A 236293-nucleotide genomic window follows, 5' to 3' on the forward strand; every position below is an offset into this window, starting at 1 on the left:
ATTCAAGTTTGGCTACATTTTCTGGCACAAATATCAACAACATGCACATCAATCTCTCCTGGATCAAAGTAGAGGAGAGATTGACTGCATTGCTACTGGTCTTTGTGAGAGGTACTGACGTGTTAATAGTACCGAACAGCACGTTCAATCGTTAAAACACAGCTCAGACACTCATACATACCCCACAAGACATGCCCCCAGAGGTCTCGAACAGACTATTAGGAAACGCACTACTACATAGAGCCATGGCTAAATTCAACTATTCCACCTCAAGTAACTCAAGCAAGCTGGAAAATCTGATTGAAAAACCGCCCCAGATAAAACAACACCTCACGGCACAACACCTACTGTGAAGAGACACACACACACACACACACACACACACACACACACACACACACACACACACACACACACACACACACACGTTTGTTTTACTATCCTTGTGGGGACCAAACAATTGATTCCCATTCAAAATACTATTTTCCCTTAACCCTAACACTAACCCTAACCTCAATGCTGATCCCAAACCCCTAATCCTAATTCTGGTCCCCACAAAGATAACAAAAAACAAACAAACACACGCACTTAAACACACAATCTGCACACACCCACACATTATTCTTAGTCATGTAAATTTGTATTGTAATATTGTAATGTAATAATTGAGCAATGTAAATAATGCACAACGTTTGGACCCCAGGAAGAGTAGTTGCTGCCTTGGCAAGTGCTAATGGGGATCTGGTAGCCTAGTGGTTAGAGCACTGGGACAGTAACCGAAAGGTTGTTAGATCAAATCCCGAGCTGACAAGGTAAAAATCTGTCATTCTGCCCCTGAACATGGCAGTTAACCCACTGTTCCTAAACTGTCATTGGACAAAAGATTTTGTTCTTAACTGACTTGCCTAGTTAAATAGAAATTATTACATTTTTTAAAAATAAAATACTAAATATGCAGGATAGGCACACAATAATAACCTGAAAATGTCATGGCATTAAAAGTTGGTCTGCTGCCAATACACTTTGGCTAATGATCATTGTGTGACTGTGGTAACGTACAGAAACTCAAGTCCTTTTGTTCTCCCGATCTGCAATCTCTCACCATCAAATGCCGACCGCATTACCTCCGGCAAGAATTTTCTTCGGTCAATAACAATACCGTGTATTTTCCCCTCCAAGCCGACATCGCAAAGGCTCTCAAGGAACTTCTCTGGGCTATGTAAAAATTGGAAATATCCTGAGGCAGCATTTACTGTAGCTCGCATTTCAACGACTCAGACACGAGACATATGTAGCAGGGACACCAGAAAATCACGGATTATAAAGGGATGATGTGTGTATTTAAAAAATAGATATATATTCCTAGGTATTACTGCACTGTTGGAGCTAGAAACACAAGGATTTCACTGCACTTGCGATAACATCTGCAAATCTGTGTACGCAACCAATAAATACCACCTGTGTGTTAGCATGTATCCATGGTGATGGCGGAGTGTGTAAACAACAGCTCTTCAACTCCAGGACTCATACGTCGACATGGGTTGCATCCACAATAGCACCCTATTTCATATATAGTGCACTATTTTTGACCAGTGCCTATAGAGCTCTCGTCAAATGTAGTGCACGATATAGGAATAGGGTGCTATTTGGGACGCAGATAATGGCATTTAGCTGAGTGTCCAGTCCCCATGCCCCTGGCCACTGATATAGGGTAAGCTATGTTTCATCAACCTCATGGATAAGGTTAAGGTCTGGGTTAGGGTAATCTGATCATTCACACTCAATCTTCACACACACACAGTCATTCATATACACACACACACACACACACACACACACACACACACACACACACACACACACACACACACACACACACACACACACACACACACACACACACACACACACACACACACACACACACACACACACACACACATACCTGTACTATAGTCCTAGAAGCACAGTCCAGCCAAACCTACCAGAGTTAATGGTAAACAAGCAGAGTAAGAAGAGGTGATTGGACAGTAATCACTGATGGACTCAGAGTGGATTTCCCCCTCTGTCTGACATGGTGGCTGAAACTCCTTGACCCTCCTGGAACCAGCACACACTCTCACAGATATCACACAGAGGCCTGTTCTATAAGTGTCTGGTCCATCTGCTCCAGCCTAGCTCAGCCAATAAAAGGCTTGAGATTAGTCCAGATCTGATTGGCTGGAGCACTTTAACGGTCAGGCTGGTCCTCTTGTCTACCAAAGCCTCTTTGGGTCTAATCTGGTCCGGCTCAGACTTAGACTAGACTGGGGCTAAACCCCATTCCCTCTAGTCCCAACACTCACTATCAATTAGCATATTATGTACGGATCCTGACCGCTCCTGACCCCCCGGTCTGAGTGTGACCTGTCTGTGTGTGTGTGTGTGTGTGTAAGTACCTGACCCCTAGCCTCCTGACCTCTGACCCCTAGTTAGTGTGACCTGTCTCTGTGGGATTTAGGTGACCTGTCTGTCTGATGTTAAAGGACAGATGATGTCAGAAGGGAGAATAAACTCAGTGGTGTCCAGAAACGAGGGAAAGACTACAGAGCAGGGTGATATGGACGAAATATCCATACTTCGATAAATTGCTTCAATTGATGCGATTAATGATAAATAGAACGATACATTAATAACATTAATGTGCACCACACAATTATCCTTTAAACTACTACAACTAGTTTGATGGTTGTAGCCAACAATTGCCCTTTAAACAATCACACATATTATCAAACGTATTCATTTGAAACGTCACATTGCTCTAGTATAGGGTACGTATTGTATTAAACGATATCAGCAAAATGCCGGCAATAACTGATCGCAATGGTCTTCGATCATTTTCGGTTTATAGTCCCAGCTCTATTACAGGGTTAAAAAACATCACTAGGGGGTTAAGTTGGCCTGGTCAGTCCTCCTCATGTGACCAGAACATTCAGACATGCCTGGCAGAGAGAGGTTTAGCTATCCGATGTTAAAGGTAAAGGGAGGAGGCCAGGAGGAGTGAGTTCTGTATACTAGCCATAAACAGGAGAAAAAGATGTGAAACGGTTTAATTGATTTGTGTCAACGGGATGGGACATTCATTTTTATGGGGTCACACTCGTGACATGTCGCCACCTATACATGACATGACACAGTAGGCTGTTTGGGCTAACAAAACACACAACCGCCAAACAAAACACACTCACATCTGCCTACGGGTGGGCCTGTCAAATCTTTGGCTGAGTCTCAATCGTTAGTCAGTGTCACATGAACAATGAGTCGAGAGAGAGTGAGAAAGTGCGAGAGAGACAGAGAGAGAGAGAGTGATTGAGTGAGCAAGTGTGAGATAAAGAGAGAGAGAGAGAGAGAGAGAGATCCAAAAGCCATCTCCCTCAGTGTTTGGCCTGTGAGTGAGCAGAAGCAAGGGAACATAAACAGAGGCCACACCCTGGAGGCCTGGAGGAGTGTGATGATCAAATAAACACTCCAGCAGAGCAGGATACCCCGCTGAGGCAGCAGGCTGGGGAGAGGCTGAAACAGCAGGCTGGGGAGAGGCTGAGGCAGCAGACTGGGGAGAGGCTGAGACAGCAGGCTGGGGAGAGGCTGGGGCAGCAGGCTGGGGAGAGGCTGAGGCAGCAGGCTGGGGAGAGGCTGGGGAGAAGCTGAGGAACTGAGGGAGTATTTGTGTGAGTGCGTGTGTGTGTGTGGGGGTAGGACGCCTTCGAGATCTGAAACTGGATGAGATGATGAGAGGGGGTGAACATGTTCTAGTCTATTATTCTGATACAGTAGGGTCATAGATACACAACACACAAGTATCTTCAAATCAGTCTGAAACACACACACACACACATACGCACACACCAATTAGAAAGGGACCGATGTCACCATAGCAAGCACGTCTCCGCTCCACCGTCATGTCATAACAGTGACTTCCTAGGATATTTAAAACACCTCGCGAGACGTCGCTCCCCTACTTGACTTTCTCCACAGCAACACACGCCAAATCTCCACACAGCACGCCAACGGGACAAGTTGAGCTTTGAACCGAGGCAACTGACATCATCATCACCAACATCATCATGCCTTCTATTGTTGTTCCATAGTTGATTAAATCTATTTCTGTCGAGACATGTTGAGCACCTGACCTTGCTTCAGAAGGCTCCAGACATGAGGTAAGCAGGAAGTTATGTTCATAATGACAAATGAATCCACCCGCTAGAATATTGTACTGAGACCTTTATTATGTATTCACTTGATCATCTCACTGTATATCTTAAATGTATGCCTACATTCAGATATAGATCTCTCTGTTCGATATCACTTGCCCTTCTTGAGCAGTTGTCTGGGACAGGAATGTTGTGTTGATGTGCCAACCCATAGGCAAGTTCTCTGCATTTGAGGCTACTAAGCCAATGAAACTGCTCCACGAGATTCTTGACATGTTTATCAAGCTGAGACTCCATGTCCTCTGCTACTCTGTCATAGCCTCCCTTTATCAAGCTGAGACTCCATCTCCTCTGCTACTCTGTCATAGCCTCTCTTTATCAAGCTCAGACTCCATGTCCTCTGCTACTCTGTCATAGCCTCTCCTTATCAAGCTGAGACTCCATGTCCTCTGCTACTCTGTCATAGCCTCTCTTTATCAAGCTCAGACTCCATCTCCTCTGCTACTCTGTCATAGCCTCCCTTTATGAAGCTGAGTCTCCATGTCCTCTGTTACTCTGTCATAGCCTCCCTTTATCAAGCTCAGACTCCATCTCCTCTGCTACTCTGTCATAGCCTCTCTTTATCAAGCTGAGACTCCATGTCCTCTGCTACTCTGTCATAGCCTCTCTTTATCAAGCTCAGACTCCATAACCTCTGCTACTCTGTCATAGCCTCTCTTTATCAAGCTCAGACTCCATGTCCTCTGCTACTCTGTCATAGCCTCTTTCACACAGGTACATGTTCATTGTCTTTATTGTCAATGTACCTCTTCAGTGTCCTTCAGTCTATTTGTTCCTCCCTTGCTGCTGCTTCCCTTCTCTCACTTCCTTGGCTGCTCTTTCAAGAACCTCAAGGGTGGCTAGACTCCTTGTTTTAATTGACTATTTTGAGTTCATATGCATGACACATTGCAAAAATACTCTGCATATTATGCCATTGGTTCAACTTACCCAAAGGCAAAAATGTTGACTATATTAGCCCACACAGCTACAAGGATGCCTTTTCATGCTAGGTTTAGGACCTCATATTGAAGCTTATAGAGACCCTACATTATGTATAAAAAGTATACTTTGGTTTAGATACAAGCATCATGAAACCTATAACAACACAATCATTTGGTTTGGTGAAAATCTGTTTTTAGGACCTAACTTGCTAATCACTTGTTCCATGTGATTTCTTCCATCAGACTCCATGAAATGATGAACTCTTCCTAAATATTTGATCACATGATACATTTTGTGTATGGTTTCCTAGAAACAAGCGGTGGCTCAACTAACCCATTGGCTCAACTTGACTCACTCTCACGTACTTGCATATATCATGCACACATATTTCCATGAAGGAGTCCAACAAACCACTGGTATCCGAACAACAATCATATAAAACAAAACTGGCCAGCATAATGCCTATGCACACAGTACATTGTCTTATAAAACAAATTGCATGGTACACAAATTCCTGCAGCACCAAAAACATTCAGAACCGCTCGCCAGTAGACTTTGCGGGATAGCACTGGAGGTTTACAGAGAAAAATCTGTCAGTTTAGGAAATTTCAAACGACATTGCAATTACCACTCACCCCAATCGGAGAGGACAAGGCTGGGGGGGCTGGACCGGAGCTGGCCTTGCTTGGCCCAGTAAAAGCCCCTCAGGCAGACCTGCCAACCATCCATCCATCCATCTACTGCTGCCCTCAGAGAAAGCCAGGCAGGCAGAAAGTGGCACAGTAGACAGACTTCCGCTCATAAACTACTGCAGCCCAGAGGCTCAGAAGGCCAGAGGGTCAGAGGGTACCAGAGGTTCAGAGGGTACCAGAGGTCACATAACTTTCAGAAATCTGCATTTTCAAACTGCAGACCATAAAATGCCGTATAAACCATTTTACCTGCGTTTTATATTGAAGGTCAACCGTGGTGTTTTGCTTCAATAGAATGATAAGGGACGTGATACTATAGTTTTACTTAACAAAATACATTAGTGCAACCAACACATTTGCCGGGAAAATAGTTATCATCAGATGACAACAGAAGTGCAATGCTATTTGGCTAGCAGCCACACATAGATAAGTAAATTGGCTTGCGGTGAAAAAGCAAGGTATTTTTTGCAAAAAAACGATGCATGGCCATCATATTTCTCATGTTTAGGGCCTCTCGAGTGGTCTAAGGCGCTTGAGACGTCACTACAGAGCCGGGATTGATCCCAGGCTGTGTCACAGCCGGCCGTGACCGGGTGACCCATGAGGCAGCGCACAATTGGCCCAGCGTCGTCCAGGCTATGGGAGGGTTTGTCCGGCCGGGATGGCCTTGTCCCATCGCGCTCTACTGACTCCTTGTGGCGGGCCAGATGCCTGCAAGCTGAAGCTGACCGCCAGTTGTACGGTGTTTCCTCTGACACATTGTTGTGGCTTGCTTCGGAGTTAAGCAAGCAGTATGTCAAGAAGAGGTGCTGCTTGGCAGAGTCATTTTGGAGAACGCTTGGCTCTCAACCTTCGCCTCTCCCGAGTCTGTATGGGAGTTACAGCGATGGGACAAGATTGTAACTACCAATTGGATATCACGAAATTGGGGAGAAAAAGTAGTAGCCAGCTACATTTCCTAATGTTTTGCTTGAAGTTAATCTTGCATTTTAACTTGCTACCAAAGAATAACTACACAGGAGGAAAGTACCGGAGAAAAGTAGCCTTCACAGATCAGTCAGAGTGCTTTCTGGTGATCCAATGGCAAGGGCAAAGATATTTAATCCAAGTGGAGAAGTGCAACTGAAGCACATCATTTGTCCTTTTACATTCATGATTTGGAGCGAACCTTGACTGAAGCCGAGCAGAATTTACAAAAATAAGTATTTTAGATCGGCGTGTATAAAACGCAGCAAGATATTTTCTTCTGCATTTTATCTTTCCTTTTCTGCGTGAGAAAACAGAATCCTGCATTAACGTCTCCCTCTGCTATACCCTCCCTAGTCTCCATGCTCCCACTGCCTCTCCACAATACAGCTAACTGCCAACATTACCTACCCACCACCCATTTCACTTTCTACCCTCCCTAGTCTACCTCTCCACAACCCAGCTACTGCCAAAACCACTGAGGGGAAAATAAGATAGCTGTGCCCTCTTGACCAATCAAAAACTAGCCAGAGCAAGAGTCAGGAACTAGAGCTGGAGCCAGCAACTGTGGCCCAAGAGGTTTGGAATAAAAACATTTTAATGAATTCCTCAACAAATATATATTTTTTTTACAAATAACTAGCAAAACAAATAAAACTGTTTGGTATTCAACTGTTTATGCTGGTGGAAAATATAGACAAGTTCAACTGTATGTCAGCAAAGAGATTCGTTTACAGGCCTCATCCAAGTACTATGAAGTAGCTTCCTCTGTTCCATTTCCCATTCTTGTGGTTTAGGACAGTGTCACGCCCTGGCCTTATTATTCTTTGTTTTCTTTATTATTTTAGTTAGGTCAGGGTGTGACATGGGTAATGTTTATGTTTTGTTGGTTTTGGGTGTTTATTTGGTAAAGGGGTTATGGGGTGTAGTAGATGGTTTTGTGTTGAGTGTATATGTCTAGCGTTGTCTATGTTGGTTAGTTATCTAGGAGAGTCTATGGTTACCTGAATGAGTTCCCAATTAGAGACAGCTGATTTCGGTTGTCTCTGATTGGGAGCCTTATTTAGGGTAGCCATAGGCTCTCATTGGTTGTGGGTAATTGTCTATGTAAGAACGTTTGTAGCCAGTGTGTGTAAGTGCACAACGTTTGTAGCTTCACGGTCGTTTTTGTTATTTTGTTGTTTTGTTAAAGTGTTTTTGTGTCGTGTTCATCTTCGTGGTATAATAAAAGAAGATGGCTTATTTTCCAAAAGCTGCATTTTGGTCCGTTAATCCGCCACACGATCGTGACAGACAGTGACATTTTGGCCAAATTGGTTTACAAACGGAAAGAGTTCCTCTATCTCTAACCTGGTTAAAATCCCGTACCTGTCCCACTATCACTCCATTCCCTAAAAGGCCTTCCCATCCCATCCCACTTTCCCCCTCTCCTTACCCTGGAAGGCGGTGGCGTGGCCGGAGATGAGGTACTTCAGCTCGAAGCTGTAGGAGCGGACATTCTGGAGGGTCTCTCGTCTCACCGCCACCTGGTAGCTCTCCTCCATCTTGCGGGTGCAGCAGGACGGGCCCTGGTGCTTGCACACCAACAGGTCCACATCTGATGGGACAGAGGGAGAGAGAGGACAGGGTTAGGTCTATATTTGATTGATTTTATTTCTGTGTCATACACTGCATAGCCCTTATGGGCTTATAATATGCTATTTCGTGAGCACAAAATACAAAACAAAATGACATTTAAAAAATCAACAAAGTACAGGTATCGATTACCTTGTCACGTTACAATACAAAACAATACACGTATCCTTCTCCCTCAGGCTTTAAAAAAAAGAAATTGAGCAATATCGAAATCCTTTCTGAAAAATAAATTCTAGCCTTTGTTCATCATGTAGCCAGAACACTTCAGGGTGAGCATTTTACACCAGATCTTCAGCAGGTTGAATTTTTTTATTCATTGTGAAATTATCCAAAATATAAATAATATTCCACCATAGGGCGATTTGTTCATTTTACTGCAGGAACGTTTTTACAAAACAAAACATTTCTCACATCACCATATAGAGCACTGTTTCCCAACTCTGGTCTTATACCTATTCTACTTGTCAACCAATCATCAAGCCCTTGACAGGTTGAATCAGGTGTTTTTGTCCGGGGCTACAACAAACACGGTGTGCAGTCGGGGGTACTGGAGGACTGGACTATATATGGTGAAGTGAGCGCTCGGCTCCCCTCATCACTCTCTGCCACAGCCTCCCGCCAACTCGACACATTCATTATTTCATTATGGGTGCAGTGAGGCAGATCCTACTTGGTTTCTCAAGGAGAGGCTGTGCAGTCTTGCTCTACCTGTGTCCATTCACATAGGTTAAGCCTAATTCAGAGACAAATTGTTGGGCTTTGTTGCTTGTGTGTATATATATCTACAGCAATTATTGACTGGATATGGTGTATCATATGGCAACTTCACCATTGGACCACCAAGACCTTCCTCATAGCCACTCTACCATAAAGGCCTGATTGGTGGAGTTCTGCAGAGATAGTTGTCCTTCTGGAAGGTTCTCCCATCTTGTCAGAGTGACCATCGGGTTCTTGGTCACCTCCCTGACCAAGGCCCTTCTCCCCCGAAAGCTCAGTTTGGCTGGACAGACAGCTCTGAGAAGAGTCTTGATGGTTCCATCTTCTTCCATTTAAGAATGATGGAGGCCATTGTATTATTGGGGGGGGGGGGGGGGGGGGTCTTCAAATCTGTGCCTCGAGACAGTCCTGTCTCGGAGCTCTACGGAAAATTCCTTCGACCTCATGGCTTGATTTTTGCTCTGACATGCACTGTCAACTGTGGAACCTTGTATAGACAGGTGTGCCTCTCCAAATCATGTCCAATCAATTGAATTTACCACAGGTGGACTCCAATTTAAGTTATAGAAACATCTCAAGGATGATCAATGGAAACAGGATAAACCTGAGCTCAATTTCGAGTCTTATAGAAAAGGGTCTGAATACTTATGCAAATAAGGTATTTCTGTTTTTAATTTTTAATACATTTGCAAAAAGTTCTAAAAACCTGTTTTCGCTTTGTCATTATGGCGTATTGATGACGGGAGGAAATTATTTAATCAATTTTAGAAGGCTGTAACGTAACAGAATTTGGAGAAAGGGAAGTGGTCTGAATACTTTCCGAATGCACTGTACAACCTGAGCATAGAACAAGAGGAGAGAGAACGACAGAAAGTATATAAGATTATGTAGAATTTCATACATGCTTAGCTTACCACTAAAAACACAAGCTCTGCTTGGAGTATAAATAGTGCTGGTGAATGTGTTAGATCATATAGCCTATGCAAGCACACGCAGACGCGCACGCACGCACACACACACACACGCACACACACACAGACACACACACTATGTGAGACACTTTTACATCACTGTATAAACTGGACTCGCACTAGCCATAATATCTTGGCCCATAATAAACCACATAAAGAGTCATCTAATATGATCCTGAGTGAGGCTCAATCAGGCACCATGACATCAACACAGTTCTCCAATATGAAACTAATATCCAGGCCACAGACTCACAGTGGAATCCAGCTTGGCCTCCCAGTCCTTCATGTCTAGCGACGGGGGAGGAAGAGATACCCATAAAGACTTTGGCAGCCACAGCCACCAACCGCTGCTACCAGGACAGGTCAACGGTGTCAGGAATATTCCAGAACATTGATTATAACCAAGGTCTTATCTATGTTGTCCATTTGGTGGGTAGATTGCTGTTATGGACTTTATTGAACGCTGATGAGAAGAACCAGTATTTTGTGGGGTGAAGTAACGAACAGATTGTTGCAAGTCCTTTAATATTGGACAGGTCTTGCAATTCGCAAAGAGTCCAACGTCAAAGGGAACTGCACAATAGCAAGTGATTCACAGCCTATTGAAGTGACCCTTGCTAATCCTCCCTTTGTGTAAACGTAATATCTGAGACATACTGTAGTACGAACAAAAGCTTGAAAATACTGCAATCTCTAGGATGAATCTAAGATATAGTCAGTTACTATGATACATTTCTTCTCAACAAAATATTTTCCTTTCAACAAAAGCATTCATGGTAAATGTTTTTATGGTAACAGCAATCGTAGCTCATGGTCTCGATGTGGCTTAATAAGTCCCTTATAGGGCAAAACTCCTGCCCCTTATACAACAATGCTTCAGTCTCTTGCAGGGCATACCTACAGTTCCTTAGCACTAATGTAATTTGATACAGACCCAAGAGAGTTGGTGGGGCAAGGCCCAACTCCACAGGTCCTGGTGGTAAATTAGCGATTAGTGTGTGCGTCGCTCCGCTCGTTCTGCCTGGCCAGACATTCACACACAGCTCAGAGTGCCGAGTCAGAACTCAGCCCTTTAAATCCCTAATTGGCCTCAGGTGACAAATACCTCCGGACTAATTGGGCGTATTAAGCCACCGCTCCATTCACGAAGTCTCAACTTGTTGGTCATGATTACTTCCGCCACGTCTCAGTGCCATTGGGTACCCTGTGGGTAAAAACGGGAGAAAGTCTTGACGGTAGAAAAGCGCCCTTGGTTAGCAGCCAGACTTCCTTTAAAAAACATCCCAGGCACAATTTGCTTGCATCACACATCTAGTCAAAAAAGGAGTGGACATTTAGTTTTGAGTGGAAATGTTGTTTTGATTTGGATAGGGTATTGGCGGGGAGGCCGGCGAATTCCTGACGCTGCTGTTTGGATATGTTTTTCAGAGAGCAGGAATAACTCTGTGGGAAAGCAGGTCATTAATGCAGGAGTTTAGTCCTCTACATATTGCTGCCTCTCTCTCTATTAGACTCTTCCACCTCAGGAAGCGCTATCCTTTTGAAGTCGTCCCATCCAGTGAACCTGCAGGATATTTACTCTGTATTGATTTGCTGTGCTTGGGCAGGACCGTGTTTAAAGAAAACACAGCTCAAAAGGGGCTTTGCTGCATACCTGCATTTTTGGACGGCCCTGAATCGCGCCTGGAATGTCAGGCTTCTCCAGGCATACGAGCTGGCAGCGCCCACAGTGACTGGCACAGGGGTCCAGAGCCAGAGGCTAGGGCCAGGGGGCAGGGCAGGCTTGGATGTGGTTCAGACGGGTTGAGGCCAAGGGGCACATGGGGCTTGGTAGACTGTTGGGTTGTTGGATGTGGGGCGCTAGAGGTCTAGTGGATTATTGGATTTGGGGGCAAAGAGGTTGAGGGCAGGGTTATGGGGCACTGGGGGCAGTTGGATGTGGGTTAGAGGATGGAGGGGGAGGGGCAGATGGGCTCAAGTAGAGGGGCCACTTGAGGCTTAGTGGACTGGTGGAATTGTGGATGTGGGGGTAGAGGGTTTGAGGACAGAGTCGGAGGGAACTAGGGAATGTTGGATGTGGGTCAAAGGAGTTGAGGGATAGGGGATTGGGTTGTTGGATGTGGAGGCTGAGAGGTTTGCGAAGAGGGTGCTTTAAAACAGTTAGAGGGTTTAGCTTCAGCCACAGGCCTGCCTATCTACAGCACTCTGACTGTCTGCCCAAACAGCTGTTTGACTGACCATGGCCTCATGAAAAAGTACTACTGAATTACTACTACACAAGATCTACACAAAACCTACTGGTTTTACTACTGATATGTGTAGTTAACCAGAAGTGATTTATGTCCTTTTTTTAAGTAGTAATGAGTGATAAATTGGGACATTTCACTACTGGTGAACAAATCACGACATAAGTCTCCCTTAATGACTAGTGTGTAACTACTGAGCTTTTGGCTATTTACTACTTAAAACCTACACATACCTATATGTTCACTATTGAATTACTATATAATGCCAACATGTTACTGCTGTATGCCTACTCAATTACTACTGCCATTTGTCTGTGTAGTGTTATGTCACTACTGATCACTAAATCACTAAATTGCTCCTGATCATTTTCATATCCTACATCAACACTTTAGAATTACTATTGAAAACTCACATATTTATTACTGTTTGCCTCTTCAAAATCACTATTGACATCTTCTTGTTTCACTACTGTGTCACTACTAGACTATTGGACATGTTAATTCCTAAAGTTTCTAACTGTAGTTATATCATCAAACAATAAATAATACGTTCATACAAACTGTGAGGGAAAAATCTTGTTAAACTTCTTTAAGCTTGTAAAAATCAGAAAAGTGTAGAACAACCTCTTTAATGTTGTTCTAAGTGGCTGTTGCTGTGGGGGTGGTGTCATGTGAAAGGTCTAGGCCAGCTGTCACAAGCTACAATCTTATCCATATGTAGCTTCCCATTATCGAAGAAACAAGAACAAGATGTTCTTTAGAAAATGAGAACTGAGAACTGAGTTTGGTCTCATACTATTAGCTGAATACAATGTCATTTTCACGTGTGCTCCCTCTCCAGCCTCTAGGTCACCAGGCTGCTCATTATGGTGCACACCTGTCACCATCGTTACACGCACCTGCGCGTCATCAGACTCACCTGGACTCCATCACTTCCCTGATTACCTTCCCTATATCTGTCACTCCCTTTGGTTCCTTCCCCAGGCGTCATTGTTTCTGTGTCATGTCTGTGCGTTGTTCGTGTTTCGTATCTAGTTGTGTTCATTTATTGAAACACTCACTCCCTGAACTTGCTTCCCCACTCTCAGCGCACTTGTTACAGTCAGCTAAGGCCACCTCGTCCCAACCCATATCTTCTTTTGACACACACACATAGCAACAGTTAAACTGCTTGAGAGATGTGAGGCTATGGTAAGCTATAATCACGTGTTATATCATTCCATAAGAATACTTGGCTATATAAGCTGAGACCCAACGGCATTCGTTGGGCTCTTACCACTCCATCTGATTTATTAACCTCTCCATTATTGCAATTGTTATTAAATAAAGACGATTGTTTGAAGAAATGACAGTCTCTCTCACTCACATTTTTATTATTATTAAATGAATTACATATTATATTACATATTTGTACTTTTTTGTTAATCTCTTTGAGGACTAGTCTTCATTCAGCTTTGACATAACTATCTTCAGATACTCTTTTTTGTTGCAGCCACATTTCTCCACCTTTGAACCTTTTAGAAAATAAAGACAAGCACAAGTGACAGCCAATTATAAGTTATTGTCAATCATCTGCTAACAGAAATCGTGTAAGACAACACAGAAAAACCTGCAGTCTTATGTCAAGGGCCTCCTTGGCAACAGGTCAAAAGAGGTAAGTAGAATGGGTAAGTATACTAATATGAACATACTGTACATTTGCATACAAACACATAAGACTGCTAGCATGACAAGAACAGAGGTTACCATAGTTACATTTCAATGGGGCTACCTCCTAAACACAATACCATTTTGGCTAGCAAACTTTTAAATGTGGTAAAAAGTTGTATTTTTTTGGGATGGGCTATTTACAGATGATCTATGTACAGGTGCAGTGATCTGTGAGCTGCTCTGACAGCTGGTGCTTAAATTTAGTGAGGGAGATATGGGTCTCCAGCTTCAGTGATTTTTGCAATTTGTTCCAGCCATTGCAGCCGAGAACTGGAAGGACAGGCGGCCAAAGGGGGAATTGGCTTTGGGGGTGACCAGTAAAATATACCTGCTGGAGCGCGTGCTATGGGTGGGTGCTGCTATGGTGGCCAGTGAGCTGAGATAAGGCGGGGCTTCACCTAGCAAAGATTAATAGATGATCTGGAGCCAGTGGGTTTGGCGGCGAATATGAAGTGAGGGCCAGCCAACGAGAGCATACAGGTCGCAGTGGTGGGTAGTATATGGGGCTTTGGTGACAAAACGGATGGCACTGTGATAGACTGCATCCAATTTGCTGAGTGTTGGAGGCTATTTTGTAAATTACATCGCCGAAGTCAAGGATAGTCAGTTTTACGAGGGTATGTTTGGCAGCATGAGTTAAGGATGCTTTGTTGCGAAATAGGAAGTCGATTCTAGATTTAATTTTGGATTGGAGATGCATAATGTGAGTCTGGAAGGAGAGTTTACAGTCTAACCAGACACCTAGGTATTTGTAGTTGTCCACATATTCTAAGTCAGAACCGTCCAGAGTAGTGATGCTGGACGTGCGGGCAGCGATCGGTTGAAGAGCATGCATTTAGTTTTACTTGCATTTAAGAGCAGTTGGAGGCCACGGAAGGAGAGTTGTATGGCATTGAAACTTGTCTGGAGGTTAGTTAACACAGTGTCCAAAAAAGGGCCAGAAGTAAACAGAATGGTGTCGTCTGCGTAGAGGTTGATCAGAGAATCCCCAGCAGCAAGAGAGACATCATTGATGTATACAGAGAGAAGAGTCGGCCCGAGAATTGAACCCTGTGGCACCCCCATAGAGACTGCCAGAGGTCCGGACAATAGGCCCTCCGATTTGACACACTGAACTCTGTCTGAGAAGTAGTTGGTGAACCAGGCAAGGCAGTCATTTGAGAAACCAAGGCTGTTGAGTCTGCCGATAAGAATGTGGTGATTGACAGAGTCGAAAGCCTTAGCCAGGTTGATGAATACAGCTGCACAGTATTGTCTCTTATCGATGGCGGTTATGATATCGTTTAGGACCTTGAGCGTGGCTGAGGTGCACCCATGACCAGCTCGAAAACCAGATTGCATAGCGGAGAAGGTACGGTGGGATTCGAAACGGTCGGGGATCTGTTTGTTAACTTGTCTTTCGAAGATCTTAGAAAGGCAGGGTAGGATAGATATAGGTCTGTAGCAGTTTGGCTCTAGAGTGTCTCCCCCTTTGAAGACGGGGATGACCGCGGCAGCTTTCCAATCTTTGGGGATCTCAGACGATAAGAAAGAGAGGTTGAATAGGCTAGTAATAGGGGTTGCAACAATTTGCGATAATTTTTAGAAAGGGAGGGTCCAGATTGTCTAGTCCGGCTGATTTGTAGTGGTCCAGATTTTGCAGTTCTTTAGAACATCTGCTATCTGGATTTGGGTGATGGAGAAATGGGGAGGCTGGGGCAAGTTTCTGTGGGGGGTGCAGGGCTGTTGACCGGGGTAGGGGTAGCCAGGTGGAAAGCATGTCCAGCCGTAGAATAATGCTTATTGAAATTCTCAATTATTGTGGATTTATTGGTGGTGGCAGTGTTTCCTACCCCCAGTGCAGTAGGCAGCTGTGAGGAGGTGCTCATATTCTCCATGGACTTTACAGTGTCCCAGAACTTTTTGGAGTTTGTGCTACAGGATGCAAATTTATGTTTGAAAAAGCTAGCCTTTGCTTTCCTAACTGCCTGTGTATATTGGTTCCTAACTTCCCTGAAAAGTTGTATGTCGCGGGGGCTATTCAATGCTAATTCAGTATGCTACAGGATGTTTTTTGTGCTGGTCAAGGGCAGTCAGGTCTGGAGTAAACCAAGGGCTATATCTGTTCCTGGTACTACAATTTTTTAATGGGGCATGCTTATTTAAGATGGTGAGGAAAGCACTTTTAAAGAATAACCAGGCATCCTCTACTGACGGAATGAGGTCAATATCCTTCCAGGATACCCGGGCCAGGTTGATTAGAAAGGCCTGCTCGCTGAAGTGTTTTAGGGAGCGTTTGACAGTGATGAGGGGTGGATGTTTGACCGCAGATCCATTACGGACGCAGGCAATGAGGCAGTGATCGCTGAGATCCTGGTTGAAGACAGCAGAGGTGTATTTGGAGGGCAGGTTGGTTAGGATGATATCTATGAGAGTGCCCGTGTTTACGGATTTGGGGTTGTACCTGGTAGGTTCATTGATCATTTGTGTGAGATTGAGGGCATCAAGCTTGGATTGTAGGATGGCTGGGGTGTTAAGCATGTCCCTGTTTAGGTCACCTAACAGCACAGGCTCTGAAGATAGATGGGGAGCAATCAATTCACATGTGGTGTCCAGGGCACAACTGGGGGCAGAAGGTGGTTTATAGCAAGCGGCAACGGTGAGAGATTGTTTCTGGAAAGGTGGATTTTTAAAAGTACAAGCTCAAATTGTTTGGGCACAGACCTGGATAGTAAGACAGAACTATGCAGGCTATCTCTGCAGTAGATTGCAACTCCGCCCCCTTTGGCAGTTCTATCTTGTCAGGAAATGTTATAGTTAGGGATGGAAATTTCAGGGTTTATGGTGGCCTTCCTAAGCCAGGACATCCGGGTTGGCAGAGTGTGCTAAAGCAGTGAATTAAACAAACTTAGGGAGGAGTCTTCTAATGTTAACATGCATGAAACCAAGGCTTTCACGGTTACAGAAGTCAACAAATGAGAGTGCCTGGGGAATGGGAGTGGAGCTAGGCACTGCAGGGCCTGGATTAAACTCTACATCACCAGAGGAACAGAGGAGGAGTAGGATAAGGGTACGGCTAAAGGCTATAAGAACTGGCCGTGTAGTACGTTCGTGAACAGAGAGTAAGAGGAGCAGGTTTCTGGGCATGGTAGAATAGATTCAAAGCATAAGGTACAGACAAAGGTGTGGTAGGATGTGAATACAGTGGAGGTAAACCTAGGCATTGAGTGACGATGAGAGAGGTATTGTCTCTAGAGACACCATTTAAACCAGGTGAGGTCACCGCATGTGTGGGAGGTGGAACAAAAGGGTTAGCTAAGGCATATTGAGCAGGGCTGGAGGCTCTACAGTGAAATAAGACAATAATCACTAACGAAAACAGAAATGGACAGGGCATATTGACTTTAGGGAGAGGCATGCATAGCTGAGTGATCATAGGGTCCAGTGAGTAGCTAGGCGGGCTGCAGACACGGCGATTCAGACAGCTAGCGGGCCTGGGCAAGCAGAAGGGCCTTAGAGGGACGTTGCGACGGAAGAAGTCTGCTGTAGGCCCCTCGTGCGGTTACGTCGGCAGACCAGTCGTGATGGATCAGCAGGGCTCCGTGCAGTAAAAGGGTCCAGGCCAATTGGCAAACTAGGTATAGTAGCCCAAGAAATTGGCTGATGGACCTCTTCAGCTAACAGTCTGATATGCTCTAGAAAGCCAGCGGGCCGCAGCTAGCAGATGGGCAATCAGGGGACGTCGCGACGGAGGAGCCTGTTGAAAAACCCCCACGGGCGGATTACGTCGGTAGTCCAGTCGTGATGAATCGGCGGGGCTCCGTATCGGCAGTAAAAGGGGTCCAGGCCTATTGGCAAAATAGGTATTGTATCCCAAGGAGTGGCTGATGCACCTCTTCAGCTAGCCGGGAGATGGGCCTAGCATAGGCTAGCTCCAGGCTAATTGGTGCTTGCTTCGGGACAGAGACGTTAGCCAGGAGTAGCCACTCGGATAGCAGCTAGCTAGCTGCGATGATCCAGGTGAAAAGGTTCAGAGCTTGCGGTAGGTATGGAGATATGGCGATATGGAGTCTGCGCGCGCTGTGCAGACTGGCAGGAGTTGTCCGGGCTAATTGTTAGCTGATGACTGCTAGCAGTGGCTAACTGACTACTAGCTAGTAGCTAGTTAGCTGGCTAGCTTCTGTTGGGGGTTCCGGTTCTAAAGTAAAGAAAATAGCAGATCCATACCACATTGGGTGAGGCGGGTTGCAGGAGACTATGTTGAAGTTGAGGTTAAGAAAAATTTTAAAAACATATGCGAAGAAAAAGGATATAAAAAGATATATACACGGGACACGACAAGACAAAGACGAAGACAAAGACGCCTGACTGCTACGCTATCTTGGATTTACGGCTATGCAACGACATGACAGTATTCATAAAACATAAAGGAAAGTTAAACGTACAGATGTTGCCAGCATAAGGGCTATGAAAGCCAGGATGATAAAAGGATGGAAGATGATTACATTCCGGATCGTCAAAAACAGTAGCTCGCTAACAACAACCAACTAGTTCCTTCATTGTCTTCTGCGGTCGCGAAAAGCCAGTGTAGTCTTTTGTGACTACTTATTTACTACCAACATCAAGTAGTAAAGATCTACCTATTCACTACTGGAAACACTGTTTTCCTACTGAACACTACAAAACTCTACTTGCGTATCCTGAGTAGTGCATAAACTACACATTCACTAAACAATCCCTACAAGTCTCTACATAGTCACTACTGCACTAAAGTGTTTGTGCAGTAATTCAGTCGTTTTTTTTTCATAAGGGGGAGGTGCCTTACAACTGGGCTTACTCTCCCAGATGACCTGCTAGGCTCTACAGCTGACACCTTCATCCTGTCATAACGCCTTTGCATGAGGAGCAAAGGAGCATACGCAACAAAAGATCACTTCAACCCCAGCCTTTCCATCAAATCCAGCCGTTACGAAAACGGTTATGACAATGACACAAAAGCAAATCTACCTGGTAGTCGTTGCCTGTTTGATGTTATGGAACAAGTTTAGCAAAGGAAAATAATTGGCCAGTTCACACTTCAGAACAGACACCCAATAAGGTAGCCTGGGTGGTAAATCAATAAACCTAACGTAGCAGATGTAAAAGAATTGCCTGAAACTAGATCCCTACATACTGGTTTTGACAAGAAGAAAACAACTGTTGGGGGGAGGTTCTGTTCTACACTGTTCAACCAATCTGGTAAATGTGGAGGAGTTAAGATGGAGTGTCGTCTTGTTAAAGTCCAAAAGCAGAAGTCACGTCATAGGCTCTCTCCATTTCCCTAAAAAACAGAACATCCGATTGTTGGGGACTCGGCAGAGGCTAGTATCCAATAAGCACCCATCAGACCAGCCCGACTTAGACTGAAATCCAATAAGAGATCCTGAGTCTAGCCCGACTCTAGACACATTAAGCAGATTCAGAATGGGATGACACTGTTGGGACAGGGATTGGACTGAGGACATTAGAAGGGCTGAGGGCAGTCCTTTTTATTCATTTTTATTTTGTATGTAACCTTTATTTAATTAGGCAAGTCAAATTCTTATTTACAATGACGGCCTACCAAAAGGCAAAAGGCCTCCTGCGGGGATGGGGGCTGGGATTAAAAATAAAAATAATAAAATATAAATATAGGACAAAACACACATCACGACAAGAGAGACAACACAAAACTACATAAAAATAGACCTAAGACAACAACATAGCAAGGCAGCAACATATGACAACACAGCATGGTAGCAAGCAACACAACTTGACAGCAACATGGTAGCAACACAACATGGCAGCAGCACAAAACATGGTACAAACCTCATTGTGCACAGACAACAGCACAAAGAGCAAGAAGGTAGAGACAATAATACATCACACAAAGCAGCCACAACTGTCAGTACGAGAGTCCATGATTGAGTCTTTGAATGAAGAGATAAAACTGTCCAGTTTGAGTGTTTGTTGCAGCTCGTTCCAGTCTTCAGCTGCTGCGAACTGAAAAGACGAGCGACCCAGGGATGTGTGTGCTTTGGCGACTTTAACAGAATGTGACTGGCAGAACGGGTGTTGTATGTGGAGGATGAGGGCTGCAGTAGATATCTCAGATAGAGGGGAGTGAGGCCTAAGAGGGTTTTATAAATAAGCATCAACCAGTGGGTCTTGCGACGGGTATACAGAGATGACCAGTTTACAGAGTATAGAATGTAGTGATGTGTCCTATAAAGAGCATTGGTGGCAAATCTGATGGCCGAATGGTAAAGAACATCTAGCCGCTCGAGAGCACCCTTACCTGGCGATCTATAAATTACGTCTCCGTAATCTAGCATGGGTAGGATGGTCATCTGAATCAGGGTTAGTTTGGCAGCTGGGGTGAAAGAGGAGTAATTACGATGGAGGAAACCAAGTGTAGATTTCACTTTAGCCTGCAGCTTTGATATGTGCCGAGAGAAGGACAGTGTACCGCCTAGCCATACACCCAAGTACTTGTATGAGGTGACTACCTCAAGCTCTAAACCCTCAGAGGTAGTAATCACACCTGTGGGGAGAGGGGCATTCTTCCTACAAAACCACATGACCTTTGTTTCTGCAACAGACCTGCTGAGGACATGCCAAACGTACGTTGTCAAGACTACAGACATTGAACAAACAATATTGGCTTTGACCAAATGACGCTGTAAAGTTGTATCTACAGTATGTGAGATGGTAATGTGTGGCAGTGGAGATACTTTCATTGAACACTTTTGAAGTGCTTCTGTATCTCCAACTCGATCTCATGGCAGTTTGTTTGTTGTGTTGTCTTCCTACAGCCACACATCTCCTCTTTTATGAAAGATAAAGCTGAGTCATTTCTGGGATAATTACTGAGCAGGTGGTCAGTAAGTTGGGGTAGAGAAAAACATACCAAAGAAGACTGAGGCTTTATATTGAGTATAGAGGAGGGTGGGGTGGGAGGGGATGTGTGTGCACAATGTGTGAGAAGGCCTATTGTAACGAGCCTAAAATAACTGCAGCCAATAAAAGGGCATCATTAGCTTTGCGTCGCTGCCAGATGCTTTGATGTTGTAACCAGGCAAAGATGTGGCAACATGTGATAACATGTTGCGTTCCCATTCCCATTCCCATAAACACATGACGTGCCCCGTCTTTGTGTTGGAGAGATTCTAAACTCAAAGATTTTTTTTTTAAACAATGACTTCCGATGGCTCAGTTGATAGGAACACTAGTGCTTGCAGCAACAAAGTTGAGGGTTTGAGTCCCACATGGTACCACATAGACTGAATGTGTAGGTAGACTGTAAGTTGCATTCTCATATTACATTATCATAACTGATAATAAAAATGCAACTGTGTTGTGATCTGAGCAGCCTGGGTAGACCGCAGAATTTCATTATTTGAGCCGCACAGTGATGAGAGGTGCCATATCTAAACAGGCCAAGGAAGCAGCTGCCAACTGTAGCGCGTGTGTGCTTATGAATGGAGCGGCTCCACGCCTGCCCTCTAATTGATATATCTCCAAAGCGCTAGATCAGCAAGCCCTCGTAATATCGATATGGAGCGCTTTGCGGGCGTGTTTAGGCTAATGAAATATTTTGTGTATGAAGAGTGGGTGGGTGGGTGGCGGGTTGAATAAAGAGTAAACAATGCATAAAAAATGTATAAAAGTCTAATTCTTGTGCAATTCATATCTATAGGCTACATTGAGGGTTTTCTTTCATTATTTTTTATCTGGCATTAGTGCGTAGTCTAAGCCTAAGCTTTAGGGCCTTATTGTAGCGTGCCAAATATTTTTTTAGGTTTTATGTGTTTTTTTATTTAACTAGGCAAGTTAGTTAAGACCAAATTCTTATTTACAATGACAGCCTACTCCAGCCAAACGCAGACGACGCTGGGCCAATTGTGCGCCGCCCTATGGGACTCCCAATCACGTCCGGATGTGATACAGCTTGGATTCTTGCACTGAGATGCATTGCCTTAGACCGCCGCGCCACACTCCAATTGCCAATTGCTTTTGGGAACTTGGGCAGAAAAAGATCATGTCAATCCACTGAGGAAAAAAGGGACAATGTCGGATTTTTAGAAAATCTTTCAAAATGGAGAGTTGAAAATAAGGGCCAGAACATTAGCCTAATGTTTGGGAAAGATTTGGTGAAGTGGTAAAAGAGGATGATAGCAGTGCCGGCTACGTTATGCGTAATGATTGTGAGGCGCTAAACAAATTCAACAGTCACAAGATGGGGACTTCGAAATGGCACGTCAAGGGAACTGTAGGCTACTGTTCAGATGGGTTAAATGAATTCTGGACACTGACAATAGGTCTGTAACCTCTCATATAGCCTAATATAATATTAACTCCTGCAGAATTAATCATTTCTTGCAGTAAAATGATACACCAAATGTATATTTTTACTCGGGAACAGGCGTGGGGAACTAATATTTCTTTCTTTCAGCATCTTGAGAGAATGAATGCGCGGTTAGGGACCGTCTGTAAAGATTCTATCTTTATCAGCGTCATAAAAGCTGATAGTATTTCAACCACATTAAATATGCATCCAAACTGACCTGAAATCTTTCCAGAAACATGTTTTCTCAGCTTTTCATTTCCTTAAAAATGATGTAATTTGGAATGTATTGCATTTTCTCGTTGGTCCCTAAATGTCTTTGCTGCAGAAGAGAAGCAGAGATGAAAGAGAAAAACCAATGTCAACTAAATTGAAGCATTCATTCTACTGATTTATGACATTATTCTGGTGGGATTCTTTTGTATTCTAGGGCAACAAGTAATGACAGAAGAGAAGCTGCATGTACCTAATTATATTCAAGTTGACTAACAAATAGCCTACCAAAATGTCGGAAATGATATGCAGAAACATAGGCCTATCTAAAAAGGTCTGTAAAAAACAATTGCTGCGCTATCTCTGACTGTACGGCACATTTTCTATTTTTGTGGATCAGGGCCGGGTGCGGGCCTCAGATTTTCACTTATAGTCGGGCGGTTGCAGACGGGTTATTGCAATTGCGGACGGGTGCGAGTGAACAAACAAGCTGGCCCGCGCATCCCTACCCCATGTCCAATTGGCTGGCTCTAATGTTCCCCGCAGCCAGACTCCTACGGCACTTGATGAGAAATCAGTTCACCACACGTGAATAAAACGCAGCACTGTAAACCTAAAGCAAACACAGAATTATTAAAAAAGCGAAGGTTTCGGCACTTCAAATATCAAGCGTCGCTATGCTTGGCATTTGATCTGAGAGTCTTAGTTGTACACACACACACACCCTCGTATTCTCCCCCTCATCCCCTGGTCAGCACTTTGAAGAGGGAACGGGCCTGACCCAAAGCAATCTCTTCTGGACAACTCCAAATAAAAAGAAACAAACAAGAGTTTAGAGCAAATATGGTTGTGTTGAATTAGCTGGGGGTAGTGGAGTTGAGGGCGAGGTGAAGGAAGTGAGTGAGAGAGATAGAAAAATAGAAGGTGACCAATTAGATGGAAAACTAAAGGAGAAACATGTAGAGCACTCAATTTAAGGGGACAGTCAGACATAGAGGCCTTGGTGAAAACCCAGACCAGTAGACTTTCCCTCTCTACAGTACAGTATGGATGGAAACACAGCAACACATGCCAGTCATTCCAACCTTATGCCTCTGCTCTCACTTTGTCCCCAATCACAAACACACATATCAGTCCAAACCTCACTCTATCCTCTAGGCCTGTCAGCTGCTGTCTATACCTTGCCTGCTGCACTTTCACTGCATGCTGTAAACGCTTGTCATGCAGCGGCTCAAATGCTTCCACTCAGACTAGTGACATCTTCACAAGGCCCAGTCCCCCTGCGTTGTCTCACAAGGAGCTCTGCCTGGAAATAACATGCAACTTTCGTTGCCCGGGACGACGAAATCGCCACCAAAACAAACATATTGAGTGGTTTGGATGCACCTCTAGGTATGTTCGACGGGAGGCTCTGTTGCTCTTCTCCCTGTTACAGCAAACCGAGTCAGACAACATTAAGTGGCAGTGGCCTCTACCCCTGGATGTGGCGCAGAGCGAGACACAGCCTGCCAGTGGCTGTGGTTTGTGTCCACATCGGTATTAGATGTCACATGAATCTGAGTCATTTCTGGAAGCAGCTAGTCATCTGCTCCGTTTCAAAGGACACACAACGGTTTCTAGGAGAGGGCAAGCCTGAGATCAAAACTCTTTTTTACATCCACAATGTTCTTATTCAATTTAAATAGGAATCAATCCGGGCGTAGAAACCCAGTACAGTCAGGGTTTCTCAAGACGGCAAACATTATTTCTGTTTCCCAAACCGCAGATATTTGAAAAATGGAATAGCTAATAAGAGTAGAATAAAGAGTAGAACGGCTCGGGTTGGCCTTGGTGATGATAACCACCTTGTTGTCTAAACATTCCTTTGTGTTATTTTCACATGTGAAGGCATGAGAAGGAAAGAGGAATGAGAAGGAAAGACAGACAAACGTTACCACACACGTCACGAAGAGAAACAGAACCACAGGGAAGAGAAAAGAGACAGGAGTGTAGTTAGCCCTGGTGATGATACAGATGTATGATCTAAGTTTGACCGGTATTGTCGCAGCAGAATAATCCTGTAGCAACAGGATTTGAACGCTCAGTCCGTGAAGTTGCTTGATCTGAGGTTAGGCTATTAGCTGGCCAAAATTAGGCTACATGAAAAATGCAATACTGTTAATATACTGAACAAAACTATAAATGCAACATGTAAAGTGTTGGTCCCATGTTTCATGAGTTGAAATAAAAGATCCCAGAAATGTTCCATATTTACAAAAAGCTTATTTCGCTCAAATTTTGTGCACAAATTTGTTTACATCCGTTTGTGAGCATTTCTCATTTGCCAAGATAATCCTTCCACCTGACTGGTGTAGCATATCAAGAAGCTGATTAAAAAGCATGATCATTACACAGGTGCACCTTGTGCTGGGGACAATAAAAGACCACTATAAAATGTGCCGTTTTGTAACAAAGCACAATGCCACAGATGTCTCAAGTTTTGAGGGAGCGTGCAATTTGCCTGCTGACTGTAAGAATGTTCAACAGAGCTGTTGCCAGATAATTCAAAGTTTCTATTCTCTACCATAAGGCATCGTTTTAGAGAATTTCGCAGTACGTCCAACCAGCCTCTCAACCGCAGATCACGTGTAACCACGCCAGCCCAGGACCACATCTGGCTTCTTCACCTGTGTGATCGTCTGAGTGGGGATGGGGGTGCTGAGGAGTATTTCTGTCTGTAATAAAGCCCTTTTGTGGGGAAAAATGTATTCTGATTGGCTGGGCCTGGCTACCAAGTGTATTGGCCTGGCACCCATGACTGCGCCCCTGCCTAATGAGTTTATTTCAATTGACTGATTTTTTTCTATGGTCTGTAACTCAGTACATTTATTTTAATTGTTGCATGTTGCGTTTATATTTTTGTTCAGTATTTAACCAACCGTGTGTTAGTGCAGGCTTTCAGTTAAAGTATGTAAATCATGAAGCTCATCTGCATTTCCTTCATCAAATTAAGATCCTATATCTGTAAGTGCCTTGTTTCTCTCCTATGCATCACCAGGGCTAAATATGCTGACAAGCTCCTTTTGTGAATCTCCAACCCTGATACCTAATTGCCATGTGCCTTATCTGTTCTTAAAAGGTTTGGATCAATCTCAGGGTACAAGCTGAATCTAGGCAAGAGTGAGCTTTTTCCTGTAAATAAGGCTGCTTTAAAGTGCTCTTTTACAAGTTTTCAGTTTAGGATTGTCCAGGATCAATTCACCTACTTGGGAGTTAAAGTGACAAGGAAATATTCAAATTTGTTTCAGGAAAACTTGGTTGCTCTAGCAGACCGTTTGAAACAATATTTTACTTTTTGGAATTCGCTACCTCTTTCTCTTATCGGAAGGATTAATGTCATTAAAATGAGTGTGTTGCCCAAATGTGTTTATTTTTTTCAATGTTTACCCATTTTTATTCCAAAATCTTTTTTCATTCACTGGATCAAACATTCATGTATTTTATTTGGGATGGTAAGGTACCACGGATTGGTAGAAAACATTTTCAGAAGCCTAAGGCATTGGGGGGTTTAGCTCTACCAAATTTTCAGACATACTATCGGGCTGCAAATTTCAGAGCCCTTTTGTACTGGCTGCAGACTGATCCTACTGGCCCTAGACCACTCTGGGTCCAGATGGAGTCTGAATCGTGTAAACCTGCTGCACTTTCTTCTGTGTTGTGTTCGTCTCTCCCAGTGTCCCTAGGCAAATGGTGTGTCAACCCAATTGTAAAGCGGTCTCTTAAAATTTGGAATCAGTTCTGTTTAGCCTTTGGCCTCTGAGGCTTTTCTCTATCAGGCCCAATCAATCAGAACATTCTATTTCCTCCATCTTTGAATGATGGGGCTTTTGCCATCTGGCACTCACTAGGCCTCTCCTCACTAGCCCAATTATTATTTGATGATACATTTGCCTCTTTTGCTCAGCTACAGGAAAAGTTCAACCTCCCCCAATACCACTTTTCCCGCTATCTCCAGACTAGGAACTTTCTCAGAGCTAACACACATGAATTTCCCCATAGGCTTGGGAATACGGCTATAGAGAGCATCTTTGAGCTGAACAAGCTGCCTAGGGGTGCAATTTCAGATGTATATGCAATCATTAATGACTTACAGAACCCTTCTTTGGTGCCTTTAAAGACTCGATGGGAAAAGGATTTGGGGGAGGAACTTGGGGAAGACACCTGGGAATCTGTGCTGCACAGGGTGCATGCGTTCTCTTTTAAGCACTAAACACAGCCTCATTCAATTCAAGGTGGTTCACCGCATCCACTGGTCCGGGGCCAAACTAGGAAGAATATTCTCTGATTTTGATCCTACCTGTGTCTGATGTAAAACGGAACCAACCCACACTGTATCATATGTTTTGGGGCTGTCACAATGATATATATATATCTGATATATATGACACTGATATAGATCCGTCTCCCCTTACAGCCCTTTTTGGAGTCCTGCCCATAGGTACCCCCCTGTCACGAATCCAGTTGGACACTTGCTTATTCAACTCTTTTAGGTAGATGGCTAATACTACAGAACTGGAAGATGGCAGCTCCCCCGTCTTATAAATATTGGGTGAGAAATCTGTTATGCTCTCTGAAACTAGAAAAAATGTAATTCAATTCAAGTGGGAACCCCAAACTGTTTTGAGGCTTGGGCTCCATTCCGGTCTTACATTAAACAGTCCATCCTCCGATGGCATTCATATTAAAACAAAAATAAGTCTGTATTTGACTCCCCTGTGACTTAAGGGCTGCTTATTGATTGTGACCTGCGGATGCCTTGATCATCTTGCCGGGTCAGAGACTAAAATGTGAGCTTGTTTTGCCCTGTTTTTTTATTTTTATTTTGTTCATGCTTACATAAAATTTAAAATATTATTATTATTTAAAGCATTGTAAACTTTATTTTTGGTCCAGTGGATAGTCGGTCTGTGGTCATGACTGTCTGTGAGTGGTTGCATTTCTCCACCCCTATACCTTGTCTGTTTACAGGAACAATGATGAGGTGTCTGCTCTGTCACTGTACTACAGATTGCCCTTTAACCTGTGTAGCCTTCTGCCCGGTGTGTTTAACTTGTCTAAAGTACAGTATCTTTAAAGCTATTTTTTTATTTGTAATTTTTCTAGTTGAGTATATTATTTATATTTTTCTGTGTTGTCTTGTGTGTAAAACTGAATAAACAGAGTTTCAAATTATTATAATTTTTTAAATCCATGCCTTTTGCGGCCCGGAGTGCTGCTTTGTGTCCTTCTCCCTGAGTATGCTGAGCAATCCGAAGTGTCTCTCACTCACATGGCTCTTCGTCATGTGATCGGGTCTTTCTCACAGGCTACAAGTTAAGACCGACACATCAGGGACCCAACTGCATGCGTCCTCATCCAATTCCGAGGTACATATTGAAGATATTGGAAGAATTGTCCACATTTACTTTTCGTCAGCCAACAAGATGAGTAGGCCTAACAAACAGCAAAAGCACTAGCCTATGTCAATCTACTATCCCCCATAGTACAAAAGTTGACCTATTCTATTCTGTGCGAGAAATAAATATTCCAAACATAGTCTGGGACAGTTGTGGAAAGCGATAGATCCCAAATTAATACAACCACTAGCATCAACAAAAACTTTTTTATGCTAAGAGCCTGACGCAACTGATCAGAACGTTTAGCTTAAAATGTTGATAAGCTATTAGACTATTTCTTCACATTATAAGCGCAGCAATGTGCACATGGCAGTAGGCTATAAGCGGAAATGTTCCATTAGCGGAAAACACCATTATGAAAAGTGACTGCAAATGTGATTATGCATGTAATGCTTTTTTTATAAAGGTGCATTTTTATGGTGAAAATGATCTTCCCCAAGCTTGAAACTCACATGCTGCTTATGTATGCCAGTGAGGCTTTACACCCCTTGTAAAGCAGATTAATGTGCTTAATTTTAAGAAGTTATTTGGCCACTTTAGTTGTTATACAAACCTTATCAAAATGATTAGGTGTAACGGTCGTCCTCCTCCTCTTCGGATGAAGAGGAGGAGTAGGGATTGGACCAAAGCGCAGCGTGATAATTTGACATAATGAAGTTTATTAAAGTAAAGACGAAAAACCGAAAACACTTCAACAAACTACAAAATAACAAACGAACGTAGACTGACCTAAAACATGTGAACTTACATATAACGAAGAACGCACGAACAGGTACAGACTACAAACAAACGATACAGTCCCGTGTGGTAACATATACGGACACAGGAGACAACCACCCACAAACAAACAGTGTGAACAGCCTACCTTTATATGGTTCTCAATCAGAGGAAAAGTCAAACACCTGTCTCTGATTGAGACCCATATAAGGCTAATTACAAATGACCTAAACATAGAAACACAAAACATAGAATGCCCACCCCAACTCACGCCCTGACCAACTAAACACATACAAAAATAACAGAAAACAGGTCAGGAACGTGACATTAGGCCTATGGGGTAGGCTACATGAGGTGTGTGACTATAATTCAAACAAGTCGCATAAAACAAAATGTGTTTCTTATGCTGGGCATATCATTCATGATAATATATAATTCACAAGTCATAGGCTATTATTGTCACCTATCAGACTATTCTTGACTAATCTTGTCTTTACATATACTAAATATATGAGGCGGCAGGGTAGCCTAGTGGTTAGAGCGTTGGACTAGTAACTGAAAGGTTGCAAGTTCAAATCCCCGAGCTGACAAGGTACAAATCTGTCGTTCTGCCCCTGAACAGGCAGTTAACCCACTGTTCCTAGGCCGTCATTGAAAATAAGAATTTGTTCTTAACTGACTTGCCTAGTTAAATATAAAAGGTAAATTTGTAAGTCGCTCTGGATAAGAGCGTCTGCTAAATGACTTAAATGTAAATGATAATATGTGTGACATTTAGAATGGACCGTTATCATGCACCTGTAACAAAACAGGGGAAGCAGAAAAATGTCATCAATGCACTTCAATAGCAAATGGAGGTTTGGTTTATTGGTTTATTTTGGTTGGTTTATTTTCATCCCGGCCAGGTAGACTACCAGGTAGACTATACTCATGTTGTAAATATAAGCAATGTGCTTAATAATAGGAAAGTTGAGTAATAAATATAGTAGGCCTAGCCAATAGAAAGCTGATGAAAACATCCTCTTTTTATTAGAGGCCATCACTCTGTTTTCTCCCGCAACTGCATAGCCTATAGAAATGTTGCGCAAAATGAGACATGGGCTCTCATGAAGAACAATAGAGTGCTGAGTACAAGGCAGTTAGCAAGTTTGGTAGACTACTAATGACAAGCAGCCTCAGAGCTTGGAGATGCCTAATTACCGTGACTAAACGGTCATGTGGAATTTGACTGCCTTCATAACTGGTGACCGCCGGTGTGGCGTTAATCATACGGTCACTACAACAGCCCTAGGGCCGACCAAGGTCCACTGTCAACCAGGTGCCTGTGCCCCAACCAAGCGCGTGTGCTCCCTCCTGCCCACAGTTCTAGCCAACTACTCTAATATTGGCAACATCGTCACTCACATTGGCTTTAACTACATTCGCTTTAGGCAATCTGGGGAACTGAAGAAAGACTACAACACTCTCTTGAACACCCTTGTTGGCAGAGGGAAGAGAATAATCTTCTCTTGGCCCCCTGCTGTGCTTTAGAATGGGTTCGGAACGTTACAGCCGCCTCGCTGCACTAAATGAGTTCCTGAAGAAACTTTGCAAAGACAGGAATGTCTCCTTTTGTGACAATTTTGACTTGCTGTGGGAGCAACCAACTTTCTTTAAAAGAGACGGGATTCGCCTTAACCGCAGGGGTTCCGGGATTATCCACATCAACATAGCGGCCTGCATAAGAGACTGACGGTCTGGGTTTGGTAGCGCACCAGTCCTCCCTGACATAATAAGCAACAGAGGACATGGATATCGTATTATATCCCAGAGAAATATAAGTGCAGTCAATGTAAGTTACCTAATCTATGTTCCTATGTTCCCATTCCTCGGCTCAAATATAAATGTCACTGACATGTCTACCTCGGATCAGCCCATCAGAATAGCACTAATAACATACAAGCAACCCAGAAAATAATTAAAAATAGCCCATATTAACATATATAGCCTGAGAAACAAGGTTCTTGAAAGTTACAACGTACTAACATCAGAAAACGTTCATATTCTGGCCATATCTGAAACACTTAGATAATTCCTTTGATGATGCAGTAGTAGCTATACATGATCATAGAATATATAGGAAAGATAGAAATGCAAATGGAGGAGGTGTTGCCATGTATGTCCAGAGTCATATTCCTGTTAGGCTGAGAGGGTCTCATGTCAGATTATTTGGAAGTAATATTGCTACAGGTTCACCTGCCTCACCTAAAGCTTATTCTCGTAAGAAGTTGCTATAGACCACTGAGTGCTAAAAGTCAGTATTTGGACTATATGTGTGAAATGCTCGATAATGTATGTGATATCAACAGAGGTATATTTTTGGAGTGACCTAAATATTGACTGGTTGTCATCAAGCTGTCCACTCAAAAAGAAGCTTCAAACTGTAACCAATGCCTGCAATTCAGTCAACCTACCAGGGTATTTACAAACAGAACAGGAACTAAATCATCCACATGTATTGATCACATCTTTACTAATGCTGCAGAAATGTGCTCTAATTGTTTTATTGAGGCAGATGGCTTGTTCATAACAAAACCCTTTGATATTACCAACCACTTGAATGCATTTTTTGTTGACAAGATTAACGTGTTACCAGTGCTTAGCAAACGTTTGGGAAAAAATGTTTTTGAGCAAATCCAAAGTTATTTTACAGAAAACAAATTAACTACAGATGTCACGTTCCTGACCTGTTTTCCTTTTTCTTGTATTTATTTAGTTGGTCAGGGCGTGAGTTGGGTGGGTTTGTCTATGTTTGATTTTCTATGTTGGGATGTTTGTGTTCGGCCGGGTATGATTCTCAATCAGAGACAGCTCTCAATCGTTGTCCCTGATTGAGAATCATACTTAGGCAGCCTGGGTTTCACGTGTGTTTTGTGGGTGTTTGTCTACCGTGTAGTCGTTGTGCCACACGGGACTGTTTATCGGTTTGATTTTCTATTTGTTATCTTGCTTCATATAGTGTTCAGTTCGATGCTAATAAATTATGGACACTAACCACTCCGCGTATTGGTCCGATCCTTCTCGCCTCTCCTCGTCCGAGGAGGAGGAATATGAAAGCCATAACAACAGACTGTCAGCATGCTTATAGGAAAGGGCACTCAACATGCTCAGCACTGACACAAATGACTGATGATTGGCTGAAAGAAATTGATAGTGAGAAGATTGTGGGAGCTGTTTTGTTCAATTCAGCTTTTGAATATCATTGATCACAACCTATTGCTGGAAAAAACGTAGGTGTTATGGATTTGCATCCTTTGCCTATTCATGGATTGAGAGTTACCTATCGAATAGAACACAGATGGTTTTCTTTAATGGAACCCTCTAATTCAAATTTGTTTGAGTGTGGTGTAGCGCAGGGCAGCCATCTTGGACAATTGTTTTGTTTTTACTAATGACCTTCCACTGACCTTGAATAAAGCCTGTGTGTTTATGTACTCTGACGACTCAACAGTATACACGTCAGCTACGACAGTAAAATAAATAACTGACACCCTTAACAGAAAGCTCCAGTCAGTTTCAGAATGGATAAACTAGCAATAGGCTGGTGCTAAATATCTCAAAAACGAGAAGCATTGTTTATGAGACAAATCACTCGCTCAATGCTAAACCTCATTTAGATCATGTATTGAATAATGTGGCGATTGAGCAAGTTGAGGACACTAAATTGCTGGGCATAGCCCTAGATAGCAAGCTGTCATGGTCAAAACATATAGACTCAATGGTTGCTAAAATGGGAAGAGATCTATCCATGATAAAACGTTGCTCTGCTTTCTTGACATCTCAATCGACCAGCCAGGTCCTACAGGCCCCAGTTTTGTCGCACCTGGACTACTGCCCAGTAGTGTCGTCATGTGCAGCAAAGAGGGACATAGGTAAAATGCAGTTGGTCCAGAACAGAAAAGCACATATTGCACTTAAATTGTACACGGAGGGCGATGTCAACAACATGCACGTCAGTCTCTCATGGCTCAAAGTTGAGGAGAGATTGACTGCATCACTATTGGTCTTTGTGCGAGCTGTTGATGTGTTGAAGGCACCGACCTGTCTGTTCAAGTAGTTGGCACACAGTTCAGACACTCATCGGTACAACACAAAACACGCAATCAGAGGTCTCTTCACAGTCCCCAGTCCAGAACAGAATCTGGGAAATGCACAGCGTTAAATAGAGTCATGACTACATGGAACACTCTGCCACCCCAGCTAACTCAAGCTAGCAATACAAAGAGATTAAAATAACAGATAAAGGAACACCTTATGGAACAACGGGGACTGTGAAGAGACATCTGCTATTTCTGAAGCGTGAGACAGAGATGATGTAATGTTATGTATATTATTTGTTGTGTTTTGTTTCCTGTTTGACCCCCAGGATCCCAAATTAGCCGCTACCAATTGGGGATCCTTGGGTTCAAACCACCAGCTCTCCCCAGGGAATGAGTTTTGAATCAAATCAGCATAGCTGCTGGATGGAAGCCCAAACCACAGTCTTCACCACTTGCTCCTTAAGAGATCTGGGCCAGAGTCAGATGAACTTGTGGTTACCATTATTATGTCTCTGCGTGCAGTTTGCAGGAAGTTGCTAACTAGCGCTAGCACAATTGCTAACTAGCGTTAGCCCAATGACTGGAAGTCTATGAGTATCTGCATAGACTTCCAGTCATTACACTAAAGCTAGTTAGCATTTGCTCACAAAGCTACCTCTAACTTCCTTAATAGTTGACACAGAGACATAAAAAAAAAGTAGCAACGTGTTAATTGGACTATGGGGAAATAGATAAAGGGCATCATTGCCATAATCCCGAAGTATCCCTTTAAGAACACCAGATAGTTTATGCCTCAAAAAACAGATCTAGGATCAGGTTTCCTAATCTTAGTCATTATATGCTAACCAAGAAAGCTGACCATGGACCTGTGGTGTAGACAAACCTCTATAAGACGATAATGGCCCTACTGCTACTGTCTGCCTAATGTTCCATACAGATATGAAGACATACGGTAGATGATGTCCACAAGCCTATCCTGTATCAGCCTCAAACTTGCACTCAACTTCGCTTCCAATTATCTGTTTCGTATTTGTTCTGAATAGGTCCAAAAGTATCAGATCTCAGCATCACACAGGCATGAAATTATTAAGAGAAATCTGACTTCTGAGGAAAAATCTGAGGAAAACATCAGTAATCTTGTCTCTAGAGAGGTTCTAGTCCAGCGTTTCCAAAAACTCGGTCCCAGGGACCCCAAGAGGTGCATGTTTTGTTTTTTGCCCTAGCACTACACAGCTGATTCAAATAATCAAAGCTTGATGATGAGTTAATTATTTGAATCAGCTGTGTACTGCTAGGACAAAAACCAAAACATGCACCCCTTGGGGTTCCGCAGGACCGAGTTTGGGAAAAGCGGTCTAGTCTATGAGAAACTATCTCCTCCCTCTGGTTTTCTCCAGCTCAAAGCTTGAGCTTCAGAAGTCACATGTGTCTCACTGCTGAGCGCTCTGACAACGAAATTAGCAAAATGATTCATTCATGTCTCAAGGCAGAATGTTTGCTTGGTAAGCAGCTGGTTGGGCCTGTGAAATATTTTAATATTTTAAGATTCTAGTTATTTATTCAATATTATTGCCAAGTTGATACAGGGATGCTTGGCTGTGATATCAAAACATTCTAATTAAAACAATTCTCAGTAGGCTATATAATAACTCTGTAACAGTTAGTTGCATTGCATGCTCTTACAATAAGAAATCCAAATGTTTGTGCTTTATACAGTATGGTAATTATTGATAAAGTGACAAATGCCTATGGCAAAACACCTGTTCAAAGGCCCTAGAAGAACCTTCTCCTCTAGTGCAACATGTATGAGCCGATTATACGTTTGTAGGCCTGTCTAATCGGCGAGATCACTGTATGTTTTCATAACACCATCCTGTAGCTGTTCGCCTGTCAGGGCTGAGTCAAAACCGTGGAGGTGTCTGTCAATTAGTATTCCTTTACACCGACTCTCAGCATATGACTCCTCTCAAACACGTGCGCTCTTGACATGAGCATGATGAATGACAATATCGACTGTGAATCTAAATTTCACGAACTCCTTTTCCATACCTGTGCATTTTCTTGATCGAAAGTGTTGACAAATGAGCTGTGTTAGCCTTCTAACATGCGTAACACTTCTCATGTACCTACAGAATTGTAATTTCAATAGGCTAAACGTACAAGAGCAACAGCGTTTAGATGTGAATAGGCTACATTGAACTAACACTACTGGAAAACAATGCAATAGAAATGCTTTTCTATTTGAGTGCAAAACTATCAGTCGGCATGATCTCGCTGCAATGTGCAGAACTAAATGTAAACGTAGCCTGTCACTGTTGACCCGCGGGAAAGGCAGACAGTTAGTTACCTGTTCCAGGTGTCTCCGGTACCCACTTCAGCGGACCGATCTGTCGCACCTGGAAAGCGGTCTTCACCTCATGACAGCTGTACGCGCCAACATCCTCTACTTTCAGCAGAAACAGAACAGCCAGCCAAATCCAGCAGAAGTTTACACGTGTGCATATTGCTCTGAACATTGCCGCATCTCAATCCAGGTGTCAGTAGGTTAGTGTAAATCGATGATTCCACCGCCGGTTAAGAAAATGTACGACACAAATCAAATGAAACGGTTGTTACAATTAAACGTCCATGACACGAGGTCTGCATCGGGTTCTCACATTATTGGTTTTAATGCATAAAGGCCCTTCGACACTGAGCCTATATGATATTGTCTTGAGGAGGGGAGAGACGGTATTGTAGTAGACGAAGATTGGTAGACGTCCCACACTCAACTGGCGCTGTTCGACTGCGTGCATGCTTCTCTCCCCCAAGCCATGCGCTTCTCTCTCCGAAGCTATGCATACGCGTTCACTCTCCCCCCACCCTCTTTGATCAGTTAACGGGTGTCAGATATGAATAAATAATATCTCATTTTCAGGTTGGGCTATTTCATTTAATCAAATATTTTCTGTAGGCTATATTTCAAGTTGCACGTATTTAATGTCACGTGCACACAGTGAAACGCCTTTCTTGCAAGCTCTAACTGGAACAATGCAGTAATCAATAACAATGTAATACCAAACATAACATATGGCTTCATGGTGGATTGTGCATTGACATAAAACTGTATCTAGTGTTCCCATATGGTCTAGACTAGAGTCTCGAGAGTCTAGACTCATTTGTGGGTCACTGATGATTCCTTTTAGGTCATGCTGACATTTTATTCATGTATTAGACCTGGGAAATCCATAGCCTACACTTTAGATCTGTCACACCCACAACACAACGAAGGAGACCAAAATCAAATCAAATGCTATTCGTCACGGCATAAAAGGTTCATCGAAATGCTTGTGCGCTAGCTCCCTCAACATTGCAGTACAATAATCAATAATCAGAGTCAAATTAAAAAATAACAAGAAGAAGAGGTAGTCCTAGTATGCTCAATAGCCTGATATGTACATAATATCGAATGGGCGCACACCAGTTGAATCAACATTGTTTCCACATCATTTCAATAAAATTAGGTTAAACCAACGTGGAACAAATGTCCATTTAACGTCTATGCCCAGTGGGTTGGATATTTATATTTGGTATATGGCCAATATACAATGGCTAAGGGCTGTTTTTATGCACGACACAGTGCCTGGATACAGCCGTTAGCCATGGTATATTGGCCATATACCACAAACCCCCGAGGTCCTTTAATGCTTTTATACACTGGTTACCAACTTAATTAGAACAGTAAGAAGTAATATTGCGGCATACCGGTGGTATATGGTCTGATACACCATGGCTTTCAGCCGATCAGCATTCAGGGCTCGAAACACCCAGTTTATAAAACAGTATAGATAATGACATCCTATTCAATAAAGTGCATGGTTGATCAATTCAAAATGTACATATTTAATGGATTTCAAAGTGTCACTTGAGTTTGACAATCTGACATATCAGGCTCTTTATAAAACAACTTTCATAAAAACATTTTAAACAATGATGTATTATGCAAATAGGCCTATTTGGTCTTAGGAATCAAATTCCAGATGACTGAATAATATTTTGGTGAATGGTGACAGTGAAAAACTTACCCGAACACGCAGCTGTAAATGGCTATTTTGCCCGTGATTAAGGAATAAACGAACTTTCTGACAACCGTGCTGGAGCAAATACAGGACTGTTTAGTGTACTATACTGCTCTCTGCTGGTGAAATGGCAGCAAAACACACAATGTATTTTATTTAACTAGGAAAGTCAGTTAAGAACAAATTCTTATTCATAATGACAGCCTACCATGGACTATCCCTTTAGACCAGGGCTCTACATTAACTTTTTTCGCCACTTGTCATTCGGGCAAGTAGGACTGATTCTTTACATGTCCGAAAACTCAAGTCACTCCTCCCCTAAAAACAAAAATCTGTGACACCATGGGCCAAAAAGGTAACTTCAAATTGTGTGATATGATGCAAAGAACCACTTCGCAAAATAACATGAATTATTATCACTGGTACTGACAATGGAAGGCTGCTGGTCTCTGATACCATGTATTATATATGTCCTCCGTTGTGGCCATCAGCAAGGCACTTAACCCCCCACAAAGTAAAATACTGCACTGATAGGCTACTGATTAAAACACATGTGGTCCGTCAATCCTCCATATGCAGTCTACTGAGTGTGCAGGCTTTTCATCCAACCCTGCTCAAACACACCAGAGTCAGTTTATCAAGGTCCTGCTGAGCAGCTGATTATTTTATTTTTTTACAATGTGGTGTGTTCAAGCCGGGTTGGAACAAAAGCCTGCACATCAAATATCTCCCGAGGACTCTCCATGAGGGTTGGCCACCCTGCAACACTACAATTACAACCAAATACGTTTTATGTCTTTATAAAAAAATGATTCCCTCATTCAATGAACCAGAGATTAAATGGCTAGGGTGGGCGAGGTTACGAACTAAGACGTTTATCTATTTGTAAGGTTAAAATATTCAGTGTTCAGGGGAGATCATGACAGCATAGGAGTTACTTCTCAATTAGGCTATTCTAATCATATATTCTTTTAACTTTATCAGAATTACATGGCCAGTATTGAATAGAAGAGAATCCTAGCACATTTTGAGCGCTTGAGAGACGGTTTTACAACCGGGTATGCAGCGTTGGTTTCATCAACTGCCACCCATATCAACTGTGTGTTGGCCATTTGCGGTTAAAAGTTATTTTAGGACATCGGACACGACATGAATACATGCTAATAGCTAAATAGTTAACTATCGAAATAACCCTGCCAAACTGCACAATATGATTTGAATTGGCTATCTAGTTACTGTAGTCTGTATATCATTATGTGACCTGCTGCGCAAATGTATCCCTCTCTCTCCTCTGACAACAGCCCGCTGGCGCACACGCAGGTGATGCACACACCATGAACTTTCCAGAATTTTTATTGATGAACAAATATATGATATAACTTGGCAAAGAACTCACCAGAAATTATCAACACAGTGCAAACGCGGCTCCCTTTGATCTCAAAAACGCATCTCGCGACGTCATGATTGAAAGACCGCTCGTGCCTGTCAATGCCTACAATAATTGTACTCTGATATTTTTTTATTTATTCATCATACAAAATAAACAATTTACATCCCTACATCAAACATTTAACAAAATAAAACACAGGTATAAACAATAAAGTAATAAATACATATAAATAACATTTAAAAAAATATTTTAAAAAAAAATGACAATTCTAGTGCAATTGTATTCACTCAGAAAAAATATCATAATGATTCAGGAAGATTTCATTCACTATGGATAATGTTTTAAGATTATTAAATTCAATCCAAAATATTTGTAATTTTGGTATAGAATTTAAAAAATGTTGTAAATAAAGTATTTGGCAAAAATAATTGTTTAAAATCCCAATAATTTCAATGGTCTTGTTATCATTGCAATAGTAACATATTATATCCTTCATGTCAAAAACATGGATAGTGTTCATAATGGTAAATAAGTATTCTGCAAGGTTTTTCCTATCACAGATTTACATTCATAGAATAATTGAGTCAGATTTTCACTTTCTTTTTAGCAGAAAATGCAGATATCATAAATATCTATTAGGAATCAAGGTAAGACCCAGATGCAGATTGTCAAAGTAACAATATTTGTTATAGCAACAGGGGCAGGTAACAACAGGTCAAATCAGCCATAGGTCAGTAATCCAGAGGTGGAGCAAAGGTACAGGACAGCAGGCGGGTGGGCTCAGGGTCAGGACAGGCAGAGTAGTCGGGCAGGGAGGCTCTTGGTTGCAGACGGCGATATGATTGGTTTTCGCAACCAGAAATTTCCTCGACTCACCGTTGTCAGGGGCAACGAGAAACATCCTATACCTGCAAGGGGCTTTTGACTATCAACCTTTTATGTAAAAAAATATATATATTGAATATATGTGCGTTATGCACTGTTATTAGTCCAAATAAAAATAAAGGCTGTTTACCGAAAGAAAAACATGCTGCTGCCTGAATCATTGAGAGAACGCATGGTAAGAGTAGTTTCAGGCCACCCCATCCTCGCCCTTTGAATACACCGAATGCCATGTCAATGAAACAGAACTCAGGGCTGGATGGATAAAAAGAAAGCGATAGAACAACAGAACAAAGTAAAAGAGAGTAAAAATCACATGAATAGAATAAAACTTCAATATTTTATTAACACAAAAATCAGCTGCGTTGGCCGGGAATCGAACCCGGGTCAACTGCTTGGAAGGCAGCTATGCTCACCACTATACCACCAACGCTTAGCTGAAATTTAACTTGGAGTATCCAGTTTTTGAAAGTGACATAAAATATATGCCTAACAAGCTATATGAAGAGATTAATTTTAAAGGGTGATTCAAACAAAATATCGGATTTCACTGGCCGGGAATCGAACCCGAGTCCATACATCAGAATACAACTACGCGAAACACTATACCACCAACGCTTGACTGCGTATATAGATGTAACTGTCCGCTTTTGAAAGCGAAAGTGAAAGAAAGTCTATGTCTTACATTACCAGATCAATTTCATTTTAATGTTAGGCAAAAAAATCTTTGCATTGTAACAAACACTTTGCATTATAGCAGCTCTACAACCTACCATTAGCCAATTGAAGTGTTTGAATTTGATATTTTTTTTAAATTACATTCGGCAGACTACAAACACTAAATTATCTTGCCTACATTTTACTCTCGGGTGGGCTAAAGAGATTGTTGGTAAAATCACTGCCCCCTGTGAGGATCGAACTCACGACCTTCAGATTATGAGACTGACGCGCTACCTACTGCGCTAAGGAGGCTTCTGTTAGAACTGATCATTATATCATACAAGAATGTTTTTGACTGGTCAATTCAATATTGGTCCATTTATTATCATGTGCATTTAGACCATTAATTGAATATCAAAGCAATTATCATAACTGAGAGTATGATCGTTGTGATAAAGAAAAATTCAACTCCTAGCCCTGTCCCTGTAATAATTAGCATGTAAGCATTTCGTTGGACCGTGTACACCATGTGTAACCCATGGCGCCGGAGGGGATAGCTGCTGTTTTACGGCTCCTAACCAACTGTGCTTTTTTGTTTGTGTTGTTTGTAACTTATTTTGTACATAATGTTGCTGCTACCTCGAATTGGACAAATATTCCGACTCGAAGGATATACTGCTTTCTCGAGAACAAGCCCAAATCCTCATAATTTGCATGAAGACGGCAAAAAAGGAGCGGAGATCAGGCTGCCTTATGAGAATTCGTAGGCGAGTGAGTAAACCTCCACTAGCATCCGTTCTATTGGCCAACGTGCAATCACTGGAAAATAAAATGGATGATCTACGATTAAGACTATCCTACCGTGCCTCCGGAGGGGCGCACTGATCTAAGGCTAGCTGTGCCGCTAGAGATCATGTTTTAAATTCAGGCTCTTTTATGTCCAGGCTCTGTCACAGCCGGCCGCGACCGGGAGACCCATGGGGCGGCGCACAATTGCCACGTCATCTAGGTTAGCGGAGGGTTTTGCCAGCAGGGATGTTCTTGTCCCATCCGGCACTAGTAACTCCTGTGGCGGGCCGAGCGAAGTACTCGCTGACAAGGTCGCCAGGTGTACGGCGTTTCCTCCGACACATTGGTGCGGCTGGCTTCAGGGTTAAGCATTATGTCAAGAAGCAGTGCAGCTTGGCTGGGTTGTGTTTCGGAGGATTCACGGCTAACAATGAGCTTCCTTATTGTGCTGTCGAGATTCTGGGAGAGGCGTAGTTTTCCAACCAGCAATGACCTGAGTGAGGATGTTGAGGACCTCTGGGAACAAGTGGTCATCTGGTCTTTTTAGCTGGGTGGTAGAGGATGGCTGGGTGGTGGAGGATGGCAGAGGATGGCTGGGTGTTTGAGGATGGCTGGGTGGTGGACTTGGTTATGATTGGTTGTCGCAACCGGCCCTCAGGGAAGAGCTCCATGTATTCCTTGAAAGCCATCCTATTAGCAGCATGGTTTTTTAAATCACTCCTCGCTGGCTGAGGCAGATTCTTTCTGCATTGATGTCACCAAATACCCAGGCCAGCACATTTTCAACCACCCACTTGAAGGTCTGCCCCTTTCAACGGCCAAACTGCATCTCATGCTGACCCAGCAAATTTGTCCTGCTTGCTGGGTTGCCACCTCTGAGCAGTACAGCCCTCCTGGCTGAATCCACCACTTTGTCTGGAGACACAGCCCTGCTCTATGCACTTTTAGTCGTTTTTGTCCTGTAAATCCTGGAATCCTTACTGTCAGTTAAGACAAGGCTTCCATTTGGCAGTTTTCTGAACCTGGCCTCCATGTCTGCTGTGAACATAAAGGGGAAAGTTTGTATTTAATAAGCATAAAGAATATACATTTTAATCGGTGAGCAGACTGGATTAATAGATGGAACAATAAAATTAAGTATATAAACTCTAGCTACTTGTGTTATCTTAAGCTACTTGCTAAAGGACATTTATACCACAAACAGACACACCAGCATAAGCAAGAGCATAGGATATGGCTTGTGCCTTTTGATTCATAATTAACATGATGACCCTAGCCTATTTGATATCAAGACAGTGTTTGCCCTATAGCTATGTCTAGTCCAAATAGCTAAATTAAAAGAGAAAATAAGAGGTTTGAAAAACAACTATTAGCTATAAAATAAAATAAACATTACAAATTAAAAATACACGTTGTTTAGATTGCTAGCTATTGTAATAAGCAAATAATAACTCCAGTTTAGAATGGAAATAGTTGGGTTAACAGAATATTTTGATGGTCAGAGTCATCGGACGTTAAGCTAGCTGACGTTACTTCGATAACATGTGTCAGTGTCAAAACACCAGTTCACTAACGCATTAGATAGCGTTACTGTAGCGACACTGTAACTCTTGATAACCGTGCTAACATAGTACTGTAGCCTAATACACTGATCTTACCTGCTAGATATTCCGATCGATGATGATGGTGAATGAAAACGGCAGACAACAATAATTGTAGCTAACGTTACTCCAGAAAAGAAAGATATCTCGCCAAAATAACCTGAGAGGAAATATGTTTTTCCATGATTTTATTCTAGCGTTTAAAGGTCCCGCCATAGCTCATAGTAAACGTTACTTCAGAAAATAAAGATAACTCAACTCCCGAACAAAATTACCTGAGAGGAAATATATTTTTCCATGGTCCTCTTCCAGAGTTTAAAGGTCCCGCTATAGCTATATCCTCATTGGTTAATTATTGATTACTTCTTGGTTGCACTAGCGTCTCGGATTGGTTGGCGAGTGCAATTCTTTGCAACGTCTATGTTGCGGACGGCGATATGATTGGTTGTCGCAAATAGAAATTTCCTCGACGCACGGCTGTCAGGGGGCGCCAAGGAGGCTTGCATCAAACTGAGTGTAATGGGTCCTAGGTATAGCTGCTGTAGAGTCAGGCGCAGGACAGCAGATATGAGTAATCAACGTACTTTTACTCAAAATGTCAAATATACATAACAAATACACGCACACCATGACAGAACGAAAATACAATAAACAATCACTCACAAAATACCACATGGGGAACAAGAGGGTTAAATAATAAACAAGTCATTAGTTGAGTGAAAACAGGTGTATAAAGAGAGACAGAACAAATGGAAAATGAAAAGTGGATCGGCGGTGGCTAGAAAGCCGAAAAATGTATCACTAGCCACTTTAAACAATGCCACTTAATATAATGTTTACATACCCTACACTACTCATCTCATATGTATATACTGTACTCTATACCATCTACTGCATCTTGCCATCTTTATGTAATACATGTATCACTAGCCACTTTAAACAATGCCACTTTTATATGTTTACATACCCTACATTACTCATCTCATATGTATATACTGTACTTGATACCATCTACTGCATCTTGCCTATGCCGTTCTGTACCATCACTCATTCATATATCTTTATGTACATATTCTTCATCCCTTTACACTTGTGTGTATAAGGTAGTTGTTGTGAAATTGTTAGGTCAGATTACTCGTTGGTTATTACTGCATTGTCGGAACTAGAAGCACAAGCATTTCGCTACACTCGCATTAACATCTGCTAACCATATGTATGTGACAAATATAATTTGATTTGATTTGATGTTAGTGTGCAACATGAAAATGCTAAGCAGGACTTCTCTAACCTTGTGATACAAAGGATTGAGATTGAAAATGTATGTGAGTGCAAATAGTAATCCTAGACCATTTCTTTAAATAACATGTCCTATAGGCTAATAACAGTATGATCTAGATCAATTACTTAATGTACCTATCCAATAAACCGTTTGCAAGATTTTTGCGACTCCCATTCATTACAATTACTTCTACCCAAATCTTTCCAGTTTCCGTAGTGTAGTGGTTATCACGTTCGCCTAACACGCGAAAGGTCCCCGGTTCGAGACCGGGCGGAAACAATTTTTACATCACCCTAGGAAAAAAAATCTATTCCTTGGGGTATTCAAATCCTACCTTGGAGGTCTGGAGTACTGCTCGTTTTCTGTTCTACCAAATAACTAATTGGACAAGTCTGCATGACCGCAATAAACAATCCCGCTCCGCCCCCTGGACACCTCTTCCCCAGAGCTAAACAACCATATCAACATAAACAATGTTAATTAAAGCTTCAGCCATAAGATAAAATAAGCATAAACCTGTACAACAATGTCATGAATTCCACAGAACATAAACCTGTGACCATACACTTCAGGTCTGTTGTGAATGTCAGCTTGAATCTATGCTCTTGTGCCTGAATGGAAGCAAGTCCCTGCTGCAATGTTACAGCATCTAGTGGAAAGCCTTCCCAGAAGAGTGTTATAGCAGCAAAGAGGGGGGACCAACTCCATATTAAAGCCCATGATTTTGGAATGAGATGTTTGACAAGCAAGTGTCCACATACTTTTGGTCATATAGTGTATTTCATCCGTGTGGAAAAGTGCAACTGAAGTACAAAATTAGTCCTTTTACATTCATGATTTGATGCGAACAATGACTGAAGCGACTAATGCATCGCCTGGACATCAGTTGTGTAAATCTATGTTGGTTTTATGATGTCTGAACTCCCCATCAATTAATGTAATCTATGTTGTAGCTGTCTAAAAAGCAGTAAAAAATAACATTACTGCCTAGACTGCCAATCTGCACCCACCTGGTGTCCCAGGTCTAAATCAGTCCTTGATTAGATGAGAAGAATGAAAAAAAGCAGTGGAACTGGCTTCAAGGTCCAGATTTGAATTTGAGAGATCTATTCTAAATGAAACAATAAATCTATTCTAAATGAAACAATAAATTATTGCAAATATCACTCGCCAATGTCACTTAGTAGGACAACTTGTATACGTTTGCTTTTAACATTTAATGACACATACACATTGGCATATGGTACCAAATGCACGAAAGCCTCAACTAGTAATACAATAAAAAGAAGTCTTTGGCCAGTACGGGTATCGAACCCGCGACCTTCGCGTTATTAGCACGACGCTCTAACCAACTGAGCTAACCGGCCATACATGTGACGGGACAATAGTTATGGATTAGAGCCTTCTCAGCAGACATAGTTCAGTGCTATGAATAATTTTACCGTTTTACGCAATGGGCATGGGTCAATATTAGAAAACAGTACCATTTGTATCGTGCAATCTGCTCAACATAGCAAGAACCGGATCAAGGTGGGCCCAAATAGCAGGTGGATCATGTCTCTGTAATGGTGAAATGGAGCAAAAAGCAATTGGTGGTTGGTTTGCCGCAGTGTAGAGCACTCCAATGTGGAGAGTGGCTTGCTGGTGAGATCCTCCAAAATGCACAGACTGGATCTCTTGACTGTATTTGCATGAATAGTTTTCGCTGAAGTCAATGTGCAGCAAGCATTCATTGTTCTTCAGACTCTCCCTAAGCTCCCTATAGGTCCTGTATTGCCACTTGATATTAAAGATGTGTTGCCTAAACTTGGCGAGCCTATCTTGAAACTGACTGACCAGTTCGGTTTCTGTTATTGTGACCTCCCTCTTCACGGTTATCATGGAGCACTTCTCTTCATCTTTTTGGATCTTCTCCAAGGTGTCAGAGGAACTTCTACATTCCCAGGAGGTTTCAGAGTTGGATGAGTGGTGAGGAAGCAATCCTTACATTCACCATAAGCACATACAATTGAAGTCGGAAGTTTACATACACCTTAGCCAAATACATTTAAACTCCGTTTTTCACAATTTCTGACATTTAATCCGAGTAAAAATTCCCTGTTTTAGGTCAGTTAGGATCACCACTTTATTTTAAGAATGTGAAATGTCAGAATAATAGTGGAGAGAGTGATTTATTTCAGCTTTTATTTCTTTCATCACATTCCCAGTGGTTCAGAAGTTTACATACACTCAATTTGTATTTGGTAGCATTGCATTTAAATTATTTAACTTGGGTCAAATGTTTGTGTAGCCTTCCACAAGCTTCCCACAATAAGTTGGGTGAATTTTGGCCCATTCCTCCTGACAGAGCTAGTGTAACTGAGTCAGGTCTGTAGGCCTCCTTGCTCGCACACACTTTTTCAGTTCTGCCCACAAATTTTCTATAGGATTGAGGTCAGGGCTTCGTGATGGCCACTCCAATACCTTGACTTTGTTGTTCTTAAGCCATTTTGCCACAACTTTGGAAGAATACTTGGGGTCATTGTCCATTTGGAAGACCCATTTGCGACCAAGCTTTAACTTCCTGACTGATGTCTTGAGATGCTTCAATATATCCACATAATTTTTCGTCCTTATGATGCCATCTATTTTGTGAAGTGCCCCAGTCCCTCCTGCAGCAAAGCACTCCCACAACATGATGCTGCCACCCCGTGCTTCACGGTTGGGATGGTGTTCTTCGGCTTGCAAGCCTCCCCCTTTTCCCTCCAAACATAACGATGGTCATTATGGTCAAACAGTTCCTTTTTTGTTTCATCAGACCAGAGGACATTTCTCCAAAAAGTACAATCTTTGTCCCCATGTGCAGTTTCAAACCGTAGTCTTGCTTTTTTATGGCGGTTTTGGAGCAGTGGCTTCTTCCTTGCTGAGCGGCCTTTCAGGTTATGTCGATATAGGACTTGTTTTACTGTGGATATAGATACTTTTGTACCTGTTTCCTCCAGCATCTTCACAAGGTCCTTTGCTGTTGTTCTGGGAATGATTTGTACTTTTCGCACCAAAGTACGTTAATCTCTAGGAGACAGAACTCATCTCCTTCCTGAGGGGTATGACGGCTGTGTGGTCCCATGGTGTTTATACTTGATGTTTATTGTTTGTACAGATGAACGTGGTACCTTCAGGCATTTGGAAATTGCTTCCAAGGATGAACCAGACTTGTGGAGGTCTACAATTTTTATTACCTTTTATGAGGTATTGGCTGATTTATTTTGATTTCCCCATGATGTCAAGGAAAGAGGCACTGAGTTTGAAGGTAGGCCTTGAAATACATCCACAGGTACACCTCCAATTGATTTAAATTATGTAAATTAGCCTATCAGAAGCTTCTAAAGCCATGACATCATTTTCTGAAAATTTCCAAGCTGTTTAAAGGCACAGTCAATTTAGTGTATGTAAACTTCTGGCCCACTGGAATTGTGATACAGTGAATTATAAGTGAAATAATCTGTCTGTAAACAATTGTTGGGAAAATGACTTGTGTCATGCACAAAGTATATGTCCTAACCGACTTGCCAAAACTATAGTTTGCTAACAAGAAATTTGTGGAGTGGTTGAAAAACGAGTTTTAATGACTCCAACCTAAGTGTATGTAAAGTTCCGACTTTAACTGTAGCTTCAATTTCGGTTCGCACATACTTGGGTCGACCATGTCCTCAAGGTTTTTGGTCGACAAAAGCCCAAGGCTGTGAAGAGAATTTACCATGAACTGTAAATTCTCATGGTTTTTACACTGACAAGTTCACAATCAGTGTCACCTAAAATGGCCTGAGGCGGCAGAAGGAGGTATAGGACAACTGACCTAGTTCCTCAGACAGGACCTTCCTGTGCAGATTTTTCATTGTGTCAGTCAGAAGCCTCTTCTGCATTTTGTTCTTTAGTCATGTGATGGTTTGTTTGCTGACGGTCGTTATACAACTTATGTCATCACGGAGAAAGAAATCCTTCACTTTCCTTTTGATTTCTGTTTCTGTTCTGCTTCCCTTCCTCGTCAAAAATAGCAAAGGTCCCCTTCCATCTTCGCTCTCTTATTTGAAAAGCCCAACACCGTCTGGGCATGCTTCTGAAGTTTATACTTATTCAGTATATTCATTAATTTTATTCCTAATTATTTTCGTTGAAGTTGATTGAGCAGCACTTGGGACATTGAAAATTTGTCTCATTCCACTGAAATAAAATAGCATAAAATGTACTTTGAAGTCTATGTCATTATGCTTCTACTTTCATGAAGGACAAAAACACACCTTTAGTTATCTTGACCCTCATACGATCCTAATTAATTTGTGTACCTATTGCACAGTTTATATACATGGCTGCGGATTAAATTCAGCAACCTCTCTCATTGCCAACCCTCCAATCTGTTAGCGCCGAGTGATTTTTTGGGGGGGGGGTTATTAAACAACTAATTGACCAACGGCGGTTCAATTACTTGGAATTCAATTCAACTCATTTTTTTTTTTGTGAGCCTGACGCGTCATTTCTCTAAAGAGAAATCAAATAATTCACGAGAGAAATCTAGTCAAGACCTATGTGGGACACTGTGCTGAAGGGAGTTGTAGTTTTCATTACGCAAATATTCAATATAGTCCTTCGCAGAAACGTGGTAATTAACTATAATGGCCATATTGCATTGCGCTATTTTCTTTCGGGATCAGCGAGGAGGAGGCTAAACGAGAGCCAAAATCTGTCTAAAATATACCCAATTCGTTTTCGTTGGGTTTAATTTGGACCTAAACTTGTAGCCTGCCTTCCCACTTTAGCGACAACTATTCCCATTGTTAGGGCATAGATATGAGAATCTCGTCAACAGGTCTCTGGACGGATACACTTTTACACTATTGAGGAGAAATAGGGGTTAATACAAATAAATCAATATAAACAATCAACTTTTACGCCTGCTACATTTGGTTAGATACACACACAGCGCATAGATTGCATAAGAGAGGAATGTACACAACACAATGAGTTGTGAAAGTATACCTTATCTACTTTGAAGAACTAGTAAATGATTTCGTCAGACAGCTCTGCAGCATACTTAGGCAGGCTAGCTAAATAGCATGACTGAAGACAGTACAGTATGGGGAGCACAATGTTAGATGACCTGGCTGGCTGACTGCTACTGCCTGAGCTGAGATTATTAATTTAATGAAGGAAAAATAATAAAGTCATAAATTATATACACAACTTAAATATTATATTATTTCATAGTCATTTCCAATTTTTCTATGGCTGTCTACCCAATGTGGACCGGACAGAGACAATGGAACGTTTTGGCAATTGAATGGTCACTATTTTTGGCTTTGGAATTTCCATTATAAGCTCTAAAATCACTGTGACGTTATTATTTCATAATGCATTTCATATTAAAAAAAAGATCAAAACCGAAATCAAAAACCGTGATTATTTTTTTTAGAATTGAACCGAAACCGAACAGACCTCAAATAGCACTAGTCGCTAAACACTACAATCTGTAGTGAGTGGGAAACTGCAGTTGCTCCAAGCGAATTATAACAGTATATTGCTGTGGCAAACAGTCGATTTCACTTCTCGTTTGTAGTCTGCCACCATTCTCTGTTTAGTGATAGCAAACTGTGACAAACTAGACATACCAATAGCATATGTATTGTGATAGGACACAGTGATAAACGTGAAAGGCCATCTTGTGGTTTCAGACCTCGTGGCGCAACGGTAGCGCGTCTGACTCCAGATCAGAAGGTTGCGTGTTCAAATCACGTCGGGGTCAAATCTTTTAAAAGTCTGTTGTAATTGAAAAACTAAAATTGTTGCCACATAGCTCCAAACTATAGAATCAATGAGTATGTCGTGAACTAAAGTTAAAACTGTTTTAATATGTAATCTAACATTCAAAATGTAAGCCCCAGACCAACGTAAGCAAACAACATGCCATTGCCAGGACAATATTTAAATATTTAACAACCTCATATTTGTCTCAAATCAAATCAAATTTTATTAGTCACATACACATGGTTAGCAGATGTTAATGCGAGTATAGCGAAATGCTTGTGCTTCTAGTTCCGACAATGCAGTAATAACAACAAGTAATCTAACCTAACAATTTCACAACTACTACCTTATACACGCAAGTGTAAAGGGATCAAGAATATGTACATAAAGATATATGAATGAGTGATGGTACAGAACGGCATAGGCAAGATGCAGTAGATGGTATAGAGTACGGTATATACATATGAGATGAGTACTGTAGGGTATGTAAACATAAAGTGGCATAGTTTAAAGTGGCTAGTGGTACATGTATTACATAAAGATGGCAAGATGCAGTAGATGATATAGAGTACAGTATATACATATACATATGAGATGGGTAATGTAGGGTATGTAGGGTCTGCTTGCACCTATGTAATGGGTGTGTACTCTGTTTACAAAGGATCTATAACAATATGAATAGACAAATTTTGGCCGTATTCAATCTGAAATATTGTTAAATATTTTGGATAAAATTATAACACTTTGGCTGTGTTAGTAAATTCAATCTGGAGTACCAGAGAGCGCTCTGGGCGTTTGTAAATTCAGAGCGTTTCGCTCTCGGAGTGTTCAGAAGCTACTGATACCTCTCACCAAGTCACCCAACATCTTCCTAGCGCCATAAAATAACGCCATTAATTAACATTGACTGTCAATGGAGACAACTGCCGACGCATTCATATCACGTGACATGTCATGTAGACGTAGTGTTCAAGTGGTGTTCACGTCACGTAACGTGTAACTGACACGTCACATGCCCGGGCAAGTCAGTTATCCCACTGTTCCCTGGGCAACGAATACGTGGATTTCGATTAAGGCAGCCCCCGCTGATTCAGAGGGGTTGGGTTAAATGCGGAAAAAAACATTGCAGTTGAATGCATTCAGCTGTACAACAGACTAGGTATCCCCCTTTCCTTTTCTTTGTTGGGGGTAGTCTAGGTCTCTAGTGGCGCATTCAAAACAACTCGGAAGTCTGCAATTTCTGATCTTCCGACTTCAGTGCGTTCAAGACAACTGGGAACTCTGAAAAAAACGAACTCAGACTAGGATTTTTGTTTTGAATAGTCATCCAACTCGGAATTTCCTGCATCTTTCTCTGACCTGAAAATCACTGATGTCATGATTTGACCTCGTTTTTCCCCCACTTCCCAATTTACTGGATTAACAGACAATCACTGTCACCATGCAATCCTTCTTCTATACATTTCTGTGGAGATGGTTAAAAGCAGGGTTTGAATTGAGGGCGTATGTGAGGATGTAGGCCTTGTTATAGAGATGTACAAAAAGCATAGGCTACCACTTGTTTGCTTAGCCATAGGAAAACAACGGCACAGATTATATAAAGCGATCTAAGCTATAACAATCATAAACCACGACTATTTCCGCAGTCTACTAGTCTATCGAAGGTCTTGAGCAGCCTAAACACCACAGGAAAATGTGGTTGGTTAATTAAATGCTCTGTAATGTAGAGCTATGCCTAATGCAAAATACCAAAAAGTTAGAATCGGTATAGGTCTATGCATAGACCAAAACAGCTTAAAACTTCTTGTCAATAGGGGGTGCTGTTAGCACTTTGTAATAATGACGTTCCCAAATTAAACTGCCTCGTACTCAATTCTTGCTCGTACAATCTGCATATTATTATTACTATTGGATAGAAAACACTCTCTAGTTTCTAAAACCGTTTGAATTATTTCTGTGAGTGAAACAGAACTGGACTTAGAGCAATTTTCCTATGTGTATGTGAGAATGCCAAATTTTGCAAGCTGCTCTGAGACCTGTATATAAATCTGCCTGTCTTCTATTGGTTGAGATGCACTGCATACGCCTTCCCCTGGATGTTAGCGAATAGGGAGACTTGAAATGGAGTCTCTACGTAGATCTCAAAGGTTATAATTCATTGGCAAAGACGTGTCTGTTCTTTTCCCTCTTCGCTCTGACGCACTGAGGACCTTGGCATATTGTACTAGAACCATCGGTTATAGATCTTAGAAATTTCCGGCTGTGTTTTTATTCGATAAAGGCTTTAAAGACATCATAATCTTGTTATTTTAAACCGAATTATATCAGTTTATGTCAGTATATTGCGATTTTCGGGTATTTCATTTCCTGGCGTTCTAGGGGGTTGGGTATCTCTCTCTCACATGCTAATGTTTACTGCTAATTGCAACGTTGAAGAGGACGTTATACAACCTAGCAACGATTATTTTGGACAAAGGACACCTTTCCCAAGATTCTGATGAGAGTTCATCAAAAAGTAAGAACTATTTATGCTGATAATTAGTTGTTCTGTTGAAAAATGTAAAATGCAGAAGCCGCCATTAATTGCAGTGCAGCCTCGCTTTATCGCACGCTGTATTTTGAAGTAACATTAATTTTAAAAATGTAACCCAGCGATTGCATTAAGAACTAATTTGTCTTTCAATTGCTGTCCAACCTGTATTTTTTAGTCAAGTTTTGGAATAGTTACTGATTAGAATAGGTGCCTCTCCAAAGATTTCTCTTGACATTTTCGGGGCAGCTTTGCTACTTTTCTCATTGTATAACCACGATTTGTGGCGCTAAATATGCACATTTTCGAACAAACTCTATATGCATTGTGTAATATGATGTTATAGGACTGTCATCTGAAGAATTCTGAGAAGGTTAGTGAAAAAATTAATATATTTTGGTGGTTTATACGTTATCGCTATTTTTGGCTTGAATCAATGCTGTTGTGATGTTTGCTATTGTGGTAAGCTAATATAACGCTATATTGTGTTTTCGCTGTAAAACACTTAGAAAATCTGAAATATTAGCTGGATTCACAAGATCTGTGTCTTTCATTTGCTGTACGCTGTGTATTTTTAAGAAATGTTTTATGATGAGTAATTAGGAAATACACGATGGTCTCTGTAGTTATTCTAGTTGCTTTGGTGAGAGTTGTGATGGTGGCTGCAATGGTAAACTATGATTTATACCTGAAATATGCACATTTATCTAACAAAACATATTTATTGTATAGCATATGTTATCAGACTGTCATCTGATGAAAGTGTTTCTTGGTTAGTGGCTATTTATATCTTTATTTGGTCGAATTTGTGATAGCTACTGATGCAGTAAGAAAAGGGTGGAGTAAAAAAAGTGGTGTCTTTTGCTAACGTGGTTAGCTAATAGATTTACATATTGTGTCATCCCTGTAAAACATTTTAAAAATCAGAAATGATGGCTGGATTCACAAGATGTGTATCTTTCATTTGGTGTCTTGGACTTGTGATTTCATGAACATTTTATTATATGATATCCCTGTGGCTTTAGGCTAGGCTATGCTAGTCAGCTTTTTTGATGGGGGGTCCCGGATCCGGGTTTGTGACTCGTTAGAGGTTAACATATAAAAACATTTATTATTCAGGAGAATCCCATTGAATCAGGCTATTCATTTCAGTGCAGTTGCATTCGTATGCATATTCTTAGACTAAACGGAACCGAAAACACCCCAGCCTGTTTCAGACACAGGTCATGATGAAGCCTGAACATTTATGCTGTTTGTCATTGATTTAGCCCACAATTGCCTAAAGATTTGATCCACATGAAGACCTATATTTAATCTGGAATTTACAAACAAAAGCTTGACTAGGATCCTGACTTTCCCTCACGTCATGTTACCAATTAGGCTAAATGAATTCCTATTAATTTGCATAGGCTAACCATTGCGATTAATGTTATTTACCATCTTCTGCTGTTTATGTATAAATAGGCATCACGGTTAACATTATATCATTTCAATGCCCCCCCACACACATGTATTAATGTAACTTACCGTACAGATCACAAAGTGAACTAATTTCCACTCCATTCATATGCAAATTCATTTGATTCATACATTGGCTTGTCCGGCTGGCATGTTTTCATTTTAAACAGGCATTCCCTTACTGAAATAATTTTTGTCCTCAATTATGATTTAAAAAAAATCATAGCTCATTAGTACACCCTTGTGGTTGAATAATGTTGAACTAACAGATACCATCAAGGGATACGTTACAATTGACAATAACAAACACCTTATGAAACAGCTGTGAAAACCAATCTAGCAATATTTCAGATTTAAATACATAACCATTGATATTTTTTTTGTACATGTGTCAATTTACTTTCAGATTTTTTTGTACACTCACATGGCAATCAGACTGAAATACAGAATTCTGGTGTGTGGATTAGAGAGGACGAGGGTCTTGTGTGGATGGGAGGTTCTGCCTGTCACTTGTTTTTCAACAGGTAGTGGACTCTAAGAGGGAAACTTCAAAGTCCAGGCGCTGCTGCCCTCTTTGTTCCGAGTGTTTGCAGTGCTAGTGTTTTTAGCTAATCTGTGCAGCTCACATTATGTGCCCAGTATGATCGTTGTCTTGCTCTTTCTTAGCAGATAATGAAACTTGACAATAACAGTAGCTGATGTAATGAAAAGTTGGAGGGTGGTTGGTAATGGAGGACATCAGGTGGATCAATGTCTGGGTGTAATAATCCCTAGGTCCTGGAGAACAGGAGCAGAGTATAGGGAACAGGGTAGGAGATAGAGGTAAACAAGCAAACACACAGGTTAAATGATTATCAGGTATGTAAAAATAGTTATTAGTAAATAGTAATAGTAATTTAAATGTTTGATTAGCTCTTAAGCAAGCTTCCAGAAAATTGGAACGGAAATGGCGCCACACCAAACTCTTCCGACTAGCTTGGACAGTACCGTTGTCACGTTCTGACCTTAGTTTCTTTTTATGTCTTTGTGTTAGGTTGGTCAGGGCGTGAGTTGGGGTGGGTAGTCTATGTTCTATTTTCTATGTTGTTGTATTTCTATGTATGGCCTGATATGGTTCTCAATCAGAGGCAGCTGTCGATCGTTGTCTCTGATTGAGAATCCTATTTAGGTAGCCTGTTTTCCCCATTTTGGTTGTGGGTGGTTGTTTCCTGTTTCAGTGTTTGCACCATACGGGACTGTTTCGGTGTTTTGTTATTTTTGTTCTGTGTTCATTTTGATTTATTAAAAATCTATTATGGACACTTACCACGCTGCACATTGGTCCGATCCTTGCTACGCCTCATCAGACGAGGACGAAAGCCGTTACAACCGTGCATTATCGAAGAGCCCTCACTGCTGCTCGATCATCCTATTTTTCCAACTTAATTGAGGAAAATAAGAACAATCCGAAATTTCTTTTTGATACTGTTGCAAAGCTTACTAAAAAGCAGCATTCCCCAAGAGAGGATGGCTTTCACTTCAGCAGTAATAAATTCATGAACTTCTTTGAGGAAAAGAACATGATCATTAGAAAGCAAATTACGGACTCCTCTTTAAATCTGCGTAATCCTCCAAAGCTCAGTTGTCCTGAGTCTGCACAACTCTACCAGGACCTAGGATCAAGAGAGACACTTAAGTGTTTTAGTACTATATCTCTTGACACAATGATGAAAATAATCATGGCCTCTAAACCTTCAAGCTGCATACTGGACCCTATTCCAACTAAACTACTGAAAGAGCTGCTTCCTGTGCTTGGCCCTCCTATGTTGAACATAATAAACGTCTCTCTATCCACCGGATGTGTACCAAACTCACTAAGAGTGGCAGTAATAAAGCCTCTCTTGAAAAAGTCAAACCTTGACCCAGAAAATAAAAAAAACTATCGGCCTATATCAAATCTTCCATTCCTCTCAATTTTTGGGGAAAAAGCTCACTGCCTTCCTGAAGACAAACAATGTATACGAAATGCTTCAGTCTGGTTTTAGACCCCATCATAGTACGGAGACTGCACTTGTGAAGGTGGTAAATTACCTTTTAATGGCGTTGGACCGAGGCTCTGCCTCTGTCCCCGTGCTCCTAGACCTTAGTGCTGCTTTTGATACCATCGATCACCACATTCTTTTGGAGAGAATGGAAACCCAAATTGGTCTACACGGACAAGTTCTGGCCTGGTTTAGATCTTATCTGTCGGAAAGATATCAGTTTGTCTCTGTGAATGGTTTGTCCTCTGACAAATCAACTGTAAATTTCAGTGTTCCTCAAGGTACCATTTTAGGCCCACTATTGTTTTCACTATATATTTTACCTCTTGGGGATGTCATTAGAAAACATAATGTTAACTTTCACTGCTATGCGGATGACACACAGCTGTGTATTTCAATGAAACATGGTGAAGCCCCAAAATTGCCCTCGCTAGAAGCCTGTGTTTCAGACATAAGGAAGTGGATGGCTGCAAACTTTCTACTTTTAAACTCAGACAAAACAGAGATGCTTGTTCTAGGTCCCAAGAAACAAAGAGATCCCCTGTTGAATCTGACAATTAATCTTGATGGTTGTACAGTCGTCTCAAATAAAACTGAAGGACCTTGGCGTTACTCCGGACCCTGATCTCTCTTTTGACGATCATATCAAAACTGTTTCAAGGACAGCTTTTTTACATTTACGTAACATTGCAAAAATCTGAAACCTTCTGCTCAAAAATGTTGCAGAAAAATGTATCCATGCTTTTGTTACTTCTAGGTTAGACTATTACAATGCTCTACTTTCGGCTACCCGGATAAAGCACTAAATAAACTTCAGTTAGTGATAAATATGGCTGCTAGAATCCTGACTAGAACCAAACAAATTGATTACATTACTCCAATGCTAGCCTCCCTACACTGGCTTCCTGTTAAGGCAAGGGCTGATTTCAAGGTTTTACTACTAACCTACAAAGCATTACATGGGCTTGCTCCTACTCATCTTTCCGATTTGGTCCTGCCGTACATACCTACACTTACGCTACGGTCACAAGATGCAGGCCTCCTAATTGTCCCTAAAATTTCTAAGCAAACAGCTGGAGGCAGGGCTTTCTCCTATAGAGCTCCATTTTTATGGAATGGTCTGCCTACCCATGTGAGACGCAGACTCGGTCTCAACCTTTAAGTCTTTACTGAAGACTTCTCTTCACCAGGAGTGTGAAGTTGAACGGAAAGGCTCTGTAGCAACGAACCACCCTTGCTGTCCGTCCCTACTCAAGCACTTGAGTGGGTTGAGTCACTGACGTGGTCTTCCTGTCTGGGTTGGCGCCCCCCCTTGGGTTGTGCCGTGGCAGAGATCTTTGTGGGCTATACTCGGCCTTGTCTCAGGATGGTAAGTTGGTGGTTGAAGGTATCCCTCTAGTGGTGTGGGGGCTGTGCTTTGTCAAATTGGGTGAGGTTATATCCTGCCTGTTTGGCCCTGTCCGGGGGTATCATCGGATGGGGCCACAGTGTCTCCTGACCCCTCCTGTCTCAGCCTCCAGTATTTATGCTGCAGTAGTTTATGCGTCTGGGGCTAGGGTCAGTCTGTTACATCTGGAGTACTTCTCCTGTCTTATCCGGTGTCCTGTGTGAATTTAAGTATGCTCTCTCTAATTCTCTCTTTCTCTCTCTCGGAGGACCTGAGCCCTAGGACCATGCCTCAGGACTACCTGGCATGATGACTCCTTGCTGTCCCCAGTCCACCTGGCCGTGCTGCTGCTCCAGTTTCAACTGTTCTGCCTGCGGCTATGGAACCCTGACCTGTTCACCGGACGTGCTACCTGTCCCAGACCTGCTGTTTTCAACTCTCTAGAGACAGCAGGAACGGTAGAGATACTCTTAATGATCGGCTATGAAAAGCCAACTGACATTTACTACTGAGGTGCTGACTTGTTGCACCCTCGACAACTACTGTGATTATTATTATTTGACCATGCTGGTCATTTATGAACATCTTGGCCATGTTCTGTTATAATCTCCACCCGGCACAGCCAGAAGAGGACTGGCCACCCCTCATAGCCTGGTTCCTCTAGGTTTCTTCCTAGGGAGTTTTTCCTAGCCACCGTGCTTCTACACCTGCATTGCTTCCTGTTTGGGGTTTTAGGCTGGGTTTCTGTACAGCACTTTGAGATATCAGCTGATGTAAGAAGGGCTATGTAAATAAATTTGATGATGATAGACATGCAATAATGTTAATGGCAGACAGAAAAGAAAGGATACCTGTCTAATCTTTGATGTCAGTGGGGTTGGTAAGGGATGTTCCCTGGAAAAGATAGAGATGAGTTGTGAGAGAAACTCCAGGGTGGTGCCATGCCCTTGGAGTCATTCACCTTAACAGTACCTACCAGGAAGTGGCTACTTAGTGGTTACTTAACGTGACCCAGTGGTTAGCCTTGAGATTGACTATGTGGAGAAACCCCTGGGCAAGTGTTGGTACTGCTGACAGCATGGCGATGCCGCCCACAAGGCAGAAAATGCAAATAGTTATCATCTGAGATTTCTATATTCACCTTAACGGATGTTGACCCCAGCTAGGAGCGAAAGAGCACCAAGCTTTCCCGGGTCTCGCCTTCCTTTCATCCTTCTTCCCAGCCAAGTCATTCACCCAGATGTCGAAGCTCTTGGTCCCCTTAATTGTTCTCAGGTGGCTCTCCTTCTCATGCGCCCTGTCCATGTTCAGTGTCACCTTGTGTCACGTTCCTGACCTATTTCTGTTAGTTTGTTATATGTGTTAGTTGGTCAGGACGTGAGTTTGGGTGGGCATTCTATGTTTTCTGTTTCTATGTTGGTTTATGGGTTGCCTGGTATGGCTCTTAATTAGAGGCAGGTGTTTGGCGTTCCTCTAATTAAGAGTCATATTTAGGTAGGTGTTTTCACAGTGTTCGTTGTGGGTGATTGTCTCCTGTGTTTGTGTATGTCCTTACGCCACACGGGACTGGTTTCGGTTTGTTTGTTCAGTGTTTTTTATGTGTAGGCTTTTTTCCCTGTTCGTGCGTTCTCGTGTGTTATGTGAGTCCGTCGTTCAGATCTGTCTACACCGTTTCTTTGTTTTGTTAGTTTATTAGTCAAGTTCGTGTTTTCGTGTTTTTCCTTTGATAAATCATGTCTACAAACTCAGCTGCATTTTGGTTCGATCCCTGCTCCTCCTTTTCGGATGAAGAGGAGGAGGAAAGCCGTTACAGAATCACCCAACCAGTCCAGAACCAAGCGGCGTGAAGTCAAGCAGGATTATACACAGGAATCATGGACTTGGGAGGAAATATTGGACGGGAGAGGTCCATGGGCACAGCCGGGAGAATATCGCCGCGCTCGTGAGGAGATGGAGGCAGCGAGAGCCCAAGAGCGTTGGTATGAGGAGGCAGCAAGGAGACGTGGCTGGAAGCCCGAGAGGAGACCCCCAAAATTTCTTGGGGGGGGGCTAAGAGGTAGTGGGCCAAGGGCAGGTAGGAGACCTGCGCCCACTTCCCAGGCTTACCGTGGAGAGCGGGAGTACGGGCAGGCGCCGTGTTACGCAGTAGAGCGCACGGTGTCTCCTGTACGAGTGCATAGCCCAGTGCGGGTTATTCCACCTCCCCGCACTAGTAGGGCTAGATTGGGCATTGAGCCAGGTGTCATGAGGCCGGCTCAACGCGTCTGGTCTCCAGTGCGTCTCCTCGGGCCGGCTTACATGGCACCAGCCTTACGCATGGTGTCCCCGGTTCGCCTACATAGCCCGGAGCGGGTTATTCCACCTCCCCGCACTGGTTGGGCGACGGGGAGCATTCAACCAGGTATGGTTGGGCAGGCTTGGTGCTCAAGGGAGCCAGTAAGCCTTCACGGTCCGGTATTTCCGGCACTACCTCCTCGCCCCAGCCCAGTACCACCAGTGCCTACACTACGCACCAGGCTTCCAGTGCGTTTTCAGAGCCCTGTTCCTCCTCCACGCACTCTCCCTATGGTGCGTGTCTCCAGCCCAGTGCCTCCAGTTCCGGCAACGCGCACTAAGCCATATGTGCGTCTCCTAAGTTCTGTGCACACTGTTTCTCCCCGCACTCGTCCTGAGGTGCGTGCCCTCAGTCCGGTACCACGCACCAGGAATATAGTGCGCTTCGAGAGGTCAGTGTGTCCTGTCCCTGCTCCCCGCACTAGGCTTGAAGTGCGTGTCCTCAGTCAGGTGCCTCCAGTTACGGCACCACGCACCAAGCCTACAGTGCGTCTCAGCTGGCCAGAGTCTGCCGTCTGCCCAACGGCGCATGAACTGCCTGTCTGCCATGAGCCTGCAAAGCTGCCCGTCTGCCATGAGCCTACAGAGCCTTCCGCCAGACAGGAGCAGCCAGAGCCTTCCGCCAGACAGGTGCAGTCTGAGCCATCCGTCTCCGCAGCGCCATCTGAGCCATCCGTCTCCCCAGCGCCATCTGAGCCATCCGTCTCCCCAGCGCCGTCTGAGCCATCCGTCTCCCCAGCGCCGTCTGAGCCATCCGTCTCCCCAGCGCCGTCTGAGCCATCCGTCTGTCCTGAGCCATTAGAGCCGCCCGTCTGTCCCGAGCCGTCAGAGCCGATAGTCAGTCAGGAGCCGCTAGAGCCAGTTATCAGTCAGGATCTGCCAGAGCCGCCAACCAGACAGGATCTGCCAGAGCCGCCAACCAGACAGGATCTGCCAGAGCCGCCAACCAGACAGGATCTGCCAGAGCCGCCAACCAGACAGGATCTGCCAGAGCCGCCAACCAGACAGGATCTGCCAGAGCCGCCAACCAGACAGGATCTGCCAGAGCCGTCAGTGAGCCATGAGCGTCCAGAGCCTTCAGCCAGCCATGAGCGTCCAGAGCCGTCAGCGAGCCATGAGCGTCCAGAGCCTTCAGCGAGCCATGAGCGTCGAGAGCCGTCAGCCAGCCATGAGCGTCGAGAGCCGTCAGCCAGCCATGAGCGTCGAGAGCCGTCAGCCAGCCATGAGCGTCGAGAGTCGTCAGCCAGCCATGAGCGTCCAGAGCCGTTAGCCAGTCATGAGCTGTCCCTTAGCCCAGAGCGGCTATTTACCCAGAACTGCCCCTCAGTCCAGAGCTGTCTCTCTGTCCGGAGCTGCCTTTCAGTCCGGAGTTGCCCCTCTATCCTGATCTCCCTCTCTATCCTGAGCTACCTCTATATCCTGATCTATCCCTCTGTCTTGAGCTATCCCTCTGTCTTGATCTATCCCTTTGTCCCGGTGCTGCCCCTGTCGTTGATGTTACCAAGAGGATTTTGTGGGGGTAAGATGAGGGTGGACATTCATAGGGGGAGATGGAAGCTGGGATTGACTATGGTGGGGTGGGGACCTCGCCCGGAGCCTGAGCCACCACCGTGGTCAGATGCCCACCCAGACCCTCCCTTAGACTTTGTGCTGGTGCGCCCGGAGTTCGCACCTTATGGGGGGGGTTATGTCACGTTCCTGACCTATTTCTGTTAGTTTGTTATATGTGTTAGTTGGTCAGGACGTGAGTTTGGGTGGGCATTCTATGTTTTCTGTTTCTATGTTGGTTTATGGGTTGCCTGGTATGGCTCTTAATTAGAGGCAGGTGTTTGGCGTTCCTCTAATTAAGAGTCATATTTAGGTAGGTGTTTTCACAGTGTTCGTTGTGGGTGATTGTCTCCTGTGTTTGTGTATGTCGTTACGCCACACGGGACTGGTTTCGGTTTGTTTGTTCAGTGTTTTTTATGTGTAGGCTTTTTTCCCTGTTCGTGCGTTCTCGTGTGTTATGTGAGTCCGTCGTTCAGATCTGTCTACACCGTTTCTTTGTTTTGTTAGTTTATTAGTCAAGTTCGTGTTTTCGTGTTTTTCCTTTAATAAATCATGTCTACAAACTCAGCTGCATTTTGGTTCGATCCCTGCTCCTCCTTTTCGGATGAAGAGGAGGAGGAAAGCCGTTACACCTTGATTGATAGTAGAAATAAATGCAGTTTTATTTCATATTATTACAAATACATCTTTTACATATCTCTTCGAAGGCCAGAAAATAAATTAACAGCTTACTATCATTTTTACCTGGTCAAAAACCTCCACATCCTCCTCAGTCCATGCCTGAAGGTGGTCTTCGAAGGCGTTCTGATCTGGTTCGACAACTTCCACCACATCAGGTGGAGTATCAGTGACGTCAAAGTACGTTATACAAAAACACTAAGTCAATCGGAAAAAAATTATACTACAGTATGTGCAATGTTATATACAATTGCATTGTTTACATCAGTTAACTGCTGCGGATCGCCTCCATATAGCAGGCGATAGAGTGAATACTCTGGAGGCCTGGACACTGCGGTGTTGTGTGAAAAGATAATTACCTTCAGATTGTCCTTCCACCATTCCTGGTACCCGTCAAGGGACTTGCCCATGGCAGTCTAGTTGGTCCATTCATCCAAACGTGAAGTCACCACACATCTACATATTATATATAAAACTCACTGTACTATCAATGTCAATTTTGAAAAAAACAACTCTAAATTACTGGACGCCTATGCGAAACAATGCTACTGTGACCTTCCTGTTCCCGTCCCTCAAGTCAGTGAGTCACAGGAAGGAGTAATGGATGGATAGTTCATTTATTTCCAAAGCTGCAATCATGGGACACACATAGTATGGATGAATGATGAGTAGTCAACGGGATATAAATAGCACTCCCACAGTAATTCTCCATAGATCTGCTCTATAATTGTAACAGTGTTCCTCCTCCTCTTCATCCGAAGAGGAGGAGCATGGATTGAACCAAGGCGCAGCGTTGTGAAATGACAATTTTAATTCAACAAGACGGGAAAAACACGAAACGAAAACACTTGAATAATTAACAAAATAACAAAACGAATGTAGACAAACCTGACCATACGAACTTACATAAAACACGAAGAACGCACAACAGGAAAAATGACTACATAAAACGAAGAACGCACGAAAGTCCCGTATGGTGCAACAAACACTAACACAGGAGACAACCACCCACAACGAACACTGTGAAACAACCTACCTAAATATGCCTCTTAATTAGAGGAACGCCAAACACCTGCCTCTAATTAAGAGCCATACCAGGCAACCCATAAACCAACATAGAAACAGAAAACATAGAATGCCCACCCAAACTCACGTCCTGACCAACTAACACATACAACAAACTAACAGAAATAGGTCAGGAACGTGACAATAATATACTAACAAAAGAACAATTGAAATGAGTATCAAAGTCATTGTGATCGTATCGTGGATTTAACAACTTCTAATAATTCCCAATTTACTATAATAAAAATATATTGTTTCCATGTGTAATCTCATATTCACAACATCAGAATAAACTATCATCCATTTTAGTAACAAAATAAATCAAATTAACCTGAGAAATTTCTCAACGTCACACTCTTGTGGCGAAGAAATATAATACCTAGAATGTACCACATATTTTCCTAAGCTAACAAAACCAGGCTAATATGCTGTTAGCTGGTGCTCATAAATTTGTAAAACATATACTTTATACATTTGTCATAAATTACCTGCCATCATGGGACACACACAGCCAGTGTTACGGTTTTCTTCCTGGGATGAAGGAGAGGACCAAAATGCAGCGTGGCTAGTGTTCAACATAATTTAATAAAGAATATGAGAATACTACAAACAACAAAACAATAAATGTGAAAACCGAAAACAGTCCTATCTGGTGCAGAACACAAAGACAGAAGACAACCACCCACAATCCCCAACACAAAACAAGCCACCTATATATGATTCTCAATCAGGGACAACGATTGACAGCTGCCTCTGAGAACCATATTAGGCTGATCACAGAAACAGACAAACTAGACACACAACATAGAATGCCCACCCAGCTCACGTCCTGACCAACACTAAACAAGCAAAACACACAAGAACTATGGTCAGGACCTGACAGTATGGATGAATGATGAGTAGTCGACGGGATATAAATAGCACTCCTAAAGAGGGAACTTTAGCTTGCATAAAACCCACATGGCTAACTGAAATTCGGCAAATAACATAAAGAGCGGCTTATTTGACGGCAAACTAACAACATGAGTTACTAATGACATAAATTACTAATGTACAATGCAAAAGGTGGATTTTATGATGTAATGTCAACTTTATACATTTCTATCCCGGGACCATTCAATTTTCAACTCACCCACAGCAATTCTCCATAGATCTGCTGTGGATTACCTAGAATCCCATACCTTTATCACTGACCATAATCCCATACCTGCTCATTGTGATCAAATTAAATGTAAACACATTAATCCACCAGGAGACGGCATAACACCCATTTTATGCAGGAATTTAACAACTTAATTACACCGTTACACTACAACCATTTCATTAAACTGACTGACTAAAACCAAATGGCTAGAGCTAACTACTATAGCATTTAGCCAAGCTAAATTTGGTTAGCATCAAGCTAGCGAACTGTTAAACGCTATTTTCGTACAAATATTAACACTAACACATTTTATCGTGATGTAACGGCTTTCTTCCTGGGGTGAAAGAGAGGACCAAAATGCAGCGTAGCCAGTGCTCAACATGTTTAATATAATAACAAGTGAACACTACAAACAACAAACAAAATAACAAACCGTGAAAACCGAGACAGTCCTATCTGGTGCAGAACAAACACAGAGACAGGAAACAAACACCCACAAAACCCCAACACAAAACAAGCCTCCTATATATATATGAGTCTCAATCAGAGACAACGACTACCATCTGTCTCTGATTGAGAACCCACACTAGGCTGACATAGAAACAGACAAACTAGACACACAACATAGAATTCCCACCCAGCTCACGTCCTGCCCAACTAAACACATACAAAACAACAGAAAACAGGTCAGGAACGTGACAGAACCCCCCCCCCCCCCAAGGTGCGAACTCCGGGCGCACCCCTAAAACTCAAGGGGAGGGTCTGGGTGGGCATCTGTCCGCAGTGGCGGCTCCGGCGGTGGACGAGGGCACCACCACTCCTTAGCGTCCCTTGAGTGGCGACCCTCGCCCCCGACCATGGTCCAGGAACCTTCACCACCTCCCCTCTACAATAGAGGAGACAACTCAGGACAGAGAGGTAGTTCAGGACAAAGAGGTAGCTCAGGACAGAGGGACAACTCCGGACTAGTGGCAGCTCCGGACTGAGTGGCAGATCATGACTGGAGTGAGGAGACGTACTGGAGGCCAGATACGTTGGGCCGGCTTCATGACATCCAGCTCGATGCCCAACCTAGCCCTCCCAGTGCGGCAAGGTGGAATAGCCCGCACTGGGCTAAGCACGCGTACTGGGGACACCGTGCGCTTTACCGCATAACACGGTGTCTGACCAGTACGACGCCCTCTCACTCCACGGTAAGCCCGGGGAGTTGGCTCAGGTATCCAACCCGGCTTCGCCAAACGCCCCTATAGCCCCCCAAGTAATTTTGGGGTGAGCCTCTCGGGCTTCCAGCCTCTCTTACGTGCTGCCTCCTCAATCCAGCGCTCCTGGGCTGTGGCTGCCTCCTTCTCCTCCCAAGAGTGGCGATTCTCTCCCACCTTTGCCCAGGGTCCTTTTCCGTTTATGATTTCCTCCCATGACCATTCCTCCTGGCACCGCTGCTGCTGTTGCTGCTGCCCGTTGCCACGCTGCTTGGTCCGGGTTTGGTGGGTGTTTCTGTAAAGGTTTTCTTCCAGGGGTGAAGGAGAGGACCAAAGTGCAGCGCGGCTAGTGTTAAACATGTTTAATACCAGAACAAGTGAAACACTACAACCAAAATAACAAATGTGCAAAACCGATACAGACCTATCTGGTGCAGAACACAAACACAGCGACAGGAAACAAACACCCACAAAACCCCAACACAAAACAAGCCTCCTATATATGAGTCTCAATCAGAGACAACGACTACCATCTGTCTCTGATTGAGAACCCACACTAGGCTGACATAGAAACAGACAAACTAGACACACAACATAGAATTCCCACCCAGCTCACGTCCTGACCAACTAAACACATACAAAACAACAGAAAACAGGTCAGGAACGTGACACGTGACATCACATATTTACATATATTATCTAAAGTAAACTGAGCCTTTGATAATAGAAAATAAAACAAAATGGATATAAAACGTTAAAAAAAATACAGAAAGTTTGGACACCCTGTTAATCCCTTCTCGTTCATGTAAACCATTAACGTTAGCAACCTAGCCTAACTCAATTAACTTACTTACAATGGGGAAAATACCAAGCAGTTTTTCACTCAGTTAAAACTGCCTTCAAACATTACCAAACTCATGGACTGTGTAATTAACCATGTTACCTTAATATTTTTAGTCATATTGCATTTTTGCACATTACATACCTGAATGAATAGGGTAAAACGATGAGACGGAGAAACGTTCGTTTTCAAAACTAGTCATTCTCCATAAGGAAGAAGAAATGTTAAAGATCTCACTAACTCACTTCATTGACGTCACAGCTCCCCTAGCAGCAGTAATTATATACATACATTAAATGTAAATACCTGGGAGGCAAAATAAACTAAATAAAACATAAAAAATATGACCATGCATATGTGTGTCACATACACATGGCATATGCTTGAGTACCACCTTGACATCTCTGATCTGCTTGCCTCGATAAATGAATACTAGAACATTGGTAGCCAGGATTAGCTATTTCAAATATGCGCAGAATACAACAAGTGTAGACCTTACCGTCAAACGCATACTTGCAAGCCTTTAACCAACAGTGCAGTTACAGAAATGTAAGAAAAGATTTACCAAATAAACTAAAGTAAAACATTTAATAAAAAATAATAAAAATGTAACACAATAACGAGGCTATATACAGGGGGTACCGGTACTGAGTCAGTGAGCAGGGGTACAGGTTAGTTGAGGTAATTTGTACATGTAAGTAGGGGTGAAGTGACTATGCATAGATAATAAACAGTGAGTAGCAGCAGTGTACAAAACAAATGGAGGGGGGGTCAATGTAGCAGCAGGAGCGTATCTCGTCTCCTAATAATTGCATAACGGTGCAAGTTAGACACGTCATCTTCTTGTTTGCATGTTTTTTTATTGAACATTTATTTAACTAGGCAAGTCAATTAAGAACAAATTCTTATGTACAATGACGACCTACCCTGGCCAAACCCTAACCCGGACGACGCTGGGCCAATTGTGCGCTGTCCTATGGGACTCCCAATCACGGCCGGTTGTGATACAGCCTGGAAACAAACCAGGGTCTGTAGTGATGCCTCTCGCACTGAGAGTGCAAAGTACAAAGAGTACAAAGAGTGTACTCAACAAGTTTAGACTGTTAAGTTTACACCATTTGATTCTGTACTCAAACGTCTGCCTGGTACTCATGATAACATGCAACATAGCACCACAACCTTTGAAGGTTTTCGTCAAGCTCTGTGGTTATTTGTGGAGGGAGAACAGTGAGGGTGGTGGGTTGAGCACCTGCAGTGAATCTGATTGGTTGCTCTGGCTCATCACATCTTGACTAAAAGAAAGAGATTTAGAAATTAGTTTGACATTGCCATAGTTCAACAACTGAAAAGCCATCATTAACATACTCCCAGAGATGGCAATATATTCAGTATTCACTGAATGAAGTAGCCTACCCATCCCCATTTACAATTGTATTCATCAATGAAATAAATGATACTATAGCACATTCAATTACATTATTATTGTAGACTACTCCTGTATCTACCTTGTACAATAACGTAATCATTGAATGAAATAGCGTACCCATCCACATTTACAATTTAATTGATCAATTAGATAAATAATACTAGCAAGCACATACAGGTACATCGTTGTAGAATAGGCTACTACTGTATCCACACTATATTAGGATACCGTCGTGATATTGTCAGGCATGATTTTAGGTCTTCGATCGAAGTTGCATATTGTACCTCGTTTCCCTTCAGTGAAAAGTAGTTATTTCATTTACAATTGAATTAATCCATTAAATAAATAATACTAGCACATCAAATTACATTATTATACACTAGCCTACTCTGCTATCGACTCTGTAAATAATATTGACTACGTGCTTTTGACAATACGTTATCAACAAAAAAGTATTGTTTTCAAATAAACCAAATTTCCCTTAACACTGTAGACCTAAATATTTTCTAACGATATCACAACTTAAATATAGCCTACTTACTCCTAAATTGGATCAAGGACATCTTGATAATTATTTTCATTGTCTCGAATAAGGAACCTATCTGGGGCAGACACTCGAAAATCGCTTCTGCCGCTTGTAAACGGACCCTCTGGAAAAGTCTATAAAATGCTCTATTCAACCGAAGGGACATCCCAAGGATCCAGAATAGCTATGAACTATGAACTCCTCTGAAAGTCATGGACACAACTCTTATTGGTTGTCTGATGTTGAACTGGTAACAACACAGTCTGTGATTGGCTAACAACATTTAGATCTGTATACAGCGGCATAAGATATTATACCATGCCATGAGGTGTTGAGGGAAAGACAGATTATCTATAGATTGGATATAATATTTTCTAGGCCATTAGGGATAACAGGAAATACACAAGCCGTAGGCTACATCGGAATGTCTGCTTTCAGGGAACATTTTTAAGTTTCTAACATTTATGGTTGCGATTGAATTAATATAAATATAAACTATGCACATTTTAACTTTCATTAACACGCGATGCAGGCGTTAGTTCGTAAGTCGTTGGTATCATGTAATTTCAGGTGGTACGGTTGCCTAGGCTTATATATGTCCCTTATCACCCACCATAGAGTAGGGTTGATCTGAGCGTTCTGCCATTACAACTGCAGTCAAGCACCCAAGCTAACTGGCTAACGTTGGCTAGCTTGCTAACTACTTCCAGACACAAATGAGAGAACATCTCACTCTGACCATTTTACTCGCCCTAGCAGAGCTGGTTAGGCTGTTTTCATGTCATCTAGAGCGTTGGTGACAGTAACTGTGCTGCTGGCAACAATTTAATTACGCTTTTTTTGCCGACGTTTACTGACACCAGCCAATTTCAACGGGTGTTGTGCGTTCGTACAATCATAAATTATCTTGCGCTCTGGCACACTCAGACGAGAGCGCTCTGAAATCGGAGTAGAAACCAGAATATATTTACGAACGTATCCTTTGAAAAAGGAGGGCTCGTCCGGGATTTGAACCCGGGACCTCTCGCACCCTAAGCGAGAATCATACCCCTAGACCAACGAGCCAAGATACACGTTCCTGGATTTATGTACTTTTCTTCATGCGACAACAATGGCGTACTGACTTCCATACTTTTGATTATCTAGGCCTGGTTTCCCGATAGCGATTAAAACAAATAAAATGTTTTTAGTCACATGCGCCGAATACAACAGGTATACCTTACAGTGAAATGTTTACTTAGGCGCCCCTAACCAAAAATGCAGTTAAATAAGAATAAGAAATAAAAGTAACAAGTAATTAAAGTGCAGCAGTAAAATAACAATAGTGAGACTATATACAGGGGGGTACAGGGACAGAGTCATCTTGCGGGGGGGAACCGGTTAGTTGAGGTAATATGTACATGTAGGTAGAGTTATTAAAGTGATTATGCATAGATGATAACAACAGAGAGTAGCAGCGGTGTAAAAGAGGGGGTGGGGTGGGGTGGGGGGGTAGCCATTTGATTATGTGTTCAGGAGTCTTATGACTTGAGGGTAGAAACTGTTTAGAAGCCTCTTGGACCTGGACTTGGCGCTCCGGTACCGCTTGCCGTGCGGTAGCAGAGAGAACAGTCTCTGACTAGGGTGGCTGGAGTCTTTGACAATTTTTAGGGCCTTCCTCTGACACCGCCTGGTGTAGAGGTCCTGAATGGCAGGAAGCTTGCGGCCCAGTGATGTACTGGGCCGTTCGCACTACACCCTGTAGTGCCTTGCGGTTGGAGGCCGAGTAGTTGCCATACCAGGCAGTGATGCAACCAGTCAGGATGCTCTCGATGGTGCCGCTGTAGAACCTTTTGAGGATCTGAGGACCCATGCCAAATCTTTTCAGTCTCCTGAGGGGAAATAGGCTTTGTCGAGCCCTCTTCACGACTGTCTTGGTGTGCTTGGACCATGATAGTTTGTTGGTGATGTGGACACCAAGGAACTTGAAGCTCTCAACCTTCTCCACTGCAGAATTTGTAGGCTTACGAGAAATGTAAGCTTGCGAGTGTTTGTTTTAACTATATGTATTTCTTATAACGTCCGAAGCTGTAACATGCGTTTCCCAAAGCACCATACAGAGAGAACGTTCGCTAAGTGTCTTTTATTTATTTATTTTTATTTAACCTTTATTTAACTAGGCAAGTGAGTTAAGAACAAATTCTTATTTACAATTTTTACCAAAAGGCAAAAGTCCTCCTTAATAAATTAAATAACAATATAGGACAAAACCCACATCATGAAAAGAGAGACAACACAACACGACAGAAAGAGAGACCTAAGACAGCAACATAGCATGGCAGCAACACAACATGACAACAACATGGTAGCATGGTAGCAAAACAACAACATGGTAGGAATACTGATAAAATTGAAAGAAAGACAGTGCCGCTCTTAGATCAGCGTTCTCCCTTTCAAATATTACGGTAACATTTTAATTATTCCACAATACTGACAACGGATCAGCTCCTAAGAGATATTATCACATATATTTCACACATAACTATTGAGGCGGCTTATTCTAATGTTTACCCTATAATAATGCACTAAATAAAGACTTGACACATCATTGCGCACATGTAGGCTACACATCATGAAATATATTGAAGCAAAAATAACAGACAGTAACATACAAATAGCTACGCTAAATAAAACTAATTTGAATTAACAAGAAATGTATTTCAATATAATTTAAATATATAGGTATACTGTGGAAGTCGGAAGTTTACATACACCTTAGCCAAATACATTTAAACTCAGTTTTGCACAATTCCTGACATTTATCCAGAGTAAAAATTCCCTGGCTTAGGTCAGTTAGGATCACCACTTTATTTTAAGAATGTGAAATGTCAGAATAAGAGTAGAGAGAATGATTTACTTCCGGTTTTATTTATTTCATCACATTCCCAGTTGGTCAGAAGTTTACATACACTCAATTAGTATTTGGTAGCATTGCCTTTAAATTGTTTAACTTGAGTCAAACGTTTTGGGTAGCCTTCCACAAGCTTCCCACAAAAAGTTGGGTGAATTTTGGCCCATTCCTCCTGACAGAGCTGGTGAAACTGAGTTAGGTTTGTAGGCCTCCTTGCTCGCACACACTTTTTCAGTTCTGCCCACAAATTTTCTATGGGATTGAGGTCAGGGCTTTGTGATGGCCACTCCAATACCTTGACTTTGTTGTCCTTAAGCCATTTTGCTGCAACATTTGGAAGTATGCTTGTGGTCATTGTCCATTTGGAAGACCCATTTGCGACCAAGCTTTAACCTCCTGACCGATGTCTTGAGATGTTGTTTCAATATATCCACATAATTTTCCGTCCTCATGATGCCATCTATTTTGTGAAGTGCACCAGTCCCTCCTGCAGCAAAGCACCCCCACAACATAACGCTGCCACCCCGTGCTTCATAGTTGGGATGGTGTTCTTCGGCTTGCAAGCCTCCCCCTTTTTCCTCCAAACATAATGATGGTCATTACGTCCAAACAATTCTATTTTTATTTCATCAGACCAGAGGGCATTTCTCCAAAATGTTCCCATGTGCAGTTGCAATCCGTCGTCTGGCTTTTTTTATGGCGGTTTTGGAGCAGTGGCTTCTTCCTTGCTGAGCGGCCTTTCAGGTTATGTCGATATAGGACTCCTTTTACTGTGGATATAGATACTTTTGTACCTGCTTCCTCCAGCATCTTCACAAGGTCCTTCGCTGTTGTTCTGAGATTGATTTGCACTTTTCGCACCAAAGTACGTTCATCACTAGGAGACAGAACGTGTCTCCTTCCTGAGCGGTATGACGGCTGCGTGGTCCCATGGTGTTTATACTTGCGTACTATTGTTTGTACAGATGAACGTGGTACCTTCAGGCATTTGGAAATTGCTCCCAAGGATGAACCAGACTTGTGGAGGTCTACAATTTTTTTTCTGAGGTATTGGCTTAACTGTATGTAGCCTGCTGTATTCATCTATTCATACAGTCATCTTTTTTCCAGCAAGCTTTCATCTGATTTGGGTCCCTCTTCTCTTTAAGCCATTACATTTGTCACATAAAATGGCCCAGGTGTCTTCCTTCTTTTTGACAGTCATGTTGTCTGTCTTTTTATCCTCCAGTACGTTACTAAATTCCTCCATCGTCAGCTCCGACAATAGTTATTTTTCATAAGCAGAGAAATGTGAACTTCTTTGATGTGCCATGATCAGGTGGCAAGCGGACAAATAAAACATAGTTAAATAACTTTAAGTAATGACAATAATAAATAATATTGTATGCTAGCTAACTTGGTTTATAAACTAGCTAGATACAGTAGCTAATGTTAGCTAACAAATTAGTTTTCTGTCTAGTACTGGCAAATAACAGATTTTAATTCACATCAGCCAACCCATGAGAACCTTTCACGATGGAGTTGCAGTAGGTCTAATGTTACATTGTATATTATAACAGCAACTTTGTGGCCTCATTTGTCAAGTAGGCTAGATACTTAGTTTCAACTCACGAAATACCTCATATATTGGTGTAACATGTCACTAATCATAGTTTAAAACCGATCCAGATTTAAAATGAAGTGGTGCAACATATCTCTGATTAATTATAAACCTAGATTTACAAAACCTAGATTAGCTCTAATTTACACCATGTTGGTGCAACCCACCCTTAACGATGCTCCTACGAAGGTTCTAATGATGAACATAGCCTTAAAGGCCCTATCTCAAAGTTTATTTGTCATGTGTGCCGAATAAAACAAGGGTAGTAGACCTTACAGTGAAATGCTTACTTACAGGCTCAAACCAATAGTGCGAAAAAAAGGTATGTATGTGTGTGTGTAGGTAAGTAAAGAAATAAAACAACAGTAAAAAGACATTTGAAAATAACAGTAGCAAGGCTATATACAGACACCGGTTAGTCGGGCTTATTGAGGTAGTATGTACATGTAGGTATGGTTAAAGTGACTATGCATATATGATGAACAGAGAGTAGCAGTAGAGTAAAAGAGGGGTTGGCGGGTGGTGGGACACAATGCAGATAGCCCGGTTAGCCAATGTGCGGGAGCACTGGTTGGTCGGGCCAATTGAGGTAGTATGTACATGAATGTATAGTTAGAAAGTGACTATGCATATATGATAAACAGAGAGTAGCAGCATAAAATATGGGTTGGGGGAGGGGCACACAATGCAAATAGTCCGGGTAACCATTTGGTTACCTGTTCAGGAGTCTTATGGCTTGGGGGTAAAAACTGTTGAGAAGCCTTTTTGTCCTAGACCTGGCACTCCGGTACCGCTTGCCATGTGGTAGTAGAGAGAACAGTCTATGACTGGGGCGGCTGGGGTCTTTGACAATTTTTAGGGCCTTCCTCTGACACCGCCTGGTGTAGAGGTCCTGGATGGCATGCAGCTTTGCCCCCAGTGATGTACTGGGCCTTACACACTACCCTCTGAAGTGCCTTGCGGTCGGAGGCCGAGCAATTGCCGTACCAGGCAGTGATGCAACCGGTCAGGATGCTCTCGATGTTGCAGCTGTAGAACCTTTTGAGGATGTCAGGACCCATGCCAAATCCTTTTCGTTTCCTGAGGGGGAATAGGCTTTGTCGTGCCCTCTTCACGACTGTCTTGGTGTGTTTGGACCATTCTAGTTTGTTATTGATGTGGACACCAAGGAACTTGAAGCTGTCAACCTGCTCCACTACAGCCCCGTCGATGAGAATGGGGGCGTGCTCGGTGCATTGTGTGCCCCCCACCAAACCCTCTTTTTATGCTGCTGCTACTCTCTGTTTATCATATATGCATAGTCACTTTAACTATACATTCATGTACATACTACCTCAATTGGGCCGATCAACCAGTGCTCCCGCACATTGGCTAACCGGGCTATCTGCATTGTGTCCCGCCACCCACCAACCCCTCTTTTACGCTACTGCTACTCTCTGTTCATCATATATGCATAGTCACTTTAACCATATCTACATGTACATATTACCTCAATCAGCCTGACTAACCGGTGTCTGCATGTAGCCTCGCTACTGTATATAGCCTGTCTTTTTACTGTTGTTTTATTTCATTACTTACCTATTGTTCACCTAACACCTTTTTTGCACTATTGGTTAGAGCCTGTAAGTAAGCATTTCACTGTAAGGTCTACACCTGTTGTATTCGGTGCACGTGACAAATAAACTTTGATTTGACTATATTTGATAGCTAGGGCTAAAGTTTTACATAACATAAGGAAAATGTTGATACTATTTTTGTCATTTTTGCATTGTAGCCCACACCAATCATAAATATTTTACTTTTCATTTAAGTTTTGGTTCAGAAGATCATGATAGGGTATTTAATCTGTAAATGTCATGCATAATGTATTTGATAATGGTATGTACAGCTAACTGCCAAAATAAAGGAAACACCAACATAAAGTGTCTTAATAGCTTCAATGCACCTAAAAAGCTTACTTTCGAAACTGCAGTAACTGCTGTTGACTGTGGTGTTTTGGATGCATTACTTGCATAATAACTGTAGTTGAACTACAGTTATACTGCACTGCAACTGCAGTTACACAGCAAAGTTACCGCACAAAAAAACTGTGTTATTTTGGACAGCATTTGCAGCATACTGCAGTTGTACTGCACTCTAACTAACTGCAGTAAGTAATACTGCTCTCTGACTAATCTTTTTTCATAGGGACATAGATTCAACAAGTGCCTGGCATTCTATTGGAGCATTGTGACACCATTCTTCCACAAGAAATTCCATTATTTGGTGTTTTGTTGATGGTGGTGGAAAATGCTGGCTCATGCACCGCTCCACAATCTCCCATATGTTCAGTTGGGTTGCGATCTGGTGACTGAGATGGCCATGGCAATTGTCATGCTCATCAAACCATTCAGTGACAACTTGTGCCCTGTGGATGGGGCCATTACCATGGTGAAAGCACTTGCTTTCAATACACTTGGTATCCTCATTTATTCAACTGTTTCCATTATTTTGGTACTGGCAGTTACCTGTATGTATGTATGTATGTATGTATGATGTTTACAATGATGCATGTAATCAAATCTGAAGGTGGTAGCTAATTCTTACTCTTCTACAACATTTCAACATTTGGTTAGAATAAGGCCAATAACGTGTTCTTCTGCCATACAAGTCTAACATTCCACTTACAGAAATCATACAGATGATTTCAGCGCGATTTGTACTTTTTAAAATATGCCAGTCTGCAAATATTATTGGCATATGGAGGGCGTGTTCGTAAATTCAATCTGGAGTGCCAGAGAGCGTTCTGAGCGTTCGTAAATTCAGAGCGTCGCCAGATTGTCCATTTGTAAATTCAGAGCCAGACTGGACCCTCTGGCCGAGGAGTAGGATTGATCCGAGCGTTCCACTGCGTCTACGGCACTGCATCTCAGTGCTAGAGGTGTCACTACAGACCCTGGTTCGATTCCAGGCTGTATCACAACCGGCCGTGATTGGGAGTATCATAGTGCGGGGCACAATTGGCCCAACGTCGTGCGGGTTAGGCCGTCATTGTAAATAAGAATTTGTTCTTAACTGACTTGCCTAGTTAAGGTTCAATACAAAATAAATAAAGAACGGTAACGTTACCCAAGCTAACATTGGCTAGCTACTTCCAGACACAAATACTCGCTCTAGCAGAGCTGGTTAGGCTGTTTTCATGTTATCCAGAGCGTTGGTGACTGCAACTGTGCTGCTGGCAACAATTTAATTTCGCTTCTTTGCCGACACAACCATATTCAACTGGTGTTGAGCGTTTGTAAATTAATCAGTTATTCTGTGCTCTGACACACTCAGGCGAGACTGCTCTGAAATCGGAGTAGATAGCCAGAGTAAATTTACGAACGCGCCTGCATACGGGTCTTTATCGGGATATGTGTTGTCGTCACCCATTCTCAGCCATCTTGTTGAAACGGAGAGAGCCACACACCTCGAATATAAACCCTGTGCTGTCAGTAAAAGCAGAGGTAAGACAGCGAAGATTAATTGCACAGTTTTGCTATAAAATAAAGCTAAACTATCGAAACAAGCATTCACGATGTTAAAGAGCCCAGTTTTAGCGATTTGATTGCGTTTATGAGGGTTGTTATAGCAGCATGTTTGCTTGGCCTTGAGGCTTGGGACTAAAGTATGTGGGAGCACCGCATTGGATTGGAGCGAGGTGGGAGGTATTTCAGCGTTGTGGCGGAGGCCGCACGGAGGTTTGGGGGTTAAGGATTAACTTGTCAGTTCATTACTTCTGTGCGATTTTGTGACAGTATGCCTTTTTGATTGTTTTCCTTTCGAGAAACTTAGCATTTTTGTAGAAATGACTGAGTATCAATGATCGATTGTTGCTTAAAGCTTTGTAAAACTAAGTTCGCTAGCTGGTTAACAGTAGTTATGCTAAATAGTTAGCAACTATAGCTAGCAAACTAACCTCACTAACCTTATCGATATAACGTTAGATAGCTGGTCCAATAGTTAGCTAACTGTCTTATAATGTTTGAACATGGTATCATTATTGGTGGTTAAATACAGTAGTTACAACGTCAATGATTCTGAAAACGGTTTGATTATCTACTGTACAGTAGCTGTCATGCTGTTACTTAGTTAGCATGTTACTACCTATTAAACTAGTTTAGATACGTTAGTTTGCCAACCAACTTGGCAGCACAGTTGCACATTGGCTAGCTAACTACCTAGTTAGTTACCGATAGTTGTTTTTTAAATGTTAACTGTCAGGTTAGTTTCACTATCTAACATTAGCTAATGAACAGCAGTATTGCTAGTTAGCATCTAGCTAAAGTTACGTATGGGGAACGTGCGTGAGTCAGTCGGATTAGCAAGCTAATTATGGTCAGCCAAATGGGAAGTTAGCTAGCTACTGTAGTTCATGTGTTTGAAATGAAATGACGGTGCGTTATGTCACTAGAAAAGTTTGTTGTTAGCCAGGTAGCTCATTTGCGAAAATTCCTTGTCTTATAACAACGTTATACAAAATTGATCAGACATAGACATGCATATAAAGTAATTTGAGTTTAATAGTTAGACTTCATCTAAGCCTAGTACATTGTGTCTTCATGAAACATTAAAAGTCCAATAGTATTGGCTACTTGAAATGTGTAGGTTGAAACTTGAATATTTTCCTTACAATACATTTTTTTGGCCGCAATTTGTTCCTATTCACAACCTGAGGTCACAGGCTACAGTACTGACAGTGACATACTGTTTTGAATGTAATAAATCATTTGTGACGGGTGTTTTGGTGTAGGATTCATTTTGGGGGGGGTTTTTGACAGGAGTTGGCTTTTTTTTTTTTTTTTTTTTTTTTTTTTTTTTTTTTACTACAAATAATCAATCAAATTCGAATGTTGATTGGATGTAGCCCGCATGTGGCTTGCAACAGGTGAAAAGTCCATCCCATGCATGCTTCCTGTTTATCCTATAGGTAGACAGATTGCAGTTTGAACATACCTTTAGGTAGCTGACTAAACTCCACAGTGAAGGAAGTTTCTGAACAACTCCATCAACAACGGAGTGGCACAGAGACCAGGCTTTGTGGAATTCAGATCAGACTACATTGACTGAACCAAGGTCAATATTAAAAATAAATCTATTATGAAAGCTCACCTTGTACGTATGTTTGCTGAAATCCATACCTTTTTTATAAATGTTAATCAAATACAACCACCACCTGTTTCCTTGTTGACTTAATTGGCGCATTTGTGCAGAGTTGCCATTTTAGAGCAACAGCAATGAGCAAACAGTCAGTGGTTGCATTTTATTAAAGGAATACTTTGGGATTTTGCCAATGAAGCCCTTTATCTACTTCCCCAGATTCAATGTTAGCAGATCCCCAATACCGCCAGTCATTGCACTAGTTAGCAATTGCGCTAGGGCTAGTTAGCAACTCCCTTCAAAATACACGCAGAGACACAAACATGGTATCCGTGAGTTCATCTGACTCTGGGGAAGATGATAAAGTGCCTCATTGCCAAAATCCCGAAGTATTCCTTTAATAAAATGCAACCACCACTCTCTTTAACGTTTATTGGAAAAGTATGGATTGCCGCAAACAAAGGCACGCAACTACAGAGGAAAAACATACTGTAGGTCCAAGGTTAGAGTTTCATAGTTAACATAATTTGAAGTGTTGACCTTGAGCAAATTGATGTAGTCGGAGCTGAATTCCACAATGCCTGGTCTCTGCTCCACTCCATTGGTGGAGTTAATCAGAAACTTCCTTCACTGTGAAGTTTATTCAGCTAACCTAGGGTCATTATCTAACTGGTCTGTGAAATTGTTTGTGATTATGGTAATTTGCATGCAAACATCCAAGTTTATTGTAGTATTTCCAGAATAAAGCCTCTCTGGGCAGGGAAAAGGAGACACTGTTGTCAATTATTGGTGTCTGAGGAACCTCTTTCCTAACTGGGCAACTTCCTAAAATGGCTTCAGTCGATTGAAATTGTACTCCTTGTGTAAGGGAGGGATGGGGCTATCCTCTGGAATGAGTTGAAATACCACACTGTAAGATCCAATCGGACTACGTCTAAAACATGAATCATTTAGGGAATTGATTGGCTGATGCAATATTTGTTACACCATCAAAACACTTTTTAACCATAATTTGGGTCTGTAATCTTTGATGACTAGAAATTGATATACGATTTTCAGTTGCATTGGCAGATTGATTACTGAATACATCTCCAAGAATATTCAACCTGAAGTGTGGTGTTTGTTGTAATAGGCTAATAATGTTGGCCCTTTCCTCCCCATAGAAGTTCTAGAAAGAATGGCAGAAACTCAGACACTCAACTTTGGACCAGAATGGTTAGTAAATATGAATACTTGTTTAGCTGAAATGTTGTATCAGGTTGATTTAACAGGGATCTGGGTTGTTAGGCTGGTTTTTCGTTTGACACCAGGTGCAGTGGAGCCTCACATTTTGAGGCCTGTCAGTTGTCCTCTAAACTTCACTTTTGTCTTTCTCCTTCTGTCCCTTTTCCTATTCCTCCCCTCCCCCACTCCCTTTTCCCCAGGCTCCGGGCCCTGTCTGGGGGTGGCCATGGGGGTGGTAGCAGCAGTAGCGTTGCCACCTCACCACCACTCTCTCCTGCATTGCCAAAGTATAAACTTGCGGACTACCGCTACGGGAGAGAAGAAATGCTAGCACTTTATGTCAAGGATAGGGAGGTGAGGCAAAGGAATTCTGATGTGTTCTAAAAGGATACAGAAATATATGATTGACATACAAATAAAGTTCTTACCCATGTTCTATAAAGTGTGACATTTAGATGTATCCTTCTGTGGAGTCATTCATTATTATTTAAAAAAAAAATATATATATATATATATATATATATATATATATATATAATGGCCATTTCCTGTAATTTGTGTATAAAAACCTGACATTGCAATGGCTCATAGACTTTCTTTTTTTGCCATCGCATCAGATCCCTGTAGACCTACATGATAAAGATTTTCTGCCCATTTTACAAGAGGAGCCCCTGCCACCGCTGGCACTTGTAGCTTTTACAGAGGAAGAGCAGGTTGGTGCTTTCACTGTTCATATAGGAGGCCATGCTAGAATGAATATGCAAAATTACAACTATGACTTTCCCAGTGTTCTTACCCATTTTGTTGCTAACCTAGTAAGTATAATTGATGGCCATAGACATGTCTTTTTAAAGTATTGTGTGTCTCCCTCTTTCTTCATCCCCCTCTTCCCTCTATCTCCCCCACAGAGAAATTTCTCCATGTCTGTAAACAGTGCAGCGGTGCTCAGGCTGATGGGAAGAGGAGGGGGTCCGGTGGGGCCAGGGGCACCGAGGGGTCGAAGTACTTCACGGGGAAGAGGTGAGGTGGAGTGTCTTGTTGTGTCAATGTGTGCATCCCAATAGTCTAATGTGACTTTGCTTGTCTCTTTTTCATCTGAAAACAGTCTCGGTGAAAGTGGTATGGAGGAGGCAAAGCATACAGTTGTTTTAAACTGTTAAAATATTTCAGTCAGTGCTGATTTTAAGGAGAGGAGAGGAACCCACTTTAGATTATGTTGACTGAGACCCACCCTTAAGAATGTTAACAATCTTGTGCCAGCCTCACAGAAGGGAATTAACAGTATCGCTCTGTTTCTATGCTTGATTATGCCTCTGTCAGTAGAAGCTATCGCAGCTGGTTGAATTCATCATCAACAGCTAGCGCCAACATTAAAGTGGAGTGTGTGTGTGTGTTTGAATCCTTCTCGAGTGTAGTGTGATTTGTGGATTCAAATAAAGTATTTAAAATGTGTGTCTGGCAGGACGGGGTAGAGGAGACGGAGGGTTTTACCAAAGAAGTTTTGATGACGTGGAGGGAGGCTTTGGCCGCGGAGGCAGGGAGATGCACCGCTCCCAAAGCTGGGAGGAGAGGTAATGGACTACCCTCACTAGAGACACAAGCGCAACTGGAATTTTATGCACATTAACCTTTGACTTCATTGGATGATTTATGCAAATGTTGAGTGGGCGCATCTTAAGTTGGGTTCCAGACTAGTGGAATGAGAATGGTCTGGACCATGGCTTTCCAATCCTGTTCTAGGAGATCTACCATCCTGTAGGTTTTCACTGAAACCCTATTCTATCCTGATTCTAATAGTTAGCTGGTTGATGCACAATCAGGTTAGTTACAACAGGAAGGTAGCTCTGAAGGAACAGAATTTGAGAGCCCTGGTCTAAACCCATTCCTGGTCTAAACCCATTTGTTTTATGAGATTTACGTATTGTCATGTTGCTTTATGTCTCTTTCTACCTGCATGCTCAGTCATCCTTTTTGTCTTTTTTTCTTTTCTTTTTTCAAAGTCACTCTGAGTCTATTTTCTCCCCATCTAGGGGAGACAGAAGGTTTGAAAAGCCAGGTCGAAAAGAGTCAGGTTTGTGTCAATACTTTCTAATCAAGTAATCAATGCAGTATGAATGTAATGTACTTAAATGCCAGTTACAGCATTTACAGGTAATCATTTATTTTTCTTTGTCGCTCCTCTGTCTCCATTGACTTGGCAGAAGTTGCTCCTGCCCACTTTCCGATGAATCATAGTAAGTTTGTCCTCCACACCCTTGCACTTATACACGCCCTTTCTTGTCAAGGGGAACTAGATGTTGTTTCTCCAAAGAATATAAACTCAGCAAAAAAAGAAACGTCCTCTCACTGTCAACTGCGTTTATTTTCAGCAAACTTAACATGTGTAAATATTTGTGTGAACATAAGATTCAACAACTGAGACATAAACTGGACAAGTTCCACAGACATGTGACTAACAGAAATGGAATAATGTGTCCCTGAACAAAGGGTGGTCAAAATCAAAAGTAACAGTCAATATCTAGTGTGGCTACCAGCTGCATTAAGTACTGCAGTGCATCTCCTCCTCATGGACTGCACAAGATTTGCCAGTTCTTGCTGTGAGATGTTACCCCTCTCTTCCACCAAGGCACCTGCAAGTTCCCGGACATTTCTGGGGGGAATGGCCCTAGCCCTCACCCTCCGATCCAACAAGTCCCAGAGGTGCTCAATGCGAGTCCCAGAGGGTCCCAATGCGAGTCCCAATGCGAGTCCCAACAAGTCCCAGAGGTGCTCAATGCAGAACACTGACATTCCTGTCTTGCAGGAAATCACGCACCGAACGAGCAGTATGGCTGGTGGCATTGTCATGCTGGAGGGTCATGTCAGGATGAGCATGCAGGAAGGGTACCACATGAGGGATGAGGATGTCTTCCCTGTAACGCACAGCGTTGAGATTGCCTGCAATGACAACAAGCTCAGTCCGATGATGCTGTGACACACCGCCCCAGACCATGACGGACCCTCCACCTCCAAATTGATCCCGCTCCAGAGTACAGGCCTTGGTGTAACGCTCATTCCTTCGACGATAAACGCAACCATCACCCCATGTGAGACAAAACCGTGACTCGTCCTGTCTGGTCCAGCGACGGTGGGTTTGTGCCCGTAGGTGACGACGTTGCCGGTGATGTCTGGTGAGGACCTGCCTTACAACAGTCTTACAAGCCCTCAGTCCAGCCTCTCTCAGCCTATTGCGGACAGTCTGAGCACTGATGGAGGGATTGTGTATTCCTGGTGTAACTCGGGCAGTTGTTGCCATCCTGTACCTGTCCCGCAGGTGTGATGTTCGGATGTACTGATCCTGTGCAGGTGTTGTTACACGTGGTCTGCCACTGCGAGGACGATCAGCTGTCCGTGCTGTCTCCCTGTAGCGCTGTCTTTGGCATCTCACAGTACCGACATTGCAATTTATTGCCCTGGCCACATCTGCAGTCCTCATGCCTCCTTGCAGCATGCCTAAGGCATGTTTATGCAGATGAGCAGGGACCCTGGGCATCTTTCTTTTGGTGTTTTTCAGAGTCGGTAGAAAGGCCTCTTTAGTGTCCTAAGTTTTCATAACTGTGACCTTAATTGCCTACCGTCTGTAAGCTGTTAGTGTCTTAACGACCATTCCACAGGTGCATGTTCATTAATTGTTTATTGTTCCTTGAACAAGCATGGGAAACGGTGTTTAAACCCTTTACAATGAAGATCTGTGAAGTTATTTGGATTTTTACCAATTATCTTTGAAAGACAGGGTCCTGAAAAAGGGACTTTTATATTTTTTTAGTTTATATTTTCTATGCTAAAACTGAGGGTAAATGTGTACTTCACACGGGCCTAACTGTAACGCTGTACTTTGCTTAATCAGGCAACGATACAGCGCTACAAATGTTTAGACAATCTCATCACTTATTGTCATCAAAGACAGTATTAGGCTAAAAGCTTATGTATTCCTACATATGTAATTGAGTAGAAATAAATAAATGTTGAACTTGATGTTCCCCTTGTTATGAATTAAATTCAAGTTATTCAATTGTTTTCCCTCTCCAGTCCGTGCTAACTACGAGGATGTTGGGACCGGCGTGGGATGCCTGCCTGTGAGGAAGCACGATTTTACACGCTCAGAGAGCGAGAACTGGCGCACGTCCCGTGACGAAGCAAATGGTGAGGACGGTGACGAGGGGGGCTGGCTCCTGGCGGGTGCCTCGCGACGCGACCGGTGGTGCCCCCCGAGTCCAGGTGTGCCCTGTAGTGATCCTACACTGCTGCCACCATATTGTCCCGTTGGCAGGCGGAGGTTTTAATTGCAGGCCTAATGCGCTACAGGTTGATTTTAAAAAGGCAGTCTTATTCTGAACTCTTAAATCACAACGGACACCTCAAATCCTACTACAGTCCTGTAAAATAGCTTGTCAATATGTCTCTTGTTTAGGACACCTAAGAGAATGGGTTTTCAACAGGGAATACTGGAATCCATTCAGACACACACAATAACATCCCCCCCCAAAAAAGCATCACATTGATCTAAAGTAGTGGGCTTCAATATGAGAGAATGGCTGGGGTAAAGCTGAGTGACAGGGTTTCTAAACCGCTCCTCTCCTCAGACGTGCTGCGGTCGGCAGTGCGGCGAGAGGTGCACCCGGGGGAGCAGCCACGGCAGCGCCGGTTCCCGTTCGACGCCAGAGAGGACGAGCGCGGCTACAGGCGTCCCCGGTCAGGCAGTGGCAGCCTGGAGGAGGATGGGGGCAGCCTGCCAGAGTGGTGCCTGGAGGATGCTGAGGAGGAGACGGGCACCTTCGATTCCTCCGGAGCCTTCCTCTCGCTCAAGGTTCGAGTGAGTGTGAACTCCATATAGTCAAACAAACGTCACTTGTTAAAGGGATGCTTCGGGATTTTTGCAATGATGCCCTTTATCTACTTCCCCAGCATCAGAGGAACTTGTGGATACTATTTTGTATGTTTCTGTGTCTAGTATGAAGAAAGTTAGAGGTAGTTTCGTGAGCCAATGCTAACTAGCGTTAGCACAATGACTTTAATTATTGTAATTTTATTTGACCTTTTATTTAACTAGGCAAGTAAGTTAAGAACAAATTATTATTTTACTTATTTTTCGAACCAGGGTCTAGTGAAGCCTCTAGCACTGAGATGCAGTGCCTTAGACCGCTGCGCAACTCGGAAGCTGCTAGCAGATACCCATAGACTTTGTCATTGTGCTAACGCTAATTAGCAACTTCCTTCAAACCACACGCAGAGACATTAATAAATGGTATCCACGTGTTAATCTGACTCCTGGGAAGCTGTTAAAGAGCCTCATTGCCAAAATCCCATAGTATTCCTTTAATGGATGCTGGGACAAATAAAGGTTGAAGAAATTAAGTAGGACCTGCACACATGTTTGAGGTCTTGAGTAGATATGCAATGATTATTTGTTTTCCCCGATGGTCAATTTGTTTGCAGCTATTACAAAAAGTATGGCATCGGAACACTGGCACATGGAACACTGTGGCACATGGAACACTGTGGCACATGGAGCACTGTGAATGCAAAGCTGCTATGCGAAGGACATATGAAGACTTTCATGACAATTCGTGTGTATACAGTATATATTTCTCCTCCACAGAAAGCTCCCAAGGAGCCCATCCTGGAGGAGGCAGAGCTGGACTTCAGACCCCTGGAGGAGTGTGACGAGGGCCTTGAGGAGGACGGACAGCCCCGGGAGACCAAAAACCCAGACGGAGAGGCAAGAAGAGACCCCGACAGAAAACAGGGTGAGTTAAGAGAAGTAGAAAATATGTCTGGCATACTGTATATATTTTTTCTCCCAATAGTAGACTGTGGAGAGAGAACATCAATGAATGTATCTTGTCTTGGTTTTTTTCCCAGATGTGGGGAGAGGGGTAGTGGAGGCGCCGCCTGCTCCCTCGCCTCCAGAACCCCAGCCCTCCACCCCTCTGCTGCCCCCCAGCCAGCCCGACAGAGCAGAGGAGCCTGAGAGGCCACTTGAGCGAACCCCAGCCTCGGAACACAGGCCAGAGGTCAACAAAGTCCCCCTGCACGTCCCTATGTCGATGCCCATGTCCAACACAATGCTGGAGTCCCTCCCCATCCCCCACACTGCAGCACACACTCTCACAGGTAGGCTTACACAAGAGCAGGGGAGGAGTACAGTCAAATCTGCCACATTTGTGCGCGCTAAAGGCTGATTGATGACACATTGTAAATGACAATGGCATTTCCTCCAGTAACCTTGTGCTTCAAATATACAGACTCAGGATTGCTTGTAGTTTGAGGTTGTCACCTGCACATAGTATCTAGAAGCTCCACCTCCATCTGTGACAGACTAACCCTACACCCTCTGTCCTGTCCAGTGTCTCCAGTGTCGGGCACGTCGTCCACCATCCAGATGCAGCAGAAGCCCCCGGACATGCCCGTGGCTATGCCCGTCCCGCTGCCCTTCAGCACCAGCCTCATGGCTCAGAGTACGTCTATCATGACCCCCAACATTATGGCCCCCAGCACGGGCCTCATGGCTCCTATTGGAAGGCCCACGGTCATGCCGCCACACCACACCATGGTTGAAGATGAGAGACTGAAGCACTTTGAACAGGTAAGTAGACAGACAGTAGGCAGGTTGTTATTGACCCAGGTTTATTTGACAAAAGCTGTGCAGCAAGTAAAATTATTGCGGCATTTGTAATGGACACGGCAGACGTAGGATTATTTTTCAGAAGAATCATTTCTTTTGTCTAAGTTTATTGCATAAATGATAGAAATTGTGTTTTTCTAACAAATTGATTGGTGAATAATGTTGAAGGTAAGCGGGGCACGTGATGTTATCACATAACTATAAAGCTCCACCACACATGTAATTATAAAAGCCTATTGCTTGCAAAATCGATTTAAACTGTAATAATGTTTAGACGATGATTATCATGACTTTCAAGAATGCCTGAATTGCTTTGAATTGCAATTTGAAGTTTGACCATCAAATTGTTTGAGATCTCTACTATGAATGCAAGTTACACTATGGCACAGACTCTGGCCATAATAAGTAGGCATATGGGAATTATTTAGAATAAGGTATGGCAAATATTAGTAAATTCCTGCATTCTATCCATGCTGGCTTTTGCAGGCTACTTGAGACATGAAACAGATGGGTGGGCAGGGCATATAGGCTGTCACTTTATTAATAAACAATTTGTCTATATGGATAATGGAAACACTTCAACCACTTCATTTTTATTTAAATTCAAAAACATTTTAGCATATATTTTTATTTTAGGTGTGACATTACGTCCAACTGTTTTGATCTACATGACAGTTCAATGGAAACTCACCGTGGCAGCCAATTGTCACATCTACTTTCCATCCGGACTTTCTAAATGTTGACGAAAGAAATGACTGGACGAGTAAATGGAAAGCTAATGAAGGTTTCTAGTAGGAGTTAGTTGGTTGCAGAGCTGCGTGTTGAGCAGGGTACTGAAAGTTAACAAGCTGGCTTTGGTGAAACTGAAATTGGAGCATCTCTGGATATGAAAAGTGCAGTGTGGGTTCACTTCTGAAACACGTCAAGAATATGAATTGTAATGAAATCGAAAGCACCTTATTGTCATTCTGTATATTCCTCTTGGATAAGCTGAGCTAGTGGTGTTTGTTTTGTGATACTGTATACTATCATGAAGCTCTACAGGACTAGACAAACATTTTGGGATCCCAGGTACAATCTCCTGCTGTTGTGCCCTTAAGCAAGGAGCTTTACCCCCATTATGTAAAATAATTGCAATGTTAGGCAAATGTATAAAACACGTGGTCAAGCCATCTGGAGAGCTACTAGGTGTACAGGCTTTGGATACAGCCCTGCTCAAACACCAGAGTCCGCTTATCAAGGTCATGTTGAGCTGCTGCTTAAAAAACAATGAGTGGGGCACAAACAAAAGCCTGCCCACCCAGTAGCTTTCCTGGAGGATGTAAACATTATAATTACCAAACAAATGCAATAATCAATAACAATGTAATACTCCGAAAAACCCTACAAGAAATAAGAAATATGAAGGACACTAAGGAAGCATACTCTATATGGGTCAGTTCCAATAGCATATTTACAGTGCATTCGTAAAGTATTTTAGACCCGTTCACCTTTTCCACGTTTTGTTACGTTATTCTAAAATAAATGTAATTTTTCATCAATCTACACACAATACCACCAATACAGGTTTTTAGAAATTTTTGCAAATGTATTAATAAAAAAAAAACCTTATTTGCATTAGTATTCAGACATTTTGCTGAGACTCGAAATTGAGCTCGGGTGCATCCTGTTTCCATTGATCATTCTTGAGATGTTTCTACAACTTGATTGGAGTCCACCTGTGGTAAATTCAATTGATTGGACATGATTTGGAAAGGCACACCTGTCTACTTAAGGTCCCACAGTTGACAGTGCATGTCAGAGCAAAAACCAAGCCATGAGGTTTATGGTAGAGTGGTCAGATGGAAGTCACTCCTCAGTAAAAGCCACTCTTTAGTAGAAGGCACATGACAGCCCATTTTGGAGTTTGGTAAAAGGCACCTAAACGACTCTCAGACCATGACGAACCAGATTCTCTTGTCTGATGAAACCGAGATTTGAACTCTTTGGCCTGAATGCCAAGCGTCACATCTGGAGGAAAGATGAACAGAGCAAAGTACAGAGAGATCCTGGATGAAAACCTGCTCCACAGTGCTCAGGACCTCAGACCGGGGCAAAGGTTCACCTTCCAGCAGGACAATGACCCTAAGCACACAGCCAAGACAATGCAGGAGTGACTTTGGGACAAGTCTGAATGTCCTTGAGTGGCTCAGCCAGAGCCCAGACTTGAACCCGATCAGACATCTCTGGAGAGACCTGAAAATTGCTGTGCAGCGGTGCTCCCGATCCAACCTGACTGAGCTTGAGAGGATCTGAAGAGAAGATTGGGAAAAACTCTCCAAATTGTATTAGTCACATGGGCCGAATACAACCGGTATGGACCATACAGTGAAATGCTTACTTACGAGCCCCTAACCAACAGTGCAGTTTCAAAACATACGGATAAGAAATGGAGATTAAAGTAACAAGTAATTAAAGGGGAGCAGTAAAAAAAAAAAAAAACATACATACATATGGGGGGGGTGCCGGTACAATGTGCGGGGCCACCGGTTAGTTGAGGTAGTATGTACATGTAGGTAGAGTTAATTAAAGAGACTATGCATAGATGACAACAGAGAGTGGCAGTGGGGAGGGGGGATGCAAATAGTCTGGGTAGCCAATTGACTAGATGTTCAGGAGTCTTATGGCTTGGGGATAGAAGCTGTTTAGAAGCCTCTTGGACCTACATTTGGCGCTCCGGTACCGCTTGCCGTGTGGTAGCAGGCAGAACAATCTATGACTAGGGTGGCTGGAGTCTTTGACAATTTTTAGGGCCTTCCTCTGACACTGCTTGGTGTAGAGGTCCTGGATGGCAGGAAGCTTGGCCCCAGTGATGTACTGGGCCTTTCGCACTACCCTCTGTAGTGCCTTGCTGTCGGAGGCTGAGCAGTTGCCATACCAGGCAGTGATGCAACCAGTCAGGATGCTCTCGATGGTGCAGCTGTAGAACCTTTTGAGGATCTGAGGACCCATACCAAATCTATTCAGTCTCCTGAGGGGGAATAAGTTTTGTCGTGCCCGCTTCATGACTGTCATGGTGTGCTTGGACCATGTTAGTTTGTTGGTAATGTGGACACCAAGGAACTTGAAGCTCTCAACCTGCTCCACTACAGCCCCGACGATGAGAATGGGGCGTGCTCGGTCCTCCTTTTTCCTGTAGTCCACAATCATCTCCTTTGTCTTGATCACATTGAGGGAGAGGTTGTTGTCCTGGCACCACACGGCCAGATCTCTGACCTCCTCACTGTAGGCTGTCTCGTTGTTGTCGGTGATCAGGCCTACCACTGTTGTCATAGGCAAATTCAATGATGGTGTTGGAGTCGTGGTGTGCCAAGTAGAGGTCGACCGATTATGATTTTTCAACGCCGATACTGATACCGGTTATTGGAGGACCAAAAAAAGCCGAAACAGACTAATCGGCCAATTCTTTTTTAATTTTTTTTAAATTTGTAATAATGACAATTACAACAATACTGAATGAACACTTATTTTAACTTACAGGTAATATAATACATCAATAAAATCAATTTAGCCTCAAATAAATAATGAAACATGTTCAATTTGGTTAAAATAATGCAAAAACAAAGTGTTGGAGAAGAAAGTAAAAGTGCAATATGTGCCATGTAAAAAAGCTAACGTTTAAGTTCCTTGCTCAGAACATGAGAACATATGAAAGCTGGTGGTTCCTTTTAACATGAGTCTTCAATAGTCCCAGGTAAGAAGTTTAAGGTTGTAGTTATAATAGGAATTATAGGACTATTTCTCTCTATACCATTTGTATTTTATATACATTTGACTATTGGATGTTCTTATAGGGACTTTAGTATTGCCAGTGTAACGGTATAGCTTCCGTCCCTCTCCTCGCCCCTACCTGGGCTCGAACCAGGAGCACATCGACAATAGCCACCCTCGAAGCATCGTTTCCCATCGCTCCACAAAAGCCGCAAGGGGGAACAACTACTCCAAGTCTCAGAGCAAGTGACGTTTGAAATGCTATTAGCGCGCACCCCGCTAACTAGCTAGCCATTTCACATCGGTTACACCAGCCTAATCTCGGGAGTTGATAGGCTTGAAGTCATAAACATCTCAATGCTTGAAGCATTGCGAAGAGCTGCTGGCAAACGCACGAAAGGGCTGTTTGAATGAATGCTTACGAGTCTGCTGCTGCCTACCATCGCTCAGTCAGACTGCTCTATCTAATATCAAATCATAGACTTAATTATAAAATAATAACACACAGCAATACGAGCCTTTGATCATTAATATGGTCAAATCCGGAAACTATAATTTTGAAAACAAAACGTTTATTCTTTCAGTGAAATACGGAACTGTTTCGTATTTTATCTAACGGGTGGCATCCCTAAGTCTAAATATTCCTGTTACATTGTACAACCTTCAATGTTATGTCATAATTATGTACAATTCTGGCAAATTAATTACGGTCTTTGTTAGGAATAAATGGACTTCACACAGTTCGCAACGAGCCAGGCGGCCCAAACTGCTGCACTTACCCTGACTGCTTGCACCGAACGCAAGAGAAGTGACACAAATTCCCTAATAAGAAATTCATGTTAGCAGGCAATATTAACTAAATATGCAGGTTTAAAAATGTGTACTTGTGTATCGATTTTAAAGAAAGTCATTGATGTTTATGGTTAGGTTTGGTGCAACGACAGTGCTAAATCATCACCCGTTTGGCGAAGTAGGCTGTGATTCGATGAGAAATTAACAGGCACTGCATTGATTATATGGAACGCAGGACACGCTAGATAAACTAGTAATATCATCAACCATGTGTAGTTAACTAGTGATTATGTGAAGATTGATTGTTTTTTATAAGTTTAACGCTAGCTAGCAACTTACCTTGGCTTCTTGCTGCCCTCGCGTAACAGGTAGTCAGCCTGCCAGGCAGGCTCCTCGTGGTTTGCAATGTAAGGCAGGTGGTTAGAGCATTGGACTAGTAACCGGAAGGTTGCAAAAACGAATCCCTGAGCTGACAAGGTAAAAATCTGTCGTTCTGCGCCTGAACAAGGCAGTTAACACACCGTTCCTATGCCGTCATTGAAAATAAGAATATGTTCTTAATGAGCTGACTTGCCTAGTTAAATAAAGGTGTAATTTCTTTTTTTCTTTTTTATAAATCTGCCAAATCGGTGTCCTAAAAAAACTATTTCCAATTGTTATGAAAACTTGAAATCGGCCCTAATTAATCGGCCATTCCGATTAATCGGGCGACCTCTAGTGCCAAGCTTGTAGCATCATACCCAATAAGACTCAAGGCTGTAATCGCTGCCAAAGGTGCTTCAGCAAAGTACTGAAAAAAGGGTCTGAATACTTATGTAATTGTGATATTTAAGTTAGAAACCTGTTTTTGCTTTATGGGGTGTTGTGTGTAGATTGATGAGGGGGAAAAAACTATTTAATCCATTTTAGAATATGCCTTTACCGTAACAATGTGGTATAAGTGAAGGTGTCTGAATACTTTCCAAATGCACTGTATTGATGAAAGTAATATATTTAGGGTCTATATACATGGTCCATATTATCAGGCAGGTGTGCTCTTTTAGCAATAAGCATTAGCCTATCACGTGTATCCTGATACATCGTAGTGGCTACATGGCTTAAGCATGGTGTTGCTCCTCTGCATTGTTTACCCCAATGGGCTAATCATTAGCTACATCGCTGTTCCCCTAACCGTGGGGCACGTCCCTCCAGGAGGGGTCTCAGTCTGGCTTTAAACTTACTCTTGGAAGTTGTGCACCTTGTGCTTTCTACGATCACATTCGAAATTGGGTTCTGCATCATCAGTTCCTCTTGTCATGTCAGTCATTGCATACCTTTTGAGAGCTGTTTATAACCTTCCAGGTCTCTTACTTGGTCATTTTGTAAATATATATTATTTTCTGTCACTACTATATGTGCCCATCTCATTGATATCAAATTATTGGAGATATACATTGTTTTTGCATCCACCATGCGTCATGTGCGTAATGGTCATGTGAGGTGAAATGTGTGTATTTCGGGATGTAAGCAAAGTTTGTTTGTTTGACCTGACGAAGATCCGTTTCGGGTCGAAACGTTTTCAATAAAGCCGTGTATTAGGAGCTTTAACAGTGTGCGGGCCTTGTTCTATACTAGTGTTCTTAATTATCCCAGCACCTATGTTTTTAAGGATGTGCTTATGACAACAAACTTCTATTTATAACTTGTCAGATCAACTAGCCCATATCAGCTAACGTTAAGGTTTTAGATATTGTCTTTTTTTTTGTCACTCAAATTACATGAAATCATATTAGACATGGCCAAATGTATAGAATGCTTTAAAACGGCAACATTTTCTTTGCACCCCATGACAAAATGGGTACAATTGCAGGAAATAAGCTTTAACCCAGCAAAATTCTCTCCACCACCAAGAGGGGTGTTAACAGTTTGTATCATGAACAGTGCCTGTGACCATAGAAATAGACATGGTGCGTGGGCCCACGCGCAGGGGGTTCTCTGGAGTGTTCCCATGCTGGAAGGGGAGCCGCAAGTGAAAAAGTTTGGGAACCCCTAAGCTTGATCAAACACTAAATATGAACTTGTTGCTAGTTTTTAATGTGCTTAAAAATAAATACCACTGACACTAATAAAATTGTGATTAAAAAATAATAATTGTATTTATAAATGGTGTAATTGTGTGAATTTTACAGTGGATATAGGCCTACCCTTTATTCAGTCGAATGGCGAATGGACGATGTGCCAGACATTGAGTTGTGAAACGCTGCCAATTGCTCAGTATTTGGAGTTGAGAAATAAATCATACAGCACTGGAAAGCTGGGATCCCGTTCTTTTCAAGTGATGGCGGCCTCTTCCCGAGATTGCATTTAGGAATGTTGCGCAGTGACTGGACTTACTTGAACACATTGCTTTCCACGCAGCAATCGGCTATATGAGGAGTTGCACTCTCTTGACGCCATACAGTTGACGTTCCCCTCAAACTAGGCTATACGTGCGTGTGATAATTAAACAAAATAGCTTATTAACATCTTCGGGATCTAATCTGGTTTTTAAACTATTACATAGACTACAGCCCTCAATCTCCACTCTGGATTTAGAAGCCAGTTCCACCGCATTTTTTTCATTGTTCACCGTTGTTAGACCTGGGACACCAGGTGGCGTGTGTGCAATTAATTATCAGGTAGAACTGAAAACAAGTAGGTTCCGGACCTCGTAGGGTAACAGTTGAATACCCCTGGACTACAGAATAGCATCATTACAATATTTTTTTCTCTGGCCTAAGCGGTGCCTGTAGATACAATACATGATTCTACTCTGATGCGCTCTGCAGAGATTGGGAGAACAGTGCACAGCACATTGCATTTGGAGGACACATTTTGATACAACTCTGATCAAAGTAGTTTTATTTATATATATATATATATATATATATATATATATATATATATATATATATATATATATATATATATATATATATATATATATATATGACACTGCTCAAAAAAATAAAGGGAACACTTAAACAACACAATGTAACTCCAAGTCAATCACACTTCTGTGAAATCAAACTGTCCACTTAGGAAGCAACACTAATTGACAATAAATTGCACATGCTGTTGTGCAAATGGAATAGACAAAAGGTGGAAATTATAGGCAATTAGCAAGACACCCCCAATAAAGGAGTGGTTCTGCAGGTGGTGACCACAGACCACTTCTCAGTTCCTATGCTTCCTGGCTGATGTTTTGGTCACTTTTGAATGCTGGCGGTGCTTTCACTCTAGTGGTAGCATGAGACGGAGTCTACAACCCACACAAGTGGCTCAGGTAGTGCAGCTCATCCAGGATGGCACATCCAATATCGAGCTGTGGCAAGAAGGTTTGCTGTGTCTGTCAGCGTAGTGTCCAGAGCATGGAGGCGCTACCAGGAGACAGGCCAGTACATCAGGAGACGTGGAGGAGGCCGGAGGAGGGCAACAACCCAGCAGCAGGACCGCTACCTCCGCCTTTGTGCAAGGAGGAGCACTGCCAGAGCCCTGCAAAATGACCTCCAGCAGGCCACAAATGTGCATGTGTCTGCTCAAACGGTCAGAAACAGACTCCATGAGGGTGGTATGAGGGCCCGACGTCCACAGGTGGGGGTTGTGCTTACAGCCCAACACCGTGCAGGACGTTTGGCATTTGCCAGAGAACACCAAGATTGGCAAATTCGCCACTGGCGCCCTGTGCTCTTCACAGATGAAAGCAGGTTCACACTGAGCACGTGACAGACGTGACAGAGTCTGGAGACGCCGTGGAGAACGTTCTGCTGCCTGCAACATCCTCCAGCATGACCGATTTGGTGGTGGGTCAGTCATGGTGTGGGGTGGCTTTTCTTTGGGGGCCGCACAGCCCTCCATGTGCTCGCCAGAGGTAGCCTGACTGCCCTTAGGTACCGAGATGAGATCCTCAGACCCCTTGTGAGACCATATGCTGGTGCGGTTGGCCCTGGGTTCCTCCTAATGCAAGACAATGCTAGACCTCATGTGGCTGGAGTGTGTCAGCAGTTCCTGCAAGAGGAAGGCATTGATGCTATGGACTGGCCCACCCGTTCCCCAGACCTGAATCCAATTGAGCACATCTAGGACATCATGTCTCGCTCCATCCACCAACGCCACGTTGCACCACAGACTGTCCAGGAGTTGGCGGATGCTTTAGTCCAGGTCTGGGAGGAGATCCCTCAGGAGACCATCCGCCACCTCATCAGGAGCATGCCCAGGCGTTGTAGGGAGGTCATACAGGCACGTGGAGTCCACACACACTACTGAGCCTCATTTTGACTTGTTTTAAGGACATTACATCAAAGTTGGATCAGCCTGTAGTGTGGTTTTCCACTTTAATTTAGAGTGTGACTCCAAATCCAGACCTCCATGGGTTGATAAATTTTATTTCCATTGATCATTTTTGTGTGATTTTTGTTGTCAGCACATTCAACTATGTAAAGAAAAAAGTATTTAATAAGAATATTTCATTCATTCAGTTCTAGGATGTGTTATTTTAGTGTTCCCTTTATTTTTTTGAGCAGTGTATATAACTTAAATCTATATTCTACTTGTCCAACAATTTGTTTCAATTGTTCCGGACTAGTGTTAATTATGTCGAGCCCTGCTCTACTTGTACCCCTTGAATGTACAATAAAGGTGTCTACGTTCACCCCCATCTCTCTCACTTCCTGTTTTCACTTTCTCTACTTGTGAAGGAAGCAGAGAAGATGGTGGCGTATCTACAGGACAGTGACGACCGGCTGACTGCCAAGAGCTCAGCACCCAAACCAGCTGGCCTGCCGCTCACACACGAGGCTGCTCTGAAGTGGTTCTATAAAGACCCCCAGGGAGAGATGCAGGGTAAGACAGAGGGAGAGAATGAAGGGAGGGGGGGCTTCTTTGAATGGAAATCTGCGTGCTCTGCAACCAGTATCATTTCAACTAGTCAACCACTGCTGGAGAGAGACTGGGTTCTTCATCTGTTATCAATGGCACGGACTGCTCAGAGTGCATACACCTGTATTTCCTGTTCTGAAGTAAATTATTAATCTGTGATTCGAAGGGGTTGTACAGCCAAGGAATATAATTTCAAATAGTCAGATTCAGAGCAACTTAATTTCTTAAAATATATTTTTTAATGGACACATGTAAAAGTGACATTGTCAAATGTAATTATCTCCCCCTCTCCAGGTCCGTTCAGTAACCCGGAGATGACAGAGTGGTTCCAGGCAGGCTACTTCACCATGACCCTGCTGGTGAAGAGAGGCTGTGACGAGGTCTTCCAACCCCTGGGGGAGATCATCAAAATGTGGGGCAGGGTCCCCTTCGCCCCTGGACCAGCACCGCCACCCTTACTGGTAACCATCACACACCTGAGCTCCATCGAGCATTCTAGCATTCGCTCCTCCTTTTAAATATTGTCAAATAATCTTGTTAATTCCATAGGCAATTCAAAATTATTCGTACTCACCCTCGACCACTTTAGTCTACTCATTGTTAAGACAAAGCAAGTTTGTGTTGGCCGCCTGCACTTCAGAAGGAAAATGTTGTGAATGTTACAATTATTTATTCTACAAGTCAGAGGCGTGTTAGCTGTACATGTATTGCGCTCCACAACATTGTGCCATGTTGAACGCATCCAAGGTGGTCGTCCGCCTGCCGATCCCCATGTCTAACTCGCCGTCTGTGTTCACAGGGTGACGCTGGGGACCAGGAGCGTCTGAAACTGCAGCAGGAGCTGACTGCCCTCAACCTGTACCAGCTGCAGCAGCTGCAGTACCAGTACCTGTTGAGGCAGCAGTACGCCCAGGCCCTGGCCCAGCAGAAAGCCCAGGCCCTCAGCTCAGCACCACACCAGCAGCAGCAGCAACAGCAGCAGCAGATCAACCTGCTCCTCCAGCAATACCAGGCCCTCAAGATGAGGTCAGAGGAACACACGTAAGCGTACCCGTGCGCACACACCTCTACTGCAGTACCCGGCCCTTAAGATGAGGTCAGCGGGGCATACTGTACCTAAGCACACACACACCTCTACTGCAGTACCCGGCCCTTAAGATGAGGTCAGCGGGGCATACTGTACGTAAGCACACACACACACACACACACACACACACACACACACATCTACAGTAATCCCAGTGTCCGAGAACATGTCAGGCACACATTAACACAAGTAGGGTGAAGTTGCCCCTAGACACTAATCTTGGGTCAGTATAGCATTTTCCCCACTAATGGTTAAGTTTAGAATTGGGGGAGAGGAAACTGATCCGAGATCTGTAGTTAGGTGAAACGTCATTTTGTAGAACACACACCACACAGCAATACCTCAATGCCCCCCCTCAAGATGACATCACACTTACAGATAATGCAATGTTGTTCATATTAATGTTGGTAATGTAACTTGTTTCTGTGTCGGTCTCCCTGTCTAGAACATCCGAGAATCTCTTACCTCCGGTGACGCGGTCCATGTCTGTACCAGACTCCCAGGGTTCTGTGTGGGAAATGCAGCACCCCACCTCTCAGGTCTCTTGCACACCAAACATCCAGCAACCTGCCCCAAGTGGTACGTCTCAACCCAGAACACAGGAACTTGCACAGAATTTGTTTTGGCTGATGTTTTATAGCATATAGAGCTTTTGGTAGTTTGAGGATCTGAACCTCAATTTACAAAAAGAAGAGAAACCTCAATCGTATGATCTATAATGGCCATCTGGCCTGACTGTCTGTTTTGTGTCCTGTGTAGCGTGGGAGGGCAGCAGTGTGTGGGATCTGCCCATAGACTCCATGGCCCAGGCCCCCACCATAGAACAGATGCAACAGCTGGAGAAGAGCAAGACTGCTAAGGTAAGCGCACTGTATTGTCTATACTTACGCAATCCTTCGTTTCAGATCTAGACGTAGTGCTCAGGGGTTGGGCTCAATGCGGGGGGAATTGGGACATTTTAAACACTTTTCATAAAAGCTAGACTAGATTCAGCACCACAGATACTGAGATGAGTGCGACTCAACCCTTTGCGCTCACACAGTCACACAGAGTATCAGCTCACCTCGGCTACAATGTGTTAACTACCGGAGCAAAACAGCGGTGAAGTTTGGCCTTGCGATTTCAACACTCTTAGTTGTTGGGAAATCAGCCCGATATTGCTGTTTTAATTAGTATCTCGCTGAATCTACTTTTTAAACAATGCTATGAAAATGATACAATGTGATTTGCTTTTTGAAGGTCTCTCCTCCTCATCTACTTGAGATGGAGCGGCGTGAGGCTGAGCTGAGGGCCAAGAGGGAAGAGGAGGAGAAGGAGAGGAAAAGACTGGAGGAAGCGTTACGGGCCCGACAGGAGGCGGAACGCAAACGCCTGGAGGAGGAGCTATCACGTCATAAACAGGTTAGGGGGGGTGGTCCTGCTGAAATAAGACGGTCATAATACTATGCTTTAGAGAAGTTGGTATGAAACGTTATGAATTTCAGCTGCACCACACCTAGTCTTTGTTGATGTTCAGTACATGTTTGCCTAGAGTTGCAAGTTTGACCCAGTAGCTGGTCAATTAATAGAAATAGGCCTTGTTTTCTGTTTAATGCAATGCATTTGATGGATTTTTACTATACACAGGAGGAGGTGTTAAGGCAGCGGGAGCAGGAGGCACAGCGCAGACAGAAGGAGGAAGAGGAACGGCAGGCACAGGAGGAGGCCCTCCGCAGACTGGAGGAAAGGAGGAGGGAGGAGGAAGAGCGAAAGCAAAGGGAAGAGTTTCTCCATAAACAGGTACTGGGCTTCAGAATAAAGACAGTATCAGGGCCCATAATCATGAAGCGTCTCAAAGTAGGAGTGCTGATCTAGGATTAGTTTTCATTTTTAGATCACGTGTAAAAGTACTCCCTCACTGCGACGGTTATTTTCAAGATCATTGTATATCCGCAGTAATGGTTTGGAGATGACATGGCCTAAAAAGGCGTCAGCATGCTTCAGTTCGGCTGGTCCCTAGCCGAACTCTGCTCACATAATCCTTTAAGACCGTAGCTTGAAAAAAGCGTCAATAGTACTGTTTGTCCATTATGGGACGCCGTTGGCAGAATACACTTCCTCAAAATAGTCATAATGAATCGAAGGTAACTCAAGATATGTCATTCATTTTGCCGTTTTTGCCGAAGAGATCTTAGTTAGATGTAAAATTGCCAGACTAAGGTGTTTGGTGCAGTATTTAGCACGAGTCGCGTCTCGTTGAATGACAACAAAGACTTTACTGAAGAATCCCTACTGTTGACCAATCACCGATGAAGGGGCGTAGACTTTGGCTCCGAACTTCAGCTTGCCTCCAGAAAAAATGTTTTGTGCCTTTTAACAACCGGTGGGGAAAACTCACCGAAGTCCAAAACGAACAAAAGCGCCACTAAATGTCGTTATAATGTACACTACCGTTCAAAAGTTTGGGGTCACTTAGAAATGTCCTTGTTTTTGAAAGAAAACACATTTTTGTCCATTTAAAATAACATCAAATTGATCAGAAATACAGTGTATACATTGTAAATGACTATTGTAGCTGGAAACGGCTGATTTTTAATGGAATATCTACATGGGCGTACAGAGGCCCATTATCAGCAACCATCACTCCTGTGTTCCAATGGCACGTTGTGTTAGCTAATCCAAGTTTATAATTTTAAAAGGCTAATTGATCATTAAACCCTTTTGCAGTTATGTTAGCACAGCTGAAAACTGTTATGATGATTAAAAGAAGCAATAAAACTGGCCTTCTTTAGATTGGTTGAGTATCAGCATTTGTTGGTTCGGTACAGGCTCAAAATGGCCAGAAACAAAGAACTTTCTTCTGAAACTCGTCAGTCTATTCTTGTTCTGAGAAATGAAGGCTATTAGTTGTGAGAAATTGCCAAGAAACTGAAGAGCTCTTAAACGCTGTGTACTACTCCCTTCACAGAACAGCGCAAAGATAATGGGCCGTTTCCAGCTACAATAGTCATTTACAACATTAACAATGTGTACACTGTATTTCTGATCAATTTGATGTTATTTTAATGGATAAAAAATGTCTTTCTAAGTGACCCCAAACTTCTGACCGGTGGTGTATATATGAACTCTACTGAACTGTTTCAGCTGCGAAGCATGCTGAAAGCCTTAAAACAGACGCATGTCTGTTCTACGAAATACATTCTTAAATAAATGTATTCTCAAAAGTTGTATTTTCTCTCAACGCTGTGTGCACTGAACTGACGTGCATGATTGTTGCTGACACTCCGATGTTTAGAAGAAGTGAATTAAACTGCGACGCTCAACTCAAACAGCAGTGTGTAGCCTACTGTTGCTGCTGGCAAAGTAATTTAAATCCTGTACTTTATCACTCAGGATGTAACTTTATTTACAGTTATACTGTTTTTGCCATGTAATGTTAAAACAGACAGACAACCCCATTGTAAAATATTTACCTCAAATCAAATGTATTTATATAGCCCTTCTTACATCAGCTGATATCTCAAAGTGCTATACAGAAACCCAGCCTAAAACCCCAAACATCAAGCAATGCAGGTGTAGAAGCATGGTGGCTAGGAAAAACTCCTAGAAAGGCCAAAACCTAGGAAGAAACCTAGAGAGGAACCAGACTATGAGGGGTGGCCAGTCCTCTTCTGGCTGTGCAGGGTGGAGATTATAACAGAACATGGCCAAGATGTTCAAATGTTCATAAATGACCAGCATGGTCAAATAATAATAATCACAGTAGTTGTCAAGGGTGCAACAGGTTAGCACCTCAGGAGTAAATGTCAGTTGGCTTTTCATAGCCGATCATGAAGAGTATCTCTACCGCTCCTGCTGTCTCTAGAGAGTTGAAAACAGCAGGTCTGGGACAGGTAGCACGTCCGGTGAACAGGTCAGGGTTCCATAGCCGCAGGCAGAACAGTTGAAACTGGAGCAGCGGCACGGCCAGGTGGACTGGGGACAACAAGGAGTCATCGTGCCAGGTAGTCCTGAGGCAGGTAGTCCTGAGGCATGGTCCTAGGGCTCAGGTCCTCCGAGAGAGAAAGAAAGAAAGAAAGAGAGAGAGAGAGCGAGAGAGAGCATACTTAAATTCACACAGGACACTGGATAAGACAGGAGAAGTACTACATATATAACAGACTGACCCTAGCCCCCCGACACAAACTACTGCAGCATAAATACTGGAGGCTGAGACAGGAGGGGTCAGGAGACACTGTGGCCCCATCCGATGATACCTCCGGACAGGGCCAAACAGGCAGGATATAACCCCACCCACTTTGCCAAAGGGCAGCCCCCACTAGAGGGATACCTTCAACCACCAACTTACCAGCCTGAGACGAGGCCGAGTATAGCCCAGATAAATATTCCTCTCGAGACGCATCCTATGGCTCTTCACAACATGAGAGTGAAACATTTATTCTGACCATCTAAAATTATATTCATTTTGGAGTAGAATGTACATTTTTTTAAGTTACCAGAACTGAGTTTCTCTGTACTTCTACATCGGAATCTGTACTCCCTAAGCAAGGGGACAGGAATTGGTTACATTTGCAGTTTAATGCTTGTACAAAATAATTATTTTTCCCTAAAAGCATGAAAGGGGAGATCGACTTAAGTTTCAGTCATGGGGATTTTTTTTCCTTTAAAGTAATATGGTCAGGGGGGACCTGATCCTAGATGAGTACTCCTACTCTTAGTTGCTTTGTGAATACTGCTAAGGCTAAAAGGCATATTGCTACATAATGTTAATACTGAAGTTGACCATGTTCTAACAACCACATTTCTCCCCAGGAGGAGGAGCGCCGGAAGCAGCAGGAGGAGGAGCGCCGGAAGCAGCAGGAGGAGGAGCGCCGGAAGCAGCAGGAGGAGCAGCGCCGGGAGGAGGAGCGCCGGAAGCAGGAGGAGGAGCGCCGGATGCAGGAGGAGCTGGAGGCCCTGAGGAGGTGCGAGGAGGAGAAGCGGCTGGAGGAGGAGGCGGTGGCGGCCGCGGTTGCGTTGGCACGGCAACAGCAGGAGGAAGCGAAGAGGAGGGAGCAGGAGGCGGCGAGGCAGCAGGAGCTAGCCAGACAGAGGCAACAGCAGCAGGAGGCGCTCCGCCGACTGCAGCTGCAACAGCAGCAGCAACAGCTAGCCCAGATGAAGGTGACTAATATTATAAAACTAACACAACACAAAATACACCTTACACTGCAGCAGCAGCAACAACTAGCACAGGTAAGGGTAACATACTTAGTATGCACACACTATACACACCTACCACTACACTAGCCCAGGTGAAGGTACCTTATAAACTACACACCATATATAACTACCAAAGTAACTTTGAAGTCAGAACATCACTGAATACTGTGTTTTAAGGTACCTGTAATTTAGCATGAAAAATGTACTGGTTACCAGACTACCTTTGCTCCTTTTCCCTTTTCCCTGTCTCGTAGCTGCCGTCGTCCTCTAAGTGGGGCCAGCAGTCAGCAGTCACGGCAGCAGCCATCTCCCAGTCCCAGAACGCCTTGTCGCTTGCTGAGATCCAGAAAGTGGAGGAGGAGAGGGAACGACAAGCACGAGAAGAGGTGTGAGCATAGGGGCTGAGTTCGTAGAGGGATACGGAGGCACTGCAGTATAGTGCTACCAATCTGGACAATGCTTAACAGCATTTTGGATAGCATAATACAATTTCACTAGATATCTATTGTTTAAAAAGGCTCTAAATTGTTAAAAATCCTTCTCAACCCAACTTTACCTTTAGTTTTTCTCACCTCAATCACCTGTCAATCACCAAACTTGTTTTCCTGCTATGTTTATAAGGAGCGCAGTAGATCTCACTCTCCCTCTCCCCTCCCTCCATGCAGCAGCGGCGCCAGCAAGCAGAGCTCCTAAAGCTCCAGCAGCAGCAGGCCCTGCAGGAGGCCCTACAGCCTCAGGCCAAGCTCTCAGGTTGGGGCAGCGTGGCCAAGCAGCCGGCCGCCACCAAGTCCCTGCTGGAGATTCAGAGGGAGGAGGCCCAGCAGGTGAAGCAGAGGAAGGAGCAGGGGGGTGGGAGCCAGCAGCCCAGTCACCCCACTGTCACCCAGCAGAACCGCGCCCAGAACAGAGCTGTGAGTCACTCGTTGGTTTGTTATTTCGTTCATTCATTTAATTTGTCTGCGTTCATTCTGGGTAGGTCTTCCATGTCATTTATTTGACTGTGTTGATAGTGGTGTCTAAAACGGTGTTTCTCAAACCTTTCTTTGAGGACCCCCAGATGTTTCAAAGATTAGCACACCTGATTCATCTAATCAAGGGCTTTGATGATTAGTTGACAAGCTGAATCAGGTGTTTTAGGGCTGGAATAAATCGAATACATTGAACGTCTGGGGGGCCCAGGAGAAGAGGTCGGGCAAACACTGCTCTAAATCAGACTACTCTGTTGGAAAACTTCCCTTCATTATTTGCCGTAATGACACTGGTTTACTTTAATTAAGTTTATTAGGATCCCCATTAGCTACTGTACATACAGCAGCTACTCTTCCTGAGGACCACATAAAACGTACAAATACATGACAAACACGATAATAGACAAGAACAACATAAGATATTACATTCAAAATAAAATAAATTATGAAAGTAAAATAAGTTTTATATATAGGAAAGACAACAGAAATATTATTTACACACTATTCATATTCCTATATACAGTACAGTTAAATTAGATCTTTCAATAGAGGAAAGGCACTCTGATGCCAGATGTTTTTTTAATCTGTTTTTTAACCTCTAGTAGCAGAGCATTCCACGATGACATGGCTTTGTACATGGATCTCTTTTCCCCCAGACCACTGCTCTGAGTTCCTCAGTGTGGGGCTCGGTGGCAACCAGCAGCATGGGCGGCGGGGCTCCTAACTGGGGCGGGGAAAGCAGCAGCATCTGGGGCGACAGCACAAACTCCAACATGGGCTTCTGGGACGAGGCGGTGAAGGAGGCGGCCCAGCCCCCGCCACAGGCCCCACCCCCCACCAGGAAGCCCAACGCTCAGAAGAACAACAAGGCCAACGCCAACCTCAGGTACAACCTCAGGACACTTTTACAGCTCACACCTGCTTGTCTATTTTGGCTGCTTGACTCGAAAGGTCGTGGTCAGGACAATTCTCTACCACATGGCTATTTTTTAAGTTTGAGGTATTACGGGGAGAAGCCTATTTTCCACTTAGTCAAATCAAATTTTATTAGTCCCGTACACATGGTTAGCAGATGCGAGTGTAGCGAAATGCTTGTGCTTCTAGTTCCGACCATGCAGTAATATCTAACAATTAATCTAACAGTTTCACAACAACTACTTGAATAAGAGTATGTACACATAAATATATGGATGAGCGATGGCCGAACGGCGTAGGCAAGATGCAGTAGATGGTATAGAATACAGTATATACATATGAGATGGGGTATGTAGACCTTATATAAAGTGGCATTATCCGTTACACTGCCAAATGGTGAAACGAGATTCATCACTCCAGAGAACGCGTTTCCACTGCTCCAAAGTCCAATGGCGGCGAGGTTTACACCACTCCAGCCTACGCTTGACATTGTGCATGGTGATCTTAGGCTTGTGTGCGGCTGCTCTGCCATGGAAACCCATTTCATGAAGCTCCTGACGAACAGATATTGTGCTGACGCTGCTTCCAGAGGCAGTTTGGAACTCGGTAGTGAGTGTTTCAGCCGAGGACAAACTATTTTTATGAGCTTCAGCACTCAGCTGAGTGCTGAAGTGCATAAAAATAGTTATAGTATTAGTATATAGTATTAGTATTAGAGATGTGAGACCGGATTTGTGTTTTACTTGTCTTATACACCTCTATAGAACAACTTGTCAAATACAGGTGCATTGAATACTCATGTATTCCTGTCTGGGGAGACAGGAGCATGTCATGATAAACTTTCAATCTAGACCAAGGAGCCCTACGCCCCCCTACCACAGGACACTATTTTGAAATATGTGTATTATGTACTTGTTATTCTCTGAAAATAAGCAAATATTCTTGCACTTCATATGGACTTTGCACAAGTTTCACATTTTTCGGGCCCTTACCAGTTTGCATCCCTGAATATGATGAATCACTTATAAATAGGATGATGGTTTAACAGGAAGTCTTTAAAGTTTTGGGGCCAGTGTATCTAATCGTGTGTGTATGTGTGGTAACTGTGAGCAGCAGTCGGGCCAATAAGAAGGTGGAGGAGGAGGAGAAGCTGCTGAAGTTGTTCCAGGGGGTTAATAAGAGCCAGCAGGATTGCTTCATGCAGTGGTGTGAGCAGACCCTGCACACCCTCAACACCGCCAACAACCTGGACGGTGAGTATATTATATACGCACACACACCGCCAACAACCTAGGTGCGTCCGAAATGGCACCCCCTATTCCTTAGGGGCCCTGGTCCAAAATAGTGCACTATATAGGGTTAAGGTGTCAATTCAGACGCACGCTAAAGATACCTTGAACCTAAAGTAACCGTGACTGTGTGTGACCCCATCTTTAAAACTCACCCGACCCTCTTCCTCTAGTCCCGACATTTGCGTCTTTCCTGAAGGAGGTGGACAGTCCGTACGAGGTGCACGACTACGTGCGCGCCTACTTGGGGGACACGTCCGAGGCTAAGGAGTTTGCCAAGCAGTTCCTGGAACGCCGTGCCAAGCAGAAGGCCAACCAACAGAAAGAGCCCCAGGCCCCACAGAACCAGCAGCCGACTCTCAAACAGCGACAGCAGGTGAGAGAAACATGGCACAGCAGTTCATTGGATAACTGGGGTGTAGCTATCTTTTAGTAACCAAACGAGACAAAAACGGAGAAGGAACTTCCTGATTTTGTCCAAAATAAACTTTTTTTTGTTGCAATCTGTTTTCCATTGCAAAACCTTTTGCTTTGATGTGCACTAATGAAAACTCCCCTGGTTTGCCGTTTTGTTGTTGTATGATAATCGATTGGACTTATATTGCGCTTTTCAAAACACCCAAAGAGCTTTAAATAGTAGGGGGATGCTCACCTCATCCACCACCAATAGTTGAACTTCCTAGTGTTGTCACGTTGGTAACATTTTATTATCGATACGATAGAAGGTCAAGTAACGCGATACAACCGGGGAAACATTTCAGATATGCCTGGCGTCCTGTTCACCTCGTCCCCTGACACTTGTTCACATTTTCTAAACGTTATGCTCATGTGCTATACAACACCTGTCACTGATATTCACACTTCTACTCAATACAACACATATTACTTTACACTGTTCACTTTATAATAGAATATGGCATAGAATGGCTAATTTGCTCATATTTGCAAAGGCCTACCTGTGATTTGGCTGGAAGAATGGAGGAAGGAATATATACTGAACACAAATATAAATGCCACATGCATTTTTGCGGAGTTACAGTTCATATAAGGAAATCAGTCAATTGGGGCGCCAGGCCCAGCCAATCAGTGAGTTTTCATCCTCTACAAAAGGGCTTTATTACAGACAGAAATACTCGGATGTGGAGGTCCTGGGCTGGCGTGATTACACATCGTCTGCTTTTGAGGCCGGTTGGACATACTGTCAAATTCTCTAAAACGACATTGGAGGCGCCTTATGGTAGAATAAACATTCAATTATCTGGCAACAACTCTGGTGCTGAAATGATATACAATGTATCAACTATGTTCGCGCTGCTCCAATGTATCACAGAAGACTGATCAGGGTCCGCCCTCGCCGTCATAGCTAAATGATATTTTCGAATCTGATGAAGGATTAGATGTGCATGAAGAGCGGACAGAGAGAAGCAGGTGAGTGAGGGCTGGAAGGGCATGCGGCTGGCGGATTACAGCTGCCACACGTAATATGTGCATGGAAGTTATTGGACCCGTGTGTAAAATAGGCTAGTGTTGCCAAAGCAGCAGCTACTCTTCCTGGGGTCCAGCAAAATTAAGGCAGTTTATACAATTTTAAAACATTACAACACATTAACAGATTTCACAACACACTGTGTGCCCTCAGGCCCCTACTCCACCACTACCACATATCTATAGTACTAAATCCATGTGTATGTTATCGTGTGTGTGTGTGCCAATGTTTATGTTGCTTCACAGTCCCCGCTGTTCCATAAGGTGTTTTTTTAATCAGTTTTTTAAATCAAATTTTACTGCTTGTATCAGTTACTTGATGTGGAATAGAGTTCCATGTAGTCATGGCTCTAATGTAGTACTGTGTGCCTCCCATAGTCTATTCTGGACTTGGACTGTGAAGAAACCTCTTGTGGCATGTCTTGTGGGGTATGCATGGGTGTCCGAGCAGTGTTCCAGTAGTTTAAACCAGCAGCTCGGTGCATTCAACTTGTTAATACCTCTCATAAATAAAAGTAGTGATGAAGTCAATCTCTCCTCCACTTTCAGCCTGCATATTATTAATATTAGCTCTCTGTGTACATCCAAGGGCCAGCCGTGCTGCCCTGTTCTGAGCCATTTTGACATTTTCCTAAGTCCTTTTTTGTGGCACCTGACCACACGACTGAACAGTAGTCAAGGTGTGACAAAACTAGGACCTGCAGGACCTGCCTTGTTGATAGTATTGTTAAGAAGGCAGAGCATCGCTTTATTACAGACTTTTTCCCATCTTAACTACTACTGCATCAATATGTTTTGACCGGGACAGTTTACAATCTAGTGTTACTCCAAGCAGTTTAGTCGTCTCAACTTGCTCAATTTCCACATTATTTATTACAAGATTTAGTTGAGGTTTAGTGAATGTTTTGTTCCAAATACAAGCTTTTAGTTTTAGAAATATTTAGGGCTAACTTATTCCTTGCCACCCACTTTGAAACTAACTGCAGCTCTTTGTTGAGTGTTGCAGTCGTTTCAGTCGCTGTAGTAGCTGACGTGTATAGTGTTGAGTTATCCGCATACATAGAAACTCTGGCTTTACTCAGTGGCTTGTCATTAGTGAAAAATGCAAGGGGCCTAAACAGCTAACCTGGGGAATTCCTGATTCTAACTGGATTATATTTGATAGGCTTCCATTAAAGAAAACCTCTGTGTTCTGTTAGACAATTATTTCTTTATCCACAATATAGCAGGGGGTGTAAAGCCATAACACAAGTTTCTCCAGCAGCAGACTATGATCAATAATGTCAAAAGCTGCACTGTCTAACAAGACAGCCCCCACAATCATTTTATCAATTTCTCTCAGACAATCATCAGTCATTTGTGTAAGTGCTGTGCTTTTTGAGTGTCATCTGATTCAATAAATGAAGGAGCCGAATTGGCTTTTTTCCCCCAAAATGTAATTTAAGGTGCCCCAAAGCTTTTTAATATCTTTCTTTATATAATTTATTTGTTTCATTTCTTTTTATTTAGTTTAGTCACATGATTTCTTAATTTGCAGTTCTTTTGCCAATCAGTTGGGCTGCCAGACTTAATTGCCATACCTTTTGCCTCATCCCTCTCAACCATACAATTTTTCAATTCCTCATCAATCCAAGGGGATTTAACAGTTTTTACAGTCATTTTCTTAATGGGTGCGTGCTTATTAGTAACTGGAATAAGTAGTTTCATAAAGTGCAGCGTCTGGTTGCTCCTCATTACACACCACAGACCAGCAAATATTCTTTACATCAACATGTGAATCACTACAAAACTTCTTGTATGACTTCTTATACACTATATTAGGCCCAGCCTTTGGAACTTTGGTTTTCCTAGATATGGCTATTATTATATGTAACGGTAACAGTATTAAAAAAAAATGGAATCATATGTATTGTGACGTTTTGGTACCGGTATACTGTGCAACACCACTAGTTAGTAATTATCTCACCCCTCATTTCCCCTGACTCCATTTCCCAGGATTCAGTGTGGGGCGTGAGCGGGACGGGCTCTCAGACTCGGTACCAGTCGAACCACACAAGCCTCCAGCAGCAGGCACGTTTCGAGACCGTCACCTCAGGGAAGAAGAAGAAAAAGCAGAAGATGGTCCGGGCAGACCCCAGCCTGCTAGGTGAGGACAAATACAATTCTGCATTTTTTAAGGAGTTAAGAGTATAACAGTCATTTGTTATTGTATCACCTTAATTCCTATATCACCACTGATACAGCCTTACCTGGCAACTCACAGCATCAGTTGATAAGAAGTGCTCTATCGTTTAACTGTTTGACATTGAATCTAACGTAACTTTTCCTCTTCTCTCCTCTCCCCAGGTTTTTCTGTGAACGCGGCGTCTGAGAGGTTGAATATGGGCGAGATAGAGACGGTGGAGGACTTTTAAAGGGACTGCTCTGCCGCCACTGACTCAATCCGTTTTGAACAGCTGTCATTTTACCCGCCCAGCGTCCCGTCCCCCACCTCCCCGTCCCAATCCCTTTTACTTTTCTTTTTTGAAAATGCATCCTCTTTCTGTTCTGTTTAAGTTCATTTAATGTTTGTCATTGGAAGCTGGGGATGCTTTCCAGTGCCAAAGGACCCCCACCCAAAAAACATCCCTAATGAGTATTTTGCCCTATGGGAGACCGGGAGAAGGCTAATGACGCAGCCAGACAATCAAACGGAACATTCACGCAATGAAACATTGAACGAACTGACCAAAAAAATCTATGAATTGAAATCTGACTTCTCTCGGAGAAGAGAGCAGAGCTAAGGGGATGAGGAGGATGTGGATGTCTCTCCCCGTCTATGGTTGGCTGTTCAGTTCCCTTCTAGTCTCTGGTGTCTGAAAGTGCCCAAAAAGAGAGGCCATTTCCTGATGCAATCATCTCCCCATGGAATTTTTTAATGCGTGGACATAAGGGTGGAGATGCGGGGGGATTTTCGGTGAAAAAAAATTGCCAGTTAAACCTTTTTTTTTGTTTTTTATTTATTGAAAGTTTTTCCTCCCCCTTCCATTTTGTTAAATTTTCTCTCCTCCTGTTTTCTGCCAGTTGTTTGTGGATGATGGTTGCATTGTAGGAGCTAAGGATGTGTGCCCGCTGATGTCCTGTTTTAAGGACATGTTCGAAAGTTCCAAGTAGTTATCCATTTCTTGTAAAATACTAGGCTGTTTAAAGAATAAACTTTCAATTCTGCATCTGTATTATAATATATGAAAATGATGAACTACTGGAGTCATACTTTTCTATTGCGGTATGAAATAAAACAGTCTCTTGTGTGGGCTGTTCACACTTCTGTCTTTTGTATGAATGAACAACTTCAAAATAATGAAAGTGTATCATTTTGCCTTCTTGCCTGCACAATGGTTGTACTCCCAACCCCCTCTGATGCTGATGCACTGTAGACAGATAAAAAAAACATTGACACTTTTTAGGAAATTTGTTATCCTGTGTAAGATTCAACGTTGTGTGTTTATCTCATCCCAGTCATTGCGTTCCAATACTACTCTAACCAGCCTCTGGTGAAGCAAAGCTCATATCTTCTCACAACATATAGCTATCTCCAAGTGGCAACCTGACCCCCCATAACCTCTTACCAGTACCACAGATAATACTACCCCCAATACGAACTTTTGTGAAAAAATACCTGAGTGTATCGATGATGTCTACCAACTGGAAAGCATGGGACGATGGACTGAGAGGCCTGGGAAGGTGTTGGGATGGTGAGTCTTCCTCTCCAAGTAGAAGTTTCCTGTAGGTAGATCTAGGATCAGCGTACCCTGCCCCAGTCCTAACCCTAACTGTTCAGGTGGAAATGGTTTAACCTTTAATAAGCATCTAGGGGTATTTCCTTGTTTTTTCTGAGGAGTATGAAGTGGGTGGACCCTCATCAGAGGTGTTGACAAAGTCTGCACTGTCCAGACACTTCTGTCTCCATACACAGTCCCTCCTCCCCCTCTTTCACCTCTCTTCCCCTTTTCCTTCGCTCCAGCCCTCACTAGCCCATGCATCAGGAGCTCTGGAGACTCCCAGTACAGTCATCCTCCTCACAGACACAGGAAACATCATGGCCAACTGCAGCAGCATCTCCAGACTCGTCCTCATGGCCCTCCTCGGCCTCTGGGTAGCCACCCTCCACTCAGGTAAGCTCCCTGCCGGACAGTGTCTCCTGGTTTTCCTTGTATTAGCCATGGGAAGGAGTGTAATATATGATACGTCTATTTGGTCTTCACGTTTCGAATATCCCAAGTCTGAATGCATCATAAAAAAGTTCACGCTACAGTAAATGTATTTATTACAATGTTATGAGTGTGTTTAGACATTGCCTTTAGACCTCACCGCAAGAGGACAAAGGTTGAAAAGATTGAAGGGGCAAGGGTAGAACACTGGTTTGGTTGTTTAGTCATCTGTAGAGATGTGGATTAGAAATAAGTGGGGTGTGCTTGTGAAAAACAGACTCAAGATTTGCCACCAGAGATGTAGGGGTTGTTGAAGGTCATTTGTTGGAAAGTTGAAAGGCAAAAATATACCACCTGCTTTTTCTTTTGCTCCAACAAGCACATCAACAAGTAGTCTAATATTATGTGCAATTTCAGTGACATTAAAATTTTATTCAAATCGACGTTCTACTTTATTTCAGTGGACAAATAATCAGAATATTCTAGTTTTTGTTTCTGAATGTTTCTCATTTGAGTGGGCATTGGGTAAGTATAGTCATATTTAGCTGTGCTCAAAGTGAGTGTGTGTACGTGTCATTTCCCCCCACTATTGACCTAGAGGCCCTGTTGCGAGAGGCCTTGCACTCTAAATGATGCAGTTGTTCGAGAAAAAGGACATTTAGAGACTGAAAGCTAGTCTTTGACAAACACGGTGACTCACTTGCTTTCATATAATACCTCATGTTTAGAACCTTTCTGAAACTGAATATTGGCTCAATCTGGATGTGGTTTCGCTCTGCCAGGTGTCGTCAACCTTTTCTATGTGCTTCTTTATAAGGTTTTGTCATTTTTTATAGAGAAAATTGTTAAATGTGAGAGGAGCTTATCAAAGTAAAGCTGACCGCTGAAATTTTATTTACTTGCACTGATAAAATGGTTAAAAATGAGAGCAAGTACTTGGAATTTATTTGATGTCCCTCTTAACAGTGTAAGAGTTTTTTTTTTTTACAAGAACCCTCTGTGCATGTGGTCTTCCAGCGAATCTGATGATTCTGAATGTTGATCAGCAGGAAGTCTCACCCTCTCGTTTAGTTTTTCTCTTTCAATCTTTCTCCCTCCTTTGCTTTCTCAATTTCTCTTTTTCTCCCTCCATTTCTCTGTCTCTAGCTCTATATCCCTCCCATTTCTTTCTGTCTATTTTTCTTTCTAGTTCTCTCTCGGTTTACCTCTTCCTCTCTGTTTACTTCTCTCTTTCTCCCTTCAATTCGCTCTCGTTCTCCTACTCTCACACCTAAGTGATAAGCCAAAGGCGAGGCATGGGAATGAAGGGGATTTCACAAAGCCAGGGATTGTGAGGGCCTTAGTGCTGCTTTCCTAAGGCCCTACGGGTCAGGGCAAGGGTTAAAGCCATAGCATGCCACTTTTTCCTCCAAACAATGACCTGTACACAACTGTCAGTAAGCAGTGACAGCGGTGCGCTTGAGACGTCTTGTCGGAGAGTCTAACGCTAGAATGATAGTTAAACACCTGAAGGATTTTTAGGTTGAGCTGGTTGGTTTGATGAAGTCTTCCTCAAAACGGTGACCTGTACAACACTTGCTTGGCATGCCCTGGGACAATGTTTTTGATTTAACCTTTATTTAACTAGGCAAGTCAGTTAAGAACATATTCTTATTTTCAATGATGGCCAAGGAACAGTGGGTTAACTGCCTCGTTCAGGGGCAGAACGACAGATTTGTACCTTGTCAGCTCGGGGATTCGATCTTGCAACCTTCCGGTTACTAGTCCAATGCTCTAACCACTAGGCTACCCTGCCGTTTTTGTGACCAGGCTGAGCTTTTGACATCAATGTCATGCCGGAGAATGTAGCGCGAGGATGGCGTTGTCTATCGCTAGAATGATTTGTTACACACCTGTATCATCGTAGGATGAGCTGGATGGTTTGATAATGAGAGGTTTTGTAGACAAGTGTTGAGGTGTTACTGAGCTCACCGTTTACATGATCATGATCTTCAGTTTTGCATTTCAACTTGGAACCTTGTGCATTCTCCTTTTTTAAATGGCACTTCCATTTATGATTTGTTCTTTTGATAATTTTGTATTTCCTGTACCAATGATATGTCTATGGTCTCACAAGCATAAGATTCAGTATCGGCACCACCACAATCTGTATTTGACAATCTCAAAGATAACCCATGGGTGATGTGAATGATGTCGTTTTGCACCCACATGACTTCTGTCATGGCCGGAACAAGCTGCTTACTAAAACGTTTCCACCAAAATCTTCCTTTTCTCATTTTTATTTCTGCTCTAACTCATGGCCTATCCAGGTCGTTCTTCTCCTAGGGGTCATGAACAAAAGAAGACGAGGAAAGAAAACAGTTTAACAGTATTTGGACCCAAACAAAAGTACTCCTGTTCTCCAGAGACCCAAGCCCTCATCTCTTAGTGGTCACGGAAGGGACGTAGATAAGGACAGAAAGCTGTTTCGAATTATTTGGACGCAACCATAGTACACTGCCTCCGTACTAACCTCCCAGAGACCTCATCTGTGTTTCAAGTTGTATTAGTCGTATGTACAGTTGAAGTCGGAAGTTTACGTACACTGAGGTTGGAGTCATTAAAACTCGTTTTTCAACCACTCCACAAATTTCTTGTTAACAAACTATAGTTTTGGCAAGTCGGTTAGGACATCTACTTTGTCATTTTTCCAACAACTGTTAACAGACAGATTATTTCACTTATAATTCACTGTATCACAATTCCAGGGGGTCAGAAGTTTACATACACTAAGTTGACTGTGCCTTTAAAAAGCTTAGAAAATTCCATAAAATGATGTCATGGCTTTAGAAGCTTCTGATAGGCTAATTGACATCATTTGAGTCAATTGGAGGTGTACCTGTGGATGTATTTCAAGGACTACCTTCAAACTCAGTGCCTCTTTGCTTGACATCATGGGGAAATCAAAAGAATTTAGCAAAGACATCAGGAAAAACAATTGTAGACCTCCACAAGTCTGGTTCATCCTTGGGAGAAATTTCCAAACGTCTGAAGGTACCACGTTCATCTGTACAAACAATAGTACGCATGTATAAACACCATGGGACCATGCAGCCATCATACCGCTCAGGAAGGAGACGTGTTCTGTCTCCTATAAAAAATGTTTTTTAAGTGCAAATCAATCCCAGAACAACAGCAAAGGACCTTGTGAAGATGCTGGAGGAAACGGGTACAAAGTATCTATATCCACAGTAAAACAAGTCCTATATCGACATAACCTGAAAGGCCGCTCAGCAAGGAAGAAGCCACTGCTTCAAAACCACCATAAAAAAGCCAGACTGCCGTTTGTAACTGTACATGGGGACAAAGATTGTACTTTTTGGAGAAATGTCCTCTGGTCTGATGAAACAAAGAAGGAACTGTTTGGCCATAATGACCATCGTTATGTTTGGAGGAAACGGAGAGGCTTGCAAGCCGAAGAACACCATCCCAACCGTGAAGTACGGGGGTGGCAGCATCATGTTGTGGGGGTGCTTTGCTGCAGGAGGGACTGGTGCACTTCACAAAATAGATGGCATCATGCGGTTGGAAAATGATGTGGATATATTGAAGCAACATCTCAAGACATCCGTCAGGAAGTTAACGCTTGGTCACAAATGGGTCTTCCAAATGGGCAATGGCCCCAAGCATACTTCCAAAGTTGTGGCAAAACGGCTTAAGGACAATAAAGTCAAGGTATTGGAGTGGCCATCACAAAGCTCTGACCTCAATCCTATAGAACATTTGTGGGCAGAACTGAAAAAGCGTATGCGAGCAAGGAGGCCTACAAAACTGACTCAGTTTCACCAGCTCTGTCAGGAGGAATGAGTCAAAATTCACCCAACTTATTGTGGGAAGCTTGTGGAAGGCTACCCGTATTGTTTCTCCCATGTTAAACAATTTAAAGGCAATGCTACCAAATACTAATTGAGTATGTAAACTTCTGACCCACTGGGAATGTAATGAAAGAAAGAAAAGCTGAAATAAATCATTTTCTCCACTATTATTCTGACATTTCACATTCTTAAAATAAAGTGGTGATCATAACAGACCTAAGACAAAGAATTTTTCCTAGGATTAAATGTCAGGAATGGGGAACTGAGTTTAAATGTATTTGGCTAAGGTGTATGTAAACTTCCGACTTCAACTGTACAGGATACACATGGTATACATTGTCCACTTACATGCTTAGTTTCATGTTCCTTCTCAACAATACAACAACAATAAGAAATAGTAAAAGATAATATGAACACAAGGGAAATGGCTCAGTAGAATAGAATATATTTTTAGCATTAGTATAATACAGAAAGGCATCAGAATACAGGAAGGCACAATTAATAGTCCAATATTTAGACTATAATGTATTTATAGTCCAGTGATCACTGAAGTGAAGTACACAAGAAAAGGAAGCTGTTTTACAGTAATGGGACCCAGCCATAGTACACCTTCCTGGCCAGCTTGTGGCCTTCACCAGCCTACAGGTCTGCTATAAATTCTGAACCTCACAAACAAGCAGGATATTTGTAGCTATCGCCCTGGGATTTGTCAGAAGGTGTGTGGAGGAAGGTGGAGCAAACCCCACCTGGGAGGCAGTCAAAGAGGTGAGGCGAGGACACGGGCACAGGCAATGCCCCTTTTGGAGGTGGGCACAGCCGCAGGACCAGGTGCCCGGGCAGTGTGGTGTTCACATATGCCCGTTTGCAAGCTCTGTCATCTCTCTGGGCCGTGTGAAATCCTGACTGGACTGGAGAGGTCAAAGCCACCAACGTCTGTCTTTGTTTTTAGTGTCTGAGATCAGCCTTTTCCTAATGTCTGTGGTATTGTCTGTGTCTGTCACACTACAGTACCTCACAGGGACAAGAGGCACATAAGACTGAGATGGCACGTTCCATCATCATGGGTTTTCAGTGAGCTGGACTTCGAATGTGAGGCAGATTAGCTGTGTAGTAGTGGAGTTTGGACCTGTTCCTCTGGGCGAATGAGACATGGAGGGATGCCCTAGCTTAACTGCAAAACCATGGAAATGTTCACATATTGTCAATGAGTGACAGAGAGCCTATGGGCTCACTCATACTAGATGTGATACCCATGTTAGTGTCTTGTCACAGATTGGTTGTGTGTAGACCCAGGTAGAAGAGTTTGGTAGACTGGTATTACCTGAAACTGGTAGTGAGAACACCTTTGGAAACTGCGTCATGAGAATAGATGCAGCTCAGTGTTGATCTGTGTAAGATGAAAGACAGAGGATTCAGCTGGTCAACGGTAGCACTGCGGTCAAATCTGGGAGCCATTACTGGAAACTACGGAGAAGCAAATTTCTCCTGCCCTCCTTGATGAGGCAAACAAACACCAACGGAAAAAACATCACAGCGCTTTTTTTCTCCCCGTCCTCATTAAACAAAGCTGTCCAAGGAGGCACAGCCTTTTTACACACACACACACAGACTATTTGATAAACATCCTTGTTTGACGTCCAGTGCCCGGCCATTCCAGGGACTGACGCTACTGTAGGTTTGGGGCTGGCTGGCCGGCCGTTACCGGTTGGAGCCTGCCTCTACTGCAGCCGCCCTCCCTGAACGCACAAGTTGCCTTTTGTGCCATGGGCTGAAGGCCTCATTGATGGCAGGGCTGGCCAGAGGCCCAGGGCTCTGTACCTGTAGCCAGCCCCTGCACAGGAAGCCACATGCTAACACAAGTCAACACACGCAGCAAAAATACTCACCCCACCCACTTGCCCGGCCTGTACCCCCGCCTGGGTAAAGGCCGCAGTACACAGGCCATCACTGAACTCTGAAAATCTCCCAACCAACCATTCCCACTCACCATAGCTAATACCTTTTATTTGATCATCTTGAAAATACACAACCAAACGTATCAGTTCAAAAGATTGTCTATGTACAGACGAGTACACAGGCTAGCCCCAACAGGGTTATCTATCACGAGTTTGTGTGTGGTGTTGGAATTATAAGTCGTAATGATGGGCCGCAATGGACATAAATTGTTGGACATTATTCTGCATTTATCATTGATAGTTGGAATTCTCTTCCCCATAAGAACGTTCAATCTTTTGAAGTGATGTGTTTGGTTATGTGTATTTTCAAGATAAAACTTATTAGCTATGGTGAGTGGGAATGTTTGGTTGGGAGATTTTCAGATGTCAGTAAGGTTAGGAAGTTTAGAGTGGGTGTCTTCATAGCTGGAAGGTAAATATGTCTGTTGTAAATAGCCTAGGTGTAAATATGTTTGTATGGTTTTGTTGGTATGTGAAGCGTGAGCTTGGGTAGGTTGAGTCAGTGAGTGAATGGGTGGGCTTGTGTGTGCATCATACATGCGTGTGTGTGTGTGTGGACGGTTTGTTTTTCTTTGGTGATTGGGATCGAATTTTCCCCGTTCCGTAGATTCACAAAAGCAAGGTCGCTCAGCTGTGCGATTTGAAGGGGAACGGTGGTTTACAGTTAGCTGGCGTTCTAAATCCTAGTGTTTCCATTCCCCTTTAACACAAGCCATCGAGGACACAGTGTTTCTCAGATCTTTGGAGAGAATCATGTCGCAGTTTAGTCAATTTAATTGGCCGTATCCAGAATCCACTCTTAGTACTCTTGAGCCTTTCCTTCTCCTGGGGTAGCGTGAGAGACAGCTTTTTTTAAGAGATCTGGATTCCATGGGTACTATGAAGGTGGGAAAAGTCACGTACCACCTCAATGCTAGGACCTGTGGAATGTAGGTGAGAGGAGTGAGAGACGCAGGAGAGACGCAGGAGAGACTGAGGAGAGAAGAGCGAGGTGTGCGGAGGAATTGAGCGAGCACACAGTGGAGGCTACCTGTACTGTGTACAGATAGTGCTGATCCCCTACAAAGACTTCCTTTCAGGGTCTAAGGCTGCTACCAGAGCAGCACAGAAAAGCTATTAGTTGTTCCACCAATTCTGTGCCTTTTTGAGAAGTGTAACTTGGGTAAAAAAAAAACAACTTAATTTCACCTCATTTTAATAATCTGTCATAGAGCACATGTTCACCTTCATAAGAAATGTTATCCCTTTTCAAGAGGTTAAATAATACAATTACAGTAGTAAGTGCCAAATAAAGTAATAGGGTTGACTCTTTGTTTCTTAAATCCCCCTGTGCCAGTGGGAATGGAAGCTTGTGTGCAACAGGGAGTGGCAAATGAATGCAAGCTTCACAAACCAAATGACTTTGTTAACATTTTTCCAGCCTGTCTATCTATGGGTAACAGGGTTGACTTGTTGTTCTAGAACCGCTCAGTTTTCCACCACAAAACACCAGGAAATGGTAGAACCAGCTCATCTGAAATCAATCTTCCGAAATGACTTTTGTCAAAGCAACACAATAACTAGAGCTTTACAATGATGGTGAAACTTGGAGTCATTTTGGGATTAAGTAGGTCAAAAATCTTCCTCGAAGTGATAGGGTTGAAGAGGGACTTGTCCAAATGCAGATTTATTGAATTTTCCGTGGTCTATAAAAGGGCACGTCATTTAATATCATGAATTTAAATATTCATGCACAATTTCTACTTAAAATATCAGACGCAAATCATAGGCACTATTTCTTGGAATGAACCACTAGCTTAGCCTCTTTCCACTGCAGCGTCAAAGACTAGGGCTAACATGTAGCTCTGTAAGTACTCTAGCTTACATTCACGGCTCTGTCCCTCACATTAGCAGCTGCCAAACCAGCAAAGCTACTCCTTAGACAAACTATTACGTGTAGTATAACATTTGTCATATTTTCAGTTCACACTTTTACCTCAGGGTTGTTTTTTTATGTAACTAAAAGTATCTGAATAGCTGAAACTGAAAGTGTAGGGAGTTGCATGTATGACTGAGCTTGTTGAGTTATCCCCAGTGAAATGTTTTGTTTAACCAGTTAGTCCCATTGAGGTCAGAATGTCTATTTTCCAATGGACTCATGTTTCCCACACTTTTGCTCTACAAATATGTACAAAATGCTACATTTAAACAGTTATAGACTCTTTAACTATTTGAACGAGCCCAAATTGTAAACACACACACACACTGTTGCACTGCTGTTGTTCACAGAGACTGTGGCAGACCCCACACCCACTTTACAAGGGGACAACCAGGACACGCTGTCCGGAGAGGGGGCATATGAAGTCACCACCAAAGACCCCTTCCAGGATATGACAGAGAGTGTGTTGACCTTCGAATACGAGGACACCACCCACTCACAGGCCGTGGACGAGGAGGAAAGTGAGACATTTCCCATCACCAGTTAAATAATATAGAAATGTTATTAATATAAAGAATATGGGTTATACCAAGAGGATTTAGAAAACAGTATATTCCGCAAACATTTGCATGTGAAGAGCCATTGGCCAAAGCTCACTGGTGGGGTTATTTGTGTCTGTAAATCCACACCACAACCCCTGAATTGGTAAACCACACCATTGTAAAGTGTATCGAGTCTGTGATGATGCATTTTAAATCAAATTCGACCTTGACTTGACAATCCTGCTTTCTACTCGACTGTCAGGTTGGTGGCCTAACCTCTGACCTTTGCTCGTTGTGTGTTCTCTGTGTGCCTCTGTATCCAGGTGTTCTGGGCCCTGGCGCCATCACAGCCATCGTCATCGCAGTCGTCCTGGGGGCTTCAGTCCTCCTCGCCCTCATCGTCATCACACTCAGGAAGTTTACTGCTTCCTAGAGCCACTTCCTCTTTCTTTCGATCTCTCTTTCACTTTGTCACTTCTATTCATCTATCTTTATTGTTTTTCCCATTCTCTAAATGTTCTCACGTTCCCTCCGTTTCCCTTATACACACATATTGTGAAAGTGAAACCCTCTACAACCTTGGATGCTATAATGGTATGTGGCAGGTCCCTTTGGCCTTGAAGAGCAACTGACAATGAAATACCTTCAGACTCTAGCTACTATAATCATGCTGTTCTTGTTGGCGCACATGTCCACTATTACATTGTCAATTGGAGGCTATGTGAAAATGTACCTTAAGTGGAAGTTAGAATTTGTCCCTAAGAGGACATTAGAGACTGGCAGGTTCTTCCAGTGTAAAGTCATAGCTCTAATACGATTGAATAGTGAAAAATAAAATCCCTTTTATTTACTTTACTTGTAATGATCTGTAGTTGATAATTGTGTGCCCAAATGTTTTGTCGAGCTTTGATTTGTTTTTGCTGATTTTTGTAGGAGTAATTTTTTTCTGACGGTTATGTTGTGTGTTGCTGTATCCTGTCTGTCTGTCTGTCTTTGTGTATGAACGGGTGTGATGAGTGTCTTTGTGAAGATGAATCCACCATGTTCATTACGTTGCTGAGTGCCTACTCATTTGGTTCAAAGTGAAGTGTTATTAACAGTAGAATGAAAAATGAAATGATTTACCAAATGTATTATACAGAATTCACTTATATGATCAAATGTTATTTTGAATGATCATATCTCACGAGATCACATTTTCACAATGCACACAATGTGCTACCTTTTATTGGCAAGTAGTTTTTATTTATTTAAGAAACGTTTGCCATTTTCCATTGGAACGAACATATTGATAGTGACCCAAAACTATAATATTTTAAGATGAAAATGCTGGCGTCGTCAATAAATAAACAGGGTCATTTGTTTGTTTTTACCTGCAAAGCAAATATTAACCTTGCGTATAAAACGATAGAATGACTGTTGTGTTTGTCTGTTTGATGTGGTTTTGGGGGGGATTGATGGGAAGCGTTGTATAATATTTTTGATTTTCTCTGTATTACTCTTGCGTTTTACCAATCAACTAACTAATGCTTATGTAAAACAAATATTCTTTAAGGTAATATCACCTGTTTGAACTATGTTTTATATTGTATAAATCACTTCCTACAACCAAATATTAGTCTGGTCATTTATTTAAAATGTTTATGGGTAATATACTGGTACACTAAGTTTATCAGTAAGGCAGAATAGAGGGCTTCATTCATCCAATCATAATACAAACAGGTGGTGTCATAAGTTATTGTGTTGGACTGACACGATACCCACTGACGAGTGGAAGTCACTCACTCACAGGTGCCGGATGTGCTAGTCAGCAGCACGTGTTTGACTCTTAGCGAAACTGGAACAAATGAGTCATGGGAGCACAATAAAAATGTTAAACTTCCATCATTGTTCCATATTAAAACTGTCTCTATGGGTTCTGGTTTGGAAAAGACCCATGTCATCAGGAACATGGAAATATAATCAATTGTATATGATCAGGACACAGACAAGGGTCAAAGGTTAGAATGGCACACCAGTTGCTCCTCAAAAGGGAAATGGTAATGGTTTATCATTCAAAGTCAATCAGTGGTAAAGTTGAGCAGTGGAACAGGAGAGATTGACTTTGTCACTACTTGTATTTATGAGCGCTATTGACATGTTGAATGTACCGAGCTGTCTGTTTGAATTACTGCCACACAGCTCGGACACCCATGCATACCCCACAAGACATGCCACCAAAGGTCTCTTCACAGTTCCCAAGTCCAGAACTGACTATGGGAGGCGCACAGTACTGCATAGAGCCATGACTTCATGGAACTCTACTCCACATAATGTAACTGACGCAAGCAGTAAAATTAGATTTAAAAAACAAACCTTATGGAACAGCGGGGACTGTGAAGCAACACAAACATAGGCACAGACACACACACAATAGCATACGCACTATACACACGTACACATGGATTTAGTACTGTAGATATGTGGTAGTGTTGGAGTAGGGGTCTGAGGGCACACAGTGTGTTGTGAAATATGTGAATGTATTCTGTTTTTAAAATTGTATAAACTTAATTTGCTGGATCCATAATAAATTCAACATTCCACTAGGGGGAGTAAAAGCACATTTATTTCCCTGTAAAAACATTGAAGTTATCTTGATCAAAATCGGGTGCTTCCTCAAAGTTGTCATAAGAAAGTTGATATGGTGCGGTATGTTCTATATAGCTCATATCACTGTAGCTTCTACATCTGCATTGCTTGCTATTTGGGGTTTTAGGCTGGGTTTCTGTATAGCACTTTTTGACATCAGCTGATGTAAAAAGGGCTTTATAAATACTTTTGATTGATTGATAGTAGAATGCTGTCCAGAAACGTTCAACATGATTGGAGAAAATTTTTGATTAAATCGTTCATTTTTGACCATCAATGATCTTTTCATGAATGAGTATGGTTTACAGTATCATCAGTAAAAATGAGACTAATAGCTTTGTATAACATATAAAATGATGATAATTTGTCTTCAATCCCTTTGATGAGAGAGATGAAAACCTTGATTCAACATTGTTTCTATGCCTCCAGTCGAAACCAGGAAATCCTCAATTACTGTACACAAGATCAGACTGCTGTCACGCAATCATGAGCCCTTTCATGTCTGTTGTGCCATCAAAGTGTCTCAGACTTCATTTCAACATAACCTTCATACGAAACCACTTAAAGTATGGTGTGACCAAGAGTTTTTCCACAAGAATAAACTATACATTTGAATTCAACATTAGAGACATTGTAAAAAGCACCTCCGTTTCTAAGTCATCTTCATTTTTCACTTTAAAAGTTTTCACACATTTTGTTCAAAGGAATGTGGCTGTTTGACCTATTCTTTTACCTTTATTTAACTAGGCAAGTCCGTTAAGAACAAATTCTTATTTACAATGACGGCCTACACCGGCCAAACCTGGACAACGCTGGGCAAATTGTGCGCCGCCCTATGGGACTCCCAATCACGGCCGATTGTGATACAGCCTGGATTCAAACCAGGGTGTCTGTAGTGACGCCTCAAGCACTGAGATGCATTGCCTTAGACCACTGTGCCACTCGGGAGCCTTGTGTGGCTACACTACTGCAGACAGACTGACTTAGTTTTAATATTTCTATAAGAAATAAGCACATTTTAAAAATCAGCATTAATATATTTTCATATATGTGATAGCAGGATGATACTATGTTCTCAAGTGACTGTTTACATTGTTTGTTATGGTCTTTTATATCTTTGTCTTAAGGATGTCACAGACTTCACCCAATGTTCTGCTGCATAGAACCTCTATCTAGCTACAGTAGACTACTGTGGCTATGTCACATATAGGAAGTGGTCATGGGGGGAAAAAAACAGAACTGTGAAACTACTGTGTCTGGAACAGATAGACAGACAGACTGATAGACAGACGCACCAGCAGAATGGCATCTATAAGGTAAGGTTTCACTTGTACTGTATTCTATTTCATCATTACAACAGAATTGGCGCAATATTTTTGATTTCATTACTTTATCTACAACAATGTAATAAACAAAACCAGAAGTCATCTTTAACTCCTTTAAAGCGTAACCCATTCAAATTCAAAGAGTCTGAATTGTGTTCACATTTTTCAAACCTTTATTTTACCTGTTTACTTTCATTGAGAGCTCTTTACAAGAGAGAGCCAGCCAAAATAACATTTTTGTTTGGAATACTGTCTGTTTGGCGAGCAGACGGGTAGTGAAGAGGTTAAGGATTCTCACATTAAATCAGGCAGGCACTGATTCTGTACGTGAGAAGGGTACAGATACTGTGCTCGCACAAGTAAGGGAATGTGGTTTTGCATAATGATGCGTGTGTGTATGTGTGCGAGCGCTGGGTGGGTGTTTCACTTGCCATTCAAATGGTATCTGGGGTATATACGGACAAGCTTGCTAAATATTACGGTAGTGGAAAATTGATTTTGAGGAAAAAAGCTAAACAATTATAAGATAATATGGCTATTACCTTTATGTATAATTAATCCACAATCAAAATACCTTAATTCCTTTTTGAAGTCTTCCCTTAAGATGTTTTATTTTGTACATTTCTTTATGCTTTATTAACCCATCCACCACCCCCCCTCTTCGGGGGACACATATCTTGTTTGTTTTTTACAGCTTTTCTGCTACATTTTCCATATACATTTTGCATACACATTTTACATACATGGTACTTTATTAAAAAGCAATCACATAACAATAATACATTACAGTATGCCTTCATTAACTACACTGCTCAACAAAATAAAGGGAACACTTAAACAGCACAATGTAACTCCAAGTCAATCACACTTCTGTGAAATCAAACTGTCCACTTAGGAAGCAACACTGATTGACAATACATTTCACATGCTGTTGTGCAAATGGAATAGACAAAAGGTGGAAATTATAGGCAATTAGCAAGACACCCCCAAAAAAGGAATGATTCTGCAGGTGGTGACCACAGACCACTTCTCAGTTCCTATGCTTCCTGGCTGATGTTTTGGTCACTTTTGAATGCTGGCGGTGCTCTCACTCTAGTGGTAGCATGAGACGGAGTCTACAACCCACACAAGTGGCTCAGGTAGTGCAGTTCATCCAGGATGGCACATCAATGCGAGCTGTGGCAAAAAGGTTTGCTGTGTCTGTCAGCGTAGTGTCCAGAGCATACAGGCGCTACCAGGAGACAGGCCAGTACATCAGGAGATGTGGAGGAGGCCGTAGGAGGGCAACAACCCAGCAGCAGGACCGCTACCTCCACCTTTGTGCCAGGAGGTGCACTGCCAGAGCCCTGCAAAATGACCTCCAGCAGGCCACAAATGTGCATGTGTCAGCATATGGTCTCACAAGGGGTCTGAGGATCTCATCTCGGTACCTATTGGCAGTCAGGCTACCTCTGGCGAGCACATGGAGGGCTGTGCGGCCCCACAAAGAAATGCCACCCCACACCATGACTGACCCATCGCCAAACCGGTCATGCTGGAGGATGTTGCAGGCAGCAGAACGTTCTCCACGGCGTCTCCAGACTCTGTCACGTCTGTCACATGTGCTCATGTGCTCAGTGTGAACCTGCTTTCATCTGTGAAGAGCACAGGGCGCCAGTGGTGAATTTGCCAATCTTGGTGTTCTCTGGCAAATGCCAAACGTCCTGCACGGTGTTGGGCTGCAAGCACAACCCCCACCTGTGGACGTCGGGCCCTCATACCACCCTCATGGAGTCTGTTTCTGACCGTTTGAGCAGACACATGCACATTTGTGGCCTGCTGGAGGTCATTTTGCAGGGCGCTGGCAGTGCACCTCCTTGCACAAAGGCGGAGGTAGCGGTCCTGCTGCTGGGTTGTTGCCCTCCTACGACCTCCTCCACGTCTCCTGATGTACTGGCCTGTCTCCTGGTAGCGCCTCCATGCTCTGGACACTACGCTGACAGACACAGCAAACCTTTTTGCCACAGCTCGCATTGATGTGCTATCCTGGATGAGCTGCACTACCTGAGCCACTTGTGTGGGTTGTAGACTCCGTCTCATGCTACCACTAGAGTGAAAGCACCGCCAGCATTCAAAAGTGACCAAAACATCAGCCATGAAGCATAGGAACTGAGAAGTGGTCTGTGGTCACCACCTGCAGAATCATTCCTTTTTTGGGGGTGTCTTGCTAATTGCCTATAATTTCCACCTTTTGTCTATTCCATTTGCACAACAGCATGTGAAATTTATTGTCAATCAGTGTTGCTTCCTAAGTGGACAGTTTGATTTCACAGAAGTGTGATTGACTTGGAGTTACATTGTGTTGTTTAAGTGTTCCCTTTATTTTTTTTGAGCAGTGTATATAAAGCACCAACCAGTTTCTCCCTTTGACCCCTCAGCGACACCATGGAACCCAACTGCTCCTTCGACGAGGTGGACCTTCTGATGACATCACTGGAGCTCGTCATCTACGTGCCCATCTTCGTGTTTGGCCTTATCCTCAACGTCCTTGCCCTGGTTGTCTTCTGCATCTTCCTCCGCAAGTGGAGCGAGTCCACCATCTACATGACCAACCTAGCCCTCATGGACCTCCTTCTCCTCCTCCTGCTCCCCTTCAAGATGCACGCCACCAACCACCAATGGGCGGCCCACCACCGCTTCCTATGCTCCCTCCTGGAGAGCTTGTACTTCGTGGGGATGTACGGCAGCATCTATACCATCGCCTGCATTGCTGTGGACCGCTGGGTGGCCATATGCCACCCATTCCGCGCCAAGCAGCTCCGTTCCCCCCGGGCTGCTTTGGGGACCTGCATCCTGGTCTGGGTGGTGGTGCTGGGGGGCATCTCCCCCATCTATGGGTTCCGCAAGGAGGAAACGGGGTACTTCCACTGCTTCCACACGTTCTCAAAGGAGGGCTGGCATCCAAAGGTGATCGGCTGCCTGTTGAGCTTCGGGTTCGTGGGGCCGGCCCTGGTGCTGGTGGTGTGTTCAGCCCAAAGCATCCGGACACTGAGGCAGTCGGGCCAGGAGAGCCCTAAAAGCAGAAGCTGCGTGAAGATCATTTACAGTAGTCTCTGTGCCTTCCTGGTCCCGTTCACGCCCAGCCACCTGGGCATCCTGCTGCAGTTCCTGGTGAGTTAAATAATACGGCTAGAAATACTTTCTTACGGTTATCTTTTGTGCACATACAGTACCAGTCAAAAGTTTGGACCCACCTAATCGTTCCAGGGTTGTTCTTGATTTTTACTATTTTCCTCATTGTAGAATAATAGTGAAGACACCAAAACTATTAAATTACACATATGGAATAATGTAGTATCTAAAAAAGTGTTAAACAAATCAAAATCTATTTATATTTGAGATTCTTCGAAGTAGCTACACTTTGCCTTGATAACAGCTTTGCACACTCTTGGTATTCTCTCAACCAGCTTCATGAGGTGGTCACCTGGAAGGCATTTCAATTAACAGGTGTGCCTTTAAAAAAAGTTAATTTCTGTGATTTATTTCCTTCTTAATGCGTTTGAGCCAATCAGTTGTGTTGTGACAAGGTAAGGGTGGTATACAAAAGATAGCCCTATTTGGTAAAAGACCAAGTCCATATTATGGCAAGGACAGCTCAAATAAGTACAAAGAAATTACAGTCCATCATTACTTTAAGACATGAAGATCAGTCAATACGGACCATTTCAAGAACTTTGAAAGTTCCTTCAAGTGCAGTCACCAAAAACCATCAAGCGCTATGATGAAACTGGTTCTCATGAGGACCGCCACAGGAAAGGAAGACCCAGAGGTACCTCTGCTGCAGAGGATACGTTCATTAGAGTTAGCTGCACCTCAGATTGCATCCCAAATAAATGCTTCAAAGAGTTCAAGTAACAAACACATCTCAACATCAACTGTTCAGAGGAGACTGCGTGAATCAGGCTTTCATGGTCAAATTGCTGCAAAGAAACCACTACTAAAGGACACCAATAAGAAGAAGAGACTTGCTTGGGCCAAGAAACACGAGCAGTGGACATTAGACAGGCAGAAATCTGTTCAGATATGAGATTTTTGGTTCCAACCGCCTTGTCTTTGTGAGACGCAGAGTAGGTGAACAAATGATCTCTGCATGTGTGGTTCCCACCGGGAAGCATGAAGAGGAGGTGTGCGGGTGCTTTGCTGGTGACACTGTCAGTGATTTATTTAGAATTCAAGGCACACTTAACTAGCATGGCTACCACAGCATTCTGCAGCGATCTGGTTTGCACTTAGTGGGATAATCATTTGTTTTTCAACAGGACAATGATCCAAAACACACCTCCAGGCTGTGTAAGGAATATTTGACCAAGGAGAGTGGAGTGTTGCATCAGATGACCTGGCCTCCACAATCACCCGACCTCAACCCAATTGAGATGGTTTGGGATGAGTTGGACTGCAGAGTGAAGGAAAAGCAGCCAACAAGTGCTCAGCATATGTGGGAACTCCTTCAAGACTGTTGGAAAAGCATTCTTCATGAAGCTGGTTGAGAGAATGCCAAGAGTTTGCAAAGCTGTCATCAAGGCAAAGGGTGACTACTTTGAAGAATCTAAAAAAAAAACATGTTTTACACTTTTTTGGTAACTACATGATTCCAAATGAGTTATTTCATAGTTTTTATGTCTTCACTATTATTCTACAATGTAAAAAATAGTAAAAAATAAAGAAAAACTCTTGAATGAGTAGGTGTGTCCAAACTTTTGACTGGTACTGTAATTGTCTGGGGGCATCTTCATCCTTTCGCTCTGGTCTGTTATTGCTAAGAACCAGAGTTTTTTCTGGCCATGTGACCTGACCTGACAGGCATAACCTCTATCTAATCCTCTATGTCCTCCCAGGTGCATCAAAGCCTGATCGAGGACTGCTTGGCCAAGACGAGGATCAGCTTGTACATTCAGGTGACCATGAGTCTGGCCAACATCACATGCTGTCTGGACGCTCTATGTTACTACTTCATCACCACGGAGGTGAGGAGCTCCAAGCAGACCTTCACCTTCAGGAGGTCCATGAGCCAGAAGAGAGCCACCACCAGCACTTCGGAGGTCTGATAAGACCCACGGAAGAAAAAGCACTGACCCAAACTGGTTGAAATGACGTTTTAACCATTTTCGCCCACTGGGAAGTTACTGGCTGTAATCTGACTAAGTTTGTGAGACATTCTGCCACTGTTTGAGGACAAGGGACGTCGACAAGGAAAAAGGAGTGTTTATTGTTGAAAACAAGGTAGGTTGAAGGACAACAAGGTACTGTAGGTTGAATAGGAGAAGTCAGTTTGCTTACAATAGGCATTCATGAGCTCTATAAGTCATACAGTACGTGGGCTAAGACATACAGTCAGGTCCAAAATGATTGGATCCCTTGATATAGACGATCAAAAAAGACTGTATAAAATAAATTATACAAATACTGAGCTGTATTGTATGCTCAATAAAATAAAAAAAAGACAATTATATTATTTTATGCTAATACAATTGCTGAGAAAAAGAGATTTTGTTTCACAAGTCATTTTTTTGAAATCTCAAAAAGATATGGATCCCCATTTTTCAATACTCCAGCACCCTCCCCTTGCAAGGATAATGACGCTGAGCCTTTTTCTAAAATGTTTTATGAGATTGGAGAACACATTGGGAGGGATCTTTGACCATTCCTCTAAACAGAATCTTTCCAGAATATTTCCTTGGTCTGCGCTTATGGACTACCCTCTTCAATTCAAACCATAGGTTTTCAATGGGGTTCAAGTCCAGAAACTGAGTTGGCCATTGCAAAATGTAGATTTTGTGGTCAGTTAACCATTTCTTTGTGGACTTTGATGTGTGCTTGGGTTTATTGTCTTGCTGGAAGATCCACTTGCGGCCAAGTTTTAGCCTCCTAGCAGAGGCAACCAGGTTTTTGGCTAAAATGTCCTGGTAATTGATAAAGTTCATGATGCCGTTGACCTTATTAACAGAGGCCCCAGGACCGGTGGAATCAAAGTAGCCCCATAACATCAAAGATCCACCACCATATTTTACAGTCGAGATGAGGTATTTTGCATATGCGTTGTTCCTTCGAAGGCCAAACCGACCAGTGGCGTGCGTGGCCATATACTTCTATTTTCATGTCATCTGATCATAGTTTGCTAAATGGCATTGGCACTTAGATTGGAACCGGTCATATGACATATTTTATTTTATACAGTCTTTTTTGCTCAGCTTTATCAAGGGATCCAATCATTTTGGACTCCACTGTATGTGGGCTAAGACAGCACGCCACTGGTTTCAACTGCCGTCATACGGAAAAAATCTCCCTTATCTGTGTATACAGTATGCTGAATGTTACTGTGGAGTTATAATTAAACATATGTTCATCAACTATATATTATGTTCTATATTGAATATTGTGTATTATAATTGTATTACATTATTATATGATCATAGTTTTGTTCATGTCTGTAATTAAGGTAAAAGTAGTCTATTTAAAATACATATGTAGTGTACAGGATGGATACGATTAGTATATGTGATTTAGGTGAATTGTAATGGAATTAACCCCAACCCTGCTAAATTGCATAAAAATCCTGCCCATTATTGTTTTAGCTGCATTCATTTACCCTTTTGTGTAAATGAATGACTGCTTTGTTAGACACCAGTCCAAACAGGAGTAAACATTATTAAAGCTGTCTATTCATATAACAGCAACCCATGTTACTGACCGCTAAAATATGTTCTGTTCTGTCATTAGATGAAATCAAATGTAAAAAGTAAACAGTGCTGTTTGATCTGTTTTCTAAAAACAGTTGTTCAAAACAGTCTTTATCAGTACGTTACATGTAACTGGTGTTTTGAAACTGATAGGAGGATGAACAGAAATGTAGATCTTGATTTAGTCTGGCTTTGAAGGAAAGTCCGTTTAAACCCTCATGGTGAAGAAAAAGAGAACGCAAATGGAACACAGGGATAAACACTTCCGAATAAACCCCTGATCCATTTCCCTTTGAGGCCCGACTAGGTTGGCCACATGAGCCTCTACAATGACTCACTTTCTTGTGACTTACTTTACACAGAATCAGAATCAAAGTAATAACCATATACATACACTACCGTTCAAAAGTTTGCCGTCACTTAGAAATGTCCTTGTTTTTGAAAGAAAAGCTTATTTTTGTTGTCCTTTAAAATAACATCAAATTGATCAGAAATACAGTGTAGACATTGTTCATGTTGTAAATGACTATTGTAGCTGGAAATGGTTGATTTTTTAATGGAATATCTACATGGGCGTACAGAGGCCCATTATCAGCAACCATCACTCCTGTGTTCCAATGGCACGTTGTGTTAGCTAATCCAAGTTCATCATTTGAAAGTGTATATATAGTGTATATATATATATATATATATATATATATATAGTGTGTATATATAGTGTGTATATATATATATATATATATATAGTGTGTATGTATAGTGTATATATATAGTGTGTATATATATAGTGCATATATATATAGTGTGTATATATATAGTGTGTATATATATAGTGTGTATATATATATATATATATATATATATATATATATATATATATATATATATATATATATATACATATATAAATAAACCCATACAGTATATGGGACTTCTACTATAGATCTCATGTAAAACATGAAGAAAAGGTCTCAGATCAGGTCACACTTTGCACCTGTTTTTTTCAGTAAGGGATTTAACACATAAAACAAGGCTAAAACGTTCTTAACCTTTCTGTAACTGTATTATTCTTTCTCTTAAGCCTTAAAGGTCTGTTGACACACCCAAGCATCAATCTAAGTAACATAATGGGAAAAAACCTTTAACATCAGTCAGTTTAAAGGTATAGTTCAATTTTCTGAAATGTAAGAAAATTAACTGTAACTTACTTAAAGCTTTATTTTATGTTTTTCTTCTGTCCTTAAAGCTGCAATATGTAACTTTTCGGGCGAACCGACCAAATCCACATAGAAATGTGCGTTATAGATCTGCCACTCATTGAAAGCAAGTCTAAGAAGCGTTATTTCTATGCCTCCCATTCTTAAATTTGTTTTTTGCATCTTTTACTTCCGGTTTTGTACACCAGCTTCAAACACTTGAAAATACAACATTTTTTGTTCTGGAAAAGATATTTCACAGCGGTTTAGTTGGAACAATGATTCTCAACACAATTTTTTATTGATTTTATTTAACCTTTATTTAACTAGGCAAGTCAGTTAAGAACAAATTCTTATTTACAATGACGGCCTACTTGCTCACAAAAACTGAAATTAGGCGAACTCTTAGAATTATAGCAACCAGGAAATGGCGGAGTAATTTCTGCATAGTGCACCTTTAATGTTTATTGATTCCATTATAAAAACACAGGTGCAAAGCAGTTGCAAATGCTTAGCTAAGCCAATCTGACCCACAGTCTTTAGGAATTCATGGAATTATGCAGAGGGATTCCTCTTTCATCTAGCTGTTGAAAGGGGTTGTTTGTGAGCAAACTGTACCATAATGATGAGCAATGTCATTTAACTACTTGGATGGTTGTTGTGTAAGCCACTTCAAAGTTGTGATGTTTTGCATACTGCATTTCTCATTCCTCAACCTTGGTATAACAATGGCACCCGGTGGCAGGGGTTGTAATTGCAGCAGAATAAACCAAAGCCATGATTTCAGTTGCACACTACAGGCTTTTGAGCAACTCAGTGCACGTTTATTTGAATTAGGGGATTTAACAAAATCATTAAGGAATCCTTTCTGTCTGTTTCCTACGGAGCCCAGGAGGTGACATTGACTGAGATCTTTTTTTAACAAGCTCACAATATTACTAAAACGTGCACGAATTGATAATAAACATGCTCATGATTTATAAAACGAGCTCACGAATGATAAAACATGCTCACAAATTACTAAAACCTGTGCATGAATTGATATAAAACGTGCTCATAGTTTATAAAATGAGCTCACAAATTGTGAAACGTCCCCAAGAGGCTAGGGAGACAATCTCAACCACCACCCATTCCTGAATTCCGACCAACAGGAACACACACAGGACAACTGACACACAACATGCATGTGCTGCTTTCCAAGGTAAGAATGTGTGGTAGGCTATTACATTGAACTTTCCATCTAATGTTATCCATTGAAAAACGTAAGTCCCGAAAGCAGTTGCTTCATGTTCTTATTCATATACTCTACTAAGTTGAGCGTGACAGTGGTGGCACCTTTCCATCCCTTTCCTGCTCCTTCAGTAATCAAGGTACACATCTTAGTCTTACTAACTAGCTACATGGTTTTGCTTTATGATTATGTCCATTGTGTGGCTCTACTAACTCCTTTGTATTGTATCGGTCACGCGGAATGACACTGGAGAGACGAAGCAGGTACGGGGAGTTAACATTTAATAAACAACTGACATAGACGAGACAGGAACAGCGTCAGAAACAAATACAAAAACAATCACTGCAGCAGCGGGGAACCGAGCTGGGGAACTGACAAATATAGGGGAGGAAATAACAGGTGATAAGTGTGAGTCCAATAACGCTGAAGCGAGTGACGAGGGAGGGCAGGTGTGAGTGAGTGATGATGGCAGGAGCGTGTGATGCAGGGTAATCTGGCGCCCTCAAGCGCCAGGGGAAGGGAAGAGCGGGAGCAGACGTGACAGTATCCACTCAATGGAGAGGGTGTGTGTGTGTGTGTGTGTGTGTGTGTGTGTGAGTGTGTGTGTGTGTGTGTGTGTGTGTGTGTGTGTGTGTGTGTGTGTGTGTGTGTGTGTGTGTGTGTGTGTGTGTGTGTGTGTGTGTGTGTCCGTCTGTCCGTCGGACGGTGTGTGTGTGTGTGTGTGTGTGTGTGTGTGTGTGTGTGTGTGTGTGTGTGTGTGTGTGTGTGTGTGTGTGTGTGTGTGTGTGTGTGTGTCCGTCCGTCCGTCCGTCCGTCCTGTTCCAGCTTAGGATGCTCCTCCATTGTCCATTCATTCACTCACAAACACTCAACATATACAATGTCATCCATCTAAACTCCATCTAAGCATCAACCATGTTGATGCTGTCCTCTAATGATTTAAACATGTTCTTTATTGAACCTGAGTTGTGCTCATTAGAACACAGACCATAACAAAACCGGTTGCAACGACGAAAAAAACATTTGATATTGCACAAGATGAGATACTATTCTACCTTCCAGTTTCACTGTGTTGTCTTTTGTGTTGTGCCTTATGAACATTACCCTGTCCTTTATTGACTTCTTCTCTGTCAAATCAAACCAAAAATCAAGTCAATTAAAATTCTATTGGTCGCATATACATCTTTAGCAGATGTTATTGTGGGTGTAGCGAAATGCTTGTGTTCCTAGCTCCAATTGTGCAGTAATATCTAACAATACAAACATCTAAAAGTAATATAATGGAATTGAGAAATATATAAATATTAGGACGTGCAATGTCGGAGTCCGGAGTATAAATATATATACATATATACAGTACCAGTCAAAAGTTTGGACACACCTACTCATTCCAGGGTTTTTCTTTATTTTTTACTATTTTCTACATTGTGGAATAATAATAAAGACATCAACACTATGAAATAACACACATGGAATCATGTATTAACCAAAAAGGATTAAACAAATCAAAATATATTTTATATTTGAGATTCTTTAAAGTAGCCACCCTTTGCCATCCAGGCTGCATCAAATCCGGCCGTGATTGGGAGTCCCATAGGGCGGCACACAATTGGCCCAGCGTCGTCTGGGTTTGGCCGGAATAGGGCGTCATTGTAAATAAGAATTTGTTCTTAACTGACTTGCCTAGTTATATAAAGGTTATAAAAATAAATAAATACATGCCTGGATGACAGCTCTGCACACTCTTGGCATTGTTTCCTACCTTCACCACCTGGGGGCGGCGCGTTAGGAAGTCCCGGACCCAGTTTCACAGGGCGGGGTTCAGACCCAGGGCCCCAAACTTAATGATGAGCATGGAGGGTACTATGGTGTTGAAGGCTGAGCTGTAGTCAATGACGAGCATTCTTACATAGGTATTCGTCTTGTCCAGATAGGATAGGGCAGTGTGGAGTGCGATGGCGATTGCATCATCCGTGGATCTATTGGGGCTGTATGCAAATTGCAGTGGGCCTACCATTTGAAATGAAACACTTTGAAGTTTGTGGAAATGTGAATTGAAAATACAAAGAAAAAACCAACCTGTGTTTTTTTACCACCATCTTTGAAATGCAAGAGAAAGGTCTCTGTTAAAGCCATCACTCTGGTTGTAATTCCGATAGTGTCCACAAGATGGCAGCAGTGTATGTGCAAAGTTTCAGATGGAAAACTTGGAGTATGACTGATCCTCAAGACTTTTAGTGTGAAGTCCCCAGGTACATTTGGGCAAATCATGAAAAACAAACATATCGTCAAATACAGCCCAAATACAGCCCATATTTATGCTTATTTATTTTCCCTTTTGTACTTTAACCATTTCTACATCGTTACAACACTGTATATATACATAATATGACCCGGTCAACAGCTCTGCGCTCCCCACAGCAACTCGCCCAAACCTCCCCACTTCTCCTTCACCCAAATCCAGATAGCTGATGTTCTGAAAGAGCTGCAAAATATGGACCCCTACAAATCAGCCGGGCTAGACAATCTGGACCCTCTCTTTCTAAAATTAGAAAAGTTCAACCTCTCTTTCGTATCGTCTGAGATTCCCATAGATTGGAAAGCTGTTGCGGTCATCCGCCTCTTCAAAGGGGAGACACTCTAGACCCAAACTGCTACAGACCAATATCTATTCTACCCTGCCTTTCTAAGGTCTTTGAAAGCCAAGTAAACAAACATATTATCCACCATTTTGAATCTCACCATACCTTCTCCGCTATGCAATCTGGTTTCAGAGCTGGTCGTGGGTGCACCCAAGCCACGCTCAAGGTCCTAAATGATATCATAACCGCCATCAATAAGAGACATTACTGTGCAGCCGTATTCATCGACCTGGCTAAGGCTTTCGACTCTGTCAATCACAACATTCTTATTGGCAGACTCAACAGCCTTGGTTTCTCAAATGATTGCCTCGCTTGGTTCACCAACTACTTCTTCGATAGAGTTCAGTATGTCAAATCGGAGGGCCTGTTGTCCGGACCTCTGGCAGTCTCTATGGGGGTGCCACAGAGTTAAATTCTCGGGCCGACTCTCTTCTCTGTATAAATCAATGATGTCGCTCTCGCTGCTGGTGATTCTTTGATCCACCTCTACGCAGATGACACCATTCTGTATACCTCTGGCCCTTTGTTGGACACTGTGTTAACTAACCTCCAGATGAGCTTCAATGCCATACAACTCTCCTTCCGTGGCCTCCAACTGCTCTTAAATGCAAGTAAAACTAAATGCATGCTGCTCGCCCTTCCAGCATCACTACTCTGGACGGTTCTGACTTAGAATATGTGGACAACTACAAATACCTAGGTGTCTGGTTAGACTATAAACTCTCCTTCCAGTCTCACATTAAACATCTCCATTCCTAAATTAAATCTAGAAACGTGCTTCCTATTTCGCAACAAAGCATCCTTAACTCATGCTGCCAAACATACCCTCGTAAAACTGACCATATGGGTTGTGACTGCAATTAGTGTTGACTTTATATTATTTATATTTATATTATTCCCCGACTTCGGCGATGTCATTTACAAAATAGCCTCCAACACTCTACTCAGCAAATTGGATGCAGTCTATCACAGTGCCATCCGTTTTGTCACCAAAGCCCCATATACTACCCACCACTGTGACCTGTATGCTCTCATTGGCTGGCCCTCGCTTCATCCTCGTCGCCAAACCCACTGGCTCCAGGTCATCTACAAGTCTCTGCTAGGTAAAGCCCCGCCTTATCTCAGCTCACTGGTCACCATAGCAGCACCCACCCATAGCACGCGCTCCAGTAGCTATATCTCACTGGTCACCCCCTTAGCCAATTCTTCCTATGGCTGCCTCTCCTTCCAGTTCTCTGCTGCCAATGACTAGAACGAACTGCAAAAATCTCTGAAGCTGGAGCTTACATCCCTCACTAGCTTTAAGCACCAGCTGTCAGAGCAGCTCACAGATCACTGCACCTGTACACAGCTCATCTGTAAATAGCCCATCCAATCTACCTCATCCCCAAACTATATGTATTTATTTATTTATCTTGCTCCTTCGCACCCCAGTATCTCAACTTGCACATCCATCCTCTGCACATCCTACCATTCCAGTGTTTATTTGCTATAATGTAGTTACTTTGCCACCATGGCCTATTTATTGCCTTACCTCTCTTATCCTACCTCGTTTGCACATGCTGTATATACATTTTCCTACTGTATTATTGATTGTATGTTTGTTTATTCATGTGTAACTCTGTGTTGTTGTATGTTTGAGTAAAAATCATCTTTTTTCCTGGGACAGTGCACATTAATCAACGTTTCAGTAAGTGCCGGTTTTAGCCAGCCGGCTAATTTTCAACCGCAGTCCCTGGGCAGGTTATTAAAAACAATTACAATATAGACAATCATTGAGCAGTGAGCACACGCAGAGCAACATAGGACAAGCAAGACGTAGCATACAGACAGAGCAACATAGAACAAAAAGGAGCAAGACAAAATTCATTAAAGCAACAGTGTTTCCACACCTCACAAGCTACAGACAACAGACAACATGGAAAGCGGCAATACACAGCTAGGGATTGTTCACAAATCTGATTGACCTTTAGCTATGTCTTCATGCATTTTGTGAAAGTGTGATATGTGGTGCAGTTATGTGTGTCTGACGGCAGTGTGTTCCAGACATGGGAAGCTCTCACAGAGAAAGTGGATTTACTAAAGGTGCTTTTTCTTAAGGGAACTATACAGTCACCTCTCATGGCAGACCTTGTGGATCTGCTGCCATATGTTTGGGCTTTCTATTTAACAAAAGTACTGAGTGGAGGGGGAGCCAGGCCATTTAGGATCTTGAATAAAAGACATGTGTCGGTGTATTGCACAAGATTTTCCCAACTCAGGAGCTCATGCTTTCTGAGGATGTAACAGTGAGGATGGCTATTGCGCTACCTATCAAGCACTTTGAGAGCCTGTTTGTAGACAGACTGAATAGGTTTTAATGTTGTACAGCAAGCTTGGGCCCAACTAGTCAAGCAGTATGTTAAGTGGGGGAGTATCATAGATTTGAAGTACAGTTTTGCTACCTCTGTAGTTAAACAATTTCTTATAAATCGGAAATTAGCTAGGTTGAAATTTGTTATCTGAATTACCTTTTTCACATGCTTTTTAATAGAGAGGTTGGAATCAAGTATGATGCCAAGGTACTTAAAATCAGATACCACCTGGAGCTTCTCCCCTGACACACAGACATCTGGCTCAGTAGCATCTGTTGCCCTCTTTGTGAAGAACATGCACACGTCTTTTTTCACATTGAGATACAAACACGAGTCACTGAGCCACTTTGTAACCTGGACCATTACAGTAGTGAGTTCTTGTGTCGAACTGTGGCGAACTGCTGTGCTTTATTTTGGCCAGGTCGCAGTTGAAAATGAGAACTTGTTCTCAACTAGTCTACCTGGTTAAATAAAGGTGAAATAAATAAATAAAATAACATTTGTAATGTCTTTATTCTTTTGGAACTTCTGTGAGTGTCATGTTTACTGTTCATTTTATTGTTTTATTGTTTTGTATATTATCTACCTCACTTGCTTTGGCAATGTTAACATATGTTTCCCATGCCAATAAAGCCCCTTGAATTTAATTTAATTGATAGGAACGTGATTTGACTCGTTCAAACAACGTTTAGGGTGAGATTTTCACCGATTCCTTTCTTTACAAATTGAACGAGTGGAAATACAAAATCGATCGTGCATGCTATCTGGACCTTTTTAGGATATGGAAAAGGATTTTATCTAACAAAATGACACTTCATGTTATCTCTGGGACCCTTTGGATGATAAATCAGAGCAAGATTTCAGAATGTAAGTACACATATCACCATCAGAAGTGAATTTATCAAACCCCTCGTGTTGAAAAAAGTGTTTTGATGTTAGGAGCTCTCCTCAAACAATACCATGGCATTTGTTCGAAGTAATAGCTACTGTAAATTGGACAGTGCAGTTATATTAACAAGAATCTAAGCTTTCAGCCGGTATAAGACACTTCTACAGTCGTGGCCAAAAGTTTTGATAATGACACAAATATACATTTTCACAAAGTCTGCTGCCTCAGTTTGTATGATGGCAATTTGCATATACTCCAGAATGTTATGAAGAGTGATCAGATGAATTGCAATTAATTGCAAAGTCCCTCTTTGCCATGCAAATTAATTGAATCCCCCAAAAACATTTCCACTGCATTTCAGCCCTGCCACAAAAGGACCAGCTGACATCATGTCAGTGATTCTCTCGTTAACACAGGTGTGAGTGTTGACGAGGACAAGGCTGGAGATCACTCTGTCATGCTAATTGAGTTCGAATAACAGACTGGAAGCTTCAAAAGGAAGGTGGTGCTTGGAATCATTGTTCTTCCTCTGTCAATCATGGTTACCAGCAAGGAAACACGTGCTGTCATCATTGCTTTGCACAAAAATGGCTTCATAGGCAAGGATATTGCTGCCAGTAAGATTGTACCTAAATCCACCATTTATCGGATCATCGTGAACTTCAAGGAGAGCGGTTCAATTGTTGTGAAGAAGGCTTCAGGGCACCCAAGAAAGTCCAGCAAGCACCAGGACTGTCTCTTAAAGTTGATTCAGCTGCGGGATTGGGGCACCACCAGTACAGAGCTTGCTCAGGAATGGCAGCAGGCAGATGTGAGTGCATCTGCACGCACAGTGAGGCAAAGACTTTTGGAGGATGGCCTGGTGTCAAGAAGGGCAGCAAAGAAGCCACTTCTCTCCTGGAAAAACATCAGGGACAGACTGATATTCTGCAAAAGGTACAGGGATTGGACTGCTGAGGACTGTAAAGTAATTTTCTCTGATGAATCCCCTTTCCAATTGTTTGGGGCATCCGGAAAAAAGCTTGTCCGGAGAAGACAAGGTGAGCGCTACCATCAGTCCTGTGTCATGCCAACAGTAAAGCATCCATAGACCATTCATGTGTGGGGTTGCTTCTCATCCAAAGGAGTGGGCTCTCTCCCAATTTGGCCTAAGAACACAGCCATGAATAAAGAATGTACCAAAACATCCTCAGAGAGCAACTTCTCCCAACTATCCAGGAACAGTTTGGTGACAAACAAGGCATTTTCCAGCATGATGGAGCACCTTGCCATAAGGCAAAAGTGACAACTAAGTGGCTTGGTGAACAAAACATTGATATTTTGGGTTCATGGCCAGGAAACTCCCCAGACCTTAATCCCATTGAGAACTTGTGGTCAATCCTCAAGAGGCGGGTGGACAAACAAAAACCCACAAATTCTGACAAACTCCAAGCATTGCTTAAGCAAGAATGGGCTGCCATCAGTCAGGATGTGGCCCAGAAGTTAATTGACAGCATGCCAGGGCAGATTGCAGAGGTCTTGAAAAAGAAGGGTCAACACTGCAAATATTGACTCTTTGCATCAACCTCATGTAATTGTCAATAAAAGCCTTTGACACTTATGAAATGCGTGTAAAATACTTCAGTATTCCATAGTAAAATCTGAGAAAAATATCTAAAGACACTGAAGCAGCAAACTTTGTGGAAATTAATATTTGTGTCATTCTCAAAACTTTTGGCCACGACTGTATGGACCTACATTTGTTGCTACTCTTGACATAACGCGCTTGTCACGCCCTGACCATAGAGAGCCTTTTTATTCTCTATTTTGGTTAGGTCGGGGTGTGACTAGGGGTGGTGTTCTAGTCTAGGTTTTTTATTTCTATGTTGGCCTGGTATGGTTCCCAATCAGAGGCAGCTGTTTATCATTGTCTCTGATTGGGGATCATATTTAGGCAGCCATTTCCCCACTGTGCTTTGTGGTATCTTGTTTTTGTGTAGTTGCCTGTGAGCACTCCAGACGTCACGTTTCGTTGCTCTTTATTGTTTTTGTGAGTTTCATTTAATAAACATGTGGAACTCTACGTACGCTGCGCTCTGCAGAGCAGTCCATCTCAGCTGCTAGGCCCTCTCCGGTCCCCGGGCATGACTTGGCATATGGACCACCTCAACAACCACAGACACTCCTCCACTGCAGGCTCCAGAGACAGCAGGCTCCTCTTTGCCTAGACCAACACCCAGAAACCACCACCTTACAGCACAGCCCAACGCATCCCGGCCATTGGGGAAACAGAAGACAACGTTGTCAATACAACATAACAATAACAGGCTGCTACAGACACGGACAGTGAGACATTTAAGCGTGTTAATAAGGATCGGCGTCCCGACAGTTCATCATTCAAATCATTCAGCGCTGTCACAATCGTCGTAAGAACTGGACCAAGGAGAGAGAACAAACGGTCCTACTATTCTACATGCAGGCTTAACATCCCCTGCCCATGCACGCATACTTTACTTATTTACACAGGGCTCATTCCATGGGAACTGAAATGTGTAAGCCTATTTGATCAGACCCCCTTTTGAGATTTGTTTTTGAAGTTGACTATCAGACTGCAACTACCATAAGACGGTCAAATCGTTTTCTTCCCGTCCTGGCCTTGATGTAAGATATCTGCCTTTTAATCTTCTGTTCCATTTTCTCTAACACAGTGTTTCCCAACCCTGGTCTTCCAGTACCCCCAACAGCACACATTTTTGTTGTAGCCCCGGACAAACTCACCTGATTCAACTCATAGAGGGCTTGATGATTACGGTAGTTAACAAGTTGAATCAGGTGTGCTTGTCCGGGGCTACAATACAAATGTATGCTGCTGGGGGTACTGGAGGACGGGAGTTGGGAATCACTGCTCTAACATGGAGGTTAGGTTAGTCAAATAAATCAGTGATGTGACTAACACACACACATTCCTCACTTAGACCTTAGCCTGAGTCCCAAAATGTTTGGCTTGACAATGACAGCAATAAAGTTGGCAAGAGCACACATCTGGGACCAGGCTATAGACACCTAGGCCTATTCTTGTAGCCAACTCACACTGCACCACAAGCACACACACTAACCCTACTACCTTTCTATGTGTCCCCCCCCCCCCCCATCTAAGAGCAGTAACTTTGTGGGTCTCTCGGCCCCGCCCCTCTCGGCCCTCATCACGGTGGACCACCACCTGGCTATCTTCATCACTGTGATGCTGGCCAGGAAACTGGTGTGGACCATAGTGTCAGGGGTACTTCGATCTATCTCTATCTCTCTAACTATTGATATGGGACAGGATACTGGTTATTACATTACAATTTACAAAAAAATATATTACTTTATTGGTAGTTATTACATCATGGACTAGTCATTAATGGGGCGAAGATTGTCCACTACTGGTTTAAGTATGTCCAGTCTTCAGTCTTTTACATCTCGTTTAACTGGCACGATTCTTCTATCATTATTTTGACATGTTGCGTTCCTCTCTCTCCACCCCAGTTCTCTTCTATCGCCCCTCTCCTCCAGGGGGAGTAGTTGTGTTCTGGCTGATGAGAAGGGCCTTGCAAAGACCATCCAGACCATCTCCTTCCTCAACCTGTTCTTCCCACTGGTGGTACCCCTGTCCACCCTCACCTTCTGGAAGAGGTGAATCCACGTCTAGGCCCCTCAGATGAACATGGTGGTGTATGTGGGAAACAGCAGCAGGGGCATGGTACGACCAGGACAACCTACTTGTTCGCCACATTTATTTCCCTTTGGTATGAAAATAATATTCAGCATAAAAAGTTATTATTGCCATGGTTTTAAGGAGCATGAAGAGAAGGAGTCCTAACTGCGTGTGCATGTTTCTGTGAGTGTGTCAATCTTCCATGATTCCGTTTATTTTGAGATCAAACACACTCCACCAGCGATCTAGTTTGTTATGATGTCAGAGCTGAAGTGTAATGATGACGCTGAATGAAGTGATGAAAACATGAGTGTTGTCTCCGGCAGCCCCTGAAGTACAGGCTCAGAAACCGTACAGCAAGGCAGTGGACTGCTGGTCCATCGGAGTCATTGTTCTGTAACTTCTTCTTTCATGTTAGCTCCGAGGTTTCTCCTGACACTGCTACGAGGACAGCTTGATCTTATGGCGCCTTATTTATCCATTCTTCATCTTTCCGCTGAGGTAAATGTTGATCTAACATGATTGGATGGGGTCAAAGCAAGGTGGCCACGTCATGGCTTACAGTAAACTCCTGTCAGATCCGTGATTACATCAAAGAAATAAAATAATTCAAATATGTCACACGATGCCTCTGTGCTCTTGCCCCACCACAGTTTGTGTGGATAGCCTCTGTTCTACGCCGAGAACGATGCCAAGCTCTTTTATCAGATTCTGAAGGCTGAATACGAGTTTGACTCAACTTACTGTGACGATATCTCTGACTCCGGTATGGTAGCCCTCCACTCTCAGATGAGGGAGACATAAATCCAGTCCAGTTCAGTATGTATTACATTATGTTGCCAGTATTATTCCTCCTTGTCAGTGGGTTTGTATTATTGGAAATGGGTCCCTGGGATTGGTGTTGTTTTAAGCGTGTATACAACTGTCAGTGTGTGTATGGGATTAGCTATAATACACTGACATGCCAAGGGACAATCACTGACAGAGTCACTGATTGATGTTGTTATGTTTCTCCTGTCCAGATGCTGTTCTTGTTTTGTTTCCGGTCTATTTATTATTAAATCCACACCCTGTACTTGCTTCTCGTCTCGCAGTGTCTGTCGATACAGAACGGTTACATTTAGAGAGCACCAGGGATCATGATACACAGAGTACTTAGAGAGACCTGCAGGACTGGTTCAAAGTCAGGCCAACGCCATGCTGGAGTCAGTGTTTTTACTGCAGTCAAGCTCCTTGTTGGTGCCTGGGTTGAAGTCTTAGTTTCCCACTCCTTTGGCTAACTTTTGTTTTATCAAACTATATGTCATGAGGTCATCTACAAACTTGTAAAAACAAACGCTCTTTATATTTGTACTGTATGTTTGAAATATGTTTAGCTCAAGAATGGCGCCGAAGTAGATGGCTGCCGTTTTACGATCCCGTAACCAATTGTGCTATTGTGTATGTTATTTGTAACTTATTTTGTACATAATGTTTCTGCCATCGTGTTTTATGACCGAAAAGAGCTTCTAGATATCAGGACAGCGATTACTCACCCCGTACTGGAGGAATACTTTATCTTCAACGAGTCGGACAGGAAGGATTTACTTCAGACGCCGACAAGGCCCGCATCCCCGTCATACGCAGGAGAAAGAGACAGAGGTATCGTGGACAAAGGTTCGGGTGCCTTGTACGGATCCGTCGCCGAGAGGGTAATCTACCTTTACCATCGGTCCTGTTAGCCAAAGTACAATCAATCGATAATAAAATAGACGATCACAAATATATCCTACCAGTGGGACATTAAAAACTGTGATATTTTATGTTTCACCGAGTCGTGGCTGAACACCGACATTAATAACATACAGCTGGCGGGTTTTAAGCTTTTTCGGCAGTACAGAACAGCGGCCTCTGGTAAGACAAGCGGTGGCGGTCTATGTATATTTGTAAACAACAGCTGGTGCACGAAATCTAAGGAAGTCTCAAGGTTTTGCTCGCCTGAGGTAGAGTATCCCATCATAAGCTGAAGACCACACTATTTACCAAGAGTTTTCATCTGTATTTTTCAAAGCTGTTTATATACCACCACAAACTGATACTGGCACTCAATGAGCTGTATACCGCCATAAGCAAACAGGAAAACGCTCATCCAGATGCGGCGCTCCTAGTGGCCGGGGACTTTCTTGCCTGCATCTAGCTGATCTAGGGTGTAATCATTAGTCTAATGGTTGCAAACTAGAGTTTCTACTGGACAAATTCAGGTATGTTTATCGCTGTTTCGTCTCGTTCCGTTTGCTTCTGCTTAAGAAACGTTTTTCAACAGAATCAGCGGAATGAATACACCCCTGATCATACGCAAACACAGTTCACTTTCATAGCTGCCACAAACAAACAGCATGATCACTTTGCTTGTTGTAATTCCTTCTCGCATCTATGGCCTGTCCTCCTCACTCACCTTTTCCCTTCGCTTGTGGACTTCAGTGCACAACACATCAGCTGTCTGTGACTAGGTGAAATAACTTTTCCAAGCCAAACCTTCATATCATAACCGTTAACCGCCACACACAGCCTACATCGTTGTCACCATATTACAGTGCATTTGGAAAGTATTCAGATTCCTTGACTTTTTCCAACATTTATGTCATTACAGCCTTATTCTAAAAATTATTAAATAAAAAAAATTGTCCTCATCAATCTACACGCAATACCCCAAAATGAAAAAGCAAAAACAGGTTTTTAGACAATTTTGCAAATCTATTAAAAATAAAAAACAGAAATACCTTATATACATAAGTATTCAGACTCTTTGCTATGAGACTCGAAATTAAGCTCAGGTGCATCCTGTTTCGATTGATCATCCTTGAAATGTTTCTACAACTTCACTGGAGTCCACCTGTGGTAAATTCAATTGATTTGACATGATTTGGAAAAGCACAAAGTTGTCTATATAAGGTCCGACAGTTGACAGTGCATGTCAGAGCAAAATCCAAGCCATGAGGTCGAAAGAATTGTCTGTAGAGCTTCGAGACAGGACTGCATCGATGCACAGATTTTTATTTATTTAACCTTTATTTAACTAGGCAAGTCAGTTAAGAACAAATTCTTATTTACAATGATGGCCTACCCCGGCCAAACCCTAACCCGTGCGATGCTGGGCCAATTGTGCGCCGCCCTATGGGACTCCCAATCCCGGCCGGTTGTGATGCAGCCTGGAATCGAACCAGGGTCTGTAGCGACACCTCTAGCACAGAGAAACAGTTCCTAAGACCGCTGTGCCACTCGGGAGCCCATAAAGATCTGGGGAAGGGTACCAAAACAAAAACTGCAGCATTAAAGGTTCAAAACAACACAGCGGCCTCCATCATTCTTGAATGGAAGAAGTTTGGAACCCCCAAGACTCTTCCTAGAGCTGGCCGCCCGGCAAAACGGAGCAATCAGGGAAGAAGGGCCTTCGTCAGAGAGGTGACCAAGAACCCGATGGTCACTCTGACAGAGCTCCAGAGGTCCTCTGTGGAGATGGAAGAACTTTCCAGAAGGACAACCGTCTCTGCAGCACTCTATTAAGCAGGCCTTTATGGTAGAGTGGCCAGATGGAAGCCACTCCTCAGTAAAGGGCACATGACAGCCCGCTTGTAGTTTGCCAAAAGGCACCTAAAGACTCTCAGACCATGAGAAACAAGATTCTCTGGTCTGATGAAATCAAGATTGAACTCCTTGGCCTGAATGCCAAGCTTCACGTCTGGAGGAAACCTGACAATATCCCTACAGTTAAGCATGGTGGTGGCAGCATGCTGTGGGGATGTTTTTCAGCGGCAGGGACTGGGAGACTAGTCAGGATCGAGGGAAAGATGAACGGCGCAAAGTACAGAGAGTTCCTTGATGAAAACCTGCTCCAGAGATCTCAGGACCTCCGACTGGGGGCGAAGGTTCACCTTCCAACAGGACAAAAACCCTAAGCACACAGCCAAGACTATGCAGGAGTTGTTTGGGGACGAGTCTCTGCATGTCCTTGAATGGCCTAGCCAGAGCCCGGACTTGAACCTGATCGAACATCTCTGGAGAGACCTGAATAAAGCTGTGCAGCGACGCTCCCCATCCAACTTGACAGAGCTTGAGAGGATCTGCAGAAAATAATGGGAGAAACTCCCAAAAATCAGGTCTGCAAAGCTTGTAGTGTCATACCCAAGAAGACTCGAGGCTATAGTCGCTGCCAAAGGTGTTTTAGCAAAGTACTGAGTAAAGGATCTGAATACTTTTTTTAATTTTTATACATTTGCAAAAAAATCTAAAAACCTATTTCTGCTTTATCTTTGTGGGGTATTGTGTGTAGACTGATGAGGAAAAAAACTATTCAATTGACTTTAGAATAAGGCTGTAACGTAACAAAATGTGAAAAAAGTTAAGGGGACTGAATAAAATACAAATGCACTGTATGTGGCTGCACTTACTGCAGCAAAGAAGAACATTTTGAAACATGGTATGGCCAGGATGCTCTACTAATATCTTGACTCTGGAGAGGTCCACCACTAGAATCCACAGAGCTAAAGCCAATACAATATCCACCTATAGGAGAGCCATCTCTTTCATAACATCACAAATAAGTAGAGCAGTCAGCTCATGACCAAATACGGACCTTTTTCCATCTCATTCCTAGTTTGAGAGATGATATGCGTAAACCTATATTTTTGGCTGTTGTAATTGTTCTGTCTTTTTTGTTTGTTTAGCTATTGTCCTGTGTTGTGGTTGTCTATTGGTATTTCTGCATGTATGCAGTCACTGTTTTATTATTAGTGAAACATTTTTATAAAAAATATTGAAAGGTGTACCTAGCCGCCAGTATGTTCAGTTTATCATGAATATTTACAAAAACAGAGATAATAAAGTAGAAAGTAATGCTACAAAAAAGTTTTCCATAGTCTGCTCAACGTAACGTTATAACTATAACCACTGTTCCCTGAAGGAGGGAAGCGAGGTACAACATACTATGGGGGAGTCGCACTCTCACAACTTTGGTTGAAGTATCTACCATCACGCCTGATAAGGCCAATGAATTCCACGCCTCACTGGAAGCCCGCCTTCCACTAGCGATAAGCGTGAGGCTTGGATTCATTCCTTCCATTTAATACCGCTCTTCACCGAGCCCAGCTATTATAAGGTAAATATATATTCCCATATCCAAATGGATTATTCATTGACCTAGCTCTTATCAATAGCTCTTATCAAGTTGTAAATTACATGGAGAATAGTGTTATTTCTATCTAAAAAAATTAAGTAAATGCTTTTTCCACTTGGAACCGGCAAGTGGAAAAGACGCACCACTGCCACATCTTATTCAATCTCCACCATCAAACAGTGGGTGAATAGCATGCTATTCTCATGCTTAAAAGGCGCTGCATGGTCAATCCATTGTCTGCATTTGCCATGCAGCATTTATTGTGATACAGCCTCTGCAGAAGTCAGGGCATTCATACTTATTGCGATTCGCAGAGCAACGCAGAGCCGTTGAGCAAATCAGTTGTGAAGAAAGTTGTCAAGGAAGTGACTTTGTGTTTATATAGGACCTCCCGCCCCTACCTACCATCAACCATTCATGTCAATGTGGAGCTACACGGAGCCCTCCGAATTTTTAAAAATTTGAGAGGCGTACAGTGATGCGGTACAGAGCTCAATTTGGCCTCTTCGTGCCTCCGGAGGCTCTGCAATTGCATCACACCCTACATACGGAGTCTCCGACCACATTTTTGTATGAAGCATAAGTTCAAGTTTAAGTTTAAGTTCAAGGTCAGAATAAGCATAGAGAGAAAAGTGCAAAAAAAAGGGAATTATGTTCCATTTACGGCTCACTTAAGTTTGGTCGGAATTGGGCCCGATGTCTACAGGGAATATACTCTGGATACTACTGAGAAGTGCATAGGAAAGGCGTGCATAGGAAAGGTGTACATTTCCTAAGTCGGAATCAGACCCTAAGAAAATACTGTCTGTACCTACAAATAACATAAAAACATAGAAGACATTAAAGCAGTAAGCCCCCTTTGAGACTTGCACAATAAAAAAATAGACATCAATGATATGGTAATGAAATCAGCAGCATCAACTCCAGCTATTCGTAGGCGAGAAAAATAATGTCACCATGTCATAATGATCATATGCTTAACAAAATGATGATTATAATTATAATTTTAGAATGAGAGGATTGTATGTTGCTGCTGCTAGGGTACACATGAGATAGCCGCTCTGGCACAATCTTCCACATTCATACTGAATGCTCAAACCAAGGTCTACGACTTCCTCTTAGAAGCTGCTGGCTTGTCACGCTCACAGGTTCCCCATAAGCTTTACTCACTAGCTTTGTTAAGAAACATCATGTCAACAGAAGAGAGAAGCCCCCTCTCCCTCCTCCTGTTTGCACTGGCAATTGAACCGCTTGCAGAAAGATTTAGACAGGACCCAAACGTAACAGGTATCAATATTGGTAAACATGAATATAAACTAAAATAATTTGCAGATGATCTCCTGATATACCTGACCAAAATGGAAAATCCAATGCCCCCTTTGCTAAGAACGTTTTCAGAATTCTCAAAGATCTCAGGTTATAAAATTAACATGGGAAAACACTAAATAATGGCAATAGGAAAATCCTTTAATGGAGAATTTCACCCTGGGGGAATCTCTGCTTGTTTTCATCATGTAAAATGTACAGTACCAGTCAAAAGTACCAGTGAACACACCTACTCATTCAAGGGTTTTATTTATTTTTACTATTTTCTCCATTATAGAATAATAGTGAAGACATCACAACTATGAAATAACACATATGGAATCATGTAGTAACCAAAAAAGTGTTAAACATATCAAAATATATTTTATATTTGAGATTCTTCAAAGTAGCCCCCCTTTGCCTTGACGACAGCTTTGCACACACTTGGAATTCTGTGATTGTTTGAGCCAATCAGTTGTGTTCTGACAAGGTAGGGGTGGTATTCTGTTGAAAATGGCACCGACAGAGAGGGCTGCCTTGCTTCTAGATCTTAGGAAACTTTGCGGTATTTAGTTTTTTAATGTATTATTTCTTACATTATTAGCCCAGAAAATGTTTTGTGTTATTACATACAGCCAGGAAGAACTATTGGATATCAGAGCGGAAGTAACTCACCAGAAATACCAGCATTATGACCATTACTACAACTTTCCAGAAGCGGATCCTTTGTTCGCACCTCCAGGGCAATTTAATTGATTCCAGAGTTCGACCCAAAACAACATCGTCGAAGGAGAGGTACGAGGAGTGGTCTTTTAGTCCAACTTAGGAGGCGCAAACAGCACCCATGTCACGTTCCTGACCTATTTCTGTTAGTTTGTTGTATGTGTTAGTTGGTCAGGACGTGAGTTTGGGTGGGCATTCTATGTTTTCTGTTTCTATGTTGGTTTAAGGGTTGCCTGGTATGGCTCTTAATTAGAGGCAGGTGTTTGGCGTTCCTCTAATTGAGAGTCATATTTAGGTAGGTTGTTTCACAGTGTTCGTTGTGGGTGGTTGTCTCCTGTGTCAGTGTTTGTCGCACCATACGGGACTGTTCGGTTTGTTTTTGTACATCGTCATTTTGTGTAGTCTATTTTCCTGTTCGTGCGTTCTTCGTGTTTAATGTAAGTTCGTCGTCCTGGTCTGTCTACTCCGTTTGTTGTTTTGTTAGTTATAGTGAAGTTCGTGTTTTTTTCGTCTTGTCTTTAAATAAATTATGTGTTGACAACCCGCTGCGCCTTGGTTCCATCACTACTCCTCCTTTTCGGTTGAAGAGGAGGAGGACTACCGTTACAGAACCACCCACCAATCCAGAATCAAGCAGCGGTGTAATCGGAGGAAGGGACAGCGCAAGAAGGAGGAATGGACTTGGGACGATGTTTTGGACGGTAAAGGTTGCTACACATGGGAGGAGATCCTGGCTGGAAGGGATCGCCTCCCATGGGAACAGCTGGAGGCACTGAGGAGAGCAGAGGCAACCGGAGAGGGGAACCGGCGTTATGAGGGGACGCGTCTAGCACGGAAGCCCGAAAAGCCCGTGAGTACCACCCAAAAATTTCTTGGGGGGGGGGGGGCTAAGAGGTAGTGGGCCAAGGGCAGGTAGGAGACCTGCACCCACTTCCCAGGCTAACCGTGGAGAGCGGGAGTACGGGCAGACGCCGTGTTACGCAGTAGAGCACACGGTGTCTCCTGTACGTGTGCATAGCCCAGTGCGGGTTATTCCACCTCCCCGCACTGGTAGGGCTAGATGGAGCATTGAGCCAAGCGCCATGAAGCCGGCTCTACATATCTGGCCACCAGTACGTCTCCTTGGGCCGGCTTTCATGGCACCAGCCTTACGCATGGTGTCCCCGGTTCGCCTACATAGCCCGGTGCGGGTTATTCCACCTCCCCGCACTGGTCGGGCGACGGGGAGCATTCAACCAGGTAAGGTTGGGCAGGCTCGGTGCTCAAGGGAGCCAGTACGCCTGCACGGTCCGGTATTTCCGGCGCTACCTCCCCGCCCCAGCCCAGTACCACCAGTGCCTACACCACGCACCAGGCTTCCAGTGCGTTTCCAGAGCCCTGTTCCTCCTCCACGCACTCTCTCTATGGTGCGTGTCTCCAGCCCGGTGCCTCCTGTTCCGGCACCACGCATTAAGCCACCTGTGCGTCTCCAGAGCCCTGTACACACTGTTCCTTCTCCCCGTACTCGTCCTGATGTGCGTGCACTCAGCCCGGTGCCACCAGTGCCGGTATCACGCACCAGGCATATAGTACGCTTTGAGAGTCCAGTGTGCCCTGTCCCTGCTCCCCGCACTAGGCTTGAAGTGCGTGTCTCCAGTCCGGTGCCTCCAGTTCCGGCACCACGCACCAGGCCTACAGTGCGTATCAGCCGGCCAGAGTCTGCCGTCTGCCCAACGGCGCCTGAACTGTCAGTCTGCCAAGCGCCGCATGAACTGCCCGTCTACCATGAGCCTACAGAGCCTTCCGCCAGACAGGAGCAGCCAAAGCCTTCCGCCAGACAGGATCAGTCTGAGCCATCCGTCTCCGCAGCGCCATCTGAGCCATCCGTCTCCGCAGCGCCATCTGAGCCATCCGTTTCCCCAGCGCCATCTGAGCCATCCGTCTCCCCAGCGCCATCTGAGCCATCCGTCTCCCCAGCGCCGTCTGAGCCATCCGTCTGTCCCGAGCCATTAGAGCCGCCCGTCTGTCCCGAGCCGTCAGAGCCGTTAGTCAGTCAGGAGCCGCTAGAGCCATTCGTCAGTCAGGATCTGCCAGAGCCGCCAACCAGACAGGATCTGCCAGAGCCGCCAACCAGACAGGATCTGCCAGAGCCGCCAACCAGACAGGATCTGCCAGAGCCGCCAACCAGACAGGATCTGCCAGAGCCGTCAGTGAGCCATGAGCGTCCAGAGCCGTCAGCCAGCCATGAGCGTCCAGAGCCGTCAGCCAGCCATGAGCGTCCAGAGCCGTCAGCCAGCCATGAGCGTCCAGAGCCGTCAGCCAGCCATGAGCGTCCAGAGCCATCAGCCAGCCATGAGCGTCCAGAGCCGTCAGCCAGCCATGAGCGTCCAGAGTCGTCAGGCAGTCATGAGCTGTCCCTCATCCCAGAGCGGCTATTTATCCAGAACTGCCCCTCAGTCCAGAGCTGTCTCTCTGTCCTGAGCTGCCTTTCAGTCCGGAGTTGCCCCTCTATCCTGAGCTACCTCTCTATCCTGAGCTACCTCTCTATCCTGAGCTACCTCTCTATCCTGAGCTATCCCTCTGTCCTGAGCTATCCCTCTATCCCAGTGCTGCCCCTTGTGTCGATGTTACCCAAAAGATTAAGTGGGTGTAATATGAGGGTGGTCATTTGTAGGGGGAGATGTAAGCTGGGATTGACTATGGTGGGGTGGGGACCTCGCCCTGAGCCTGAGCCACCACCGTGGTCAGATGCCCACCCAGACCCTCCCCTAGACTTTGTGCTGGTGCGCCCGGAGTTCGCACCTTATGGGGGGGGTTATGTCACGTTCCTGACCTATTTCTGTTAGTTTGTTGTATGTGTTAGTTGGTCAGGACGTGAGTTTGGGTGGGTATTCTATGTTTTCTGTTTCTATGTTGGTTTAAGGGTTGCCTGGTATGGCTCTTAATTAGAGGCAGGTGTTTGGCGTTCCTCTAATTGAGATTCATACTTAGGTAGGTTGTTTCACAGTGTTCGTTGTGGGTGGTTGTCTCCTGTGTCAGTGTTTGTCGCACCATACGGGACTGTTCGGTTTGTTTTTGTACATCTTCATTTTGTGTAGTCTATTTTCCTGTTTGTGCGTTCTTCGTGTTTAATGTAAGTTCGTCGTCCAGGTCTGTCTACTCCGTTTGTTGTTTTGTTAGTTATAGTGAAGTTCGTGTTTTTTTCGTCTTGTCTTTAAATAAATTATGTGTTGACAACCCGCTGCGCCTTGGTTCCATCACTACTCCTCCTTTTCGGTTGAAGAGGAGGAGGACCATCGTTACAAACCACCGCTTTCGAGTATAATACTCGCTGATGTTCAGTCTCTGGATAATAAAGTTGACTAGCTCAGGACGAGGGTTTCTTTCCAGAGAAAAATCAGGGATTGTAACATACTCTGTTTCATGGAAACATGGCTCTCTCGGGATATACTGTCTGAGTCCGGCTAGCCAGCTGGATTCTCAGTTCATCAAGCAGACCGGAATAAATATCTCTCTGGGAAGAAGAAGGGTGGGGTTTTATGTTTCATGATTAACAACTCGTGGTGTAATTGTGATAACATACAGGAACTCAAGTCCTTTTGTTCACCCGACCTAAACATTTTTTACAAGAATTTAGCTACACCTGCAATAACATCTGCTAAACACGTGAATGTGACCAAAACAATTTAATTTGATTTGATACAGAAGATAGCCCTATTTGGTAAAAGACCAAGTTCATCTTATGGCAACAACAGCTCAAATAAGCAAAGAGAAACAACAGTCCGTCATTACTTTAAGACACGTAGGTCAGTCAATATGGAAAATGTCAAAAAACTTCCTTCAAGTGCAGTCGTAAAAACCATCAAGCGCTATGATGAAACTGGCTCTCATGAGGACTGCCACAGGAATGGAAGACCCAGAGTTACCTCTGCTGCAGAGGATACGTTCCTTAGAGTTACCAGCCTCAGAAATTGCAGCCCAAATAAATACTTCACAGAGTTCATGTAACAGACACATCTCAACATCAACTGTTCAGAGGAGACTGTGTGAATCAGGCTTTCATGGTCGAATTGCTGCAAATAAACTACTACTAAAGGACACCAATAAGAGAAAGAGACTTGCTTGGGCCAAGAAACACGAGCAATGAGCATTAGACCGTGGAAATTTGTCCTTTGGTCTGGAGTCCAAATTGGAGATTTTGGTTCCAACCGCCGTGTGTGTGAGACGCGGTGTGGGTGAATGGATGATCTCCGCATGTGAATTTCCCACCGTAAAACATGGAGGGGGATGTGTTATGGTGTGGGGATGCTTTGCTGTTGACACTGTCTGTGATTTATTTAGAATTCAAGGCACACTTAACCAGCATGGCTACCACAGCATTCTGCAGCGATACGCCATCCCATCTGGTTTGGGCTTAGTAGGACTATCATTTGTTTTTCAACAAGACAATGATCTCCAGGCTGGACCTCCAGGCTGTGTAAGGGCTATTTTACCAAGAAGGAGAGTGATGGGGTTCTGCATCAGATGTCCTGGCCTCCACAATCCCCCGACCTCAACCAAATTGAGATGCTTTGGGATGAGTCGGACCGCAGAGTGAAGGAAAAGCAGCCAACAAGTGCTCAGCATATGTGGGAACTCCTTTAAGACTGTTGGAAAAGCATTCCAGGTGAAGCTGGCTGAGAGAATGCCAAGAATGTGCAAAGCTGTCATCAAGGCAAAGGGTGGCTATTTGAAGAATCTCAAATATAAAATACATTTTGATTTGTTTAACACTTTTTTGGTGATATGATTCCATATATGTTATTTCATAGTTTTGATGTCTTCACTATTATTCTACAATGTAGAAAATAGTAAAAATGAAGAAAAACCCTTGATTGAGTAGGTGTTCTAAAACTTTTGACCGGTGGTGTATATAAAAATAAACGTGGAGTCTGTTTTGTGACACTAATACGTGTCACATATGAGTTTGCAAGCAATGTAAAAATCAATAAAAAATCACTGAGTTAATAAAACTGTGTCTCTTTTTGCTTTCTTGAGTAGCCAGCAGCATACCACCCTGCATACCACTGCTGGTTTGCTTCTGAAGCTAAGCAGGGTTGGTCCTGGTCAGTCCCTGGATGGGAGACCAGATACTGCTGGAAGTGGTGTTGGAGGGACAGTAGGAGGCACTCTTTCATCTGGTCTAAAAAAATATCCCAATGCCCCAGGGCAGTGATTGGGGACACTGCCCTGTGTAGGGTGTCGTCTTTTGGATGGGACGTTAAACGGGTGTCCTGACTCTCTGAGGTCATTAAAGATCCCATGGCACTTATCGTAGGGGTGTTAACCCCGGTGTCCTGGCTAAATTCCCAATCTGGCCCTCAAACCATCATGGTCACCTAATAATCCCCAGTTTACAATTGGCTCATTAAAAAAGTAAAATAACGGTAAAATAAATAAATAAAAAAGCACCTCCAAAATGCAGGTGTTTCAGCCTAGCTCAGTGCTTTCTGTGGTGGGGCAGCCATTAGAAAATACAGAGCGTATGGGTTGGTAATGTTCTCTAGTTACTCCATGATTGGCTCAGTATTCTGTCACTCAAGTTGTCACGCCTGCTCCCGCCCCCCCCATCTCTGGTACTCGAGGGTGCCAGGATGCCCTTCATTACACACACCTGTCACCATCATTACGCGCATCTGCACTCATTGGACTCACCTGGACTCCTTCAGGTTTGTTGATTGCCCCTCTACGTATATCAGTTGGTTCCCTGTGTCAGTATTATTGTCATCATGTCATTTTATTCCCCCTGTCCAGATGCACCATTTCCAATTTGGTTAAAGATGGTGTTGTTAGCTCTACCCAGAGTACCTCCTGATTTAACCAGGTTACTAATGATGTTTGTCATATTATCAGAGAAGTCAGGGGGCAGCATGACACAGTAATCATCATTGTCTATTCCAAGGGCCCTGCAGGCCCCACCCTCTTCTGCCAATATGTAATCAAAAGCCATTTCATGTCTGGTAACTACTGCCTTCAAATTCTGCACATCTAGTGACAACTGAGTAAAACCTTGTACGGTCAAATTAGTAAGGGCCTGCATGGAGTATGTCAAATTGTTCATCCACTTACCCTTTACTACAACTCCTGCACCTGGAAAGATTACTATGGCTGCCATCTCTACCTGAGACAGCACATGTCCATAAGCCTCATTATTTTGAGCCACAGCTCTTTTAGCTCTATTATTCGATCTGATACTAATTTGCAGTGAACTGTTCAGCAGCTCAGAGGCAGGTAATGTAGCTGCTGTCAGTTCAGTTTTCCCCAGATAACCACACCCTTTCCATCCCATGGGGAGGGAAATGTAGCCATTACCCCCACAGATCCAGAGATGTTCCGGAGGTGTCCCCATGCCTTTGCCTATGTTTGACATATTTACCCTAGTTATCAATTGTTGCCCATCCACTACATCAAAACTACTGGTTTCCATTTTTAGGCCTGTGTAAGACAGGCAAATAGTGGTGTTTCCTACATTCACATTCCCTGAGTTGCAGATACAAGCAGGGGGAGTTATTGTGGATTTTAATCCTGCCAACACAACATCTACTACCCGTCAGATACTCCTTAGCTGTATCTGAACTATTACCCATTGTCTTATCGGAGAATCCGCCTTCCCATGCTGCTTCCTTCCCCCCAGTGACCAACATCAGAATAGTATCATTGCTGTTTCTTTGTCAAACCCTGGTATTGTTCCTTTGCATAAAAGGAAGTAATCAACATCCAAAATCATTCTTACCAATTGGTACTGCTTGGGTTCCCCACAGAGAGGCTGTGGAGGTGGGTTTCTGGAAAATCATTACCCGTGTGCCAGATGTGTTCCTCTTCTCCTGTAATCCTATGTATGTCACTGCTTTCACCCATTTATTATTCTCTACATCCCCGTCCACAAAAGGAACGAGTAGGATTTGGAGAGCAATAAATACCCTGCGTGTGTGTTTCCATGGTTGCGATTTTCTTGTTTCACAACCATAGAGTGTGTGTACGATGGTCCTCGACATCTGATGACTCTTCAGGTTCTGTGGCTGTTCCCTCTGTTGGTTGTTCTGGCCTTTGGTCTCGACCCTCTGTGGCTGTGGTCTTCCCAGTTTCTCCTCTGTTTTACTCTCATCGGTGGATCTCAGCCTCTTTTGTTGCCATCCATCCATCTTGGCTGGTTCCATTTTCTCTTATGGTCTCGTAGTTTCACCCAGTCTCCTACACAGATGGTCAGAGCATCTGGATCCTCACCTGGGATTGGTTCTGCTGCTTTCCTCGTGTGAGAGTGGAGAAAACTTACAACAGACGTTAGTTCCTTCATGTACTCAAGATGGTCACACTGTGTCTGTTATGTCTATCGGTCAGTCATAGGTCTCACCCCTGGGGTTCATTGGTCGTCTTGTTAACATCTCATAAGGTGTACACCCAATAGCTTTGTTAAGGCTGCTGCGCATTTTCATGAGGACAAGGGGCAAGCATTCCACCCAACTAATTTTTGTGGAATGTCAGGCTTTTGCAAGCCCCCCCCCTTTGATCATTTAATTAACCCTCTCTGTAATCCCGTTACTCCACGGGTGATAGATGGACACAAACTTCTGATCAACACCCATCATTTTGGCCACTTGGGCAACCACATCTCCTATGAGATGGGTCCCATTGTCTGCAGACAAAACCTCAGGCACTCTGAACCTGAGTATAATTTCCCTGACTAGCAATTTTGCAACTGTTCGCGCATCGCAGTTGGTGGTGGGAAATGCTTCCACCCACCTGTCAATTATCACCAGGCAATATCTCTTTCTTTCTTTTTGCTCTATCATGTCTATGAAATCCATAGCAAGATGAACAAAAGGTCCTTTTGGAGTGGGGAACCTCCCTGGTTGCAGTGGAGTTCCCATGTCTATGTTATATAACAAACATGTCGCGCAACAATAAATAAACTTTTTTTTATTTATTTATTTATTTATTACACGTACTGATTCAAATTTTGGCAAAACCCTTGGGCCGAAATCTTCTCCTCCTAAATCTTCTGATCCTCCTAAATCCCCCCTTTGACCAATGGCTCACTCCATAAGCCAATCGGCAAATATTAAAGATCATGGTTGATAGTAAACAGGGCATGCCAGACAAAAGATGTAGCCATAAGTAAACCCTCTTGCTCTCCAAACCCCACTAGCATACGTTGAGTCTGAGTAGACAGTAAGTGCCTTTCTTGCCCCTAATTCACAATATGTTTTCAGAGCTAATAATTCTGCCTGTTGCGCTGATAAATGTTCTGGTATAACCTCAATATCACTTTCCACATCTACTACAGCAAATCCTACATGTTTCTTCCCTGTGCTTTGATCTATATAAGCAGAACCATCAACAAACAGCACCATGTCAGAGTCAAGCAGAGGTTCATCAAACAAGTCTTTGTCCAGTACACATTCCTGGGCTGTCCCGATGTCCCTGTTATTGTTCCTTCATTGTTGATTCAGAGGGAAATAAGAACTGTTGGTTTTCTGATTTCCCATTGGCCATGGCTGTCCTCTGTCATTAACTTGTCCTCCTTGTCCATAGGGCATAGGTGGCCCCGGGGGAGCATTTCCAGCTCTGGTCGAGTGGTACTGTGGCTGAGTTTCCTCTTTCTCTGCGAGACCCAAAGTTCCCTGTGCCGCTGTTGTAACCTCTTCCTCTTTCATTTCCCCCACACTGCGAACTCGCATGCCCCAACTGCCCACAGGTCCAGCATTGAGTGTTGTTCCAGTCATGCAGGGCTCTGGCGGGCCCACCTCTTCTTCCAGTTCATGTTTGTGGGTCACCATAAGGTTGAGTGGTGAAAATCCCATACCCTGTAATTTGGTCCCTTTTCCCCTCACAATTTAGCCTACTGTTCTGATTTGGTGGTGCACATGTAGCCTATAACCTGTTTTAGAGAAATGCAATAATGTAATATTGTAAGAGCTTTCATTGTCTACTTATATGCTCCCTTTATTTATCCTCCGGTTCTGACTTGGTGTACAGGGAGAATACTATCAGAACGACCCATCTTCTGAATCCTGTCGCTGTATATTTCAAAAGTGCTGAACAAATAGTTATATTGACTACGTCCATCCTTGTCACAACTTCTGCCGAAGTTGGTCCCTCTCCTTGTTCGGGCGGCGTGCGACGTCACCGACCTTCTAGCCATCACTGATCCATTTTTTATTTTCCATTGGTTTTGTCTTGTCTTCCATCACACATGGTTCCAATCCCATAATTTACATGTTGTGTATTTAACCCTCTGTTCCCCCTCATGTCTTTGTCAGTGATTGTTTGATTGTATTGTATGTGCAAGTTATGTTCTGGTGTGCGACAGGTTTTGTACCCACTTTTATTGTTTAGTATATTTTGGTTTTCTGAGTTTTTGAACACTTATTAAACGGCTCCGTTTATAACAAGTTCGTTCTCCTGCGCCTGACTTCCCTGCCACCAGAACGCACCCATTGCAGTCCTAGCTCGCTCATTGATGTCTTATTCGAAATTACGGATTGCCTCTTATCCGCTCGTTGTCCCCTAATGCCATAGTTTGTACATCTCAATTGTCAATAGAAACCACATTTGTTTAAGCAAGTCAGCCATATCAACTATATTATCTAAAAATGGAAAGAGCATTGGCGACGGGGAGGGAAAAAATCCTGCAGTTTGAGGTCATGTGGCAGAAAGTGATAAGTACAATGGAGATAGGGGTTGGGGCTAGTGGGTCTGGGCAAGTGTGATGTAGTGATGCTTGTATAATGTCGTCGTTTGTATGTGTATGTTTTGTATTTTCTATAAAATATCAAACACAATCTTATAAAAAAGAAGAGAGAAACCTAAGGCTGAAAACCTAGCGTGGGTGTATTTCCCAGCGTTTCCTGTTCAGCAACTTGCATCTGAGGAAACCACAGACACAAACTTCTAAAAAAATAACCGCCTTTATCTTTCAACATCCAGCTCTGACAGCTGTAGCAGTTTAGTGTCAGTTCATGTTAGTCCTCCAGAGATGACTAACGCCACCTGCAACATCACCCACTACAGGTACCCTCTCTTCACGGCCACCTACAGTGGCGTGCTGGCCCTGGGTCTTCCCCTCAACACCCTCTCTCTGTGGCTCCTGTTATGCCGCTTGGGGGTCCGCTCGGTGCCCTTGATCTACATGGCCAACCTGGCCCTCTCAGACCTCCTCTTCACCCTCTCCATGCCGCTCCGGATCCTGTACTACGCCAGGCGCCACTGGCCCTATGGACACCTGGCCTGCATGGTCTCTGGCACTCTGTTTAACGTCAACCTCTACTCCAGCTCCTTCTTCATCATGTTTATTAGCGTGGACCGGTTCTTGGCTGTGGTCTATCCTCTGCGCTCACGCCCACTGAGGAGGATCGGTGTGGCCTGGAAGGCATGTGCGGCCGTATGGGTGGTGATTGGTGCCATGGCGGTGCCAGTGGCACTGACTCACCATGCCAGACAGAACCAGTGCGTAGGGTGGCGTTGCTTCGAGGGCTACACTCAGGACGAGTGGCGCTTTGGGTTCAATATTATCTGTGTGGCTGCTGTCGTGGGAAATGCCATTCCGTTCGCTGTAATCGTGGGCTGTACGGTGGTCGTGGTGCATAAGCTGAGAGTGCAGAAGGCCTCCTCTTCCTCATCCTCTGTGGATAAGAGCCGGATGGTGTGGCTGCTTGTGATCAACCTTGTGATCTACACAGTGTGTTTCATCCCCTTTCATGTTGCAGTAGTCCTATTTGGGCTCCACAAGCTACAATTCCTGCAATCCCAGTTCCCCTTCTTTGACTTCCATATTGGAACTATCTGCTTGGCTAGTGCCAACAGTTTCCTGGATCCTCTCATCTACTACTTCAGCTCCAAGATTCTGAAGATGGGGAGAGGGCATACAGGAACTGAAGTTAAATTCCATGGTTCTGCCTAGTAGTGGAGGACTGGCATTAGTAGTGGTGAGAATGCTAGAGATGGTCTTGAACGAGTTAATGGTGGACTTTGTTGTTCTTACACATTCTATACTGTATTTATGAATGCGTGTGAGAAGTCAAGTGGCAAATGGAAGGCAGTTACATTGGTTAGGATGTTGACTGAAGAAGCACCCTCATTTGTCCTGTATCGCTTAGTCTCATTTTTGTGAAAACTTCTTCTGTCTATTATGAGTGTGATGGGGAACGAAATGTCAGTTGTGGTGTGTGCTTGTTTGTGTGGCAGGAGAGAGAGATGTCACTAATAGCCCTGAAGTATCATAGATACATAATTAATGTACCAAATGTTGTATATGACAGTTAAATTGTAGCTTCGTCCTATATTATTATATTTTATAAAGCCGTTTTATAAACCTGTTGAATGTCTTCCTCTGAAGGGAGATGCAGTTGAAATGTTATTTTCTCTGATTATTGGTCATTGGTCTGACTTCTGTGCTTGGATTTGCCACAATGGAATGATGTATTATGAAAATGTTTCTATAAGAAATATATTAAACGTTCATTTAGCCTTTGTATTCTCATGTGTCATTCTGTTTCTCTAAAACACACACACAGGACAATGAAAATGCAAAGGTAAAAGAACTAAGCCGTGTAGTTGAATTGTTTATTCATTAGGTACTGTAGTAGGATAAGCTATTACAAGTCAAATGACAGTACAGCATGGCGAGTCAGAAGAGAAGGGGACAGATCATGAAAATATACATCATACAGTAGGTCCCTTTTAAAACAGCAACAGAATTCCTTCATATCATACAGTATAGTAAAAAAAAAAGGTTAAGAGAGCAAGACAGGCAAGCAATGAAGAGATGGTAGATCAGGATAGCAGGTATGGAACCTGGCTACAAGGATTCAACTGCAGACAAGAGGCTGATCCCACTAGACAGAAGGAAGAGGACGACCACGTCCCAATTCTCCATCCTTCTCCGGAAGTGTTCACTTGCACACAGAATCAGGAAGTAGCCAAAGACATGCAGAAAGAAAGAGTTGAAATCTAAAACCGGTCCCACTGTAGGTAATTTATAAAGCTAGATCCATCCCCAAATATGCCTAAGTAACACCCTCACGACTCAACATAGCGTTAATGACTATATATTTGGTTCCGTTGGCCCATTGAAAGCACTGCTACCTCTGTCTGGCTCCATGTGAGAGCCAGACAGAGTCAATGAGTGGAAGATACCACAAAGAGGGACAAACCACAGAGAAATGATCAGTCAATCACAAAACAAGTTTAGATAAAAATCTATGCATATACAGTATATATTGCTTATAGGAATGATGCAAAATACATATACAGAATTCATGATTTACATAACAGGCGAAAAAACATTCAAATATACGAGGTATGTTTCGGGCATTTCTGGACAACAAAAACAAGACATCATCATGGGTTCACTTTGGTTGAACCGAGAGACCAATAAAAACACGTCTGTCTGCACAGCGCATGAAGCAGCATTATTCCCAATTCTCTTCACTGTTACACACACTGCACAGGGTTACAAAGAGAAGAAAAGTAAAATACTGAAAGGATAAACATGCCAACTCAATCTGAATCGATTGAAGTAAAAACCCGAGACAACTCATCTGATTAAGCTGGCGTCGACCTCATATCAAATCCTCAAAAAAGATCTGTACAACATGACATTAAAACCCAAGGAACAAAAAAGCTAAGGATTCATTGCATTACCGGCATTATCAAAATATACAGACCATTGGAATACAAAAACAAATAAAACCAACACCAGAGCAGTAAACAACCCTTCAACTTGGGACAAAAAAAGGAATAAAAGTAAACATTAAAACCAATAACTATTTGGACAAACACAATCTTTTTAAAGTGCAATATAACGCCTAAGGGAGGTGCGAGGTATGGTTTGAGAGTTGGCTTGGTGGTGTAGGGAGGCCATCTTGCCATCTTCTCCCTCGGAAAAGTTAGACCCTGTCACAGATCACCGTCTCGACAACAAAGGTGTTCTCAAAGTGACGGATGCTGTGGCAGTTCCTCGCCTCGCGCTTGTCGATGCCTGGAGAGAGGGATGGAGAAGAAGAGAAGATAGGTAAAGCTTACATCCAGCGTTATGTGTCATGTTCAATTATGTTCTACCTATAACATACTTTTGATATGATATGGTTTGGGATATCTATTGTGCTATTGCTGTGCTGGGTCACAGAGGTACTGGCCACTCCCCATTTGTGTTCATATATCCACATATTAGGCGCCTAATAACCATTATGATACAATTTATGAACAGACATCCTCATAAGACTAGATAGCTATAGCCCACTGCCTACCTCACTCACTGTTACCATGACTACCAGTACCAGCCTCATCTTGGATCAATGGAGTCGCCTATCAGTCCATATGTGTTCAGTGGCAAGGAAGCATGTTACATCATTGCTCTGGTTCTATAACTGGCCAATCACAGAGCCACACGGAGGATATTCCTACTGCGCAGCACTTTCTTCCCCACGCACGCTGCCTGATGGTGTGTTGGAGAAATGACTCACAAACACACACGCTATGTCTCTGACATGATAATCATACAGGGATGTGTGTGTGGAAGTTCGCCAAACAACTCATATTGTGGGAGGCTAGCGCCTGGCTGAGCCCACACAGTATGTGCGTGCTCTCACACACACACACACACACACTCCCTGTCTGAGCCCACACAGGAAGCTCCGATATCGACATGGCCATCTCCATTTCCTCTGCGATGATGGGTATCACATGGCGACTTCTGACGGTCAGTGTTCCTCCCACCACACAGTCAGTCAACCCACGGATTCTCTGTTGACTCAGCGACTACTGTGAAAACACACACTCTTCTGTTCTCCTCTCCTCTCTACAGGAGAGGACGTGTCTAACTGATAGCATAGCACTTACATGCATCTCACGTTGCCAAGGACATCAGTGTGGGTGTGAGTGCGAAATTGTACGCGGGTGTGTGAGATAGAGGGAAAAATAATATGTGTGTGTGTGTGTGTGTGTGTGTGTAGTACTTACGTCGGCGTGCATCGCGTCGGCGTTTGAGGCGGTAGGTGTCTTTGCCATAGCAGAGCCGGTGGATGAAGGGCCCCAGCTGTCTCATGTTCCTCACCCTCCCCGTCACCACCATCTCCTCCTGGATGATGTAGGTCTGGGGCAGATATGTTCCCCTCTGTTGGAGAGGGAGACAAACACACTTTATATCACAGGCCGTACACAGATTAAGTCAGACATGACCGCAGTGTTCTACTGTAGGATACACACGCAAACAAACACCCAAACAGAATGTCTCTCTGAAGGACACACACACACACACTCACACACCTCCGACAGACATCACACAACAGCATACCTTGACATTGACCAGCAGCTCCCACAGGTTCCGTGGTGGCATGACCAGGGTGGTGTTGAGCTCAATCACGTAACACTTGTCCAGGGCAATGTCATGGTACGCAGTCAGACCCTGGAATTAGAAATGACAGCAACAAATGTATCATCAATTCCGAGGTATTGAATAACTTTTTACCTTTGAGTAGCAGAAAGGTATTTGCTAACCACGTCTTGCAGCAGAGTTGGAGGAAGGAAGTGTCAGCACTCCAGTCTGACACTTCCTAACAGAGAAGGTCTCAAAACTTTCATTGCCTTGTAGACACATTCTCCAGAATCATAGGCTCATATGTATAACAATTGGCAATGGGTGAGTCTTCTGGCACAAAATGGCTACCTTGTATCATACTCCACTTTGGCTGTGTGTATTGACATAGGGATGACTGAGGGTCCCTTGGCTCTTACCCTGTGGAAGTCGTGGATGATATCTGCAGGGTCGCTCCCTCCGAAATGGGGTACGGGCACGCTGATCTGCTCATAGTTGTCGTCCAGGTAGATGCCCACGTTCTCCTCCAGCTCCTGTCTGCCGTGCATGGGGGAGTGCACCGAGTCCTCATACAGAACCCTGCAGTGGAACAGACTGTCCTCGGGAATCTAGAACACACAGGGAGAACAGATCAGAACAGGGTTAGGATAGTCGGGGATAGCTATATGTGGTATATCTATATCATTGATCATTGGTTCAATCAGAACCAATCTGTCTGTATGATTGAATATGAGAGGGATGATGTGGCAGGTAGTAGTAGCTACTACTGGTAGTTGTACAGTAGTATAGTTTAGTAAGGTGTGTGAGGTAGTATGTAAAAGTAATAATATTTTACCTGTAGTATGAAAAATAAGTGAATAGTGGTAGGTGTATTATAGTAGTATAGTGAAGTACAGTAGTATAGTACCTGTGGTATGAAGTAATAGCGATAGACATATATGGAGGCCAGCACCAGTCCTGACATGAACACCACCAGGCCAAAGGTGGGACAAAGCAGTCCGTTCAGATGAGACTTCTTGGGCCTCAGAGGAAGAACAAGCTCCTGGTGGAAGAAACAATACACAGGTCAGACCTACAGGCCAGTGTTAGATAAGAGTGATAAGAATTATCAGCAGGATGCTTCCACTATGAAACAGACGTTTCCATTTCACTCAAGTAGCTAAGCAGTTATCTTCACCCAAGAAGAAAAGCAGGACTATGCTATCATCAAGTTCATCTGAGCAGAAATAATCAGTCATATAATATCTTTAGAGTGAAGTTTTTACACAGCGACACTTTCCTGTGCTACACCCAAGAAGAAAAGCAGGACTATGCTATCATCAAGTTCATCTGAGCAGAAATAATCAGTCATAATATCTTTAGAGTGAGGTTTTTACACAGCGACACTTTCCTGTGCTACACCCAAGAAGAAAAGCAGGACTATGCTATCATCAAGTTCATCTGAGCAGAAATAATCAGTCATATAATATCTTTAGAGTGAGGTTTTTACACAGCGACACTTTCCTGTGCTACACCCTACCAAGCCATATCTTGCTTGTTTAGTCTGTGATGAGGTGATTCTGTCCTTGCCAAGTGGTTAGTCAGAGAGGAAGTCTCCAAGACGTACTGTAGGCTGAAGGCTGGAGATGCTGGAGATGCCTCCTCATCCCAACAGCCCACCCACAGTCTCTCAGCCCTACCGTCAGTCTGTTCGCTATTAGCGATACGCTAGTCGCTAGCTAGAGACGGTACCCACACACGGTTGCTAGGGACTACGGAGGATCAAACGGGATGAGACGGATTGTGTTGTGTGTGCCCGAGTGACGGCGAAGGAGGCTGGCACGGTTGTCTGGGAGCTCTATTCATAGACCTCTACTTCCAAGTGCCTTATTTATAGCTGTGACAGCTGTTACATCACCACCTCCGGTAGGAGGGTGATCAGAGCGATTGCGTGGAAGAGGGATCTCAAGCCGGAGTTGGTATTAATAGTCTTTATACAGATTTGGCATATACACGTATCCTATGACGCCTTTGCAAGAATCCCCTGTCTCCCACCCAATGTAGACTATTTCTAAATCTGATGGAGGGTAGAGTTATCTAGCCCATAGGCCTACAGTTGCTCAGTTTGACAGTCCAACTGCAAAACTCAAAATGCATTTATTCTGCCACCTGTAGAAATAAAATGCAATGTTTGCCACAAATGGCAGGACAACACTATACCATCCAGGTGTTCTCTAATGACACAGACCTACAACTGTGACGTCAACGCTAACAGATTGAGCGGCCACATATAGAAACAACAGTGTTTGAATACTAAGAGTCAACACTTTTGGCAAATGTTTTTTAGGCAAATCCAGTATGGCCACCCTTTTAGCAGCTCCCTGGCAGTTATGTAACCAAATGCATATGTCTTATGACTCTCTACAGTGTGACTTAATTTCTTTCTTTCCTTCATCTGGTTTGAATGAACAGAACAGATGAAAGCCACCCGAAGTAAACCTATATGGCACCTACCAAATTGCACCTGTGAAGTATTTTCAGATCAGTGCAGATTGCATAGATTTGGGTGATCATGACACAAGGAAAATAAATCACATTACACTATTTAAATAAATGCATTGCGTCCTCATTTGCATTTATTTTATAATACAACAACCCCACTGCGCAGGTGGCCCTCACGCGCAACCTTCTGGATTGGCCGCGGAAACCACTTCGGTGACGTAACCATAGCGCAGCAATAACGTCTCCATTTGTATGCACAATTTGCATCGTAATTATTGATGTGATACAACTTAACAATATCAAATAAAATAAAACGTTTTGTCTTGAAAGCTTTCGATAAACATAACTATTATTCGACTAAAATTGTATAGGATAGCCTAGGATTCGTTGCTACATCTGTGGTGTATTCATTACGGCAACTGTTTAACGGAAGCAAACAGCAAAACGAGAGTTTCTATTGGACTAATTAGGGTAAATCCCGGCCCGTTTCGTTCAGTTTATGAAACGTTTTGCAACAAAATCAGCGGAATGAATACACCCCTGCAGTGTGTCGTGGTCGTACCCCCCCTCCCCCAGCTAGCCTAAGAAGGTGACCTAATGTCAACATCCTCCGGCTGTGCTGTCTAGCTTGTATCTGTTTTAAAAGGTTACTTTAGATCTGTGTTTCCAGCGCTTTCACTGCAACAGTGTATCATTGCTGGTAACAATAGTACCAATAATACTAACAATAAATGATGTCGTGGTACTATATGCAGATTGACCTACTGCTGCTGTTATGGTCTGTTTTGGAAAAATAGCCCTGATATAATCTAATTATTGCATCTTGGTCAGCAAAAAATCCCTCTTTCTCAACAACGGCATGTCAATACATGGAACATAGAAAAGAGATGCTGAACTCACGTGTTCATAGGGCATGAGAATCTCGGCTTTGTCTCCATCGAGCTCCTTCTCTGCTTTCTGCGCCGAGACCGACTGGAAAGTAATCTTCACCATCTTTGTATATCTTTTTCAATACACTGACTTCCTCATTCGATGCTGGTTGATTATATAGTTGCACGGTTCTTTCGCCCCCGTCCTATCAAGATCCTCTCTGACCTCAGATAAGCGTAGTTGTGACGAACAACCGCATGTGGGACTCGAAAAAAATCATACCCTTATCACTTTTCAAAATAATTGTCGACATCCATATGAGGTTGATTCAAATGTTGCTTTTATTAGCCTGTTGTTTATGTTATTGTGTTTTATAATAATTGAGTTTGTATAAATATTGCTGGACTGAAAACAGTTTCCACCTAAATGGACGTTTTTCACTGCATTAATTAGATTCTGAATATGGTGTTTCTTTGCAAGATTGGTTAGGGGACCTTTATTTTGAAGGTTTGCACCAGATATGGGTATACTTTCCTCATCTTATTTTTAGCGCTTTTTCTTCTCTGATTTGACCGAATAAACTCTGATCATCCGGAAGTCTATAATGATACGCCTATACAGGAATGATACTGAAATTATCTCTTTAATGACGTGAAATTTGATATGTGAATGTTAACCACACATGTATAATCACTACGGAGTCTGAGTTTACACAGTCGGAAATTTACTTTGTGTTTAATTTAGCTGTTTTATTATTCTAAAGGCCATACTATAATGCCTACGCATTAATAAACTATTCATATGAGATAACAACTCCTATAGCAATGTATTAGCTGTCTGTCTGTTAGATCGTATCAATAGAGCGCAAATGGAGAAACATCTTCAATTCATTTCATTTCACAACTCTCAATAAAGATAAGCATTGGAGCCCATGTGCCAAAGGTTGAGTTGACCTACAATAATATATATAAACATTTTGATTTTGTCATTTTGGCAGATGTTCTGTTTGGACTTACAGTCGTGAGTACATGCATTTCTATTTGTACAGGTCCCCAGTGGGAATCGAACCCACAACACCGGTATTCCAAGTGCCACGCTCTACCAACTAAGCCACATGGTGTTGAGTCTAGCCTTTTGTCCTCTGTGCCTATTCAAGACTAAGGATGGACGATATGTGACACATTTTCCTATTCAAATGTGGCCTAATGTCCCATTCTGTTAATTGTCTTGAATTGGGTTGGAATTGGCCTCGACTTTGGACATGACATGTATTAAGTGCAATGGCCCACAACTAAACTTGAAATACACGTAAAGGTGACTAATTACGCAACGTGAGAATTGTCTGTTAATGTTGAACGATTCAATAGGCTAATGGTTAGGCAATTTGGTTAAGTGTTTGTTTGAGTCGGAACGTATGATGATGAGTACAAAATCAAACATTTATAGGGCACATTCAAAATGATCCTTTAGGCATATTGTTTACTTATCGTTTTATATTTCCTAATTTAATAAATTAAATAAATGTTATGTGTTGTTATGATTAATTGCCTCTACGATTTCTTGTTATAATTTCATTTCCATCTATCTTTCAAAGCATATTTAAAAAAAATTATTTAACCTTTATTTAACCAGATAGGCTAGTTGAGAACACGTTCTCATTTACAGGTCGCAGTTGTAAATATTGATATTGGTCTCAGGAGCAGACAAGAATTGTGGGTTATAAAATAAAAACTTATTTCTGGCTGGGATAGAAACCAAATTATATCTCTCTTGTGGTCTAGGCAAATCCTCTCCCTCTGAAGACAATTTCTATGGTGCACTGAGGACAAAAGGCTAGACCAGCGATTGGCTGATTCGCAAGTGCGCTGAACAATCTCTTGCTCGCGCAGTCAGCCCCTCTATTCACATTTAAATGAGGCGTTATAAATACCTACTACTACTGGCACTGTCGTTGCGCTTGAGGCTGCATAACACATCTAGTACCCGTCTGCGCAAAAGTACAGCTCGGCTTTGTTTGCAGCAGGGACCGGCGGCCATCTGTCCCATTTACGGAGTGTAACGGTCGTGTGGATTTACCAAACCTCGGGCAGTGTCTGGGTTAAACTTCTACAACATGGCCCCCACTCACAATATCAAAAAAGAACTGAGTAGAGACGAAGATGAATACTATGGCATTAAAGTGGACAGAAAGGTAGGCCAAAGTGACGATAATTGTCGTGTATTGAGTGTTCTTTGGTTTGACTAAATGTAGCCTAATTTATTAATGTGGCGGTGAATTATTTTTATTTTTTTCCAGATCAGAAAGCCGTTGGTTGAAAAAAAGAGACGGGCTCGCATCAATGAAAGTTTACAGGAACTCAGAGTTCTTCTCGCAGACACAGATGTACGTTTTTGCACATCTTATGTCACTTTATATCACATGTCCCCTCTCTTTGTGTAGTCTATTGTCGTTGCATTGTAAACCAGTTATTTACATTGTAGCCTATCAATATGCCATTCACAGTTACAATCAAAGATGGAGAATGCCGAAGTGCTGGAAATGACTGTAAAACGAGTGGAGAGTATCCTTCAAAACCAAGCACAAGGTAAACTATAGGATTATGCACTTATGCACATGTACATTTTCACCCAACTGGTAGAATGTTGTTTGTGTAAGGCCTATATTCAGTGTGTCTCATTAGTGTATCTCTCTAGCTCTGTTTCTACCTGCCTCTAACATGCGTCCTTCATTCTGATCTTGATCTGATCTTGTCTGTTTACACTTATAAGATCTGATCACAATCAGATCACAATGCGTCTTTTAATCGTCTACACCTGTCTAAAAATGTGAGCAACATCAGAATGTGAACAGGATCAGGACCAATAATGAATGTTAGAACCAGGTATAAACGGGGCTTCTGTCTGTGCTCTGTCAGAGGTAGACCCAGTGACCCAGGAGGCGAGTGAAAGGTTCGCTGCTGGCTACATCCAGTGCATGCATGAGGTGCACACCTTCGTGTCCAGCTGCCCGGGAATCGACGCGACTCTCGCGGCGGAGCTCTTGAACCACCTCCTGGAATGTATGCCTCTGAACGACGAGGACAGACTCCAGGTGATGCTCCAGGATATTATGGCGGACTGCTCCACTAATGGCAGTAGCACTTGGCCCAGTTCTGACGGCATTTACGCAGCACTGGTCTCCCCTGGAGGAAGGAGCATCCCCAGCGGAAGCTCCTCAACCCTCTCCCCAGCGCCCTCCACCACCTCCAGCGATGGCCTGTGCTCGGATCTGGACGAGACTGACTCTGAGCAGAGCCACATCTCTGTGGACGCTGAAAACCAGGATGTTCTGAACATGCCCAGAGTGGCCTATTCCAAGTCCATGTGGAGACCTTGGTAGAGCCAAATTACTGTAGGCCTACAACTGTCAGTTACTAGAGGAATAGACTAAAAATGTTATTGTATATTGTGTTTTATTCTGTATATTTGAAGATACTTGTAATCCTTGTAATCTTGTTAGACTGTTGGATGAGAGACGTAGGAATAGCATGAGAAGTGGGACATTATCACTACAATGACTATACTTGGTAATGCAAAGTCTGGTTGCAAGTAGGCTCGAGGTGGCATCATTTTAAAAAGCAATTTTTGTGTCTTTTAGCCAGAATTCTAGGTTGTACAGATGTAAATATGTATTTGTTGATAGTATGGCTGTATAGAAAGTACCATGTCCTAGTAAACCACACCCAGTAATGCCGTGTTGTGTGGAAATTATTTTATTTGTGTAGGTTTAATAAAATAAATATTTTATGTTATCTGTAACATTGTAATAACAAATGTTTTTCAGACAAATTGTCATGCACTGATGTAGTTAATTTCATTAAATAGATTTTCTCTTCATATTGGACTCAGTTTATTCTATTTACTCAGCGGTGAACATTTTCACATGAAGTAATGGACAATCTCAGTGCTAGAGGTGTCACCCTGTTTCAACTCCAGGCTGTATCACAACCGGCTGTGATTGGGAGACATGTAGGGCGGTGCACAATTGGCCCGGCGTTGTTAGGGTTTGGCCGGGGTTAGCCATCATTGTAAATAAGAATGTGTTCTTAACTGACCTTCCTAGTTAAATAAAATAAATATTGCTGTAGCACACTTCGAAAAACGGACCAGAAATGGTTTAAATTCTTTCCTGCTAAACTAGCATCAAACAGTCATTCCACAGTAATCACATTTCAGCAATACACTGGTAGCACTTGTTTTTAATCATATAAGCACTGTGTGCCATTAGTGTGTGTGTGTGAAGGTAGGCTTTGAAGTTTAATTTAGGACTACTTTAGCACAGCTGGACCAGTGGGCCTTTATCAGGTGAGAATGCCTGGCTTGGGCCTTCTTGTCTTGCCTGGCTTGCCTGGCTACTCCTTGCTCTGCTCAAACACTAAGCCACGCCCACGGATGCTAGTTTCTTCTCAATGAGTCTGGATCTGAGTTCCTCCCCAATGATTTCAACACCCTTAGCGGAGTTGCCAACAACCAGATGTATCCGGTTTTCAGGGATACAGCTAATTCAACCTAGTCTCCTTTTCTGCTAAAAAAACGTATGTCGGAACTCCGCTCAGGCGTTTTAGAACTCGGCTAGGCATTTTCTTTTTCACCTGCCATGTTGGGTTATTCTAGAACACACACATTCAAACCATTCTGATTGGTCCCAGAAACCGATGGGTTGGGCCAAGCCAGAACAGTGGGGTAAAGCAGAGTTTTTAAAATTCTCTAATTGGTTAGAAATTATTAAATCGCTGATGACTTTTGTACAACACCCCTAAATTTGACATCACAAACGACTTCTGGTGGCAGTCTAGACTGAAGTATGTAGGGAACATAGAGCAGTGGAAGAATTCATTTTGAGTCGTCAGGCAACTTCTTCTCTACAATGCAGTGTGAGATCTGGCACCTGGTTCATTTGATGGCCTTCATTGGTATTCTGACAGCGTTAAATTCCTCCTTAAAATATGACAAGCAGTAATACTACTAGCCACTTAGCAATTTTATGAAGTTGGCTTTAGATACCCCGGATAAGTTCCCAATCACCCAACCTCATAACTAGCTACCAAGAAGGCATTTCAGGCTATCAATCAAGTTAGTGTAGCCAGCTTGACTAACTATCTTAGCTGGCATGACTGTTGGCAAGGTTGCTAGACTTTAGAAAAACAAGCAATAACTAAATGTACTGAATAAGACTCAGAGTCCTTTCAATCTTTTACCCAGATGTTAGCAGAGATGCAGGGAAGATTCTTTTGTTTATTTAAAAAAGAACCACAAGTCAGGGGGATACAGACAGCTCAAGAGGAATGCTTAGAGTTAAGCATAATGATTATGGCTCTAGATTGCAGTAAAAACTATTTGAATTCTTTTTTTAATTCTGAGATTTACAGATCACAGCATAGCCCCCTCTGGCCACCCTCACATATGTTGTGCCTTCCCATATTTTTGGGCTGCATGATCTCAGACATTTGTATTATTTTATTTAACTAGGCAAGTCATTTAAGAACAAATTCTTATTTACAATGATGGCCTACCTTGGCAAACCCTCCCCTAACCTGGACGACGCTGGGCCAATTGTGCACCGCCCTATGGGACTTCCGATCACGGCCGGTTGTGATACAGCACAGGATCGAAACATGGTCTATATTGACGCAGTGCCTTAGACCGCTGCGCCACTCGGGAGCCCATGAACATGTCCTTAATGCCGAACAGGTAGATGGACACCAAAATAACATTTCTCTCTGCTCACAGCTTTTCTTCGATCTCTTTCAGACGAAAGTGGCACTCTTTTAACAAGTAGAGCGTTTGAACATGAAAGATGTCGCAGCAGCACACCACATCAAAAGCACCTAACATGAATATCAAAGCGCTTCTCCTCGGCTCAGTGGCCGACCTGTAAAGTGACACCTTGGATGTTGCTCTGATGTCCTCAAGTGTCACTTCTGACACATCGATATTTACTAACGTCTACTAATGTTACGATCCTGTTATTCAGGACATCTCTCTCATTCTTTCAAACCACATACAATGAAAACAGTTTTTTTTTTTATCAAAGGCTATTCCGTTTATCAATAATAATTATTCTCCTCATTGTATGATTGAACAGATATGTATTAATGATGTGAAATGGAATGTAAAGAGATATTTAATTCCTTATCGCTACCCCATACACAACGCAGCGTGCGTGTTGGTTTGTGACAACTCAACAACATAGTCAAGCCAAGGTGGCTCGATAACGATTGGATAAATTGTATTTTAATTCTGTACCTGAATTCCACATTATTAGGACACATTCACAGACTGTTTTCAGTTTGTGATAGAGCCGACTCCGGATTAGCGGAACCCCAGAGGTGGTGTCACAGCAGGAGGGCAGTTGTCTAGTTTCACACCTGATCCTCAAATTGGGAGAGGTGCGAACAGCGAGGGATGTGAATGACGATGGCCGCTTTGATCCACGCTGCTAAAAGCCGTGGGAGAATCTTCCCCACCGTCTGTCCGCCTGTCTGCCTTCCTGTCCAGTTTCCACTGATAATCTAGCCATGCTATGGGTTTTTGTTTGCGACCATGAGGATTTTGTAACCCTCTCCTCTTGCATTTTTAGGCAAATATTAAATGTTCTTTCTATACTGCAGGGGAAACTGGAAATACTAAAATAGCCTACAGTTTTTGATGGGCCTATTTTGAAATGGCATTGCCATTCAATTCGAACGGGTAGGCCTAGGCTACTGAAGTGAGCATATGGCCAATTCAACCAGTAGCCCTTCTGTGTGTCAGAGACCTCTATAAACCCAGAACGCTCCGACTCAAACTCCAATTCAGCAGCTCTGCAAGAGTTAGAATGTCAAAATACGTTCCTTGAACACCAAATATTGATTTTCGCTGGGCAACTATTTCCTTTTGTTCGCTCCCATTACAGCCGTTAAGTACACCCAAAAAAGGTCCAAAGATAAATCTACATACAACCGAAAATGCCTCTTCCGAGCGGTTGTAGACTTCCGACCTGTGCGTTGCCACATACGGAGCTTGGAGGTGCCGGATAGGCATTGTTTTAGGTTGCTTGTCAATTTTTATTTAGACCTTTTTTGGAAGTACATACCGATCGCAACGGGAGTAAATGAAGATAGTTGCTCAGTGAAAATCCATACTTGGTGATCAAGGAACGTATTTTGACATTATAACGCTTGCAGAGCTGCTGAATGGGAGTTTGAATCGGAGCTTTCTGGGTGTTAGAGAGGTCTCTAACGCAGATACTTGGTTCAATGGCCAATCATCTCACCAAAGGTCAATTTCTGTAACTGCTCAAGTCGTTCACACAAAGTAGGCCTACTTATTATCGAGGTCCTCTCAATTCTCAAATTAAGAGCGTGCCATTAATGACCCATTACATCTTCTGCCTAAATTAACCTAATTAATAAAGAACTAAAACCACGATGAAAGAGTTGCAGTGAAATGATAGGAAACCCATGAAATGGGCCTTTTCGGTTAAAGGTATAGCAGGTTGTGAACGTCAAAAGAAGCACTTGGGAGAGGATATCTTTCTTTATAGACAATAGGCTATTTCCACTGAAAGGTAATAACCACTAGGCCTAATATCCACAATGGCCTGCTTCCTGAAAACACACAAACAAGAAAAAGGTATCCTAACATTTGGCATGAAATAAATACATGTAAATTAACCCCTACTTGATTTTATTACATTTGTGTAACATTTTTGTGTTTTCATAAAGTAGCATAGAAAAGTGTGAATATATTGAAATCTTTCATTTTTATTTTGAAATTAACACAGAATAGCAAATTTATTTATTTTTTACTGTAACAGTCCTGACCTGTTTTATGTTGTTTTTTATGTGTTTTTGGTCAGGGCGTTAGTTTTGGGTGGGCAGTCTATGTTATCTGTTTCTATGTTGGTTTTGGTTTGCCTGGTATGGCTCTTGATTAGAGGCAGGTGGTTTGCGTTTGCCTCTAATTAAGAGTCATATTTAGGTAGGGCATTCTCACTGTTTGTTTGTGGGTGATTGTCTCCTGTGATGTCTTCGTTGTGTTCGATGTTATTCACTATCGGGGCTGTTTGGCTGGTCGTACGTTTCAATGTAACGTTCCTGTTCGTGAGTTTACGTTTGTCGATGTAAGTTTATGTTCAGGTTCCGTTCGTTACGTTTTTGTTATTTTGTAAGTTTTGAAAGTGTTTTGTTTTGTTTAGTCGACGTCGTATTTGTAATAAAGATGGCTTATTTCCCTGACTCCGCATTTTGGTCAGAAGATCCTTCTCTCCTCACCTCGTCCGAGGATGAGGAGAGCGTCACCCGTAACAGAATCACCCACCAACAAACTAAGACCAAGCGGTATGGGAATGCTCGACGGAGCAACAAGAACTTCTGGACTTGGGAGGAGATCTTGGACGGTAGAGGACCTTGGGCTCAACCAGGGGAATATCGCCGTCCAAAGGAGGAATTGGAAGCAGCGAAGGCTGAGCGGCGCTGGTATGAGGAGGCAGCGCGACGACGCGGTTGGGAGCCCGTGAGTAAGACCAAAAAATTTCTTGGGGGGGGGCACACGAGGAGTGTGGCAAAGCCGGGTAGGATACCCGAGCAAACTCCCCGTGCTTACCGTGGAGGTAGAAGGCGTCGTACTGGTAAGACACCGTGTTATGCGGTAGAGCGCACGGTGTCCCCAGTACGCGTGCTTAGCCCAGTGCGGGCTATTCCACCTTGCCGCACTGGGAGGGCTAGGTTGGGCATCGAGCCGAGTGCCATGAAGCCGGCCCAACGTATCTGGTCTCCGGTACGTCTCCTCGGGCCGGTGTACATGGCACCAGCCTTACAGGTGGTGTCCCCGGTTCGCCTGCATAGCCCAGTGCGGGCTATTCCACCTCGCCGCACTGGCAGGGCTACGGGGTCCATTCAACCTGGTAGGGTTGGGGAGGCTCGGTGCTCAAGAGCACGTGTCCTCCTTCACGGTCCGGTATACCCGGTGCCACCTCCATGTACCAGTCCTCCGGTGGCAGCCCCCCGTACCAGGCTGTCTCTCCGGGTTCTCTCTCCTGCTGTTTCCTCCTCTCCAGCGCAGCCGGTGCCTAGACCACGCACCAGGCTGTCTCTCCTTCTCCTCCCTACAGAGTCATCCGTCTCCCCAGCGCCATCTGAGCCATCCGTCTCCCCAGCGCCATCTGAGCCATCCGTCTCCCCAGCGCCATCTGAGCCATCCGTCTCCCCAGCGCCATCTGAGCCATCCGTCTCCCCAGCGCCATCTGAGCCATCCGTCTGCCAGGAGCCTGCAAAGCCGCCCGTCTGCCATGAGCCTGCAAAGCCGCCCGTCTGCCATGAGCCTACAGAGCCATCCGCCAGACAGGAGCCGCTAGAGCCGCCCGCCAGACAGGATCTGCCAGAGCCGCCAACCAGACAGGATCTGCCAGAGCCGCCAACCAGACAGGATCTGCCAGAGCCGCCAACCAGACAGGATCTGCCAGAGCCGCCAGCGAGCCATGAGCAGCCAGAGCCGTCAGAGAGCCATGAGCAGCCAGAGCCGTCAGAGAGCCATGAGCAGCCAGAGCCGTCAGAGAGCCATGAGCAGCCAGAGCCGTCAGAGAGCCATGAGCAGCCAGAGCCGTCAGCCTGCCATGAGCGTCGAGAGCCGTCAGCCTGCCATGAGCGTCGAGAGCCGTCAGCCTGCCATGAGCGTCGAGAGCCGTCAGCCTGCCATGAGCGTCGAGAGCCGTCAGCCTGCCATGAGCGTAGAGAGCCGTCAGTCTGCCATGAGCGTCGAGAGCCGTCAGCCTGCATGGACCTGCCAGAGCCGTCCAGCCAGGACCTGCCAGAGCCGTCCAAACAGGACCTGCCAGAGTCCTTCAGCCGGGATCTGCCCCTTGTCCCGGTGTTGCCCCTTGTCCCGGTGTTGCCCCTTGTCCCGGTGCTGCCCCTTATTCCGGTGCTGGTCCTTATCCTAGTGCTGCCCCTTGTTCCGGTGCTGCCCCTTGTCCCGGTGCTACCCCTTGTCCCGGTGCTGCCCCTTGTCCCGGTGCTGGCTGTTTATTTAGGGGAAGGTAGTGTTAGGGTGGTCATTAGAAGGGGTAGACAGAAGAGGGGAGTGACTATGGTGGTATGGGGACAGCGTCCTGAGCCGGAACCACCACCGTGGTCAACTGCCCACCCGGACCCTCCCCTGGACTTTGTGCTGGTGCGCCCGGCGTTCGCACCTTGAGGGGGGGGTACTGTAACAGTCCTGACCTGTTTTATGTTGTTTTTTATGTGTTTTTGGTCAGGGCGTTAGTTTTGGGTGGGCAGTCTATGTTATCTGTTTCTATGTTGGTTTTGGTTTGCCTGGTATGGCTCTTGATTAGAGGCAGGTGGTTTGCGTTTGCCTCTAATTAAGAGTCATATTTAGGTAGGGCATTCTCACTGTTTGTTTGTGGGTGATTGTCTCCTGTGATGTCTTCGTTGTGTTCGATGTTATTCACTATCGGGGCTGTTTGGCTGGTCGTACGTTTCAATGTAACGTTCCTGTTCGTGAGTTTACGTTTGTCGATGTAAGTTTATGTTCAGGTTCCGTTCGTTACGTTTTTGTTATTTTGTAAGTTTTGAAAGTGTTTTGTTTTGTTTAGTCGACGTCGTATTTGTAATAAAGATGGCTTATTTCCCTGACTCCGCATTTTGGTCAGAAGATCCTTCTCTCCTCACCTCGTCCGAGGATGAGGAGAGCGTCAGCCGTAACATTTACACATTTTAGAGTGACTATCCAACAACACAAATACAGAAATACAAGACAAACTGTACAGAAATATTTTTGGAAAAGTGCAGGTCGACAATTTGTGTGTTTAGAGTGTTCACACATTTTTTAAACGCTATGCTTAATCTTTGAAGAATAGACAGGAGTCTTGACAAATGCCTTCGACATCTGTTCCAATTGCTTTATGCCCACGTAATAAACTACGCAGTTGTAAATGACAACTTGTTCTCAACTGCCCTACCTGGTTAAATAAAGGTGAAATTATTATTTATTTTAAGTGCTTTGATTGCTATACAGTTCCAAGGACAGCAAGCCTGATAACGCTACAGTCCCAGTCGGTATTCACGTAATAATAAGGAATTCCCCTCGACCACCGCAACAAACTGAGGGAAACCAACATACTGTAATGACCTGACTAGATCATAAAAGAACAACTGTCCAGACAGAGGATTGAGTTTACGAATGGACGGTTTATTAAACCAACTTTACACAGGCTACTGTTTGGCCGTAGCCCACGCCAAATAAATGAAAGATAACCAACAAGCCAATCGTGACCTTCTCTTGTGAAGCCCAGAGGTAAGAGAGAGAACAAAGGCTAAACCTGGTCTTAACTTCCAATGCTCCATCCCCCTGCCCAACCCCCCTCCACGCCACTCCGCCAACCGCCAGGATGCCCGGCATCAGAACATTCCAGGCATTCCCGTGATTGGCAGATAGCAGGTTGATTGACATGTCGGACCCCGCGAACACTGGGTACTGGTCAGTACAACACAACCACCTACTAGCCTAACACATAACACACAGCTGTCTGTGCGGGTCGCTACAATACTTTCATATCGACCCCATTGTAAAAGAGACAACTTCGTCGTTGATGCTGAAAAGATGCTGTGTTGTTCAGTGTACATGTAACCAGGTCCAAAAGCCTGACCTAGGGTTTGCAATGCTCCCAGGTAAGGAAATAAAGCCTGCGAGAAAAGCCCTGTGGCTTCATGCTATTCGGTGTGGGAGACAGGGAAATGTGGGGACCCGGGGTCCATGTAGGCAGGGGCACAACTTTGGTTTTAGAAGTGTGTGTGTGTGGGGGGGCTCACCTAAAGCTCATTTGCACACAATCTAATAAGACCCCTTTGGGGTCACTTTTATTGTAAATAAGAATAGAATATGTTTCTAAACACTTCTACATGAATGTGGATTCTACAATGATTACGGATCATCCTGAATGATGAGTGAATAATGACGAGTGAGAAAATTATAGACGCACAAATGTCATACCATGACTGAGGCATTCAAACACATCTGTATCAATTCATCATCATCAATAGTGTCTCTCAGGTCTTCCTCACATTTTTGTTTTACATGTTTAGTGTCACTGGGAAAACCTTTATCAACTTTAGAGGTTTGTCAGACTCCCTTAAAATAGTTTCAAGCTTCTGGATTGTCTAGTGTTTGATGCACAGAGAAAATAAGAGCCAAAATATGCTTGATCCGAAAATGTGGTGTGACACAATTGAGAAGCCTCCGAAGGAACGCAGAGGCCAAATTGCGCTCTGCACTGCATCACTGTGCACCTCTCAAATGTTGTAACAATGCGGATGGCTCCGTATAGCTCCGCATTGACATGATTAGTTGATGGTAGGTGAGGGCGGGAGGTCCTGTATAAACACAAACTCACTTCCTTGACAACTTCCTTCACAACAGCTCTGCGCTGCTCGGCGAAGAGCAAGAAGTATGAACGCTCTGACTTCTGCAGAGGCCGTGTCACCCGTAAATGCTGCATGGCCAATGCAGACGTCGGAATGATCGTGCTGCGCCTTTAAAGTGTTGCATCTGCAAAAGTTCACCATAGCGACATCACAGAATGGCCTTCCCTGGTTGCCTGACCCTGCTGAGACCCCTGTCACCATCTGATCCTGCTCAGATGAGGCATGACAAATAATACATCGGTGTACATTTATACATTATATTATCCAAGAAGAGTGTCAATGGTTCAATAATTGAAATGACCATTATTCCCAGATCCCAGACTGTATCCTACCCATCAACTCAAGATGGAACGTTGTATCCATTCACTGGTTGTTATAATATACTGCAAAAAAAATAAAAAAATAAAATATCACCTGAGCTCCGTAGACTGGTCTTCCCTGGCTGTCTGACCCTGCAGGGACACCTGTCACCATCTCATCCTGCTAAGACATGATGAGCATAGTGTTGTGTACTGACTGTGCACCATGACAGTGAAGCCTGTAACATTAGAGCTGTTTATACCGGGCCAGATAGAAAAGTAGGGAATTAGCTAAGGAAACTGACATAAATATGGTAACATTGCTCTACTGACTAACAAAAGCACACATTGCACTTTCAAAAAACATCCGAATATCGGTCTTCAAATTGTTTGGCCGCTGTATTCATCATTTGATTCAGGTCTAGTGTGATTGAGGTAAAAATAATAGCTTCAATTAGTGAGCTCATTAGCTATCGAACGTTAGCCAACTTTTGGCTAGTTCAGGTGGTACATCAACTGCCGAAAACTACCCAAGTCAATTTACTTCTGTTGAAACTGTACAAAACATTCTTAAAAACACACAACAGCTGTTAGATACTGCTACCTCACAGATACAATAGATAGAGGCTAGAGCTGAACTGGCTGTGGTAGCTATTAGCTAGCTAGGTAGTTCAATCCCTTCAGACACAATTTCAGTCGAGAGGGGATGAAACATGTAACGTTAATACATTAGCTAACGCTGCATGTCAGTTACACTACTAACTCTAAAAAAAATTAACAGCAGTTGCCTTTCCAGCTACGTCAGTCGAATAATGTTCAGAAAGTGGGGTCATGCCCCCTGTCCCCAGTAAAAGTTGCTCCCCTGCAAGTAGGTACACGTAACTATGTGTGTGGCAAACATTTCATCACAGGTAAGACATTTAACCTGTTTAGTATAGTCCGTTTGTAACTCCACTCACTACTTGTAGCTGTATAGTCTGTTTGTTTCTGTTGTTGGTCTTGGCTAGCTAGCTGTAGCACTCACTCATGTGACTGCTAGCATCGTCATGAAGATGCTTGAGTGAAGCCCTTACAATTTTACGTCTTTCTAAGTAGCGAGACTGCTCGGGAGCAGGCAATGTTGAAAAGTAATAGACATGTTGTACTTGTCTTAAATGTAGTTTTGTAATTGACTAAAACAAGTAGACAAGAAAATTGCGTTTGAAAAAGGTCAAGTTTTTGCTGTGAGCCAATAGGGTAACCTAGGTAACCACCTATCTAATACCGACTGGGAAGATGCTTAGTATTGTGTTTGGGAAAGCTGATCCTAGGACACTCTTTCCTCAAAGCTTAGCCAAACACATGAAGTTCCTCCCAATAGACCTCTTTCTGTATTTGCAAACATTGTTGCACAAGAGTGATGCGCGCAAGTTATGACAGAACACAGGGTACTTGTTATAGAATGCCCGCAAAAAAATACTATTTACATGTTGCTTAGGAGTGTATTTCACACTACTTTTGGATTTTAAGGCTCGTATGAATGTCCTGTTTAATATTATGTTTGCGTCCTCATCGCAAATCAACTGCATTAAATGTAAAAAACACAACCAGTAAAATGGCTCTTTGCTTAGCTTTTGCTACAGCCTATGTCAATGAGCGAACCAAATATAATCTTAGCGACTGTTCATTTAGAATTAAAACTTCCTATTGTGGATCGCTGGGACCGCATTTTCCATTCATAACCATGTCGTTAACCATTTGTTTACACTTCAGTCATGTTACCTCATTGGCTAGCTAGCTAACAACCTGGTAACATTACCAGTATATCCAAACATTTGGGGGCATAGAAAGAAGCTATCCCTTTTCCTTTCTTCAGGAGATCAGTGATCATAGAAAATAATGAATGTCAGATCTTCTGCCGTTTTTAAAGAGACAGTATATAATTTTCAATGTAATGCATCTCGACAGTGCTTTTACACAATGTAGGAACCTAATATTCCACGAATGACTTTGTAATTTCAATGACAGGTATTCCTATCAACATTTTGCCAGGTCGCAATTGTAAATGAAAACTTGTTCTCAACTGGCCTACCTGGTTAAATAAAGGTTAAATATAGATTTTTTTTAAGCTTTTACAATAAATTAATATCTTATATACATTTATTTTCTAGGGAAAATCATGTCCCTCAAAAGTACCTAGAATTCGTATAGGCCCAATATAGGCTGTATTACAATAAAAAATAATATATTCTGGTGCTCCTACATTTCATGTGGTGCTCCTAACTTCTTTAAGTTTGGAGCACCAGTGTTAAAATGTTGATGCTAGCCCCAGGGCTCTAAATTAACACAAATACAAGACTACTACAGTCAAAACGTTTTCAATGAAAACAATTAATTTCAATACGTGAAAAAACAATAGATAGAACATGAGCTGTGTTGTGGACCCACTGTAACTCACTCTTCTTTTTCCTCTCTCTCACACACACACATTGAAAATGAATTGACCAGGTGGGATGTAACAGTCTGTATGTTCCCTAGTCTCTCAGGCGGTAGCAGAATTTCCATACAGTTTAGTTTGTTGTAGAAAAGGTTTGTACCCGCAGGATGCAAGCAGTACTAGGCAGTCTAATATGTGGCGGCAGGTAGCCTAGTGGTTAGAGAGTTGGGCCAGTAACCGAAAGGTTGCTGGATCAAATCCTCAAGCTGACAAGGTAAAAATCTTGTTGTTCTACCCTGAACAAGGGTACTGTTCACCCGGGAGGCTGTCATTGTAAATAATAAATTGTTCTTAACTGACTTGCCTGGTTAAAAAAAAAAACGGTCTTGTCAGGGACAGCTGAGGGTGGGACTTGGTGAATAATTGATGTCCCTTGAGAATTAGTCTTTTGCGGAGGTGATGCGGCTACAATTAACAGGGGCAGATTCAGGGGGTGGATGTGGCTATGATGATCCAAGGCCAGAAGAGGGACAGGTGTCCATGTTAAAGGGCTCCTCGCTGGGCTTCCTGGAGGGGCTGACCTCCTCAGTCTCTGTGTCTCCCATATCCAGGCCAGGCTGCTCCTCAGACAACAACACCTTTGGAGTGTCCTCCTCACAGCCCACACTTAACAAAAAACAACACATTTCTGTTAGTTACTTTCAGACTTGCTTTTGACAAATGTGAATGACTGCCTGTAGTGTAAGAGAGCGAGAGAGAAATGAAGAGAGAGTGATTGTGATAACGAGAGAGGGAGGGAAGAGATAGAGAAAGAGAAAGAGAGCTCACCTTGAGGTCCATGACCTTGGGCAGCCCTCCTCTCCTCATCCAGGGGTGGACCTCCACCAGTTCTTTCTGCTGCTCCCCGGTGAAGCACGGCTGGCACTTCTGCATCACAAGTAGTTTCTCTCGGTCTTCCCTAAGCACACTCTCAATGCCCCTGAGTAGCCAAGGAACATACACATTCAGTATACTGAACTATGTGACTTATACGACCAGGTGAAAGACATACAGTGCCAGTCAAAAGTCTGGACACACCTACTCATTCAAGGGTTTTTCTTTATTCTTTTACTAATTTCTACATTGTAGAATAATAGTGAAGACATCAACACTATGAAATAACACATATGGAATCATGTAAACAAAAAAAAGTGTTAAACAAATCAAAATATGTTATATTTGAGATTCTTCAAATTAGACACCCTTTGCCTTGATGACAGCTTTTCACACTTTTGGCATTCTCTCAACCAGTTTCATGAGGACATCTGGAATGCATTTCAATTAACAGTTGTGCCTTGTTAAAAGTTTGTGGAATTTATTTCCTTCTTAATGTGTATGAGCCAATCAGTTGTGTTGTGACAAGGTAAGGGTGGAATACAGAATATAGCCCTATTTGGTAAAATACCAAGTCTATATTATGGCAAGAACAGCTCAAATAAGAAAAGAGAAACGACAGTCCATCATTACTTTAAGAGATTTAAGACAAGAACATTTCGAGAACTTTGAAAGTGCAGCCGCAAAAACCATCAAGCTATATGATGAAACTGGCTCTCATGAGGACCGGCACAGGAAAGGAAGACCCAGAGTTAACTCTGCTGCAGAGGATAAGTTCATTAGAGTTACCAGCCTCACTCCTCTTTCTATTCTGGTTAGAGACAGTTTGCACTGTTCTGTGAAGGGAGAAGTACAAAGTGTTGTACGAGATCTTCAGTTTCTTGGCAATTTCTCGCATGGAACAGCCTTCATTTCTCAGAACAAGAATAGACGGATGAGTTTCAGAAGAAAGTTCTGCCCTTTTGAGCCTGTAATCGGGCCCACAAATGCTGATGCTCCAGATACTCAACTAGTCTAAAGGCCAGTTTTATTGCTTTTTTAAATCAACACAGCAGTTTTAAGCTGTACTAACATAATTGCAAAAGGGTTTTCTAATGATCAATTAGACTTTTAAAATGATAAACTTGGATTAGCTAACACAACGTGCCATTGAAACACAAGGAGTAATGGTTGCTGATAATGGGCCTCTGTACACCTATGTAGATAGTCCATAAAAAAAATCAGTTATTTCCAGCTACAATAGTCATTTACAACACTAACAATGTCTACACTGTATTCTGATCAATTTGATGTTATTGTTTATGGACAAAAAAAAAGCTTTTCTTTCAAAAACAAGGACATTTTTAAGTGACCCCAAACTTTTGAACGGTAGTGTATCTGATGTTGAACTGATCTTCAGGGTCCACTAGATATGATATCTGGAATAATTCAAAACTAGCCTTGAAGAAACCACACATTTTCTCTCAACCCACTTTGCCTGACAACTTGTGCAAGAGCCCCATCTTATAGGCATACATTAGAACTACAAGCCAGCAACTAAAGACCTCATACGCTTCCATCATCATAAGATGCATCACACAAACATACATAGATTTTCGGGATCCATTGAGGACATGAATCCAGCAGGTAAATACAGGGAGGGAGTAGGTGGGAGTGGGTAGTATCTATGCTGTGCAATGTATTTCCAAAAGATGCTGTGTTCCATCTAAAAAATGTGTATGACCTACCAAATAAAAACCAACAAATATTTCTAACCCCAGCATTCATGGGCACTCATCATTTTGGGAAACATTGCACTAGGACTCATACCCTGGGTAGAAGTTGTCTGTAGTCACAGATCTAGGATCAGTTTTGTAACGATTGTCCTCCTCCTCTTCGTCCGAAGAGGAGGAGTATGGATTGGACAAAAGCGCAGCATTGTGATACGACATAATGGATTTATTAAATTAAAGATGAAACACGAAGAACACTTGAAGAACTTACAAAATAACAAAACGAAAGTAGACAGACCTGAACAAGAGAACTTACATATACACGAAGAACGCACGAACAGGTACAGACTACAGAAACAAACGAACAAACGAAACAGTCCCGTGTGGTGCACATACACAGAAGACAACCACCCACAAACAAACAGTGTGAACAGCCTACCTATATATGATTCTCAATCAGAGGAAACGTCAAACACTTGTCTCTGATTGAGAACCATATAAGGCTAATTTCGAATGATCTAAACATAGAAACACAAAACATAGAATTCCCACCCCAACTCACGCCCTGACCAACTAAACACATACAAAAAATAACAGAAAACAGGTCAGGAACGTGACAAGTTTACCCTCTCCTTATCCTTCCTCTAAACCCACCCCTTCAAAAATCCCAAACTGACCCAGATATGCATTCACAGACAACTTTCTCATATTCCAAGGCACATTGCGTGTCGCCTCTCTCCTGTCTCCTCCCACTCACCGGGATGACATCGTAATGTCCTTCTATCTTGTGTTTGTTCTTGTTCTGCCAGTCTTGTAGATCAAATATGTAAACCCCCAAGACAGTTACAGAAGTGAAGTTTGGTACAGTGGAAGTGACTGGTATAGAATAGGAAAATAATTCTAACAAAATTAAAATAAGGCTAGGGTAGGTGTGTGTACAGACCTGTGCCACTGCCAGATACTCCGCTAGCTGACTGTCCGCTAGCTGACGTTCTACATCCCAACGTTCCACCTTTATTAGACATTCCGCTGTTAGACGTTCTAGCTGATGTTGCGCAGCCATTAGAGCTGAAACCCATGGACCCTGAAGTGCCTGAGCTGGTGCCTGAACGAGAGTCTGAATGGAGCAGGATGTCCAGCAGGTCATTCGATGACGAATTGACGTCGCTATAGTTACCGTTGCCCGGCGAGCCCACCTGCAAGACAGAAGTCAAAGGATAAGGTCAACAAACAGAAGCTCCACTCTCAAGTCGTATTGTTCCCTTTTTTTGGTCATCAGTCCCATCCTTTGTTCTTTTGCTACTCTTCTCCTTCACTTCTCCCTCAAGGTCTAAGAAACGACTCAGTCATATTTATTTAACCTTTATTTAACCAGGAAAAGCCTATTGAGACCGAGTCTCTTTTTTAAGGGAGACCTGGCCAAGAAGGAAGCAACAATCAATACATTACATAATTTAAACATTCAACAAAACAACAATGTGATCCAGCCTAAAAAAAAGCATTTACACTCCTCTGTAACAGTCTCCCATCAATATTTTTAATTCATTCAGTGGCACTAACATATCTAGAAGAAGCATAGATTGTAGACTATTCCATGCGTCTGGGGCACAAGAAGAGAAGGTAGTCTTGCCTAATACTGTGAATGTCCTGGGGACTTTAAGTAGCAACCACCTAGCAGACCGGGTATGGTAACTGCTGGTGGTGAAGGAGACCAGACTACAGAGGTAAAGAGGGAGTTTACCCAAAACGGCTTTGTAGATGAACACATGTATCTTTCTGCGCATATAAAGTGAGGTCCAACCTACCATTTGGTACAATGTGCAATGGTGGGTGAGTGACTTGAAATTTGTAATAAAGCGCAAGGATAAACAAAGTCCAGTCTCTGTAAGACGGAGGAGGTTGCATGATAAACAAAGTCCAGTCTCTGTAAGACGGAGGAGGTTGCATGCAACAAGTCACCACGATCAATTACAGAGAGAAAAGTGGCCTGAACAAGGTTCTTTCTAGCCATAATCAGGAAGCAAGCCTTATTACGAAAATAACCCAATTTACATTCAAGCTTTGCCACAAGACTATCCACATGAACTTTAAAGGACAACTTGTCATCCAACCAAATACCTAGGTATTTGTAGGATGACACTTTTTCAATGGATAAGCCACCAGATGTGAAAATGCTAACTTTCTCTGGCAGAGTTCTAGCTCTGGTAAAGGTCATGAATGTAGTTTTTTGTTTATTCAAGACCAGTTTGAAACCATAAAGGGAGGCCTGCAGTGACTGAAAAGCAGTCTGGAGCTTTCAATAGCCTGAACCAGAGAAGATATTGTCCCACTGTGAGAGATGGATCGACAGAGGTCTGTATTACAGTAACTACAGTAAGTTATATTTTGTGGAGAGTTGCGATGTTATCCTACCTCGTCACTGCAACACCTCAGCCTAGAGCACACTATATTCCATGATAGTAGCTTGCAGACAAGGAGTATGTTGGAGTACAAGGGTCCCATTGGACCAGTCAGACTGAATGTGGGCTAAAGCGTTTAAAGGGACACAATGTTTTAGACATAACATTTTAGCCAGGAGACTTTTGGATTATTGCACTTCGACATGGCAGCACAGTTACTTCACACAGAATGTCAGAATTGTAAACCTTTTAATGATTCAATATAATTTGCATAGACTAGATGAATTGGTGAAGCTATAACATTATCTCCCAGGAAAAGCATTCTTAAAATATTCATAACAATTACAAATCTATAGCCTGTGCCAGTTGCCTGCCAGCTGAAGACAATAAAAGGACTGATTTGTGAATGACATAGGGGTTACGTCGCTTTTTACACATCCTAACCCTAGCCTAACACCTTCAGTCTAAAAGCAACACTTTTCTAGTTTTGCTGCCATTTTCGTGAAACTCAATACTGATGCCACAACCTTACACTAACGCTGTTTCTGGGAGAGTTGGAGGAACCTGTACTAAATCTGTCTGGGATAAAGGGAGGGAGGGAGAAAAAGAGGATACAGAAGGGGAAAGAGTGAACAAGGTCAAACTCATGAGGTCTGATATCAAAAGGCTCAGAGACCATTTCTATCTACAAGCTATCACACTGCTCAAGAATTGAACTGACCCCCTTTACTGACTCTCCGCACTTTAGCACACATGCACTCAGACAAATATACACCCAAACAGATATACACCCACACAGATGTACACTCACATATATATACACTCACACACCCACAAGGGTATACACTCACACACAGGTTTACACTCACATAGATATACACTCACACACCCACAATATACACTCACATAGATATACACTCACAGGTATACACTCACACACCCACAAGGGTATACACTCACATAGATATACACTAACACACAGGTATACAGTACCAGTCAAAAGTTGACACACCTACTCATTCAAGGGTTTTTCTTTATTTTTTAAACATTGTAGGATAATGGTGAATACATAAAAACTATTAAATAACACACATGGAATCATGTAGTAACCAAAAAAAGTGTTAAACAAATCAAAATATATTGTATATTTCAGATTCTTCAAAGTAGCCACCCTTTGCCTTGATGACAGCTTTGTACACTTGGCATTCTCAACCAGCTTCATGAGGAATGCTTTTCCAACAGTCTTGAAGGAGTTCCCACATATGCTGAACACTTGTTGGCTGCTTTTCCTTCACTCTGCGGTCCAACTCATCCCAAACCATCTCAATTGGGTTGAGGTCGGGTGATTGTGGAGGCCAGGTCATCTGATGCCACACTCCATCACTCTCCTTCTTGGTCAAATAGCCCTTACACAGCCTGGAGGTGTGTTGGGTCATTGTCCTGTTGAAAAACAAATGATAGTCCCACTAAGCGCAAACAAGATGGGATGGCGTATCGCTGCAGAATGTGGTAGCCATGCTGGTTAAGTGTGCCTTGAATTCTAAATAAATCACTGACAGTGTCACCACCAAAGCACCCGCACACATCCTCCTCCATGCTTCCCGGTGGGAACCACACATGCGGAGATCATCCGTTCACCTACTCTGCGTCTCACAAAGACACGGAGGTTGGAGCCAAAAAAAAATCGCAAATCTGGACAGATTTCCACCGGTCTATTGTCCATTGTTTGTGTTTCTTGGCCAAGGAAGTCTCTTCTTCTTATTGGTGTCCTATAGTAGTGGTTTCTTTGCAGCAATTTGACCATGAAGGCCTGATTCACGCAGTCTCCTCTGAACAGTTGATGTTGAGATGTGTCTGTTACTTTAACTCTGTGAGCATTTATTTGGGCTGCCATTTCTGAGGCTGGTAACTCTAATGAACTTATCCTCCGCAGCAGAGGTAACTCTGGGTCTTCCATTCCTGTGGCAGTCCTCATGAGAGCCAGTTTCATCATAGCGCTTGAAGGTTTTTGCGACTGCACTTGAATAATTTTTACATTTTCCGTACTGACTGACCATTATGTCTTAAAGTAAGGATGGCCTGTCGTTTCTCTTTGCTTATTTGAGCTGTTCTTGCCATAATATGGAATTGGTCTTTTACCAAATAGGGCTATCTTCTGTATACCATCCCTACCTTGTCACAACACAACTGATTGGCTCAAACGCATTAAGGAAATAAATTAACACCCAAACAGATATACACTCACACACACCTACCACTCTAATTATTATTACTAAATACTAAACAATTTAAACATTTGCCCCCCAATCCACACATCCCCAATACACATGTAAATATTGGACTATAAATTGTGCCTTCCTGTATTATACTTATGCTAAAATGTTTATTCTATTCTGCTGAAAACTTTACTTTATGTTCGTATTCTTATCTTTTACTATTTCTTGTTGATGCGTTGTGGAGAAGGAACCTGCAAGTAAGAATTTTGTTGGATGGTGCATACCATGTGTATCCCGTACGACTTGAAAATGCATATACCTGCTGAAGCTCCTTGACCTTCTCCATGGCTTGCCAGACCACGCTCCCCCGCTTCATGTTGACAGCGTTATTCCCTTGTGTGCCAACGGAGGGCACCACCACCATGCTGTCTTGTCTCTCCAGGGAGCACCGCGTCTCCTCCAGCTGCAGTAGGTTGAGCTGCAGGGGCGAGCTGCACCATGATTGGAACAGTGGAGGGGAGGACGCTTGGTCCCTGCCGCCCATGGTCCCATGCGGGGAGCAGCGAGACTGGGTGGTTTCCCCAGGTGGCTTGGGAGCCTCCATGGGCATGGAGAATGAGAAAGGCTGGGCGGAGACTGGGAAGGTCGTCAGTAGGGGGAAGGCCTGTGGCTGAGCCGGGAAAGGACCCTGGACAGGTAAGGTGAGGGATGTCTGTGGGAGGAAGGGCTGCGACTGAGAGGGGTAGCCGGCTTTCTCGGCCTGGTAGAAAGGCTGCTGTCCTGGAGCCCCGCTTCCCATTTGAGGGAACATGCAGGTGGGGAGAACCAGAGCCACCACAGGGGTCACCATGGGAGTAAAGAAGGGCAAGGGCTGGATGTTTGGTGGCGGGCACTGGGGATCCTGGTTGCACTGGCTGTCACCGAAGCCTGCCAATGAATTCTCTGGGCGAGTAGGCATGGTGCCAGCCATGGTGCCCGCCCCAGGGTAGACCTGGAGGGGGTAGACTGGCACCACGGTGGGGTAAGCCAGGGGCAGCAAAGTGGACTGGGAAGTGTTGGAGGGGGACCAGGAGGTCTGGTTGAGGCCCTGGTTGAGGAGGTGGGGTCGGGGCTGCGGCTGTCTTCTCCTATGAGACACGGAACTGTCGGACGACTCGTTCTGTTTCACCCGCTTAGACTTGGTCTTCTTGTTGCGCCCACTTTGACGGGCAGCGGGCTCGGCCTGTTTGCATGGGCGCACAGCGGGCAGAGCTAGAGATGGGGACAGAGGGGAAAGGGAGGAAAAGAGGGTGTGATTACATTATGTATTGGACTGTGAGAGGTTGAGTGTATGAGAACATTAAGGTGCTCTGTGTGTCTGTGTTGAATTGTACTAGCCCAAGTCTAACGACCTATACTGAGTTTGTATTGTAATGTGTGTAGAACATGTTTGCTACTGTACCATCAGCGGCGCCTTGTCCCTTCTGGCGCTCCAGGTATTGGGAACAGTTGGCCTGGAAGGCCTGGACTCCCCTCTGCTCCCTGAAGCGACACAGAAAGGTCTGCTCCTCCTTCTGGGTGTGGGCTACTAGGACTTGCTTGGTCAGACCGAGCTTCTTATAGGGCTCCCTCTCCAGGCTGGGAGGTGAAACAGCATTGGGGGGAGGCCCAGGGGTCTGGTTGCCCCTCTCCACCCGTGCCACAGATACATCTACGATGATCTCTGTACGGAGAAAAACAGACAGAGAAACAATTACGTACAACAAATACATAAAACACCCAACAGCTCAGGACATACAGAGATGAGAAGCTGTAATACCCTTAGCAACATTGATAAACATAGATACATTGATATTCATTACAGGGAAGCAGAGATGCAGAGAGGATGGTATAATGCACAGTGCATTTAGACACATGGCTTTGGTATAACATACATCATGGTATAGTCGAGGAACCAGACGACTGAATCTCTGAATGTTGTAAAATAAATCTGGCATGCAAGATGATGGAACATGCATGACCTCAGAGTACACACATGATACTGCATACATTACACAACATCAAGCTACATCCATACAACACACACACCCATGTACCTACGCACACACAGTCCCCACTTCCAAACACAACCCACCACCACAAACTGAAGACCAAAAAGAGTAGAACAGAATAGTAGAATGAGACATGTCAATGTACCCGTAGTGTATACCTGACTCGGGCTGCAGTTTCTTATCTCCTACATGGACGACGGTGCTGCTGTAGCTACACTGGCTTGCTACTGACACCACGCTCTCGGCTTTACCGCATGGTGGTACAGCAAGGGTCGCCAGGGAGGAGCCCACTGCCCCTGTGGCTGAGGTCGTAGCGTATGTCTTTTTGTCTGTGATGACGTCATCCACAGGGGTTAGACCAGGCTGATGATTAAACAGTGCAGGGTCTGCCAGGGTGATAGGGAGAGACTGAGGGAGGGTGACTAGGAGAGTCACATGTAAAGTCCCATAAATGCGGATTATAGAGAGATAGACAAAGAGAGAGTTTGGCTGTGTCTGATTCAGTTGGTGACCTGTCCAACAGAGCTTTGGTGAGACTGAAAGTCTTTCAACTAAATGAGTCTTTAAACTACACTGGACAAAATATAAACGCAACATGCAACAATTTTAAATATTTTACTGAGTTACAGTTCATATAAGGAAATCAGTCAGTTGAAATGAATTCATTAGGCCCTAATCTATGGATTTCACATGACTGGGAATACAGATATGCATCTGTTGATTACAGATACCTTTAAGAAAACCAGTCAGTATGTGTGACCATTTGCCTGATGCAAAGAGTAGATCATGCTGTTTATTGTGGCCTGTGAAAAGTTGTCTCACTCCTCTTCAATGGCTGTGCGAAGTTGCTGGATATTGGCGGGAACTGGAACACACTGTCGTACACATCAATCAAGAGCATCTCAAACATGCTCAACGGGTGACATGTCTGGTGAGTATGATGGAAGAAATTTTTATTTTTTATTTTTTTTATTATCCCATTTTCTCCCCAATTTTCGTGGTATCCAATCGCTAGTAATTACTATCTTGTCTCATCGCTACAACTCCCGTACGGGCTCGGGAGAGACGAAGGTCGAAAGCCATGCGTCCTCCGAAGCACAACCCAACCAGCCGTACTGCTTCTTAACACAGCGCGCCTCCAACCCGGAAGCCAGCCGCACCAATGCGTCGGAGGAAACACCGTGTACCTGGCCCCCTTGGCTGGCGCGCACTGCGCCCGGCCCGCCACAGGAGTCGCTGGAGCGCGATGAGACAAGGATATCCCTACCGGCCAAACCCTCCCTACCCCGGACGACGCTATGCCAATTGTGCGACGCCCCACGGACCTCCCGGTCGCGGCCGGCTGCGACAGAGCCTGGGCGCGAACCCAGAGACTCTGGTGGCGCAGTTAGCACTGCGATGCAGTGCCCTAGACCACTGCACCACCCGGGAGGCAAATGGGACATTTTCAGCTTCCAGGAATAGTGTACAGGTCCTTGCGACATGGAGCTGTGCATTATCATGCTGAAACATGAGGTAATGGCAGAGGATGCAATGGGCCTCAGGAGCTTGTCACGGTATCTCTGTGCATTCAAATTGCCATCGATAAAATGCATTTGTGTTTATTGTCTGTAGCTTATGCCCGTCCATACCATAACCCCACCGCCACCATGGGGCACTCTGTTCACAACGTTGACATCAGCAAACCGCTCGCCCACACGACGCCATACACGTGGTCTGCGGTTGTGAGGCCAGTTGGACGTGTTGCCAAATTCCCTAAAATTATGTTGAAGGCAGCTTATTGTAGAGAAATAAACATACAATTATCTGGCAACAGCTCTGGTGGACATTCCTGCAGTCAGCATGCCAATTGCACGCTCCCTCAAAACTTGAGACATCTGTAGCATTGTGTTGTGTGACAAAACTGCATATTTTAGAATGGCCTTTTATTGCCCCCAGCACCTGTATAATGCTCATAGTGTTTAATATACTTCTTGATACGCCACACCCGTCAGGTGGATGAATTATCTTGGTAAAGGAGAAAAGCTTACTAACAGGGATGTAAACAAATTTGTGCACAAAATTTGAGAGAAATAAGCTTTTTGTGCATATGGAACATTTCTGTGATCTTTTATTTCATGAAACATGGGGCCAACACTTTACATGTTGCGTTTATATTTTGTTCAGTATAAAGGAGTTTAAATATAAATACTGATATTTTGATAAATTGGTATGTGTTCATATGTGGAGCCAGACAGAATCTGCAGGGTGTTTTCCAACCAACACATTATCAACGTTGTCACACTATAACAAATCAGTGTATCTGTGACTATTAATCTAGCAGTATTATTTGTTTTAAATTTAATTCATCCCACAGGTATCTTTAATTTGAATTAGAAAGTTGCAGGTTCCGTCTAGAATGAGACATCCAATTTAAATACAAATCACACCGGAGCCAACGGCGTCAAAATCTTCGTGTGAGAGTAGAGAGCATCAATACACTTACACTGCGTAGCGTATGCCAATTGAATTGTCACAATAATCCATAACAAAAAGTTGTATTTGTTACGTTCGCTATGTAGCCCTTGTGAATTATTGTTGTGTTCCTTATGACTCACCTTATATGTCCTACGGGAGCCACCGTACCTGCCTGCTCTAAACAGTTGCTATGTTCGGTCGAGAATGTGAGGTCAGGTGTAGGTAATACACCTGAGGAGTTTATAAAGAATTTAGCTAGTCTTGTTCTTTCTACATTACAGTATTCTCTCTTAGCCTGCCTAGGCTTTATGCCTGTGATCAAAATCAACACAGGTAGGTATTAGAGGTCGACCGATTAATCGGAATGGCCGATTAATTAGGGCTGATTTCAAGTTTTCATAACAATCGGAAATCGGTATTTTTGGGCACCGTATTTGGCCGATTTAAAAATAAATAAAATGTACACCTTTATTTATCCTTTATTTAACTAGGCAAGTCAGTTAAGAACACATTCTTATTTTCAATGACGGCCTAGGAACAGTGGGTTAACTGCCTTGTTCAGGGGCAGAATGACAGATTTTTACCTTGTCAGCTCAGGGATTCAATCTTGCAACCTTGCAGTTAACAAGTCCAACGCTCTAACCACCTGATTACATTGCACTCCACGAGGAGACTGCCTGTTACACGAATGCAGTAAGAAGCCACGGTAAGTTGCTAGTTAGCATTAAACGTATCTTATAAAAAACAATCAATCAATCAATCATAATCACTAGTTAACTACACATGGTTGATGATATTACTAGTTTATCTAGCGGGTCGTGCGTTGCATATAATCGAAAAAGGACTGTCGTTGCTCCAATGTGTACCTAACCATAAACATCAATGCCTTTCTTAAAATCAATACACAAGTATATATTTTTAAACCTGCATATTTAGTTAATATTGCCTGCTAACATGACACGTTGCGAACTGTGAAGACTATTTCTTCCTAACAAAGACAGCCAACTTTGCCAAACGGGGGATGATTTAACAAAAGCGCATTTGTGAAAAAAGCACAATCGTTGCACGACTGTACCTAACCATAAACATCAATGCATTTCTTAAAATCAATACACAGAAGTATATATTTTTAAACCTGCATATTTAGCTAAAAGAAATCCAGGTTAGCAGGCAATATTACCCAGGTGAAATTGTGTCACTTCTCTTGCGTTCATTGCACGCAGAGTCAGTGTATATGCAACAGTTTGGGCCACCTAATTTGCCAGATTTTTGCTTAATTATGACATAACATTGAAGGTTGTGCAATGTAACAGGAATATTTAGACTTTGGGATGCAACCCGTTAGATAAAATACAGAACGGTTCCGTTTTTCACTGAAAGAATAAACGTTTTGTTGTTGAGATGATAGTTTCCATTAATTAATGACCTAAGGCTCGTATTTCTGTGTGTTATTATGTTATAATTAAGTCTATGATTTGATAGAGCAGTCTGACTGAGCGGTGGTAGGCACCAGCAGGCTCGTAAGCATTCATTCAAACAGCACTTTCGTGCATTTTGCCAGCAGCTCTTCGCTGTGCTTCAAGCATTGAGCTGTTTATGACTTCAAGCCTATCAACTCCCGAGATTAGAATGGTGTAACCGATGTGAAATGGCTAGCTAGTTAGCGGGGTGCGCGCTAATAGCGTTTCAAACGTCACTCGCTCTGAGACTTGGAGTGGTTGTTCCCCTTGCTCTGCATGGGTAACGCTGCTTCGAGGGTGGTTGTTGTCGATGTGTTCCTGGTTCGAGCCCAGGTAGGGGCGAGGAGAGGGACGGAAGCTATACTGTTACCTGTTACACTGGCAATACTAAAGTGCCTATAAGAACATTCAATAGTCAAAGGTATATGAAATACAAATCGTTTAGAGAGAAATAGTCCTATAATTCCTATAATAACTACAACCTAAAACTTCTTACCTGGGAATATTGAAGACTCATGTTAAAAGGAACCACCAGCTTTCATATGTTCTCATGTTCTGAGCAAGGAACTTAAACGTTTTTTTACATGGCACATTTTGCACTTTTACTTTCTTCTCCAACACTTTGTTTTTGCATTATTTAAACCAAATTGAACATGTTTCATTATTTATTTGAGGCTAAATTGATTTTATTGATGTATTATATTAAGTTAAAATAAGTGTTCATTCAGCATTGTTGTAATTGCCATTATTACAAATACATTAAAAAAAAAAAAAAAAAAAAAAAAAAAAAAAAATCGGCATCGCTTTTTTTGGTCCTCCAATAATCGTTATCTGCGTTGAAAAATCATAATCGGTCGACCTCTAGTAGGTATAACGTTATTGTTTTCAAATATGTATTTTTGGGGCTGGCAGTATTGTTATTGTAACGATTATCAACACTTAAATATACATGTCAAATCCAGACGTAACGATGCACAAACAAGTCTATTCTCTGGCAATTTATCGGCTCATTTTACTAGCAATACTTCGTGTAGACTTGAGAAAATTTGATTTGCTTTCTAATTTAACGCACAGTCCGTCTGTTTTCTCACTCACTACCTTGCACTCTAATTCCAGTGTGTGCACGCTCGTTCACACGCACATAAAACGCTTTTCATTTGATTTGGGCTTTAGTGATAACGGGCAATTCAATTCATGGTGCATTCACCGACTGGTAAAAAAATAGTGGTGTAGGAGAGTTCACTTGCAATACAGGCTACATTCAACATCATACTGTAGCAATAATACCGAAGTCAATTGTTGAACATCTTTTATTAATGGAGTGATAAAGTAAAAATAGATTAAGAGCAGTGGTAGAACGTACCTTCAGATAATTGCATGGGATTGTCCCCTCCTTTCTGCTTGTCCTCATCTGAGGACATAGTGCTGTCAGAAGAGTGGCACCTCCTCTTCATAGTGATGGGAACATTACAGCCCTCTAGATATCTGTCCAGAGAGGGAGAGAGGTGCACACAGAAAGACTGATTTACTTTATATCTAAAACAATAGCCCATGTAATTGAGTAGCAGTAAGTACAGACGGAATAAGTAACAGCCTCATTTCCATCTATCTACCCAGAAACAATGCCTATACGTATTATGCCCCATAACAGGACAACTAGATTAATAGACAAAAGACCATAGATAGGCTAGATGACCAGAGAGATGTACAGATACGTGATTAGCAAGATGAACAAGTGACTAGTTAGTAGTTGTTCTGACCTGATGACGCTGTACAGACAGCTGATCTGTTGGTAGGAGTAGACCGTTTGGTCGTTGAAGGCCAGCTGCTCCTCCTGTACTGCAGTCCTGCTGCTGCGGTCCTCCAGGCTCAGCCCACTGACCCCAGCACTGACCCCAGCACTGACCCCACTGTCCCTCCAACTCAGAGGGGCCACAGGGGCTGCAGATTCCTTGGAACGCACCACAGCTGGACTCTTCTGGAGGAACTCTGCTGGGGAAAAGGGAGTGTGTCAAGACTGGGATGGGCATGGATTTGTACGTTCTGTATACGCCAAACTACACCCATGGATATGTGTGTTTTCTACATCTCTTCCAACACACATACGTGCATTCGTATCTGTACATCCACACACAAGTACACTCCCCAGTTCACATTATCCAATGCACACATAAGCATATCTCTATGCTTCCTGCAGATTGTAAATATTTCTGTGCTGGTTTGCTTGTTTGACTTACTGCCAGGGCTCTTCTTGGTCTCAGGCCTGGCTGAGGAGGAGGCTTGGTAGATCTGCTGTTCCCGACTCTTCTGGAGGTGGATACCTTTACAGATTTCCTGGAATGACCTCTGCTGGGGAGGAGAGAAGAGACATTCACTATCATGGAGAGAGAGAGGTAAAAGAGAGTGAGAGTGAGTGATATACAGGGAAAAGAGAGTGACAGAGAGGGTACTTACAGGTTTGGCCCAGCTGCTCTCCCCCTCGATGCGTGTCCTGCTTGGGCTGCCCTCGCTGGTCATCACCTGAGATGCTGCAAGGTAGTCGTTGCTTCCCACGCTACCGTAGCCACTGGAGCTAGTATTGTGCACCGGCTGTAGTAGCAATCTGTGGATCTGCTCCGTGATCTTCTGGACTTCAGAGTCCATAGTCTCCATGAGGGCAGGGAGCGGGGCCTCAAACACATCCTCATTCACCGGGCCTCTAGAAGTGGGAACAACCACATTATCCTTATTCAGTCATACAGGCTTTTTAAATTAAAGATTTTTTCTGGATATTTCAAAAAATTGTGCCAAGATAACACAAAATAGCGCTGGGCAGAGAGTAGTGTCAAGATCGAAAACATTGTGCTGGGCAGACACTCACATGCGGACTTGGTGCCTCCCGATAACGAAGGAGACCTTGCGGCTCCAGGGGTTGATGAAGCTGGACCAGCTGGTGTCGACAATGACGTACTCTCCGTTCCGTGTGCAGAACCTGATGGAGCAGTGGTCGAACGGCTGGCCAGCGTACTGAAGGACTATGGGTAGGAGAGAGAACATAGATGTCAGTAAAAGACGGAGTAAAGCTAAAATGGCATATATTCTATTATTAAAGGGCCATACAGTGCGTTGTATGCAGTCCAGTGATAGTACTATTCTAAGTTGATTAAGTAGTACGTTAGAAACTGTGTTCTAGTTTTTCTTACTCTTCTTGTGAATGGCCAACATGACAGGCCTGTCATCGGGATGCATGAGAAGAAGGACTGGGGTGCCAATCAGATCCTGGGGGAAGTACCCAAGAAGTGGAACAGCTCTGAAAGGCAAAAAACAATAACTTTGTTAGTGTGCCTATAGGTGTCATAAAAGCACTGTACTCTTGTCGGATTAAAAAAAAAAAGTGTTGTGAAAAAAAGTGCAAATGTGTCTCGCCTCTCATCCACATCCTGGAACACACAGCTAGGAGTGTGTGTGGTGGTGAAGATGCGCTTGTCACTAGGGATTCTGGGAGCTGTAGGCAAAATGAAAACACTTAACACTACTGTTCCCACACACTATATTTCACATACCGTCCACTATTGTACACTACTGAGGATGCGGTTTCAAAAGTATTCAAACAGTCACAACTCCGGCATTGTGACGGCATTATCATTGGTCCTTACCCTCGTATCCGGAGTGCACCTTCTCAGCCAGTAGGAGGCAGCAGAACTGGTCCTCAGAATGGACCTTATCCTGCACCTTCATCAGGTAGGGGTTCATACGGAATGGGTAGTACTGCAGGTCCCCCTCACACTTCTTACCACCACTACAGAACACAGGAGAGAGAGGACAAAGTCAGCAAGTCACTAAAGCAGCAACAAAACCATGAAAATATAATGTCCTTGTGATTGTCAGCTGACTCACTTCATTAGCATCTATTTCACAGATCGAGTTGCTGCTTGGGTGTTTTTCTGCCTCTTGGGGGCAGAGTTGAGCCCTAGATCTACTTTAACGGCAACTGTGAATAGTGTGTGTGTGTGTGTGTGTGTGTGTGTGTGTGTGTGTGTGTGTGTGTGTGTGTGTGTGTGTGTCAGAGAAAAGAGCGAGAGCTTCCTGTTTATGAAACCAGCCGAGAATCAAACTAATTTAAACTAGAAAGAGGGAATGAATAGAAACATGGAGAGCAGCTGACTCACGGACGCAGCCACACACACCTGATCCGACAGAAGAACGATTTTTCCTGCATGCAGTTCGACCGGGATGACTCTGAAAGGAGAGGGGGGAATGACATTTTTTAAACATAAAAAAAATTCAGAATAAGTCTACTTTATTGGCTCAATGCAGACCCTCTTCATTCAACTGAGATACTATTTCACGAGTCACATCTGCTTTCAACAACACACTTATTCAGAGAAATTAACAAGATGAATACAAACAAAGATAAGCTCAATTTACAGTAGGAGAGAAGATGGGTGTATTGGTGCCCTTGCTTCAATGCGTACACTATGTATGTTTTCCAAGCTCTGGTTAACCCCCTGTATTAACTGCTTTCGTAGGAATCTGTAATTGATTTGATTAGGGTGGGGACGACTAGACTCAAATCCAGGTACATTCATGTTTTCCTAGCAACGGCTTTGCTTGTGCTGTTTGAAATGGATGACTTTTCTGATCATTATAACTACATGGGATTTGAGTGAAGAGTGTCTGGAGAATCGCTAGACATTTAAAATGGGATAGGCGGACCACTCTTATAGCCAGGTTTAATGTGTAAACAAGCATGTTCCCTTTTTCCATCCTACCCTATGCCTTTTGTACATGTGTGATGTAGCTCTCCTGTCTAAAACAGTTCATAGACGGTCTATAAGAGGATATAAGTTAAGGGGTTTTCGCTACCTGCTCCAGGAGGGCAGGTGGTATGGCATGTTTAGAAGTGTTTCGATTGTAGCTGGTTATAAGCACTCATAGAGGGGTCATTACCTGCTCCGGTGCACATGCTCCAGGAGGGCAGGCGGTAGCGCGTGGTGAAGCTGTAGAAAACACTAACGTCCTGGGGAATCAAGAACTCCACAAACTTGGCATCCTTGAAGATGCCCCGTTTACAGTTGAGGATGGAGGCGGCCTGGTCTGAGATGTAGACGATATTTCCCGTGATCAGAGATACAGCTACAGCAAAGATGTCCTGGAGGGACACAGAGGCACATGTGAGAATCTGCCATATACAGTACACGGACAGCTGCAAGCGTGGATTACTCATACGTTATTACATCACTGGGATATCTGATCTGTTGTTGGCCAGACACCATGTCAAATCGGGACGGATGGCATGGATGTGGTAGGCATTAAGTCGTGGCTATTATAGTGTTAACTAATCATTACTGTTGGGTACCATTTATTTTTGAGGATGTATTCAAGGAAATGGTTTTTTGTGTGTATTCAGAAGTAATACTGTACTACTAAGGAATTTACATTGTTTTTGAGGGTGTACTCTGAGGTGATGCTGTCTATCTCCTCGATGGTGTAAGAGGACACGTCCAGGCCTGATGGCTGACTGTCATTGGTCATCAGTAGCTGGTAGTACTCCTCATTGGCTAAAACACAACAACACAAACACACATTGGTTTCCTTGTTGGACTTTTAAGACACATTCCTAATACAATCAACTATAATGTAATGATGCTAAATTCCTAATATGTTCAGGACTACCACCCAGAAGGATGTGCGGTTTGGTTGTCTCTTACCTTCCACCTGTTTCACGCAGCGCAGTGCGTATTTCAGGGTGTTTAGGGAGCTGGACTTGTTGCCTTTGTTCCTCTTGTCAGCAGGCAGGAGATGTCTGAGCTGCTTGGCGGTCCTGAGCAGCTCCTTCTGGGTCTTGGCCTTAGCGGACTCCTCACTACTGCAGCCGCTGGTGGAGGGGTTGTCCTGCACAGAACTCAGCAGGCTGAAGGCATTGGAACTACTGGGAGGAGAGGGGCTGTGGGAGTTAGAGCGACAAGCACGAGAGAGATTATTAATAACACATTTCTATTAGAGAATTGTTTCACACCACTAGAATTACATTGTTACAAGCCGAAGCTACACTGTAACAAGTCTTATACCGAGCTGCTAGCGGTATACTTTTGAAAAACAATAAAGGTAGGCTTGTTATTGTTGATGTTTCAGCTACAATGTCTTTTTCTAGAAAGGTAGCCTTGACTGAGGTTAACAAGAAAATGTCTACTTTCAATCATATTGTTTTTGTTTTCGAACGACACTGCAGCCATTCATTAAAATGCTATTCCTCTTGAACAACAGGTGAATTGCGTTCATTGCAGGCTAAAAGTTTATCTTTCACAATATCCGATTGAAATACATCCATTGAGGCCTCCCGGGTGGCGCAGTGGTCTAGGGCACTGCATCGCAGTGCTAACTGCGCCACCAGAGTCTCTGGGTTCGCCCCCAGGCTCTGTCGCAGCCGGCCGCGACGCACAATTGGCCGCGATGCACAATTGGGCTAGCGTCGTCCGGGATAGGGAGGGTTTGGCCAGTAGGGATTTCCTTGTCTCATCGCGCTCCAGCGACTCCTGTGGCGGGCTGGGCGCAGTGCGCGCTAACCAAGGGGGCCAGGTGCACGGTGTTTCCTCCGACACATTGGTGTGGCTGGCTTCCGGGTTGGAGGCGTGCTGTGTTAAAGAAGCAGTGCGGCTTGGTTGAGTTGTGCCTCGGAGGACGCATGGCTTTCGACCTTCGTCTCCCCCGAGCCCGTACGGGAGTTGTAGCGATGAGACAAGATAGTAATTACTAGCGATTGGATACCACGAAAATTGGGGTGAAAAAGGGGCAAAACATTTTTTTTTAAAAGAGAAAAAAAAAAAGAAATACTACCATTGAACACTGGAATGAAATTTCAAAACAAAGTCTTTGAGTTTTGCATGAAAAGAATGGGTTAATTTATTTGCACAGCTGCGACAATGGCTTGGAGTTCTCTACTCTTTTTGGGTTCAGGAGAGTGCAATGCTACATGGGCACCAGAGCACTTTCGTAGGAATCTGTAATTGATTTGATTAGGGTGGGGACGACTAGACTCAAATCCAGGTACATTCATGTTTTCCTAGCAACGGCTTCGCTTGTGCTGTTTGAAATGGATGACTTTTCTGATCATTATAACTACATGGGATTTGAGTGAAGAGTGTCTGGAGAAGCGCTAGACATTTAAAATGGGATAGGCGGACCACTCTTATAGCCAGGTTTAATGTGTAAACAAGCATGTTCTCTTTTCCCATCCAATCCTATGCCTTTTGTGCACTTTTATAGAGATCGTTAATGATTGTAAGAATAGGCCTCCTCGCTGTTAAAGTGGAGCCCACAGGAACATACTGTATTGTCACAGAGGTGGGAGGCGGACGGGAAGGAGGAAGCGGGGGACAACTTCACCATATATGGCAGATAAGAACTGAGACGTCTCAGCAAAGAATGACCTTGATAACTGTTTGCTTTCATCGCCAATTTTACATAATCAAGATGTGCTCCAGTGTCTTCCTCTGCAAAGAGTGTTCAAGGTGATTTCAGCCCAGTTGCTGAGGAACAAGGAGAGAAAGGGGGGGGGGGGGGGGGGGGGCAGAGTGTCATCAGGATTAAGTGCTGCCGTTCAGGGTCCTAATTGGAGCCACTCCATTGGCAGCTTCTTTAGCTTCTTACTGGGGTCCATCATTACTTTCTATGGGCTTTTCACTGCTCTCTGTGAGGGCCTCACTTCACTATGCGGGCGATCATTGTTGACTGTCTGTGGAGCATGCTAGGGTTAGGGTTAGCCCTAAAGACACCACAGGAAAAGAGGTGAGCGGTGGGTGAGAGACAGGGCGCCGCTGTGCATCACATACATTGTCTAGGGCATGTCAACTCTCTGAGGCCGGGACAAGTGGAGGTTTAGAGTAGGGATGTGTGCCAGCATGTGTCAACAGAGAGGAAGAAAGAGGGATGGGTCTCTAGAGATTCAGAATGTGCTGCTAGTGACTGAGTCATATTAATGCCAACTTACCATACGTCCTAAGGAGAGAACGGGGGCACACAACAACCGAGGACACATGGTTTTGGACACGCATCCCCATGTAGCCTTGGACTTCAAAATATGTGGGATATGTGATAGCGTACGTTGTCGGATCAACTAACACGGTCGACTATATTCTGCTGGGCTGCCATCGATTTAGGAAATAGGACCTACGACTGGACTGGTAAAATGTAGGAATGGTAAAACGTTAGAATGGTAAAAAGGTACCCATAAAGAAACGTGATCTACTCTAACCCCACCCACAAACCACTTAAACCCCCCACTGACCTCTTGTTACTCCCAGACGACTCCAGGAGGGCGGAGTCCTTGCTGTTGCCGTTGGAGCTACCTGTCGACTCGTTGCCATGACTCTCATTGCCGTGGCTCTCGTTTCCATGGCTTCCGTGGCTCTCGTTGCCGTGTGACTCGGTCTCGCTCCCGCTGGATCCACTGCTCTTCATCTCCACGTCATTGTGGCGGGAACGTGAGCGGACGTTCTTACGCCCGATGCTGTCACTGCCCTCTGAGGCAAGACCCAGGTCTGGACCACCCTGGCCGTAGCTGCTCATACGATGGAGCTGGGCCATGGAGCTGCACGAGAAGGCCCCCCTGGGCATGGAGCTGCACCCCGGGTCTGAAACCTCTGACATTAGGGAGGTGTGATGTGTTGAGGGTTTGAAACCAGAGATACGCTGGGTAGAGAATGGAAGAAGCCAAACTCAATCACACCATCATTTGCAAGACGCTGAAGAGAATGGATGGATTAGAGGCAGAGAGTTTTTTGTAAATGAAGAGAGGAAAAAGAGGGTCAGTTACACAACAATAAAACCCTTTAGGAAAACCTTGTAAAATTAAATAAATCCCAGGAACAAAAATATTACAATATACAGTAGAATTCCCTTTGAAGCTATCAGACAAAAAACACAGACCAGACCCCCCAAAAGGTGACACTTGCCCCTGTCTGCTGCCCTTCACACAAAAGGTCTAGATAGACATCAAAGCTGTAGCCCATGACCTCTGAAATCCACCCAGGTGAGGACCAGGCCAGCGGATGGTCCATCAAAGGGAATCCACCCGACAGTGCTCCCTACTGGGATCGCCTCCTGCCCTTTCTCCCCTCTCTGGGGGGCTAAGTCCCCTTCAATGGTTGAAGCTTTAACTTGTCTAGACAGTGTTAGAGTCAGGCCAGCTCAGTGTACAGTGCATTCGGAAAGTATTCAGACCCCTTGACTTTTTCCACATTTTGTTACGTTATAGCCTTATTCTAAAATGGATAAAATATTCCCCCCCCCCTCAATCTACACACAATACCCCATAATGAAACAGCAAAAACAGGTTTTTGAATTGTTGGCAAATTTATTTAAAATTAAAAAAACAGTTACCTTATTTACATAAGTAATGAGACTCTTTGCTTGGAGACACTAAAATGAGCTCAGGTGCATCCTGTTTACATGGATCATTCTTGAGATATTTCTACAATTTGATTGGAGTCCACCTGTGGTAAATTCTGTTGATTGGACTTCATTTTTATTTTTTTACTAGGCAAGTCAGTTAAGAACAAATTCTTATTTTCAATGACGACCTAGGAACAGTGGGTTAACTGCCTTGTTCATGGGCAGAATGACAGATTTGTACCTTGTCAGCTCGGCGACTTGATCTTGCAACCTTTCGGTTACTAGTCCAATGCTCTAACCACGAGGCTACGCTGCTGCCCCAGACATGATTTGGAAAGGCACACACCTGTCTATGTAAGGTCTCACAGTTGACAGTGTATGTCAAAGCAAAAACCAAGCCATGAGGTCGAAGGAATTGTCCATAGAGCTCAGAGACAGGATTGTGTCGAGGTACATATCTGGGGAAGGGTACCAAAGAATGTCTGCAGCGTTGAAGGTTACCAAGAACACAGTAGACTCCATCATCCTTAAATGGAAGAAGTTTGGAACCACCAAGACTCTTTCTAGAAATGGCTGCCCGGACAAACTGAGCAATCGGGGGAGAAGGGGTCAGGGAGGTGACAAAGAACTCACTGGTCACTCCGTCAGTGCTTCAGATTTCATCTGTGGAGATGGGAGAACCTTCCAGAAGGACAACCAGCTCTTTAGTACTCCACTAATCAGGCCTTTATGGTAGAGTGGCCAGATGGAAGCCACTCCTCAGTAAAAGGCACAAGATTCTCAGACCATGAGAAACTAGATTCTTTGGTTTGATGAAACCAAGATTCTTTGGCCTCTTTGGCCTGAATGTCAAGCATTACATCTGGAGAAAACCTGGCACCATCCCTACGGTGAAGCATGGTGGTGGCAGCATCATGCTGTGGGGATGTTTTTCAGTGGCAGGGACTGGGAGACTAGTCAGGATCGAGGCAAAGATGAACGGAGCAAAGTACAGAGAGATCCTTGATTAAAACCTACTCCAGAGCACTCAGGACCTCAGACTAGGGTGAAGGTTCATCTTCCAACAGGACAACGACCCTAAGCACAACCAAGACAACGCAGGAGTGGCTTCGGGATAAGCCTCTGAATGTCCTTTTTATTTATTTATTTATTTTTATTTTACCGTTATTTTACCAGGTAAGTTGACTGAGAACACATTCTCATTTGCAGCAACGACCTGGGGAATAGTTACAGGGGAGAGGAGGGGGATGAATGAGCCAATTGTAAACTGGGGATTATTAGGTGACCATGATGGTTTGAGGGCCAGCTTGGGAATTTAGCCAGGACACAGGGGTTAACACCCCTACTCTTACGATAAGTGCCATGGGATCTTTAATGACCTCAGAGAGTCAGGACACCCGTTTAACGTCCCATCCGAAAGACGGCACCCTACACAGGGCAGTGTCCCCAATCACTGCCCTGGGGCATTGGGATATTTTATTAGACCAGAGGAAAGAGTGCCTCCTACTGGCCCTCCAACACCACTTCCAGCAGCATCTCGTCTCCCATCCAGGGACTGACCAGGACCAACCCTGCTTAGCTTCAGAAGCAAGCCAGCAGTGGTATGCAGGGTGGTATGCTGCTGGGCCTTGAGTGGCCCAGCCAGAGTCCGGACCTGAACACGATCTAAAATCTCTGGAGAGACTGAGAGACCTGAAAATATCTGTGCAGCGACACTCCCCATCCAACCTGACAGAGCTTGAGAGGATCTGCAGAGAAGAATGGGACAAACTCCCCTAATACAGCCTTGAGGCTGTAATTGCTGCCAAAGGTGCTTTAACAAAGTGCTGAGTAAAGGGTCTGAATACTTATATAAATGCAATATTTCATTTTTATACATCTAAATCAGCAAACTATTAGAAAGAACCGTCATGGACTGGATGTTGAGAGTGACTGTCCTGTATAACCTGAGCAACTACAAAAATCAGGGCCCTACTATTTAGTATGTTCCTTGTGTATTCAGTTTCTCTTGTATACTTCTTATTTTGTATCAATTGCATTTCTTTCCCCATTAAGGAACCTGTTAGAGACATCAAGGGCACCATGCAGTAAACCTAAAAGAGCTAACTGGCCTATCATATCATCTTGTTACACCACCTGACCTGCTCCTTGGCTGTTGGCATGGCCCGTGATTGAAAAGTACCTATTCGCTGCACTAAAGTCCACATACCTTCCCACACCACACTTCCCTAGCTGTAATTGACCTGGCAGAGAGCCAAAATAACCTAGTGACCCAGAGAGAGACTGGCATGAATTCACTATGGGCCATCTGTCTGTTATTGCAGAGACAGGCTCAAACAGGTAGTAGGCGAAGAGGCTGCTCCTGCTCTGTGGAGAAATGGGCACGTTGCCAGCCAGGAGTCTGAGATGTCAAGTAATTTAATGACTGACTTTAACCGGCTATTAGTTATGTAACAGAAAGCATTACACAGCAGCTAGTCAGGACTCATTATCTGACTTGTAAGTTTGTCATAGGGCTAATTTGAATACTCAAATACACCTCAGCATAACTTTATGGTATTGGATTATAAATCAATGAAACATACTGGATTCAATTCCTCGGTGCTGGGAACAGGACAAGTGCTGTCGTCATCATAGGACAATTGTTATAGAACAAAGTTGTATGTTTACTGAGCTACCCAACACTCAGACCCATTTTCTTCACAATATCTATTACTGTGTCATCTCACAGCCTTTAGCACCTTTCCTAGCTATTTCCCTTCTCTAAAAAAAACTCAACTCTGTCCTGCGCCTTGGGTGTGGGAGATTGTGTCGAGTGACAACATTATCAAGTGGAACTATGGGTTTCCGGTGTTCTCCTCAATGACATCCTAGTGATAACGGTCCTTCCCTCAGGCCCTCTTTGCAAGGCTAACAGTGACATGGGATTCTGCTATCTACACTGAACAAAAGTATAAAACAATGTTGTTCGCAGGTGGCCATCGAAGGTGAGCATTTGCCCACTGAAGTCGGTTATGTCGCCGAAATGCAGTCAGGTCAAGATCCTGGTGAAGACGACGAGCACACAGATGAGCTTCCCTGAGACGGTTTCTATCAGTTTGTGCAGAAATTCTTCGGTTGTGCAAACCCACAGTTGCATCAGCTGCCCGGGTGGCTGGTCTCAGACGATCCCGCAGGATGTGGAGGTCCTGGGCTGGCATGGTTACACTTGGTCTGTGGTTGGACGTACTGCCAAATTCTCTAAAACAACTTTGGAGGCGGCTTATGGTAGAGAAATTAACATTACATGCTCTGGCAACAGCTCTGGTGGACATTCCTGTAGTCAGCATGCTAAATGCACACTCCCTAAAAAATTGAGACATCTGTGGCATGGTGTTATATGACAAAACTGCACATTTTAAAGTGGCCTTTTACTCTCCCCAGCACAAGGTGCATCTGTGTAATGATCATAATGTTTAATCAGCGTCTTGATATGACACACCTGTCAGGTGGATGGATTATCTTGGCAAATGATAAATGCTCACTAACAGGGATGTAAACAATTGTGTGCACAAAATATGAGAGAAATAAGCTTTTTGTGCGTGTGGAAAATCTCTGGGATCTTTTATTTCATCTCATTTTTTTATTTATTTTACCTTTATTTAACCAGGTAGGCAAATTGAGAACACGTTCTCATTTACAATTGCGACCTGGCCAAGATAAAGCAAAGCAGTTCGATACATACAACAACATGGAGTAGACACATGGAGTAGAACAAACATACAGTCAATAATACAGTGAAAAATAAGTCTATATACAATGTGAGCAAGTGAGGTGAGATAAGGGAGGTGAAGGCAAACAAAATATATATAAAAATAAATAAAAATATAAAAAGGCCATGGTGGCGAAGTAAATACAATATAGCAAGTAAAAAAAAATATAATAATAATAATAATAAAAATTAAAAAAAACACTGGAATGGTTGGTTTGCAGTGGAAGAAAGTGCAAAGTAGAGATAGAAATAATGGGGTGCAAAGGAGCAAAAGTAAATAAATGAATACAGTAGGTAAAGAGGTACTTGTTTGGGCTAAATTATAAATGGGCTATGGGTGCAGTAATCTATGAGCTGCTCTGACAGCTGGTTCTTAAAGCTAGTGAGGGAGATAAGTGTTTCCAGTTTCAGAGATTTTTGTAGTTCGTTCCAGTCATTGGCAGCAGAGAACTGGAAGGAGAGGCAGCCAAAGGAAGAATTGGTTTTGGGGGTGACCAGAGAGATATACCTGCTGGAGCGCGTGCTACAGGTAGGTGCTGCTATGGTGACCAGCGAGCTGAGATAAGGGGGGACTTTACCTAGCAGGGTCTTGTAGATGACCTGGAGCCAGTGGGTTTGGCGACGAGTATGAAGCGAGGGCCAGCCAACGAGAGTGTACAGGTCGCAGTGGTGGGTAGTGTGAGGGGCTTTGGTGACAAAACGGATGGCACTGTGATAGACTGCATCCAATTTATTGAGTAGGGTATTGGAGGCTATTTTGTAAATGACATCACCGAAGTCGAGGATTGGTAGGATGGTCAGTTTTACAAGGGTATGTTTGGCAGCATGAGTGAAGGATGCTTTGTTGCGGAATAGGAAGCCAATTCTAGATTTAACTTTGGATTGGAGATGTTTGATGTGAGTCTGGAAGGAGAGTTTACAGTCTAACCAGACACCTAGGTATTTGTAGTTGTCCACATATTCTTAGTCAAAGCCGTCTAGAGTAGTGATGTTGGACAGGCGGGCAGGTGCAGGCAGCGATCGGTTGAAGAGCATGCATTTAGTTTTACTTGTATTTAAGAGCAATTTGAGGCCACGGAAGGAGAGTTGTATGGCATTGAAGCTCGCCTGGAGGGTTGTTAACACAGTGTCAAAAGAAGGGCCAGAAGTATACAGAATAGTGTCGTCTGCGTAGAGGTGGATCAGAGACTCACCAGCAGCAAGAGCGACATCATTGATGTATACAGAGAAGAGAGTCGGTCCAAGAATTGAACCCTGTGGCACCCCCATAGAGACTACCAGAGGCCCAGACAACAGACCCTCCGATTTGACACACTGAACTCGATCAGAGAAGTAGTTGGTGAACCAGGCGAGGCAATCATTAGAGAAACCAAGGCTGTCTAGTCTGCCGATGAGGATGTGGTGATTGACAGAGTCAAAAGCCTTGGCCAGGTCAATGAATACGGCTGCACAGTATTGTTTCCTATCGATGGCGGTTAAGATATCGTTTATGACCTTGAGTGTGGCTGAGGTGCACCCATGACCAGCTCTGAAACCAGATTGCATAGCGGAGAAGGTATGGTGGGATTCGAAATGATCCGTAATCTGTTTGTTAACTTGGCTTTCGAAGACCTTAGAAAGGCAGGGTAGGATAGATATGGGTCTGTAGCTGTTTGGGTCAAGAGTGTCCCCCCCCCTTTGAAGAGGGGGATAACCGCAGCTGCTTTCCAACATTTTAAGAACAAATTCTTATTTTCAATGACAGCCTAGGAACAGTGGGTTAACTGCCTTGTTCAGGGGCAGAAGAACAGATTTTTACCTTGTCAGCTCGGGGCTTTGATCTTGCAACCTTTTGGATACTAGTCCAACGCTCTAACCACTAGTCTACCTAGAGATTAGATTATGTATACATCATATTATAACTAATACAAAATAAACAGATGAGCTGAGGGCTACAGTGACATTTCCAAATGTACACACAGCAGCATTGAGCACTACATGACTAAATTAGATGAAGGTATTTGGTAACAGTCCATATTAGGACCAGGCCAGATATACAGCAGTAGGCTAATAGCTAGGACCAGGAGGTTTTTTTTTCTGACCACATGACTTGACCATGCAAGAACTACTCAGGGCCCTCGATCTTCATAGGGCCACAAAGTTTTTCCCCTGGTCATGTCCCATTGGAAAACTCCTGGCCGAAGCATGCGTTTTAAAAGATGCCGCCACAAAAGTGCACAGCACAAAGTGAAAGAAGCTCTACCCAGCTCATCTCTCGCTCTGAGAACTAGCGATGGTTTTCAGGTTACATGCGGTCTATTCTAACGCAACCTGTGGTTAATGAAGAGTTAACAGGAGCAAGTGACCTGTCATTGTATATAAATGGATGATGCCTCTCTTTACAGATGCATTGTTTATCAGATTGAAGATAGGAGTGTCATGTCATGCCTGATGCAGCTTGATTATGAAATAATCTAGTTTGAGTATTTGACAGACAGAATGGCAAAAACAAAAGTTTACTTTCACAACAGCTCCTTCAATCATTGTTTCATGCCTGCAGCTGAATAATTACATTAATTGCTATTACTATAACAATAACAGTGTATTAACAACCTGGCACAAGGGCAAGTGACGCTCCATTTTTCAACAAGTCATTGCAATACATTGAAACACAACAATGGATCTTTGAGGACTACCATAGCCCACTGCTACATAGCCTACTGCACATGACCATACGGATGGCAAAGTCTTCATGGCAATAGTAAATAAAGCAAGGCAAATCAACTTAACCTAAGCATCACTAGAGAAAGGCATAACAACCCTGTTTTAAGATGACTATTGGAGGAAACAACACCAGTTCCACGTGCTGGGCTTTTTTTATGTAACGAATGTGTTATAAAACAGCACCGCAAGGCACCCAGCCGCTGTCTGACCTGATACAATGAAAACAGCCGCTGTCTGACCTGATACAATGAAAACAGCCGCTGTCTGACCTGATACAATGAAAACAGCCGCTGTCTGACCTGATACAATGAAAACAGCCGCTGTCTGACCTGATACAATGAAAACAGCCGCTGTCTGACCTGATACAATGAAAACAGCCGCTGTCTGACCTGATACAATGAAAACAGCCGCTGTCTGACCTGATACAATGAAAACAGCCGCTGTCTGACCTGATACAATGAAAACAGCCGCTGTCTGACCTGATACAATGAAAACAGCCGCTGTCTGACCTGATACAATGAAAACAGCCGCTGTCTGACTTGATACAATGAAAACAGCCGCTGTCTGACCTGATACAATGAAAACAGCCGCTGTCTGACTTGATACAATGAAAACAGCCGCTGTCTGACCTGATACAATGAAAACAGCCGCTGTCTGACTTGATACAATGAAAACAGCCGCTTGATCAGTTCATCCTCTTTTTCTAAAGACGTTTCAATGACAGTGAACACCGCCACAGACGCACTCCCCTTTCAATGCACTAAGCAGTTTGACAGATCTCAGACACATCATTGTTTCTATGTCTATGGCACAGGCAGGAATAGGATAAGAATATAGCTTTTGTCAAAATTGACTTTTCGTAGCAGGTTATGACAACTTACGCAAGGATAATTAACGTAGCATGTTAGGAAAGGGGTTTGCATAAATTCAACTTTTGACGTCAATTGGACAAGCTGTCATCAATCTAGACATGGCCGCATAGGATCGTTAAACAAACACTGCTGTCATGTGGGCTGGGCTGACCGAATCTACTGACCCGCACACTGACACAGTTATGCAATGCAACTTTCAGACTCATTTTAAACCATTTCAAAGCTCTGTAAAACCCACCAAACCATGTTATAATAAAGATGTATAAATGCTCCCACCACAGAGTTTCGAAGATTTAGGATTTTGCTATACAGTGGAAAATCCAGATCTAGCCAAGTCACATTATAGTGAATATGATCCAACGCGTTATACAGCATCGTTCCATAACGCACCCACAAACACCAAACTATGTAGGAGTCAACAAAACCATGACAAATTCACCAACCTTTCAGTTAAAGTAGATCCTTGTCTATTTTCTTGGATTCCAAAGACTTGTGTTGGTTGTCAAACGGAATAGTTGTATCTTGCTGGAGCAGTGCAATATGCCAGCAGGCTTTTGTTTAACACACTGCATTAGTCTCCGACTAATTCGTTTTCTTATAGAGCTCTTTGCAGTAACTTCATTTTGAGCTCCGCCCTTAGCACCAGTTAGCCCCACCCTATACCATGAGTTCCTTGACTTAGATAATTGTGTTTCCATGGCAAGAATACGGAAACGGCCCAAGACCCGCGACCATTGGTAAAAAACGACGGCAGTCTCTTTAAATAAGGACGTCATCGCCACAACCAGCGTAACACGGAGTGGTCGAATCACTACAAAAGACTAGAAAATGAATGGAGCGGCGTCAGTGGTTGGTTCACAGAGGCTCAAGCGGCTGGCTGTTATCTAAACGGTTATACAAGTGTGTGTATTGTCAATGTGGGTGAATTACTTAACCATATCCTTGCATGTTGATACGCATCGTTGTTTTCCAGCATTAGACGTGTGTTTGGCAGTATGAACTATCCCGTTTGTTAGAAAATGATACATTTTCATAAACATTATTAGACAATGCTGTGTTTTAGACAATAAGTTGCAATTATGCACGACTGTTAATGCGTAATAATACGCTATTTTATCCTATTTCAGCATAGGGTAAAAAACAAGATACAAACATTATACGAAAGCATGTTGGAATTTCAAATACATCTCCTTCATGTCTTTTTTAGGCTGTTGATGTAAGGTTCTCTATTTATTTTCGTAGTCAAACTTGTGTTCTGTTTCGCTGTGTTCTTGAATGTAGCCCTGTCTTTAATTTTTGTTAATTGATTTCACCTGTGTTAGTTACTCACCTGGTCTCATCAGCTCCTTATTTAGTTCAGTTCATTCTGTTTGTGCCTTTTAGTTTTGACTCTACTAAGTCTTTTCCTAGCTCGTTTGTGAGAACCAGTTATAGCCTTCAGTTCTAGTTTTGATTCACCTGCCTGTTTGCCTACCTGTGTATGACCATTGCCTGCCTGTGACCACGAATCCTGCCTTCTGCGAAGGCGAAACAAACACCTGCCGCGCTCTGCGCGTGAATCTACACCCTTCTCTCCCTGAGTATGTATTACACTTGAAACAGTGCACATTTATCCAGACACAGAGCAAGCAAAACGTTCCTAGAAAGTTGTTGGTCCGTTTATCATGCGATGATGAAAATTGTCTCTGGAATATGAGCCTACTACTGTTGCATAAACTGGAGACAATCCTGCTCTTTGTCAGTAAGAAGGACCGTGTTCGCCATCATAAATTAATATACTCCTGTGGGCGTTTGTCAGCACAAGCTTATGGGAAAACATAGTAGACTTGGCATTGATTAAGGAGCAGGTGTTGTGTACATAATGCCGTGTGTTTCAATCTCATCCTTATGTAAAAGCCTGCCATCCAGGGAGGCTAGTTTCTGCAGTGCAACCCTGAGCCAGCAGATGCCAGGATTAGAGGGAGGCATGGATCACAATGAGCTGTTTACACACTGTGGTTCTACAAATCGAGCCATCAGGATAGCATGACCATTTCCATTGCATAATTTGTTTAGCAATGTGAAGATAAGAAGCTCAAGGAATATGGAATATGGCGTATTCTATAGAATATAGATCACGAAAGATGTCACATTTCCTGCATTCATTCCTCCCTCTACTACGGCAGGTCAGTAACTCAATCTCCCTGCACTGACATGATGCAAGAAAGAAAGGTGTAACGGCTGTCCAATACAGCGTGATAATTTGACATAATGAAGTTTATTAAAGTAAAGACGAAAACACTTCAACAAACTACAAAATAACAAACGAACGTAGACTGACCTAAAACATGTAAACTTACATATAACGAAGAATGCACGAACAGGTACAGACTACAAAAACGATACAGTCCCGTGTGGTAACATATACGGACACAGGAGACAACCACCCACAAACAAACAGTGTGAACAGCCTACCTTTATATGGTTCTCAATCAGAGGAAAAGTCAAACACCTGTCTCTGATTGAGAACCATATAAGGCTAATTACAAATACCTAAACATAGAAACACAAAACATAGAATGCCCACCCCAACTCACGTCCTGACCAACTAAACACATACAAAAATAACAGAAAACAGGTCAGGAACGTGACAGAACCCCCCCCCCCCTCAAGGTGCGAACTCTGGACGCACCACCAAAAGTCTAGGGGAGGGTCTGGGTGGGCATCTGTCCACGGTGGCGGCTCAGGCTCTGGGCGTGGTCCCCATCCCACTATAATCACTCCCTGCTTCCGTATCCCCCTCTCAATGACCACCCTCCAAATAAACCCATCTAAATTAAGGGGCATCACCGGGATAAGGAGCAGCACCGGGATAAGGGGCAGCTCCGGACTGAGGGACGGCAGCTCCGGACTGAGGGACGGCAGCTCCGGACTGAGGGACGGCAGCTCCGGACTGAGGGACGGCAGCTCCGGACTGAGGGACGGCAGCTCCGGACTGAGGGACGGCAGCTCCGGACTGAGGGACGGCAGCTCCGGACTGAGGGACGGCAGCTCCGGACTGAGGGACGGCAGCTCCGGACTGAGGGACGGCAGCTCCGGACTGAGGGACGGCAGCTCCGGACTGAGGGACGGCAGCTCCGGACTGAGGGATGGCGGATCCTGACTGGCTGGCTCTGGCGGATCCTGGCTCTGGCGGATCCTGGCTGGCTGGCTCTGGCGGATCCTGGCTGGCTCTGGCGGATCCTGGCTGGCTGGCTTTGGCGGATCCTGGCTGGATGACGGCTCTGGCAGGTCATGGCTGGATGACGGCTCTGGCTGGTCATGGCTGGATGACGGCTCTGGCTGGTCATGGCTGGATGACGGCTCTGGCTGGTCATGGCTGGATGACGGCTCTGGCTGGTCATGGCTGGATGACGGCTCTGGCTGGTCATGGCTGGATGACGGCTCTGGCTGGTCATGGCTGGATGACGGCTCTGGCTGGTCATGGCTGGATGACGGCTCTGGCTGGTCATGGCTGGATGACGGCTCTGGCTGGTCATGGCTGGATGACGGCTCTGGCTGGTCATGGCTGGATGACGGCTCTGGCTGGTCATGGCTGGATGACGGCTCTGGCTGGTCATGGCTGGATGACGGCTCTGGCTGGTCATGGCTGGATGACGGCTCTGGCTGATCCTGTCTGGCGGAAGGCTCTGGCTGATCCTGTCTGGCGGAAGGCTTTGGCTGATCCTGTCTGGCGGAAGGCTTTGGCTGCTCCTGTCTGGCGGAAGGCTTTGGCTGCTCCTGTCTGGCGGAAGGCTCTGGCGGCTCCTGTCTGGCGGACGGCTCTAGCGGCTCCTGTCTGGCGGACGGCTCTGAAGGCTCATGGCAGACGGGCGGCTTTGCAGGCTCAGTACAGACGGGCGGCTTTGAAGGCTCAGTACAGACGGGCAGTTCATGCGGCGCTTGGCAGACGGACAGTTCAGACGGCGTTGGGCAGACGGGCAGTTCAGGCGCCGTTGGGCAGACGGGCAGTTCAGGCGCCGCTTGGCAGACGGGCAGTTCAGGCGCCGCTTGGCAGACGGGCAGTTCAGGCACCGCTGGGCAGACGGCAGATTCTGGCCGGCTGAGACGCACTGTAGGCCTGGTGCGTGGTACCGGAACTGGAGGTACCGGGCTAAAGACACGCACCTTCAGGTTAGTGCGGGGAGCAGCAACAGGGCACAATGGACTCTCAAGGCGTACTATAGGCCTGGTGCGTGGTACCGGCACTGGTGGTACCGGGCTGAGGGCACGCACATCAGGGCGAGTACGGGGAGAAGGAACAGTGCGTACAGGGCTCTGGAGACGCACAGGAGGCTTGATGCGTGGTGCCGGAACTGGAGGCACTGGGCTGGAGACACGCACCACAGGGAGAGTGCGTGGAGGAGGAACAGGGCTCTGGAGACGCACTGGAAGCCTGGTGCGTGGTGTAGGCACTGGTGGTACTGGGCTGGAGCGGGGAGGTGGCGCCGGAAATACCGGACCGTGCAGGCGTACTGGCTCCCTTGAGCACTGAGCCTGCCCAACCTTACCTGGTTGTATACTCCCCATCGCCCGACCAGTGCGGGGAGGTGGAATAACCCGTACCGGGCTATGTAGGCGAACCGGGGACAGCATGCGTAAGGCTGGTGCCATGTAAGCCGGCCCGAGGAGACGCACTGGTGGCCAGATGTGTAGAGCCGGCTTCATGGCACTTGGCTCAATGCTCAATCTGGCCCGGCCGATACGAGGAGCTGGTATGTACCGCACCTGGCTATGCACACGTACAGGAGACACCCTGCGCTCTACTGCGTAACACGGTGTCTGCCCGTACTCTCGCTCTCCACGGTAAGTACAGGGAGTAGGCGCAGGTCTCCTACCTGACTTCGCCACTCTCCCTTTTAGCCCCCTCCCCCCCCCCCCCATACATTTTTGGGGTTTCTTTTCGGGTTTCCAGCCACGTCTCCTTGCTGCCTCCTCATACCACCGCTCCTGGGCTCTCGCTGACTCCATCGCCTCCAGAGAGCGGCGATTCACTCCTGTCTGAGCCCAGGGTCCTTTCCAGCCAATATTTCCTCCCAAGTCCACGAGTCCTGGTTTTTAGGTCGCTGCTGCTGGTCCCTCTCACGCTGCTTGATCCTATTGAGATGGGTGGTTCTGTAACGGCTGTCCTCCTCCTCTTCGGACGAAGAGGAGGAGTAGGGATTGGACCAAAGCACAGCGTGATAATTTGACATAATGAAGTTTATTAAAGTAAAGACGAAAACCGAAAACACTTCAACAAACTACAAAATAACAAACGAACGTAGACTGGCCTAAAACATGTGAACTTACATATAACGAAGAACGCACGAACAGGTACAGACTACAAACAAACGATACAGTCCCGTGTGGTAACATATACGGACACAGGAGACAACCACCCACAAACAAACAGTGTGAACAGCCTACCTTTATATGGTTCTCAATCAGAGGAAAAGTCAAACACCTGTCTCTGATTGAGAACCATATAAGGCTAATTACAAATACCTAAACATAGAAACACAAAACATAGAATGCCCACCCCAACTCACGTCCTGACCAACTAAACACATACAAAAATAACAGAAAACAGGTCAGGAACGTGACAAAAGGGGAGAGAGTGAGTCGGCACTTGGCAGCTCCTGTCATGCGCCTAGTTAGTCAGTCATCAGTTTGACCGAGAGGAAAGTCGAGGTAAACTAAAGGATTGCAATGGAAATATTCCACAATGCTCACGTGATTTGGAAAAATAATTGCTATTAGAACATGTATTAAGTGCATTTCCCTCTCATCTCCCCTCAACACTTATTCTCTATCTACCCTTCCTCCCACTCATCGGGGCTCAAATTAAAACGTCCCTCAGCATCTCGTCTGTCTCCATACTTCTCACCAATATTCTAGCAGGTCACTTGGATGTTATTGACACTACAGATTGACCAGTGTTAAAACGTGCAGAGCCACAAATCACAGGTTGTCTCTCAATCTGCTTTAGACGAGACATGGGAATCAGAAATCATCAAGCTCTTTAAAGGTCCAATGCAGCCGTTTTTATCTCAATATCAAATCATTTCGGGGCAACCATTAAGCACCTTACTGTGATTGTTTTCAATAAAAAAAGTAAAAGAAAAAAATGCTTCTTAGCAAAGAGCAATTTCTCAAACAAGAATGTTGCTAGGACTGTCTGGGAGTGATCTGAGTGGGGAGGGGAAAACTGAAAACTAGCTGTTATTGGCAGAGTTTTGGAACTGTAACCGGACACAGAAACAGACAAACTAGACACACAACATAAATTCCCACCCAGCTCACGCCCTGACCAACACTAAACAAGCAAAACACATTAGAACTCTGGTCAGGACGTTACAGTACCCCCCTCCTGAGGTGTGGACTCCGAACGCACCCCTAAAGCTCAAGAGGATGGTCTGGGTGGGCATCTGTCCGCGGTGGCGGCTCCGGCACAGGACGAGGACACCACTCCACCATTGTCCTTGTCCCCCTCCTTAGCATCCTTTCAGTGGCGACCCTCGCCCCCGACTGTGGTCTAGGAACCTTCACAAAGGTCCCCCCTAGATAGAGGAGACAGCTCAGGACAGAGAGGTAGCTCAGGACAGAGAGGTAGCTCAGGACAGAGAGGTAGCTCAGGACAGAGAGGTAGCTCAGGACAGAGAGGTAGCTCAGGACAGAGAGGTAGCTCAGGACAGAGAGGTAGCTCAGGACAGAGAGGTAGCACACGACAGAGAGGTAGCACGCGACAGAGGGGCAACTCCGGACTGAAAGGCAGCTCCGGACAGAGAGGCAGCTCCGGACTGAAGGGCAGCTCCGGACTGAGTGGCGGCTCCGGACTGAGTGGCGGCTCCGGACTGAGTGGCGGCTCCGGACTGAGTGGCGGCTCCGGACTGAGTGGCGGCTCCGGACTGAGTGGCGGCTCCGGACTGAGTGGCGGCTCCGGACTGAGTGGCGGCTCCTGACTGGCGGGCGGCTCCTGACTGGCGGGCGGCTCCTGACTGGCGGGCGGCTCCTGACTGGCGGGCGGCTCATGACTGGCGGGCGGCTCTGGCAGCTCCTGACTGGCTGGCGGCTCTGGCAGCTCCTGACTGGCTGGCGGCTCTGGCAGCTCCTGACTGGCTGGCGGCTCTGGCAGCTCCTGACTGGCTGGCGGCTCTGGCAGCTCCTGACTGGCTGGCGGCTCTAATGGCTCGGGACAGACGGGCGGCTCTAATGGCTCGGGACAGACGGGCGGCTCTGAAGGCTCGTGGCAGACGGATGGCGCTGGGCAGACGGCCGACTCTGACCTGCTGAGGCGCACAGTAGGCCTGGTGCGTGGTGCCGGAACTGGAGGCACTGGGCTGGAGACACACACCACAGGGAGAGTGCGTCGAGGAGGAACAGGGCTCTGGAGACGCACTGGAAGCCTGGTGCGTGGTGTAGGCACTGGTGGTACTGGGCTGGGGCCACGCACCATAAGGCGAGTGCGGGGTGCTGGAACTGGAGGTACTGGGCTGGGGCGGGAAGGTGGCGCCGGATATACCGGACCGTGCAGGCGTACTGGCTCCCTTGAGCACTGAGCCTGCCCAACCTTACCTGGTTGCATGCTCCCCGTAGCCCGACCAATGCGGGGATGTGGAATAACCCGCACTGGGCTGTGTGGGCGAACCGGGGACACCATGCGTAAGGCTGGTGCCATGTACACCGGCCCGAGGAGACGTACTGGAGGCCAGATATGTTGAGCCGGCTTCATGGCACTTGGCTCAATGCTCAATCTAGCCCGGCCAGTGCGGGGAAGTGGAATAACCCGCACCGGGCTATGCACACGTACAGGAGACACCATGCGCTCTTCCGCGTAACACGGTGTCTGCCCGTACTCCCGCTCTTCACGGTAAGCATGAGAAGTGGGCGCAGGCCTCCTACCTGACTTCGCCACACTACCCTTTAGCCCCCCCCCCCCCCCCCCCCCCCCAAAAAACATTTTGGGGATTTCTTCTCGGGTTTCCGTGCTAGCCGCGTACCTTCGTACCTCTCTCCGGTTGCCTCTGCTCTCCTCGCTGCCTCCAGCTGTTCCCATGGGAGGTGATCCTTTCCAGCCAGGATCTCCTCCCATGTGTAGCAACCCTTGCCGTCCAAAACGTCCTCCCAAGTCCATTTCTCCTGGTCCCGCTGCTGCTGTCGCTGCTGCCCTTTGCCACGCTGCTTGGTCCTAGTTTGGTGAGTGGTTCTGTAACGGCAGCCTTCCCTCTCTTCACTAGAAGAGAGAGTGTAGCAGGGATTGGACCAACACGCAACGTAGCCAGTGCTCAACATGTTTAATTAAATGAAAACAGTGAACACTGACAACAAACAAAATAACAAAATGTGGCAAACCGAAACAGTCCTATCTGGTGCAGAATACAAACACAGAGACAGGAAACAACCACCCACAATCCCCAACACAAAACAAGTCACCTATATATGATTCTCAATCAGGGACAACGATTGACAGCTGCCTCTGATTGAGAACCATATTAGGCTGGACACAGAAACAGACAAACTAGACACACAACATAGAATTCCCACCCAGCTCACGTCCTGACCAACACTAAACAAGCAAAACACATAAGAACTCTGGTCAGGACGTTACAGGAACTCTTCTTAATGGTCTATTGTACCGCCTGGGGATGTCACAAGGCAGGCCAAAACTCCATCCCACCAACACAGGCTGAATTTTAAGGCCATTTTTTCTAACAGCTCTTACACTAAAAGGACATTATCATGATTTTATCAATTTCACAGTATTATTCCAACCTCATAGAGTGGAAATATATAGAAAACACAGAATTTTTTTGTTTTTGATTGCACTGAGTGAGAGCAGCGCAACATGCATAAAAGTCTCAAGTCAAGTTTGTCATATACACAATATAAATCAAAACAAAATGTTATTGGTCACATACACGTGGTTAGCAGATGTTAATGCGAGTGTAGCGAAATGCTTGTGCTTCTAGTTCTAGTGCAGTAATATCTAACACGTAATCTAACAATTTCCAAACAACTACCTAATACACACATCTAAAGGGGTGAATGAGAATATGTATATAAGTATATGGATGAGCGATGGCTGAGCGGCATAGGCAAGGTGCAATAGATGGTATAAAATACAGTATATACATATGATATGAGTAGTGTAAGATATGTAAACATTATTAAAGTGGCATTATTTAAAGTGGCATTGTTTAAAGTGACTAGTGATCCATTATTAAAGTGTCCAGGGATTGGGTCTCAATGTAGGCAACAGCCTCTCTGAGTTAGTGATTGCTGTTTAGCAGTCTGATGGCCTTGATAGAAGCTGTTTTTCAGTCTATCGGTCCCTGCTTTGATGCACCTGTACTGACTTCGCCTTCTGGATGGTAGCGGGGTGAACAGGTAGTGGCTCGGGTGGTTGTTGTCCTTGATGATCTTTTTGGCCTTCCTGTGACATCAGGTGCTGTATGTGTCCTGGAGGGCAGGTAGTTTGCCCCCAGTGATGCGTTGTGCAGACCTCACTACCCTCTGGAGAGCCTTGCGGTTGAGGGCGGTGCAGTTGCCGTACCAGGCTGTGATACAGCCCGACAGGATGCTCTCGATTGTGCATCTGTAAAAGTTTGTCAGGGTTTTGGGAGACAAGCCAAATTTCTTCAGCCTCCTGAGGTTGAAGAGGCGCTGTTGCGCCTTCTTCACCACTCTGTCTGTGTGGGTGGACCATTTCAGTTTGTCTACGCCGAGGAACTTAAAACTTTCCACTTTCTCCACTGCTGTCCCCTTCGATGTGGATAGAGGGGTGCTCCCGGTGCGTCCTTTATTTAAAGAGGGAGATCAAGCTGATCCTAAATGTTATAGGCCTATTTCTATTTTGCCCTGTTTATCAAAAGTGTTGGAAAAACTTGTCAATAATCAACTGCCTTGATTTCTTGATGTCTATAGTATTCTCTCTGGTATGCAATCTGGTTTCCGCTCAGGTTATGGATGTGTCAACCTTAAAGGTCCTCAATGATGTCACCATTACCCTTGAATCTAAGCAATGTTGAGTTGCTATTTTTAATGACTTGGCCAAAGCTTTTGATACGGTAGAACATTCCATTCTTGTGGGCCGGCTCAGGAGTATTGGTGTCTCTGAGGGGTCTTTGGCCTGGTTTGCTAACTACCTCTCTCAAACAGTGCAGTACTTGTAACAGAATGTGTCAGAACATCTGCTGTCTCAGCCACTGCCTGTCACCAAGGGAGTGCCACAAGCCTCGATCCTAAGCCCCACACTTCTCAATTTACATCAACAACATAGCTCAGGCAGTAGGAAGCTCTCTCATTCATTCATATGCAGATGATATAGTCTTATACTCAGCTGGCACCTCCCCAGATTTTGTGTTAAACGCTCCACAACAAAGCTTTCTTGGTGTCCAACAAGCTTTCTCTACCCTTAGCCTTGTTCTGAACACCTCCAAAACAAAGGTCATGTGGTTTGGTAAGAAGAATGCCCCTCTCCCCACAGGTGTGATTACAACCTCTGAGGGTTTAGAGCTTGAGGTAGTCACCTCATACAAGTACTTGGGTGTATGTCTAGGCGGTACATTGTCCTTCTCTCAGCACATATCAAAGCTGCAGGCTGAAGATAAATCTAGACTTGGTTTCCTCTATCGTAATCGCTCCTCTTTCACCCCAGCTGCCAAACTAACCCTGATTAGGATGACCATCCTACCCATGCTAGATTACGGAGACGTAATTCCTAGATCAGCAGGTAAGGGTGCTCTCGAGCGGCTAGATGTTCTTTACCATTCGGCCATCAGATTTGCCACCAATGCTCCTTATAGGACACATCACTACATTCTATACTCTGTAAACTGGTCATCTCTGTATACCCGTCGCAAGACCCACTGGTTGATGCTTTTTTATAAAACCCTCTTTGGCCTCACTCCCCCCTATCTGAGATATTTACTGCAGCCCTCATCCTCCACATACAACACCCGTTCTGCCAATCACATTCTGTTAAAGTCGCCAAAGCACACATATCCCTGGGTCGCTCGTCTTTTCAGTTCGCTGCAGATAACGACAGGAAAGAGCTGCAACAAACACTCAAACTGGACAGTTTTATCTCATTCCCTTCATTCAAAGACTTAATCATGGACACTCTTATTGACAGTTGTGGCTGTTTTGTGTGATGTATTGTTGTCTCTAACTTCTTGCTCTTTGTGTTGTTGTCTGTGCCCAATAATGTTTGTACCATGTTTTGTGCTGCTGCCATGTTGTGCTGCTACCATGCTGTGTTGTCATGTGTTGCTGCCATGCTATGTTGTTGTCTTAGGTCTCTTTATGTAGTGTTGTGGTGTCTCTCTTGTTGTGATGTGTTTTGTCCTATATTTTAAAACATTTTAATCCGAGCCCCAGTCCCCGCAGGATGCCTTATGACTTTTGATAGGCCGTCATTGTAAATAAGAATTTGTTCTTAACTGACATGCCTAGTTAAATAAAGGTTAAGTATATATATATATTTTTTTTTAATACAAATGTGTAATAACTTAGTAACTACTATAGTCATCAGGGGCCCTACTATGAACCCAATGAATAAATAAACATTTATACATCCAATTGTTTGACAAATAGAAACAAGTACTTGATTTTGAAATAGAACATGTTAGTAACTCAAGTACAACACTAATGCTGTTGATACAGTTTGGTCATTACGATAAATCATTGTCAACTCATTGTAAATTAACGCAATTATTAACAGAATGATACGATTTAAATGTTGTCTTCTTCATCCAAAACATGCCAGAGAAAATGTATAGGTTTCAGAGAATGATTTATTTCAGCTTTTCTTTCTTTCATCACATTCCCAGTGGGTCAGAAGTTGACATACACTCAATTAGTATTTGGTAGCATTGCCTTAAACAATTTAAACTTGGGTCAATTGTTTTGGGTAGCCTTCCACAAGCTTCTCACGATAAGTTGGTTGAATTTTGGCCCATTCCTCCTGACAGAGCTGGTGTAACTGAGTCAGGTCTATAGGCCTCCTTGCTCGCACACACTTTTTCAGTTCTGCCCACAAATTGTCTATAGGATTGAGGTCAGGGCTTTGTGATGGCCACTCCAATACCTTCACTTTGTTGTCCTTAAGCCATTTTGCCACAACTTTCGAAGTATGCTTGGGGTTATTGTCCATTTGGAAGACCCATTTGCGACCAAGCTTTAACTTCCTGACTGATGTCTTGAGATGTTGCTTCAATTTATCCACATAATTTCCCCTCTTCATAATGCCATCTATTTTGTGAAGTGCACCAGTCCCTCTTGCAGCAAGCACCCCCACAACATGATGCTGCCACCCCCGTGCTTCACGGTTGGGATGGTGTTCTTCGGTTTGCAAGCATCCCCCTTTTTCCTCCAAAGATAACGATGGCCACCATGGCCAAACAGTTCTATTTTTGTTTCATCAGACCAGAGGACATTTCTCCAACATGTACGATCTTTGTCCCCATGTGCAGTTGCAAACGGCAGTCTGGCTTTTTTATGGCGGTTTTGAAGCAGTGGCTTCTTCCTTGCTGAGCGGCCTTTCAGGTTATGTCGATATACGACTCGTTTTACTGTGGACATAGATACTTTTGTACCTGTTTCCTCCAGCATCTTCACAAGGTCCTTTGATGTTGTTCTGGGATTGATTTGCACTTTTCGCACCAAAGTACGTTCATCTCTAGGAGACAGAACGCGTCTCCTTCCTGAGCGGTATGATGGCTGCGTGGTCCCATGGTGTTTATACTTGTGTACTATTGTTTGTACAGATGAACGGGGTCCCTTCAAGTGTTTGGAAATTGCTCCCAAAGATGAACCAGACTTGTGGAGGTCTACAATTTTTTTTCTGAGGTCTTGGCTGATTTCTTTTGATTTTACCATGATGTCAAGCAAAGAGGCACTGAATTTGAAGGTATGCCTTGAAATACATCCACAGGTACACCTCCAATTGACTCAAATTATGTCAATTAGCCTATCAGAAGCTTCTAAAGCCATGACATAATTTTCTGGAATTTTACAAGCTGTTTAAAGGCATGGTCAACTTAGTGTATGTAAACTTCTGACCCACTGGAATTGTGATACAGTGAAATAATCTGTAAACAATTGTTGGAAAAATTACTTGTGTCATGGACAAAGTAGATGTCCTAACCGACTTGCCAAAACTACAGTTTGTTAACAAGAAATTTGTGGAGTGGTTGAAAAACGAGTTTTAATGACTCCAACCTAAGTGCATGTAAACTTCCAACTTCAACTGTATATACATATACGGTCATTTTTTAGATATACAGGGTAAAGTTTACAATTTCATAATGAGGACAGCATTCACGTTTGCTAGCGAAGCAGCACTGTGTTGTTGAAATGGAAGGAGAAACTCACTCCATAAAAAATTGTAAACGGTCAAAAGCATTCCATTTTGAGACGGGTCAAATTCTAAATTGTGCTATGTATTCATTGGCATGGCACATTTTTTTTATGATAAATATTGGTACATTACTAGTTTAAACACTTTTAATTTTGAAAAATCACAAGTGGGTGATGGTGATTTCAGAAGAAAAGTGTTAGGAGAAAAAAAGCATACATTGCCCACGTAATCTGATAGTGAAGTGGTAGCTGACCACTAGTCTCCCTTATGGCTCAGCTTACCTGACTACATAACACCATCCACACACACACTAAAACTTAGCGTCCCTGTATCGTATCAGAGCCCATGTATTTAGATAAGTTTCGAATCGTATTGAAAGACAAAAATTCCCATCCCTATATTTCAGCGATATCTAAGGCTGCAGATGGCATAGAGTTTGGAGTATGGCCACAAACACATGTTCACCAAATCAACAGAATAACAACAGCTGGACTAGCCAGTCTTAACCGGTAGCCTATCACTGGCGGTTGCTATGCGTCAGTCCCATCCATGCAGTCAAATGTGAGAGAAGCCCAGTCTGAGGTCAAGAGCTTACATCCACACATGCACAGAGCGAGAGAGACACACGTCACTGGCTTCCAAAATGGGTCTCACTTGTCTTTTTCTTGAAAGGTTAACCATTACGTTTGACCTCATTGAAACGGTTGGACCAAAGTTACTAGTGGACAATTACAACTACGAGCTAATCTCTTTCCAAATAGAACATTCTGGAAGTGTTTGGAACGTGGGAGTTTTGGGAAAGATCCCAGATCTACACGGAAGCAGCTTCGAATCGGCACATTCGCTGAAGTCCTAGTGACTCTCCAACCCAACCTGCACCAGTCTCCCCAACAAAAGTTGTTGGTACCCGGATGCTGCTGTCTCTATCTCTGTATGTAGGGCAGTGTGATGATGATGAAGTGTTCATTATTGTCTCCCTTGTGTGTGTCTGTGGAAGTGTGAGAATGACTTAGGTCTCATGCTCTGGCTCAGAAGCTTTATGGTGACCCCTCTCTCTGTGCAGCAGAAGACAGTCAGAAGTGTATCTATGTATAAATAAGTAACAAATTGAATATACCCATGATCATTTGCAGCAGTTGACACCGTATTAGGAGTGAACCCAGGGAGCGGCTTGATCAAATCTGCGGAACACATATGCACCTTGGTCTAGGAAGACTGCTATTTCCTATAATAACTATACTCTTCAAATGAAAGTACTTCAAAATAAAGCAGGGACCAAGCATGACTCAACTGTTAAATTCTCTCACACTCAGACGTCCAACAATCTTACATCACAACCCCATAATATACACTGGTCTGTTTCGGTTGCCGTTTTAGGCGGGACACTCCTTTCTCATCCCTCAGACTTCACACCTCCATTTGCACGGATGTGACCATTTTCTTAGTTGCAGAGGGTTGCTATACGTCACATTTCAAGCGCCATAGTCTTCTTCCATTGTTACATCACATGCAGGGCATTTTGCAGCCGCAGACAGACATTAGCCAATCCTACAACATTTCGGAATTCTAGGATGGAATGTTTGCCGCCTGTTGGGAGACTTCTGTTGTAAAGTTGCCTCTCTGCCCACTCCCTACTCTCCTTTCTCTTATATCATAATGTGGGAAGAAAGCTAATGTTTGGGTAACGATGGACAGTTCTAGTAGGTTTGTTTTAAGATGGAAATAGACAGTCTCCCTCCGTGAACTGTCATAAAGTGATACTGAACTTAACAGTTTGTTTTAAGTGGACAGACTCCAACAATGAATACACAATTCCCAACCTTATTTATGCCTGTAAAACCCTTGACAGAAAGAAGTGACAGAACACTTGACTTTAGAAAATAACGGTCATTCGATCCACATGGAGTCCAGTAATTTGTAAGTCTGTGCTAAAATGGTGTGTTTGTTATCAATTTCAATGTAATCTCTTAGATGTCAAAAGAACACATAAAATCACATGCTCTCAGACAAATTTTGAAAACCTTCATTAACAAGAGGACCACAACAGTGAGAGTCAAAGATTCATCCCCCATCCTCACCTTGAGGTTTAGTCCCTTCAATCTATTTTAGTGTAAGTATTTGTGTGTGGATACTTTTATTTTTTTAATTGAACCTTTATTTAACCAGGTAGGCCAGTTGAGAACAAGTTTTCATTTGCAACTGCGACCTGGCCAAGATAAAGCAAAGCAGTTCGACACATACAACAACAGAGTTACACTTGGAATAAACAAACATACAATCAATAATACAGTAGAAAAATCTATATACAGCGTGTGCAAATGAGGTAGGATAAGAGAGGTAAGGCGATAAATAGGCCATGGTGGCGAAGTAATTACAATATAGCAATTAAACACTTGAATGGTAGGGTGTGCAGAAGATGAATGAAAGAAAGATGAATGAAGATGAATTAACGGTGACACGTTCTCTGCAGAAGTCAGGGCATTCATACTTCCTGCGCTGTGTCTGCATGGAGAGCTGTGCGCAGAGCTGTTGTCAAGGAAGTGAGTTAATGTTTATACAGGACCTCCAGCCCTCACCTACCGTCAACCAATCATGGACCCAGTTTGGGAAACCCTGTTTGTTGTCGAGTGTTACTGTAAATTGGGAGCTGCTTGGAGTATGTTGCCCTCTATGGGCCTTCTAGAGCACTGCAAGTCAGGGACGGGCTCCACTGGATCCCTATCCGTATAAGAAGAGAGGTGTAGAATTATGGATGGAAGTTGAAGAAGTATCTAGAAACGCATCTATGATTCATGGGAATTGTTGGAAGTGTACGTCTGGCCTGTGTTTTGTGCGCGCCTGTGTGTGTGCGTACGGAAAGGAAGTGTGTGTGAAAAAAAAAGGGTGAGAAGGTGACTGACATAAACAGATGCTTTTTTTACCATCATGTTTCAACCGTCATATGCTGTAATTGAGCTTCTTTTGGTTCCCCAACGTCAGCAGTGATTACATTCATCTAAATGTGAATTCTCATGGCATCCGGAGAGTATTACATTGCAGAAACCCAAATACGGGTGTTGATTGAAGAACAACATTCTGGCTATGTCAATGTCACTTCTCCCAATCACACCCATTATATCCTGGTAAAACATTTATTTGTGCTTTAGCCAACTCCTCTGACCAAGGAGGTAATCTAGCTGTCTACCTGCTCAGACCTGCACCGTAGAGATGATTTGCGTCGACTGTCTGCACACATCCAACTCTTACATACAAGCGCACACACACACACACACACACACACACAACACTGCTGTTATATATACTATTTACTCAACTGTGCGACCAAGACACTATCAACTTTATATTTGTGAATACAGTCATACTGTACTTGGACTTTGCACATTCATAATGTATACTGTACATCCAATTGCGTACATATCAGTTTTATTAAGTACATACTACTTTCTTCTACTTGTTCTTTTTTTTATTGATTTTTTATTGTTATTGATATTGATATTTGAACTGCACTGTTGAGGGAGCTTGTAAGTAAGACTTTCGCTGCACCGTTTATACCTGCTTGTACTGTGTACGTGTCGTGACAAATAAACTTTGATTTGATTTAGTCACTGAACAGGTCTGACTTAGGAGTTGGCTAAAGCACATAGCAACAGATTTGGAATCAGTCTACATCTCCCCTCGTGTGTTCCAGGTAGCTGTGGGTGGAACAAGGCCAGGGATCTAACTGGTTTCTCATCAGTATTCAGTATGGGTGTGGTAGTGGACATCAACTAGACAGCCAGCCAGCCATTGCATCTTCACTCCACTGATTGCTGTGGTTTCTTTCATTCATTCATTGTACTCATAAGTGTCTGGAGGATATAGACAATACAGGCCTTTCGTAATATTTCAAATACAATTGCGGGAAAGCACAGGTTGGAAACCAAATGGCTCCTGATGAAAAGAGAATACGAATCTGTCTGCTGTAAGCTATAAAAATATTTTATCAACTTCACCCCTTGTCTCTGTGCTGGGCTTGGGGTCAAAGGTGATGAGTCATGAACATGACCTGGTCCTGTGGATGTCTGCTGACCTCTCCACAGATTTATGAATCAAAATCAATCCATTGATCAACTGATTGGTTGATTGCTGGAAGGAGTATGGCTGGTTTGATAACTGTGTAAAGAAAGAGTAGATTAAACACATTCTTGCCAATGGAACTTCAGAGTGGGAACATAGCTAAAATCAGAAATCCCCTTTAATTTACTGATGCAGAAAAAAAGCATCCATGGCTTCATTACATCCAGTCTAGATTACTGTAACACCGTTCTATCAGGCTGTACCGCCTCCAAGCTGAAAAATCTACAAATTGTACAACATGCTGCTGCTAAAGTCTTAACAAGAACCATAAAGTCTTAACACATTATCACAATTCTTGCCTCACTCAACTGGCTCCCCATACAGTTTCCTACAGACTGCAAAGCCCAGATCTCAACCCAATTGACCACTTATTCGATATTCTGTAGTGGCACCTGAGACAGTGTTTTCCACCGTCATAAACAAAACACCAAATAGAGTTCCAGTCACTTGTAGAATCTATGCCAAGATGCTTTGAAGCTGTTCTGGCTCGTGGTGGACCAACCCCCTATTAAGACACTTTATGTTGGTGTTTCCTTTATTTGGTCAGTTACCTGTATAACAAAATACACAGCTGGATGCAGGGCCCACTCTCCATCCACCCTGCTGTGCTACCCTGCGACCCCTCCACCTTCTTTCTGGCTAGAAATGGACTCAGTATCACTGCTGCCCTACTGGACTCCCTAGTGTTTTGCTGTCATGTCTCTTGACCTTGTGTGATGTTCCGGTGCTAGGTCTTAGATAACAGAGCACAGGGACAAGAATAGATGGTCTGATAACAAATTAAGTAGCAGCACAGAATAGAATAACTTTATTTTTCACAGTCGAACTTCACAGTCGAATCTCTTTATGTAAGAATTTCCTCTAATTTCATAACCATGTAATAATGTATCTGTATTATAATGGTATAATATGTAGTACAAACAAAGCTGGCCTACAAACATACTTTCCCGTCTTATTTTATTTGTCGTGTCTCCCTCTAACTGGTTCAGGGTGGTTGTATAGAGGATGGATGGTTTGATAACTAGGATCGAATGAAATAACCACATAGAATAACTGTCATTCCCTATGGTACTTCACTAGTTCAACATCATGTGAAAATATATAATGTTTTATACAGTACAGAGTACAAAAATACTGCCAAGATTTTCTATGAATGATGAAGCTGTTCAACAAAAAATACCTCTAAAGGTTGCTTTATGGTAATGACGTATGGGAAAAAACCCTGTGTCCTTGTAGGAATGCTAAGTGGTGGTACGTGGATCTGAAATAGTTATAAAAACAAATAGGTGGTCTGCACTACTAAAAAACAAGTTGTTTTCTTCCTTTTCAGACATGGTCCAAGAGTAGACCTACTGATCTTCTCTTCCATTATGGAAAATAACTCCCCAGCGTACCACTGTCTGAGTGCCAATAACCTGAAATAAAGAAATTAAGAGATTGAAGAGAAATACATTTTTCCGTGAAATCGGTGCAGATTTATTTTACTGTACATTTCCACACTAATGCTTCCACCCCCTCCTGCGATGCAATGGCCATTGTCGGAAGTGACTCACAGTTGTCTCCTCCTCCGCAATGGAGGGATGGAGGGATCACCCTGAAACATCAGCGGATCTTCTCGTCGGTTTAGGCGGGTACACTCATCAGGGCAAGTTAAGCTCGCTCTCTCTCCCTCTGCCAATGACTTCCATGGCTATATAAGGTTAGCGTGAGGCCCTAAGACGAGGTGAAGAAAGGAAAATGCAATATGCTTTCAAATTCCATTTGCGTTGAATATACACTACCGTTCAAAAGTTTGGGGTCACTTAGAAATGTCCTTGCTTTTGAAAGAAAAGCGCATTTTTTGGGCCATTACAAAAACATCCAATTGATCAGAAATACAGTGTAGACATTGTTAATGTTGTAAATGACTATTGTAGCTGGAAATGGCAGATTTTTATTGAATATCTACATAGGCATACAGAGGCCCATTATCAGCAACCATCACTCCTGTGTTCCAACACCAGTCTCAACGTCAACAGTGAAGAGGCGACTCCGGGATGATGGCCTTCTAGGCAGAGTTCCTCTGTCCAGTGTCTGTGTTCATTTGCCCGTCTTAATCTTTTATTGGCCAGTCTGAGATATGGCTTTTTCTTTGTAACTCTGCCTAGAAGGCCAGCATCCCGGAGTCACATTGTCACTGTTGACGTTGAGACTGGTGTTTTGCGGGTACTATTTAATGAAGCTGCCAGTTGAGGACTTGTGAGGCGTCTGTTTCTCAAACTAGACACTCTAATGTACTGGTCCTCTTGCTCAGTTGTGCACCGGGGCCTCCCACTCCTCTTTCTATTCTGGTTAGAGCCAGTTTGCGCTGTTCTGTGAAGGGAGTAGTACACAGCGTTGTACGAGATCTTCAGTTTCTTGGCAATTTCTCACATGGAATAGCCTTCATTTCTCAGAACAAGAATAGACTGACGAGTTTCAGAAGAAAAAGGGGTTTCTAATGATCAATTAGCCTTTTAAATTGATAAACTTGGATTAGCTAACACAACGTGCCATTGGAACACAGAAGTGACGGTTGCTGATAAATCGGCCTCTGTTATTTTAATGGTGAAAAATATCATTTTCTTTCAAAAACAAGGACATTTCTAAGTGACCCCAAACTTTTGAACGGTAGTGTGTATGCATTCATATTCATATTTAATTTTCATAACCCTGGCTGATATAACCAGAGAGAATGTAATCATTTGATACAATGGGAGTCTGACCATTTCATTCCCAAAAAGGTCATCCCAGGCATAGAACTAAATTGGAACAATTTAATGTATCTCCGATCCGAGGGCTACACAGATCATAACAATGGAAACATTTATCAAGTTCAGTATTTTTACATCATCATCCTAGCCATTTTATCCCATGTGTAACTCTGTGTTGTTGTTTTTGTCACACTGCTTTGCTTTATCTTGGCCAGGTCGCAGTTGTAAATAAGAACTTGTTCTCAACTGGCCTACCTGGTTAAATAAAGGTGAAATAAAATACAAATAAATCATTAAAACCAACTGCACTTCGTGCTATTAAAGTCCTGTAAAGCAGAAGCCATAGAAATTGAATCATTTTCCTGTATTGGCTTGGTTATGTCTACGCCCACATACCCCATTGTTATCAGCACACCCACATATGTGAATTCATGGAGATTTTCGGTAGCAAACTGACGCAGTTGGGTGGCACATCTCACTGGCACTGGCAACCAGGCCTGGTCCTATTACTGCCTGCTGGAGGCGTCGATGCCCACTGCCAAGTCACCCACCATGTGTTAACCAGTGACGTGGATCGGCTGGATATTTCTGATCCTCACCATCATGTTGTGTACAATGACTGTGGGTTGTAAACCAGTGGAAACGTCAGATGGGATGTGGTAGTGAATATCACTTATGGTTAACATCACAGCAGTGCTGGTTGAGTCAGTCTGTGGAATATCAACTGGTTTACAGTGACCACCATATGGCATAAAACACTGGATTATTAGTTTGTAGACTAGAGACTTCCCTGTTAATCACTCGACTGGAGACAATGCTGTTCATGGTCAAAAATGATCCCAATAGATAAATAATTATGAGGGTAGAACAGAAAATATATTGTGACATTTGTGGCTAATCAAAAGAGAACCATTGCGCTCTCCAAAAAGCTTGGCTGGTGCGTAAAACCCGCGAATTCAGACAAACAAAGAGGTGTAATGGGTTGGCCCTAAAAAAGAAGTTGCATAAAGCTTACTTCATTACTACATTTTTTTTATAGCATCACGGACAGCGTACACAGACGTTTTGGCTTTACAGCCTTCTTCAGTGTGTCTTTGTCAGCCTGTGTCAAAATGTCAGGACATAGATGGCGCATGATGTAGTGCACATGCCCTATAACTGTAAAGTCAGCTAGTTCAAACCCTGCCTCCGCTGTTCCCCTTCAAATCACTACAGTGGAATTGTCTTACTGTAGCTCTGGTGAAGTTTCTAAGCAAATATCCCCCCCTTTTGGTCAGAAAATAGTTCACACCGGCATGCATTCTCTGCACATTGATAGAAAGAAGGATTCCGTTATTGAAAATACCATATATACATTTATTTTTCTTTAGTGGTACATGGCACAAAAACTTGAATTGTGCCAATGTTTCATCAATAAGTGATGTGACCTCCTGGGAGGGGGGTTAAAATCTGCCCCACCCCTCTAGTAAAACCCGGTGTGTAGTAATCAGAACATCCACACCAGAACAGCAGGAGTGTTTCAGTCAACCAAGATCCATATAAATCAGACAAACATACACACATCCTCTTGCCCCTCAGTTTACACTATTAAAGTGAATGGTGTCAGTCACAAAGAATGTTCATAGGAACATATCTCACTGGATATGGGAAAGGGTCAGGAGTAAGGGGTTAAAGATGCAAAGATGATCTATTATATTGACAAGATATTTGCCGGACTGCTCTAACAATGGAAATACATGTCCTCAACTATGGAAGACAGGCAGGAGGAGATCAGGTGGGACTATTCTAGCCTATGAGAGAGCAGATACTTTTTATTTATTTCACCTTTATTTAACCAGGTAGGCAAGTTCTCATTTACAATTGCGACCTGGCCAAGATAAAGCAAAGCAGTTCGACACATACAACAGAGTTACACATGGAATAAACAAACATACAGTCAATATTACAGTAGAAAAACAAGTCTATATACAATGTGAGCAAATGAGGTGTGATAGAGGTAAATGCAAAAAAAGAAAAGTGGCAAAGTAAATACAATATAGCACGTAAAACACTGGAATGGTAGACTTGCAGTGGAAGAATGTGCAAAGTAGAGAGAAATAATGGGGTGCAAAGGATCAAAATAAATAAATACAGTAGGGGGAGAGGTAGTTGTTTGGGATAAATTATAGATGGGCTATGTACAGGTGCAGTAATCTGTGAGCTTCTCTGACAGCTGGTGCTTAAAGCTAGTGAGGGAGATACAGTGGGGAGAACAAGTATTTGATACACTGCCGATTTTGCCGGTTTTCCTACTTACAAAGCATGTAGAGGTCTGTCATTTTTATCATATGTACACTTCAACTGTGAGACGGAATCTAAAACAAAAATCCAGAAAATCACATTGTATGATTAAGTAATTCATTTGCATTTTATTGCATGACATAAGTATTTGATACATCAGAAAAGCAGAACTTAATATTTGGTACAGAAACCTTTTTTATTTTCAATGACAGCCTAGGAACAGTGGGTTAACTAACCCACTGTTCCTAGGCTGTCATTGAAAATAAAAATGTGTTCTTAACTGCTTTGCCTTGTAAAATAAAAACATCTTTCTTTTTACTATTTTCTACATTGTAGCATAATAATATTTTAGATTCTTCAAAGCAGCCACCCTTTGCCTTGATGAAAGCTTTGCACACTTGGCATTTTCTTAGCCAGCTTCATGAGGAATGCTTTTCCAACAGCCTTGAAGGAGTTCCCATGTAGGCTGAGCACTTGTTGGCTGCTTTTCCTTCACTCATCCCAAACCATTTCAATTGGGTTGACGTCGGGTGATTGTGGAGGCCAGGTCATCTGATGCAGCACTCCATCACTCTCCTTGGTCAAATAGCCCTTACACAGCCTGGAGGTGTGTTTTGGGTCATTGTCCTGTTGAAAAACAAATGATAGTCCCACTAAGCGCAAGATGGGATGGTGCATCGCTGCAGAATACTGTGGTAGCCATGCTGGTTAAGTGTGACTTGAATTTAAAATAAATCACAGAAAGTCACCAGCAAAGCACCCCCACACCTCCTCTTCCATGCTTCATGTGGGGAACCACACGTGCAGAGATCATCCGTTCACCTACTCTGCGTCTCACAAAGACACAGCTGTTCAGCTTGTGTTTCTTGGCACAAGAAAGTCTCTTCTTATTGTCCTTTAGTAGTGGTTTCTTTGCAGCAATTTGACCATGAAGGCCTGATTCACACCGTTTCCTCTGAACAGTTGATGTTGAGATGTTTCGGTTACTTGAACTCCGTGAAGCATTTATTTGGGCTGCAATCTGAGGTGCAATTAACTCTAATGAACTTATCCTCTGCAGCAGAGGTAACTCTGGGTCTCCCTTTCCTGTGATGGTCCCCATGAGAGACAGTTTCCTCATAGCGCTTGATGGTTTTTGCGACTGCACTTGAAGAAACTTTTAAAGTTCTTGAAATTTTCCGGATTGACTGACCTTCGTGTCTTAAAGTAATGATCGACTGTTGTTTCTCTTTGCTTATTTGAGCTGTTGTTGCCATAAGATGAACTTGGTATATTACCAAATAGGGCTATCTTCTGTGTACCACCTGTACCTTGCCACAGCACAACTGATTGGCTCAAATGCATAAAGATGGACATAAATTCCACAAATGAACTTTTAACAAGGCACATCTGTTAATTGACTGTGACTACCTCATGAAGCTGGTCGAGAGAATGCCAAGAGTGTGAAAAGCTGTCAGCAAGGCAAAGGGTGGCTACTTCAAAGAATCTCAAATATATTTTTGATTTGTTTAACACTATTCGGTTACGACATGATTCCATTTGTGTTATTTCATAGTTTTGATGTCTTCACTATTACTCTACAATGTTGAAAAAGTAAAAATAAAGAAAAACCCTTGAATGAATAAGTGTGTCCAAACTTTTGACTTGTACGTACCAGTCCTTTAGGTGCACTTTGGAAACTCCAAGCGGGCTGTCAAGTGTATTTTACTGAGGAATGTCTTCCATCTGGCTAGTCGACCATACGTTCCTGATTGGTGTAGTGCTGCAGAGATGGTTTTCCTTCTGGAAGGTTCTCGCATCTCCACAGAGGAACTCTGGAGCTCTGTCAGAGTGACCATCAGGTTATTGGTCATGTATGTACCAGAAATAACATATTCATGTAAGTATTCAGACCCTTGGCTAGGCGCAAAAACCAAGCTATGAGGCCTAAGGAATTATCTGTAGAGCTCCGAGACAGGATTGTGTCCATCATTCTTAAATGGTTCTTCCTAGAGCGTGCCACCTGGTCAAACTGAGTAATTGAGAGAGAGAAGGGCATTGGTCATGGAGGTGACCAAGAACCTTGATGGTCACTCTGACAGAGCTCTAGAGTTCCTCTGTGGAGAAACTTTCAGAAGGACAACCGTCTCTGCAGCACTCCACCAATCAGGCGTTTATGGTAGAGTGGCTAGACGGAAGCCACTCCTCAGTAAAAGGCACATGACAGCCCGCTTAGAGTTTGCCAAAAGGCACCAAAAGACTCTCAGACCATGAGAAAGAAGATTCTCTGGTCTGATGAAACCAAGATTGAACTCTTTGGCTTGAATGCCAAGTGTCACGTCTGGAAGAAACCTGGCATCATCTCTACATTGAGGCATCATGCTGTGGGGGTGTTTTTCCATCGGCAGGGACTGGGAGACTAGCCAGGAGAGGAAAAAATGAGCCGAAGAAAGTACAGAGAGATCCTTAATGAAAATCTGCTCCAGAGCTCTCAGGATTTCAGACTGGGGCGCAAGTTCACCTTCCAACAGGACAACGACCCTAACCACACAGCCAAGACAACGTAGGAATGGCTTCGGGACAAGTCTCTGAATGTCTTTGAGTGGCCCAGCCAGAGCCCGGACTTGAACCCGATTGAACATCTCTGGAGAAACCTCAAAATAGCTGTGCAGCGATGCTCCCCATCCAACCTGACAGAGCTTGAGAGCATCTGCAGAGAAGAATATGAGAAACTACCCAAATACAGGTATGCCAAGCTAGTAGCGTCATACCCAAGAAGACTCGAGGCTGTAATTGCTGCCAAAAGTGCTTCAACAAAGTACTGAGTCAAGGGTCTGAATACTTATGTAAATGTGATCGTTTAACAAAAAGAAAAATACAAAAAGAAAATAGGCAAAATATCTAAACCTGTTTTTGCTTTATCATTATGTGGTAATGTGTGTAGATTGATGAGGGGAAATCACGCACAGATATTTATCTGCAACAAGTAATTTTTTTTCCTTCTTCCCATTGCTACAACTCCTGTATGGACGCAGGAAAGGCGAAGGTCGAGAGCCGTGCGTCCTCCGAAACACAACCCAGCCGCGCTGCTTCTTGACACAATGCCCACTTAACCCGGAAGCCAGCCACACCAGTGTGTCGGAGGAAACACCGTACACCTGGGACCGTGTCAGTGTGCATTGCGCCCAGCCCGCCACAGGAGTCGCTACTGTGCGATGGGACAGCAACATCCCTGCCGGCCAAACCCTTCCCTAACCCAGATGACGCTGGGCCAATTGTGCGCCATGGATCTCCCGGTCGCGGCTGGCTGCGACAGAGCCTGGAAACAAACCAGGATCTCTAGTGGCACAGCTAGCACTGTGATGCAGTGTCTTGGGCCACTGCGTGACTCGGGAGGCTCTCAACAAGTCAGTTTGGTGGAAACACACACTTGGTATAAAAATGTTACTTGCACCATAACAAATAAATATACATAGCACTACATTCACATTA

General features: G+C 43.5%; 8 protein-coding genes, 1 long non-coding RNA gene and 6 other non-coding genes across 23 annotated transcripts in view; 7 read left to right on the forward strand and 8 right to left on the reverse strand.

Annotated features, from left to right (window-relative positions):
* LOC129814196 (glypican-5-like) overlaps positions 1–35782 on the reverse strand; it is a 107105-nt gene extending 71323 nt beyond the window's left edge. For both annotated transcript variants that reach the window (XM_055867144.1, XM_055867143.1), the window contains exons 1-2: positions 35247–35782; positions 8268–8429 (exon numbers count right to left, since the gene is read on the reverse strand). In XM_055867144.1, the coding sequence (XP_055723119.1) occupies positions 8268–8429; positions 35247–35415 (331 nt within the window). In that variant the 5' untranslated portion in view covers positions 35416–35782. The remainder of the gene's footprint in view (positions 1–8267; positions 8430–35246) is intronic.
* Positions 35783–39546: 3764 nt separating this feature from the next.
* LOC129814205 (uncharacterized) lies at positions 39547–42700 on the reverse strand. Its single transcript, XR_008753239.1, has 2 exons — positions 42337–42700; positions 39547–41716 (listed from the first exon to the last, which is right to left on the reverse strand). It is a non-coding gene; the product is annotated as an uncharacterized LOC129814205 (long non-coding RNA).
* On the reverse strand, positions 39591–39662 carry trnag-ucc (transfer RNA glycine (anticodon UCC)). Its single transcript has one exon. It is a non-coding gene; the product is annotated as a tRNA-Gly (tRNA).
* Positions 40129–40201, reverse strand: trnam-cau (transfer RNA methionine (anticodon CAU)). Its single transcript has one exon. It is a non-coding gene; the product is annotated as a tRNA-Met (tRNA).
* A 1064-nt stretch (positions 42701–43764) lies between the features above and the next one.
* Positions 43765–43837, forward strand: trnav-aac (transfer RNA valine (anticodon AAC)). Its single transcript has one exon. It is a non-coding gene; the product is annotated as a tRNA-Val (tRNA).
* A 1014-nt stretch (positions 43838–44851) lies between these two features.
* Positions 44852–44925, reverse strand: trnai-aau (transfer RNA isoleucine (anticodon AAU)). The gene has a single exon. It is a non-coding gene; the product is annotated as a tRNA-Ile (tRNA).
* Positions 44926–49262: 4337 nt separating this feature from the next.
* On the forward strand, positions 49263–49334 carry trnaw-cca (transfer RNA tryptophan (anticodon CCA)). Its single transcript has one exon. It is a non-coding gene; the product is annotated as a tRNA-Trp (tRNA).
* A 19152-nt stretch (positions 49335–68486) lies between these two features.
* trnap-agg (transfer RNA proline (anticodon AGG)) lies at positions 68487–68558 on the reverse strand. The gene has a single exon. It is a non-coding gene; the product is annotated as a tRNA-Pro (tRNA).
* Positions 68559–75252: 6694 nt separating this feature from the next.
* On the forward strand, positions 75253–108659 carry LOC129814206 (GRB10-interacting GYF protein 2-like). Of its 8 annotated transcripts, none has more exons than XM_055867160.1 (28): positions 75253–75468; positions 78265–78316; positions 78526–78679; positions 78943–79038; positions 79234–79345; positions 79788–79896; positions 80326–80396; positions 80527–80559; positions 82394–82582; positions 82948–83171; positions 83964–84111; positions 84227–84478; positions 84712–84950; positions 94247–94391; positions 94722–94888; positions 95227–95468; positions 95960–96093; positions 96274–96374; positions 96754–96915; positions 97141–97293; positions 100306–100656; positions 100950–101081; positions 101361–101606; positions 102320–102549; positions 103692–103831; positions 104041–104243; positions 107348–107498; positions 107699–108659. In XM_055867160.1, the coding sequence occupies exons 2-28, from the start codon at positions 78279–78281 to the stop codon at positions 107764–107766; spliced, it is 4290 nt and encodes a 1429-aa protein (XP_055723135.1). In that variant the 5' UTR covers positions 75253–75468; positions 78265–78278; the 3' UTR covers positions 107767–108659. The 8 variants fall into 8 exon arrangements, with proteins under 8 accessions (XP_055723135.1, XP_055723137.1, XP_055723138.1 ...); XM_055867162.1 differs by having other exon boundaries at positions 80356–80396; XM_055867163.1 differs by having other exon boundaries at positions 80368–80396; positions 82948–83177.
* A 591-nt stretch (positions 108660–109250) lies between these two features.
* snorc (secondary ossification center associated regulator of chondrocyte maturation) lies at positions 109251–119409 on the forward strand. The gene is made up of 3 exons (XM_055867167.1): positions 109251–109506; positions 117620–117790; positions 118135–119409. The coding sequence occupies exons 1-3, from the start codon at positions 109431–109433 to the stop codon at positions 118242–118244; spliced, it is 357 nt and encodes a 118-aa protein (XP_055723142.1). The 5' UTR covers positions 109251–109430; the 3' UTR covers positions 118245–119409.
* A 2236-nt stretch (positions 119410–121645) lies between these two features.
* LOC129814209 (G-protein coupled receptor 55-like) lies at positions 121646–128155 on the forward strand. Its single transcript, XM_055867168.1, has 3 exons — positions 121646–121755; positions 124182–124914; positions 126639–128155. The coding sequence occupies exons 1-3, from the start codon at positions 121742–121744 to the stop codon at positions 126846–126848; spliced, it is 957 nt and encodes a 318-aa protein (XP_055723143.1). The 5' UTR covers positions 121646–121741; the 3' UTR covers positions 126849–128155.
* Positions 128156–157642: 29487 nt separating this feature from the next.
* lpar5a (lysophosphatidic acid receptor 5a) lies at positions 157643–159088 on the forward strand. The gene has a single exon (XM_055867776.1). It carries the CDS (start codon positions 157643–157645, stop codon positions 158564–158566), a length of 924 nt encoding a protein of 307 aa, XP_055723751.1. The 3' UTR covers positions 158567–159088.
* Positions 159089–159214: 126 nt separating this feature from the next.
* itm2cb (integral membrane protein 2Cb) lies at positions 159215–165587 on the reverse strand. The gene is made up of 6 exons (XM_055867170.1): positions 165362–165587; positions 162888–163022; positions 162400–162588; positions 161960–162070; positions 161626–161779; positions 159215–160645 (listed from the first exon to the last, which is right to left on the reverse strand). The coding sequence occupies exons 1-6, from the start codon at positions 165452–165454 to the stop codon at positions 160554–160556; spliced, it is 774 nt and encodes a 257-aa protein (XP_055723145.1). The 5' UTR covers positions 165455–165587; the 3' UTR covers positions 159215–160553.
* Positions 165588–167150: 1563 nt separating this feature from the next.
* LOC129814211 (transcription cofactor HES-6-like) lies at positions 167151–169207 on the forward strand. The gene is made up of 4 exons (XM_055867171.1): positions 167151–167522; positions 167628–167714; positions 167835–167916; positions 168247–169207. The coding sequence occupies exons 1-4, from the start codon at positions 167445–167447 to the stop codon at positions 168708–168710; spliced, it is 711 nt and encodes a 236-aa protein (XP_055723146.1). The 5' UTR covers positions 167151–167444; the 3' UTR covers positions 168711–169207.
* Positions 169208–176107: 6900 nt separating this feature from the next.
* Positions 176108–211066, reverse strand: per2 (period circadian clock 2). The gene is made up of 20 exons (XM_055867172.1): positions 210778–211066; positions 201903–202306; positions 199327–199562; positions 199055–199176; positions 198566–198767; positions 197803–197854; positions 197272–197414; positions 197042–197120; positions 196819–196925; positions 196497–196650; positions 196091–196334; positions 195874–195985; positions 195397–195625; positions 195000–195121; positions 189878–190105; positions 189131–189391; positions 188009–188940; positions 184018–184270; positions 181318–181468; positions 176108–181155 (listed from the first exon to the last, which is right to left on the reverse strand). The coding sequence occupies exons 2-19, from the start codon at positions 202262–202264 to the stop codon at positions 181422–181424; spliced, it is 3885 nt and encodes a 1294-aa protein (XP_055723147.1). The 5' UTR covers positions 202265–202306; positions 210778–211066; the 3' UTR covers positions 176108–181155; positions 181318–181421.
* Between the last annotated feature and the right edge of the window lie 25227 nt (positions 211067–236293).

The sequence above is a fragment of the Salvelinus fontinalis genome, chromosome 17 (genome assembly GCF_029448725.1).
Source record: "Salvelinus fontinalis isolate EN_2023a chromosome 17, ASM2944872v1, whole genome shotgun sequence".
Lineage (NCBI taxonomy): Eukaryota > Metazoa > Chordata > Actinopteri > Salmoniformes > Salmonidae > Salvelinus > Salvelinus fontinalis.

Bases quoted from the DNA above. Each gene is read 5' to 3' on its own strand.
- LOC129814206 (XM_055867159.1), top strand. From the start codon at position 78,279: ATGGCAGAAACTCAGACACTCAACTTTGGACCAGAATG. The intron at 78,680-78,942 runs GTGAGGCAAAGG...CCATCGCATCAG, and splicing joins TTTATGTCAAGGATAGGGAG to ATCCCTGTAGACCTACATGA. The intron at 107,499-107,698 runs GTGAGGACAAAT...TCCTCTCCCCAG, and splicing joins GGCAGACCCCAGCCTGCTAG to GTTTTTCTGTGAACGCGGCG.
- snorc (XM_055867167.1), top strand. From the start codon at position 109,431: ATGGCCAACTGCAGCAGCATCTCCAGACTCGTCCTCATGGCCCTCCTC. The intron at 109,507-117,619 runs GTAAGCTCCCTG...TGTTGTTCACAG, and splicing joins GGTAGCCACCCTCCACTCAG to AGACTGTGGCAGACCCCACA. The intron at 117,791-118,134 runs GTGAGACATTTC...CTCTGTATCCAG, and splicing joins GGCCGTGGACGAGGAGGAAA to GTGTTCTGGGCCCTGGCGCC.
- LOC129814209 (XM_055867168.1), top strand. The intron at 124,915-126,638 runs GTGAGTTAAATA...ATGTCCTCCCAG, and splicing joins GCATCCTGCTGCAGTTCCTG to GTGCATCAAAGCCTGATCGA.
- lpar5a (XM_055867776.1), top strand. From the start codon at position 157,643: ATGACTAACGCCACCTGCAACATCACCCACTACAGGTACCCTCTCTTC.
- itm2cb (XM_055867170.1), bottom strand. From the start codon at position 165,454: ATGGTGAAGATTACTTTCCAGTCGGTCTCGGCGCAGAAAGCAGAGAAG. The intron at 162,071-162,399 runs GTAAGAGCCAAG...TTCTAATTCCAG, and splicing joins TCATCCACGACTTCCACAGG to GGTCTGACTGCGTACCATGA. The intron at 160,646-161,625 runs GTAAGTACTACA...CCCTCTCTCCAG, and splicing joins CCGACGCGATGCACGCCGAC to GCATCGACAAGCGCGAGGCG.
- LOC129814211 (XM_055867171.1), top strand. From the start codon at position 167,445: ATGGCCCCCACTCACAATATCAAAAAAGAACTGAGTAGAGACGAAGAT. The intron at 167,523-167,627 runs GTAGGCCAAAGT...ATTTTTTTCCAG, and splicing joins GCATTAAAGTGGACAGAAAG to ATCAGAAAGCCGTTGGTTGA. The intron at 167,917-168,246 runs GTAAACTATAGG...GTGCTCTGTCAG, and splicing joins CCTTCAAAACCAAGCACAAG to AGGTAGACCCAGTGACCCAG.
- per2 (XM_055867172.1), bottom strand. From the start codon at position 202,264: ATGTCAGAGGTTTCAGACCCGGGGTGCAGCTCCATGCCCAGGGGGGCC. The intron at 197,855-198,565 runs GTAATGACCCCT...CTCTCCTTTCAG, and splicing joins GAGCATGTGCACCGGAGCAG to AGTCATCCCGGTCGAACTGC. The intron at 196,335-196,496 runs GTGAGTGTCTGC...TCCCACTTCTAG, and splicing joins GGGAGGCACCAAGTCCGCAT to AGGCCCGGTGAATGAGGATG.